At 39.4% G+C, this 288,358-nt stretch overlaps 7 protein-coding genes and 1 non-coding gene across 25 annotated transcripts; 3 read left to right on the top strand and 5 right to left on the bottom strand.

The window, feature by feature from the left end:
* Positions 1-19,089: 19,089 nt before the first annotated feature.
* On the bottom strand, positions 19,090-90,133 carry DISP1 (dispatched RND transporter family member 1). 5 transcript variants are annotated; one of them, XM_058165478.1, is made up of 8 exons: positions 89,713-90,133; positions 57,170-57,700; positions 37,214-37,243; positions 32,275-32,398; positions 31,057-31,184; positions 30,224-30,321; positions 28,961-29,058; positions 19,090-22,702 (listed from the first exon to the last, which is right to left on the bottom strand). In XM_058165478.1, exons 2-8 carry the CDS (start codon positions 57,679-57,681, stop codon positions 19,094-19,096), a joined length of 4,599 nt encoding a protein of 1,532 aa, XP_058021461.1. In that variant the 5' UTR covers positions 57,682-57,700; positions 89,713-90,133; the 3' UTR covers positions 19,090-19,093. The 5 variants fall into 5 exon arrangements, with proteins under 5 accessions (XP_058021461.1, XP_058021464.1, XP_058021465.1 ...); XM_058165481.1 differs by lacking the exon at positions 89,713-90,133 and adding an exon at positions 76,493-76,517; XM_058165482.1 differs by lacking the exon at positions 89,713-90,133 and adding an exon at positions 69,015-69,302.
* Positions 90,134-97,288: 7,155 nt separating this feature from the next.
* On the bottom strand, positions 97,289-104,001 carry FAM177B (family with sequence similarity 177 member B). Its single transcript, XM_058163829.1, has 5 exons — positions 103,925-104,001; positions 102,277-102,435; positions 100,697-100,763; positions 100,259-100,356; positions 97,289-97,646 (listed from the first exon to the last, which is right to left on the bottom strand). The coding sequence occupies exons 1-5, from the start codon at positions 103,952-103,954 to the stop codon at positions 97,455-97,457; spliced, it is 546 nt and encodes a 181-aa protein (XP_058019812.1). The 5' UTR covers positions 103,955-104,001; the 3' UTR covers positions 97,289-97,454.
* A 6,582-nt stretch (positions 104,002-110,583) lies between these two features.
* On the bottom strand, positions 110,584-134,579 carry BROX (BRO1 domain and CAAX motif containing). 5 transcript variants are annotated; one of them, XM_058165470.1, is made up of 13 exons: positions 134,433-134,579; positions 126,835-126,966; positions 126,631-126,737; positions 123,366-123,462; positions 122,378-122,473; positions 120,825-120,897; positions 120,106-120,211; positions 117,561-117,650; positions 116,993-117,078; positions 115,669-115,750; positions 115,024-115,174; positions 112,289-112,448; positions 110,584-112,013 (listed from the first exon to the last, which is right to left on the bottom strand). In XM_058165470.1, the coding sequence occupies exons 2-13, from the start codon at positions 126,933-126,935 to the stop codon at positions 111,927-111,929; spliced, it is 1,236 nt and encodes a 411-aa protein (XP_058021453.1). In that variant the 5' UTR covers positions 126,936-126,966; positions 134,433-134,579; the 3' UTR covers positions 110,584-111,926. The 5 variants fall into 5 exon arrangements, with proteins under 5 accessions (XP_058021453.1, XP_058021452.1, XP_058021456.1 ...); XM_058165469.1 differs by having other exon boundaries at positions 134,437-134,579; XM_058165473.1 differs by having other exon boundaries at positions 126,835-126,942; positions 134,437-134,543.
* Positions 134,580-135,589: 1,010 nt separating this feature from the next.
* AIDA (axin interactor, dorsalization associated) lies at positions 135,590-157,654 on the top strand. Of its 4 annotated transcripts, none has more exons than XM_058165474.1 (11): positions 135,594-135,879; positions 143,178-143,247; positions 145,762-145,815; positions 147,598-147,652; positions 148,941-149,004; positions 149,870-149,976; positions 152,059-152,070; positions 153,232-153,354; positions 155,160-155,282; positions 156,074-156,191; positions 157,200-157,654. In XM_058165474.1, exons 1-11 carry the CDS (start codon positions 135,770-135,772, stop codon positions 157,294-157,296), a joined length of 933 nt encoding a protein of 310 aa, XP_058021457.1. In that variant the 5' UTR covers positions 135,594-135,769; the 3' UTR covers positions 157,297-157,654. The 4 variants fall into 4 exon arrangements, with proteins under 4 accessions (XP_058021459.1, XP_058021458.1, XP_058021457.1 ...); XM_058165477.1 differs by lacking the exon at positions 135,594-135,879 and adding an exon at positions 136,171-136,385; XM_058165476.1 differs by lacking the exon at positions 145,762-145,815 and having other exon boundaries at positions 135,590-135,879.
* Positions 157,655-158,469: 815 nt separating this feature from the next.
* Positions 158,470-205,000, bottom strand: MIA3 (MIA SH3 domain ER export factor 3). 5 transcript variants are annotated; one of them, XM_058165461.1, is made up of 29 exons: positions 204,462-205,000; positions 202,370-202,503; positions 198,756-198,842; positions 195,272-198,077; positions 187,548-187,814; positions 186,444-186,583; positions 183,056-183,187; positions 182,078-182,099; positions 181,185-181,273; positions 180,826-180,906; positions 180,648-180,737; positions 179,399-179,470; positions 179,138-179,242; positions 178,419-178,541; positions 178,216-178,318; positions 177,319-177,374; positions 177,141-177,231; positions 176,041-176,179; positions 174,924-175,025; positions 174,779-174,839; positions 174,653-174,688; positions 174,425-174,492; positions 174,227-174,324; positions 174,006-174,128; positions 171,450-171,518; positions 171,277-171,356; positions 171,045-171,137; positions 170,079-170,223; positions 158,470-169,632 (listed from the first exon to the last, which is right to left on the bottom strand). In XM_058165461.1, exons 1-29 carry the CDS (start codon positions 204,604-204,606, stop codon positions 169,313-169,315), a joined length of 5,877 nt encoding a protein of 1,958 aa, XP_058021444.1. In that variant the 5' UTR covers positions 204,607-205,000; the 3' UTR covers positions 158,470-169,312. The 5 variants fall into 5 exon arrangements, with proteins under 5 accessions (XP_058021444.1, XP_058021443.1, XP_058021445.1 ...); XM_058165460.1 differs by having other exon boundaries at positions 173,997-174,128; positions 204,462-204,997; XM_058165462.1 differs by having other exon boundaries at positions 171,045-171,116; positions 173,997-174,128; positions 204,462-204,988.
* Positions 205,001-213,196: 8,196 nt separating this feature from the next.
* Positions 213,197-242,582, top strand: TAF1A (TATA-box binding protein associated factor, RNA polymerase I subunit A). 3 transcript variants are annotated; one of them, XM_058165467.1, is made up of 11 exons: positions 213,197-213,331; positions 219,736-219,879; positions 222,191-222,360; positions 223,195-223,308; positions 224,127-224,325; positions 232,554-232,684; positions 234,761-234,919; positions 237,000-237,066; positions 237,947-238,070; positions 239,187-239,347; positions 241,639-242,582. In XM_058165467.1, exons 2-11 carry the CDS (start codon positions 219,744-219,746, stop codon positions 241,758-241,760), a joined length of 1,383 nt encoding a protein of 460 aa, XP_058021450.1. In that variant the 5' UTR covers positions 213,197-213,331; positions 219,736-219,743; the 3' UTR covers positions 241,761-242,582. The 3 variants fall into 3 exon arrangements, with proteins under 3 accessions (XP_058021450.1, XP_058021449.1, XP_058021451.1); XM_058165466.1 differs by lacking the exon at positions 213,197-213,331 and adding an exon at positions 217,300-217,459; XM_058165468.1 differs by lacking the exon at positions 213,197-213,331 and adding an exon at positions 217,302-217,459 and having other exon boundaries at positions 222,194-222,360.
* A 14,487-nt stretch (positions 242,583-257,069) lies between these two features.
* Positions 257,070-284,943, top strand: HHIPL2 (HHIP like 2). The gene is made up of 9 exons (XM_058165465.1): positions 257,070-257,682; positions 263,404-264,056; positions 265,075-265,218; positions 266,109-266,440; positions 270,655-270,781; positions 276,492-276,637; positions 278,306-278,387; positions 282,369-282,451; positions 284,227-284,943. Exons 1-9 carry the CDS (start codon positions 257,311-257,313, stop codon positions 284,640-284,642), a joined length of 2,355 nt encoding a protein of 784 aa, XP_058021448.1. The 5' UTR covers positions 257,070-257,310; the 3' UTR covers positions 284,643-284,943.
* Positions 284,944-287,474: 2,531 nt separating this feature from the next.
* Positions 287,475-287,547, bottom strand: TRNAT-UGU (transfer RNA threonine (anticodon UGU)). The gene has a single exon. It is a non-coding gene; the product is annotated as a tRNA-Thr (tRNA).
* Positions 287,548-288,358: the final 811 nt, after the last annotated feature.

The raw sequence follows: 288,358 nt of genomic DNA, 5'->3' as shown, positions 1-288,358 counted from the left end.
AGAAGACACCAGGCTAGCAGGCATAGCCCACACTCCTGAAGATAGGCTCAAGTTACAAAAAGATCTTGACTGTCTTGAACGTTGGACGCGTTCTAGCAAAATGAAATTCCACAGTGAAAAAGTAAGGTTCTACATTTAGGCCAAAAACAAAATGCACCAGTACCGTATATGTGGTACCTTGCTCAATAGTAGTACCTGTGAGAGGGATCTTGGAGTCCTAGTGGATAACCATTTAGATATGAGCCAGCAGTGTGCAGCAGCTGTTAAAAAAGCCAACACAGTTCTGGGCTGCATAAACAGAGGGATAGAATCAAGATCACGTGAAGTGTAAGTGCCACTTTATAATGCCTTGGTAAGGCCACACTTGGAATATTGCATCCAGTTTTGGTCGCCACGATGTAAAAAGATGTTGAGACTCTAGAAAGAGTGCAGAGAAGAGCAACAAAGATGATTAGGGACTGGAGGATAAAACATATGAAGAACGGTTGCAGGAACTGGGTATGTCTAGTTTAACAAAAAGAAGGACTAGGGAGACATGATAGCTGTGTTCCAATATCTTAGGGGCTGCCACAAAGAAGAGAGTCAGGCTGTTCACCAAAGCACCTGAGGGTAGAACAAGAAGCAATGGGTGGAAACTGGTCAAAGAAAGAAGCAACTTAGAACTAAGGAGAAATTTCCTGACAGTTAGAACAATTAATAAGTGGAACGACTTGCCTTCAGAAGTTGTGAATGCTCCAACACTGGAAATTTTAAGAAAATGTTGGATAACCATCTGACTGAGATGGTATAGGGTTTCCTGCCTGGGCAGGGGGTTGGACTAGAAGGCCTCCAAGGTCCCTTCCAACTCTGATGTTATGTTATGTTATGTTAATAAGTTATTAAAAAGTACTCCAAAATCCAACTGCAATCTAACAGAATTTGGCAACTCCCCCTGAAATTTCAGTCACCTGATCTGCTAGTAGAAAGACTGCATTCACCTTGTCCAACCTAGTAAGCTTTAGTAGGTCAAGGCGCCAGCCATGGTCCACTTCGCATTACAGTCTGATGTGGGAGACCGATTTAGTTCCCTGCTTTGAATTGGGGCAAAGATGATCTTGTAAGGCAATCTTGCTGTGTCTCCCTCCTGATACCATGGACAACAGAGTACTCAATCCATCCAGGGGAAAGGCTCTTTTGCACAGGGCAGATAAAATATCTCTGGGATGAAAGGGTATTTTTTTTTAATAAGCAAGCATTATAATAATGAGGGGGGGGGAGTTCCAGAAGACTGAAGGGAAAAAAAATCTTGCTTACTTTTATACAGCACTCTGAAGCCCAATTACATAATGAGCCAAAAGGCCATAACATTTAATGTTCTACATTTAGGCCAAAAACAAAATGCACCAGTACCGTATATGTGGTACCTTGCTCAATAGTAGTACCTGTGAGAGGGATCTTGGAGTCCTAGTGGATAACCATTTAGATATGAGCCAGCAGTGTGCAGCAGCTGTTAAAAAGCCAACACAGTTCTGGGCTGCATAAACAGAGGATAGAATCAAGATCACGTGAAGTGTTAGTACCACTTTATAATGCCTTGGTAAGGCCACACTTGGAATATTGCATCCAGTTTTGGTCACGATGTAAAAAGATGTTGAGACTCTAGAAAGAGTGCAGAGAAGAGCAACAAAGATGATTAGGGACTGGAGGATAAAACATATGAAGAACGGTTGCAGGAACTGGGTATGTCTAGTTTAACAAAAGAAGGACTAGGGAGACATGATAGCTGTGTTCCAATATCTCAGGGGCTGCCACAAAGAAGAGAGTCAGGCTGTTCACCAAAGCACCTGAGGGTAGAACAAGAAGCAATGGGTGGAAACTGGTCAAAGAAAGAAGCAACTTAGAACTAAGGAGAAATTTCCTGACAGTTAGAACAATTAATAAGTGGAACGACTTGCCTTCAGAAGTTGTGAATGCTCCAACACTGGAAATTTTTAAGAAAATGTTGGATAACCATCTGACTGAGATGGTATAGGGTTTCCTGCCTGGGCAGGGGGTTGGACTAGAAGGCCTCCAAGGTCCCTTCCAACTCTGATGTTATGTTATGTTATGTTAATAAGTTATTAAAAAGTACTCCAAAATCCAACTGCAATCTAACAGAATTTGGCAAACTCCCCCTGAAATTTCAGTCACCTGATCTGCTAGTAGAAAGACTGCATTCACCTTGTCCAACCTAGTAAGCTTTAGTAGGTCAAGGCGCCAGCCATGGTCCACTTCGCATTACAGTCTGATGTGGGAGACCGATTTAGTTCCCTGGTTTGAATTGGGGCAAAGATGATCTTGTAAGGCAATCTTGCTGTGTCTCCCTCCTGATACCATGGACAACAGAGTACTCAATCCATCCAGGGGAAAGGCTCTTTTGCACAGGGCAGATAAAATATCTCTGGGATGAAAGGGTATTTTTTTTTAATAAGCAAGCATTATAATAATGAGGGGGGGGGGAGTTCCAGAAGACTGAAGGGAAAAAAAATCTTGCTTACTTTTATACAGCACTCTGAAGCCCAATTACATAATGAGCCAAAAGGCCATAACATTTAATGTTCCTTAAATTTATGTAATCCTTACTGTTCAAGAATGTATGTAATTGCTTTCAAATTTAAGGAGACGAGTTATCTTTCAAGGTATATGCTGGAGGGGCCCAGTAGGGCTTGCAGGAGCACTTTATTAAGAAAAAAATGATTTAAAAAAATTATTATTGCAACTATGAAGGTAGTGAGACAGTGCAAAAACAAGCACTGGAAAAAAAATCTACTCACAATGGTTTAGTCACTTCTGCTGGGGCCAAATCCAAGGCTGATGCTATAAGAGCTATAGCTCAAACTTGCCTAAGGAATGTCAAGTTAGATAGTTTATGAGGAAGACCAGAGAGAGGGAAAGCTCACACATTGCTAATCACACCTATTTCTCTTGACTAACTTTATTCTGGAAGGCAGAGAGTCTATAGTCAAAAGTACATTGATTTGCTAACGAAATAGTATCCTAGAAATCCTTGGCATATGAGATCCTGAAGCAATGAATCAAGTGTAGGAGAGCTTGGAATCCCAAAGAAAGTAGTCAATAAAACTGAAGAAGTTGATCTCAAAAGAAGATTTGAAAGAATTTCTGTAAATTTTCCAGGAAAGATTTACAAACCTACTAGGGAGTATGAATCTAGGATTAGACTGACACTGGGAATGCTAAAGTCATGTCAAGAAGCCCGTAAATAATGAAGCACAACACATACCACAATTTTGGCATCAAAGCTCAATAGGAAGTTCAATTTTGCATTGACATTAGGCAACACAGCCAAATTATTTTTGACAGATTACAACACCCAAAAATGCTCACCTCCTTAAGGCATAATACCTATTGACCTTAGATTTGGTTAAAGGCGACTGACAAAGTGCATTGGAAAAAGAGTCCAAAGAAAATACTGCATTCCCTCAAGGACGTTTCCAGTTAATTAAAACACTTTTTGTATTACACCTTTTAAAGATTAATGTACTATACAAATTGTTGCACAAGAAGTAAATATTATATTACCCTATATAGAATCAATGGAAAATATCATCTAAGCATTAGGGAAAGTAGTATCTACACTTTAGGAAGCAAGAATCACAATACACTCTAACAATCCCATCTGAGGTTTATTTATTTATTTATTTATTTAATCATATTTATATACCGCCCTATCTCCCGAAGGACTCAGGGCGGTTCACAGGCACTTAAAAACACATAAATACAATATAAAAGCAATTAAAAAACTTATTCTAAAAGCCCGTTAATTAAAATATAAAAATAAAACCCAATTAAAACCCATAAGTTTAAAATCTAGCTCAGTCCTGCACAATTAAATAAGTATGTTTTAAGCCCGCGGCGGAAGGTCCGAAGGTCCGGAAGCTGACGAAGTCCGGGGGGTAGTTCGTTCCAGAGGGTGGGAGCCCCCACAGAGAAGGCCCTTCCCCTGGGCGTCGCCAGACGACATTGCCTCGCTGACGGCACCCTGAGGAGACCCTCTCTATGAGAGCGCACGGGTCGGTGAGAGGTATTCGGTAGCAGTAGGCGGTCCCGTAAATAACCCGGCCCAATGCCATGGAGCGCTTTAAAGGTGGTCACCAAAACCTTGAAGCGCACCCGGAAGGCCACAGGTAGCCAGTGCAGTCTGCGCAGGATGGGTGTTATGCGGGAGCCACGAGGGGCTCCATCTATCACCCGCGCAGCCGCATTCTGGACTAACTGTAGCCTCCGGATGCCCTTCAAGGGGAGCCCCATGTAGAGAGCATTGCAGTAATCCAGGCGAGACGTCACGAGGTTAAAGAGATTATTTATAGTTAGAAATGGGGAGGTAAACCTAGAAAAAAAAAAAGCTGTCCACCCAAAGCTAGGCTCAAAATTTAAAAAAAAGAGGAAACAATCCTTTGATTTGACAAATTATAACAGCCATTTTTAACCCATTACTATACCAGGGCCCGAGTCCTCAAGATCTTACCCAAAAAAGGAATCTCCAATCACCTGAGATTTTTATAGCCTTTTTCAAAATTCTTGTTAAATTCTGGGAATTAAGGTGAGATTTTTTTCCATCTTTTATTAGTAAGTGTGAGCAGGTGAGGAAGTTATTTTTTTAATTGGCAAGAGAAAGAATTGCCATGTTAAGACCAGGATAGCCGAACTGAGTCAAAGTAGTACGACTTCAAAAGGGCTTTTCAAACCTTATAAAAGGGAGAGGAGAGGTAAGAGCTCCATTTACCATATTCCTGGTGGGAAACGTAATCAACAAATGCTAAGGCCTCAAACAGCACAATCTCGATTTGGGGAAGAAGCAACATCAGTTACTGACAGGAAAGACATAACCTGGTGTGTGTGTGTTCATCTCCCTCTCCTTTCCCTCAAATGCTCTAAAAGTCAAAACGAAGAAGAGGCGAACATATCAAGTCCTCTCCCCACAATAAATGTAGTTGATATTCTTCAGCAGGCCTGTGCCTGCCAGAATCACTGGTATGGAATTTGCTGTTTCTCTGAGAGGTTCTGGTCCTTCCTTAAAAAAGTTGCCACCCTTAATTATCCTCAACTGGCCAAGGCATAAATACCCTGGCAACCTCCCAGCTAATTACTAGCCAAATCAAACCCTGCTTCATTTATTTTAAGATCAGCCAAATCAATCAAACGCTGCTTTCTGTTATAGCAAGTAAAGTCTTGTCAGTCTGGGCTCCTGGTTGATGCTTTCCTAGAGATTTCTTGGTTACAAAATGAAAGTAGTCTCTCACTGACTATTTTTATGGTGGTTTTTAAAAAAAACTTCCCAGTCTAGTCTATAGCCCAGATATCAACTATGGTCTCTAAGTCAAGAAGATGGTGTTCCAGAGGGTAGATGCTGCAACAGAATGGGCCTGCTTTAATGGTCTTGCCAGATTTGATAAACTGAACCTGGAGCATGCCCATCCTTATCAGACTTAATAGGACAGGTAGAAATAAGTATTAGAGAAATACATTCCCTAAAATAACCCTAGTCCCATACTGTGAACTGTTTTATAGGTGATCACATCTTGAACTGCACTCAGAAGGATACCAGGATCCAGAACAGCTCACAAGGCAGAGATGCAACATGAGTGTACCAAGATATATCTATAAATTGCAGCTTTCAGATGTTCTTCATAAGCAGTCCCATATAAGCAGGTCTTTTCTTATGTATTGAACCTATCTGTGATGGTGGCAGAGCTGAACATTACCCTGTCCTAAAGAACTCAATGATTGGTTCATGAGGGAGGAGAAAATATGCACTTTCAAATAGGATTGTTCCTCAGCTGTGCCAGGGAAGGAATGAAGAAGCTTGCTGCTCCCTCCAATAATCCACAGTCAAACATTGTGGATCAGTTGAAGTTTTCTACCAAATACCTATAAGGCCAATAACAAAGCCTGATCCTTCAAGGAATAAACTTCCTTGAATTTTCAAAGAAGAGTAGTTCATAAACAGCAAATGCAAATTGCACAAAGAAGCTGAGAACAGCAAGGGTAACATAAGTCTGTGGTAGATCTCTTAATCCCATATTATAATTATGAAACTGGAAGAAGTGTGAGAACTGCAGGATCCAGCTGGTGCACACATCAGCTCTCTTTGTTGGGAGAAAAAGAATCTTGTTCATTAGAAGCAATGATTAATGAAAGCTACATATTTCTCTGAGATGGCCTAGGCTCCCCAGAAGTATTGTGTGAGCCAACTGACGTCCACAAAGATGTGTTCAACCTCGGGTAAAGTTTGCAGCAGAGGACAAAGAACTGCATTCAACAGGAAGGCTGTCAGAAGTGCAGCCTTGCAAGCCCTCCCCACTTTCACCAAGAACTTTAGGGCCAGTGTAGTACGTGAGCATTTTGGAATGCAAACCAGGAAGATGCCATGATGGACAAGAACAACTGCCAGCAAGTGAGCGGAAAGGAAGGTGCCAAAAGCTGCCTCATGGGCGATGGGGTTCAGTGATGAAAAAAGAACCCTTAAGAGATTTGGAGTGCAGACACCACTGGCTGCTCTGATGGAACTGGCAACCCCGAGGACAAAGACTTAGAGCAATGTCAGGAATAGAAACTCCTGCAAGATCCCTTAGATTGAAGCTTGAAATTCCCCTGAAGGAAAAGAGGAGGGGAAAAACACCACTGCTGTGTGATTAGAGCTGCATTCTTTGTCATTTTCTAACATGTAGCATGATCTGTTGCCCTGAAAGAGAATATTGAAATGAATCTTTATGCGTGTCTCAAAAAAACAACAACCCTGATATTTCACGGGTAATTAATATTGCATAGACTTGAAAGAATTTCACAGAAATTGCAAACGCCTATGGAGAAAGAAAAATATATCACTCAGTTTGCAAAATGCTAGCCTGGAATGTGTGAATCACTGCCTCCCCTTTATGAGAAAAGTTAATTGGTCTCATTTAAGAGAACAAACTGCAAGGGACACAGAGACTTGTGGTGCTGTGATGGTAACTAGACAATTAGACAGACAATTATCAGATGGACTCTATGAGGATACAGTGTAGTCCCACTTGCACTGTAAAAATAATTTAGTAAAAGCAAGAGTATCTTCCACCTATATACAACCAAAAGCAATTTAAGAGTTGGAACACCTTGCCTTCAGAGGTTGTGGGTGCTTTATCCCTGGAGGTTTTTAAGAAGAAACTAGACAGTCACTGGTCTGAAATGGCATAGGGTCTTCTGCTTAAGCAGGGTGCTGGACTAGAAGACCTCCAAGGTCCCTTCCAACTCTATTCTGATTGATTGATTCTTTTAGGTCAATGAAATAATATACCTTCCTCTTCAAAAGGAAATGGCAATTAGTCTATTAATCAAAATCTTAATCAGAATAGAACAAGCACTTCAGATAGTCTAGAAAAATATACTGAAATTGTGGAAAGCCCATTCTGATGGAAAAGGGGTGGAGTACATTTTCCTATTGTACCTTATGAGAAACAGCAATTCCATCTTTGGCAATCAGTATTCAAATTCAGGTTCCAGATTGGATCCAACTATTTTTTAAAACAAATTAGAGTCAGTCAGGCAACTTCCAGAGATTGGGCCCTTCAAATGTTTTGCCCAGTCTCTACTCATTCCTTGAGTATGATAAGATTGTAGTTTAAAATACTCTATCTGAAGAGTAGAAGTCTTTTGATACAGAGAAATGGAGCTTTTCTATAAACTATTTCTCACTCAAGGAAGTAACAGTGCCGCCGAATTGCATGAGAGATGGCATGGGGGCTGAATTAAATGCAAAATCCAAACCATTGTTGGAAAACCAAAGAATTAATAATTGGGGACACATTGGCAAATAAGGGACTTTCCAAATGCTAGTGCCAAATGCTAATAGTAATGACTAGTGCAACAAACTTGCTTAGAAAATACATGCACTGAGAGAAAAATGACATAAGAACACACATGATTTCTACAGATATTTTTATTAGCCTGACTTAGCAGTATACCCAAAGGGATGGAGATCAGTTCAAATATAGCTCACTGTACTCATGACCTGAATACTGACTTCCTTACTAGCCTCTGAACGGCCTTTCACCTTCAAGTGATTCAAAAGTGACTGAGAGTTCAGGATATCCTGTTTCTCAATTGGTACTAACCCTGAATCTCACTTAGCATCACCATCCCTTGCAGAAGACTTCTATGAATTTAAAATGCCAGTGAATCTGCCCTTTTCTTCTATAGATAACAAAAAGAACAGGGTTTTGATTGTAATGCAGAAGGTGGGAATGTAAGAATACAGGGCAGTTAAGTACATAAATTCAGGGGCAAATTTAAAACGGAAAAAAAAAAGATTAGCTTTAAGGGGTGGGGGATAAAAGGAAGCACAGATAAGGTTTTGAGCCTTGTTTTTGAAACTGATTTTTTACAACATTGTGTATTTTCTGTGATAGACATTACTTCCACAATCTGCTCTACTGTATTCTCTCTGAAAGAGTGCAGGTCATCTGCAGTGTATCTACTATATATTAAGAATTTTAAACAGATCTTCTACAGATGATTTTCTCAGAGAGGCTTAATAAGATCATATTTCTTAGGGAGCGTGACATATTATCTCAAACTTTTAAAATATGCTTTTAAACTTTTCAGGGACAGGAGATATCTGTTGCAGGTCTGTTGTCCTTATAGGCAACAATTTGCTCCCAAAGGTCTCCGCCATAGCAATGGGTTTCACATTTTGTTACAGTGTTTCCCCAAAAATAAGACCTTCCCCGGATAATAAGCCTAAAAGGGCTTTTAAGTGCATGCGCTAAAATAAGACCCCCCCTGAAAATAAGCCGGTTTAGCTCAGGCTGGTAAGGCCTGTTATTAAGAACACAAAGCCTGCAATTACTGCAGGTTCGAGCCCGGCCCAAGGTTGACTCAGCCTTCCATCCTTTATAAGGTAGGTAAAATGAGGACCCAGATTGTTGGGGGGGCAATAAGTTGACTTTGTAAAAATATACAAATAGAATGAGACTATTGCCTTATACACTGTAAGCCGCCCTGAGTCTTCGGAGAAGGGCGGGGTATAAATGTAAACAAAAAAAAAAAAGCCACCCCTGTAAATAAGCCCTCCCCGAAAATATTTAACCGCATACGCAGCCAGTCCCCACCACTTCCTCTGGTTAGGGTTAGGGAGACAGAGCTGGAAATCAGGTAAGACGGCAAGAGGAGCCCCGTCTTGCTCCATGCATCCCAAAATAATATGACCTCCCCGAAAATAAGGCCAAGCGCCTATTTCGGGGTTCAAAAAATATAAGACAGGATCTTATTTTTGGGAAAACATGGTACCACTGGTTTGCCATGCACACGCACGCCTTCCATGCATGCACCCGGCCTTCCGCACATTCGCTTAGATCTCTCGCGTGCCTTCCACGCATGTGCCCAGCCTCAAAAACGTGCCTAAATAGAACCGGGTGGCACCTGTGATTTCCGCTATGGGTTTGCCCAAACCAGTCAGAACTGGCTGAATGCCACCTCTGTCTACCATCTATTTGCCACATCTAATTCATGAGATTATAATCAATCAATCTGGCATCAGTTTCTACTATCCTGTTTATTTGCAACAGTATATTGAGACCCCCCCACGAAGATTCTAATGTTATGGTCAAAATTCTCCTGAACTGCTTGATCACTTTTTGCCTGAGGATATTTTGTGACTGATCATGCTCACAATGGAAGTCATTCACTCACATGCCCACAAAATTCCAATGTGCCACATCTGAAAACAGATTACCTACCTTTTTAGCATGTTATATTTTTATTTGCACTACATGTAAGAGTTTTACCCTGCAGCTCCTCCACCCCATCCCAGCCCTTGCAAAGAATGGGCTGAAACGAAGATAACTCCTCTTATCTAGACTGCCTGGAATTCATACTCTTTCAACAGCCTTTGAAATATGGGACAAGTCAATGCATCTGGCGGGCACCAGGTTGAGAACAGCTGCGTTGTATGCATTTAATCAACTGTAAAGAGAGAATTTAGCTTGTAAATATGTATTATACTTCATTAGCATTTTTGACTAGTGCTTGACTCTGGGGCAAAGCTCTTTTTGCTTATGATTACCTAAGAATGGAAGGCTGTAGAAACAAGCTCTTTGGGTCACCCACCAAGCTGTCTCTGATTCTTGCTTAAGGTACCAACCCACCCATATTTCACTTTTCCTTGGCAAAGGGAGCAGCAGAGGGAAAGTAGAGAGTTATCTTAATTAGGATATTTTACCTTCTGGGAAGATACATTTGAATGACTGGCTGAATGGCTGAACTTTCTCAAATCTGCTAATTTTCAGAAGTTCCAATATTCAGTTTATTTTTCCCCTCCAAGCTTTCATAGCAGATTCTGTGTGCTTACATAGCTATTTCTGGAGTATAGTTGTTTATAGTATAAGTAATTATGTATAATTAATTATTTGCCCCTCCCACCTGTATTTTTAATGCAAGATTCTTTCCTTTTGTTCAGAGGAGGGAAAGAAAAAGAACCACAAACCATTTAGTGGAGGAGAAATCTACCTATTTTAATAAATATGATTGCAATAGTATGAACAGTCCATGTGGGAAAGGAACAGAAAGGATTCAAGGATTCAGACACAAAACTATACAAGAGGATATTGAGAAAAAAAACCTACATGACTTACATATGCTTTACCTCTTTAGTATACAAAATTTAGAAAACAAATTCCTTTTAAGGAGGCTAGAAATGAGAGACTAGGAGTTTAAATTGGAGAGACCAGCTGCACAGCCCCTAGGTGACTTTGGACCACTCTTTAATCCCAAATTACAGTACAGGTAATCCTCAATTTATGACCACAATTAAGCCCAAAATTGCTGTTGCTAAGCGAAACATTTGTTAAGTGAAATCTGCTCCATTTTATGACTTTTCTTACCAGTTGTTAATTGTGAATCACTGCAGTTGTTAAATTAGTAACATGGTTATTAAATTAATCTGGCTTCCCCATTGACTTTGCTTGTCAGGTCACAAAAGGTGATCACATGACCCTGGAACACTGCAACCATCATAAATATGAGTCATTTGCCAAGCATCTGAATTTTGATCACGTGACCACGGGGATGCTGCAATGGTCATAAGTGTAAAAATGGTCGTGTCACTTTTTTCCAATGCCGTTGTAACTCTGAATAGTCACTAAATGAACTGTCGTATGTTGAGGACTATCTGTATCTCACATGATTATCTGATTAACCAATTGATTTCTAAAAGTTACAAGAAGACATTCCAAATGAATGATTGAAAAAATGGTTGAAAAAGTTCAAGTAAACTTGGCTGAATCGTGTGGCCTCAGCGTACAGACTGGCTCACAGGGAATTTCCCCTTTCACTCGTAGGAAGAGCAGTTGCTCAGTGGAATTAATTACCCAGAGAGGTGATAGGCTCACCTTCGTTAGATGTATGCAAGTGGAGGCTAAGCAGCCATCTATCTGAGATGCTTTAATTTGGATTTCTATTCTGAGCAAGATGGCAAAATGCCTGTTCCATATGACTCAAAGAATCAGCAGTTATGACCCTTGACCCTTAACCTACAGTATATTTGTATATGTGGAAGCATTAGGCTGTTTCAAATAGCATTTGTCAAGACTGGCTGTTCAATCTCTCCACCCCCCCGCCCATCCAATCTGCTGTACAGATGGAAGCTCTTCATTGCATAGTTTCAAAGGTTCTTGTTATTAAAAATATATATTGCAAACTTAATTATGTATGTTGTTTCTATAATGGTGGATTTAGAAAAAGCAATATATGAATGTGTCCTCTTCCTTTCAATTTTAAACAAAAACACCCTTCTTAGAACTTTAGAATTCTAAAACCTACCTCTGGTTTTTTTATTTATGAAAACTATATTTAAGGTTCAAAAGCAAGGGACGCAGAAACAGCCCATTCAATTCTGTAATATATTTTTCTTATGTATCAGCAAGCAAATTAGTAAGTAAATGTTTCCTACAGTAAAACATTTTAGATATTTTAAAAAAATCTTAAAGGAAACATCTACCTGATTGTACTATATATGAAATTACAGAGATATTTTTCTTGGATAGGCTGCCCCTTTTCCATCTGGCAGAATATGCTGTACTCCAAATATTCTTCAAGGGAACATCCTCATTCTAATTTAATCAAGTGCAAGCTGGAGTTCATGCCAGATGTTCAATCATGAGTTAATCCCTCTGTTAGCGATGGAGAACACAGGAAAGACAAGAAAGTAAGCAAATATTTGGCTTTGTCCCCCTTCATTTCAACTTCAATGGTCTTAAACTGAATAACAGCTAATTTTAGAATGAGTTTATTTGTGGCTCGTCAGGATGATAAAGAGACTTCTGTGAGATGGAGACTTGATCTCCAAATTTTCCAGGTTAGCCTTATTTGACCTGGTGTCTTCCCAATCTGGTATGGCTGATGGCCTTTGCTTTCTTGGAATTAGGGAACTGATATTCAACTATCAGGAAGCAATCAGATTAGAAAAGTATCTCTTGCATAAAAAAATATGAAAATAAGAAGAACTCAACCAGTCAGACCAAAAGCCCATCATTTGGTTTCCACAATGGCCAAACAGAGGTCCAGTCATGAGTATAATAGTATTCTACGATTCATATTATCCAGCCTTTGCTAAAATCTGCACTTCCCAGGATTCTTAGCCAGCCAACAGTAATATAAGACTGTAATATAACTAGATAACCAATCATTTGGAGCCAATGCATCATTCTTCCTCTTTTTAAAAAATTGATCCCAGAAATATCAATACAGATGCTGTTGCCATACTATGGCTTATCTGAGAATTATAAGATAAAGCAGCCATACCAGGTTTGTTCTGTTCTGTTCCCAAATACTTAAGAGGAACAGAGCCTTATGGGAGCCAATATGCCTTTGTACATCTTCTCTGTACTTTTCTTTCTCCTTACTCTGTGAGACTTTAATATAGTTAGATTCATATAATTAAATATTAATACATTAGAATCTGGCATGCTATAAAACAAAGCGTGCAGCATTATGATAATCATCTCAAGGCAGTTTACATGGAAATTTCTCTTATTATTATCTCTCCAATCACCCATCGCCCCTTGAAATAGGTTGTTTCTGAGAACAGAAGACATTACGAAGACAGTCAACTGTACATTTCATTAGTCATGATGAATTTGCATCCAGTTTGTTTTAATAGCTTCATTCTTTTCTTTTGCTTGCAGGACATTTTGAAATGAGACATATTAATAATAAAAATAGAGTACTCAAAGGGAATGTGTCTAGTGTTTTCTCTGCTCTTTTTTGTTCATGTGTTTAGTCAGGATCCATTTCAGGATATTAAATTGCTGGCAGAATATTAAAGTCCTATTTATTTATGCAAGTCCTGATTATAACATTTCTTATTTCAAACGTTATAAAAGAAAGTGCAAAGCACTAGAGAAGGTGTGTCCAATTCACAGCTCATGGGCTGCATGTAGCCCTGGATAGCTTGTAATGCAGCTCTACAAGATTGTAAAAACTATTTAAAAATAAAGGAAGTTTATTTATATATATGAACTATATTATATATTTTATATGCAGCCCAATACAATTCCTTTTCACTTAATGTGGCCCAGGTAAGTCAAAAGACTGGACAACCATTCACTAGAGCAGGGATAGCCAACCTTTTTATACCTACCGCCCACTTTTGTATCTCTGTTAGTAGTAAAATTTTCTAACTGCCCACTGGTTCCACAGTAATGCGCCGTGTATCATCGTCTGCGCATGCCTCTCGCGCATCGTGAATTGGGTTTGGGAGGGTGGCACCGGCTACCAGCTCTGCTGTTACAGCTGGGTGGTGTGGGGGGAGATGCACGAGCTATTCTGGGACGAGGCTCTTCTGTTTGCGGTCGCACTATAGCGCCATTTAGTTTCACTTATGTAACGTGAACTAAACTTATGCGCGGGTGATACAAATAGTCTATTTTCAGAAATTTAAATTGCCACAAGGAATTTTATGAAAACCTAATGAAAATGTTTTTAAATAATGCTATGAATTTTTTTTAAAGTCAATTAAATAAAAAAAAAGGAAAGTGCTTCAGTATCGGACAAAACCCCTACCGCCCACCATGAAAGCTGATTCTCGGGAAAGGGGAGGTTTAAAAATGCCTAATTTTAAATTATATTATGAAGCAGCTGCTCTCTCTGCAATAAGTGATTGGTTTAATTTAACAGAGGACAGAATTTTGAATATAGAAGGTTATGATTTGCTATATGGATGGCATGCATATTTAATTTATGACAAAAAAGTGGATAAGGCCTTTAAAAATCATGTGCTAAGAAATGCCCTTCATGTGTTTGGAAAAATACTCTTATAAACTAAATTATAAGGTTCCTATATGGGCAAGTCCTAGACATACAGTAGAAAATATAAACATAGAACAGAATCAGGAAATGATTACATATAAAGATCTTTTGTATACTGAAAGAGGTAATTTGCAGTTAAAATCTCTGCAAGTATTAAGAGAGGAAGGGAAAAATTATACTTGGTTTCAATATGAGCAACTACGTGCTAGATGGAAGGGAGATCAGAAAATTGGTATAGAGCAGAACGAGGGAAATTTGGTAAAGCAAATTAGAAATCAGTCTCAGGAGCATATAAAGAGATTGTATAATGTGTTACTTGAAATAGATTCTGAAAGGGACTTGGTAAAGGACTGTATGATAAAGTGGGCACAAAATTTTCAGGAGCCAATATTATTGGAAACTTGGGAAAAAATTTGGGTTAGAAATGTTAAATTCACGCAGGCACAGAATCTGAGGAAAATTTTTATAAAATGTTTTATAGATGGCATCTAGATCCTAAAAATTATCGTATGTATCCAGATATGCAAGCAAAATGTTGGAGATGTAATTGTGATGACGCTACATATTTTCACATTTGGTGGACTTGTAAGGACATAAAGGCCTTTTGGATAAAAATTTGGTGGATTTTACAAAATGTTTTGAAAAGAAGATAAAGTTCCTGCCGCAATTTTTCTTGTTGGGAATTATTACGGATTGTACAGTAATTGAGACTAAATTGATTTTAAATCTAATAACTGCAGCAAGATTACTAATAGGACAATATTGGAAGAAAAAGAAGTACCAACAATAGAAGAATGGATATTGAAAGTTGCCAATTTGGCTGAGATGGCGAAGATATCAGCCTTTTGAAAGACAATACGCAAGAAAGATACTTAAAGGAATGGAAAAATGGATTGACTATATTCAACGTAGATATCAGACTAAGAGTTATCAGACTGTTTTGAATGATTATGATGTATTATTCTTGATTGTTTTGGGGAAGTTAGGAATTGATGATTGTAGGGTATAATTAAGTTGGGATGAAAATTTTTAGCATATGTTTGTTTTATTTTAACTATACCTTGTGCCCGTTCCGGGAAGTCGGGGGGGGGGAGGGGGGTTGTGAAGGGAGGGGAGAGGAGGGGGGGAAAGGGGAAAAAAAATTTTGTAAAACTTTTTGAATAAAAAAAAAATAATGCTATGAATTTTTTTTAAAGTCAATTAAATAAAAAAAAAGGAAAGTGCTTCAGTATCGGACAAAACCCCTACCGCCCACCATGAAAGCTGGAACGCCCACTATTGGGCGGTAGGGACCAGGTTGACTACCACTGCACTAGAGCAAAGGGAAGCCCAACTTCAAATACTAGAGGAGAACTGACCAGAATAATTTGGCAGAACATTCACCTTCTTTCTATTCCAAATAACATTGGTAGGTGCTATTCCTACCTACTTTATTTTGGAATGGAAAAATGGAATAAAAAGGGGTGGCAGTATTGTTTTTAGGAATAAACTGTACTTTTGAGTAAACAGTTTGTGTTTCTGGTGTGTTGATTTATGGGATTAAATATATTTTAGTTTTGCAATACATTTCAGGAGACATTAAAGAAATATTTTGGCAGAGATTCTTAAGATTTCAACCGCAATGTTAATTCCGAAGTTTGAAAGAAAGGAACATGTTCCTGTCTTTGTTTGGTAGCCAAGGATCAGGGTAATTTAATTTTATAAATATACATTACATCAGAGTTTTGTATCTAAGACTAATGACAGGGATCAGTTCCTTTCCCACATTCAGAACCACAGGCCAGAAAAAGAATTCAAAAATATTTTCAATAAAGGTAGAAATAAAGGAAAAATAGGAGAATCTCCCCAAAACTGGTCAGATATTGATGTATCCTCTAGTACCTATTTTCCACTTTTCTGCCGCTTTGGGTGGGCTGAATGCCTTGCTCTGCTATGGAGAATGAATCTTCTAAGCCCAATATACCATCTTCCTAAGTGGTGCCAGCATATTCTACAGTGAGAAAAATGAATAGAATGAGTTTTTACATCCAGAGAACCCTTGTCATTGCTGGGCACTAATTTTGGACATCCTTCTTGCTAAAAGATGGGTCAATTGAGGATAAGAATGAAGCTTATAAATTTTAATAATGGATAAAAAAAAGAGAACTATATGACAGCTCTACCAAAGTCTCCCAGGGAGATGAAGCTCAACCAAGGTGGCTGAGCTTCCAATGGGATGGGTCATTATTGTTTACATTGTGGACTATTTTGGTATAGGCCTTGATAGGCCTATAGATCAAACTGGTGAGACTTTGCAGCTTAAGTGGAGTTGTCAGAAAAGAAATTAGAAAAGCATCTGAAACTTAGAGCTCCTCTGTTCTCAGATAGATTTTGCTGGGTCACTGATCTTTCTCTACTTGGGTTTTGGCACTGAAGCAGAAGGAAAGGAGGATCACTTTCTGGACTTATTGAAAAACTGGATTCCCCTTGGGCATAAATATTAAGTCTAGATCAGGTGTCAGCAACCTGTGGCTCTGGAGCCACATGTGGCTCTTTCACCTCTCTGCTGCGGCTCCCTGGCACTCAAAATATATGTCACAAACACCAATGTGCATGTTGTGGCTCCAGCCCCACCCGGGCCTGGCCCCCTGCCAGAAAGTGACTCAGAGAGTGAGGGGGAAGGGCCGTCAGGGCTCCCTTCTGCAGGGCCAGCCTCTCTGGCTCAGCTCCAGGAGCCAGAGGCAGGCCAGGTAGAGGAGGTGATGAGGCCTCTGTCTCCTGTATCTCCCCCCGCCCAGGAAATGCTTCCAGACCCAGCTGTGACAATCAGCCCTGGTTAGATCCCAGTTTTCGTAGATAAGAGAGATGGAAACAACAGAAGCAGGGGCGGGGCAGGCCTAGAAAGTGCTGAGTCACGGAGCCACACCCCACAGGGTATAAAGGCAGGAGGGGCTGCTATAGTACTTTGTGATGCACAAATCAACTGACTGGAGAACACTTGAGCTGAACTATCTGACTGAGCATTTGGCCTGAATTGCTGTTTGCGCCTGACTTCCTGGTTGCTCCGGTAACGAGCTCTGCAACAGCGGCATCAAGGAGATAAAAGAAACCCTTGGCAGACCAACGCTGGTTTGCTGCCAGAGCTGATAGTTGCTGTGGACTAAATTGCTGGCTAATTGAGTCAGTTCACATGCCTCCCAGACTGAGGTGGGGGACAGAACAGTGCGACACCCGCCAGCACACGATTTATTGAGCTTTTCAACTCCCGGTAGGCCAACCATGGATAAATCCAAGAAAAGAAAAGTTTCAGAAGAAAACAAAAGTTTAATTCAACTACATATGCTAGTTTTGTGGCAGCTCAACAAATAGTCAGGCAAGGGAAGGGTTTTGTGGTTCCCGGTGTTTTCTTTTCTGTGGGAAACAGGTCCAAATGGCTCTTCGAGTGTTTAAGGTTGCAGACCCCTGGTCTAGGTGTAGAATAATGATGTTGGGGGCTAAATGGATGATTCATTCAAAATCTAGAAAGGGATATATGTTAGGACTGGAGTACTGCACTAGCTGGAGGTCCCATAATGGATACCAGTAAAGTTTAGACTTTGTAGAGAAGCTTTTCTTAGGACTCTCATAGTAAAGATAAGCCAAAACATGTTTGTTGCTCCCCAGTGTTAGGTCCAAGCAGAGCTAAAAACCCTGCATGCATAGAATTTTATCCTTATAAATTCACCTATAGGAACACTGTCTCTCTCTCTCTCTGTGTGTGTGTGTGTGTGTGTGTGTATGGTTTTTTTAGATGAAGGCTGACCACGTTAGCTTATACCGGTATAAGCAAATAACACTCTGCAGGATGCTTGAACTATGGAATTGCTTTCATGTCCTAGTTATATTCAGTGACCAGCATCTCCATCACAGGTTTCCCATCATCCAAAATTCTCCAATGAACATGGAATTCTGGAGATGGTTAAATGTTTCTGAAGGTCCCTGGTGGCAGCTCTGGCCTTAGAAATTTCCTGTGGATAGGTATATTGAGAAGATACCCTCAGGCACCTGGGAGACTGGAGCATAGGACTTCTACAATGTTGGCTAACCAATAATGGCTTCTTTGCCACCTCTGCATGTGGCAAAGTTACTAGTCACAGAGAACATGTCTGCTGACAATGGTTCTTGACACCAAGTCCATGGGGGATGGATTAGATTCATTTAGGCCTATTCTTGCAGGCATTCCTGGGCAGTTGTGGAAAATCTGTTATCTGGAAAAACCTGGTGGATTCACAATCTGGCTATTAGTCTTTTTTCTTATTTAAAGGCAATTTTTCCCTTCTTTCCCCAGCCCGCAATTGATTTCTGAGTGGAACATCTAGATTATATGCCACGTAAATGTTTTTATCCACTCAGTGACAGAACTTTTGCCTTACAATGTTGCGCAAATTGCCATTCCATACAGCAAATAATGGGATGGGAATTGGCAAGATATGGAATGGCATTGCTTCCCCTTTCTCATTTGCCTCATGAAAGTGCCCTGGCTAGAGAACTTCCCAGGTATTTCCTGCCTTTTGCCTCTCTTGTGGGTATGAACAATCAGAGGAGCATGCTGATGAATCTAGTATCATCTTCATCTTCTAAGTTCCAGAAAAGGGCGTTTTAAAGGCCATCCAATGCTCACATGCTTTGGGTATCTACACAATCTGGATTAAACATGAGCTGATTTTCCAAAAGGAAAAGTCTAATGTACTTCACACTTTGGAATAATGTTTAATATTTTTAAACAGGAACAAAAAAAATGCAAAGCTTAGATTTATTAAAGTGTTTTTATTAGCAAGTTTTCACTGGAAAGTTCATGGTGGGCTAATAGAGTAGGCACATGGGCTTCAGTGTTTGGCACATGACATTCAACAGAATTGCACTTTCTTGTTATTGTTCGGCTACAATACTCTAAATTTTCAGAGCAAGACTCAGGATCAGCCTCTACTGTAACATTTTCTAAATGCTTCTGCTCATTTTGATTCTTTACTTCTATCCTTGGAGCAGTTTGGGGCAAACTCTGGGCACCCTCCATTTGAGCTTGCTTGTTTGGCTTAGATGCAGAAGTTTTATTTTCATTCTCATTCACTTCAGTGATAGCTTTGTCTCCTTTGGATCTGTAGTTACTACACTGCCCTATCTGATGGTTAGACAATCTTTGTTCTGTTTCAGAGAGACATTTTGTAAGCAATCCAGAACTTTTGCAGCGAGAGGAGGATGAACCTATTTCATTTGAAAGAACTGCTGAGCTCTCTTCAGTGTCAGGAAGACTGTGGGGCTGAAAATGAGGCACTGAGTGGAGGAAAACATTTGGGGGAAGAGAATTTTGAAGCAAGGGTCTTTGGAACCTGCCCTGTAGACAACCACAGTGGAGAAGATGCTGGACGGTATTCACATAACCATCAGAAGAATGAAGCAAGGCACTGATGGGAACTAGGGAGTTCTGGACTTGTATGTTCCCAGATGAATGAGAGCAGCAATAGCATGTTTCATTTCTATGTTGATGCAAATGGGAGCATTTCATGTCTGTATGCTGCTGTGGCTCTAAACAATGACATTGTTCGTTTTGACTCCACAAATGGCAAGTGGGATCCTGCTCAACCAAAGATGACATTGCTGAACCTGATTCATGCTTAGTGTTTACATTCAGTTCTGTGTTGTATGTGGAGTGATGAGCATGTGGGTTTGACAGCCTGCCATTGATGAGCTCAGGGCAAATGTGCATTTCTTCACAGGTTCTCTTCTCCACTGCAGTATCATTGCTGGTGCAGCCTGCTAATGGCTGTAATTCATAGTGTTCATGTTCTTCTTCTACATCTGCTTTCTGAGGTCTTGAATCGAACTGGTATTTACTGGCAGACTGCTTTTTAGTTTGTTCTCCATCTCCTTGGCCTCCTGACAATGCCTGGGAGAAAGCACCACACTGTAGTCTTTTAGGCAGAGGAATCTGGCCGAATGTTCCTTGGGGTCCCAGACAGCGGCACATACATTGGAAAAAGAAGGTTGCAAATGCCCAACTAATGCACATTATGAGCATCATAAAGGTGCCAAGCTGTGTATAGGCTAAAACCGTAGACGGCATCATCATTGCTCCAGCTACAAATGTAGTCAATGCAGCCATAGCAATTGCTGAGCCCATGCGGCTTAGAGAAAATATGACTTTCCCTTCTCGATCGGGATCTGGAGCCAAGCGGTAAGCAACGCCATAATGGACAGCAAAGTCCACAGATAAGCCAACTGCCACAGAAATGGTAACAGACTCCAAGACGTTTAGCTCCCAACCCAGGAGAACCAGGGATCCAACTGTGACAAAAATAGTTCCTGCTATTGAGACTATTGCATAGAGACTTATTATTATATTCCATGTGGTAAGCAGCATTACACTGAATGCAACAGTGACAGAAAGACCCATGGCAATTAAAGTACCATCAGAGAGACTATCTTGGAGATCATAAAATTCTAGATTACTCACAAACCAGCCACCACTTAAACCTTCCGGAGCAGAAACGAGCTCCTCTGAAATCCAGGTGTCCACCTCTTGATAGAATGTGTGCATCTTCTCATACGCCAAGGTGAAAAGATAGGTGCTTTGGAACTCTAGTACCACTGCTCTGATGGTATCATTTATATCAAAGCGAGGGCCAGGAGTTTTGCTATCTAAATGGTAGCCTGTGCTTCTTTCAAGTTCCATGATGGCCCTTTTGATGCATAACTCAAAGACCTCCTGCTTGTAGGGGAAGCTACAGTGGCTACAACAGGGATAAAGAGCTGGCTCATCACAGTCCTGATTTTCCATCCACTGCTTAAATGTCTCAATAAAGCAGCTCGTGAAATCTTGCTCTTCTGTTTGGTAATAAAATGTCTGATTCCTCAGTTTCTGACAAAACTTTAAAATCCAGAGCTGTGAATCTGGGCTTGCAATATTGAAAGTACTGTCCAGCTTCAGCTTGCCTTTGCTTTTAGGATTTAAAGGATCCCCGTTATCCTCAGGAGAGACCCCCCAGATAATAGTGATGGGCATGTGAAGCTCCTCTCCATGATGGACCCGTTCAAACATGAAAAGCTTCTTGAATTCAGCATCATAGCGCTCAAAAGGATGGGAAGACCGGAACACTTGAAACTCGGCTAGTTCCAAAGACGGCAGCTTCATCTTTGGATTTATACACACAATATATGCTCCCCCAACTGTTAAGGCTAGGAACCAGACCAACCAAATATATCGAAATTTTATCACAATGCATGGCAACACTTTTTCAAAAAATATCCTAGATGCTTCTGAGATTGCAAAAAATACTTTACGGACCACTTGGCCTAGCACTGTCCAGCAGCTTTTGCTATTATATACTCTTGCCTGTGGTTTTACAAAGCAACTAAAAATATTGAGGAGATACCGTTCGTGTAAGACCACAACTGCGGGCAACCATGTCACCATTAGGATATAATTCACTAAAATGGCAGTGCCAGCATAAACACCAAAACATCTGATTGCTGTAATGTTGCTGACATAATTAGCATAGAAGGCAGCAGCAGTAGTAAAACTAGTAACAAACATGGAAAGGGCCGCATGTTGCAAAGTGATGCTCATGGTTTCCGAAGTGGCAGCATGCGACTTGTCAAATTTTGTGTAGCTCCACACATCACATAAGACAAACGCATCATCGGCTCCAATACCCACAAGAATAATCAGTGCAGTAAGGTTCATAAAGGGGAAAAACTCAAAATTAAATACAACCCGATAGAGAAAGTAAGAAACAATTAAGGAGCTAATGATTGCAAACATGGTCATCAGTGTGATAAACAAGGACTTGGTATAGAAGCACATCACTAATAGAACAATCACTATGGCTATAGCAGGATACACAGTATCCATTAATAGATAGTCCTGGAATAAGCTGTGCTTTATTCCAAACTCAATCCCTGTGATGATGGTGATTCCATCAGATGAGTTCCAGTTCTCAAAATTATCTAAATAGATATTCATCATACTGTCTCCCTTTTCAGTAGGTAGAAAAAGCATACTATATTTTAAAGCTGGTAAGCTGTGGTCCAAGGTCTTTGGGCTTAGAAAATCTTTGTCCAGTATATAGTGAAGTATCTGGTAAACAGCATTGTACTTGGTACATTTGCGTGGCACATTTGTACACTTGAGCTGGTCTTTCCTTCTGGCTGCCGAATCCCAGCAATCTGGCCCCAGGGTCCCATTATAATAATATTTGGCACATGTGCGGAGCAGCTTCAAAGTATGAGAAACATCTCTCTCCACTATTTTTTGACAAGATGATCTGTTATTTAAAATGGCAATATAATTGCCTAATGTCCAGCTGGGACAGCACGAAGCAGCAGTAGTCCTCTGGCAGAGATCCCCAAACTGAGCATGGGATCGTATCTGTGGGAAGAAGAAAACAGAGTTATAACTGAATGCCAATATTAAATGACCAGTAGTGGTGTTACATGGAGATACCATCATGTACTTATAACTACCTGTGTTGTTGCTGCTTGTTCCCTAGACTAATTATTCTCTAGACCAATTGTAGTTTCTGAATTGTCTTTAAGGCAGCCCCATGTAGAGTATGTTGCGATATTCCAAACAGGAAATAATCAAGTTATAAGCGATGAACAGCAGGGCATCACAATCCAGGAATGGGTGCAATTGGCACACAAGATGAAGTTGTGCAAAGGCCCTCTTGGCCATGGCTCCTCCATCCTCAAGGAAGAGTTTTGTCCGGGGGAGTGAAACCCCATCCAGTGTGGAAGGGTGGAAGTCACTGGATCTAAACATCTCAGCCACCTATTCTTGCTTGGATTAAGTCTGTTCACGCCTACAATCTCCAGACACTGGGATAAATCCTTGATGGGCCCTGCAATCGTGTGATTGCCTTTTGCAATCTTCCTTGCCACTTCTCCAGAAAGTCAGTGGGGAAGCCATCAGGGAAGGCTGCAAGCTGCTACTGGCTGCCAAGAAGATTCCCTCTGGTTGCTGGTGGATGGCTGAAAAAAGTCTGTCCTGAAATCCAAGCAGGATTTTAGCACAGACCAAGAGGTGCTTGTAGCCAGCCTCTAGTAAGCAGAACAAGTCCTCTGTCTCTGGCTGCAAATGCTCCATGCCAAAATCCTTGGATTTTAGGATGGACATTTTTCAATCAAATCCCATAGAAAAGAAGACAAGATGTTTAGATCAGTTTATACAGATCTGTCCTTCAGGTATAATGAAGAAGTATATTGACTAATTATGCTTATCCAAAAGCAAACTTCATTTGGGGGTTGAACCAACTCTCTTCATTTTATTTTATGAAGAAATATCAGAATGATATGAACATAGCAGACAAAACCGATTATAGTTTCTAGTGCACAAAACCAAGAACAGGCTATAATGCTTTCAGGATGTCTGGAGGCTGGGCTCACAGTTTATGTAAAATTTGTAGCTGTCAAACTCTAGAGACAATTCAGACAAATTTGCCCAAATTATAGCCAATATGCAGAAACCTCTCAGCCTTTGAAATGGGCATTCATGCCATTTTCTATTCTCAATCTTGCAGGGAAAAGCTCTAGAGAGGATCCTCTGCCTAGTTAAGTAACTCCTCCATTTGTTTCAAGGTCAGTACTGTCAGTATTGTTTCTACCCAGGTCAACAGGCTGAAGATCAACTTGATCAAATGGGACTCTTCTACTAAACTGTAGATCTTCAAACATGGCAAGAAGTAGAGTATGCACCATTCCCCACTTGTCCTTTACTAAGAAAGACATCATAGGGCATTCCTGGGGCCAACTCATGAGCACTGAAATGTGCACAAAAATGGGAGAAACAACTTCGATAGACATAAAAATCTTTCTACAAAAATTATTTAGAAGGCTACAGCATTCCATTAATTGGGCTGACATTGATATATTATATAATGGAATTTTAATATATTTCTTTCATATTAACCAAATTTCCCTTCCTGTTGGAATGCGTAACAAAAAGGCAATATTGATATAGTCTGTATACTTCCCAAAACTACTAGCAGTTTTATTTATATTGATTGTACATCTGCTTAAGCCTTTCTAAGCCAAGTGTATTTCAATAAATACACTTGCAAACCTTGCTTCTCAACTGCAATTCTTTGATAGCATGTTCATACATACATAAACAAGATTTTGAGTAACCCTGCCTGGATATTATAACAGATTTAGTATGGCTTTATTATTGTTAAACAAATTTAGAACAAGAAATCACCTCACATTCCAAGAAGAAAAGGATAAGTTAGTGTTGATTGTTTCCAGATAAAAATATCAATCAAGCTTAGCAGAAAAAAAAAATGAGCAACCTAATAAAAACAAAGTACTGGAATACTATGTTCTTATTTTTCATGACAGAGCTCATTTATAAGAAATACACAGCATGTAAGCCCTGTAGGGTCACCCAGACAACAGAGGAAAAGAAGATTATGTGCTTCAATTATTCAAATTCAGGCTGAGATGATACTCTATCTGCTATTCTTCAGCACATTAGAGCAGGGGTGTCCAAACTTGGTCCCTTTAAGACTTTTGGACTTCAACTCCCAGAGTCCCTCAGCCAGCAAAGCTGGCTGAGGAACTCTGGGAGTTGAAGTCCAAAAGTCTTAAAGGGACCAAGTTTGGACACCCCTGCATTAGAGGCTGCCCATCTTTGCTGCTAAAGTCACCTTCACTGAAGATAAAGATGGATTAGCTGCTCATACTTGGAAGATCAGACTTAGCCTGGAACTTATCAAATGCCTTCTAAAAACAGCCTTTAGAAAAGATGGCCAGGGTCTATTTTATTGCTTGATCAAAAGGCATTTGCACAAGCTGGGCTTGAAGTATCAGCAGGACGTTTTCCACTTGTCTGGGAACTTCTAAAGAAAACACAGCACTCATATTATTTGGAAATGTTTTTTCAGATTTCTTATTCATACCACATGGATTTGCTTAGCAAAGAAAACTTGTGTACTGCAGAGAGCTTTGAGGGTACTGTAAATCTAGAGCACATATTCCTCTCATATGTGAATTATGCACCCATGTCTCCCAAAACCCTCTCAATATTTTCTTGTAAGTGAATCAGAAGAGAAGATTCATAATGGCAGGCCTCCCATCTTTCTAGAAGACTTCTGTCGACCATTTTATTCTGTTGCCCTTTGGGCTAATCCTGTTATCCCTAACCTGAAAAAATATTTCAAACTGGGTAGGGTGTTTTAAATAGTAGGTAATATTCAATTCCTAATTAGCCATACGTGAATCAGTTGCAGGCTACAAGCCTCAGAACAAGAAAACCAGATGGCTGGAGTTGATACAGCATGCCCAAGACAATTTGTGCTTAAATATTTATTAGTTAATAAATTGCTTAACAATTTAGCTTTTTTTCTTCTCTCTTACAGTCACGTTGGGAATGCATAATTAAAATTCCCTTTAACAGAGGAAAGAGAAAAACCCTTAAAATAGCCTTAAAGTTGAAGCCAGTCAAACCATTACAGCAATTCAACTTGCTTTGACTGTAACAGACAGCAGTGACTTCAGTACAGAAAAAACTCAAACCTCTGTGCACTAAGAGTATGCATTGAAAGGAGATATGGACTCCAGCCAAGAAGACCTTCTTCTAACAAAGATCAAAGATTAACGAAGACCTACATTTCTTATTATTATACAAATGGCAGCAATTAAAAAAACCAGAAGTTTGCAGTTTAGCATAGCAGTTTTCTAAACTTAACATCCAGTCAAAGAGACCATAACACTTCAATATGATTTAGACACTATAGAAAAGATAATAAACAAAATGAAGTGAGCCTTTTAGAACCATACATTTTTCTAAAAGGAAGTCATATATCTTCATATGTGAGCAATATGGCTACTTTACATAGAGATAAATCATCTTAACAGCTGTCACCTGGCATGTAATTCAGTTGAGACCTTTCTGGAAACTTTATTAAAACCACAATAACAACCAATATTTTTAAATATTTCCAAAATAATTGTCTATAGTATAATTGATATCAATATAATATAAAATGTAATATGAAATATCTTATTTCAAAAATAGAAAGTTAAGAAGGTGGTGAGAACATTTTTATAACATTTTAAATTAACGTACACTGTAATCAATGACTGTGAAAGAATTGACTGAACATAGCAACTAATCTGTGAACTCATGGATGATTATGAAAAATCTGGGACAAATAAAAATTGTATCTCTTACCCACTGATTCCTTCATCTAGAACCATGAAATGAAATATTAATTACCTCTCCAACATCTTAATTGGCTTCTTTTCTTGTAAGTGAATCAGAAGAGAAGATTCATAATGGCAGGCCTCCCATCTTTCTAGAAGACTTCTGTCTACCATTTTATTCTGTTGCCCTTTGGGCTAATCCTGTTATCCCTAACCTGAAAAAATATTTCAAACTGGGTAGGGTGTTTTAAATAGTAGGTAATATTCAATTCCTAATTAGCCATACGTGAATCAGTTGCAGGCTACAAGCCTCAGAACAAGAAAACCAGATGGCTGGAGTTGATACAGCATGCCCAAGACAATTTGTGCTTAAATATTTATTAGTTATTTATTAGTTAATAAATTGCTTAACAATTTAGCTTTTTTCTTCTCTCTTACAGTCAGGTTGGGAATGCATAATTAAAATTCCCTTTAACAGAGGAAAGAGAAAAACCCTTAAAATAGCCTTAAATTGGCTTAATTTAAGCTGGCTTAAATTGGGATTTTAATGTTTAAATTTATTAATTTTAAACGGGGTTTTCTTAGTATGGTAAATTTTAATCATTGGGCTAATTTAAAATAAGTTTTTTAAATCGTATTTTAAACTTGTATATTGTATTGTCGGTTTTATTATGCCTGTACACCGCCCTGAGTCCTTCGGGAGAAGGGCGGTATAAAAATCAAATAAAAAAAAAAAATAAATAAATAAATAAAATAAAGTTGAAGCCAGTCAAACCATTACAGCAATTCAACTTGCTTTGACTGTAACAGACAGCAGTGACTTCAGTACAGAAAAAACTCAAACCTCTGTGCACTAAGAGTATGCATTGAAAGGAGATATGGACTCCAGCCAAGAAGACCTTCTTCTAACAAAGATCAAAGATTAACGAAGACCTACATTTCTTATTATTATACAAATGGCAGCAATTAAAAAAACCAGAAGTTTGCAGTTTAGCATAGCAGTTTTCTAAACTTAACATCCAGTCAAAGAGACCATAACACTTCAATATGATTTAGACACTATAGAAAAGATAATAAACAAAATGAAGTGAGCCTTTTAGAACCATACATTTTTCTAAAAGGAAGTCATATATCTTCATATGTGAGCAATATGGCTACTTTACATAGAGATAAATCATCTTAACAGCTGTCACCTGGCATGTAATTCAGTTGAGACCTTTCTGGAAACTTTATTAAAACCACAATAACAACCAATATTTTTAAATATTTCCAAAGTAATTGTCTATAGTATAATTGATATTAATATAATATAAAATGTAATATGAAATATCTTATTTCAAAAATAGAAAGTTAAGAAGGAGGTGAGAACATTTTAATAACATTTTAATTAACGTACACTGTAATCAATGACTGTGAAAGAATTGACTGAAATAGCAACTAATCTGTGAACTCATGGATGATTATGAAAAATCTGGGACAAATAAAAATTGTATCTCTTACCCACTGATTCCTTCCTCTAGAACCATGAAATGAAATATTAATTACCTCTCCAACATCTTAATTGGCTTCTTTTCTTGCACTGTCGACATAATACCATAATCATCTTTTTTTTTCTTCCCCACAAATTCTGCCAACATCCCTAAATTGCTTGCTGAGAATTAGCAAACAGGGGCTCCTTGTCAAAGCATACTAGTCACTGTGCTCCCAAGGAGTGTCAGACTCCGACATCATCCCAAATACATACACATGAACGCTAGTCTTTCATTTTGACACAGATCCTGCATCAGTTAAGGGCATTAGTTAAAACCAGACCTCAGTCTCAGCTATGGGCAAAGTTAACATCTACCACATGGCAAAAGAACTCATGACGTCCCTGAAACAGCCTGTTACTTTTTACGTTCTGGTTTCTTCGGGGAATTTTTAAAAAGCTGCAACTATTTGGATGATGGAAAACATTTTCTCCTGCTCAGAACCAATCAATCAAGACCAGACTGTCTTTTTTCATCTCTGGGTACAAAGAAAACTTTCCTTTCTCAGAGCATAGATGCATATTTGTATATGCAAATCAATTACTATGCATATATTTGAGTTCTTATTACCAACCATTTAGATGTAGCCAATCAGCAAGAGAATCACGCTGAATTATGCAGATGAATTATTTTAAAAGGCAAAGAAGTATTTTCTGGCTGAGTTTTGGGGAAGAGATGACAAGGTGGAGAGGAGTGAAATCCTGCTTTGAAAACCTGAACTAATTCTTGTTCCTACATCAGCTTTGCCCCCAAACAAACTCTGGAGAATCTATCCCAAAAGAAACGGATGGCATCGTTGGGACTGAAAAGGGTCTGCAAAGAAATATCAGGCAGTAGCATTATATGCTTGCCAGCAGCTTACTCTGCAGCATGTCAGCAGCTGAGTAATGATTAAGACAAGAGGTCAACATTTCAAATGTACATTCCACCACATTGAAGTTAACACTTTTACCTACCCGCATATTTTCCACATTGCACATTGACTTTATGGCTGGTAAATTCCACAAGTCATCTCCACTTGCTGATGCAAACACCACTCGGGAGTAACGATCACCTGAAATTGTGATTAATATATCGTGAAGATCACAGATACCACAGAACTCTGGAATTCAATGCAACGGGGCAGATAGAGCGGGTCTCGGCTAGCTCAGCCACAGTTGTGCCAGATGCCGTGAAAAGAAACAAGCCAACTCGGTTTTCTTTTCCACCCGTGACTTTGTTTATTGGGTCTGCTACAAACCGGGTCTCAGTAATAGTCGAGGTCTCTCTGTACAAAGTCAGCGCTGAGAGCTTCTGCCTCTCAGCCCCTTTTAAACATCCCGCGCCACTAGCACCCCGCCCCTGGCTGAACTGCTCAGTCGATTGGATGTCTAGCTGCTCTCTCCTTCTTCGTCCGATGGCCTCCGCTGCCACGTCGCCAGATCCCAGAACTGAGGCAGCTCTTTGCGACACTCAAGCCTCATCTCCCGCTATCCCGGTCGCCAGTGTGATGATCCCCTCCTCATCCTTCCCAAACGCAGATCCCTACACCACTCGAATGAGTCCTCAATAATTCGTCTTTCTGGATCTTTGATTAGAGGCTGCTCCCATGATCCAGATCCCCGTAGCATCATGTGTCGAGCTGGAGTTGGGCTCGACAGTGGGCCACAGGACCTCTGAGTAGTAACCAATTTTTAGGCTAATGTAACTTGTATGAAACTAAAATGAAGGGAGAGCATCATGTCCCGTCCCCCCCCCCCCGCTAAAATTATTTTTCTAAAACATTCTCTATACTTTGACAGGAGAATGAATGCATATAAATGCAACCAATCTCCTGTTTATTTCTAACAACCACGAGCAACGTTGTTTCTTCCAGTAGTCCAAATGTTATAAAAGAAAGTGGAACTCTATCATTTTTGTCCCACTTATAATAGAAAAGGAAAGGCAAAAGATCTTAGGGGTGACGGAGGCCATTTAGACCAATCTCCTGCTTGGTGCAGGGATCCAAAGTAAAGTGTCCTCAGCAGATGGTTGCCACTGCACAAATGGTATTATTACAATCTTAATACTGAAATGCATTTAGCTTAGTCCATAGAAGTCAGCATTCTTTTTCTCAGACAGAAAAGACCAATTCCTGGGAAATGAAAAATTGCAAATAAAGAGATTTATTCAGTAAAATTCGTCATGCTTGCGAATATAAAGCCAATTTTATTTTACAGCTGAAATATTAATCAACTCACTTGGGATGTCACAGAAAAAGCTGTCCTTCTGGAAATTCCAATCAGCCTCCCTCTTTTCTCTTTCATAGTGATCGTCAGACCATCTGCCATCTCGATGACTATCGAGAACAATTTTTGAAAGAGATAAATTTCAAATTGTCATTTTTATTCCAACAATACATAGATTTCTAAATCAGAGAAAAGCAACCAAACAAAATGCAGACTGAAGAGTTCTGGAAAGCTGTCAAACTGGAGGAGTTAGCCTAAATCAAAAGATAAAACACTAATGTAGGTTGCATTCAAACTTATTATAAAATGGAATGCATACTCATTCGACTATGATAAAATTTCAAAGAAAAAGTTGACAATTATATGAGAAATGCAGAAACATTACAAAATGGCAAAAACAGAGTACCAAAGGATTAATGCTAATGACAGGCACACTTAAAAATTATAACACATAATCACCCAATCACAGACAAAAAGTCACAAAGTTTGCAGACTTTTGCAACCTACGGTAATTGTTTATTAGGGTTGTGCAAAGCTTCAGATTTGAATATTAACACAGAATTCCCTGCTATGTAACCTTGCCTGTTTTCAGGATCAGATAGTTTAAGTAATCAGAAACAGATGCTGCACTTTTGCTTCTGCATGTTCCAAAGCATCTCTTCTGCAAAATCCTATTATTAACTTACAAATAAAAGAGCCAGATGTAAAATGCAAATGCTGTTTATTTTGGGGGCAGGCAGGAAAACTTTTTATTAAACATTTGTTATTCAAACATTTGAAAGACTGGTTATTTCAATAAGTGGCACCTAGCACCAATAGCTGAAAATTTGATTGAAAGCCTTTACCTCTTAGCCTGCTCATCTGCATATTTAAATGGATAGTTTGCTAAAGTCGCTTTGTAGCCTGTATTTTTCACCATGTTATTCCAAGTGACCAGTCTCTGCCCAATAGCAGTTCCTCTTGGTTCAAAACCCTGCAGCAGAATATTTATGAATTTTTTTAATGTATGCCATTCTTTCACTGAACAGGCGGACAGAAATTAAAATGGAAGAATTTTATTAAAAAATTCTTTTCTACAAATAGCACTTAAATTGGTTCATATTCTGATGACAAAATGACACAAGTTGAAACATAGCCTTCCAAGGCTTGACTTAGCCAGCATCCCCATTTTACTATGCATCCCAATTCTCAAGAGCCAATGGCAGCAAATAAAGAGAGGAGACATATTTGAACCCAAGTAAAAAAACATTAAGACAGTAATATCAGGACAGCAATTTATACTATGTGTTAACTGCTTTCAGATAAATATGACAAACTGTCTTCTTGGAAAGAAAGAGGAAAATATACGGCTAACTACATCTTCCAAATAATATGCTTGCAAATAACAAGCAATTTGTTTCCAGTTTACTGAGTCACCCAACACAATGTATAGAAGACTTTTGACCAATATCACTATCACCGCCTTCTGATCTGCAGGGGCAGCCATCATGCATAGAGTATATGCATGAAGCCTACTCTATGTTCTAAGACCTAACTGGAGATGGGTTCCAGTTACAGGAAAGCCTCTGCTGAATGGCAAACTCTTATGATAGCATCCATTAATGTTTGGGTGAAAAGGCAAATCAGACATATTGTAGAGAAAACTGTTCACCACTCACATAATGCCTGAATAGAACAACGATTATCTAACGTAATCTTCTATTTATTGAGTTACTATTTAAGCTATCTGGGGTTGCTGTACTGTATTGTACTGATGTACAGTATTTCTATTGTAAATAAGCTGAAATCTCTTAGAGGTATTGCTGGAAGAGGATTCTTCTAGTGTTTGCTCTTTAAGAAAATATTCAGCAGCTACACCCATATAGCTGAAGACATCTGGCCTCAAGCACTTTATAAATATTCAGATGTGGGGTCTGGATTTGGACACATCTGCATTTGAAAGCAATACAATATGTTCACCCATAATTTACCACAGCTCTCTATTTATCATTATTTTGGGGGTGGGGATTGGAGGATGTGCCAACACAATGCTTTGACAGCAGAAGATAGTAAAGTTTACTCACCAATAAAGGATCAGAGAAGTCTGGAAGATCTGGGACTAGAATTCCAACTAATGCACACACCACAATTAACACAGTACACATGCCTAAAACCACCACAGGCCAGTCTGCTATTAGAGCTGCATAGCTAGAACAAAATGGAAAACAAACATGAATAGGAGAAAGGTGCTAGCAGAGAAAAAGAAATCAGGACACAGGAGGTTCATTTATACTTTTTCTTTTAATGACTAAGATGGTTTTAAAAATTATAATCTGTCACCTCCAACACATCCAGCATAACCAACACTTTCTCTCCCTTCCCCAAACAAATTCAAGAGTTAAATAGCTTCTTTCTTTCTAATATCAGCAATATAGTGATCCAATATTACTTTCCAATCAATAAAAAACAGATCTGCCACCCATTTCTTCCTTCTTCAGCATTTCTTCTTACAAGAATGTTTAAAACAGTTGATATAGATTTGTCCTTCAGGTATAATGAAAAAGAATAGATTAATTTTTTTCTCCTTTCTTTTCTGCTGCAATCTATTCACTATATGTTTGGCTTGAAGGACACTAATGGTAATTGGTATATAATTAAGTTGAATCATTTGGCACATGTGATTCAGAAAAGCCATGCCATTTCAAATGCAAGCACTCTATTAGATTAAAGACCCACTACTGATTTATTTTTTAACCACTAGCCTATATATTTGGTCTGGTCAGAATGTTTCCAAATTCATCTCTTTAAACACTATGCAATATTAAAGCAAGAATTCATTGTTTCTGCAAAAGTTATAACCAGAGCATATAAAACATTTGCTAGATCAATTCTAGAATATAGCTCACCTGTTTGGAACCCTCACCATATCTCTGACATCAATACAATTGAACCTGTCCAGAAATATTTTACAAGAAGAGTTCTCCATTCCTCTGTAAACAACAAAATACCTTATCCCACTAGACTTGAAATCCTAGGCTTAGAAAACTTGGAACTCCGTCGCCTTCGACAAGACCTAAGTTTAACTCATAGAATCATCTATTGTAATGTCCTTCCTGTTAAAGACTACTTCAGCTTTAATTGCAATAATAGATAGATTTAAACTTAATGTCAACCGCTTTAATCTAGATTGCAGAAAATATGACTTCTGTAACAGAATCATCAGTGTTTGGAATACTTTACCTGACTCTGTGGTTTCTTCCCATAATCCTAAAAGCTTTATCCTAAAACTTTCTACTATTGACCTCACCCCATTCCTAAGAGGACCATAAGGGGCGTGCATAAGCGCACAAACGTGCCTACCGTTCCTGTCCTATTGTTTTTCTTTTCTTCTTCCTATATATATATATGCTTATACCTCCTAATATTTACTCATCTACAGTGGGGTAAAAAAGTATTTAGTCAGCCACCAGTTGTGCAAGTTCTCCCACTGAAAAAAAAAAGAGGGGCCTGTAATTGTCATCATAGGTATACCTCAACTAGGAGAGACAACTTGAGAAAACACATCCAGAAAATCACATTGTCTGATTTGTAACTAATTTATTTGCAAATTATGGTGGAAAATAAGTATTTGGTCAATATCAAAAGTTCATCTCAATACTTTGTTATATTAAAGCAAGAATTCATTGTTTCTGCAAAAGTTATAACCAGAGCATATAAAACATTTGCTAGATCAATTCTAGAATATAGCTCACCTGTTTGGAACCCTCACCATATCTCTGACATCAATACAATTGAACCTGTCCAGAAATATTTTACAAGAAGAGTTCTCCATTCCTCTGTAAACAACAAAATACCTTATCCCACTAGACTTGAAATCCTAGGCTTAGAAAACTTGGAACTCCGTCGCCTTCGACAAGACCTAAGTTTAACTCATAGAATGTCCTTCCTGTTAAAGACTACTTCAACTTTAATTGCAATAATAGATAGATTTAAACTTAATGTCAACCGCTTTAATCTAGATTGCAGAAAATATGACTTCTGTAACAGAATCATCAGTGTTTGGAATACTTTACCTGACTGTGGTTTCTTCCCATAATCCTAAAAGCTTTATCCTAAAACTTTCTACTATTGACCTCACCCCATTCCTAAGAGGACCATAAGGGGAGTGCATAAGCGCACAAACGTGCCTACCGTTCCTGTCCTATTGTTTTTCTTTTCTTCTTCCTATATATATATATGCTTATACCTCCTAATATTTACTCATATACAGTGGGGTAAAAAAGTATTTAGTCAGCCACCAGTTGTGCAAGTTCTCCCACTGAAAAAAAAAGAGGGGCCTGTAATTGTCATCATAGGTATACCTCAACTAGGAGAGACAACTTGAGAAAACACATCCAGAAAATCACATTGTCTGATTTGTAACTAATTTATTTGCAAATTATGGTGGAAAATAAGTATTTGGTCAATATCAAAAGTTCATCTCTATACTTTGTTATATATCCTTTGTTGGCAATTACAGAGGTCAAACGTTTTCTGTACGTCTTCACAAGGTTTTCACACACTGTTGCTGGTATGTCGGCCCATTCCTCCATGCAGATCTCCTCTAGAGCAGTGATGTTTTGGGGCTGTCGCTGGGCAACACGGACTTTCAACTCCCTCCAAAGGTTTTCTATGGGGTTGAGATCTGGTGACTGGCTAGGCCACTCCAGGACCTTGAAATGCTTCTAACGGAGCCACTCCTTCGTTGCCCAGGCAGTGTGTTTAGGATCATTGTCATGCTGAAAGACCCAGCCAGGTTTCATCTTCAATGCCCTTGCTGATGGAAGGAGGTTTGCACTCAAAATCTCACGATACATGGCCCCATTCATTCTTTCCTTTACACAGATCAGTCGTCCTGGTCCCTTTGCAGAGAAACAGCCCCACAGCATGATGTTGCCACCCCCATGCTTCACAATAGGTATGGTGTTCTTTGGGTGCAACTCAGCATTCTCTCTCCTCCAAACACGACGAGTTGAGTTTCTACCAAACAGTTCTACTTTGGTTTCATCTGACCATATGACATTCTCCCAATCCTCTTCTGCATCATCCAAATGCTCTCTAGCAAACTTCAGATGGGTCCGGACATGTACTGGCTTAAGCAGGGGGACATGTCTGGCACTGCAGGATCTGAATCCCTGGCGGTGTAGTGTGTTACTGATGGTAGCCTTTGTTACGTTGGTCCCAGCTCTCTGCAGGTCATTCACTAAGTCCCCCTGTGTGGTTCTGGGATATTTGCTCACCGTTCTTGTGATCATTTTGACCCCACGGGGTGAGATCTTGCATGGAGCCCCAGATCGAGGGAGATTATGAGTGGTCTTATATGTCTTCCATTTTCTAATTATTCCTCCCACAGTTGATTTCTTCACACCAAGCTGCTTGCCTGTTGCAGATTCAGTCTTCCCAGCCTGGTGCAGGTCTACAATTTTGTTTCTGGTGTCCTTTGACAGCTCTTTGGTCTTCACTATAGTGGAGTTTGGAGTGTGACTGTTTGAGGTTGTGGACAGGTGTCTTTGATACTGATAACAAGTTCAAACAGGTACCATTAATACAGGTAATGAGTGGAGAACAGAGGAGCCTCTTAAAGTAGAAGTTACAGGTCTGTGAGAGCCAGAAATCTTGCTTGTTTGTTGGTGACCAAATACTTATTTTCCACCATAATTTGCAAATAAATTCGTTACAAATCAGACAATGTGATTTTCTGGATGTGTTTTCTCATGTTGTCTCTCCTAGTTGAGGTATACCTATGATGACAATTACAGGCCCCTCTCATCTTTTTCAGTGGGAGAACTTGCACAACTGGTGGCTGACTAAATACTTTTTTACCCCACTGTATATGTTTATATACTATATAACCTTTCTGTATGATACTTACATATATTGTTGTGACAAAATAAATAAATAAATACATAAATGAAGGCACACAAAGGGTTCCATGAAAAGAAATACTATGGATCTATTCTAAAACAAAACAGCATGTCACCCATCTGCATTGGTGGTGGTATATTTCAGCCTTCAATCAACAAATTGAAGAAGACCAGCAAACCAAAGCTTATCAGTAGCTTAATTGATAATGTGTTTGACATCTCAGAAAGTTTGTTAAGTAACTACTGGAAATTAGAGAGGTAAAAAGGATTTTATCCAGTTAGTTTTTTCCAGAAAAGTGAGTATAAAAATCCTTTCTTGTTTTGGAAGAAAAGAAGAGCCCCTGAAAAGCCCATCACGGATCATTCTAGGACTTTATGGTCCATTATCTTGGTGGCCTATTTCCTCTTTCTCTTGGGATATGAAATCAAGAGAAGGATGGAGGAACACTACGGTGTTTCCCCGAAAATAAGACCCTATCTTACGTTTTTTTTTGAACCCTGAAATAAGAGCTTGGCCTTATTGCCATGTGCTCAAAAGCCCGATTGGGCTTATTATCAGGGGATGTCTTATTTGAGGGGAAACAGGGTACTCCCCCCCCAAATTTATAAACCACCTGAATCTGGATGATTTTAGATAACTTTAAGGAGGGGGCGGGAGGAAGCCTGAAGGTCCAAGTTAGATTGTTAAGCTCTATGTTATAAAAAAGGATATTTAACTGAATTGAATCCAAGAAAATTTGAGCTGTTGATCAAAATATGTTTCCCAATTGTCGGAGGACTTTGTGGGGGGGTGGGGGAAAGAAAGCATTTCAACTCAAGTAGGAAGGGGATGTCAACTCAAATAGGAAGGGGATGCTTCTGAGGTTTCATACATGAACCTTAACATGGGAATTGGCTCCAGTGCACACCAGCTGCCTGGCAGCACACGGGTATCCCAGCTGCCTCTGGATTTCCAGAGGCCTGGCAGCACAAAGAAACCATACAGCTCATTCACTGGGGCCACCTGTTCTAAATAAAATGAAACTTTCTTTATCCCTTCCGTTCAGATGACATCACCAATAATTTTTAATGCTGATAAGTGCACCCAAAAGAAATACATTAACTGGAAATGGGTTCTTACCTTTTTGGCAACGTTACTGCTCTGGCTGGCCTGAAAATTAAACACAAACTTATTTTAGAGGGAGAAGTTCTGCCAGCACTCAAATTTTCTTTTCCTGCCTACTTATTTAGATCAGCATTTCCCAGTTTTCAAATGTTTGGTATAACTTCCATCATCTCCAGCCAGAACACTCACATTTTTCCTTTTTTTCTGAGGGAAGAAAATCACACAGAATTCTTGATCAGTTGTTCTGTGAAGCACATCCATCCAACTCTTATTTATGCCTTGAAATCCTATTCTTAATTGCCTTCCTTTCATCCTATTTATTAACATATTTTGCACACACATAGGCACATTTAATTCGGGGGTTAAGTGCATAATTATTTTTTCTGTAGAAGACCTGAGGATGTGTTCTGACCAATTTGCTCCAAATAAACGAGGGAGGGATCTCACTCTTTTTTTTTTAAAGAAGGTCTTGCTTTCCAAAATCTGATCAGATCATAGACCCTCTAAAGAAAAGCTGCAAGCCCTTTAACAATATCAAATAAATGGAAACATCAAAGATAGTAAATTAAGTCATTGCTTCAGAAAGAACACAATCTTTTAAGAGATGACTGGCTTTTAACATCACTTTTCTAAACTTCTATTTCCCCCCCCCCCCCCCGCAAAAAAGATCTTCTAGAGAGTTCTCAGAAAATGGCATGCTGAATGGTGGGGCATTTTCTTCTCCCTGCCAACAAACTGCTGATTTTGCTGCCAACACTGGTTTTTGGGCAGCAAGCTCTCCGGATTTGAATTGGAGTAATGTTAATGACCCTCAAAAATCCCAGACTGTACTTGTACTTGCCTGGAGATAGAAATCTGAAGGATTTCAGTTCTCGGTAAAAGCGACATGAGTGGTTGGGTCTCCATCTTTTCCTGCAACTGCTTGGATTTTTAAGTGCACCTTCTGTTTTTAACATCACTTTTGATTACTAGCCTGGCTGGATGCTAACTTACCTTATATCCTTTTGCTTGCCTGCAATCATAAACTTTTACTGTTTTATTTCGGTGCTTCAAAATACTTCCTCTTTCACTGCAGTGGGTGTGAAGGTTCTTTTTCTTTGAAGTGAAAATGATTCAATCAGATCTATGCTGGATTTTTACTTTAAGGATTTTGTATTTTACTAGTTTTCTTAAAAGAACTCTGTTGCTCCATTTTATAATTTTTTTTCTCCATCTACTCTGTTGTGGAAGTTTTTAATCTCAGCTTCTTTGTGCCTCCATTGTTATTGAGTATCCATTTTCCAGGCTCCAGACTCCAGGCATGGGTTGACTTTTCTCTTGTACCTCTATAGACTGAGTTTAAACTGAAGAGACCCCCTCTATCGAAGCTCCAGTTTCGACACAGTCTTGAGCTCAGTCAGACTTGTGGAAGAAAAGCTCTTAAGGTTTTTCTTCTAAAACTTGATCATGAGGGCAAAGCAACAATAAATTAAGGACTTGTAATGTTATATATCCTTCATAATGCCTCCCCTCAAAGACAGATGGGACTCAGAAGTTTTAACGTTACAGCCTTCTTGGTGGAAACTTTTTGGGGGGGGGAAGTTTGCTAACTTAAAAGTTTTAAATGAAAAACTGGATAAATGTTTGATGAATTTGTAATAATCGTAAATCATCCTAAAGAACACTTCAAGACACAGGCAACAGTAGCTAAATCAGTTATGCAATTGGATGGACTGAAAGTTAATTTGCTGTTAACAGATTTAAAAGAAAAGGTGCTTTGTTTGAAAACTTATATTTGTTAGAGGAGGCTGAAAGGGGAATTAATGAACTTGACTTTTTCAGAAAAGCTTGATGGAGTTTGTGAAATGGAGACATGATATGCAATTAGAGGATGGCTGTCACAATATATTAAGTCCCATTTTGTGGGAAGATTTATTGAACAAGTATTAGGGAGATATTCTCAATGAAGACCTTCTTTTTTTGAGGGTGAGAAGCAGTTGTTTGGAACCATTCCATTCATAATTTTAAAGAAAAGCAATAATGATGAACTGGGAGTTATTTTTATGATCAAGAACCAATCCTGGTATATGATTTTGAATGGATCAGAAACAAGTGAGTTTTCGAGAGAATAGAAGCCGATTGTGGACCTTCCGTGAATTAAATCTAACAACAGATTTATTAATAGAGGGCTTTGAAGTTTAGCTTTCTGGTTAGAATTCCCTGTCAACTGGATTTTTTTTCCCTTAGTAGATAGATGGTAGGTCAAATTGGTTGATTGATAATAGATTTCTTCAATTGTGCTATTTTAATGTTATATAACAATTTTGCAAATATAGATGTAGAAATTTAGTTTAGTTTAGTTTAGTTTTATTAGATTTTTATACCGCCCTTCTCCCGAAGGACTCAGGGCGGTGTACAGCCGAAATAAAATACAGAGTATATACAATTAAAAGAAATTAAAAGAAACTATTAATAAATGGCCGATAATTTTAAAGAAAAGCTGCAAGCCCTTTAACAATATCAAATAAATGGAAACATCAAAGATAGTAAATTAAGTCATTGCTTCAGAAAGAACACAACCTTTTAAGAGATGACTGGCTATTAACATCACTTTTGATTACTAGCCTGGCTGGATGCTAACTTACCTTATATCCTTTTGCTTGCCTGCAATCATAAACTTTTACTGTTTTATTTCGGTGCTTCAAAATACTTCCTCTTTCACTGCAGTGGGTGTGAAGGTTCTTTTTCTTTGAAGTGAAAATGATTCAATCAGATCTATGCTGGATTTTTACTCTAAGGATTTTGTATTTTACTATTTTTTGTAAAAGAACTCTGTTGCTCCATTTTATAATTTTTTTTCTCCATCTACTCTGTTGTGGAAGTTTTTAATCTCAGCTTCTTTGTGCCTCCATTGTTATTGAGTATCCATTTTCCAGGCTCCAGACTCCAGACTCCAGACTCCAGACTCCAGACTCCAGGCATAGGTTGACTCTTCTCTTGTACCTCTATAGACTGAGTTTAAACTGAAGAGACCCCCTCTATCGAAGCTCCAGTTTCGACTCAGTCTTGAGCTCAGTCAGACTTGTGGAAGAAAAGCTCTTAAGGTTTTTCTTCTAAAACTTGATCATGAGGGCAAAGCAACAATAAATTAAGGACTTGTAATGTTATATATCCTTCATAATGCCTCCCCTCAAAGACAGATGGGACTCAGAAGTTTTAACGTTACAGCCTTCTTGGTGGAAACTTTTGGGGGGGGGAAGTTTGCTAACTTAAAAGTTTTAAATGAAAAACTGGATAAATGTTTGATGAATTTGTAATAATCGTAAATCATCCTAAAGAACACTTCAAGACACAGGCAACAGTAGCTAAATCAGTTATGCAATTGGATGGACTGAAAGTTAATTTGCTGTTAACAGATTTATTAATAGAGGGCTTTGAAGTTTAGCTTTCTGGTTAGAATTCCCTGTCAACTGGATTTTTTTTCCCTTAGTAGATAGATGGTAGGTCAAATTGGTTGATTGATAATAGATTTCTTCAATTGTGCTATTTTAATGTTATATAACAATTTTGCAAATATAGATGTAGAAATTTAGTTTAGTTTAGTTTAGTTTTATTAGATTTTATACCGCCTTCACCAAAGACTCAGGGCAGCTTACATTGTGTAAGGCAATAGTCTCATTCTATTTGTATATTTATATACAAAGTCAACTTATTGCCCCCCCAACAATCTGGGTCCTCATTTTACCTACCTTATAAAGGATGGAAGGCTGAGTCAACCTTGGGCCTGGTGGGACTAGAACCTGCAGTAATTGCAGGCAGCTGTGTTTAATAACAGGCTTCTTACAGCCTGAGCCACACAGCGTATTGTATTTTTTAATTTTTTTAAAATTTATATCCCGCCCTTCTCCGAAGACTCAGGGCAGCTTACATTGTGTAAGGCAATAGTCTCATTCTATTTGTATATTTATATACAAAGTCAACTTATTGCCCCCAACAATCTGGGTCCTCATTTTACCTACCTTATAAAGGATGGAAGGCTGAGTCAACCTTGGGCCTGGTGGGACTAGAACCTGCAGTAATTGCAGGCAGCTGTGTTTAATAACAGGCTTCTTACAGCCTGAGCCACACCGCGTATTGTATTTTTTAATTTTTTTAAAATTTATATCCGCCCTTCTCCGAAGACTCAGGGCAGCTTACATTGTGTAAGGCAATAGTCTCATTCTATTTGTATATTTATATACAAAGTCAACTTATTGCCCCCAACAATCTGGGTCCTCATTTTACCTACCTTATAAAGGATGGAAGGCTGAGTCAACCTTGGGCCTGGTGGGACTAGAACCTGCAGTAATTGCAGGCAGCTGTGTTTAATAACAGGCTTCTTACAGCCTGAGCCACACAGCGTATTGTATTTTTTAATTTTTTTAAAATTTATATCCGCCCTTCTCCGAAGACTCAGGGCAGCTTACATTGTGTAAGGCAATAGTCTCATTCTATTTGTATATTTATATCCAAAGTCAACTTATTGCCCCCAACAATCTGGGTCCTCATTTTACCTACCTTATAAAGGATGGAAGGCTGAGTCAACCTTGGGCCTGGTGGGACTAGAACCTGCAGTAATTGCAGGCAGCTGTGTTTAATAACAGGCTTCTTACAGCCTGAGCCACACAGCGTATTGTATTTTTTAATTTTTTTAAAATTTATATCCGCCCTTCTCCGAAGACTCAGGGCAGCTTACATTGTGTAAGGCAATAGTCTCATTCTATTTGTATATTTATATACAAAGTCAACTTATTGCCCCCAACAATCTGGGTCCTCATTTTACCTACCTTATAAAGGATGGAAGGCTGAGTCAACGTTGAGCCTGGTGGGACTAGAACTTGCAGTAATTGCAGGCAGCTGTGTTTAATAACAGGTTTCTACAGCCTGAGCCACACAGCGTATTGTATTTTTTAATTTTTTTAAAATTTATATCCGCCCTTCTCCGAAGACTCAGGGCGGCTTACATTGTGTAAGGCAATAGTCTCATTCTATTTGTATATTTATATACAAAGTCAACTTATTGCCCCCAACAATCTGGGTCCTCATTTTACCTACCTTATAAAGGATGGAAGGCTGAGTCAACGTTGAGCCTGGTGGGACTAGAACCTGCAGTAATTGCAGGCAGCTGTGTTTAATAACAGGCTTCTTACAGCCTGAGCCACACAGCGTATTGTAATTTTTAATTTTTTTTAAAATTTATATCCCGCCCTTCTCCGAAGACTCAGGGCAGCTTACATTGTGTAAGGCAATAGTCTCATTCTATTTGTATATTTATATACAAAGTCAACTTATTGCCCCCCCAACAATCTGGGTCCTCATTTTACCTACCTTATAAAGGATGGAAGGCTGAGTCAACCTTGGGCCTGGTGGGACTAGAACCTGCAGTAATTGCAGGCAGCTGTGTTTAATAACAGGCTTCTTACAGCCTGAGCCACACCGTATTGTATTTTTTCTTTTTCCTTGATCCTATATTTAAACCTTGTATACCAAAAAAGAAAAAGATCATCTAAATATTTATTTATTTCTAGTTTAGGAATATTATAATTAGTTCATTGTACTAATTGGAACAAAGTGGGAAACTATTATTTGTTGCAGTATTGATTTACCTCCTTTTGTAGTGTTAAGAGATCAAACATTTTCCTTCTAATTTCATACTGCATCCAAAATATAAAATACTGCAAACACTTCATATCATTTGTTAAAACAATAATGCTTGAAAACTATAATTTAAAATTGGTTTGCTTCAACTAAGAATAATTGAAAATAATCAATATGGACATGGCCAATTTTCCTATTTTTGCATATCATGTTTAACATGATGTGCGGTGGCTCAATGGCTAAGATGCTGAGCTTGTCGATCAATCTGGGTCCTCATTTTACCTACCTTATAAAGGATGGAAGGCTGAGTCAACCTTGGGCCTGGTGGGACTAGAACCTGCAGTAATTGCAGGCAGCTGTGTTTAATAACAGGCTTCTTACAGCCTGAGCCACACCGCGTATTGTATTTTTTCTTTTTCCTTGATCCTATATTTAAACCTTGTATACCAAAAAAGAAAAAGATCATCTAAATATTTATTTATTTCTAGTTTAGGAATATTATAATTAGTTCATTGTACTAATTGGAACAAAGTGGGAAACTATTATTTGTTGCAGTATTGATTTACCTCCTTTTGTAGTGTTAAGAGATCAAACATTTTCCTTCTAATTTCATACTGCATCCAAAATATAAAATACTGCAAACACTTCATATCATTTGTTAAAACAATAATGCTTGAAAACTATAATTTAAAATTGGTTTGCTTCAACTAAGAATAATTGAAAATAATCAACATGGACATGGCCAATTTTCCTATTTTTGCATATCATGTTTAACATGATGTGCGGTGGCTCAATGGCTAAGATGCTGAGCTTGTCGATCAAAAGGTTGGCAGTTCAGTGGTTTGAATCCCTAGTGCCATGTAACAGGTTGAGCTCCTGTGACTTGTCCTAGCTTCTGCCAACTTAATAGTTTGAAAGCACGTAAAAAATGCAAGGAGAAAAATAGGGACCACCTTTAGTGGGAAGGTAACAGCATTACGTGCGTCTTTGGCATTTAGTCTTGCTAGCCACATGACCACAGAGACATCTTCGGACAGTGCTGGCTCTTCGGCTTTGAAACGGAGATGAACACTGCCCCCTAGAGTCGGGAACGACTAGCACATATGTGTGACCTTTACCTTTCTACACAAATATCTTTTCTCCTCCACAGTTTCAACTTCCTTTACATTCAACTTAACACCTTGAGTGTACTGGGAAGTGACGATTACCTTGAACTAATATTTGAAGTAATTTATTACAACTTATTACACTGCACTTCCTTATTATATTGAAGTTACTTATTACATTTATAGCAAAGTACAGTGGACTCATGGACTCATTTCAGTTAGGATTTGTTTCTATCCATTTCTTGGATTTGTTTTGCATTAGTCCCATACCATTTCCTGGTCTGCATTTTTGGATGACATAAGGACAAACTATGAAGAATTGCTGTTCCTTCATGTGGAGAGGAGAGCATTTCCCTTGAAAAGGTCTAGAGATCAAAACAGTACTTCATCTCTGTTAATTGAAAGGGGAAGCTCTATTTTGTTATGCATTCTAAAGCAGTGCTACCCAAACCTTTTCATTACCCAAAACTGTTTATCAGACATTCTTTTCACCCAATGTAGATAAAACCCTTCAAGTGAATTTAAATGTCCCTGTTGTCAGTAGGTAATGCCTACCTGTGTTGTTACCCAAAGAAAAACTACTATTACTACTATTTTGGGTAATTTACCCTGGTTTGGGAAACATAACTTTTGTTGTTGTTGTTGTTGTTGAAATTAAGATTTTTTAATTCTAAACCACAGCATAATAAAATTGTCATAATCAGCTGCAATGAACTAGGTGCTAGGTGCAATGAACAGTGTTATGACTCATTTTGATGCAGGGTTTTTTTTTAAAGCATACATTTAGACATGAAACAGTCTGATAGCTTATATGTTACATTTCAAATATGAAGGATTCTATCATTCTTTTACTTAAAAGGACTAAAGCAGAATATAGAACAAAGATGGCCTGGAATCATAAGCCTATTTTAGACCACAGCCAAAGGGTGACATGCACCCAGGAAGTTCAAACATATAAACACACCCCAATTAAACATACGTACACCCAAACTTTATATCTTAACAGGTCACATCAAATAAAAACATCCTTTTCCCCCCAAAACCATTCCTTAGAAAGATTATTTTTGTTGTATGTTAAAGTTTGCATTAAAGTTGTTTTCAGAGTAAAAACAAACTCCAGCATTCATATTCTCTGAATTCTGCCATTTATATTGTGAACTTGGTCATTCTCTCTCTCTCCCTCAAGCCAATTTACAAATTACTATAGAATGAAACCAATGTTCGCTGCTAGTTTTGCCTTTGAAACACTACTTCAATTTATTAACAGAATTTTCTTTCTTCTTAATGAATTCATGTTTGTCTTATCAGATCCCATACATACAATGGAGAAAGATGAAGCGCAAATTGCCAAGCTAATCTATATTCTAGAGGGAGAAGGCTACCAGCATAATTATTTGTATAAGGAAAGATTTAGGCCTTATTAACCTGGATATTGGTGTACTTTCTTAATGGGAGATCAGGTTTTGTATTTTAATACTGGCCTTCAAATGCCAGCATTTCTGCCACACAGGAGATGTTCTTACACAAATCACCTTGAAAGCTGTTTGGGGATGGAAAGTTATATGCAGTGAGGCACTATGAGAAAGCTCCAAAAAGACTCCAAAGAAAGCCATGTGAGAATAAGAGGGAAACTGACTAGAACCCTTATCCCCATACATTTTGTGGCCTACTGATCCCCATTCAACTGTGCTGCCAAACTTCTGCTCTGTAATTATAGAAATTAATATTACAATGGAAATCATATAAAATATAGTGCCATCCCTAAAGCGGGGTAACTTTATCGGAATGTTTGGGCAATAATATGGAAGTCGTTGGCTATTGCCTTCTGGGATGCTTTATGGATTTTGCAGTTTAATTTATGGTTCTCAGATTTTTTGATGGTCTTCCAAATACTAAGTACTAACCCAAGTACTAGGGTGGTCTAATATTTAGTTCCTTGGAGATCATCCAAGTTTGACAAGGTATTGCCTCACTTAAAAAACACAGACTACTGTTTGCTCTAAGAAAAGCAAGCTTCCTTCCTCCCTTAAAAAAAAATAAAAAAGAACCAACGAAGTCAACCTAGGCACAAGGCATGACTCTGCCCACTTTTTTCATCACTCCAGCCACTAGTGAGCAAGTCACCTTTGCCCACCGAAAATAGCAATTAAAACCTGCTCTAGGATAAAAGAGGAGGTTATAGCAAGTGCCAGTGATACAGTGATATATTAATAATTAATTATTAAAAATTATCAATGAAGATATAAACTGTTATGATCCAGGTGGTCACTGTTAGTCAGGCCTCCAGAGAGTTCTCTATTAGTCTTGGGAACGGTTAAACAAATGGCCCTCCACCAACCACTAAGGCTCCACCCTCAGTCCCCCCCAAAATAGCCCATAGATTACCTGGGAAGTCCACAAGGCAAAAATCCAGGCATAAGACAAAGGCAGTTTCAAAGACAAAATCTTCAAGGCTAGGGCAAGACAAGAATAGTCCTCAAAGCAAGGCAAAGCAGTCTTCAAAGCAAAGCAAAAGCAGTCCTCAAAGCCAGGGGAATGTAATCCAAAACAAACACTTGTTCCTGTAAAAACCCCTCCTCATGGCGGGGCACCCTCCTCCCGAATAGTCAGTTTGCCCTGTGCTGACTCTGCCTCCTCTCCATTCTCGGCACTTGAGGGTCAAGCGGGGGAGGCATTTGCTCATCTTTGGAGCTCCGCTGCTCCTCTGCTCCGCTGCCCTTTCCATCTCCTCCCCACTTCCTCGGTCAGCCTGCACCCTCTCTTCATCCCTGCCTACTTTTCCGAGGCACGGAGATCTAGGACTGCTTCATCCTTGTCCCCAGATTGTTCCTCATGGGCCATAGGAACTGCATCATCCCCCTCCGTCGGCCCAGGCTCCCACTCCTCCTCTGCCTCAGACCCTGGCTATGATGGGGCCACAACATAGTCTGGATATTATTTTCAATCTCCTTCCATAGAAGTATATAAAAAAACAAAGGCCCCATCTAATTATTGCATCATAACTGTCCTCATAAAAAAAAATCCAAAACGTATTCAAGAAGGTCCTTCCATTAGCACAAACTTTTCACCATATTTTGATTGTGCAAATGTCAGATCCAAAGTTTTGGTCCATATAATTCATTCTGCAATGAAAGTGCGTATACAGTCTTATTCATTACTATTTAATTTGATACATATAGCTTTCAATGATTATGCTAAGCCAGGTATCACACCAACAGAACAACAGAATAAAACATCTTGTGCATTCCCCACTTAGCACCTCTTCTCATACCCTTTCAAAAACCATTTTTCTCACATGCTTCTGTTGTCCTACATCAGCCACTGCCTAAATGAAACACGGTATGTTAAATTAAGTTAACTGCAAATTCAGAGCTGTTTAGATTATCAAAAATGTACTCCAACTCTATTGGAATCTGTATCTTGCTGGTATTGCTTCCATTCTTATCCAATGTTTTATTAGTACTTCTCCATATGGTATTTGCTTAAAGCCTGCATTCCTTATGCAACTGCCTATAGACTGATGATTAAACAATTTGTTTTCATTCCTATTACTGGACTTACCCTTAGAGGTGCTATTCCAGTGGTGAAATCTGATCCAGTTTACTATGAGTTTGCTGGCTGCACATGCACGCCAAAAGGAGGCATGGGGCAAGTAGAACAGCACCCGGGGATGGTGATCAGCTGTGGTGCATGATTTTTTTTACTTTTAAAAGCATTTTTTAAAAGAAATGGCAAGTGGGCAACAGGGTGGGCATAGGCGGAGGGGCAGGGACTTTTGCTACTGGTTCTCTGAACCACCTGCCGCCATCGCTACTAGATCAGCCGATCCGGTCCGAAGCGTTTCACCCCTGTGCTATTCTTAAATTTCTCTATACACAACTGCAAGGTATAAAATTGTTCTCCTCTCGCAGCCTTGAAATATTAGGACCATAAACCTCTGGCATAAGGGAGTAATAATAAATGGATGAAACCTTGCTGAGATTGAAAGCATTCATTGAGTGTTTAGCTTTTGTACCAAATGGAGTTTATTAGAAATCTTGCAGAAGATAGAGCTAATCCTGATTTCACAATCTACTGCAATCTTATTCTTCCAGGCGATTTTAAAGGCACGCCACAAATCAGATGAAAAACTGCTAGTTTGATTTTTCCCCCTCTGCTTATGCATGTGGTATGCACCAAACTGGTCATTGCCCAACTCCATGTGACTTTGAGTGGTTCACAAATAATATAAAAACCAATACAAATCAAAAACAAGATATATCTACGAGCTGACAACACTAAGACAACTGACAATTATTGCATCATACCTTGAAATGTTTACTAATACAAAAGCGGCCATTTGGAATCAATCAACCAAGCCTAAGCAAAATTATAAGACATAAGGCTCTTATACTGGCAATAAATGTTATGTTTTTGCCCCAAACTGCCATAAGGGAGTGCTTGAAATTGGTTTTAGACGGTGATAGTTAAATGTTCCCAATGCAGAAGATCTCTTTCATAAGTACAGGATTTATCAACTCACCATCCACATCCTTGAAGCATAGATTGCATACTGAACTTGGTAAATATTCAAGGTGGTTACTCTGAAAAATCAAGTGGCTATCCTATACATATAAATATGAAAATATTTGCAGATCCCTCGCATCCTGGACATAAACTGTTTCAACTCCTACCCTCAAAACGACGCTATAGAGCACTGCACACCAGAACAACTAGACACAAGAACAGTTTTTTCCCGAAGGCCATCACTCTGCTAAACAAATAATTCCCTCAACACTGTCAGACTATTTACTGAATCTGCACTACTATTAATCGTTTCATAGTTCCCACCACCAATCTCTTTCCACTTATGACTGTATGACTATAACTTGTTGCTGGCAATCCTTATGATTTATATTGATATATTGACCATCAATTGTGTTGTAAATGTTGTACCTTGATGAACGTATCTTTTCTTTTATGTACACTGAGAGCATATGCACCAAGACAAATTCCTTGTGTGTCCAATCACACTTGGCCAATAAAATTCTATTCTATTCTATTCTATTCTATTCTATTCTATTCTATTCTATTCTATTCTATTCTATTCTATTCTATTCTAAACGAGGAGTCATGGGCAAGGAAAGCTGTGGTAGCCCAGGAGAAACATGTAGAAGTGAAGAGCTACAAAGTGAAGAAGAATATACACAACATGAAATGTTTGTGAAGTTTTTACCTGCATGGAATTGCACTGAAGGAGACTCAAGAGCAGAAAGAGAACAATGATGAAATCTCAAGGAGACTCAAATGCAAGTTATGCATGGAATAGAAGAATCCTGTGCATCCCATAGTCATTCTCAGACATTTCCCCCTTGGAATCACTCATCAGTTTAAGTTAAAGAGACACAATATGTAAGGGAAGTCCAAGCAGCTTTTCAATATTATGCATGAGGGTCTAATCAGGCTCATATTATGCTAAGCATTGTAATTTTTGCGAAATACATTACTGCTATTGGTTAGCAGTAGCTAAGTTATATTTTCACAACCTGGTTCTTTATTAAACCCTGCTACCCATCAACAAGTAAGAAAGCAACATCATTTCATGAACTTTGGACCAAAATGGTGACCCATTTTAATCATTCTGATGTTGAAACGCTCTCACACGTGGCTGTTTTTTGGTGTGGAACCTCAGCCAGCATAGGTACTATAGTGGGAGTGGAGAAGCCTTATTTATCAGTCATAAATTTATATTTGCAAGATTAAATTATTGTGTCCAGTGAGGGATGACAGAAATAGCTGGAGCTAGGGGAAGGGGGGGAACAGAGTTGAGAAAAAGCATCTCATTGCCTTTTTTGTCCAACTGTTTTCATCCAAATCTAATTGTTCTAAGCTTTTTGTTGTTATTGAACAAGTTTTTACATACATTGTTTCCTTTGCCCTCTTTCCAGGTTATTTATGGGATGATATCGTTTGGTGGATAGGCTAAACAAAATGTTCTCAAATATTAAGAGGCAATAAAAATCTTAGTATCATCATGAATCACAATTTGAGAACAGTCCAACTTCTCTATTGTACTTATAAATATTTCATATGCAACATCTTTTGTGTTTCTTCTCCACATCTCTCCAAGGATTTAGAACATATTCAAGAGGATTTTGGAACGATTCAGCAAAACCACATAGTAGATATTATCAAACTCCTCCAAACCTCCATAGGCACATTAAAAATTTAGTGCCATTTATTCTACATATAGATGAACAAAATGATAACTTTGATAGCTAAAGGTGAACTGAATGTTTTATGGCATAATCTAAAACGATGATTTTTTAAAATGAAGAGAACTGTTGGTGAAAATATGCTAAACATTATCAATCTGCAGCATAATATCTAAGATTACAAACAGTCACATACCTAAGATGAATCAAGCACTATCTTAGCTACCCACATCTGACCTCAGGTCTAAATTTCTAGTTTAGCACAAGCAAGGGGAACAGTGGTGCATTGCTGATCAATCAGTCCAAGGTTGTCCACCTAATAACCCTCTAGATAGGGTTATTAAATAAACTATGGAATTTCAAAAGTTTGCTTTGTTGATGACTAAATCAGGACCCCTGGCTTCTTATCAAGAACACATTGTGGCTTCCAACTCTAACTTGTCAAGGCAAGAACTAAAAGGAATCCCAGTTATTCAAACAGGTCTGCTCTGTGACTTTGTTCTCCTTTGGCATATAAAGATTTAAGACATGACATTTAAAATGAGTCTCAAGCTCTGGGCTACATATGGTCCATTTAAGAAGAAATTCAATGCACCACAAATAATAAGTATGCAAAATGTAACTGACATCCACTGTCCATTAGAATTTTACTTAAAAACCAGCTTACAGTGGTAATTATAAGTGTGTTATTCTTTTGGTCTAAGTCAATAAATCACAGTAAATACTATTCTTCCTTGTTCAAATATAATTAAAAATTCCATATTAGTCATTTGGAAAGTAAGGTTTGTGTAATATTGCTCATAAAATTATATGCTTTCCTCTCTTCTTTTCCTGTTTTTGTTGTTGTTTCTCTCTAAACATGACCTATACCGACAATAAAGATTATTGTCAAGCATAAAAACTGCACTTCATCAGAAGGCAGTACTGAAAAGCAAGTTTTTTATAAACCCAGTAATAGGTTTGACTCACTGCTGACACACCTAGTTATTAAAATATCTTTAGCTTGTTTAGACATCTTCTTTTCTTCCAGAGAAGAGGAAAATTCTCTTTACTTCTATCCAACGTCTTTATCAGAAATAAATTAAATGAATAGATTGAGTTTACATCCAAAGAAAATGGCAGTTTTCCTTTTCTTGGGGAAAATAATTTAAGCAGAATAAAAAAATTGAAAGGACTAAGCTGAAATAAATGAAATACAGAATTATTAGAAAGATTTGATTTTTACCTTTTCTTTATGCAAAAGAAATAAAAAATATTGAAGGAGTTTAATCCAATAAGCCATCAGCTAAAAATACACGTTTTATTTACATTTTTCTGCTATCCTATCAAGAGTTCAAACACTGATTTACAGTTGCCCTATTTATAAGCCATTCACTCCTTTGTATAGGAGCATCAGGTAAGATACTGAGCGCATACCTTTCATTGATAGAAACACAGAATCACAGGACTGTGAAGCTGGAAGCAAGCATGCAGATCTATCACAGTCCTCCCCAATAAGCAGGAAAACCAATTAAACCATCTTCAATGGATGACTGTCCAGCTTCTTCTTAAAAATCTACAGTGCTAGAGAAGGTTGGTAGAATGTTCCAACCTTCTTTATCTATAGCAAGCAACTTTATCCTTTCCGTTGCTTGCTATAGTAGGAAAGATGAAACAATTTCAGGCTAGAGGTAGTTTTCAAGAATCTTCTCACGCTCAGGGAGAATGGTACTAATTTAATCTTCCCCAGGGCTCTGAATTTCTATGTACATTAAAGCAAAGGCAGCATTAAGTAAAACTGTTTCACAGAGTATAGGAAAGAGGTCCAATATGCCAGACAGATGTTTCTGTAGGGAACACCACAATGTCTTATACTACAATGTTGTCAAAAACTGTGGTTATCTGACTTGGAACATAATTCTACCTGGTCTATAATATCTAAGTATATAGCATATATTCCAAATGGAATTTGCTTAAGAAAATGTGCTATAACTCATAATGCAAAGAGGTGCACACAAAGAGTGCTTTTGATTTAAGTCCAACAGTATTTTTTGTCCAACAGTTAAACACTACTGATTACATAGTTATTTTAATGAAGCCATGACAAGCCTCCCTCACATCCCAGTGGAAAAATTCATAAACACAAGTCAATTCTGAATCGAACCAGGAGTTGTTTACTAACCAATAAATTAGCAAAATGTCTGCAATGCCACAGCAAAAACTTTAGGCTAGAAGTTGTCCACATTTCAAAAATTGCATTCCCTAATTTTTGTTGCTGTTGTTATTCCGTTCCCTTTTTTCCCCTAACTTCTCTTCTCTGCTTTTTTGGAATTTTATATTTTTAAAAAATTTAAAACATTTTCAAATTAAAAAAGAAAAGGGAGAGAAAAAGCTTTGCCAGGGGCTCTATGTATAGTAAGAACAAGCCTTTCCTTCCCTACATCTTACTGATTGTGAAGTTGATTTTAGAAGGAAAGCAAGAGAGATGAAAGTAAAAAAAAAAAAAAAAGAACAACCCAAAATGGCCTGACCTATCATTTGTAGCCTTGAGGAAATTCACTTACCTACCACACTAGCCTTGAGGGGAGATAGCCTTTGAAAGAAAAAGTATTGCTTAAATCGCAGATATTAATCAGATAGATTCAGCAATCTTCTACAGCCTAATCTCTTCCAGATATACTGGAACTGCAACTGTAGTCTCAGTATCTCTAGTGGGTACTAAGTTGAGGGACATGGATCTACAGTTTATTTTCAGATCAACATTATTCCTTCAATTCTTGATTTCAAACAATCTCAGTTGACTGGATGTTTAATTGAAAAACAAATAAATTACTTGCTTTCATGTCATAATCCTATAAACAGAATAAAGCAAACAAAAGCAAGTAACAGTGCTAGTAAATGTTGCATGTGGTCATTTTGGCTGATTAGGAAAACATATAAACTAATATAGTAACAACTTTATTAAGATTAAATGGTCCAGATTTATAAGGAATCTTGCAAGTTTAATTGTTTGATATATATCTGCGAACAAGTATTCCAGTTCAATCTTTCATAAATTTGAGAAAAAGCATGGAACACTTGTATACACATTCCCAAAAGTAGGGACTTGCCAGAGAGGACATTCTTTTATTTATTGTCTTAATATTTTCTTGAGAGAGAGTTTTGAAAAAAGAACACATTAATTTTTGTCACCAAAAACACCAAATTTGGTCTTAAATTATGAAGCTCATTTGCTTATTCAGGGTACCAGTATTTTGCTGTGACTTACAAAGTGTGAGTCACAGAACATGGGAAATAACTTTCAAACAATTCATTGCCACCATCTGAAAATGCCTAATTATAAAAGTCAAGATAGATCAATGCACCAGAATGTGGAGTAGAGGCCATATTTTTAATACTACATTTATTTATTTATGTGATTTATATACCTGCCCATTTCACTCCAGTGGCTGAGGATTTACAAGCTTAAAACAAACAAACCCACCAAACAACCCATTGGCACAAATGATCAATAGTTAACTCACTCACAATCAATAATAGCACAACTCATCTACCCTTGACCCAAATGTCTGGGAAAATAGTCACACTTTCAATGCTTTGTGAAAGATTAACATGGTTGGGGCCAATAGGATCTCTGGGTGTACCAGAATTTTTAGGGTCTAAATAAAAAGATTAGAATGTTTAATCTTTAGCTTTGGAGAAAGACATGCAAGAAGAGATATGATTGAGATGTATGAAATAATGCACAGCGTGGAGAAAATGAATAGGGATATGTTTTCCTCCATCTCCCAAAATAATAGGACTGAAGACAATCCTTGGAACTGATTTCAAAAAGACAAAAGGAAAAACCTCTTTGCACAGCACACTTGTGGAATTCATTGTCAGGTGTGGTGAAGGCCATTAACTTGGATCTCTTTAAAAGGACAACTACATGGAGGCCTGGACTACTGTTTTTCAAGATTCAGTATTATCTCTGGGTTGGTGGCAGCATGTCTTCAAATGCCAACTAGAAGGGAAAAATGGTGGGGGGGGGCGGGGGGAGAGAGGCGAATGCCAGCTATGTTTTCTTTCAGAATACTGCTGCCATCTTCCATGGCTGCTTTCTATACTTTGGAAAAGACTTATTTAAAAATGTGCACTCGTTTCCATTCCAAAGCACTTTCTGCTGTCAAATCTGAGCTACTCATAGCATTTGGTAACCACTGAGCACACTCAGTTCTCATAAAACAGTTTTGGGCATGGTAGTTATCAAGCTTTATAAACATGGGTTTCTATATCTATGCATTTCTCTCATAGTACCTTCTGTGAGGCAATTTGACAGTAGAATGTGTGGATAGATGACCAACAATAATCACTGTAGCTTGCAAGCTGGCCAATAAATGACAATCTTTGCTGCTCCTTCACTGCCCTCCTCCCTCCCTCTGGCTTGGGCCCTCCTCCCTTTATCACTTTTCTTTTTTCCCCTCCCCAATAAATTATGACATTTTCCTCCCAACCCCTATGAAATCTGCAGTTGTCTACATTTGTGTAGTGATTTGCAATAAAAATCTTTGTGCAATGGTAAAAAAAAAGATTGGTTCTAACTATGCAGCTAAATGCCACTGGATACAATAGTTGTACAGCTAATCTTTCCAAAAGTCAAGATGTGGCGAAATTTGCTGGGAGAAGCACCTCCAAATGGTTACAACTTAGTGATGTTACATAAGGCCTTTGAATGAAGGAGTCCCAAATTAAATGCATTGTAAGCACTAGGACACTGAGTGCCGAAAAGGGCATGTGCACACTTGTCTGAGTTGAAACCCAGAAGAGGAGCTGTCCAGGGCGCAGGTGCACACCCAAAAATGAACTTCTGGTTTCCGGTGCACGTAGGTGTGCCGGCCAGCTATTCTTTCGGGTTTCTGGTGCGCATGCATGCACGATGATCAGCTGGCCGACATACATGATCACGCAGGAAAACAGAAGACCAGCTTTTCCAGTTTCCGGCACTGCCACACGCATGAAGACCAGCTGATCGTCGCGCATGCACACCAGAAACCCAGAAGAGGAACAGGTGATGCCATGCATGCGAGGCGACATGGCTCTGAGTGCCACTTTGGGCACGCGTGTGATAGGTTCACCATTACAGCACTAGTACCTGAAAGCTCCAAGAATGAAGGATTCTAAACCTGGGTTCAGGCTCCAGAAAGCATGTTGACAAAACATTGCCATGGAGAAGAAACCATTCCCATAGCCTGCAAAAACCCACCCGAGATTTCTGATATTGTAAAAATGCTAATAATTTGGATTTCCAAGGAAAAGTAAGTTTTTCTTCATTAGGGGAAATGAGGAGAGAGGGACATAAATGCTGTAAATGTGACTTCCTGTTCTGAAAATTACTGTGGATGGGGCATTCTTACAGATTTAGCTGTTAGCCTGATACTTCAATCTTGTTTTCATTAGCAATATGATTACATAGCCAAAATCTTAAACCACAAATATTAATTAGTAATTTTCCAAAACACATCAAGGAAAAAAATCAATATAAATTTCTGTATAGTTTCATACTGAGAAATCGCAACACAACCTGTGACTTTTCTAGGTTAGCTGTACGGGTTACATTTACTTTTTAAAAAGAAATTTGCTGTCTCTTAGATATTATCCCAAACTTTTTTGCCCACTGCCCACTGCTCATACTGGTTGGGCTGATGGGAGTTAGATCCCACATGCACTATAGATTCTGTGTTTCTGCTTTAGCATCCTTTGAAGGATGCTTTAAAATGAAAAGCAATAAAGTTCAGCTTTTGAAAAAGGCAAAAAAAATAGTTCCCAAGATTTATTTTACTCACAATTCCAAGGTATTAACTAAATGTATCTGACTATATTCCTGCAAAATGTGAAACTGATTTGAAATGTATATATTTTTATTTCAAATTCAACATAATTTCCATAATTCAAACCTAAACACTGCAAACTTTTGAAACAAAAGGCAAAATGTTGCTTTGCTTTTTAAGAACCAATTTATAACACCAAGTATCAACATTTCATTCTTTTAATGTGAAGTCATTTTATATTTTACAGGCTTTGCAGTATCCTGTTATGTTGATCTCCTTACATGCCAAAGCTCAGTTTTTAGTTGGGAAGAGATCCTTCACCTTTCTTGTTTTTTTTTCTTGTTCAGTTTTTCATGTAAATTTAACAATATGGACACACACAGTTATAAAAGATGGATTCATTTATACATTAAATATAATTAACAGGTCACACTAGAATGGAAAACACCTGCATTTAATATTACTCTGTCAAAATCCATATGCTGTAAGACTTCCCACAAGGGCTGTTTTACACACTGTTTTTAACAGCTTAACACATGATGAAATGGACATTGTAAAATATTATGTACAAACTGTAGAAAATGATCCCATATAAAATATTCTGAATGGTGTAGTAAATGTCCTTCTAATAAGGAACTGTTTAAAAGTATAGTTCAATGGAATTTTCACAGTGTATTTTATTTAAAAAATTTACATACTGTTTATCATGCAGTATATCCTCAGTGTACCCTGCCCCTGAAAAATCTGACAAAAAAGTATTCCTAAAATAGCGTCTGTGTTTGGGGGTGCGTGTGTGCATGTGTGCAAGACAAGAGGGGAGAGCACGATAGCCTTATGTATCAATCTCATTTTGGAATACACACACAGATACACAAAGGTATTTTTTCCACAACTACCAGTATTTTGATACATAACTCTCTATTGTGCTCCTCACTCATTTATTTCTCCTAAGCCCGTGATGGTGAACGTATGGCACGCATGCCAGAGGTGAGACGCAGAGCCCTTTCTGTGGGCACCTACCGTCACCAGCTGCTCTTCAGGTTTCTGGTGCACCAGTCCTAAACGTGGGTCATTTGTCAAGCATCCAATGGTAAATCACGTGACAATGGGGATGCTGCAATGGTCGTAAGTTTGAAAAATGGTCATAAGTCACATTTTTCAGTGCTGCTGTCACTTTGAATGGTCACTAAATGAACTGTTACAAGTTGAAAATGACCTGTATATAGGATTGCGTTAGACACTAGAGGAAATGAAATCTCTACTTACTGCATGTTGGCTATATGCTGTTGCACAGGCTGGTGCTGAAAATGTTCAGGCCACTGATGATGCAGGCAGAAGGAGGGCAAGGACTGAAGGCAACAAGCAGTCTGATACAAAGGCGTATGCTTCTGGCAAGCAGTTGCCGAATATTCAGTGTGTAGGTCTGGAGAACCAGAAGGTAATGGAGGTGGTGCTGCATTACCAGGCACTGAAAGACATTCTTGCTGATTGATTTGGTTACTTAGTGCCCGATGATATGGGCAAGGATGGCAACACTGCAGCAACACCTGTGGTGTCCTTTGATCGTCCGCTGCTAGGAAGGGTGCTTTGAGTGTGCCATTCATGTGAAAGCACCCATTTGCAGTCACTTTTCTTCTTACAGTTTCTTTTGATGATGGGAGATTGTAGACTAGGATAGTGCCATCCTTGGTTGCAAGAAGATCTGGATTTGCTGCTCCAAATGGAATGCTGCCATTGCTCAGAACTACGAACTCATTGCTTCCGCTGCTTGCAGCCATATTTTAAAATTCTGGTGGCCTGTAAAGTTTTGGGAAGGAAAAAAAAACACCTGAATTTAAAAAAGGCAGAGCGTTAACATAACAACCCGCTTGCTGAAGTATTGAGGAATAAAAGAAAGGGGGATAATGAGGTGCGGTGGATTTTGTTGCTAGGAATAGCTGGGTCTTAGCTCCAGAATTTAGAGCTGGGATGGATCTGGTCATTTTGTTCATCTACACTGTGGAGCTGGAGAGAGGATTGCTGTTTGGCAGAGCAAAGCTGGAATCAAAATGGAGCAGGGTCTGGAGGAGAAACTCTGCTACCTTAACATGGACTTTTCAGCACTAGCTTTTTGCTGGTGAACAGTTTGATAACTACTGGTATTGAGGCATAAAGATACTGAATTGACTAATCATGAATACTGAGCACAAGATGTTTTGTACAATGGGAAACTGCCCTAGAAACATCAATGCAGCTTTACAAAGCTGGTGTAGTTTGGAGTCCTCAGGGCCTAAAGTTAAGGGGGGAAAATCCGGGGTGAAATCCAGCAGGTTCTGGAGAACCGGTAGCGGAAATTTTGAGCAGTTCAAAGAACTGGCAAAATTTGTTGACCCCAGAGTGGGGAGGGAATGGAGATTTTGCAGTATCCTTCCCCTGCCACACCCACCAAGCCACACCCACAGAAACGGTAGCAAAAAAAAAAATGGATTTCACCACTGGGGAAAATGGGTGTTAAACAATACTAATGATTTACCTTATATCTAGTTTAATACCAAACAGCAATTAGTCACAACATCAAAAGTAGGAACATTTTACTTCAGAATCCAGTTCCATTCATTCTCCAGTTGCCTTCTCACCCCACCACAATATCAACACAGAATATTTTACTGAACAAGCAGGCCCAAAAATACAACTAAGCATATTGTGAAAGTGGTGATTTTATGAACAAAATATTTCTTTAAAAGACTTTACCACGTTTCTAATGGACAGAGCAAGCTTCAGAACAGCTAATAAAAGAGATATTAAGTGGGGCTACATTTCATAAATAAGGTTCCCTCTTAAGAAATGTAATACACTCACAGACTTTTTTATCAATTAAACTTAAGGGAATATTGATACTCATATTGATAAAACCACAGAATTATAGAGTTGAGAGGAGCCATTTAGGCCATCAAATCCAACCCTTTCTTAAAGCACAAATCCAAATTAAAGCTGCCCAGAGGGAGGGCTGTGTACTTTCAGCAGGGCTGTGGACAAGGAAGAAAAGCCCACCAGTTCTCTGCTAAGTGTTTCCATTGGCTGATTGTTTTCTAAACAAGGCATCCACATTAAATCATCTGATATAGGAAGAACATATTTACACAAGACAGTCACTACAAGCATTCATTCATTTTGGTACCAAGTTTCCAAAAGAGCTTAATCAAAGAAAAGACAGCTAATGTCTGTTTCTGAATTGTATTTATTGCTGTTTTGATATGTTGATAGCAATCTGGGGAGGTTGCTTGTAATACAATAACATTAACTTAATAAGTATATAAATGAATTATGAACCACTACAAAGTTGATAACACAAATCACATCCAGCAACCTCATTTCAGTATAAAATTTTGGACTACTTTATGTTCATTCTTGGGTAGAGTGTTGAAGACATAGATTATCTGGTTCCTACTGAGTAATTGGATAAATGATATCCTGGCCTTTTCCCCAACTTTTCCTGAATCAATATTGCTAGGGATATTTGTTTAAAGGAAGGTTAATAAACTGGTCCAGCTAATGACTTCTAAAAGTATATCAATAGTACACTCGGATTTTACTCAAAACCTAACAATATAGTGGTAATCTCCCTCTCTCTTTTCTTCTCTCTCCCTTTCTCTCCAATTTCCATAAAATACTGGTATTTTATTTTTGCAATACTGAAAACTCCTGTTTTAAGCATAATACCCTGTAAGTTTAAGAAAACCTGTAATCATGTCTACATTTAAACAGTGTTACATTTTGCATTCACTCAAGTAAAGATGACTTTTAGATATGGGTAAACATCTCCCAGTGACTTTTTGTCTGGTCTAAGGTTTTTATTTATTAAGAAAAAATAAAAGTGAAAAGGAAACAAGATTAAAACAACACGATTTGAAAAAATAAAATTGTATTTTAAAAAAACAAGCAGCACAACTTTTACATTTAAAAGTACCTAGATAGTGTGAGTGGTGTGTGTGTGTGTGTGTGTGTGTGTGTGTGTGTGTGTGAGAGAGAGAGAGAGAGAGAGAGAGAGAGAGAGAGAGAGAGAGAAAGAGGAGAGGAGAGAGAGAGAAACATAGAGAGAGAAAACGGTTATAAATTCAAATAAGCTGTATTAGTTAAAATTATTTGAACCTATAGTTGTTAAATAAAGATAGGCCATTAAAAAGAGAAGATAATGCTTCTCATGCTTTTTTCACTTCACAAAAAAGACTGCCAGAAAATTAAACTGAGCAAAATGCAACAACCTGTTTCATTTCATTAGTGTCACTCAACAGGATTCTGCTAGGAAAGAAATCCTGCTTTTCAGTCACAACAATTCAAATCCAATCCAACAAAGAGAAAGGCGAGTTGCAAAAGTTAGTTTTCCTCTGCCATAAAATTGTGGATTGAAAGAAAGAAATTAAAACAGACATAACAGGTGGTGCCTGATCTTTTTATCAGTAATATTTATTTACCTCTCATTATTTGACCACTATTCCTTGGGCAGTTAACAGAGTTCTAAAAATGCATATTGTCATTGATCTTAGCTTCTGGCACTTAACTAGGCATTTTTGGAATTCCCTAACCTCTTTGCTATTCATAATATGTGGGAGTTTTTCTGACTTTCCTGGCACTAGCTTATTTTGTTTATAAGCCTCTAGCTATTTCTTGAAACCTCTGTCTTATTAAACTATGCCCTTTTTGCACAAAGGAAGCACTGGGTCAACTAAGACTGCTCCTCTAAGTTTGAGTCTACCTCAAGATGCATCAAGAAAATTTGTATATTAGCAATTTAGAAAGTTTGCTCTAATTAGTGGTGTATTAAAGTTCACCTTGTTGAAAATCAAACTATGTTTAACCCTCTTCCTTGTCACTGTTCCTGAAGTTGTGCAGAACTGAAACCTACAAAAGTCTCTACTCATGGAGATCTATAGTTGCACTGAAAAAGGTGTGGACTTGATTTAGCTGTTAAGAACATACACATTTAATCAGCTTCTTCATTTGGAACTGAATGTGCCTCCAGCAAGCTTTAGAATCCAATCTGAAACCACTGAATTGCTTTAATGCAAAATTGCTTTCTCTTGAATAGAACACCTGGACATCTCTTTCCAAAGGGACAGATATGTACCTTTATGCCAGCAAGGAAGGAATGAAGTTTAAGAAATTCACAGCTGTTTGACTACATTTTAATTCATCTTTAAGTGAAAATTCAACGTTATCAATGAGTTGGATCTAAACTCAATTATGTTTTAGCCCCACTGAAATCAAGTAGGACACATTAGTCAATATTTTGACAATGCTTAAGTCAATTTCATCATCAGAGTCAAATGATATATCTATGCAGGTGCTGAATTAGTGTTTGCAGTCAGTAATGGGCTGGATGAAGGCCAATAATATGAAATTAAAACAACAAGGAAACATTTAACATTTTATAGGGTACCATTTAGTATGGCATCAGCTTTAGTATTGTGCATTGATTGCCATCTTTAGGATGACATAAATTTTAAATTCAGATTGATAAAGCCTCTTTATTTCTCCATGCATAGTATCCATTTGGGCCAGACCTTAGAGTTTATTCGGAAGAAAAAAATGCAGACTTAGTTGCTCTAATTTAACTTATGTAGTTTAAGACATTTGGGCGAATTCATCAGTTATGACTGTTCCTTGAAGGATTGGGAAGCACATGCTACCCAATTATTTCTGACCCCATCTGATGCACTTTCCTTTAAAATTCAATATGACTTAAAACTTGAAAGAGTTTAGAATTGCTTCTCCATATACCAGCTGCCTTGTGACTTTATTTATAAGGTGCTCTATTGTACAATTTTGGGCACACCAGTGTTTTTTTCTGCTGCAAAATCCAAATTGCAGTACCCACCCTATAGAAGTGTGACTTAGGCCACTGTTTCTCAACCTCATCAACTTTAGGTTGTGTGGACTTCAACTCCCACAATTCCTCAGTCAATATAGTGGGAGTTGAAGTCCACAGCTTAAAGTTGCTGAGCACCAAAAGTAGTGTGGGGCTATTCAATGCTACTTGATTTCCACAGATATTTGACTGCTTTTGGTTTGTTTGTTTTTAATCACAACAATGTGGTATTCACATTTTTATTAATATGGATGTGTATATATATCCAGGGCATATAAACATAATACTGGTAAATGTATTAAATTTGACCCTGGGCAGTTTGCAAATTGTTTTAAAATATTTATAAGGAAACAAAAAGAGTAAAGGTGTTCCCCCCTCCCACAAATGATAAACCTGGATAGGAACAAAGAAAAACAACCAATGCAATCGAAAGGAAGCTTCAATCACTCATGCCAAAGGCCTGGGCAAAGAGCCACGTCTTCTGGGCCATTCAAACACAAAAGAATAGGGATTGTTCAAATCTCTTGGGGAACCTTAAGTCAAGTACTATTACAGAAAAGGTGCACTTCCAGGTCCCAACAGTTGGTTTAATCAAAGGTATTGTGGATGGCAGCACTGTGCTGAGCTTGGAGGCACAGGTGGACCTGGTTAATATCTGGATCAGAGACCAATACCAGTGCTGGGGCAAGTTAATGCCCACAAAGGCTGGAGTGGCAAAATCCTTCTGTATTCTTCCCCAAAATTGCATTGCTGAATCCATGTAAGTAGCTGGAATTGAGCTCAATTTAAGGGCAATTTTCTCCTTTGAAAATGGCTTTACAGCATCAGTTTTGAGTGTCAGTTATATTAATTTTACACCCCTCGTATGTCTGAATCAATTATTGCTCTTTTGCACTTGGTTTACTGGACACAGATTTTGAGTCACAGTTATTGACTCACTCATTTAATGGAACTTTATAAATCTAACAGCAAAAATTGATTTGCTAGTATTATTCGGCATAGACCAATCCCAAATATTTTAAATGAACATTTTCTCCTCTTGTCAGCAATCCATCGGTCTTCAATAATTTTACATACTTCTCTTGACCTTGAACAAAGAGCTTCATATCATGCAGTGAATGGATCAGGAATCACATTTTTTCTCTAACATTAAGATTTCAGAGATCAGCGCACCAAGATTGTAAAAAAAATAAAGTGCAGAGAATGGTTTTCATACTTCATCCATCCATCAAGATGCCACTGTATCTCAACAAAGCTGGCAAGAAGGAATGGCCAAAAGAAAATGCCATACATCTTACAACACCCCCCACCTTCCAAGATTTTCTGCATAGAGTCATCACAACATACAGGCTTTTACACTTGAATTCCAGTTTTTGCTGTTACAATAGGTAACCTTGTTTCCTTTTTGTACAACAATGGTTATTCTGACCTTAATGAAAAGCAGTACAAAACTGTTACACAGACACTTAATTTCTCTCTTTCCTAACAGTATCATACCTACAAGATTAACACAAAACTTTTTTTGTCTAATTTAAGAATTAAATTAACAATTAAGGGAAGAAAATAACTAAAAATACTGCAAGCTTGAAATATAGGCTAGTTTAATTAAAGAAACTGCAAATGCAAACATATTTGGCATTTACTATAAATCATATTCATACACTTAAACTAACCTGCTTTGCAATTATTTCAATTACTTTCAAGCTAAACTTTCTAAAGGAAAAAAAGTACACTTTTACCAGAAGCTTAGCATGAAATATACAGTTTGCCCAAACTGCAAAAGAAAGTACTTGTGTTGAAAAAGATACTGAGGCTTGTAAAAAATTATGTAACCAGAGAATGTCAATGTTTAAACTAACACAGCACTCAAAGTTTCTATAAAGAAAACACACCATACATAAATAAATTCATACAGGCTCTTCCACATGTGTGAAAAATTATAATGCAAGAATTGCATAGACTAGCTTGAAGACAGCCATTCAATAACGAAAAGTTCTAACAATCACCGCATAGCTGATACACATGAAAGTGACTTCCGACACACAATAACTTAACAGGTACTTGACTTATAATTCATGCATACACTTATTACAAATAATTATAATGCACAGTTTTGAGATGTATTTTATTTGGAATACCTTAGGATATCTGCCTCCAATAGCAAATTTTGAAATGAAAAACTAACGGCATACTTCCAAAATGACTAGGCAGCATATTTCTTCAGATTCAGAGAAAGTTGGCCTAACTTGTGGTATCTGAAGAGAAGTTTTACATTTTACATTTACATTTTACATTTAATTATCAAGCCTCTGTCACCTCAGTATATTTACAAGCAGAATCTGCTTTCTTAAATATGTTCCAAATTAAGAAATAAGTCCCATTTTGCAATAATTGTATAAATAGCTTGTTTCCTATTGGTCAGAACAAAAAGACAATCCTTAAATTGGGATTTAGCTTTTCCTATCATGCCAAACTTAATCAAGTTTTACAGCCCATGTAGGCATATAAAGTCTTCATCTACAATTGCAGTTTCAGGCAACAATTCTATATATAACTCATCCATGCCAAAACAAAATGAAAAAACAAAACAAAACCCCACAATATCCAACCGTAAACTTACAATAACTCACCTAATTCTGAAATCCTGGCTCTCAAATGAACAGAAATGAAAGATTACGATCTTCCTTTCTGGAAAGCCTGGAAACAAATCTTTCATGCTCAGCAAACACCTCCTTGATGAATTTTAAAACTTTGCCTTGAAGTGAAGCTCCATTCACAGCTTCAGTTGAGCAAATGCAATTGGTTAACAGCTCCAATCAGCAGAAACAACAGGAAAAAGGCAAGTTGAGGCTGCCCTGCAATACTGCGGAGACAGAGCTGGAATGACACACAGATGCAAATTGCCTTGAATCGAGCTTTCTGGGGGCAGGAATTTCCACTGCTTCCTCCTTCCTATAGGAGACTTGCTTTCCTATTTAACTCCAAGGGGCAAAGACTCAATGGTAACAGCTGGGGGTGAAGATTTGATCTCCATGAGACTTTGGGAAGGCCGGTTTTGATTGTAACATGGCTTTGCTCGATTTATAAGGGGAAAGTGTCAGGTTTTGCTATTCCTTATAGCTGTATTTTTTGAAGGGAATAATAAACCAGTGTTTTTCAAACTTGACAACTGTAAAATATGTGCACGTCAACTTTCAAAATTCTGACCAGGGAATTCTTTCGGCTTTATTAAAATTTCACAGACATTTTAATTAGTACTTTGAACCAGTTAAAGGCAGAGTGTGGGGAATCTGGTACCTTCCTGATGTTTTGAGACAACTTTCTCCAGTACCAACTAGCTGAGGAAGCTGATGGGGATTATGGGATCTGTAATCCAAAACTATTATGAGATCTTGGAAATGCTTCTTGGATGAAAAGCAAAATGCCTTACAGAAAAATCAAAGTCCATTTGCTTTTAAAATAAAAGCACCTTTGGGACACATTGGGAGACATATGGTCAGCTTCAAATTTATACAACGCTGAAATAAGTCTGATTTATACAGCTGAGTCAGACCAAGACCTTTCATTAATTCCAACAATCTGGATAGAAGTAGAAAATGAAGGCAGTAAATATTATCTGCTCTAATTGTAATTCCAATTCAACTCTTTCCTCCCTCCCTCATCACCTCAGTAACTTTTGTCAAGTGGTATACTGCCTCTGAACATGGAAGAGTCTATTTCAGTTTAGCATCTTGTATACTGCAATTCTGAGACTTGCAGGTCAATCGGATCTCCATATAAGGCTGCAGCCCATGACTGAGACATCTCTCTATAGTGAGGCTTATGCTCAAAGCTTTTCACGCTGACTCTTTAGGCAAAAAGCCTTTCATCACTTTATTGATACCAGTAATAAAACAGTCCTTCTGTTCTGACATACAGCCTGAAACTGCACACATGTACCAAAAATGAAACGGAGAGAAAGAAAAAAAATGAAAAAATGAAGGAAATAAACTCTCAAAACTACAGTCTTCTTCCAATCAAGATAATCAAGACAGAAAGACAGAAAACGGTTCAGGACTGCAGGCTTGAGATAGATATGGAAGGTCCAAGAACCCTAAAAAAAACCCAAGCAATCTCTGTGTTTTTCTATTTCTGACCTAGAGCTTGATGAGAAATGATCCAATTAGTGGCTTATCTAGTACTAGATTTCCTTGAGCTGTGGGAAGCATTGAGAGGCAATTTGCAAACACCACCCATCCTAGCCAATTATGTGCAGTGCTGAAATGATGACTGACATACCCAATGAGAGTATTCAATTCAACACAGGTGTATCCAATATATTCCAGCTCATGAAAAGAAATATATCTGTGGTACATCTAACAACTATCCACGCACAATGTTAAAACCCATAGTATGCAAAAGTTACATTATTTCTTCTTTAACATGAACATTCCTTCAAAGGAATTTCCCAATTCTCATCGTTAACTTCCATTTCATATATAAAGTAGAAAGTCCAACTGGATGGTAGTATTTAATAGCTTTGTGAGACCTCAGCTAGTGATAGCAGCAGATCACCTTTAATACGTTGTGAACTAATTAAGATGGTCCATTTCCAGAAATGTGAAGGATTCAAGAAATGCTCTGGAAAGTCTATTGAAATTTCAGTTTGAGTTTGTTACCTTGAAATGGAAAATGTTATTGACAGAAAGATCTATATTCTCATCAATAAAATGCTTCCTGCTAGACCTATGACTAGAATAATAATAATACAAATACCTAAGAATTTATAGTACATTATATGGATAATGCATTACATAACAATCATGTGATTTGATATGGGATTACACATCTAAGCGGATAGAAAATGTAGTTTTCTTTCCTGTACATCATGAAGACTGATTAAACCACAAATGTGCTATCAAAAGCCAAGGCCTCTGCAAGAAATGTAAAAACTACAATGCCTGACTTTAATACAACAATAATAGAAAAGTGTGCCTTGATCCAAACTTACCAAATTGGATACATCAGTCCATACAAAGCTAAATTTCTATGAAAAATGTTGAAACATGCCGATCTGAAACTTCAAGCATGTTGCATGATCATACTCTCTAATAAAAAATATTAGAGTGAAACTGTATTCAGATTATTGAAGTCATGCTTTCATATATATTCCAGTTTCACATCTGTTTGGCTTTCCACTACATATTACAATTAATAAGAACCCTACCTGAATACTGTAAGCATATGGAAAATACCAGCCTTAGCCAGTTTTATAAGTAGCCAAGGAAGGAGATGATTAATGCTTTGTTCATAACGGCCACATGTGGAACACAGTAAATTGTCTGAAATTGGTATATTAAAAATTCTATCATGTTGAGATCATAAAATGATTCCACTGCTGGTCAGCCACTTAAAGAAGCCACTACTTACTTATTTACAACCAGTACTCTCCAGAAGAGACTATTCTATATCCTTCAAAGCAGAAATCGCAACTACCATTCTTTTTCTGAAACTGCAAACTCAAGTGCATACAGATGTATGCATGCGGGCACATAATCAGACAACACAAGACAAAGTGTGACTTTTATTCACTTTAATTTTGAACTGACCAAATATAGCTCTTCCAATGCAGAGACAATCTTTGCTAGCTGTCTCTTGGCAAAGAGAAGCAAGCCTGGGAATTTCAATTGCTAGAGATAAATCAAGAGCCAGAACTCAACTTCCAACACTTTAAGAAGCATGTGTTAAATTTCTCTGAGATACTTTGATTTTCCCCTGTATATGTGAAATGAAAGTTGCCAATTTTAATTATTACCCAGCAAGCATGAAAATGTTTTTGCAATAAGCTTTCATTAATTTTTCAAAATAACATATTTATTTATATAATTTATATAGCTACTTGCATCAAGAGGCTCTGGGCACCTTACAAGATTAAAAAGCATCCAACCAACCCCCATAAACCATAGCCATCTGGTACCAAAGGATAAATGATTAAATATTAACCACCCATAGTAGCTGTAGGAGAAGGAATGGCAGAATCTGGGTGTGGAGTGACAAGAGGAATCACCTTAGAACAGGGGCCTCCAACCTTGGCAACTTTAAGACTTGTGGACTTCAACTCCCAGAGCTCCTCAGCCAGCTTTGCTGGTTGAGGAACTCTGGGAGTTGAAGTCCACAAGTCTTAAAGTTGCCAAGGTGGGAAACCCCTGCCTTAGAATCCCTATGTAGTCACAAGCAAACCAAGTCTAATGCACCTTGAGGGCTGTTGATCCTTATCTAACTCTAACCAGATGCTGACCATTAGTTGAGAAGATTCCAGCGCATAGGCTTTTAACAATAAATCAGCTTAACTGAACCTTCAGCTGTGGACCTGGTCTTTCCTGCCTGACACTAGCACAACTCATCTCCACCCTCTTTCAAATACCTGGGAGAATAGCCAGGTCTTCAGTGCATATAAACGAGACTATTTCTCCTCAAACTAACATTTTAAAAATATTTATTAAGTATCAGTCATATTTTAGTGACTTCTCAAAAAGTATGTATTTAAGCTTATTGACATTTGCACATTCACTTTCTCAATTAATTTTTAACTAGATATTACAGATTAGGCTACTTGAATTCTGAGATAACCTTAGCCTGTTTACAGCTACTGCTGAAGTACTGAGTACATCTCTCACAAGTTTCATTCAAACTAAGCAACAATTTGGGAATTACATTAGCTGCAATTCAGATACCTGGTCGAGGAGTGTGGGGACTTTTTTAAAAAGTCCTTTAAATGTTTCCCATACTTAGATCTCCAGACTTTTTTGGATGATAACTTCCATCACTCATGATCATTAGCCATATAGTATTGGCTTGGACTGTAATAACAACATATGGGAATTAAAAACTTACGAAGAACAAGTATCTAGGTCATATGGATCTGAAGCATAGGTTGTCTATTATCTATAGAAATCCAAATGAGCATCCCTATTTTTAACATCTACATTGCATACCAGATTAATACAAACAATGGATACATTTTTGCTAAATTCTATGTGAACCAATTGTTCTTATTAAACAAAAAGTAATTAGCCCAAACCATAGTTTAGCATGATGTGTAGACCCATCCAGTTTATCATGTAATATGCAAACTATCCCCCTTATATTCCTAATCGATGGTGGGTTCCTACCGGTTCTGCCCGGTTCTACCGAATAGGTAGTAACTTTAGGGACTAGTTCTCCGAACAATAGTAAGGGCAGCCTGGCCACGCCCCCAAACCGGTTCTCCGGTTGCTGCTTGCTCACCTACCCGATGCCTCCAAGAAGCCTCTCAGCTGTCTGGCCACAGGGCGCCGAAAAGTCCTTCAGCCGGTGAGAAGAAAACTGTGCATGTGCAAAGATGGCAGCAGCAACTGGAGGTCTTTTTGGTGCCCTGCGCCAGCAGCTGGCTGGAAAAGAAGCCTCTCGGCTTCCAAGTTCATCAGCAGGCTCAGTCGCTTCACAGGGTCGCTTTTCTCCGCACCCGAGAAAGATCAAAAGGTGCGGAGCAGCCTTTAAGGAGAAAGTCGGCATAGCTGCCTAGACGAGGTAAAAAAAAAAAACCACTAAGGGAAGGAGCACCCCCTGAAGCTGCTGGCATTGCAGCCACACCCCATCCCTGCAGCTGGAGCTCCAAGTAGAAGACGTCCTCGGCTATTGCGAAGAAGCTGCAGCTCCTGGTGCACCACGCCCGCTTTGTTCTCTTTGAGAGCAGCTTTGCAAAGCTGCTCTCAAAAAGAATGAAGCAGGTGGGGTGCACCCAGAGCTGCTGCTTCTTCACAACAGCTGAGGATGGAAGAGTTCGCTCAGGAGCGATGCTGGTGAGGAAGGCGGCGAAATCCTCCACGTAGCCCAAACGCTCTGGGATGGGTAAACAACTGTGGGGAGGCGAAGGGTAGTGTTGCACCCCCCTCCCAGCCTTCACCTGCGCCTCCGTGCCACCAGCGTCTCCCGATGCTGCCGCCGTTGGAGCTGTGACAAGGACTGGGGCAGCCGAGGTGACCGAAAACGGTGCGGAGGTTCCCTGCAATTCCTCGGCTCATCTGGGCTGCAGCTGAGTCCTCTGCCCTGAGTCGGTGGACAGATCTTTCCGGATTTGACTTGGAGGAAATCGCAGCTCATGGCTGCTACAATTCGCTGTGCTGCACAAGTGAACAGGCAGAAACAGCCAGTAGAGAGCACAGACCGGCTGTTTTTTTTTTGTTTGGTTGGGTTTTTTTTACATTTATATCCCGCCCTTCTCCGAAGACTCAGGGCGGCTTACAGTGTATAGTCTCATTCTATTTGTATATTTTACAAAGTCAACTTATTGCCCCCCCAACAATCTGGGTCCTCATTTCTCTCCTTCGTTACTCTTTATGGGAAAGCGTTTGGCACAGCACAGTGAAATTTAACAGCCATGAGCTGTGCTTTCTTACAAGTTTCATCTGAAAAGCTCTGTGCAGAGAAAAGCTCCTGTTTCTCTCTGCCGTCCACAGCGCTTAGGGAAAAGCATGGCTCATGGCTGTTAAACCTCCAAGTCTGGAAAGATCTGGCTAGGGAGGGGTGCCTCCATCCGCTGGTTCAGGTCAAGGACTCAGCTGCAGCCGTGACAAGCTGAGGAACTGTGGGGAGCCTCCCGTGTGTTGCATCCCCCCAGCCTTCGCCTGCGCCTCTATGCTGCGTCTCCCGAAGCCACCGCCATTGGAACCGCGACAGGGACAAGGGCAGCCCAGTAAGCTGGGCACCCAAAAATGGCACAGAGGTGCAAGCAAAGGCTGGGAGGGGGGGTGCAACATGCAGGAGGCTCCCTGTAGTTCTTTGGCTCATCTCGGGTGCAGCTGAGCCGGCGGAGGCTGTGCAGGGCACGGCTGGGAGTGTGGTAACCTTGCCCTCCCCATGTGCTGGACTCTGCTGTTGCCATCGCCCCTGGCCTGCCCGCTCCAGCTGCAATCATGGGGAAGGCCCAACAGAGGTGAGAAGGGTGCTTTTTGTCCAGGAAGGGCAACAGAGGGAAAGCTGAGATGACCACTGGCACCCTACCGCGTCCTGTTCTGGATATGGGGCCAGAGTGTCAAAAAGTTCCTAAAATTTTCACCACCATTTCGGTGGGCGTGGCTTGGTGGGGGGGGTGTCATGTGACTGAGTGCATGAGTGGTCAAATTGACCACACACACTCAATTATCTCCCCCAGCCACACCCACATAACCAGTAGTAAAAAAATTTAGAACCCACCCCTGTTCCTAATCAATCTTTTCTATTCTGAGAATTTCTATTCTGAATATGATTTATGAACTAAGTGCTTAACTAGTTCTATCACTTGATTTAAATCAGAATTTATAATGATAATTTTTTATTCTCAATAGTGAATTCATAACTATGAATTTACAAATACCACGTCTGAAATGTTACTGCACTATCACGTTTTTAGGAATTTCTGGAAATATTCCTATGTTAGCAGGCATTATTTTATGGCAAGGTATATTTTAATATTTTTATGGGTGATTTACAAATATTAGGGACTTAGGACAAAGTAAAAAGATAATGAACCCAGTGTTCTTAAAACCCTATATTGTGGAGTATAACTTCCATTAGCTCTAATCTTATCCTGGATAATTGATGATGTTATAACTGCATATCTGAAAATCTATTAAACCCTGTTTAAATATACTGTATAGCATCCTTACTATAGATAAATATGTTTAGAAAATGTACCGTATTTCCTTGGGGAAAGAGGTTTTAACACGTAATTTCTGGATTAAAGACTGCGCTATCAGCTAAATAGTGAAATTATTAGTGACAGGTTCACTGATTTACGGTACTTTTTAAGAGGTCACTAGAGTATACCCAAATGTAAATGGGAAAAGAACTGCTCCAAATTTTATTGATTGATTGATCTGATTTATACAGGAGTCTATTTCAAATACATGATATATTACTATTTTTTTCTCCTCTGCTTCAATGTCAGCGACCTCAAAAGTAGATATTCATCCATATTCCCCATGCCAGCTCTGTCGCTGACAAAGAATAACTGTCATTTGGGAACTAAAAATGAGAAAGAGAAGACTTTACTTGACCTTCTCATGTAAGGTGTTTTCCTATACTATTGTCTTCTCTAAGCCCCTTTTCTACAAACCCATTTTCTTGACAGAATCCCTCAACCTCCAGAACAAATAAGATGATCTGTGGGTAATGGGAATTGGCTTTACGGGTCGGTGCCATTTAATCAGCAAACAGACTTAAATATAGTTTATTAAAGAACAAACTAAATTTGATAATAGATCCAAAGACAGGAAATGGCCCACATATAAAGACAAAGAAGTTACTCAGCCGAGAAGAAAAATACCATTTTGTAGTTCTACTCCGGATTCCTTCTCAACTTCAGTTGTAAAAAAAGTAGTGGGAAGGAACTATGTTATATTTTATTTTTTGCTTATAAATCTGACCTCCCCTCTTTCTGCAATAAATGACTGGAAGGTTCATGCTGAAGTTTATGGAACTGCCAGAATTAAATCTAGTCTGGCCAAGATTCCTGAATGAAATACAAATAATGAAGTAAGTGTAGCAATCAATTCCATTTCTTTATCAGCCTGCACCAAATACTCCTACATGAAATATATCTGTTTTGAAATAGTCAGGAAAATATTCCCAACCTGGGAATGACTCAATAGATAAAATTGAATGTCAAATCCAATCTAAACATCTGTCTGACTGTGCAAGCAACTATAATAAAATCATCAGTGTTGTTAGTCCCATCCTTTTGAACCTAGACTTTTCCAGAAACAGGTTACTGCAACTCACAATACAGGGAATATTGCACAATGAATACTGTATCAGCTTTGTTTTTTCTCTTTATTGCCTAACATTTGCAAAGACAAAAAAAAAAAAAAGACTAAGTGGACACCAAATACGCACAAACATTATCAGGTTACAAATTATTGAAATTAGAAGTAAACTGGATTTCTTTTTGACTCTACACCAAAACAAGGTTGTAAGATACCACTTACTCACTGGCATACAAGACGGCAAAGAATTTAGTTATTTACAAGAAACTCTGAACCTATTTTTTTACCTGGATTGCTATTATTGGCAAGTACACATAATTATCTTTTTGGAAAGACACGTTTATAGCATATACCAAAGACTGACTTATCAAAATATGTACCATCTCAACACTGAATTCAGTTTTTATTTGTGCAATTGGAAAGACTGGACAATACAAATCTCAAAATTTATTGTTTAAAAATCCAGCTGTATTATTTCTTAGACATATATATATAAAGTTAAATAGTACAATGCCTAAAAGGAACAAAGACTTTCTTGCCTTAGCCAAACAGGATTAGGTAACTAGATTTTAATCCATTTAAATTTTAAAATAAAAGAAGAATTTATTTCCCCCTTTTTCTGAAATGTGCAAAGTTGTTATTCCACTACCCCTCAATTTAAAGAATTGATCTTTTTCCCTTTCTGAACTTCAGGCCAAATACAATTTAGGGTAAGAACCCAGCAAACTTTAAATTGCTTCTCCTTTTGCCATTGTTGCATGCTGTTTCTAAATATTTGCGATTCCCAGATTACTAAAATGGGCTGAGATGCATTCCTTTGTAGTGCAGATGATTTGCACAGACCTCATGCAGTAGAGAAATTCTCACGCCTTCAAGGAACAAACTGGATTTAGGGGACGCTTTGCTCACATGCCAAGGTAAAGTAATCATGAGGGTCAAAAAGAGCTCTGTCTTTTGCTACAATTCTAGAGGTTCTAAATCCTTTGCTGGGGAAAAAAAAAACAGGGACAGTAATATTTCTAATACTGCTCAGAACGCTAGTGATTTGAATATACTTGCAATCATAATCAAGCTGTACCTAAATTAAAGCAAGTTTATGATAGGATTCTGTAACACAATTGCATGGGAATGAGAATTTGTTGTAAAACCCATAAGACGACCATGTCAAATTATGATTATTACCAGTCAGAATCGCATAAAGGCGTTGTCTGCCTGTCAACTTTTTCTCCTCTATAGACTGGTTGAAGAGGCAAACTGCCAGACAAGGCCGCAAATTTCTGACAGTAGCATTTTTATCATTATTGAACTTTCTAAATATCGAAATACACTCACTCTCCTTTATCCCCATAATGCTGCATTATTTTGAACTGGGGGCTTATTTTGTGGAGGCAATGCTAATTTATCAGTCATGAGAAAAACAGTAATTGATCTCAACTGAGCTCACAGAAATCTTTTTTTTTTTATTATTCAAAGTAAGCATTTTCCAAACAGTGTGAAACCTGGAAAAACTTTTACCTTTGAGGTTCTTAAATGGAACGGTGATTTGGAAAAACTGATTTTAGCAATATCTGCTTATCTCAAGTTATTCTATTATTTTAGGAACACAGAATACATTATGTTCAACTTGTTCTACTCTTAAAGTCATCATGCTTGAATGGATTAGATTTAAATTGGCTTAGCTGTTTTCCTTAAAAATATTAAATTAATAAGTCAATTATTATGTAGGTTATGAAAACATTCTAATATTACTAAAACAGCATGTAATGTATTTCATTCTGAACTTTTACTTTTCAGTAAAGAAATATATAGTATTTTTTTCCTTCTCTCTATTGCTGTGGCTTTCAAAAGGGAGAGTTATCCTACAGGTAGTCAGTGACTTATGACCAAAATTGAAACCAAACTTTATATTGCTAAGTGAGAAATTTGTTGCGTTTTGCCCCATTTTACAACTTTTCTTGCAACATTTGTTAAGTGAATCACTGCAGTTGTTAAAATAGCAACACCGTTGTTAAGTGAATCTGGCTTCCCCATTGACTTTGCTTGTCAGACGTTCACAAAAGATGATCCCATGACTCTAGGACACTGCAACTGTTATAAATGAGAATTAGCTGCCAAACATCTGCATTTTGGTCATGCGACTATGGAGATGCTGCAATGGTTGTAAGTGTGAAAAAATGATCATAAGTCACAAGTTTTGCTTGTGCAAGTTTGAACAGTCACTAAATGAACTGTGGTAAGTCAAGGACTGCCTGTATTTCCTTGACTTTATTTCTCTCTTCAGGAATATATAGAGTTGCTGCCCAATTGTCTGCACCTCTCATCCTGTACTTTAAATTCTATTCAGGATAGTAAAAATTCTCCTTCCAACCACTCTTATGAAGCCCATGAATTCAGACTACCCGACATGGGTTCTTGCACTCTGGATGACCCTTATATGGCCAAAGGGCTGGATCAATGATCTGGTTATTTTCAGCAAGTTGATAACCCTATCATGAATGAATCCACCAAGCTCTACAAAAACGATGGACAGGAGACTGAAAAATGCTTGGCCAACTTTTCTTCCTGTTCTTGGGGAGGTGATACCACCTGTATGGTGAAATGCCCTTGCAAATTCTGCAGATCCTCAGCAAGGGAATGATAATGCATAAATTTTATCGAACACTGAATCGCTAAAAATTTAGCATTTCAGATTATAGATAACTTGGACTTTGCATTTAATCTTCATTTTGAAAGCATGTCAGTTTAAAAATGGATACCCAGAGATACCCCCTTCTCTCCCAGAACATTTACAAAAGTTATGCACGTTGAATACATATGAATCCAGTAACCCTCACTATTTAGTAAATTCTAGGACTGGGATGTTATACAAGTCAAGGGTTAGGATTTGCTCATATGTAGAGCTTAATGTTAGGATACAAAATGGTGGTAGAGTAGAAAGGTTACAGATTTAAGCAGATATGGACTCATCAAAACTGCATACAAAACTCCCTGGGCATCCTCCTGTTTGAAAGTATCTAAGGAGATTTAAGCACATCAACCTCAATTTGTCTATAACCCCCAGTAATTTTAAACAATAGATTAAAACTAATCATGCAGTTTAGATGCAATAATATACTGAGTTCATTCAAAATGGGCATCTTCTCCCTATGATACAAATAGATGGGGAGAAGGAAAAGGAAGGCTAATTGTGAGACTCAAAAATGCCAGAAGCAGAGTTAAGGAGAAATTAAGTAACTGCATCCCTACTTTCAATATTGCAAAACACAATATTATACAATGTGTGTACACATATTGTGCTAAAAAAATTATTGGATTGAATATCAAAGAACTTTTAAAAGCATTTTAGAAAGCTAAGCAATGACATCAATCCTTTGAAAAACAAGTTCCAGCCAACTCACTTAATAACTGCCAGGCTAAAACTGCTGAATACACACTTAGTAATTGCCTAAGCTTTTAACAGAAAGACATTTTAAGTGGGAGAACCGCAAACAGTATTAAAATGCTGTGGACAAATTATTAGTAACAATAAAATATATTTATACATTTTTTTAAAATGACACATGGGAGAAATGCACTATTAAATAAAAGTATGACTTAGTTTTCAATCTAAATTAGCTAAATGGGTTTTATTTTCCTGGCTCTGACCACATTGTTGAAGTATGATACCCAGCATGCCAGTCAAATCTTTAAAAGTACGTAATATATTCTTTTTCTAGGATATTGGTCTCACCCACATCATATTTGTTTCCTTGTATATTTTTACAGTTACCATCAAACAAAATTGCTACATGTAAACTATTTTTTATATTTACATGTTTTAACAGAAGAACTTCAAATAATATATAAATATTAGCAGACTGTACATATTTGCAGCATATAAAAATGACTACAATTTAGTGACATTAAATTAAAATTTAATTAAACATAATTAAAACATTAAATTAAACATCATTTAGTAGCAATCTTTGGAGAAGTTCTTACAGTTTACATTTCATGTTTCCAGGAAGAAGCCCATTCTGAAATCTGAACGATTTTATCTGCCATTATGGTCTGAAATTTTGCACAATGTGGCCCTTCTGATTATTCTTCAAAGTATCTGAAGGCAGGACAAGAAGTAACAAATGGAAATCTATCAAGGAAAGATCCAACCTGGAACTGAGAAGAAACTTCCTGACAGTGAGAACAATTAATCAGCTTGCATCCAGAAGTTGTGGGTGCTCCATTACTGGAAATATTTAAGAAGAGATTGGACAACCATTTGTCTGGAATGGTATAGGATCTGCTGCTTGAGCAGGGGGTTGGACTAGAAGACCTCGAAGGTCTCTTCCAATTTTGTTATTTTGTTATTATTCTTCCTTTTTCTAAAAGGGAACAGGTCACCTTAAAAAGCCAATTTATATCCAATGGTAATAGGTAGTGTTGGGAGGAATCAATCCATATTACAAAGGTATTCTAGAATTGCTGGGAGCCTTGAGATACCAGAATCTGTTTACAATCAATTCCTTACACATCATTCTGACTTTTGATTTAAATGCAGCTGATAAGAGATCAAAAAAGAAGGAAGGCAGAATAGTGGAAAACCAGGCATTTGGGAGCATACAAGCACATGGCTTACTTTGCTAAACATGCGACATATGCCAAATTATTGTAATTTTATAAACCTTTATTTAAGTCTTAGCCTGTGGTGTGGACTCAGCTATTTTTGTATTCCATAAAGAAAGATTAAACCGCCATCTAATCAGATACATTTAGAAAGATCAAACTCAGTTTTCACTCCTCATATTAACCAACTCAAGCAGCTGAATATAAATATACTGTTTTCCTTATAAAATTCAAACTTTCACTGCACAGGTTTGCCAATGTGGCAGAATACTAATTGCATTCAGTCAAAGATTACTACGGTAGCCAGCCTCACCCATTGAGCTAACTCCAACTCCAACCAATCAGAAGGCAGAAATGGGACAAAGAGATCCTTTGTCAGTTTTGCTGATGAGATGAAAAAGTAAACTTTATTAAGAAGGTGTTAAGTCTGCTGGTTATCATCTACTGCCTATCTCCAATTATGTCTGCTGCCATCCCATGAAAAAGAGAGTGGAGGGGAATGAGAACTACTGCTATTACTTTTAACAACCATGTTTCCATTTGCATCTCACTGAAAGCCCTGTGCAACTGTATCCAATTTCAAAATTGCTAAGAAGGCGAGAAGAATAAGAAAAGTATGTGGGGTGAGAGAAAATTTAATAGCTTTCCTCTGCCGCCCCTCTCAAATCTTCAAGGAAAAAATGCCCTAGAAGCAGATCCTGGGGGCCTTGTGAGGTTGAAGATTTCTACACAGCCTCTAAGGCTTAGGAATTTTACTCACACCTTCCCTGGCCTTTGAAAGCACAGCTGGAATGTTCCTATTTTAGTTGCATTCAGAGGAAAACTGGATTATTTCAGGCTTGGAAATCTTTAATTTGATTCCTTTAAGGAAAAAAAAAATAAAAGATTCAAATTAATGATACATTTTTGGAAGCTGTCAGTTCTGATTTATAGCTTGATTTATTGAAATTTAGATTCTAAGAGTTTTCACATTCCTAAACATTATGAAGCACATTATCGTTACAAAGGAAACAAGAGTAAGCAAGTGGAAATTTTAAAAAATGGTTCAAGCATGCATGAAAATAATGAAAGAACATACAGAACAGATTATTCAGCCTACCAGTTAGTGTCAAAACTGGAACATCAATATCTGTATGTTTAAAATCCAAATGTACTGGAAAGATAAACAGGTCTATCAAAAACTGCTATAATTCCATTTTTTAAAACACAAAATAACTTATATGCCACTAATACAAATACATAATTGAAATGTAATTGAAATTATAACACAACATAAATATTAAACACTTTAGGTTTAGCTTTTAGAACTTACATGAAGTGTTTAACCTCCAATAGCATAGTTTATAATGCGTCATAAAGCTAAATAAGGGGAGATTTTTGCTTCTCAGCAGTAAAGCAAAAAAGATAGATAACTCAATTTAGCAAGTGTATCAGGTAATTAATTATTCAGAAACTATATCTACAATAGACTTGGCCACCCTCCCAATATTTTTCCATGAGTATATTATACTTTATATATTTTGTACAAGCATACATTTAGTAAAAACAAGTCCCTCTCATAATTTAAGTATAGTAGTTGTCTGTTCAGTGGCAAGGAGGTTCACAATGACTTCCTAGCAAAGCCCAGAATACAACAGCTTATTTCATATGGCTCGTCCATTTTACCTTATTTACACTCTTTCTTTACTCATCCTGTTTTTTGTTTTTAATCCTTTGTCCCAATCTAAAATTCCATGCTCTCATATCAAAACCTCCTTTCTCTAGATCAGGAAAAAGCCACATAGTACCCTAAAACAGTCATAAACTATAATCAGCATGCCAACAGTGAGGGATTTGGAAACCTATAATCCAAACATATGGGAAGCAATAAGTTGTCAGTTCCCAGTTTTGATCTTGCACTTTTTTCTATTCTCATATTGAGAATATTTCATCTCATTTCAGATCCATCTCATATGTTTCAAGAGGTTTTTATGCAAATGAATATTTCTAAACTTCACTGTCGCAGATTTGTCAATATGTTTAATTCATTACAAATAATGGAATTTAAGCGACACCCTCCAGCAGGCAGCAGAGTTTTAAACTCCTTAGAAAATTTATTTCTCCATTATTTGTGAAAAATAGATACCTTCATGTATCACTTTAGAAAATTCTCCTGGATCCAAACTCCCTAACTTTCTTTTACAAGAAATCATGAATACAGTAGCACCTTTTCCAACTAACCACAGATACATCTGGTGAAGCCAAGTGCAGATCATGACAACTTATGCTTTTCAATAAAATTTCTAGTTGGAAAACGTGCCACCAGAGTTCTTCTGATTTTTGACAACCATCAATTAACATGCCTCTCTTCCTAGAATTTCTCACACAAGGTATTTCTGCAAAGATGTCATCCTCATTTTAAAATAAATAAGCATATTTTAAAAAATTGCTTTAATGTACAGATTTGACTTAAACTTGTTATTTGCCTCATTACAATGTTCTGAATTAGCTTGGATTGTTGTCTCAGAAAGTTAGTTCTGCACGGGGTGCCCCTAATTTCCAGTAACAATTAGCACATTGTACCATAATTAGTATATTGCCTCCAAGTTCCTCTTTTCCCAAGCTGTGGCTATTTCACATGTCTGCAAACCATATATATGTATATTTCAGCATACATCTATTTCAGCACTCATGACCCTCAGGTTCCCTTTTCACGCAGTCGCCTTGTCCCATGACTGCATCGGGTGTTTCATTAGAGGAACTTTCATCTGAGAGTTTTACTAACTAAGCTGTTTTCATTACCTTTTATGCACCAGATTGATTGAAAAATTACTGTAAATAATAATTCCCAAGAGAAACCAGAGTTTTTTTGTTTTTTTTACATTTATATCCCGCCCTTCTCCGAAGACTCAGGGCGGCTTACAATGTATAGGGCAATAGTCTCATTCTATTTGTATATTTTTTACAAAGTCAACTTATTGCCCCCCCAACAATCTGGGTCCTCATTTTACCTACCTTATAAAGGGTGGAAGGCTGAGTCAACCTTGGGCCGGGCTCGAACCTGCAGTAATTGCAGGCTCCGTGTTCTAATAACAGGCTTCTCTGCAGCCTGAGCTATCCCGGCCCTTTTGTAAATCTTTTGGAAGAAGGGGGTGTTTTGACCTTTCCTTCATTATCACTTGACCAATTGGGGCTGGTAAGAAAGCTGGAATTCTGAAAACATGTTTGTTGCACTGGACAAGATGGCTGTCAATTGGAAAATGGCCTGTTCATAAAGACAAACTGATATGGCTAGAAGAAAGTTGTCTAATAATCTAAGTAGAAGATGGGACATAAATCTAATTAGTGAAGCAATGACGCAAAACCATGCTTTTGAACTTAAATTTTCTGTTTTCAAAAGCCTTCCACAAAAGATAAAAAGATCAGACTGGTGAATTGATCAACAATCAAAATACAAGGCAAAAAATTGTTTTCTAGAACTTCTAGAAGCTGAACTCCAAAATTTCCAGAAGCCACCAGGTTGGAGATAGCTGGTTTAGCAAATCAGCTTGCATTTCATTGATAGCGCTTTTTTAAATGTTTGCTTCAGTGATCAAATCTCTCTCTCACCTCACTGAAATCTCTTCATGCTTCTACCATGCACTGTAATCTTGTGCACATTAAAGGTAATTTAACATCTTGCTTAGTGACAGTTTTGAGGCACTGGCATGTAACTGGGTTGCAACTGATACCACTGTTAAATACCTCCCCAGCAAAGTTGCGTATTAACTTCAAAATGCTCCAGGATTAAATATGTTTTCGTTTCAGTTACAGGGCTAATGAAAACCAAATGGTGGAATTTGTTTTAGCTCGTGTAATGCTTAAGGGATTTCACTTAAAAGAGAAAAGTCTGAATAAACTTCCATTTACTCAGATGAATATATAGCCAGCATTACGCTATCCAGAGATATGACTAACTGCAGACAAAATTTAATGCAGAGAGAAATATTTAAGACCCTAACTGAAATTGCTTCAGCCATATAATATAAAACTTAGGACAGTTATTTATTTTCAGCATAGTTTTTATTGCCTATAACTGCAGGTCATTTAAATAACAAAGTAAAATTAATAAAACATTTCCAAATAACCACTTAAAATCTTGCATGTCTGCTCAGAAATAAATTCAATTTAATTTATCATTATTTATACACCAATAAGCTTGTATAAAGCTTGTATTTCTTCTGGTGAAAAAAGAAATACAAGCTGAACTAAGCTTATAGCAAAACCACATTCTCAACAAAATATGATGGTATCTTCTACAATTTCTGTTGCCATAGCTTAAAACTTTCAGAATGGGTCCACCTGTTTCCGACCAGTGTTAAAAATGTTTCAATTGTACTGACAGTGACAGCTGTTGTAAACAATCAAATCTGAGTACAGGAAATTCATGTTTAAAAGGTCATTTTAGACATGAATTAAATAATTAAATAACTTTAAACATCTCCCAAGAAATGCAAGCATCCCATCGTAAGGACCATCAGAAAAGTCTATTAATTACAAAAAAGAAGAAGAAATAACAAGAACAATCCTCCACCTAAGGACGAAAAAAAAACATGCATGTAGGAAAATAACCTTTTCCCTCTAATTAAATAATTAGCCTTGTGAATTGTGAGAGGGAAGGTAATTCTTGGAAGTGTTAAAGCAGAATACATTTTTTAGAAGCCTTGTTCAGCTACTCCAAAGGCCAATCCTAGTTACTAGGGGCTGCTGCTGAGCTGAAGTGGCTAAGTACAACCTCTGAAAAAGCCATCTAAGCTTTCCCAAGCATATAGTGCTCTGAGGAGAGGAGTTTGGCTTCAACTAAGATATTTTTCTGACCTGGCCCTTCTCTTTTTGAAGCATGGCTTCTGGCAGATATAAAAACATGTATGCTATAGTGAGGGAAATTTATTGGACAGTAAAATCCACTGAACTGAATTCAGCTGCAGTTAGCAACTAAAGGCTGACCAAATGGGGAAACTTAAAAAGGCCTTTTGTCTTTTATTGTTATTTTTTTTTATGTCTGTCCCTTTGTTAGCATCTTAAATTCAAAAATCTTTAATTTTTTTTTCTTTAAACTAAATGAGGTGCAGTCAAATGAATTTAGTCAAGCAAACCTGCAGTAAAGTAATAAAACTGCAAAAGATAAAAGTACCAAGAAAAGTCTTAGTTAACTGGAAACCTTTGACTTGATCCATAACCCAATGTAAGCACCTAATCTGTGTGGTCAACTCCTGCTACTGCTGTTTCCCAGCATCAGTGTTTCTATCATTCTAATCCAAGTCTCTGATTCCAGTATTAACATTCAGCAGGGATGATCAGTGTATTCGCATAATTAGAATATTAGGACTCTGTGCAAACACTTTTGCATGCTTGTAAATCTACAAATCTACAGTTTTTCTGAGAGTGCTGTAGATTTACAAACATGCAAATGTGTTTGTAAACAACAGCCTGTCACAATTTATCTTTCCAGGCCATGTTGGGCAAAATTTGTACTCTGTTACCAGTAGCCAATTAAAGAAAAATTATCATTTTCCTAAAACATATATTAACTCTCATTAAAAAATAGAGAAATATGTTAGTGTTTTTAGAATTGCCATGGAGTCATATATTGTCCCTATGCTGGCATGGCTGCATTTCTGCCTTTACACTGTTAATTAGTCTATCAAAGCAGGATCCCACGGGGCTAAAAGGCAGGACAAGTTATATATGCCCTCGGATCACACAGGCTTCCCATAAAGCAGTGAAACCTTACCACATCTGCAGAAGCCCGAATTGATTTTTTTTTTCTATTTGAGGGAAAATCCAAGATTGCAATGGGGGACGGTGGGAACTTTAAAAAATGGCAAGCGTCCAATCACAGTGTCATCTGATCTGCAGGGAATTTGATTTGCTTCAATTGAGCATAGAAGAATCCAAGAGCATTGCAGAAAGAAAAGCGCTGTAATGATTTTTTTCCAAACAGAACATATTCTGAGTGTTCCTTATGCCTTTAAGATTATTGTAATTTCTCAAATTTACTTTTAATTTAGATTGGCATGTGCATCTCATTTTATAAGTAAGTGGTACAGAAAAAAAAATAAAGCCTGCCTTTTCCATTGAAATACTGAATAACACTACTGAAAAGTCCTTTTCCTTGACTGCCACTTAACATTTCTTAGAAAGCAGGAGAACCCCTCTTCCATAATTTAAAATCAGGTCATATTCGTATGGAAGATGATCTTTCAAACAGATTCTTTTGGTGATGACACAATGTATGCACCCATGAGAGAGTTTTCTTCCTGATGATGAGTATTGGCAATTGAGTGGATATGGGCATTTTCTTAGAAAACTAAATGCCACTGAGCTTGTACTTATTCTTAGAAATATTTGTTTCTATAATTCCTATGCTTGATCACTTACTCTTCTTCTTCATACTTATCTCATTGTTCCTAACCTTTTTTCCTTAAAGCTATTTGTATATCTTTTTCAGTATTCAACTCTTTTGCAAATCTGTACTGTAGTCATAAGCCTGCTCTGGTCATGTAATTTTCCAGTTAGCAGCCACAAGGCTTAGTTACCAAGACATCGATTGTTGTTGCTAAGCGAGTACTGGTTGTATTAACAAAATGTGGAAAAAGAATAATTTTATGTCTTTTCAGAGATATTTATAAAGGTCACAATAAAAAAACCATGTTAAATATATTAATTTCCTTGGAATCAGAAGAGCAACAACAATATCCCCCTAGGGCAGCAATGGCTAACCATTGCATGCCAAAAGCATGGGGAGCGAGGTGGTCACATGCACGTGTGCTCACACCCATGCACCCCACCCCCCATGCATGTGCATGCAAACCCCCCCCTCCGCACTCCCCCCACTTCTCGCATGCAAGGGCATGGTGGGCCCGGTAAACCCGTTTTTCACCCTCCCCAGGCTCCAGAGTCTTTCTAAGAGCCCGGGAAGAGCGAAAGCGGCCTTCCCCACCCTCCTGGAGGCCCTCCAGAGGCCAGAAACAGCTCATTTGCCAACTTCCAGTGGGACCAGAAAGCCGTTTTTGCCCTCCCCAGGCTCCTAGAAAGACTCTGGAGCCTGCGGAGAGTGAAAAACAGGCCTTCCCCACCACCCCGAGGCCCTCCAGAGGCAGGAAACAGCCTGTTTCCCTACTTCCAGTGGGCCCAAAAGGTCCGAAAATCAGCTGGCCGGCGCGCACATGTCTGCTGGAGCTGAACTCGCATACCCGATATGGCTCCGCATCCACCTGTGGCATGCGTGCCATAGGTTCCCCATCACGGCCCTAGGGGAATATTGGCATATGATACTTAATTTTTGCTGTTATTGTTCAATCGCTAAGTCATGTTCGATTCTTTGTACTAATAGGGTGGATCAATGTGTTGTTTTTGGCCCTGAAAAATCCTTCCTCATGCTAGAGAAAGTAAGACTGTACAACTATCTTTCAGGTTATCGAAAACTTGTGTCTAACAATATTTCTGAAGCTCTGAGAGAGTGAGTTGCCTTCAGATTGATATCTGATGCCAATCTTTATATTACCAACTTTATGGTCCAACCATAGTCCAAAGTTAATAAGGAATCTACAAGAAGTCCAGATATTCTCAATTTTGATTCTAACATTTTGTTATGGTGAAAGACAATTGTCAGCTAAGACAAGCAGTAGCAACTCTGTAAAAAGAAAAACACCTTATCTTTAGCTGCTATACCAATCTCCCCATCATTTCTATGCCCCATGTTCAATTTTGGCCATCTAACTCAAGTTTAAGTAATGCATTGAAGCAAATGAAGACCCTAAAAACTTGGGTTTGTATTGTCTCTAGGATTTTCTTCATTTATAGGCCAACCTGAAGTACAGTGAGCATTTGGGCTAGGGTTATAGTTGTGAAAAGTTCTGGTGCTGTATATCAGTACACTTCCTTTGGAGTAAAAAAATCTCTCTTGATAGTTGTATAGATTTTGGGCTGCCACTTGCTTAATATGTTCATGATTTCCAGGATCTCCCAGTCATGAAAGATTATTTCTAGATTTTTAAAGAAAGCTACTTTTCCTGCTCAATTAACCGGGTCTTGTTGTTTCAGTTTCTTGGCAAAAACAACAACAACAACAACCCTGTGATTTCTCATTGTATTTCATATATATGTTCAAAGTACTTGTGAATGCAGATCATTGTTGTATATTTCTTCTTCCAAAATAATATTTCAAACTACCTTCAATATATTTCAAAATACGTTGTTTAGTACTAAGAAACAACAATCAAATCTGTTATTTAAAATTTAATTTTCCACCAAACGAAATTTTTCACCTGCCTTAAGCATATTTATAGCCAAAAGCAATGTACAGCAAACTTGATGAAAAGGCAATCATATTGATTCCTATTGGTTTTCAATCTATCTTAAATCAATAAAGAAATTACAACCAACAATATTGCTTAGCTATCAGGAATGATCTTTCAATTAATGGAATTAAAGACGTTTTGCCAAATCTCTTTCCTGTGTATGATTCTTGTCTTTCTTGAAACTGATTTGGGAACATGGGAGCTACAGAGAAAAAGTAAATAGTTGAAAATTACTTCTTTCTCCATTCCTTGGCTTGAAGGGGGGAAAATCCCATCAGCAAGGGACAATAACAGTTTCAATTCAAATTGGGGTCTTTGGTATTCATCAGTGTTGATGTTTGGGTAATGAAACATCTACAAGAAAACAACCAAGTTCAGAGAGCACCAAGGACCCCTCATTTCAACCTTGGCTAGAAATGTTCTCCTCTATTGGTATCAATTCAAATTGTTTCAAATGGTTGGCCAAAAAAAATGGCTTCTTCTTTGTTTAATTCAGTTTCTCAGTCAAAACGTTATCCTTGTAACTTTAATGACATCAGAACTACAAGTTATTGGATTACATCACCCTTTAATTGTGACCACTGGTTATACTAACTTAGAATGATAGGAATCCAACAACTGGGGAACCATCAATCTTTAACCCTTGTTCTAGGTCAGTGATGGCTAACCTTTTTGCTGTTGGGTGCAAAAAGCGGGGGGGGGGGAGGAAGCGCGGGGAGGTTGCATGCATGCATGCCCACACCCATAATTCAATGCACTCCACCATCACCCACACGCATGTGCGCACACCCCCCCGGCACTCCCCCTGCTTTTGGCACACAATGGCACAGTGGGCCCAGTAGGGCCGTTTTTTGCCCTCCCCAGGCTCCAGAGGCTTTCTATGAGCCTGGGGAGGGCAAAAACAGCCTTCCCCATCCCTAGAGGCCCTCTGGAGGCCAGAAACGGCCTGTTTCCCGACTTCCAATAGGCCGAGAAGGCCCAAAAATCAGCTGGCTGGTGCACGCATGCACACTGGACCTGAGCTAAGGCAATGCTCTCATGCCCATGATATGGCTCCATGTGCCACCTGTGGCACGTGTGCCACAGGTTTGCCATCACGGCTCTAAATTAACACTTCAAAGTTTTAAGAATAGCTAGCAATGGAAATACAAAAGAAAAAAGGGGATTCTATGAAACTTACTGAATTATCCAAAAACCTTCCAGAAATTTGCTAAAAGCCTCAGCACAGGAAATTATATCTGAGAGATAATACAAAAAATAGAGAAATTGTCACCTGAACCATAAGACTAAGAGCAGCATCCAACATTAGGTGGATTTCACCTAACTTAAGTTTTATTAATATTCTTAAATATTTTAAATTTAATTTTAATTATTAGCCATTTTTGTAATTTTGATATGTTTTAATTTGTTTTAATTGTACATATTTTGTATTTTATCTCCGGCTGTACACCGCCCTGAGTCCTTCGGGAGAAGGGCGGTATAAAAATTCAATAAATAATAATAATAATAATAACTTCCTTAGTCAAATCTGTTCTTGAGGAGATTTGGAAGTAACCAGAGGGAGAGGAGAGAAATAAGCTCTTCTGCAGGCAATTCAGCTTCAGGAAAAATGATTACTGTACAAAGAAATTCTGCTTAAGGTTCCCCTTTTAATAGCTTTCTTTAAAAAGAGCCAACTGATCTGAAACAGCTTTCTTTGCATTTTGCTAGTCACTCTGAGAACATATACTCCAGAAGGCTATCAGTAGTAAATCACAGACATTTTTATGTAGTGCTTAAAGGGGAGGAGGGGGATAACTTTGGAGCCATAAATGCTCTAGGGGCAAAACAGTATTCAGATATGAATGTGTGCCAATGTGAAAACCTATATTTTAAGAACACTTTTGGATGAAGAAGCACTCATTATGCACAGGCATGCCTGAAGCCAATACAACACATTAGAAAGCAAGCAGGAACAAGTTATGGGGAGACAGCAGTCTGCTTCATGAATGCCTCATTCCAAGAACTGCAAAGGCTATGTTTTAAAAACTGTTTAGTAGGAAACAAGCACTAATGTTTGTGTGTGTGTGTGTGTGTGTGTGTGTGTGTGTGTGTCCGTCCGTCCCAGTGCTGCTCAGTAAATTTGAAGTGGAACTGGAATTCAGTGGAATCTGAAGCCCAGGAGCAGGAAAGTGAAAGAAAACAGAGTTCCTGCAAAAAGAGTTCCTGCACTAAATCACAAGGCCCACAAAGATGCAACTATTAAAATAAGAAATTGAGGTTTAAGGGATTTGAGCCAGCAAAAATCAGCTCAGTTCTTTTGTGGAAGGGAGCACAGGGGTCTACAATTGGTTTCAATGCAGCAGAAAGCCTTTGTGTTAAAAGTACACGTAATCTTCGACTTACAACAGTTCATTTAGTAACCATTCAGTTACAACAGCACTGAAAAAAGTGACTTATGACCGTTTTTCACTTCACACCATTGCAGCCTCCCCATGGTCATGTGATCAAAGTTCAGATGCTTGGCAAGAGATTTGTATTTACGACAACTTCAAAGTCCCAGGGTCATGGGATCCCCTTTTGTGAGCTTCTGACAAGCAAAGTTAGTGGGGAAGCCAGATTCATTTAACGACCATGTTACCAATTTAACAACTGCAGTGATTCACTTAAGAACTGTGGCAAGAAAGGTCGTAAAATGGGGCAAAATTCACTTAACTGGCAACAGAAATTAAGGGTTCAACTGTGCTCGTAATTCAAGATATAAATATATACACAGATATAAATATATCTGTGTATATATTTTTGTAGAACTTTTTTTCTCTAGTATTCTTTCTCTCTTTTCTCTCGTTTGCTCTTAGAGTCGGTCTTGACACCAGGTCAAGTTTCTGAAGTTTTCTTGGCAGAGTTTATTAGAAGTAGTTTACCACTGCCTACTTCCTAAGGCCAAAAGAGAGGGACTGGTCTAAGGTCACCCAGCTGGCTTTGTACCTAAGGTGTGACCAGAACTCATACTCTCATGCCTTAAGTACTAAACCAAACTGGCTCTCTTCTTCACATAGTGATTTCATAATCAAATTGCTGACTTGAGCAGGGCTTTATATATATCCCTCATACAGTCAACGATTATTTCCAGAAGTGCTCTGGTTGTTGACAAGGTAAGCACATCTGACATGGGAATTCACGTTCAACTTTATCATGTCCCCGTACTATCGTTCATTAAAAAAAAAAAGTATGTTCCACTTTTTTTCTTAAAATCAAACCAAGACTAAAATATATTACGTCTCCAAATAACCAGAAAACAGAGAAAGCCAGAAAATCAAGAAACCATAGGAAAAAAACAAGATGTCAATTTCCTCCAGACAGCCTTATCGAATCTAGCCCCTTCCAGAATTCCAGTAATTGAATTACACTCCTTTTCATCCCTAATATTTATGTTCTTATGGACATTATATAATCCAAAGTATGCAAAATCCACAAAAGTGGGGAAATTACTTTTGGTAATTGCAGCATGGAACTTTAGAAAATAGTGTTCAGGTTCAAATGCATTTTCACAATACACAAAAGTCAATCAATCCTTTTCCTCTATCCACATCTATATGGATATTAACAGACCACTACTAAGTGATATGAGCTACTAAAATACAAGCTCCAGTTTAATAGTAGTCTTCATTCCCTGTCTGATTGCACTTTAAACAAGATACTTGCAAAATTCTATACAGGATAGTAGGGATATAAAAGTTATTAATACCATTATTATTCTAATAATGTCTGTCTACTGTCTAATAATGACTGTCTGTTTCGCTGGAACCACTAAGTACAATCCTGGATTAAGGGTACAGAGGGATAATTGCGAACTATGATTTAAGTAGATTTATTAAATAAGTCATGTGTTTATATATACATATAAACAAACAAACTATGGACACTAATTCACAATGTGGGCTTGTCACTGTGGGTTATGTTGTTTGCAAAGCAGGGCTTTTGATTCAGCATGTTATGCAAACCCAACAAAATGTCATTCATTCAATAAACTACATGGCTTGACCTACTGTGTAAATCCAGCCAGTAAGATCAGAAGACAAGAGACAGACATGACAAGTTATTAATAATATCCCAGCAACTATTTTTCATGAGGTGAAAATGAGATCCCCACATTTAGGCACAAGGAAAATCTCAACATTCAAAGACTCTACACATGCAACGTATTTAAAAATCAATACCCTTTCTAATACTTGCGAGCATTTTAATATTTAAAAGTAGTGTTAAAAGTGCATTTTTTTAGAACCCTGCATCACTTACCTTGACGGCTAGAGTTACAATTCGATCCCTGTCGAAATCTGCCCTTCTTCGAAATCATAAAGCTAAACCCAGAAGTGTATCCCTAGTTGCTAACCAGCATCTAGGCCGCAGCAAGTATTGAAAAGACGATGATTAAAAGCTTAGCAAGGGGCTGCACACTGACATAGATGTAAGGTTGTGGCTTGGGCAATAGCGCGGTGGTACAAAACTACCGCTGGGATGAAGCTGCTTTCAAGGCACCGTATAAGCACCGTATCTGGGCTATGTTCTAAGGAGCGATGTTCTGGAGATGGAAAATACGTGCCAAACGCAAGCCACATCCACACTTAAAAGTCTGCCCACCGTGTTAGAGTAAATAAAGCCCTCCGAAACAGTTCTTTGCGCCCCGGGTTCGGGACTCGTTCCGGGGTAAAGGATCAACGTTCCAAAACTGAGCGACTAGCCCAACTGAAAGTGAGAGGGGGACACGGACTCGCCAGTATTCCACCGCTATTTCTAGGTCTCTTTAAAAAATTAACCGGTCACTTCCAAGAAACATAGCATTATCTTTGTTCATGTTTTACCGCCATTGACCGAAGAGGGCGGTTTTTGTTTTCCCGACCTCTTAATTTTCTTTCTTTCTTTCTCTTTCTCCCCCCCCACCTTCCTGAGATAATGGCACCTCCTAGAATGCTGTTTTATGTTTGCGGAAGGGCTTCACTTTTAGTCGGGTTCCGCTGGGTGGCGATAGTGTGCAGTATTGAAGTTGTAGTTGCGCGGGAGGGAGGGCTGAACCGGGAAGCCTGTGGTTAAAAATTACCAGACACTGATGGGCGATAAGGAAAAGTACCGTATACAAGTTTAGGTAGGGCTACAGAAATCTGAAAAATTGCCGGACCATAGCAAGGAAATACAGAAAACTTTTTACTCTCTGCTGCCATATAGTGATCGTCTGATGATTGCATCCCAAATTGAGATAATCCTTCCTTTAGCATTCAAAAATGGGCTGTACAGGTAGTCCTCTATTTATGACCACAATCGAGCTTTTATGTTACTAAGTGAAACATTTGTTAAGTGAGTTTTGCCCCATTTTATGACTTGCCACTGTTGTTAACGTTGACATTGAAATCGTTAAATTAGTAACAGGGATGCTAAGTAAATCTGGCTTCCTCATTGACTTTGCTTGTTGAAAGGTCGCAAACACCTATCACATGACCTCAGGACAATGCAACCGTCATAAGAAAAAGACGAAAGATCATCTTCCATATGAATGTGCACTGATTTAAAATTATGGAAGCAGGGTGTTCCTGCTTTCTAAGAAATGTTAAGTGGCAGTCAAGGAAAAGGGCTGTTGTGGATTGAGTGTTATGCAGACAGTATGGCTGCGTTATGAGAAAACCACTTCTCATAATTGATTTAATAGGAATTTAACCAATTGATTTAACTCATGATTCCAGTTTTCGGAGTTTTCATGACACAAGAACCAAAGACAATCCACTGGTTTTGTTAGACTAAACTATGCTAGACTAAATTTATGGTAATTTGTGGTTCAGATGGCAATCACAGATTGTATGTTAAATGCTTCAGTGACTGTAGCAAACACAGTGGTTAATTCTGAGAATATATTATATGCTAGATTATAACAATCTGGACAATCTAGCACACAGTATATTGTTCTCCAGATGTTACAGTAATGAATTCCAGCCCTCATTAGCCCCCATCCCACCAATACTAAGGATGATAACATTTGCAATCCAACCATATCTGTGAGGAAAGTGACTTGTTTATCCTTCTGCTAGAAAAAGGAAACATATATTTACCAAATTATGCTACAGTATCTAACTACCTTATCATATTACTTTTCTATGTAAACATTTTTTTCAGATGTACCTTAAGTACCTTAAGTAATAAGCAGTGATTCTACTTTAGTAGATTCCTTAATGCAGTAGCATTTTTTTCAGGTTTGCCTGAAAGTCTGAAAAAAATTATTGAAATGAGTGCAGTGTTGTCTGCCCACACAAGGTCAGAACAGTCTCTTCCTAACCAAAGCAAACACAGCTCTGAAAATTTATTTACCTCTATATTCATTTTTTAATAGCAGTTTATTATTCTAAGCTAATAATATGGACTGACATCAATAAACCATTGAGTTTATAACTATATGCCGGCTGTACCTTTTGCTGCACAGTGAACTGTACAATACAAAACATCTTCCAGAGAACGCTATTAATATATTTTTAAAATTTGTCAAGCTATTGATATGCTAGTAGAACTGTAATATTACTTTTTATTTTAACTTGCTGGGGGGAGGGTTAAGCCATCACAGAGCTAATATAAAGCAGAACTTTATTATCAAAAGCTGGTGGATGAAATATTTTTATTTATTTTTTATTTATTTTTTATTTTATTTATTTTGTCACACAGTATATATAAGCGTAAGCATGAAATAACTATACAATATATAAGCATATATATAAGTATGGATATGTAATAACTATATTAATTGGATATAACGAAAGGAAACAATAAGACAGGAGCGGTAGGCACTCTTGTGCTCTTATGCACGCCCCTTACAGACCTCTTAGGAATGGGGTGAGATCAATAGTAGACAGTTTTTGGTTGAAGCTTTTGGGATTTTGGGAGGAGACCACAGAGTCAGGTAGTGTATTCCAAGCATTAACAACTCTGTTACTGAAGTCATATTTTCTGCAATCAAGATTGGAGCAGTTAACGTTAAGCTTAAATCTATTGTGTGCTCGTGTATTGTTGCAATTGAAGCTGAAGTAGTCTTTGACAGAAAGGACATTGCAATAGATGATTCTATGAGTTAAACTCAAGTCATGCCGAAGACGGCATAGTTCTAAATTTTCTAAACCCAGGATTTCAAGTCTGGTGGCATAAGGTATTTTGTTGTATTCAGAGGAGTGGAGAATTAGTCTTGTAAAATATTTCTTGACACGTTCAATTGTATTGATGTCAGAAATGTGGTATGGGTTCCATACAGTCGAGCTGTATTCAAGAATTAGTCTAGCAAATGTTTTATATGCTCTGGTTAGTAGTGTAGTGTTTTTGAAGAAGAAGCTACACAAGATTAGGTTTACAATTCTTAAAGCCTTTTTTGCGATGTAGTTGCAATGGGCTTTGGCACTTAGATCATTTGATATGAAAACTCCAAGGTCTTTAACAGGGTGGGGGTCATCCGTAAGGTAATATCCATCAAGCTTGTACTTAGTGTTTAGGTTCTTTTTTCCAATATGTAAGACTGAGCATTTGTTGGTAGAGATTTGCCAAGTTTATTTAGACCATTCAGATACAAAGTCAAGGTCTTTTTGAAGGGTAGCTGCATTGTCGGTGGTGTTAAATAGTTTGACATCGTCAGCAAAGAGAACACAATTGCTTGTAATTTGGTCACAGAGATCATTAATGTATAATATGAAGAGTGTTGGTCCAAGAACACTGCCTTGGGGAACGCCACTTTTGACAGGAACTGGATTTGATATAGCATTGCCAATTTTGACCACTTGTTGTCTGTTCGACAGGAAAGTTGTTATCCAATTGTGGAGGGGACCTGAGATGCCATAGGATTTTAGTTTTTGGAGAAGTTTATCATGTACTACTGAATCAAAGGCTTTACAGAAGTCTATGTAGATTGCATCTATTGCTTTGCCCTGATCAAGATTTGTAGTCCATATGTTTTTGCCAAGATTTGAGTATTAGGCAGTTTAGAAACTTCTAAAATATATTTGGTCTATTTTCATTGATTTTCACCTCTTTGACTCCCCAGGGTGTGTGCATACAGGAAAAATGTAAGGAAATTAGTGCTATATCAGCCCAAGGGCTATTTTTGACAGTGTTGTGTTCCCAATATAGAAACCAGGTGGAGAAGGGAAGCCTACCAGCAGAACACATTCACAACAGCTTTCACACTCACACTGACCTGATATTGAGACTTGCTATCTCTGATAATAAAGGGACATGGTGGGTCAGTGGCTAAGACGCTGAGCTTGTCGATCGAAAGGTTGGCAGTTCAGCAGTTCGAATCCCTAGTGCTGCGTAACGGGATGAGCTCCTGTTACTTTTCCTAGCTTCTGCCAACCTAGCAGTTCAAAAGCATATAAAAAATGGAAGTAGAAAAATAGGGACCGCCTTTGGTGGGAAGTTAACAGCATTCCGTGTGTCTTTGGCATTTAGTCATGCCGGCCACATGTTCACAAAGACATCTTTGGACAGCACTGGCTCTTCGGCTTTGAAACAGAGATGAGCAATACCCCCTAGAGTTGGGAACAGCTAACACATATGTGCTAGGAGAACCTTTACCTTTACCTTTTATCTCTGATAATGAAGTAATAACCACAAAGCTTGCTAGCTAGTGATCAGTAATCAGTCTTATCCTCCATTAATATTCAAGCTCCTTTTAAAATTACCTAAGTTTTTGGTGATTGCTATAGAATGGGAGAGCAAGTTCCACAAATTGTGTACTATTTTTTCCTATCTTGAATCTCCACTATTCATCTCATTTGATCTGGCTGTCTATAATGGGGGGGGAGGAGGCGGCTTCTTCTTTCATTGTTCCATGTATATTGCTCCTGAAGCTGCCTGCTGAGTGAAAAATGATGACCACTACAAATAGAAGGGTACTGTTCTTTTACATTTAAGAGGGAGGAGGGACAAGATTGAATCCTGCACTGCAGAAACATTTGGCCTACACAACTCGACCAGGGTAAAGCAATAGACACAATTTACATAGACTTCTAATTCAGTGGTACATGACAAAATACTATTAAAACTATGCTCTTACGGCATTTCCAGATCACTGCACAAATGGATAGCTGCATTCCTGTCAAAGGGGCAACAAATAGTCAATATAAAGTGTGCCCTATCAAACCCTGCACCAGTTAAAAGCGGTGTCCCCCAAGGCAGCGTTCTAGAACCCACTCTCTTTCTAATATACATAAATGACCTTTGTGATCATATTATAAGCAACTGCGTCCTCTTCTTTGATGATGTAAAACTATTTAACACCATCGACAATACTGCTGCCCTACAAAGCAACCTTGACTATGTGTCAGAATGGTCGAATAATTGGCAACTTCAAATCTCAACCAACAAATGCTCTGTCTTACACATTGGCAACAAAAACCAAAACACCAAATACAAGCTGGGTGGATATGACCTCGTAGACGACCCTCACTCTGTCAAGGACTTAGGAGTACTCATTTCAAAAGATCTAAGCCCTAAAGCTCACTGGAATAGCATTGCCAAAAAGGCATTAAGCTAATTTTGCAAAGCTTCTTCTCTGGTAACGTTGTACTGCAAACCAGGATATACAAAACCTTTGCTAGTCCAATTCTTGAATACAGCTCATCTGCCCAGAATCCACACTGTATTTCAGACATTAACACGATTGAGCGAGTCCAGAGGTATTTCACGAGAAGAGTACTCCACTCCTCTTCTCGCAATAGAATACCTTATGCCACCAGGCTTGAAATTTTGGGCCTGGACAACCTAGAACTACTCTACCTACGGTCTGACCCAAGCTTAGTACACAAAATTGTCTACTACAACGTCCTACCTGTCAATGACTACTTCAGCTTCAACTGCGATAATACACGGTCAAACAATAGATACAAACTCATAGTAAACCACTCCAAACTCAATTGCAGAAAATACTTCAGCAACAGAGTGGTCAATGTCTGGAATGCACTACCTGATTCTGTTGTTACATCCTCAAACCCTCATAACTTTAACCTTAAACTGTCTACTGTGGACCTCACCCCATTCCTAAGAGGTCTGGAAGGGGGCGTGCATAAGTGCACCAGTGTGCCTACCGTCCCTGTCCTACTGCCCCCATTTATTTGTACTCATTTATTTATTCGAATTATCTGCTGAAAAGAAAGTTGGAAGTCATTTATATATTTCTTAACTTTAGTTTTTGTTTTTATTTTATTTTCTTGCACTTTTTTTTCTTGCTTACTCTTCCAGATATTCAGGTCATCCTAACAAAAGTATTGCCCAAGCTATGTTGTAGAGATTTGCCCCTCTATGTATAGCTGTACCTGACTGCTTTTTAATAATTATTGTGCACTAGCAGCTAGACCTTATTGTATAGTGCCATCTTGAGGTGAAAGAAATAATCATTGCATTAAAATTGATGGGCTGTGTTTATTAAAGTATTTTTTTCACAAATATCCAGTAATACTGTTTATTTGAATACTTTTCTTATTTACATTCTTAGTTGTCTTATTGATACACTGGGTAACTAAGTCTGTAATTCCAAGATAGCATGACTGTTTTAGCTGGCTATAATAAAACTTAAAATCCAACAGATCTAGAGGTCCCCAGATTGAAAACAGCTGCCCTGATCTTTAGCTGTAAATAGAACAAAACTGGGAAAGGGAGCTGTGGATTGCAAAGAAAACTGCATCCCCTCACCATCCCAGTGTGTCATTGAGAGCCCCCTCCCTCCAGAAAGGAAAAAGGCTCACCGATCAATCACCAGTGCTGGCCAGCCAACCCTACCTCACCAGTATGAATATGAGAGTCTCTCATCCTTCCTCTGCTGCTTGCTGCCATTAAGAGATTTCAAATTTCACCCTCTGTTCCAAAGCAGCCAATCAACACTCCCCCATTGGACTTTGACACCAGCTAACTGGGCGCAGCAGTGGAGTGGGAGTGACTTCCAACTTCCCGCCAGTTTTCCTGACTTTGCTTATGGGAAGCTGCCAGGAAGCATTAGAAATCATTCCTCCATAAGGTATTTCTGGCCATCATAAAATGATGCACGCACACACGCACACACACCAAGGTCTCCTGACTGCATTTTTGTTGCATGGCAACTAGTTCAGACTTACAAGTGGTTGTAGTGTTCCATGGTCATGTGACAGCAATTTCTGAGTTTTTTGCAAGTTTCTGGCAGAAACATTTTGTGAGAATGGATTTGGATTTATGACTGCATGATTCACCTAACATCATGAAAGCAGTCATAAAATAAGGCCCCATCATGTGGGTGCCTGGACTTATGACAGTCATGAGTTATAACCATAATTCCAGGCCCAATTGCAGCCATAAATCAAGAACTACCTGTATATTGATTCTGGAATACATGGAAGTCACACAGAATCCACTTGGCCCATTGGAATGAGAATAGATGCTAGACCACAATTCCTTTCGTTTGAGAACAGTATGCTTTAAGAACAGCAATCAGCAAAACTTTTGATGGAATCTTGCTTATCATTACTGGAGTTTTCCAGTACTTTTTTATTTTTTCAATGTATAACTTACCTTTGCCTAGAGATGCCCATAAAAGATTTATATTAATAATGATGAAGATGTAATGACTGAATTGATTACAACTTAAATCAAATGCAGTTCAATTCATAAACAGACTGTTAAAGTTAAGGTGTTTCACTGTTTGATACTGTTATTTAGTATTAGCTTATACAATAGAGTCTCTTGTATTTCTTCTTGATTTTTTTCTAAAATATTGCTTTATTTATTATTTAAACAATTTATATTTCTACTCAGCCCATGACATGACTCTGAGTGGTACAACCAAAAACATAATTTAATCAAGTACAATCCAGAAATAATAACAGCAGCAATATTGATATATACAGTAATATGGTCTGAAAAAGACAATTTAATCCACAAAGACCAAACAATCCACCAAGAGGACTGATTTAACCTCTCAATACATGTACCTGAGGATTAGACATTTTGATCTAGCCCAAAACTATACACGTTTAGTATCCCATCATTTTGATTTATTTTAAATTTTGCAACCCACCTTCTTCAAGTTCATTTACATTTGCAACAGAGTCCTTCTGAGGAAGGAAGGGGATATTACAATTGATAGACCCGTATCTTAGCTGCTTCATTTCCAGGTGGTACTTTTCATTTGATGTTGTCTCCTTCATTTTTGGCATCTCCTCACCATCTTCATCACTTTCCTTTTTCTGAAATAGCCCAGATAATAAATTATGCATTGTAAAAACAAAATATATTGTAGAAAGTCTTGATGGAGAAAGGCAAGAATGACTGATAACCACAGGTTTCCCATTTCTTTTCTTTTCAGATTTTTTTTAAAAATTAGGATGCTCTTGTAGATTTTATGTTACATGTTTTATTAGCGAATGCTAATTTAAAATGAACCTTTACATGCTTTCGATTCATGCACAGACTAGATCAATCCATAATTAATATGGAAAGGACTTGAATTTAGTGGAATGAGGTGGATTATGCGCTCAAAAAAGTATCAGCACCGAGATTTCATTTTGAAGCAGCAGAGAGAAATCTCTCGATGCTGATACTTTTGTGAGTGCATAGTCCATCTCATTCCACTAAGTTCAAGTCTTTTCCACATTAATGAGGCTATGGATTGATCTAGTTATCCATGCATGAATCAAAAGCATGTAAAGTTGGATTGATAATATTGTACGGGCATTATAGAAACAACCCATTTTTTTTGGTATGTCTGTATAAGGATTCTCCATCAAAGGTATATTTTTCATAAAAAATCTTAATTGTATGATTTTTTCCCCCTGATCCCATCTACTACATTTTTGCAACATAGACCATGGCTACTCTAAAGACAGGTTGAACTTATGGTGTGTGTGTGTGTGTGTGTGTGTGTGTGTGACCATCTTCTATTACAATACTAGGATTAATATAATACTCTGATTTTAAAAAAATAGCACAATCAATGTCATGTTATCCCACTTGGTACAGTAGGATGGTTTCTCCCCTTATCTATCATCTGTGGAATAAGGACATTGTTATTGCCTGATTGTACAAACACTTCTGAGTATTTGGCTATGTTAACATAGCCAAAGTTTCTGTTTTATGATATTCAAAGGACCCACCGTCACTGTTTTTTTAAAAAAAACTTTATGTCACCCACGTTTTACTTTACTCTTCATAAATTTCATGGTCTAATAAGCTAATTGCATTTGGGTCATATGCTTCTAGCTACTCTATCGCACGATCAGATTTTAAATATCTCAGCCTCCAACAAAATACCAACTTTACAGAGCAAACAGGTTTCTCAACCTTACAAGCTGACCAGTAACTTTGCTCTGAATTCTTTTGAAAGTTATTAAAAGTTGTGAGAAGTTGTTATATAAGTGCAGTAGTTTATAAGGATCAACATCCTGGGCCATGAATCATAATTATGCAGTAATTTGCACAATACCTGATTAGTAATGATTTCTTAAAGGAATAAATGTTTGAATACATTTTTAAAGATAAGCCATTCTTTTTTTACTTGCTTCCTCCTTGCCAATCTTTTCAGGGCCAAGGACATATCTGGAATTTCCAAACATTTATAAAAAACAAATAAAAATTCAGTTGGAGTAAGAGGCTTCCCAGTTATAAAGGAAAATGTCTGCAAGCATATCTATGCCTTTAGTCACCATTTGGTGGGGGTGGGGGTGGCCATAAATACTGCATGAAGCTTTTAAAATCTGCAGTGATTTTTATCTCTTACAATCCTGTGATTTAAGCTCGGCTTTTAAATCAATGACTAATGAGTAGTTTAAGGACAATAGGAAGCATATATTCACAAAGTTTTATTGTTACAGCTCACCTGTTTGGAACCCACACCTCATTTTGGACATTAATACAATTGAGCGTGTCCGGAAATATTTTACAAGAAGAGTTCTCCAGTCCTCTGATCAAAACAAAACATCTTATGCCACCAGACTTGAAATTGTGGGTTTAGAAAATTTAGAACTCCGCCGCCTTCGGCATGACCTGAGTTTAACTCATAGAATCATCTGCCACAATGTCCTTCCTGTTGAAGACTACTTCAGCTTCAATCGCAACAACACACGAGCACACAATAGATTTAAACTTAAAGTGAACCGCTCCAATCTTGATTGTAGAAAATATGACTTCAATAACAGAGTTATTAATGCCTGGAATGTACTACCTGACTCTGTGGTCTCTTCCCTAAATCCCCAAATCTTTAACCAAAGACTATCTACTATTGACCTCACCCCATTCCTAAGAGGTCTGTAAGGGGCGTGCATAAGAGCACTAGCGTGCCTACCGTTCCTGTCCTAATGTTCCCTTTGATTGTATCCAATTCGTATAGTTATTACAACAATACAACAGCTCTGACATTTATTACACAGAAGATAGGATAACAAGAATTCTAGCAAATAATCTCTATATGAGCAATTTAGGGCAAAATTCCTCCAACGAAGGATATTTCTGCTTCATTAATATAGTAAGAGCTTTGAGACAATTTTTAAAGAACAAAATGTACCTCTAGCTTCATTTAAACATAGATGGTTCCCAAACCAAGCGAGAATATGAGGTCTAGAGAAACTTGCTTCCTTGGTTTTTTCTTTTACAAATGCCATGAATTTTTCGGCCATTTTTGACAGTCAGAGTGCTGCAGGAGGCTGTGGAGGCTGAGAACAGGCTAGGTGTGGGGTGGGGGGGGCGCACAAGTGCCGTGTGGCCCATTTGGGGCCGGCAGAGTGCTGCTAGAGGCCGTGGAGGCTGAAAATGGGCCACTTGCTTGAGGCCCTTACATTGCATTTGTTATATTTGTTATATTTACCTTCTTTTGTGTCCTATAGTATTCATCCACTGCATACTGGTATTTAGCGTCATTGAGTCCAAGGAATGTCGCAAATTTCCCACCAAGAAATTCACAAGCTGAAAGGATATTGGGGAAAAAAATGGAATTTGAACAAGTCCTAGATTTTTGTTTGTGTGCAGATATGCAAGTGTATATGTGTGATATGAGTACAATCAGAGCATCTATTAGTAGATAGTGGCCAGTATTAGTCCACAAATTTTTCCTTATCACATGCAATTTATTTTCTGGTTGTTTGAAGAAGAAAACAAAGTCTGTGGCTGGGGCACAATCCATTATTAATTTCTCTATAAAGGTGTAAGAACATATAGGTTTTCTCAGGAATCGATGATGATATACTAAACATTCTTACCTTACCAGCCTATCACTTACACTTAAACCCCTGCCCCATATACTTACCAAAAAATGCTGTGGCTACGATTTGAAGTGCCCAGCTTTGTAGATAATTACTCCAAGAGAGATTGGCCTATGAATAAAGCCAGAGGTCTGTTGGTAACAATACAGAGACTCATCTGCAGTTGCTACAAAGCAATCATACCGCGAGAATGCATTTCGGAGCAAGATCATAGGTTTCAGTTGCAAAAAGAGAAAGAGGAGGTTATTGCTGTATCAAAACTACAATTAACTGGTCACTTTTGCTGAAATTTCATTCTTACATTATATAAAGAAAAGCATTACTTTCCTGAAAAAAAAACAAAACCCAAACAAAATGTAATAGTGATAGGGCAATTCTCTTCCCGTCCCCCACCAAAATTATTTCTCCATCTTATCTTCCCTTTTTGTCCTTTTTCATGAATAAACAATAACTGCCTTGTACCCATGAAATAGAATGGCTATCAAATAGTACAGCTTCTAATAGAAGGTAAGCTGGGCCAAAACAAAACAATCAAGGCTAGGAATTAATATTTAATATTACATGAGTAAAATATATCACCTTTATCAGCAGCCAAGAAATCCAGCAGGAAGACATAAAGATTTTTGCAGACAATGTATATTTCGTATACAGTTTTTTTCCACATATTTGAAAAAGCACACATCATTTATCATCTAGTAAGGTACTTAGAAATGATAGCTGAAAAGTCAACAATCTGATTCTAAAATATTTCTGAAGTGAGATGAACTTACTTCATTAAAAAATCTTAGCACTTGTGTCACTGTGGTTGATCTGCTCCTTTCTTTTCTGTTCTGACTCAGCTCCCCAAACACGACAAATCCTCTGAAGCTAAACCAATGATTCCTTTATTAGGAGCACCAGCAGCCCTAGCAAAAAGTTTCTCTCTCACCGCAGGCTAACAAGTCTGTCCATGAGGAAAATGAATAGTTGTCTGCCACATCTATTCATCTCCACCCCCTGCCTTTTATCCCCAGAGCTAGGGTGGGGCTTCACTAGCAGTGGTGGCTCTTCTGTCCCAAGGATCGACCCACAGATTTCCTCTGCTCTCCTCTCCTCTGACTTCTGTGCATCCATGTGTCAGGCACTGGACCCAGCTGTTCCTCCTCTTCCTCATCAGCCACTTCCAGACCTAGGAGCTGTTGACTCCCCATCTGAGGGCTGATAGATGGCCCAGGCTCTGCCTCTGTCTCTCTCTCTCTGACAGCTCCATTCCCTCTTCCCCCTCAGAGCTCTCAGGTTGCCTTGATGCTGACCCTGACTCCCATGCTTCCTCTCATCTGATTTGGCTGCTGGAGGGGCCAGCGGCCGACAGACCACAACATTTTCTTTCTTTCCTTTCTATAGAATGCATAAAAAACTAACTTCTTCAAAGGACAGTAACAAACCCCAGATTGCAGGAAAAGCTTATTTTCCAGGTGATTGTTGCTGACATGATCAGCAATTGTATTGCTCTTGATTTTCAGTGGTAAAAAAGAGGAGGATCTATAGGTTACCCTAATGTACCAGCAGTCATACAAATAGAAGAAGAAGAAGAAGAAGAAGAAGAAGAAGAAGAAGATCATCATCATTATCATCGAAAACTCACAGTGTCAAGTAATGGCTTCTGATTGTCCTCCTCAAAATAATCTTCTTCTGAACTGCAATCTTCCATTGTTTCACCATTTGCAAAATAAATAATCTTTCCAGGAGATTTATTTTCCTTTAGAATATTATCTCCCAGTTCCCTTCCATCATTCACTTCCTCCTGTTCATCAAAAGGAAAATCAACTCAGCCAAAACAATTTTAGGAAAAGATGACAACTCTGATTTTTATTTCATCTTCTAAAAATAAAATAAAAATGTAATATTTGTAGCTCAAGGTTGAACTGTGGGGTCCTTGGGGCTCTCTGATCTTGGTTGTTTTCCTGCAGATGTTCCATTACCTAACTAGGTAACATCATCAATAATGTTATCGTATCTCCTAGTTAGGTAATGAAACGGCTGCCAAAAAGAAAGAAGAAAGCAACCAAGCTCAGAGAGCACCAAGGACCTCACAGAATAAAAACAAACTTTTCAACTTCGAATGTCCTAATGTTCCCTTTGATTGTATCCAATAGTTATTACATACTTATGATTATATTTATGCTTATATATTGTATAGTTATTTCATGCTTATGCTTATATATACTGTTGTGACAAACAAACAAACAAACAAATAAATAAATAAAGATTTCATTTGAAGGCTTCTAAAATTAAACCAAAACCTCAGAAACAAGTGAGGAAAGACTGATCTAAATTTTGTGTTGAGAACGTTTGCGCAACAACGAAAGGAAACACAATCAATTAGGTGGCAAATAAGAAACTGGCATGAACATGCTGTTTCCCCCCCAATCTTTTAGGATGTTGTTCCTGGAGATATGTTTTATGTGTACTTGAGACTCCTTTCATGTGCTATAGTACAGAGCACTTCATTTGTTCTTTCAATCCTCTGACAAAGAAGTAGTCCTTTGAAATAAATTGGGAACTTTGGTACAATAATATCATCAACTGTTATGAACATTAAAAGATGAAATTACCCATTTTAATGGAAATCAAAAATCAGATTTACTATTGTGGCATTGATTTGTTATGATACTATGTATATTAATGCTTGAAAAAGTGAGGGTTGGTTATCTGAACTTTTACTTTTTACTCCAGATGGGCTGGTAAATCAAAACGCACACGCACAACTTCCATTGCTGTCTTACTTTTTCACAAAAAAATCAGTAGGTTCTGTTCTTTGCACATGATTACAATGTTGAAAAAGCTTATGACAAAGGATTATTAGGCTATTCATAAGCCAAATAGTGTCGTTATGATTAATATGTGCTTACTTTGTTGCTACCCATCGTGATTCCAGTCAGCTTTCCTTTTGACTGAAGCCCAAAGGACACAAAAGAAAATGAAGCATGCTTCATTCTTCATTTCTAAATCTATCTTTCATCTATATTCAACTTCTTTCAAAACAATACCTACCAAAGCTATCAGCAGTGAATTTTCAAACCCATTAAAAAGAAAGATTGCACATCAGCACACATTTTAATAATTGTATGCATTTTGTTGTACAACAGGTTTCCCCAAACAATAAATTTATTCTTCAGCATTATCTTTCAAGTCGTTGTAACAAAGACTGTAAAGTCTTTGAAAACCACAAGTATTTCTCTTGTATCAACTTCAAAACAATTAAGATTTGACAGAACAGAACAAGAACTCACCTTTAGAATTTTTTGGGAATTGTCCATCATGGAAATAATATCGGACTAAAATAATGCTGAGATAAAAGATGGATCACTGGGGGTCCATGCAGAGAAATCTTGGAAAGAAGAGCATTTCAAAGGAGGCCAGCTGAAAAAAACAGTATAGTAGAGCAGGATATCCCTTTGTCAACAAGGGTTGGCCAAGTTTGAAATGTGGGCTGGACTTTCTCCTTTTCTCTGGAGAAATTAATTACCAAATCTAAATATTTATAGTTATAACCAGAAAGCTAAAGGAATGCAAAATGAGACTTTAGAAAATGGCTACTCATATGATTACAATCAATATATTCCCATTTTGGGGAGCTATCTTCAGTATCTTCTTTTCTATGGTCCACAATCCCTCCTCCCCCGCTGCCTTTTCAAGTCAAATGCTTTTGTGGTTTAGAAGTTCCGGGAGTACAATTCTTTTCCAGCAGATCTAATCAGCCACAAACAAATACTGCACCTCTGTTGAAAAACATTACCTGGAGCTGTAGATGCTATGCCATCTAAGGGCTGTTTTATAGCATTGCCATGTCTTTTAAGACATCATGACATAGCTTGCTGCATCTTAAGGTGAGCGAGGGAATAATATAAGAAGAGAAAACAAAGATGCTGGGGAGGCGTGAAAAAATCAGTATGGCCCCACCATCCTTTTTTTATGTACACATTAAATAGTAACAGGGCTTCAATCACATTTCCGTTCGCTGAGTGCAAATTGAGAATAAGACATACGTAGGCATTTTCATATCTATTTCGTTTTTGACATTTCCAGTAGAGGGCAGTGACTGAAGGGGTACCCCACTGCTAACTTAAAAATTTTGGATCCAGCTGCAAACAACAATGGACTTTTTGAAGTTTTTCTACCAATATCTTTGTATTTATTTCCAGACATATGTCGTGAAATCGAAAAGCCTTGAATTCTGACCATTCTTTAACTACCTGTACTCAGTCTGTCTCTAACATCATGTGTTTCTTCTTCTCTCCACACTATGACTCTGATCCATGAAAGCTTAAGTTGTAAATAATATGTCAGTAATGATAATAATAACAGCTTGTCTTTTAAGGTGCCCCAACATTGGGTTTAATAAACAAATCTCACAGTGCAACACTGCCCTCTGGAGAATTTATAACAAAGTACCATATACATTAGGGTTTTTTTATTTTTCAATAGCCCTCCATTTAATTCTTTCTCCCTCCTATTGCCCTTCAATAGTAATAATGACCAACCATAAATTGCTTCCTTGCTGCAAATATATGTAGATTGAAAATGAAAAATAATAATGATTTAATGTTACAAATCAACTCCAATGAGGAGAGCTTATGTGAAAAGAATGCACCAGAAATTACAGAACAGAGGCCAGCAGAATGTCGATTTATAATATAAAATCGTTATTTAGAAACATCAGAAGCTTTGCTATCACACCTCCATTATATAGACAATCTAAAGCCGTGTGGAAAAGCATGATCTGAAACTGAGTCCAAATAGTCACCAGGGGTCAAAAACTAACTCAAAAGCCACCTCCCCACTAAAACAGTAGTTAAGTCTTAATGATATTTAGAAGTAGTACAGTTTGTTTCTTGATAATTTCCTGGGAGAAAATTAACATGCCAGTCATTTTATTATTTATGAAGTGTTATCAGGCCTACACAGCTTTTATAAAACTGTTTTAAGCCAGGTGTTAGGCTTAGTTCATATATTTCTTAACCAGAAAGGTATAAAAAGAAGCAGCTCAAGATGTAAAAAACAGCCTGTCTAATTTCCATCTTAGGATCAGGACAAAATGCAACAAGGATTGAATAGCATGTGACGATGCATTTGTCTGCATTCTACAATGGCCAAGTATTAACATTAATGTATTCATATTCTAAACATAATATAGCTGGAGAGTTTTCAGAAAAAAACAGAATTGTGCATGTGTGTGTGGATTTGTGTGCCCATTCGTGTATGTATGTACACACAGCCAAAATAATTTAAAATAGTTGAGCCATCACAAATATTACATTCTAATTGTAGACATGCCTTTTAAAAATATACATTACTTTAACTTCCAATTTTATGTAAGGTTCCCAGTGTTTCCATCCTAATTATTGATCAGGATTCAGGTCCACACTTTTTAAAATGTAGCGATTCTGATATTGTTAACCAATAATTTCCTGGGAAATCTTAACAAAGATGCAATGAAAAGTTTTTACCCTTCCTTCCCTTGAAAAATAAATACATGAAAAATCTGATGGCTGCAGATTAGATCATTTATATTTTGTAACACTTTTTTAATGGCCACCAACCTTTTTAAAGATATTTATAGTAAAACTGATAATTCAATACTGTAATCTTTTGTCTAACTGTTAAAGAAACAAAACATGGCTATGCAAATATGTAGAACTGAATAAATAAAAACTCTCAAAACATACAATAACTGTAATACAATGTATTATTAACGAGGAGGTTTATAAAGACTACAGTTCCTCACTATACATTGTGTAACTCAGGTATATTTGATCACTATTGAGAAGTGCTTGGATATCTTCAAGATCTTTAAATACCTAGTAAAATATATACAGAACAAATTTATGTACATAATTCAAATATTTTCTTGTGACTGATTTATCTTGTTTACTTCAAGCAGGCAGGAAAATATTGGCTTAATTTTTGCTGACAATCAACATATAGGATTGCTAGAGGGCATGCACATCAATTTAATGAATAAACATAAACACGACAAAATAAATGCCTAAACATTTTGGTCTTAATAAGGATTCCCATAGGTGCTAGGTGATATCCCTAAGCCACATTAAATATTCCCATTAACTGTCTTCAAAAAACAAGTCAGAGAAGTTTACAGAAGTTACCATAAACGAATACTATATATAAATTAACGGATTTGATGTTAATTATACCAAGCACATATCAACTGCTATTCTCTACTTTGAAATGAAATTTTATCAAATTTTCATGTGAAAATTCTTTAAACATTAGTTATCTATAATTTATCTGTTATTTATTTTTTTTAGTATCAAAAAACGTTTTCCGCTGGCAGCAAATATACAACTGTTGGCAACAAATTGCATACTGCAACTTTCTAATTACATATGTATATAAGGAAGATATATAGTACTGTAACTGCACAAAGAAAATATTCAAAACAACCCTGTTTGTAGTTTTGTATACCATGAAATAATGTTACTGAAGTTTTACAGTACAAACCTCTCACATTTAAAATAGAGGTGGAAACCAGTAAGCAGAGATAAAAGCATGTTTTTACATTTCAGCTTTTACTGACAAATAAGACTTGTTCTTGGTATCACCTTTTTGAATCTTCTGTTATTTAGCTTTCCAATTACATCAATAAAACTCATTTTTGTGCAGCAGTTTCTCCATCTTTAGCATGCTTTAATATTTTTTATTCAGGTTTTTTTTCCACATTTCTTTGTGTCATAATTCTAAATGTTTAATAAATGATATTTATTATGGAAAGCCTCCTTTATTTAGGGAAACATCCTTATTGATTTGACATAGCAGTACTTAAAAGTGACTCCACAAAGAGCGACTTCAGAGAATTAACCATCATTTGAAATCACCTTTACTATTATTTCATTGAGTTCCTGGCTTCCATGACGGCCATGGACCTGATTCAAGTAACTGATGGCCCTACACACGGGGAGGCACACTAGACTTGATCTTTATCTCTGGACAGTGGATTAATGATCTGGAATTAGGAGATTTAGTGACAGAACCGGTGTCATGGTCAGATCATTTTCTCCTTCGCCTAGACTTTCGGACCGCCGCTCACCACCGCAGGGAGACGGAGCCAATGCGTTGGTTCCGTCCCAGGCGCCTGATGGACCCGGAGAGGTTCCAGGCGGAGCTTGGGCGTTTCCTGAGGATCTTGCCCACGGCACGACTGAAGAACTAGTTGCGGCCTGGGAGCGGGCGCGGCTGGGGCTTTGGACCGTGTCGTGCCTTTGCGGCCCCTGACCCGGCGTAGATCTCACTTGGCTCCATGGTTCTCTGAGGAGCTGAGGGAGATGAAACGCCGGAGAAGACGCCTAGAGAGCACCTGGAGGTCTAGCCGTTCCGAGGCTGATCGGACACTAGTGAGGTCTTTTACTAAGACCTATCTAGTGGCAATGAGGGAGACGGTTGCCCCACGCTTCCTCCCTCATTGCATCGACGAATAACCGCCCAGCCGCCCTGTTCGGGTGACCCGTTCCTCCTTCGCCAGGAGGCGGGATGACCCCTGCAGGGACGGGCTGAGGAGTTTAACGGTTATCTATACGATAAAATCGTTCAACCGGGATAGTTTAGACCAAAATTGCAATGGTCCAGATGGGATGGAGGAGGCACGTCTTGTTGAGGTAGTTTGGGATGAGTTTGAGTCTGTGGCTCTCGAGGCGTGGACAGGTTGCTGGGAAGGTTACATGCGACCACATGTTTACTGGACCGTGTCCTTCCTGGCTGGTGCTGGCTACTCAGGAAGTGACACGAGGCTGGCTCAGGGAATTATAAATGCTTCGTTGATGGAAGGGTTTTCCTGCCGCCTTGAAAGAGGCGGTGGTGAGACCCTCCTCAAGAAGCCTTCCTGGACCCAGCTATTTTGGGTAACTATCGTCAGTCTCAACCTTCGCTTTGTGGCGAAGGTTGTAGAGAGTGTGGTTGCGTGGCAGCTTCCCAGTACCTGGATGAAGCTGTCTATCTAGACCCGTTCCAGTCCGGCTTCGGTCCGGTCACAGCACGGAGACAGCTTTGGTCGCGTTGGTGGATGACCTCTGGAGGGCCAGGGACAGGGGTGTTCCTCTGCCTTGGTCCTATTAGATCTCTCAGCGGCTTTCGATACCATCGATCATGGTATCCTGCTGCGCGGTTGGAGGGATTGGGAGTGGGAGGCACCGTTTATCGGTGGTTCTCCTCCTATCTCTCCGACCGGTCGCAGACGGTGTTGACAGGGGCAGAGGTCGACCGCGGGCGCCTCACTTGTGGGGTGCCTCGGGGTCGATTCTATCGCCTCCTGTTCAACATCTATATGAAGCCGCTGGGCGAGGTCATCAGTGGTTTTGGGGTGAGTTATCATCTGTGCGCTGACGATACGCAGCTGTACTTTTCCACCCGGACCACCCCAACGAAGCTGTCGAAGTGCTGTCCCGGTGTTTGGAAGCCGTACGGGTCTGGATGGGGAGAAACAGACTCAAGCTCAATCCCTCCAAGACGGAGTGGCTGTGGATGCCGGCACCCCGGTTCAGTCAGCTGCAGCTGCAGCTGGCTGTGAAGCGAGTTATTGGCCCCAACGGAGAGGGTGCGCAACTTGGGAGTCCTCTTGGATGGGCGGCTGTCATTTGACGATCATTTGGCGGCCGTCTCCAAGAGGGCCTTCCACCAAGTTCGCTTGGTGCGCCAGTTGCGCCCCTTCCTTGACCGGGATGCCTTATGCACGGTCACTCATGCCCTCGTAACTTCCCGCCTGGATTATTGCAATGCTCTCTACATGGGGCTGCCCTTGAAGTGCACCCGGAGGCTGCAGTTAGTCCAGAATGCAGCTGCGCGGGTAATAGTGGGAGCAACTCGTTGCTCCCATGTAACACCACTCCTGCGCAGTCTGCACTGGCTTCCTGTGGTCTTCCGGGTGCGCTTTAAGATTTTGGTCACCACCTTTAAAGCGCTCCATGGCTTAGGACCCGGGTACTTACGGGACCGCCTGCTGTTACCGTTTGCCTCCCACCGACCCGTACGCTCTCACAGAGGGCCTTCTCAGGGTGCCGTCCGCCAAACAATGTCGGCTGGCGGCCCCCAGGAGTAGGGCCTTCTCTGTGGGAGCTCCCACGCTCTGGAATGAGCTTCCCCCTGGTTTACGTCAAGTACCTGATCTTCGGACCTTTCGCCGTGAGCTGAAAACGCACTTATTTATTCAAGCGGGACTGGCTTAAAATTTTATTGGGTTAAAATTTTATTGGGTTATTTATATTTTAATATTTTAATTCGTTTTAAATTTGGCCATTTTATAATATGCTTGTTTTAATTTCTTTTAATATTGATATTGTGATTTTTTACTTGGCTGTACACCGCCCTGAGTCCTTCGGGAGAAGGGCGGTATAGAAATTGAATAAAATAAATAAAATAAATAAATAAAAACTGATAATTCAATACTGTAATCTTTTGTCTAACTGTTAAAGAAACAAAACATGGCTATGCAAATATGTAGAACTGAATAAATAAAAACTCTCAAAACATACAATAACTGTAATACAATGTATTATTAACGAGGAGGTTTATAAAGACTACAGTTCCTCACTATACATTGTGTAACTCAGGTATATTTGATCACTATTGAGAAGTGCTTGGATATCTTCAAGATCTTTAAATACCTAGTAAAATATGTACAGAACAAATTTATGTACATAATTCAAATATTTTCTTGTGACTGATTTATCTTGTTTACTTCAAGCAGGCAGGAAAATATTGGCTTAATTTTTGCTGACAATCAACATATAGGATTGCTAGAGGGCATGCACATCAATTTAATGAATAAACATAAACACGACAAAATAAATGCCTAAACATTTTGGTCTTAATAAGGATTCCCATAGGTGCTAGGTGATATCCTAAGCCACATTAAATATTCCCATTAACTGTCTTCAAAAACAAGTCAGAGAAGTTTACAGAAGTTACCATAAACGAATACTATATATAAATTAACGGATTTGATGTTAATTATACCAAGCACATATCAACTGCTATTCTCTACTTTGAAATGAAATTTTATCAAATTTTCATGTGAAAATTCTTTAAACATTAGTTATCTATAATTTATCTGTTATTTATTTTTTTTAGTATCAAAAAACATTTTCCGCTGGCAGCAAATATACAACTGTTGGCAACAAATTGCATACTGCAACTTTCTAATTACATATGTATATAAGGAAGATATATAGTACTGTAACTGCACAAAGAAAATATTCAAAACAACCCTGTTTGTAGTTTTGTATACCATGAAATAATGTTACTGAAGTTTTACAGTACAAACCTCTCACATTTAAATAGAGGTGGAAACCAGTAAGCAGAGATAAAAAGCATGTTTTTACATTTCAGCTTTTACTGACAAATAAGACTTGTTCTTGGTATCACCTTTTTGAATCTTCTGTTATTTAGCTTTCCAATTACATCAATAAAACTCATTTTTGTGCAGCAGTTTCTCCATCTTTAGCATGCTTTAATATTTTTTATTCAGGTTTTTTTTCCACATTTCTTTGTGTCATAATTCTAAATGTTTAATAAATGATATTTATTATGGAAAACCTCCTTTATTTAGGGAAACATCCTTATTGATTTGACATAGCAGTACTTAAAAGTGACTCCACAAAGAGCGACTTCGTAGAATTAACCATCATTTGAAATCACCTTTACTATTATTTCATTTGTAAAATTTGAAGTGCAAAGATGGCAGCAATCTATATTCCTGCAGAAACTTAATTTATACTGTCTAGAACATTCCTATGCTTAACTGTATTTTCCTCGTTTGTTATATTACTCTGAATAATTCGAGGCTTGAATAATTTGTCTTTAAAACAAATAATACATTATTGTCTTGTTTGCTTCACTGTTGTGCAGACCTTACAAACCCTGAGCAGAGCCTCAATCTCATCCCTTGCATTCACTATTATTTGTTCCAGAATCTAATGCCTGCTCATCTAAATGCTAATTTCCACTATGGTCCCAATCTTCTTTCAATCTAGCTTTAATTTCTTCTTCAATTTCTTCTTCTGAAAGAAAGCCATTCAACCCAGCCAATAAAAAGATGTGTGTATATTCAAGTGTACGTATGTGTGTTTGTGTGCGCGTGCACACACACACACACACCAAGTTGAAAAAGAATCTATTTTGTTACAGTAAAGGCAGCCAGAAGAACTAGCAAACAGGACAGGCAATAATGACCATAAAGTTTACAGAACGCAGTTTACAAGGGGTAGTTCTTTGCAATTGAGGATCTTATGAGATCTGGCACCCTGTGTCTTTTTGAGGCTTTATATCTGGTTCTTTCACAGGTTTCACTTCTTCCTCTGCCTTTGGTTTAGCCTATTAATAAAAGAAAAGTAGAAAAGATGATGTTGCATTGGGGGTACAATAAAGTAAAATACTTTTTTTTAAAAATGGCAATAAAGCCTAAGCTTTTCAATACATAGTCTTTGAGAAAGGGTAAACACCCCCCCCCCCCGCCATCCTTTACAGGACTTTGTCACCTACCCCTCTATCCCCAGTATTTCTCTTATCCTGAGTAAGAAAGAACCAATATAAAAACTGAACATTACAGATAACACTGGTGAAAAAAAGCAACCTGTTTGTGTTCTTACACTGTCCTCCTTTGGCCTTTTGGTGAGATCAAATGCAGCAAGGGATTCTGGGGACCACTGAGCATGCACAGCCGGAAACTCAAAAGCAATTGGCTCAACTAGACCATAGTTTGCTTTCAGCTCCAGCTGGGGAGCCTCTGGAGGAATCTTCTGGAAGTAACTAAAAGAAAACCAATTTGAACGTTAGCAGTCCTATTCCACATAATTCCGTATAGTTTAGGAGCAAATTAATGCTACACATAGCTTGCATAATTTAACTGCATGCAATTCACAATCTGCACTCCACTTTCACAAATATGACAGGTGCTAAACACACTGAAGATTATTTTTATAACCACATGTACAAACAAGTCAAAACAGAATCCAAGACAAAGAAGAGTTTTAGCACTCCAACTGGCTGAATGGAAAATTGATTCCCCAGATTACTTCATTGTGGCCAGTCAATATTAGAGAAAAAAAATCTAATTTCCCTTCCATTATATATTATGGTTTAAATAATGTTAATTGTAGAATTAAAGAATTATTCTGCTCAAGATAGAACTGCCTCATTTTTTAGACCTGAACGTTACATCCCCCCCCTCTCTCACACACACACACACACTCTTCAGTGAAGAAGCCATATGTTGTTTGCTTAAAAAAAAGACAGAGAGAAAAAATGGGAAGAATTGGCAGGTAAGGAGGAGAAATAACATACCTGCATAGTAATGCAACTGTACCTGTATCAGCTATCATATCATTATATTTGTATTCTAACATTATGTTGCCTGTTGTCAGCACTTTGTAACTGTGGTTTGTTGCAGATGTCAGTGAAGCTAGTGCTAGGTTTGAGAAAAACTAAGTTCCACAAGGTTTCCAAGGCCAATTTGTTGAGACAGTATCCTGAAGCCAGTGGCAAATCTCAACAAAATTGTGTGTCTGGGCCAGGAAAGTTCCACTTTCCAGTGGCATCTGCAAATACTGTATGTCTGCACCAGGGGTGAAATCTAAAAATTTTCCCTACCGGTTCTGTGGGCATGGCTTAATTGGTGGGCATGACTTGGTGGTCAGGTGACCCAGTGGGCGTGGCTTGATGGTCAGGTGACTGAATGGGCATGGCCAATAATAATAAATAATAAAAATAATAAACAAAGTATACAAAACTTGGGAGTGCACCAGTCTACCTTCTTTAAAAATAGAGGCACCAGTCTATTAATTGCCTTTTTTTGGGAGCGCACTCATCTACCTTCTTTAAAAATAAAGTCACTGGTCTACTAGCCACCTACAGCGCTGATCAGCTGTAGTGCGGCCCTTTGAAGCGCCATTTAAGGCCGTTTACAGCTATATCACCACCAAGAGCTTCAGGGACAGAGAAGAGGAACAGCAAAGCATGGGCGGTGGGTGGGGGGCAGGGATTTTTACTACCGGTTTTCCGAACTACCCGTTCCCATCGCTACCGGATCATGCGATCCGGTCCAAACCGAGAGCATTTCACCCCTGGTCTGCATCATTATAAGGCAATAGATGTTAAGCAAATCTCTTATTGATCAATTTGTAATCGGCAATACCACTCTGGCTATTTCCTTAATTCTAATAAGTTTTAGTGGAAAATCTTAGAATAGCATTCCCTTAAGGTATATTTGTAGATGGGGGAGGGAACATTGCCTTTGAGTTAGGGTTGACTCCTGGTGACTCCCCACATGAGTCCATGCAGTTTTCCTGGTGGTATTTTCAGAAATGGTCTGCCATTTGCCTCCTTCCTAAGGCTGAGAGAGGGTGACCAGCTCAGGGCTGCCAAATTGGCTTCCACGATTAAGCCTCAGGTTTTCTCCCACAGCCCCTCTAGAATAATTTGCTGAGGCAGTCCAATAATGGGATACTTAAATATGTTCCTTATTTAAGTACCCCATTATTGGACTCACTTTTAGGGGATAAGAAGGTATATATCTGTACTGCTTTATGCAGACAATGTGGTAAATCTATCTCAAAAACCAGCTGGTTTGAGAAAAGCCATGAAGTTGCCCTTCCACATTGCAAGGAGGTTGCCTTGAGGACCACTTGGAAGCTCCAGGCAATCCAGAATTAAATGACAAGGGCATCTCATTGTATGGTCACATAATATAGTTCTTTCATGAGCTGCAGGAGTTACCTGTGGGCTTCTGCGTACAATCCAAGTGGTAGTTATTACCTATAAAGCCCTTCATGGCACAGAACTTGATTATATGAGAGACTATTCATTTTCTATAGAGTCTGCCCATACCATTCAATCAGACAGAATTGGCATTCTCCAGTCTCACTTGTTAACAGTGTCATTGATGGGACCGAGGAAGTAAGCCATCTCTCTCCCCGTATCTATCCTCTAGAACAGGGGTGTCAAACTGGTAAACCGTATGTGTCACACACTGGCCACACCCACCCCTGGTTTAGCGAAGGGGGAAAAGTTGTGGTATGTCATGTGACAATGTGATGCCGCAAATTTGACACCTCTGCTCTAGAATGACTCCACTTTGACCTTATTTAAATGAGGCCTTAAAACCTGGCTCTTTCCCCAAAATTTGGACTACAGTGACTGTCATTTCCCAAAGTAATTGGTCTTCTAGAGTTTGTCAGGTTTTTCCTGGATGTTTGTTTTTATATCGTATACCGTCCAGAGACATGGTGAAGTTGGGTGGTCTATCGATTTATTAAATATATGTTAAAAAGACCAGTTGCTAAGCTGTATTTGTTTGAAAAAGGTATTACAAATATACGGTACTTACATGAATCCATTTTCTCGCTGAGATTTTTCTAAGGCATTTTTCACTACAGTTCCTAATTTCACAAAGAAAAGATGTCCAGATGGCTTCGCTGTAGTCCCTGGCCCTTTGGTTTCACCATATTCTTTGCATAGTTTTTCCGCCTTGCCATAAACTTTACAAGAAAACAAAGAGTCAGTCTGTGTTCTTACTACTTTTTGTACAATTTTTAATAAAGTGCAGTACTTTACTTTATAGTCTATTGTATTCAGTCAATAAAATGTTAAAGACAGATACAAGGATATTAGCTACTCAGGGATGTTGGGTGGCAGCTACAATAACATGGAAAAAGAACAAGCTTTGGAAAAAAGAGCATTGCTTTATGTTTATTGTTACGTTTTTCATTCCAAATCCAATTATAAAAACAAAACCACAATTTTTATGAACATATATTATAATACTTTTTTAAAAAAACAACAGGACATGATCATCTCCTTGCAGATTAGACTGCAACAAGAAAATCTATCACAGTAATCCTTACACCTCTCAATAATTAAAAGTTATGCTTTGATTATTCAAATGTATGATTTCCTGAGTATTTACTGGTTTTAATTTTTAGAAATGCTGAGGGGAAAACATTTATTCTATAAACTATGAAAAAGCACTTACATTTTTCTGCTTCTTGTAGAGACCTAATAGATTCTCCGCATTTATCACTGGCCAAGAGGGTCTGGCCATGGTAGCAAAAAGCCTGGGGAAATCAAGACTTTCTTTAATATGATTGACATGCTCTGGAATTACCTTAATTCCTTACTTACTTCAGCAGTGACAGCAGAAGAATGAACTTCAAGATTTGGAAGGCACAGAGCTAAGAGAGAGCAATTAGCTGTTTCTATAGCTCTTACTGCTATGGTACTCTGCAAAATAAAGGCAGCCTGTTCTAGCTGCACATGTTCACAAACACATTTACAGTAGCAGAATACTTTGATATATGGCAGTTAAGTACAATCCATTAAAAAAGAAAAGTACTTGCTTTATGTTCTCAGCTCTCCCAGCACACAGCAAAAGGAAAAAAATGCATGAAAATGGGTATTTATATTCTGCCATATTGTATTTCTTTATTTGAGACAATGTTCCCTTGCTGAACAGACTCATGAGGCAAAGAAATGTCCATTTCTTCAAATGGTTTAAATTTACCATTTACTGTTGAATTTACCATTAATCTGTAAATGGGATTTTGCAAACAGAATATACATGAGAAAATATATTTTACAGATAACAGGGAATACTCTTTGAAAGAAAGCAGCAAACATCAAATTGCCAAACAGCTGGTTTGGTTCACTTTTTGGAGAAAAGTATGCTTGCTTGAAATTCAGATAAAACTCAGCTAGGCAGATTTGGTCAATTAAATCTAAAGTCCACTATCTTGAAGTCCATTAAATCAAAGATCTACTATGTACCCTTTCATTCTTAGTCCCATTGAACCAGGAAAAGCTTGTATGTGTAAATTAAATACCAATTGTCTTCTGCTGTTGGTCCAATAAAATCAAACAGAGGTGAAAACTCCAGGCTCCACCTTTAAAACAAATCATTTGATAGGTCCCAGGATGCATGTTTTCTCTGTCCCAAGACCTGGCTTTTGGAATAGCAGCTTCCTGAAGATAAGAGCAGTTTGGATCCTGCTGTTTTTTAAAGGAGTTCTGAAGGCCTCACCTTTCCCCCAAGCTCTGGTTTAGGAGACTGAGTGCCTTCATAACACATCTGTATTAAAAATGCTAAGTATATTGATCCCCTGGTGTCACTATGTTTTATTATTTTGGATTTTATTGTTTAGGAATCATTATGAGTTGAATTGCCTTTGATTTATAAATATATGAACTCTAAAAGTCTTACAAAAATATTCCTTGAATAACATAGAATGCTATTTTATGTAACAATTTCATAGTCCTTCGAAAATTGTTTTTAAATTGTTTTTAAAACCCGAAATACTCACATAAGCCATATAGAAGCATGACTTCAACTGAAGGTATTTTCTCCATTTCATTGTATATGCCGGATCCAAACTAGATAACGTTTGATCTGGGAAAAGGTAACATAGTTTTTAAAATAGTAACCTATTCATTAATTTATCTATTTGCAATCATCATCATCATCATTTTAGCCATTCTCTATTCACTCCAGGATGAAGGCCTCTTCTGCATGTTTCCCACCAATACAGTCTTGGGCTTTCTTTTGCCAATTGGGCCCACAATACTTGCTGATATTGTCGATCCATCTTGTATTTTAGAGTCCTGCTTAAAACCAAAACATTGTCTGTAAGGATACATTTGTCCATGAATCAGAGATATATTCCAAGCCATAAGAGTGAAAGATATATGCTGACTTCTTGCCTTCAGTCATCATAAAAATGAAAGTAAATAATGATCGAGCAAGTTTATTTGGTCACAGATTTCACTTTTTATCCATAGTACTTCCTTGGTGGTCTGTCCACAGATAAGATGCTATGCCTTAAAGTTGGTATCAAATATTCACCAACTTTTAAGTAAGTAATAATAACATACCTGCTTTTTGGTAGAAATTGGCTGTTTCATAAGCCAGGGCTGCTATTAGACCAGGATTATGTTTCAGCTCAATAGCCCGGGCAATTGTCACTAAGACAAAAATAAGAAGCTACTGTAAACATCACCTTGCATCCCATTTATTTCTCTAATTGTATAAACATGGACAATTTGTTAAACGCATAAAACCTACTTAGAAAGCAGTATATTTCTTTCTCTTTTTTCTTACTTCTAATGTTTTGAGAACTGAATTGAGACATTAGCCTATGTGAAAAGTGAGTCTCTGTCCTTAAATTTATATTCTAATATTTGGAGAATGAGATTTTGGCATTAAGCACATTGTTTTGTGTGTGAAATTGTAATCAATTCCATTTCCATGTTCATTGTATATATGTGTGGATAAAAGTCCCTACAGTAGACAGTCAGGAGGACGGGAATGGAAATGTTCTAATTCATGGGAATTTATGATTTTTGATGGCAGACCTGGGTCTGATTCAGATTGCCACAATGTCAGCATGCAAAGCAGGATTTCAATTTGCTCTGGGACATTGATAGGGGAGGTGGCCTGGATATTTGCAAGAGGGGGATGGTTACAGTAATCTCATGGTATAGATTCCCATCTGGTGAAGCTTGGTGTTAAAGCGTATTTATTGTACAGGTGATGGTTTCATTGAGACGACAGATGTTCTTAAATGCTCACAGGGAATGTCCAGCAGAGGTGAAATTTAAAAATTTTCCCTACCGGTTCTGTGGGCGTGGCTTAATTGGTGGGCGTGGCTTGGTGGTCAGATGACTGGGTGGGCGTGGCCAATAACAATAAATAATAAAAATAATAAACAAAGTATAAAAAAACAATAAGAGGTACCAAAAACCAACTTTCACACTTTACACACACACAACACAACTGACTCACACACAATGTAAAAGCAGCTACACTTCACACTTCTCACAGCCACAAAAAGCTCAAAAACCAGCTTTCACACTTTACACACACACAACACAACACACTCACACACAATGTAAAAGCAGCTGCACTTCACACAGCCACACAGCCACAAAAAGCTCAAAAACCAACTTTCACACTTTACATACACACACAACTGACACACACACACACACACAATACCACATACAGCTTTCTGAGATTTTGTGTGTTTGTGTAGTTAGAGTGAAACACTACAGAAACACACCAAATCTCAGAAAGCTGCACAAATATTTTATTTTATTATTTTATTTTATTTTATTGTGGACTTCAATTCCCAGAGTTCCTCAGCCAGATAGCATTAATCACTCAGTGGTGAAATAGATTAGCTAAGTTTAGATTAGTTCTGTCTGGTGCTAAAAGCGAAACTGGGGCTTTCCGGCTGTGAGAAAGGCCATGAGGTCGATCAGTAATCAGGTAAGTGTTTTAGACTCTTTTAAAAGGAGTTTTTCTACATGTTTTCTACAGAAAACATGTTTTTTAAGGTTCTGCTGATGAGGAACTCAGGTGAGATCCCCAGAGTAGCCTTTAATTTTTTAATTTTTTTTAAGTTTAAAGGCTGCCGATCACAGCTGAGGGATGGGATCCTCAAAGGCTTTTTTTTACTTTTAAAGGCAGATTTCGGCTGAAGCAAAACCTTCTTTTAAAAGTAAAAAAAAAAACAAACCGTCTGCTGATGGTGTAGCTCAGCAGAGGCAGGGGGGCGGGGCCCTCTGAACCAGCAGCCGCCATCGCTATCGGATCGCGCGATCCCGTCCGATCCGGGAGCATTTCACCCCTGATGTCCAAATACTACTACTAATAATAATACTAGAATCAAGGATGCTATGTGACACCACTGACTTATGGAGTAGAGAAATGGAAGAAGCCACTGAAGCTCTTGCCCTTATCCAGTGCTATGGATTCCAGATTTCTTTTTAATACTTTGGTGAATACTGACTAATTAAAAAATTGGATTACACCTATATCATAAGTAGTATGATAGAAAATTGCCATTTTCTATGACACTATCACATCCATCCTAAAGTAACTTTTTCTGTTTTCTATGTGGGACTCTGCTTGCACTTGTTTGGGAAATTGGTATATATAATGTGAGATGCTCAGTTAAACATCTATGGACAGGTTAATCTCTGTCAAAGCAAATACATGGTTGTCAATTACATACTAAGCCAAAGTTCTGCTGGCATTCTAAAAATCGGAGTATAATTTCTAACACACCTCTTCACCGCTGCAGACCCTGTTAGATTTTTAAGATCATCAGAGATATTTTTGCCACCTGTGCTGGACAAGTAGTATGTTGTGATGATATGTGGGTGCTGCATTTTGGGATTTTTTTTCCCCTCTGAAATTCATGATGTGCCTGTTATTAAACAATTTATTACATTGTACTTTTCATTAATAATTCCATGGATGCTGCATCTGAAAGGAATTAAGGGGCAATGTAATGCACTATGTCAGACTATGTCCTACCATTCAGTTCTCCAACAGAACAAATTGTTTTAAAATCCTCAGAGTGGAAGCCCCCAACATTTCTCAGATGCAAAGTTAGTAATATTGCATAAATACCTTCTTGTGCTTCAGCTTGACATTGGATAATATAGGAATCTATTAGTCGAGCTTCTAAATCCCTTCCCTTTTCTACAGGAGTGATCAATTTAGGGATATGGCTTTCCTAAATGGGAAAAAAAAGCACTTTAGTATTTAAAACAGTGGCTGTATTTAATTAACCAATGAAGCATCTAAACATTTATAAGAACTTAATAACTACAAAGCATACCCATATGAAAACTGCAACCATTCTACCAGATATCTATCAATGATTTAAGAATCACATCTAGTATTTTAAAATCTCCTTCATTGGAACACTTTGTTTAAGGAACAATTTTTTTAAACTTTCTATCTAAGTGAGGAATAAAATGGGAAACATGTTCATAACTCATGTAAATTTCAAAGTGGAACAAGTCTAAGAAGATAGTCTGTATGTTCTACCTGAACATCTGAAACTATTTTTAACCCTATGAATTAAATAAGCCTTTTTAAACAACACATGAATCCTAATGAGCTGCTACTAAGAAGAGAAATGACCTGTGCATGCTTCAGAAATGTTTTGGAAGAAGTGTTTCAGAATCATTACAGAATGTAATGCACTGCATATTTCTATCCATTATTGATTAATGCTACATTTCTTTTTTCAGGCTTTTATGCCAGCTTTAAAAATTGCTATTTTAACCTTGCATTCAAGTCAAAGAAAATGCAATTTTTCTGGGAGGGGGGAAGTGTTTTACCTTTAAATGTTTGAAAATCCCAGCTGCTATTTTCATACTGCGATGGACATCTTTTGCTTCATCTTCTGTTATGCTGAATGTTAGCAATTCATTAGTATTGAAATACTTCAGGAGTTTTAAACATCATCCATCAAATTTCTTAATATTATTGCTAGCCAAGTTCTTTTACTATTTCAAAAAGTGTTGTTTCCTTATTTCATATTTGCTCAGCAAATAATATATTTCTAACAAATCAGAAAAAATTGAGTAATACAGAGAACAAATGTCAGCCTCTTTGGTCCATCTAATCCATTATTGTCTACTCTAGGATGCAGAACTATGATGCACACTGCTGAATAAAAATCTGATTATCACACTACTCTTGTACTTTAACTGGAATAATTTTCAGCAAATGTCACACAGGCTAATGTTTTACTGGATAAGGCATTCATTGTTTAATCACATTAATTAAATTACTGCATAAGCTGTTCATTACTAATTCAAATGTTTTATTTGGCATCTAAAAGCTACAACAGTGATACCAGCAAACTTTACTGCAACTACAGGTAGTTCTCAACTTACAACAATTTGTTTAGTGACTGTTCAAAGTTACAACGGCACTGAAAAAAAGTGACTTATGACCATTTTTCACACTTGTGACCGCTGCAGCATCCCAACTGTGATCAAAATTCAGATGCTTGGCAACTGGTTCATATTTATGACCGTTGCAGTGTCCCAGAGTCAAGTGATCACACTTTGCCACCTTTGGACATGCAGAGTCAATGGGGAACAGAGATTCACTTAACAACCACATTACTAACTTAACAACTGCAGCGATTCGCTTAACAGTTGTGGCAGGAAAGGTTGTAAAATGGAGCAAAACTCACTTAATTGTTTCGTTAAGCAACAGAATTGTTGGGCTTAATTGTAGTCAAAAGCTGAGGTCTACCTATAGTCTGGGCTATAAAGATCCTACAGCTAATCAGAATCCAGTCAAATCAAGGCTTCTGACAGGTATCTTGCAAAAAAAAAAGTCAACTAAGAGAGAAGCATGCACTCATCATACACACTGACTGTGAAACCATATCATGTTCGCGCATTGTCATATCAGGTGCTACTGTTACTATATTAGTTTTTTCTTTGGATTTCATATTTTGGATGATTTTTTTACACTGAACTACTAAAATACATGAATCAGTTTTCTAAATAAATCAACTGTTGATTCCCAGGACAAGAAAACCATATTTCTGGATATATATTGAAAAGAAGATGCCATTCATGTAGGACATTACGTAAGGAGAATATTCCCAAATAACTAGACAAAAATTATTTCTCTCTTTTACAGTCTGATATTGCAATTCAACTTGATTTACATTTCTAACCATAAGGCTGGGCCCATGCAGTTTCACAATAAGAAAGTTGAAGACTATAGATTGAAATGGTTTTACTCTCAGTAGCAATTTAGGCTGCAATCCTGTGAACAGTTTAGCAAAACCAAATCCTCCAATTTGAAATGGGCTTAAGGTACGTTTTTAACCTTCTGACATTACTCTAATTAAAGTGAAAATACTTACTCTTCTTTCCCAGCTAATCTTGATGCATATTTAGTGTACCACAAGGCTACATTAAATCCCATAGAAACTAATTCAAACACAGCATCTTGCTGGGCACTAAGGGAAGAAAGGGGAAAAAATCTGTCTTTTGCAGAGTTTATAACACTTCTGAAGTACAAAACATTGCAATACTTCCACTTATCTTTTAGACATAAGGCACAATGCTATAAAATATATTTTTAGGAATGTTACATTGAGTTCAATTGCTTAATTCTTTTTCATTCATTCCTACCCCAAAACATGGGAACAAACCTCCGAAGTATTGAAATGTTTACACAGAAGTTGAATAGCTTAAAAAGTGGAATTGATCTGACTGAAACAATTCATATTTTGTTTTAGTCTAATCAGAAATGTAGTTCTTCCCTTCAGAATGAAAATACTGAAGTAGCAATCAATCAAGTTATCACAATTCTTTTAAAGTGTTTAATTGAGCACTACTATTAAATTACAAACAACAGTTTTTTTTATAGAAGTGGAAACTGCTTGATCCAATATAATACTGAAAAAATAAACTGCATCTTGACAAAAATTAATTTATCTAAGCACATATTGTCACACAAGGGCTTGTTTTTAATTATACTAATCCCGAGGAGATATAATGTTAAGAAATAATCACATATAAAATTATAAAACATATAGTCACTTCTAAGTGTCACTTAAGACATCTCGGCAGTAATACGGCTAATAATTTTATTAATCGGTTGTATTTGTGTATACAATATAGCCCATTAGACAATGAAAAAAGAAAGATAAAGTTGTAACAAAAATCACATGGAGATAATTGCAAATTGATCTCACTGATAAAATATGTTCTGTCATAAAATGGCTCTTTCAAGGTATGAAAAAATGTAAGAGCATTTTTAAAAAAATCCATATTATCATCTTGACAACCCCATTAACTTCATATTAAGAACTACTTTAAAATTTGAAAATCATACTATATGTATACCTTGGTATTTGTCCTTGCAACGTGTCTGTCCATTTAAAATTCTGAATGTATCTCAGTTTGCTATCCTGTGAAGAGTTATCCAGAGCAACTATAAAGCCTGTTAAAATAATGCTAGTATTAAATAGCACATCCCCTACAAATCAAAATATACTTTAAATAATCATTTGTCTTCATATTTTTTTGCTTTATTTTTTCTGATAATGTGACTGTTAATATAAAACTTTTTAATATTTAAAATGCCTGGTATTCAAAATTAGCCTCAGGGTTCCTTTTCACTTGGCTGATTGGAAATCAGTTTATGCTAAACTTGGAGGTCATTTCAATAATTTCTTGACATTCCATCCTCAGAGCAACACCAGACAAAAAAATTCTAGGATATGAGCCTGGTAAGACAATATACTAAGTATAGGGGGAGGGGGAGAAGGAGGGGAGAAAGAAAATGATGCACCCTCATGTCAAAAGAAGTTGATGCAAATGGAAAGCCCTTCTGCTCATGTGAGGGGTTATACATTATCCTGTATCAATCCAGAAGCCCTCCCAATGGTTTCTGAAAGACAGGGGGAACAGATGATGAAACCCCATGACATGGAAGAGATTCAGTTTATATATTACAACATACAACATATACTCTATACATACTAGCTGCAAATTTATTTTCCAAAAGATAATCTTTACATATCTAAGATTGCATTATCTAGATTCCATTTGTCTTTTGGAAAACTTCAATATGCTCCACCATAGAGGTCAGTTGGTTAGAAAGCCTATGAACTATTATTATTGTTAAGTATTTATTGGCTTTCCTTGGCAAACATTATAGGCCTTTATTCTTCTGCTATTTTTAATGGAGAACTTTAATAGGCTGTTAGCCACCCAAAGTTGCATTTGCAAGACAGGTGGCTAGATAAATTAATTCAATAAATAAAGACATTTTAGTGTATTTCACGATTTGTAAAGTGCAAAATTTTTTTAAGGGAATTCCCTGACAAGAGTAATGGGAAATGAGCACTGCACTGCACTGGCAATGACTGAAGAAGAAAAAGAAGGCATGGCATGGTACCCTGAACAGGAATATGACACTGAAATACCTTATGGCAGATGGCATTCATGGTTTTAAATAATGTTCATTAAAATACGAAGAAAGGGGAAAGAAAGGCATAAAAAATAGCAGTATAAATTCAATGGGCTGGAAATGGGCAAAGGTCTCAAAGAAAGAGACCTTGAAAAAAATAGGAGCAATTCTCTGTCATTGTTGTTTAAACCTCAGCAACAATATGGACTTCAATGCCCGGAATTCAACTGCCAGCATGCTGACTAGTGAATTTTGAGAGTTTAAAGTCCACACTTCTTAAAAGTTGCTGTGGTTAAGAAACACTGCTTAAAGTACAGTAGGTAAGGGCATATGAACATGCTCAGCTCTATCTTCTACAACACATTTATAAGGTTATAAATATCAACTCTGTAAATGAAAGACTGAAAATGCTAAAAAAAGCACGATGTTCTGTAGCTGGCTTAAAAATGAGTTTGGGGGGAGAGTGACATATGGATTACTGCACCTATATGGCCTTTTTTTAGACAAACCAATGTTAACCAGAGTTAGCTATTTCATCCCTCCAATTTAACAGATTTGTTTTATCTACCATGTGCTTAGATTATTGAACTATAGTAGACTATTGTAATTTCTCAAATAATCTATATACTCAAGCCCAAACAATAAGGCAACGTATCACCCAAGATCTGCTTCACTCATTATCTTCCACAATATATTCATAAGGGTAAAGCTGCACTTGGCCATCAATTATGCCTGGCATCCATTCAGGAAAAAGATTGGCAGCACTGCATACAGAGAATTTTGCCCACTCCCACAGAAGCCTCTTGAGAAAAAAGGCAAGTCTGTAATTCCATGCATGGGTACGTAGGAGTGACGGTGTTTCCCTTTACTTGCATTGCTTTGGAGAAAAACAGAAGAAGCAGGGAAAGGCCTGTGATTTCTCTCTTAATGAAAACATTTTTGATTTCTATAAAACTTTGGACAAATAATGAAATACTAGGCAATATTCCTTCTTCTACAGTTTTCTGCAAATTAGAGACATTTTTATCTTCCTTGTGTTCTATAGTCATCAAGGTATCTTGGAAGTGGAGCTAGATAATTGTCAATTAAAATAATACCAGAATTAGGTGGCCAGATCCATTTCTGAAATCAAGGAAAAATGTCTAACTTGAAAATTAAAAGAATACCGTATTTTTCAGAGTATAAGACACATCAGAGCATCAGAGTATAAGACGCACCTTAGTTTTTGGGGAGGAAAATAAGAAAAAAGCTGATTGGCAGGTGGATTGGCCTCCCAGAATACCCCCAATCAGCTGTTCCCAGAGGCGAATTTTAGCAACAGGTTCCTTAGTTGTAAGCTCTGTGCCTTGCTTTTTTTTGCTTTTTTTTCTGCCTCTTTTTTTTGCTTTTTTTTTCTGCCTCTGAAACTCTGTTTCAGAAAAAACTTTTTTCTGCCTCTGAAAACCTCTGAAACACAGCTTCAGAAAAAAAGCCTCTGAAGCTCTGTTTGAGAGCTTCTTTTCTGAAGCTCCATTTGGGGCTTTTTTTCTGAAGCTCCATTTCTGATGTTTTTTTCAACCTCTGAAACCTCTGTTTGAGAAGCTGGTTGGGGCTACATTCGGAGTATAAGACACCCAGATTTTCACCCTCTTTTTTTAGGGAAAAAAGTGTCTTATACTCCAAAAAATATGGTAATCTCTCTGCTCACATAAATACCTCTGTGATAAATATAACCTGATGGTTTTCCACTCAGTTACTGAACACACATTAAGCATCTTTGATCAATCACAAAAGCAGCCTTTGGATCACTGATGATGTATATCAGTGCCCTATTTCTACATGACGATGTCGTGAAATTTCTACAAAAGGAAATGCAACATTTGGAAAGCAAGGACTATAATTAATATGGGGGAATGTCTGGAAATAAGATAGCTGTGGCAATATGCAATGCAACGTCAATGACATGGGCTTGGTGGGGATTTTCGATTTTCTTCCTCTTTGCCAGTGGGTGAGGAGTTGTTCTTATTTTTAAAGAAAAATCTGTGAAGCATTTTTAAAGATTCAGACTCTAGTTTTACACTCTGGTTTTTGTGTTTTCATACTTCACAATAGCAGGTTTCACTTCACCATTGCCAGGTTTTGGCAATTGGGTCACTAAAATTTAACAGCACAGTCAGAGCAACTTCACCCTCCCAAATAATTGAACTTTTTTTTTACCTTCCAAGAGTGAAAAATAGGAATCAGTTGCATTTTTCATCATATCTGGATTACAACTTAAATCAGTAAAAAGTTCCAGTAGTCGTGCTCTTGATAACCTTAAATCACTATATCAAAGGGGGAAAAAAATCAAAAAATACTTCTCAGATGTGCACTGTTTTCTCATATTAACTTACATTTGCATATGTTCTTACAGTCACTTACTTGCAGATTTTTGTTGCAGCTGGAGTTGTGGCTACTCCATAGTAATTGAATGAGACAGGAGCTGTAGCCTTTAAAGGATTTCGATGAAACCAATGAGTCATTCTCTTCCTAAAAGTTTAGAATACAGCAAGACTAAAATGAAGAAGAGGAAAAGTTACTGATTTTATATAAAACTACAAACACAACACTTAAAAGTCTGGTTATTTAATGCATTATAGTTTTCTATGGAAAGATATTGATACACACATATGCATATAGTATTTGTTAGAGACAGAAAATAAACCTAGCCAGATCTCTATATATAAAAGCGAAAACCACTCACACAGTAATCATGAAATCTCTAGAACTGTAAAACCTACAAATGTTGAAATTTGCCACATATGTTTCTCTTGGCTTCTAGATGCTCACTAAGAAAGGATTTTTCAAAATGACCATCAGACCATTAGTATTTCCTATATTATTAGTAGTCCGCTCTGATACTAAGTGTTCTACTCCCCCTCACCACCTGAAACGAAATCTGTTCCAAATGCAAAACACAAGCAGAGGAGAGGAGTTTCACTTTCAGTTTTACTTCTCACAGCAGGAAGCAGCTTTAATACAGAACACTTGAGCAGGCTTCTTCCTGTCTCCTTCTTGCTCACACAGCTAATACTCTTTCACTTTCCAAACAGCCCTCTGATGCTAAGGAGTTCTACTCCCACTCCCCACCTGAAAAGAAATCTGTTCCAAATGCAAAAGTTTTACTTTCACAGCAGCAACCAGGCAATAGGATAGGGGAGGTTTTTGTGGGGCAAGGCTGAGGGAGAGAAAGGGATAGGATAGGGGAGGCTTCTGTGGAGCAAGCCTGAGGGAGAGAAGGGTATAAGAGAGGCCTCTGCGCGGCAAGCTTGAGGGAGAAAAGGAGATAGGATGGGGAGGTTTCTTTGGGGCAAGGCTGAGGGAGAGAAGGGGATAGGATAGCGGAGGCTTCTGTGGAGCAAGCCTGAGGGAGAGAAGGGTATAAGAGAGGCCTCTGCGCGGCAAGCTTGAGGGAGAAAAGGAGATAGGATGGGGAGGTTTCTTTGGGGCAAGGCTGAGGGAGAGAAGGGGATAAGATAGCGGAGGCTTCTGTGGGGCAAGGCTGAGGGAGAGAAGGGGAGAGGAGAGGCCTATCATAACTACTCATTGTCAAACTGTAAGTGTCAATTTATCAAGCCCCATCATATCATTTCGTAGCAAAGCACGGGTATCCAGCTAGTGTTTGAATAAACATACCAAGGATTGCCCTATATGAAATATTATATTAAATGTGGTGTACAGCACTGAAATTTTAAACTCTTAACAATTGTGGAAGAAAATCACTTGTTTTAAGAATTATCAATAGTTATTAATTCAATTTATATAATTGCTTCTCTCACATATGTGATTCTAGGTGGCATTATAATTGTTGCATCTTGTTTAGCATTAATATTAGCAATAAACATAAAAACAATTAAAACCTAAAACTTTTTTAAAAAAATTAAAATTAATGTAAATGCATGTCTCAGTAGAATTTTGAGAGGCATTGTAGATGCTCCTAATGATGACCAGAGATTGAAAGCATTTCCTCCTCTTCAGGAAGTGCTAATTTTCATTCAGTTTGCCAATGATGAATGGGACTATGGATATGATTTGGGTATAGGGCACTCCTGCTATGGGTCACATTATTTTCACGATTAACAGCCAGTTGTTGCCTCTCCCTTAGAGTCTGCTGAAAAGAAATCTGTTTGCAGAGATAATAAAGCTCCTTTAGCTAATAGAAGAGAAAGTAGAACTATTTGTAACATGACCAACTTTAAAATATAGCATTGTAAAAATACTGACTAGTGTTATTTTTATTTTTTTTATTTATTTATTTACATTTATATCCCGCCCTTCTCCAAAGACTCAGGGCGGCTTACAGTGTGTAAGGCAATAGTCTCATTCTATTTGTATATTTACAAAGTCAACTTATTGCCCCCCCAACAATCTGGGTCCTCATTTTACCTACCTTATAAAGGATGGAAGGCTTTATGAATTTATGGATTTTAAATGTTTTTCTATTAAAGTTTACATTTTTTCAACGTAGATATCAGACTAAGAGTTATCAGACTGTTTTTGAATGATTATGATGTATTATTCTTGATTGTTTTTGGGGGAAGTTAGGAATTGATGATTGTAGGGGTATAATTAAGTTGGGATGAAATTTTTTTAGCATAAGTTTGTTTTATTTTTAACTATACCTTGTGCCTGTTCCGGGAAGTCGGGGGGGGGGAGGGGGGTTGTGAAGGGAGGGGAGAGGAGGGGGGGAAAGGGGGAAAAAATTTTTGTAAAACTTTTTGAATAAAAAAAAAAAGTTTACATTTTGTGTTAAACATTTTTTCCAAACATGAGTTATTTGGCTGTAGAATCTAAACTATATCAATCATTAATAACTTTTGACTTTCTAGTATAACTTTCCGAGTAGCTTCATAAAATAATGTTTTTAAGCTGTTTTCTGCAGAGCCTTTGCATCCCTTAATATTGTAAAATGTCTTATGATTGTGAAAACAAACTGTTTCAAAATAGTTTTTGTGTTGTCAGAAATGTATGCAGATATGTTCTAAGTGCTGGGGGAGAAAAAATGTCTTTCATGAAGAACAATGAAGTTCTTATGTTGTGCAGTGGTGTGTATAGTTTTTTTTTAATATGACTGTGTTTGACATGTTTATTGTTTTTATACTTTTTTTTGCTTCTCCCACAGATTTAAACACCAGATGACATCACTGCTGACAGCAGCGGTGGAACCTTTCATAAGAACACTATGTGAAGAATCTTGGAAACCACATTTTTTCTTTTTTCAACTTTTTTCTTTCTTGCACTTTTTTCCTTTCCTTTCCTTTTCCTGCCTTTTTTCTTCTTCTTTATATTAATTTCTGTTAGTTTTTTATCTTCTTTACATTTAAAATTTAGAAGTTTTAATTTTATATAGAGACAAATCAAGAAAAGAAACTGGACATGGAACAGTTGTGACAAGCAATCCTGAATAATGGCTTTTTATGGAAGTTACAAAATAGACTGGTGAAAGCTTTGAAGACTCCTTTTAAAGTTGTAGAAAAGTTTAGTCTTGGCTTCTTTAAAGCCAGGTGGTGAAAGATCAAATCCTGCAATACCATAAAAATGATGTAAAAGTCAGGACTATGCAGAGCAAAAAGAAAGAATACGAAGTTGGATTATTTGACCAGAGGAAAGGATTTTTCTATTTTCTATTCTATTTTCTATTTTCTATTCTATTTGTAATTTTAAAAGAGAATGAAAAGCTAGCATATCAGCTTATGCTTAGTATGATGCCTTTTTCATTTTTCTGCAGATTTTGAACTTTTTTCTTTTTTCTTCTAGTTTAGTTTGTCTTAGTTTTTACTACATTTACTAAAACTTCCAACTTGTTTTTTTTAAAGAACAAAATAATTTCATATACATATGGGACAAAGTTTTTTCTTTCTTTCCTTTTTTGAAAATGATTGACAGTTACTCAACTCAGACTGAAGAAACGGTTTGTTAATGACAGACATATCACTGCCGCTTTTAAGCAGAAAGACATATACCTTCAAACCATTAATTACCCCATAAACATGGAACCAGTTCTTTCTGAACATTTTAATCAGCCAGTAAAGGCCAAGAGAGGTTGGTCCTCACTTCTTCAGATATATTCTCTGCATCCTTGAGATCCAAAAATTGAAGAGAATTCAGAACTGCAGAAGCAGTTGTCATGGTTACATCATCAGTTTCTGTTCCAAGAGAACATAAGGAGCCAGTATATTGTACTACAATGTTGAACTGGGACACAAGGGATTCCGCTTAAAACCACTCAGATGCACAGTCCACAGAATTTGGAACCAATCAATCTCTAGGTTCAACATATCTCAGATGGTTCTCGAGGGAATAAAATGAGTGGAATCCCCCTCTGTCAGGCAGATTGAACAAGAAGCAACAACAATGAACTCCAGGTTGAGTGAATTTACTTTTATCTGCAAAGAACACCACAAATTGCCAGAATAAACCCTCAACTGCTAAGTGTCTCCACTCCCATCATTCTATTTCAGAAAAGCTGCCTAGTGCAGAAAAACAATGTTGGTCTGTCCTATACAGACACAGTGGAGATCTAAAATAAGACATTTTTATTATTTTAATTACCAAAATATATTGCTCCAAGTATACTTTAGTCCCTGTTCGATTTGACTGCCCCAATACATTATTTCTATTTGCACAGAAATTACAACAATCTCTGAAAAAGTAACTTGTGACGCATCTTTGAAGTTACAACCACCATACCACCCTGTGGTCATGTGATCACAATTTGAGTGCTTGGCAACTGGCAACATCTAATACAGAATGGAGAAAAGTTTTTGGCATAGTATCATGTCCTGTTTTTTATCAGAATTCACAGGAGGATTGCTTTTGGAATTGCTATTGGGACTTCATAGCTGCCAATGTTATCCTCCTAAATTAGCTCATCTTTAGTACACCAACCTTATCTAATAATCTTGAAGGAATAAGATTAAAATCTCATATCAGAGGAGAATGTAATTTCTATTCAGTACTCCTTTTAACTTCTGCTGATTAAAAAGTCCTTCAAGAATGACTGATTTATATAATATTGTATTGTATCAAATTGGAAGACTTCTTAAGAATGGAATGGATTCTTTGGATTCAGGGTAAGACATACTATACAAATAGTCTTCACTTACAACTACAACTAAACCCAAAATTTCTGTGCTAAGCAAGCCAGTTAAGTAATTTGGCCCCTTTTACTACCTTTCTTGGCACTGTTATTAAGTGGATCATTGCAGTTAAGTGAGTAAAATGCTTACTAAATGAATCTGGCTTCCCCATTGACTTTGCTTTTCTGAAAATACCAAAAGGTGAACACATAACCTGGGACACTGCATTGAAATTTTCAACGGTCACTAAATGAATGGTTGTAAGTCAAGGATTACCTGTACTATATAGCCTTAGATATTTTCCCAATGCAATACAGTAAATAAGATCACCTTCTTTCCCTAGTATTACGTAAGAAACTTCTGGCATTGCTTGCTTATTCGTCCTAGACAGAAACTTGAACAATGAGCAAAATAAAGGTTTTCCTTGTTGTTTATCTTGCCTCTACTAAACACAATCATAATAATTAATCAAGATTTTTCCATGTTGCAGCTTAAACACAATAACAGCCAAAAACTAAAACTCTGTAGAAAGGAAGAGGCAAGGTAGGAAGAGGCAAAGTAATAGATAGTCCTCAACTTACATCCACAACTGAGCCCAAAATTTGTTGCTAAGCAAGATTTGTTAAGTGAATTTTGCTCCATTTTTCACCTTTCTTGCCACACTAAGTGAATCACTGCAGTTGTTAAATGAGTAACATGGTTGTTAAGTGAATCTGGCTTCCCCATTGACTTTGCTTGTAAAAAGGTTGCAAAAGCTATTCACATGACTCCAGGACACTGCAACCATCCCATACATCGCCAGTTGCCCAGCATCTAAATGTTGATCTCGTGGCCATGGGGATGCTGCAATGGTCATAAGCATGAAAACTGGTCATTTAGTCCCTTTTTTCAGTGCCACTAACTCTGAATGGTCACTAAACGAATGGTTATATAAGTCGAGGACTACCTGTATCAAACTTTTGCTTTTAAGGAAAAAAAACCCGGAACCTTTAAAAAGAGCTTATCTCAGTGCTCAAAAATTCTGCCCATCATATATTGTAACACACAGGCCTTCTCTGGCGTTACAGTAATTGTGCTTCCTCCCTAGCAGATAGCAAAGCGAACAGTAACCCACCCCTCAAGCATTAATCCAAGCCTCTCCCAGAAACATACTTGGTCTCCGCCTTCTCTCCTTAGGGTGGGGCTGCTCTATTTACCTTCTCGATTTCCAGTGGACTCTTGTCAGCAGCAGCCACTACCGTACAGCTCTACGGAAATCAATTCAGGAGGAGGAGCCGCATCCCCAGAACTATGAAAGGAAGGCGGCAAGGCCCAAGTCCGCCTCTCGGTGGCTCTGCTGAAAAGCAAGCCCTGGCAGCTTTCACTGCAAGGGAAGAGAGGCTTGCCTCTTCTAACCTTCTGTTCGACTGGCAAATGCGTGCCTCAAGCCATTTCCCGAAGGACCCAATGATGCTTTTAATCAACAAAAGTTATTCTGTTTTGGGATAACCTCGATTAAACTCAGGTCTCTCGCTTTCTCTCTGGCTATCATCAATGACTTTGCCAAGTGCCCGTTCGAGTTGGGTGCGGTTATATTGGAAATCTGGTGCTCCCTTGTGCTTCGGGATCTGTAGCCCCAACCTCATTGACAGGCCTCGGAGACTATATGTTTGAAGGACTGCAGTACAACAAACCGACTGCTGAGGCCGGTTTGTAGCAATTCCCAGCTGAACTATCAGAAGCACAAAAGACTTAGCTACAATAGGAAGCAGTATGTCAACCCAAACGGCCTTTGGATCCGATATATAAATTCGGCTTCTTTGGGTTTCCCTCCACCGTTTAAAAACGCACCTCAACCTTTTCGGTTGCTGAAGCCTCAATGGGATTTCCTTAAGCTTCAAAGACAGGCTCTTTCCTCACCATGATTATTGGCACTTCTAAGTAGTCTCATTGATTATAGTGAAGGAGGACCCGCGGAGTTAACAGGCCAGAGGCCACGCCCACTCATAGCTGGCAAGCCTCATTGTTCTTTCTCTGCTTTAGGTACAACTGCGATGTAAACATCCCGAGTAGCCTTGCCCGGGAATAATCCTCTTATTTTCTCCCACTCCCTGCGTGCTGTTTAGCCTGAGATTCTACGTTCGTATCCCCTTCCTGAAAATGGCATCCTAATTTCGTCAGTTAAGACTTTAAAACTAACTGCTTCCTTCTATATAAAGTATTCACATTTCCTCTATTTCTGTTTATAGCGACATCAAACCTATTTCTGTTCTAATTTTCTAAAAGGCTTGTGTTTACATTTATTTTACAAAGCCCCCCCCCCGCAACTTTGTCCTGTCTTGGGAACACCAAACAATAGGCAAAAAGGACGCGACAAGCGGAGGAAGAACAAAGCAGTCCGAGTTAAAACGGTTCCGATGTTCACAAATCGTTTAAGGTTCAAGTCTTGCAACAAAGGCGGAAATGATTGCTTTAATTCTATTCAGTTTAATTGCGCTGTGATAGGAGGTCGAGAGGCTTGTGGATCGTAATAGTAAAACAAGGGTAAGAAATCTTAAGAGGAAAAGGAGAATTAATAACTGTTTAAATATGGTTTTGTCCTTAAGTGGCCCAGAAATCGTGTATACATAAGAATAGACGAAATAAAGCTTAGGAATGCAAGGAGGTGGGGAAAACAACAGCCCATTCGTTTCGAAATTAACTCTCAACTGAGCATATTTCACAAAAGAATAAAAGGTAATCGCTATACTGAATGCATTTGATTCCATGACCAACTGTCTGTGCAAGGCTTGACCGTGGAAACAACCGGAGGAGCAGGAAGCCGCTAAGATTCATCACTGCCGGCGTTCAGGTGCAGTATAAAGAGAGGAGACAAAATACAAGCGCCTACGATATAATAAATAGTAGCTTCCTACCACTCACCCACCTCGGAAGATTCTCTACTCTATGCCAGAGATCCAAAAACTGTAGAGGAGTTAAAGGATAACTTCTGTAGGGTGACCTCGGCAATAATAAACCAAGCAAACCCGCTCGACTCCCTAGGCGCCAATAGCCGAAAATCACGTGACCTTCCTGGTCCTGGCAAGGTCTCGCTAACCGGGCGGAAGCGCTTCCACGTGTAATGGTAGCATCGAAATCGAGCCGGGCGGCTCTCGGCACGCCAAGGCGTGAATGTCCCCCGAAGGAGTGCACGTTTTTTCTATGCAGCCCAATTGCTCGACAAAAGCAAAGCGTGAGAGATTAGTTGACTCTGAAAATCAATACACAAAGAGCTGGTGGAGAACGATGGGAATTGGGCGACTGCCGTCTTTGCACCTGTTACACGTTTCTAGCTACGGAAGGATAGGGACTAATCAGCCTCCCCTTTTGCTAGCTCAATTTGAGGCGTGAAAGAGAAAGTGCGGTGAGGTGTGCAAAGCCAGAGGGCCACCGAAAGGGATGGCCGTCTGGCGATCTGATGTGTCTGGTTTGTGATGCTGAAAGGCGGCGGCAAGTGAACCCCAATAAAGTTTGAAAGCATCTCTCGGTGCGTTCGCCAGGAGTAACGCATCAAAAGGCTATTTTGGCAAGGGACGTTGTAAAAGCTAGTGCGAATAAAAACGTAACTAATCTTCTCACGTGTAAGTCGAGGCAGCTATCCTCCAAGCAAGAATATGTGAGGCTGGATTTCCCCATCCCAATGCAACCTTTGAATTTGCATAAGCTTTTCCTCACAGTTCAGGTAAATGCAGAGAGTAGCAAGTGTGCAGAATATATTCCTCTCTTTCAGGATCAGAATGAAAGAGGGTCATAATGCACGTACACTCTGTCACAGTGTAATCAGCGTGCTTCTAGGTGCAACACATGGAAAGCCACGTTTTTTTAACCCCGATGTTTTCTTGGGACTTCTCGAAAGTTGTGCAGCTTTCCGCTGCAGCGGCTTGTCCCTATTTTGCCAGCGCTCTTCGCAAATTTACAATAGCTTATGCCTACGCACGCGCAGTCGGGAGCCAACAGCGTTCCCCCAGTTCCGCTGCGCAGGGCAAGGAGAGGAAGGCGGCTTTGGGTACAACCGACCATGCTGGGGGGCGGGGCCTCGTTAGGAGCGATTGCCAGGTTTGGCTGAGAAGGCAAATGGGCTTGGTCGGGGAGTGAGCGGCGGTGTTGCTGGGACTGGAGCGAGCGGCCGTTGCCCGGCGAAAGCCCCTCCACTCCTCGCTCCCCGGCTCCCATTCCCCGGCGCGGCCGCGGATGAAGATGGAGCCTTAGCAGTTGGGACCATGTCGGAAGCGACTCGGAGCCTTTTGCAGCGCTGGGGCGCCAGCTTCAGAAAAGGGACCGACTTCGATTCCTGGGGGCAGCTGGTGGAGGCGATCGACGAGTATCAGATGTGAGTGGGGGTGAGCGGGCGGCGGCAGCTTCAAAGGGTCGGGCTGGCTGAAGGAGGAGCTGCTGAAGGCGAAGGCGGGATGGGGGGAAGAGCCCCTGGGTGGGGCGAGAAGTTGGGGTTCAGGCACCCGTGGGGCTGAGTGCGGGCGGCGGGTCTGGGCGGAGCCCCGAAGGGGTGACCTGGAGGGCAGGCAGGCGCTACAAAGCCTCTGGGTGGGGCGAAGGGCAGCTGCAGGCGGCCGGGAGCGAAGGGCTGCTCCACGAAGACCGCAAAGGGGAGAAGGGGGTTGTGCGAGGGTCCCTCTGGTCGTAAATACTCCGCGCTGGAAGGCTTTTGTCTGGCGCGGAGGGTCTATGGACGAAGGGAGAGGGGGCTCTGCGTCGAAGCTGCAGAATTGGGGAAGAGTCGCTTCCATCACTGCCCCATGACTGCCTCTACACACAAGATGCAGATGGGAGGATGCTGAGCCTCTGGCTGCCGATCTGCATCTATTGCTGCTTTGAAATGTAATAGGTTTTTGTAAAAAAAGATAAATGCCAGCCAAACGATTCTAATGTTGTTATGCGGCTTCCCCAGGCTCTGAACGCTTTTTTTTTAGGTTGGTCAGCTTTGGGATATCTGACGGAAGTTTCGGCCTTGGAAGCCACCTGTTGTTTCTAGATCCTTAATCTGAACCATGGGATTCTTTCAGGGTCATTTCTAGCAGTACCAGATGTATAATGTTAGTACAAGTGAGGGGGGGAGAGAGAGATTTTGTGGATTAATAGCTTTTGTTTCTATGATTTAAAATTGGGTATTTGGTAGCTCTAGTTCCATTCCTAACAACTGATAATAAACCTATGTTTCCATATAGTATTTGGCTAATTTTTATTGAACTGCCACATTAGGATATTTTGTAACATTAATAGCTTGTTAGGAAGCAATTAATCTATTGTCTATTGGCAAATGTTGCTTTTGAAAACTCCCATGGTTTCAGAAACTTCATGATTGGAGAAGGAATCTAGCTGAAAGAACTTGGCTCTTGGGAGGAAATTAATATTTCTTTGGCTTCTGACCATTATATATCATATTGAATAGTTGATAACCATTAACTCTTTTGCTTTCAGAATGTACAAATTTGTTTTATTTTTATTCCCAATGCAAAAGTGTCCCACCCTAAATGGCAGTTAAGGAGCACTTGTATACTATTTTTTATTTGCTAGAGCTATTCCAAGACTAACATATGTTATGCTACAACATCAATGTACCTACTTCTGACAAGATTAGAGCATAGCGAGTGCACTTATAGCCCTGTTGGCTCAGAGTTGTAAAATTATATTGCATGTGTCTAATAAAAGATCAGACATTTATATTTAACTTTTATAGATTAACAATAACGAGCAATTAGGAAACAAAAAAAATCATTTGTTGCTTTAATTAAACTGTAGAAAGATTAAGCTGGGAGGGAAGCTACTGAATGCTTAAACGTTTATAGCATTTTCCTTGCCCATCCAGTTGGAATGTGCAACATTGTGAAGTCTTGATTTATAATTGTATGCATTTCTAAGAGCTTTACTGGATCAAAGTCTAAGCTTCTATAGTGTCATAATATGGCTAATCAGCCAGTTGGTAATGTCTCTTTTCTACTGCTGATCTCTAACTGGAATTTAAAGCATTTTGATTTTGGTGGCACTGTGGCTGCATCAACTAGTAGGCATTGAAAGCTGTATCTCTGAATTTATCCAATCCCTTTTAAACTGCCTGTAACTGCTGGTCATTATCACATCTGATACTTCGCATCTGTATATTTAGATTTAAAACATGATTCCCTTTACATTTTCTTAAACTATATTGCCTTATCAAAGAGTGACACTATTGTTTTATAAAGATCACATTTTAATTTGCATGCTATTTCTGAAAAAAAGATGGCAATTAAGTAGTTTTCATTATAAGAACAGAAGCACAACATATGACCGTAATTGAGCCCAAAATTTCTAAGTTCTAAGAGCCCAAAAGTTGCTAAGTGAGACATTTGTTAAGTGAATCACTGCAGTTAAATTAGTAACACAGTTGTAAAATGAATCTGATTTCCCCATTGACTTTGCCCCTCAGAAGGTTTGAAAAGGTGTTCACATGATCCTGGGACACTGCAGTCATAAATATGCAGTTAGTTGCCAAGCATCTAAATTTTGATCACATGTCCATGGGGATGCCACAATGGTTGTAAGTGTGAGAAATGGTCATAATTCACTTTTTTCAGTGCCATTTTAAGTCACTAAATGAACTGTTGTAAGTGGAGGACTACCTGTAGCAGTTATCACATTAGTAACAATATAATATTTCTGTGATAGTTGTATGTATTTAATGTCATTTAATATAGATTTAATATAAAAATGTCATTGTTTTTCCTTGCAAAATTGCAAATTATTCATAATTCCCAGACATTCTTGTAGTTGTAATGAATGAGCCAGTATCGTCTAACTGTTTTGTTTTTTTCTTACATCTCAACACTTTCTTAATTGAGAAAAAAAAGACTGGTTCAAACAGCAATAAGTAACCATTTTCCTTATTATTAAATGTTGTGAAAGCCTAGTTTTTGATGCTAGGACCCTCAACTCCCCATTAGTAACTTAAATGTGAGCGTAAAACCATTTTCCTCTGAAATTCATGCAGAAATATTTTTAGAACTAGTTTTAGTCGATATGAGTTTACACATTTGTGAAAGAAAAGTGAAATTTGGAAATGATAAGTTTGAAGTAACTCTAGCCAGTTCCAAGAAATATTGGGTATAGTGCAATCATATGGGCAAGATTTGGAATCTAAGCTAAGTCCAAGTTGTACTTTTGCAGTTTGATTCATTGTATGGCCTTGCACAAATTGCCATCTTTCAGCATCAATTTCCCATCTTAAAAAAAATATTAGTGATTTGCCTCAAGGTTTGCTAACAAAGTAGAGTGTCAGTAGGACAGGGAACTTTTTTAGTGGAAAAAATTATAACATTTTTTGGAAAAGTGATGAAAAAATGGGTCACAGTGCTTCAGATTTGATTCCATAATGCATTTGGAATGTTTATGGAGTATGACTGTAGCATCTTCCTGTAGTTCTTTAAAGTAGATGCATCATTTTCTATGATTATGTAGCAAGTACAGAGGATAACTACAGAACCCCAAGACATCCCTGCTATAAAGTTGTTGCAGACTGGCATTATGCTTATACTCTAAGCACGTTTTCTGAATTGTTTCCAAATACTGTATACTTAAATTATGATTGAAATACATATTTAACAGATTTGTATGAACTTTTCCCTTAAAATTATGACTGCAACATTCTATGATATTAAAATATTACAACACTTGTGTCAGCTTTGGAAGCCATATTAGGCTGGAAGCTTCTCTGCTGCCACTTTCTCATGTGTGGGAAAGTATGAGGGGGTGGGATTTAGTAGAGGGGCCCATTAGATACAATAACATTCTTCCTGCCGGTCAAGGTCAGGCTGGTCCTGCAGCTGGAGAAGGAGTGGTCGGAGTGATGTATCGAGATGGGACGGTTGGCGATTGGAGCATGTGATTGGCAGAGGAATCGGGTTGGTTTTTGAGTTTTGATTTACTGAGGAAAAACCCGGATCTCTCAGATTCGGATTTTCCCAGATGTGCCAGTTTACCTATCCTAGTAAAAGAACTTTGAAAGAAGCCTGCTTCAGAGTTTTTACTTGGGGAAGGGGTTTTCTGGAACGCTGACAACTTGAATATTGTCAATCTACATACAACTCAAAATCTTTTCTATTAGGCTAGAGGAGGTTTTCTATATAAGAAAGTTGAAAATAGTTTCTGAAAAAAATAATCTTTGCTTTCTATACATAAATGTTTTTTTCATGACAGTTTATGGAGAAAATGTCTAAATTCAAATGATTAAGAACTCTTTTGGATTGATTCTTTTTTCCCTGTATTATGCAGCTATTAGGAACTAAAAGATATCTGTATCTTGGTTGCCATTTAATGGTTGTTAATTTTTTAAAACTTTTTGGTATAACTAAATCAAATGCAAATAAAATTAAGGCACTTTTACGTTATATAGCGTTGCATTTTATATCTTTATAGGATATTTTTTCTAACTACTCAGAAATGGATCCCATTGAAATTAATAGTGGGCATGACACTTGCATCTAACAGCAATAAAATATGCTTGGAATTGATAAACGAATATGTGTGGATATCATTTTCTCTGTGGAAATTTCTCTATTAAAATGTATTATGGAAGGAGAAAATTTTTTCTCTCAAAATTATAAATTTTCTCCAATTTTTCATTTTTATGTTCAAAATTAAGTGATCTTTAACTACCATTGTTACTTTAAAGATGGTGCTTGTTCTTGAAGTTAAGAGAGAAATTGAGATGGACACTTCTATGGAAAAATAGAAGCCACTGGATCCATCCTCATTGGTTTCAAACCTTTAGTCCAGCTGCGAATGTAAACCACTTGTATAGATAACTTTTACGTTTGTCTATTCTGTACTTTGCCAAGTTCCTCAAACTTGTTAAGATTTTACATTCATATTACATTTTCTATGTTATCATTGAGGACAAAAGTATTTATTAAAAATCTATTTTTTGGGAAAAATGTGTTTTTGTGTCTAAGTTTATCTGAAGCAACATATGAAATTATTATCTCTATTTCTAGTACTGTCTACTAATAAATGTGTTGAATAGAGATCATTTCCTCAAGTAGTTTCCCTCTTTTAGTATTCTGAGCTTGTTGGTACATTAAAAGCATGTTCTGTTCTTTGTCACTTATTGTAAGATGCCTAGAGTGATGTATGAAGCCTAGGTAGCAGACAATTATTTGTTATAATTGTAAAGTATGTCATTGTTATGGGTCTTCCTGACCTATTTCTTTAGTATTAATCCTACCAATTAAGTTACCCTTCTTGCTGTACATGAAGTTTAGAAAGAATATTATAATAAAGTTTAATAATTTCCTGTGGTCAACATTGAACACTGTAGCAGTAGTTTTTGAAATCTCTGTGTTTAGAGAAGTCTTTATCAGCTTTTCTGTTATGCCAGCCATTTGTGTTATAGAGGAGTATAGAAGATGTAAGGCAGGGGTGTCCAAACTCGGCCCCTGGAAGAGTGGTGGACTTCAACTCCCAGAATTCCCCAGCCATCATGAACTATAAATATGAGCAAGTTGCTGGCTGGCGAATTCTGGGAGTTGAAGTCCACCACTCTTCCAGGGGCCAAGTTGGATATCCCGATGTGAGGCGATAATGTTGTTTGGCCAAAACATTTATTATTGTTCTGCATGTATGAAACTCATGTAAGTAAATTTCAATAATGGTGGATGGCTGTGTTTCATGGAAGATTGCCTTTATTGCTGTTCTGTTTTGACAGTCGTAAGTTTTTTAAGGAACCATAAATACATGTAGAAAATCATTACCTTTGGGATGTAACTGTTGGAGGACCGTTAAGGTGTTACGGTCATTGAACATACAAGCAAGGGAATATTTGACTGGTTATTTTGTGTGTGTGTGTAAGGTCAGGTCAGTCTTGACTCCTGTTGACTGCCTGGATTAATTGTTGCAGTTTTTGTGGAAAGATTTTTCAGAGGTAGCTTGCTTTTGCCTACTTCCTAGCGATGAGAGAGTGACCAGCCCAAAGGCATGCAGCTGATTTTGTGCCTCATGATCCTCTGGTTTCTAGTCTGGTATCTTAACCACTACAGCAAAGTGGTTCTTTGTGATTAGCTAATGGATGTCAATCTTTGCTTTTTCCAGTCTTTAAAACTTGGAGAGATGAAGCTTGTTCCAGGAGGCAAGCAAATAGAGATTTCTTCAGTGATGTGTCAAACAAATGGCAATAGGGAAACAAAGTGGTGAAAAGGAGAAAGTGCGCTAAAAACCTACAGAATAGATTGAATTCCTGCTTGTATAGTTCTTGAAAAAAGCACAAAGCTCTAGATTGCCTTAAGATGTTTATGTTAAATGTGTATTTAAAAGCAAGTTTTGTTGAAATCAATGGGATGCATTGCTTCACTATTTGCACTAAGGGAGATTAGCTGCAAAGCCAAATATAAAAGGATATATATGATGTGTGTTGCTCCTACATGGGTCTCTAAGGAAAAAATAATTTCAACTGATTTATCAGTTTTTATACAGCAAATATATATTTATATATTAAACACTATTAAGCTTCAGGTAAGGGAATGGGGTTATGTTTGTTTTAGTGTTTTGATGAATCTCAAACAACCCAGTCTATGCATGTTAAAAATTAGGTTTGAAAGATCACAACTAGTCATGTCACTGGTTGCTTCGTATTCCTGTTACCCAGAGGTTTTTCGGGTATCTGAATAAAATTGTAACACTCCCAGTTTGGAAGAGGGAGAGATTTTTGGATAATGCAAGTTGATATTGGGAGTAAATGACTTGGGATCTCTAGAAGTATATTTCCATGTCCAGATGTATTTCTTACATCTCTGTATAAAACAATCTAGGATCAGCATTGCCTGTTATATGAAAGAATACTGTAATCAAGTTACAAATGTGTTGTACAGTATTATTTGTTCACTTTTGTAGCAATATCACATATATCATTTCTACAAATCAGAATCGCATAGATTTGGGAGAAGCAGTTTCTAGATAAAATAACAAAAACATAGTTGATTTGATCATCCATCTGTACTTTAATGCAGAAAATTTTCCTTTTTAAATGTATGGGGTAGATTTAAATTTATAGAAGATGTGCTGCTGTCTGATACAGATTTACAAAGATAGTGAATACTATAAATATGCTGGTGATTTTTTTTTGTTTTGTTTTTTGCTTGTTTTGAGAGAATTGGAAAAGATGTGGAAAATTTGAATTGCCATAGGCAATTACTTGTACTTTGGGGTAAGGGCAGGGGGAGCAAGGTTGCCAGGGCAGAATCTTCCTCATAGTCAATATGAATGAATGTGCTCCATTCTCCATGCATAAAAAAGAGTCTATTACAGGGGTGTCAAATTCATGTCATCACGGCAGCATCACATGATATATCAGGACTTTTTTACTCTTCGGTAAACCGGGTGTGGTCAGCATGTGACGCATCTGGCCCATGGGCTGGGAGTTTGACAGCCCTGGACTATTAGATCGCTAAATGTTAAAAGTCTTGTAGAAAATAGATAAGTTGGTTTATATATCTTCTTTATTTTATGGGCTTCTTGGGATCAGAAGATACATTCTGCCTATAATTTGCTTAATGTACTATTCAAATTATATCTCATAATGAATACTTTTATAATTAGAGACTCCTTAAAGCCCTTAAATTATTTATTTACTTTACCTCTCTTCAGATTAGCAAGACATCTACAGAAAGAGGCAGTGTCTCAACCCAACAATTCAGAATTCACAGAAGATCAAAAGGTACATAATGGTGTATATTCATTTCATGATGAATCTATTTTTAGAAGGAATGTTTAATTTGTTTCTTGCAGTCATTTATATAATTTGCTTGTTTTGGCTATGGTTTACAAGTGCTGGGTTTGTGTATTACTTATCTGTATACAGCAAATTGAGAGAATGAACTTAATACTTCAGTTCTTTAAAGATATAAAATAGCTTGCAAAGGAACAATACTTATTTGATTGCATTCATATGTAATATAAATTATCTAAGAAGGTTATCATAATAGAGTATACATTTTTATCTTATTAAACATTGTTACTTTTTCCTGTATACTAGTTATACATGCCTCCACTACATTAGGTAATACATTAGCATAGTTAAATGAAATGTGAATATGTGAAAAAAGAAATTATAATGCAGACAAGTGTGTTCTGAAATTCCTATTCTGTATCAACTTTACAAAGAGGTATTTTTGCTGGATTATTACACTTTTTAAAGAAGAACAGTCTGGTTTCTTGTCCTAAAAGCCAAATATTTCAGAGGACAGGTTACCAGAAACACATTGCTGCTTCTCCACAGGTTTCTTCCATCAGGAATTCAACAGCTCAGCTTTTTTCTCAGAAGCATCTTTCTTTCATGCACAGACTGCCAAATCTTGCTACACTATTCCTCTTATGTTAGTCTGTTATGGAATTTAGAAACAGTTAAAATGCTGCCTCTTCCATTGTGGTTGAGCTTTGCCATTAATAAAATGGCTTTGATTAATATTAAATATTATGGTGGAATTTTATTCATATTGTTAGGCTATTCTTTGTCCTATGAGCTCCTGCCACACCCAAATCTAAACTTGTGAATTTGGAGGCTTTGAGGACACTTATGAATGGGAAGCTGCAGCTGGAAGGTGGACATTTTTTTTTTCTCCTCTCCTCTCCTCTCCCCCCACCCCTTCCCAGTTACGTGGATGGGAAGGGCCTTTTACTTATTCTCAGGCTTTGTTAGATCTCTGCCATTAAGTAATGAATCCTTTGTGTAAAAAGTATAAGATGAGATATGGAAAGAGGATTTCCCTACCTTGCCAAAGTACATCCTACAAAGGCATGGGTTTGTTCCTTTTTTAGGGGAGATGAGAGTTGTTTTACAGAATAGTTGAATGCATTTATGTATTAATGTTGAGATGTAATCTCTGATGTATATGTTGGGCTGACCAGGAAATTCTCCTTATTCTTTAGAGTAGCAAAACTTCTGGCATTTGGATAAATTAATTATGGCTTCTTCCTTCCTTCCTTCCTTCCTTCCTTCCTTCCTTCCTTCCTTCCTTCCTTCCTTCCTTCCTTCCTTCCTGTGGTGAATTTTGGCACCTTGTATTTTTGGCACCTGAAAAAAAAGGTGTTATCTTTTTCTGGCCATGTGAAATCATAAAAGTTCAGTTACATAGGAAGTATTTTTATTTTAAAAAGGTTGTTCTTAAAAACTGATTTAAGCTTCTGAAAAGATAGAATTTCATTGGAGCCATAAAATTTTACATGAAATCTGCAATGTGTTTGCTTTGTTTGGTGGTAGCTAACAAAATCTAGTGATCAAGGAATTTTTAAGGTTTTTTAGAAAAAAATAAAGTGGATAGAAAAGATTCACTTTGTTAATTTAATGTGTTTAATAAGGTGTTTTCGTCAGTAAACAGTGAAGTGCCTTGTTGGGGATAGGATCACTTAGAAAAACATTACTGTAGCTGAAGCTAGCTGTAGTGTTTTAATTTTTTTAATATTTGTGTTGGGTGCGGTTCCTGAGAAACAGTTGTGAATAATATTTTTTGGTATCTTGCCACAATTCAGAAGAGGCTTTTCCTTAAAAAAAATTATCTCTAAAACTTTCAAGAAAATCTGTACAGAATACTTTCATTCTTCAACTCTCAAGTGCCTTTTAATATATCCTAAATCTTTCTGGTTCATAACAAAGAATAGTTGACAAATTCAAGGAGCAATATATATATTTTTAAAGACAAAAATACAATCTCTTAAACTTGCTAAACTGGAAAAGGAAAATAGGCTGAAAGCTCAATTACCTTTGTTTTATTGTAAGGGGTAAGTGGGTGAGTATATGATAGAGGAAAATAGGATCTTCATCCGTACTGTACATATATGAAAGTTTCTGCTTTCATATATATAGATTGATTCACAGTAATGTATGAAAATGTATGTTTTCATAATAGAGTCTGCTAATTGTATGGCATTCTGTTTCCAGACCTTTTATACCACAGTGCTGAAGTTGCATTTAAAAATGAACATATTTGTGCCTGAGACTGGGAACACAGGAAACTTGAATGTGGCAAGCAGTTTTTGGGTGCGCAGTTTTGATTTGTGTGTTTGCTGCCTTGTAGAAGCTATGTCAAGGACTTGGTTTTCTTTTTTCTGTTCTGCCTATTGGGTTGCTGCTCCCTCAGCCATATATCCTTAACAGTTATTTTTGTTTACTTTTCATATAAAATTTTTAATACAACAGGTAGTGTCAAATTAATCTGTGTTTCCTGTGTTGCAGAAAACTTTAGCTAAGATTGCGACATGCTTGGAACTCAGAAGTGCAGCTTTGCAGGTATAATTCTGGTTTCACCTTTGATTTCTGGTTTCTTTATGGGTTTCATTAAATATTAAAAACTTAAAGAACACCTTTTGGAAAAATCTGACTCAGGGGCACATATTCTACTCATCTTTCTGTTATGTGTGATTTATTACAGTGTCTGGGTCCAAGACAATAGAAAAATTAAGCAGTGTCTTATAATATGAATCTTAAAAAAGAATTTGACTTTGGAACAATATAAAATGCTTTATACTGATATATTAAAAACCAGTGTTTATACTGGTTTCTCTAATCTTTCAATTGAAGCAATTTGAAGGTTATAATACTGTAGTTAACTTCTCCCCCCCATCTTCCACTAAGCTATGTAATAGTCACAAAAATACTATTGCGACTTGCATCCACCAAAGAAAAATGTTTCCTGTTAGCAAAGGTGTATTTTGAAGCTGGTCAAGAATGAGTATGAAATCTGACTTTATTGTTGCTTTTATTCATTATTTATTTATTGCAGCATTAACAATATATACCACTACATTCCAATACAAATCCAGAAAAGTAGAACCAGAACAGCGTTTTGCAATTACTTTGTTCCTTTCCTAATGGATGATTCCAGTTAGTGGGAAGGGAAGGAGAGGCGTCTGTGGCTACTCTCTTGTGGAATGCCCTAGGGGTCACTTTCCTCCCCCTTCCGCCAGCTCTCTCCTTCTGCTTAACATTTATAAGTTATCGTTATATATCAACTGATGCAGAGGTGGGTTTCAACAGGTTCTGGCCAATTCTGGAGAACCAGTAACAGAAATTTGAAGTAGTTCGGAGAACTGGTAGTAAAAAATTCTGACTGGCCGGCCCCCATCTATTCTCTGCCTCCCAAGTCCCAGCAGATGGGAGGGAAATGGGGATTTTGCAGTAACCTTCTCCTATCTTGCCCACCAAGCCATGCCCACAGAACCGGTAGTAAAAAAATTTGAAACCCGCCACGAACTGATGGTCTGGGATCCAGCATCATCAATGGATTAAAGATATTCAGCTTTACATAATTATCCCAGGTCAGGCTGGTAATGAAGTACAATCCTGTTGGAGACTTTTGAGATTCTGGATGGGAAAGAAGAGACTTAAACAGAATTACTGTTTGTCCATCAAGGCTCTCTGTCTGCTGCAGTGGTTCCTCTAAATGGGTCCTCCTGGACTTGTGGTTTTTGCTGGAACAGCAGGTAGAAATTGTATTCAGGGAAGTCTTTGCCTAGCTTTGGCTGTAGACCTATCTGGGATAGGAGGACATTGCTACAGTGACCTGTCACTTTACACCACCTGTTTAAACTACTGCAGTGTGGTCTATGTGACACTGCCTTTAAAGACCACTTGGAAGCAGTAGTTGGTTGAAAATGAGGCAATCTGTGACTTTATACTAGTGCTATGGGCCTCTGCTCTGGCACCAGGTTATCAGCAGGACCACATTCTTCCATTGCATTTGATCTTATTGAAAAAAGCTGCTAATGATTCCCCATTTTAGGGCAGCAAAGGGAACTGAGCTTTGGAAGCACTGGTCTTTTGGAATGGCCTCCTAGTTCAAACCAAATTCATGTTGAGGGTCATGGTGTCACCTTGATTAGGTTAATAGGCACTCTGTGTGTATGTGAGTGTGATGTTTTATACTCAGTATGATTATGGATTTTTAAATTATTTATGGTCGTACATTTTTATCCTTGTAGACTACAAAACTTCCACTATTTAACTGTTGTAACTCACTACAGTATATCAATGAATAATAATTGCAGATGTTAAATGCTGTTTTTCTTGTAGTCTACACAATCCGAGGAAGAATTTAAGCTGGAGGATCTGAAGAAACTAGAACCAAGTAAGTATTTTCCTTTTTTTAATTAAAAAAGTATTAAAGAAATGCCCCCACCAGAAAAATGGATTTCACCAATCTGTATAACTTCAAGTTTTATGCAACAGAGTCCCTTTTCCTTGCAGATAATTACATTATTCTTCAGGAAACTCAATTTATATAGTATCTTTTTTTATATTAGTAATGTCTTAAAGGTTCCTGTGACGACTCCATTTTACTCTGGGAAAAGAGTCTTTGGAATATAGTCTTTCCCAGTAGCTTCTGCGGTGATGGTTGAGTTTTTTAGTAAAAGAGGTTGGGACATTGCTATCAGAATGGATTAATTGGCAAAAGGATTGCCACAAATTGCTTGGGGGATCATTGCCTGAGTTTTATTGGCAGATATAGGAAATACTATCAGTTGTTTCATTATTGGCCATTTGAGAATATCTGTTTTTCCTTTGTTGGCAGAAGTTGTTTCAACTGGAAAAGCAAAAGGCATGACATTTATTTTGCCAATAGCTTAGAAACATAATTTATTTTTCCAGCATATGTACTATTGCTGACTTTAGCATTATATATACACACAGAGACATACAAATGTACTTAGTATAAGTGAGAACTATCATTCTCTGAATGTCTTAATTATATATGAACTAATTTGTTCCTGCACAATATCAGTCACAGATATTGCCTAAATTAAAGTTACCCTTTCAAGACAGACATCTCTGTCTTCTAAGGATAAAATAAATTCTAATAATGTTTTTCTCTCCAGAATCATGTTTATTTACCCAGATTGTTGGGGGGGCAATAAGTTGACTTTGTAAATATACAAATAGAATGAGACTATTGCCTTATACACTGTAAGCCGCCCTGAGTCTTCGGAGAAGGGCGGGATATAAATGTAAAAAAAAAAAAATTAATAGCAGTAGCATTTAGACTTATATTCTGCTTCACAGTGCTTTACATCCCCCTCTAAGCTGTTTACAGTATCAGCATATTGCCCCCAACAATCTGGGTCCTCATTTTACCGACCTTGGAAGGATGGAAGGCTGAATTAACCTTGAGCCGGTGAGAATCGAACTGCTGGCAGTCGGCAGAATTAGCCTGCAATACTGCATTCTAATCCCTGTGCCAGTACGGCTCATATAGAAGTTTCATATTTAACATTTGCTAATTTAAGTAATCTTAATAATGTATGGAAAATATAATAAGGACTTACTGCTTTCTTACTGTGACTATAAGGATTAAGCCCTACTCTTCTTATATAATTATACAGAATTTTGATGGTAATTATTACTGTCTTTTCTTACAGTCTTAAAGAGTATTCTTACCTATAATAAAGAATTTCCCTTTGATGTTCAGCCTGTTCCACCAAGGTATGGAAAAATTGCATGCAGAAAGAACCTACGTCGGAAATTGCAAAATTTCCATATGTCAAAGGGTCAATAGATTTTACCAGTTACTGGCTTCTATAGCTCTATTATTGGTGTATTTCAAGTTTTATTTATATCTTTTGTAAAAGAAGTTTAAAGATTCATTTTTATACTGTTTTTCTATAGCATTTTTTCTGCACTCCTATTCCCTGTCTTTCTCTTTAGTGTTTCTCTCTGTCTATCCTTCTTTCTGCCTAATTATGTTTATTAGTTTTTGTCTTCATATTCTATAAAAAATGTAACAAAGTTATATTTAAAAAATGCAAAATATAGGTGTGCAGAATGTAGAAGTTTTGAAATTCAATTCTAAGCTTCTGATACTTGAATGGAGGCCATAAATAGGTAGTCCTTAACTTACAGCCATGATTGAGCCCAAATTTTTTGTTGCTAAGTGCTAAGTGAATTTTGCCCCATTTTACAACCTTTCTTATTATGGTTGTTGAGTGAATCACTGCAAATGTTATATTAGTAATATGGTTAAGTGAATCTGATACCCCCATTGACTTTGCTTGTCAGAAGGTCGCAAAAGGTGATCACATGACTTCAGGACACTGCAATCATCATAAATGTGACCCAATTGCTCATCATCTGAATTTTGATCATAGGATTATGGGGATGCTGCAATGGTCATAAGTGTGAAAAAGGCTAATAAGTTACTTTTAAAGTGCTGTTGTAACGTTGAATGGTCACTAAATAAACTGTTGTAAGTTGAGGACAACCTGTATTCCCAGTATTATATTCTGATATAGTGGCAATTCCTATCCAACTCAGTTTTCAGTTGCAGTATGATGTTTCCCTTTTTTAAAAGAAAAATATTAGCACCTGGTGAAGAGGAAGATTTAGAATTTGAAGAAGATGAGGAGGAAGGTGGAGCTGGAGCAGGATCTCCAGATGCATTTCCTGCCAGAGTCCCAGGTGAGAGGCCAAACTGAATCAAATGCAGTTATGCAGTTAGAAACAGAGAATACAAGGACTGGAAAGGTAGTTTAATCCAGTCACTGACCAGTGCAGGAATTCACACTTACAGCCATCTAGCTACCACTACCTCCTACTGTTAGATTTTTTTTCTGTTGTCAAGTTAAAATTTGTTTCTTGTACTTTAAATCCATTGTTTCTAGTTTTGTGTTCTGGAACAGTTTTGTCCTGTCTTCTGCAGATATTTAAAGATAGCTGTCAAATCTCTGTAAAGTTTTCTGTTTCCAGGCACCTTCAAATGTTTCTCGTAGGTTTTTCTTTTCCAGGCCCCTTTTCTTCAACCATATGCAAGAGTTACTTGGTGGGGGAGGGATCTGCAATTGGATGTTTGTTTGCTAAACCTCTTTCTGAATAAAGACCAGCTCAGCATGCCCCTGCTAGAATGCCTGTGTGCTAAGATTTTATGAGATGCCATTATTGTTAGGTGAATTAAAAACTGTTGTCCCTTATCATCTTGAGGTAAGGTGAAGGACAGAGAGCAAAGCAGAAACATGGAGTTTTCTTAGAAAAGCCTGCCCAATATCAAGAAAGCTTGCTTTGGGAAAATCTATACTAATTTTGTCAGCTCTCAAATTCAGATAGGATTTGAAGTTTGCCATTTTATCAAGGCATAATCCCTATGGAAATTGGTGCTTCATGTTTATTTATTATTAGCCAGTGGTTAAATAAGTTTATTGATTATAGATCTTTACTAAGCAGAAAAAATGACAGGGTATGGTTTAAGCAGGGCTAATGTGCAAACCCAGGAAAGGCATGGCTTCTCTGAGAAGTACTGACAGGTGCAGTGAATGCACCCTACACTCACTCCAAGCTAATTTTTCCTTTTTTGGATCCTAATTTCTGATAATTTGGCTTAAGTGCCAAATTGATTGCACAAAAGTTAATCAGGGCTACATGCTGGCATGGATAAGGCGAAAAAGCTTGAATTTTTTTTTAAAGAGGGGCTCTATGTTGGTGAATATTACCTTTCGTCTATAATTCCCCTACCTCCAAAAAAATATACCCCATGCAACAATCGTGGTTTAAAAGTAGTCCCAGTTGTGCATTTTAACAATTCTTATAAAAGCTCTGGAAAGGAAAACCTGTTATTTGCAATTAGTTGCTGATTAAAAATAGGTACCTTGAGGCTTGAAGTAAAAGCCTGATGTGGCCAGGAACTGTGTGATAGTCATACTTAGCCACTAGCTGGAATTTTCAAACTTGATTTAAAAGCTTTGAGGTGGGGGTGGGAGGTGAAAGTACTAAAACTGACCAATTTTGGACAGCAGTAAATGGTTTTTAGGACGTGTCTGAAATCTGACAGTAGCCTTCTGCCTGTGAAACTGCACTAGTTGAAGTCAATACCCCTTGCAATTTGCTTTGTACTGACCAAATGTATTCTAGGAGACTTAAGATCTTTAAGATCTTATGAAGCTAAAAGAGGAAAAGTTGACAAACTTTATACTGGTTCTGTTGAAAGTCCATTATGTAAATGTCTTTTTGCTTCTTAACTGCCAGTAATATTAGACTTAGCACAATAATCCTTTTCATTACAATATCTGATAGTCACTGTTTTCTATAGTATGTTCATTGCCATGTCTGAAATAGATAAACTTCCAACACAAGCTTCAGTTCCAAGAAATCCTCTTTTGGGGATATATTCATATTATTACACAAGTAGACTTTTCCCATGAACCCGCACACATCATTCAGTTCTCCAGATAAGAATAATTGGGTACAATCCTGACATATGTATGCCGATTAAAGTGGATAAATAGAATTTTGTAATAGTTGAAATACCATGGTGCTGAGATGATGCCATTTAAAAATGAACTTTGAGATAGCTTACACATGGTACTAGTTTTAGGAGACTGTTTTCCTGACATTGTAACTTCCATTGTATGTACTTCATTGTACAATCTGTTTCTTTTCACGGATCCCATATTGTATTATTTTGCTGCCTAATCATTCATGGTCTTGTCTTATCTTCTACTTGCATGGCTCCATTGTGTAACCATGTGCTACATCATTCATCTAATCCAGGAGCCAATGAAGGTATGATGATGTTCTAATGTTAGTAGTTGCTGTTTATTATTTTAATAAGCATTATTAAAAATTATATTTTAACATCATAAATATAAAAACTCTTTTATACTAAAATCTGCCATCTGGCTCTTCCCACCCACCCACTCCCCAAAAAAATAAATGGTAGATGATGAATGTCTATCCTATAGGCACAGAATCAAATTATACAAGTTTCTGAATTGCTTTTGACATGGAGAAAATCCATCTTTTAAAAAATCAGTTGGCATGTGTGGAGATTGTAGAAAGTTTTTTCTATCAGAAATGCAAGCTTACTTTAATACACTATAATAGTTCATGCGGATTTGTACTCATGTATGTGACATACTGTGTACATCAAGAGTGAGCAGTGATGTTTTGGACTTTTGTTCCCAGTGTCGCTTCCATCATAGCCAGTGGATTGTAGAACTTATCATCTAGAAGACTAGTTTTGGCATTTATGTCTTATGTTCCAGCAGCGGTGCTACTAAACAACCTGGGTTTCACCATAAAAAAAAAAAATCAAATGTCCCCTTCAATAAAGAAGGTTGTATGGTATCAGAATTTCCTTTGTTTATTGTTTACAGTAAACTTTAAACATACTAAGTTTCAATGTCTTCACCCATGTCTCACCTCTGAATATGTGTATCATAAGTTTAAAACCACAAATCTAAAATATCTCGAAGGTAATTATATTGCCTGTCTCTGGATTGTGAGGTGCTACAGACTTCGACTCTGATAATAATTCTGCATTTGGCTTTGACTCTTCCCCAAATTGGTATTTAGCAAGTGGTTGTAGTCTAATATTTGAAAAGAAAAACTTTGTCTATTCTTGGCTCTATCACAGCTGTTAACTACTTTTCTTGTCATGATGCATATGTTTCTGTGCTTATTTGCTCAGGCAATTCAGCTGACAAATTATTTGCACAGAGAATTTAATAGATAATAATTCCTTGACTCTTCTTGTTCAATGAAAAGGATCCTGCTTTACCAAGATGCTGTAATTTACAATCAGATCATATGAATAAATTATGCCAGAGATTATGTCTTACGATGTTATTATCAGATCTCCTTTTGTTGACAGGATTAATAATGAGAGAATGAAAGAATTAAAAATGCTGAATGACTTTATTATTTTGGCCTATTTCCCCTCAGGTACTTTATTACCCAGATTACCATCAGAACCCGGGATGACATTACTAACTATCAAAATAGAAAAAATTGGTCTTAAAGATGCTGGGCAGTGCATTGATCCCTATATCACAGTTAGTGTAAAAGGTAGGTATATTTTTCTTAATTGATTTGGCTAGGCATATAATTTTGGTCCTTTTTATCCAGTATTAGCTAGAACTGAATTGGCAAAATATTCCACTATGTAATCAACATTTAGAGTTTAAAATATTGACATTTGTCATACTGGATTTCTTCCCCCCATGGAAACTCTTCAACATGCTGTCTTTCTATAACTGCCTTATCTTGCAAGTCCTTGCAAGACTTAACATGTGAAAACCCCCGTGTTTTTTAAAAATTTTCTAATGATGAGACACTTTGATTTAGCATACAGAGTTCTTGAAATTTAATCTTCCACTTACATATGAGCTAATTTAAGACAATTTTTTATACATTAACATCTCCAGAATAGTGAAAGGGTACAGTTAGTCCTCAATCTATTACCGTTAAGTTAGTGTCCATTGCTTGTTACAATGGTCCTGAATGAATGTTGGTTATGGTGAGTTCTTAGAGTTTTGGCTGTCCCAACACAACCTCAGTCACGTGATCCTGATATGGATGCTTGACAACCCATTTGCATTTATGATCTGTTGCCAAGCACTATGCAACTATGTGATCACCATTTGCAATGTTCCCCACTGGCTTCCCCAGAAAGTCAGAGGGGAAGCTGGCAGGGGAAATCACAAATTTCTGGGTAACTGTATCCCACCTGTGTCCTAGCCCTCCTGTGCATCTTCTCCCAACCACTCTCTGCACACATTCCACTCATGGCAGAACCCACACATCCTTTCCAACCATGTGGCACCTCTTGGCACACCCTCCCCAATGTGTGCCTCTGGTGCACTCAACTTGCACCAAACCTCTTCTACACTTCTGCCATGTCTCACACATATTATCCCCCACATCTGCATTGCAGCTCTATTGCACCCCATAGCACCTTCCTCAACTTGTGTGGCACCTCGCACAACACCCTTGCACTTTCCCTGGTCTGGGCATCACCTCCCACACACCTCATTCACCCTTTTCAGTAGCACCTCACTCCCTTCCTACTTATTTGTCTGCCAGGCTTGTACCCTTTCCTGCCTGATTTTGGTTGTGGAAAGCTAGGAGGAAGGTGCTTCACCTAATGACCATGGGATTTAGTTAAGAATGGCACCTGGGACTTCGGAGATTGCCCTTACTAAAGCAATGCCATTGTGCTTTACAACCACGTTGTTTAATGTTGGAAATTCCGATCCCAATTGCCGTTAGAAGTCAAAGACTACCTGTATTAAAAGATTTACATCACTGTTTTTTCAAAAAGCCTTTGTTAAGAAATTGGTTTTTGACCACACTGATTAGAATTGGAAATTCTAATCCCAATTGACATTGCAGGTGAGGACTATTCATATTAAATGGTTTCCATCTGCTATTTTTTCAAGGAGCCTTGGTTAAAAGTTGGGTTTGTCCCAAGTCTACTTCATTTCTGTTCGTTAAATGTTCCTCTAGACTGGACACATGATCAAGTCTCTATTGTAAATACCAAATATTTCATCACTTTGGAAAACATGTGTCACCTTTCTCAGAGAATGTGCACTGGGAAGGCCAAATAGGCAATGTGACTTTCCCATAAGCACACCACAGTACTGTTTACTCATGATCACTACCATGTTCTTGGAAGTGACATTCCTGTAAAGAATCTTGTGTAAAGGTATTGTCTGAACTGTTTACAAAAAGAAGCAATCTTTTCCTTTGTAACACTTAGACTGTTAGATCTTGAATGTAATGACCCTGGGAAGTACTCCTTGTTCAATATAACAAATGTCACAACAATTTTTCCCCTGTGTAATGCTTAAATTTTATTCTCGGGACAGATCTCAATGGGATAGATCTTACACCTGTACAGGACACCCCTGTTGCTTCAAGGAAGGAGGACACTTACATTCATTTTAATGTGGACATTGAAATTCAGAAACATGTTGAAAAATTAACAAAAGGTTTGTTGCGTGAAGATTTGAAAACCATGTTGAACTATGATCAATAGGACAAAGCATAATTTAGATCAATAAATTGGAGAGAAGACAGTTGTGCTATTCCCAGAAAAATGTAGTTACCCCAGTGCCTTAACCAAATTACTCAAAACTTTTTAAAGATGTTATTTATGATTTGGAATGGGGGCAGATAAAAAGACAGTGGCTTCAAAGTTTTTAGGATGATTCTTTGCAAAGGTTCAGAATCTTCAATGAGGATCATTTTTCCTCAAGGCAGTTCTAACAATATTGTATTAACTCTGCTAGTCTATAAAGAAGTACAGTCAGTGGTGAAATGTAAAATTTGTTACTACCGGTTCTGTGGGCGTGGCTTGGTGGTGGGGTGTTAATGTGACTGGGTGGGCATAGCCAACTTTTTTTATTTTATTTTTAAAAGCCTTTTTTAAACAACCTCTTTGGCCAAAGAGGTTGTAGAAAAAATGTTTTTAAAAGGTTCTGATGTTCCCAGCTGAGCTGTGCGATCATCAGAGGCTTTTTTTTTTTACTTTTAGAAGCATTTTTTCGGCTGAAGAAAAAATGCTTTTAAAAGTAAACAAAAAACAAACAATTGATGATCGCATGGCTCAGCTGGGCATGGGCGAGGGAGGAGCAGGGATTTTTGCTACCGGTTCTCTGAACCACCAACTGCCATTGCTACCAGATCGGGCGATCTGGTCTGAACCGGGAGCATTTCACCCCTGAGTACAGTGATGTAATTTGAAGAATGTTTTAGATTTTTTTTTTCTCCTGCGTTTCAGGAGCAGCTATTTTCTTTGAATTTAAACACTATAAACCCAAGAAAAGGTTCACCAGCACAAAGTGCTTTGCCTTTATGGAGATGGATGAAATTAAAGCTGGACCAATCGTTATAGAACTGTAAGTAAAAGTGTGCATGAAACACAACAAACAATGTATTCCAGAACATCTGCTAAATTCTTTCAAATCAGTTGTGGTTGGTCAGAAACAAAACCTGGAATGTTTTGGTGGTCCCAGGTTTTGGTGCAAATCAAATTGGGGGTAATTTTAATGTGCAAGTATGACAGAATTAGTATGCATCATCTTCTCTGATCATCAGTGATGCATGTGTCTATTCACCTGCTTCCTATCTTCTCAGTATCTCCTCTCTCCACTCCAGCTACTGCTATTTACATGTCCCATTGCCAAGAAAATCCCTTACATACTGTTGTGTTTCTCCAGAGCTGTATATTTCAATCTATATTCAGAACAAAACATTTCTGTTTTATTCCGTGTAAAGCCAAAATTTGAATTTTAGTTGAGGTATGGACTGCCCAAAAACAAAAATTGCATGCATATCTCTAAATGTAAGTAAAGTTTTGCATAAAGCAAGTATCCATATTTGCTATTATACGAATGACTTATGGTTAAAAGTTATCCTTGGAAAGTAGTGCACTTCATTAACTTTCTTCCTGAATATCCATAATGCTTGATTTGTATATTATTTTATGATAGCTGAGCAATATCTTAGTTTTGAACCCAAATAAAAGTTTAAAGATCTGAAGAAGAGCTTCCCCCCCTCCAAAATGTAGTATTCAGAATAGATATTAGATTGTGTTTGTGATTCTGAAACCATTTTAATTGCTTTGGCTTAATTTAGAAGAAAACTGGTAGACGGAAAAGTGAAGGAATGATTATCTGAATAATTAGTATAATAACTAATTTTGAGACAGTTTTATACAAACAAGTGCTACTGAATTTAAATGGGACAATTATTGTGGAGGTACAGATTAGGATTAAGAGTTGTATTCATTTTACCTAGTTGCTCAAATTATACAAAATCCTTTTAAGTAAGAAAAGAATAATCTGGGGTAGATGCCTAAACAACATTAAGATTAATTGTGATATTTATTATTTTTATCGTTATAGGTACAAAAAACCCACTGATTTCAAGAGGAAGAAACTTCAATTGTTGACCAAGAAGCCATTTTATCTTCATCTTCATCAAACACTGCACAAAGAGTGACTTTTGTGAACTGAACCACTTGCCACAAAATCATAGTAGCTGCATATGTAGCACTTGTCTTTCAGGAGGAAGGGAAGAATTGGATGCATTTACCTTGTGGTCACAAATGACCATCAATGCTGCACAGCAGTGGATCAACAGCCACGCTCTGCATCCAAGCCCAGTTCTTTGGAATGTATATTTTTTATCTCAGATGTTCCAAAGTGTGTTGCAAGTTTTTCATAAATGGGCCGGTTATTAAGTTCAGTTCTGTAACTTGATTTCTACAGTTATATCAGAACCCTTAATTAAAGCAGTTGGGGAACCCTCATCTGCCGAACCTAATACAGCAATAAAGATATGCCAGTATCAAAAAACATTTAATCTTCTACTGTATTTTGTTCATATCATTTTCCTAAGTTCATTAAATTTATAACATATTATTACCATTCAAGTTTAATTATATAAAATGTCAAGACACTTCTTTCTACCCAGTCCCCACATGTTGCATCCATTTTTTTTAAAAACAAACAAACTGTTTTTCTCAAGATTTATGACTGGAATTACCAGTCATAAAATGAGCTACGGTTGTTCTGAAAGTTAGTAAACTCATTATAGCTGGACTTCAGCTTACAACGGCAATTGGGCCCAGAATTGCCATTGCTAAATGATTCAGTCATTTAGTTGTGCAACATCACATTACCACTTTGCTTAACAATGGCAGTCCAAGTTGTCCTGGTTATTGTCAACAAGGGAGGACCTCAGGTGACCTTGACTTCCAACTTCCTGCCAGCTTTCCCATTGACTTTGTTTGTGGGAAGCCAGCAAGGAACATTGGAAATTATGACCATGTGACTATAACTCACTGTAACATCATAATCATGAGCCAGGAACCTAGATCACAATGATGTGACCATGGGGGCAATGTAATGGCCAGAACTCCAAGGGCCCATCATAGTAAGTACCATTCATTCATTCAGTTCTATCATAATTTTGAACAGCAGCTGAACGAATGGTCATAACCCAGGACTACCTGTACACTGGTTCCAGATAATTTCAACTGCTATAGAGTTTTACTATTGGGAATAGTCTAAAACTAATGGTTTATTATTTTTTTTAAGAAAAACTGGGTAATTATAAAATAAATTCATCCATCCTGAATCACTCTAAGAAAAAATGCTGAACTGCTTCAAGTTTCTAAGTTTAAGATTATTTAAAGTTTAATTACTGCATTATGTACATAGAGATGCTATCTACATGAAGGGGATGTACAAATGTCATGAATTATGCATATTACTTCTGGGTATTAATATCTAACAAATACATCTTAAACAAGGCTGTACCTTTCATGGTTATAATTAATTCTGTACTGGAATATAGGAGACTGATGATTCTTAACAGTAATATATCATTTACTACAAACCAATGTTTCCTAACATTGGCAAGTTTAATAAGCATAGACTTCAACTCCCAGAATTCCTGAGTCAGCATGCTTGGCAGTAATATTGGAAAGTTTAAGATATCCACGCATCTTAAACTTGCTGAGATGGGAAACACTGATTTGGACTACCAATTCCCCACCATCCAGTCAGAGCTGAAGAAGCTTCTTGGATGAGAAGAGAAACATCTTCAAAGAAAAACCAGAAAGCCCAGGTGCCTCTTGAAAAAAAGGACAATAGAACAGGATGAGATAATGCCATCATATCTCCTTTGTTTTCATAAAGCTAATCTTTCTCAAAATGAAATAAATGACTCCAAGCTCTTTCCTGAAGTACTATTATAGCTAAGTGTCCTCCATCCTAACCTCTCCACCTGACTGCTTTTTCTATTGAGTCTCTACTAAACTTTTTGGTTATTTTCATTTATTTCTGTGTTAGGATCATTTTGAATTTTTCCTACAGTCATAGCTATTCCGTCCAAATTTGTACTGTATCATGTACAAATGTGATGGGGATTCTCATCCTGTTCTCATCCAAGTAATTGATAACATGTGTAAGAGTAAAGACCCTGAGACTGAACCTTGCAAACATCAGAATAATTATATCTACAAAATTTCCACGTTCTATTAAGGAAGTGAGCTCATTCTTTAAAAAAATGGACTGCTCAGTAATCTTATCTGCTGACATTGTTTTCAAGGCAATTGCATGTTAATCATGTTTTTAAATTGGTCACTATAGCTTTTCTGGATAGAAATAGCAGATTAATTACCCTGTAGTTCCAAGGGCATTTGCAGTCCCTACTCTGACCTTCACATGTTCTCCAGGATTTCTCAAATGCATGATAATTTGGCCAAACTATCAGCAAGTTCCTTCAATATTCTAAAGTGCAATCTGGACAGATGCCAATGTTCCAATACCATGTTTCTGTATCTCAGGCTTCCAGTATGTCTCTTCAACCTACTTTTTGCATTTGCTTTATGAAATGTGTAGCCTGTTCTTGGGGAAGATTGAGCCAAAATAAAAATTGGTAATAGCGCCTTTATATTAGCTCATCTTCATTTACCAAGTGAGTCTTTATTTTTAATCTTTCTAAAGAAGCCATTTGCCACAGTTTTTAATATCCATTCAACCAATGTTCATGTTGCATGTTACTTGCCTAAGACTTAGCACATAGCACTTAGACTTCTATACCGCTTCACAGTGCTTCACAGCCCTCTCTAAGTAGTTTTACAGAATCAGCATATTGCCCCCAACAATTTGGGTCCTCATTTGGGTCCACTTCCATCCTCAGAAGGATGGAAGGCTGAGTCAACCTTGAGCCTGGTGAGATTTGAATTGCCAAATTGCAGGCAACTGGCAGTCAGCAGAAGTAGCCTGCAGTATTGCACTCTAACCACTGTGCCACCATGGATCATGGTGACTCAATAGTAGACTGACTATTATTCCAGGCTACATATTCCTCATTGTGACCTCTCCAACATAAACTTTTTGTGCAGCAGTACTGGCTTTTCCTGTTTGTGTTTGTTCTTATTTTCATCTTGTTGGAATTCTTTGGAACTGTGTTGTTATTACTAACTTCTTAGGAACTTTTTATGATCAGCTAAATGGCAATTGTTTTAATAGTATTACAAAGAAAATAAGCAAACATGGGACATGTCTGATGAAAAGGAATGAAAATGTCTTTACACAACAATGCATGTTGGATCACTCTTCTAAAAATATGATATATTTGGCCTTTAAAACAGCTTTGGACACAAGTCGCTCACAGCCCCGCTTTGCAAACTCAGGAACCATGGAAGAAAAAGAGGGACACTCGCATAGATTGGCAACTGGTTAAAAACAGACAATGAGCAAAAATGGCAATTCTTGCATTGATGAGATGCTCAAAGTGAGGTTCCCCAGAAAATAGTTCTGGGATCATTCATTTGAAAAAACTCATTTGTTTAATTCATTTATCTGATCACCCAGGAGATTGAAGGAGCAGAACACTGTCTTAATTCTGATCTAACCCAACACGTTAGCTGAGAATTTATATTGCCCTGCTATGAAAACAATGGGTTTACAACCTCTGCTGTTCTCCGACTTGATTCAAAAGGAGGTAACCCAGAGATGAAAATAAAGTACTTCTAAAAAAAAACAAGACATGATATGCTGTGTGCAATCGTAGGACAGACTGTCAAAACAACTGAAAATTGACAACCTGCTGGCATCCAAACCTCATTTTGTTCTCAGAATGGTTTATATTTATTGCCATTAAATAATAGGTATGAGAAATGAACCTTATTAGAAGTATAACCTAAATTTAGATGCCAGGGGAGAAAACTATTTCTAGCAACAACCAGAGATCAGAAAATAAGGCTCAAAGCCAACTCTGAGACAGTACGAGTGAGTAGAAAGTAACAATTGATTTTTATAGCTAAAACAATACCTTTAGCTGCACAAACTGTGCTTTCTATTTTTAAACAACTTTTTAAACAGATTTATAACAAAAAAATGAAAACAAGTTTTTAATTGGTTTGCACATAACTGTTCAGAGGCCACAAAAGGCACAGAACAACGAAATTAACTAAACCGGTTTAGAAAAAGAATGTGGCTGGCCATATAGAAAGAAAAGTCTTCAATTAGACAGTGGACATAATAGAAAAGAAAATAAATTCAAAAGGAAAATGAAGCCCTAGGGAATCTTATTCCATTCTACTCTAAGCAGGAAGAACAAATGTTTTTAATAATGTTACTAAGTTTTATCAAGATATAAAATACAAAAGAAAATTGAAACAGTGGGAAAATGCAGGCGGAAAAAGAGAAGAGAAAAAAATGTAGGGGAAAGGGGGAAAAAAGAACACAGACTTTCAACTCCTTTTAACGCAGTAGAATAATATAGCAACATTACAGCCTCGACCTTTTATTTTTACATACTAATGTGTACTAGTCATTTCTATAACAAGAAGTTATCTAATCAGCAAAACCCAATGTCAAGCAATAAGAACAAATTTGATGTCAGGGCGACCCAATGCTCTTACAGATTAGAAGGATCAGCTTTAAGAGAAGAAAATGGTGTTCATATATAAAGTGATTACTAAATTCTCTGTGAGAGCTTATACAATATCAAATTTATTGTGATGATATGGGGACTATAGAATAGTTACCATCTTCTTATGTTGGGGATAGAATAATGACTAAATTTACAAAAAAACCTTTTTCCTCAATGTTATTTCAAGAATTGAGAAAATTCAACGTAATACCAATTAAGAGTCTTTTAGGATATATTTACTGAAAACTTATCACTTTTTCCTTGAAAGAAGAAGGAATATTTTTGTGATCTAGGAAAAAAAATGTAAATACAACACAGAGATTAGAGAGAGGAACAGAAATCTTCTCAACGTCATGAAGTCCTCTCTCCATCAAGGCCAATTTTAAACAAACGTTCTCTGAGAAGGGAGGGAGCTGAATGTCAAAATCCTCATGAGGAAGAGTGACTAACTCCTTTATTGCCCCTCACACAGCAAAGAAAGAAGTTAAAAACCAGAAAAACTAAAAAAAAATCTCCCTATTACCATTGATCTCACTGAGATTAAATCCAAAGAAGTCAGGTTGGGCATAAACAAGAGTATTTTGCTCATGATGACAGGAAAAAGAATAATTTACTGCCTCCAAAAATACCAAAAAATTTTTTTGTGTTAGATCCAGAATTACTAACCAAAGAGCAAATTTCACAGCAATGGAGATATTCAACAGCATCACTTGAATCATTTCTCACCAAATTCACCATAATTCAGCTAAATCACCAAATTTAGCTTTGGAGCTTGCAGGAAAGAATAATATATCAGAAGGGGGTCTGGAACTAGAAGTCCGTTCTTCTTCTGAGATCATAGGAATGGCAGTGCTTTGGGCAAGCACTAGAGTGATTTACTTACTTTGTCAATTCATTGCAAATACTGAATCTATCCTGAACTAGTAGATCCAAAGGGATTCAGTCTGGGATAGACCAGCAAGAGGTAGCACACTGGATTATCAATGAGAGAAACCTGGCTGGAACTAGGAATGAAGGCTGCCAAAGAAGGACCAGGGACCAATAAAGCATGTAGATTTCAAAGGCTTCCTTTGAAATTAGAGCACCTCCACTCAGACAAATTATTGGATATATCTATCTCATATCAAATGAAATATCTCCACAAGAATATAATATTGTAACAAGGGCCACCTGATACCAAGAAGAAGAAAAATAATTACTAGAAAAAGAGGCAGATCATTTGCAGATTACAGGAAACTACAGTATTACTTTCATTTTACTGTCTTTCTAAGCTATCCTAGAATGCTATCAGATGAAAAGCTATGTTAAGAGGTTCAGATCTTACAAAATTATCTAATTTTGACTTTATCTTTTTGATAGGAAACATATATAAAAGTTCTAACACTTCATGGAGATTACTCAACTTCACTGAGTGAAAATGGGTGCTTTGCCAGGAAGTTGGTCAAGTTCGATGTTGGCCATCTTATTTATTTTTTTGCTGATAAACATTTACTTAACATCACTAAGGGTAACTATCTATGTGGTTACTGATAGTTGACAATGTCTTTATAGGACAATGATTTGACAGAGATTGACTCAATCACTGTTCTGTTGAGTTCATATCAAAACAAATGATAAAACTCTCAAAGTGAACTAATATGGTAAATCTTAGAAAATTATATGGTGAGGTGATAACCAATCATCCTCAACCTTAGGTTATTCTAAGATGATATTTTATTGCAAAACTAGGCCCCAATGATCTGACCTTTTACCTAAAGTATTACCACTACTCTCCAAAAAGTGATTTCCCACCATTAGAGACACAGTTAATCCACTTAAATCTGGACAATGTAATTATGCTGGCTTTTGCCTGGCAAACTATATTAATAAATATGTCCCTCACATGATCCTAAATAGAACAAACCATCTTCACATAGGTGAAAAGGCTAAGATGACAGAAATCCAATATTTAACAACAGCAGAACAAACTTTTGCCAAGTCGCAGAGGATGGTTACAGTGATCACAGCTCTGAAAAGGCTTTTGAATTTCACCCACTTAAAATACAGGTAGTTCTGGACCTATGACTGTTCATTCAACAAATGTTTCCCGGCACTTGATAAAGAGACTTAAGACCCCTGCCTGAAGTTATGGTCACTGAAGTGCCCCTGCAGTCACATGAACAAAATTGGACGCTTGTCAATTTGCCCACTCTTATGACTGACCGCCGGGATGCAGCAGCAAGTCCCTCCCCAACGCCCCGGAAGGGTGGGCGATGCAGCAAGTCAGGAAGCAGGCCCCACACCTGTGGGACCCCAGTGGGGTGGAAAGCAGAGCACAGGGTGTCGCATGGGTAGGGGAGGCCCAAGGTCACATGTAAGCTGGGGATGTGGTGCAGTGCAGGTCTGAGCCTGTGTTAGGCCTCCCACGCAACCTATGTTCCAATGGGGGAAACAGGACATGTGGTTGTTAAGTGAGGTGATCATGTTGGTGCCTCACTTAACAACCACAACAACTTACAATCATTTATGGGCAGGCTCCATTATGGTCATCAGTTGAGAACCTGCATGGAAATCACTTTGATGAAATAACACCCAGGCTTTATGAGCACATGATCCATTTTTGCAAAGAGACCATACAGGGTAGTCGTTAACTTACAATCACAACTGAGCCCAAAATTTCTGTTGCTAAGCAACACAGTTACTAAGTACGTTTGCCCCATTTTACGACCTTTCTTGACACAGATGTTTAGTGAATCTGGCTTCCTCATTGCTTGTGCTTGTCGGAAGGTTGCAAAAGGCAATCACATGACTCGGGAAACTGCAACTGACATAAATACATGCCAGTTGCCAAGTGGCTGAATTTAGATCATGTGACCACAGAGATGCTGTAACATGTCATATGAAAAAACAGGTGTAAGTCACTTTTTTCACTGCTGTTGTAACTTTGAGTAATCACTAAATGAACGGTTGTAAGAAGAGGACAACTGTATTCTACCCAAGATATGACAATGGTCTAAGTAATCAGTTTAGATCAAAGCACTGGTTTGATAAATTCTGATCGATACTTACCAATAATCTGAGTAATTAACCTTCCTGGAGATAGTTCTCCAGGAGGCCTTTCCTGAATTAGGATTCATGCTGCAATACAGATATAATTGAAATGCTCATACCACCCAAATTTTGTTGAATGCTCAGCAGCAACCCCTCTTTTTTTTAAAAAAAGGCAGTTGATTAATTCCAACTGTGCTGTGTGACTGATACCAGGTGTTAATTATCTAAGCTTGAAAGAGAAAAACTAATTACTTATGAAAGTTATTCCAAGTAGTAAAATATATCCATAATACAGCCTACAGTTGGAGGCTTCAGGCAAAAAAGTGGTTAAGGATTTTAATATACTGCCTAAAGATTGATTTCCATTCGCTTAGAAGTTTGACATTTTGATCTTGCTAGACAACTTTCATTCCACGGGAACAAAGAAGAAGAAATTGGAGACAGTTCTGAAACTGGCTTTATGTCAGAGACACTATTGTTGCTGGGACAAGAACAGACTACAGCTGTTTTTAGATAAAAAGATAAGAGAATTGCAAATGAAATACAGCAAAGCACTATGTGGGATGCAGTTGAGGGATAGTAAACTTTACTTTCAATCATGTTTTCAATTAACATTTTAACCAGATTGTAGTTGAGGTGCTTTGGTATCCTGCCATCAACTACACTGAAGCACAACTTTCAGAAAACCCAAGGACTTGTCCCTGTCTGTCTGGAAATACTGCATCTATGGGCCATGTTAACCTTGTGAGATATACATCATGACTTCTTAGTATCTTTCATTATTAGTAATTTTCTGGATGAGCAGAATTTGCAATAAATCTCTTTCTGCTAAATAAAGACCCCAGATAAAACAAGTCATTGCTAAGTTTGCATTTGCAGTCTTCAAAATGTGTGCTTTACTAACAGCAAATGAATTTTGGATTGATTTGGGGCTATTCTGTGTAGAGCAGAGAATTCTTTAATTTTGGAGTTCCGTATTGCAATAGCAGTAGCACTTACAGTATATACTTCTTTACAGTGCTTTACAGCCCTCTCCAAGCAGTTTAGTGTCAGCATATTGTCCCCAACAATTTGGGTCCTCATTTTACCCACCTCAGAAGAATGGAAGGTTGAGTCAACCTTGAGTCTGGTGAGATTTGAAGTGCAAAATTGTTGGCAGCCGGCAGTTAGCAGAAGTAGCCTACAGTACTGAACTTTAACCACTGTGCCACTATGGGCAAACATATTTTCTTACCAGATTTTACGGTATCTTACTTCTGCTCTGTAGAGCTTCTTCTTTTTTTATTATACTTTATTTTATTGCTTTTATTTTGTCATGTTTGGGGGCTCTGTGACTTTTAAGTATTCCACTTCAATTTGCATATAGATGGCATTGAGGCTTATCAGTGAAGTGGCCACATTTGTTGATGGTATCAGCTATTCAGGATGATGCGATAAAAAAATGGATTGTAAAAAGTGCTAAAAGATTTCCAAATCGGGCAAATGAGCTTCAAAATAGAAAAAGCAAAGTTATGTATGATGGCACAAAACAACCACTAACCTTCATTTGCAATTATGCATTGGCAAGATCTGAGGGAGCAGAGCCTAAACCAGGGAAATTATCAGGAGTTACAGTGAACAGCTAGATGAAAATAGCCGTTCAACTGAAAAAGCTGTTCAGATAAAACAGCTGCTGTTTTTAAAAAATCTATACTTGGAATTAAAAGAGTATTGAAAAAAAAGTAAAATAAAATTGTAATTAAAACTTGCAAATATGATGCCCTTCCTTTAAAAAAATCTATGGTGAAGCCACATTTTTGTATAGAACTTTTCTTGCAAAATGAAGCACCCAAAGTAGTTGTTAGGGAACTATAGCAACTCCCCACAAAAATAAACTGCAGAATGTAAGGCTCTTTCACTTGGAATAAAGAGAAGACATAGAAAGAGTCAATAGTTTCTAAACCCTGGCAACTTTAAGATGTGTGAACTTCAATTCCCAGAATTTTTTAATCTTGGCAACTTTGAAATGTTCAGATATTACTGGCTAGAGAAGTCCATACCTTTTATAGTTACCAAGGTTGAGAAACATTGCATAGCGTGGATACACAAGCTTGTTTCTCTTTTTAACAATGCTAGAACTCAGACATCAAATGAAATAAAATTCAAGGAAATTCAGAAATGCTATAAAACATTTTTTCCACTCTGTAAATTGTGATATTCCCTGCTTGTAATTGTGATAATGGTAAGTAATTTTAATGGTTTTAAAAGGGCATAAACTCATGAAGGCTCATGAGGGCTACCAGCACTAATGGCCATATTTTATTTCTTAAACCACAAATAGTATGCTCAATATCCTGATCGGTGGGCAATATGATAGTAGAAGTCCGATGACCTTCAGTTTGGGCTTTTGAATTTCTCAAATGTTGTATTAGATGTGCCAATGGCTTTCTCTGGCAGGGTTTCTTCAATGTTAACTCCCACTCATCTCAAGCTTTTTTCCATTGGTTTCTGAGTTAGAGATACACAATTACACACCCAGCATTTGTTTCTCTTAAAATCAACTCTCCCCAACTTTATGTGATCACTTTCCCTTATTATCCTAATATAAAATCAAGAATACCTTATCCTATTGTGCCTTCTTCTACATACGAAAGAATATATGAAACCAAATCTAAAAATAGGAGGAGGGGGAAAAGGTGCTATCAGGAAAAAAAACCCATGTGTTTCATTTCTCTGATGATACTCCTGATTCAAAGGCATGTGTATGTGAACATTTACAAAGCTATATCATCACATATTTATTTCCAGTATCTGAAAGTGCCTATAATAATAATGATATTTTCCAAAAATGCCACCCTACAAAATAATCAAGTCTATTAAATTAGGAGGTTCTAAGAAATCTTTCAAAAGCCAAAACTTTTAAGTTACAGGGGAGAATATTTCTGTTCAAGGAACAGAGATGTTCTGTTCTAGAAGGTCCCTTTCATGATTACCATTTATTTGATAACACTCAATTACCATTTCATTAAAAAGGAAGTGAAAGTTTTGCTTCAAGGTAAATAATGTCTATTGAACTTCTGCTTAATCTTCAAATCATGGGTTAGTCTGTTTTCGGCTGAAAATCCCACACCGTAATTCTATAAGGATTAACAATTGACACTCCTTGGTTTACCCTCTGTAAACCATCACTTGTCCTGCAGTTGCTGGTTGAGAGAAAGGCTTTGGGCTGTTCCAAGCCCTCAACAATATAGAGCTCTTAACAGAATTGAACTGTCACCCAAAAATTTCTCTACTGTAGATTTTATCACTGAGTAGGTGGACTTACAATTAGTTTTTGAATTGTACTTAGGTTATCTTTTCTATTAATACAACCTGGAAATAATATTATGAGTAGATATAAGTAGAATATGCATATGTATGCATGCATATATGTATATGCATCATTATACGTATATGTATATATAAATCTAAATAAGCATACAAGCACAAAGGGTTCGGTTCAGAAGTTCTGTGAAATGAAGATTGTCTTATCTTTCACACTTTATCATTCTACCTACCCACCTACTCTCAAGAAAACTGCATGATTCAATACTACTAGAAAATGCATCTGCCTTATACAACAGGATAGGAATTTTTAAAGACAGATATAATGAAAAAATATTCTTATGTTAGAAAATAATTTTTAGCATTGATTCAATAATTATTTTAAATAAATTGCCCAGTTATTTGATATAAAAATAATGACATAATTCTACTAGCCGAAACAGAGCCTTTAGCTGGAAAATACCAACAACAAACTAATTGCTACACTTCATTGTAAATTATGCTGAAATTAACAGACTTTGTGTATATTTGATTTAGTATTTCCTAAAGTCACAGAGGGCTCTCTCATGTATTTTTATCCTTGATTCTTTCTTACTACAGTGGAACAACATTTACTCTGGGATACATACTCTTTATAACCATTAAAAATAAGTTTGTATATAGCAAAAAAGAATCTTGCTTTATTAGTAGATTTGTCCTTCCAATATAGCATATAGCTTTCTTCTGGTACTTTTACGCCAGATGCTTTAAAAAGTATGAGTTAGAATCTTTACGTAAACCATTTGTCTACAGTGACTGTAGGCTATATATGAATGGTAGCTTTTCTTACTGAAGCTATTTCCATAGGAAATGTTCAGATTATAATTTTAAATCATTTAACAACATCATTTACATAGGTCACATTATTTAAAAACTAACTATACAGGTATTTCTTATATATTGCACATTGAGAGCTGCGAGTTGATCACAGCTGTAAAAGCAGGTTTCAGGCTTATCACAGAAACATTCTAAGTACATCCAAAGAGGATGAACAAGTCCGATTTAAAGGTTATCAAAATGTACATTACTATAGAAATTATTTTTTGCAAAAAAAAGAAAAGAAAAGGAAGAAAGAAACAAAAAGGAAAGAAAAAGAAAGTTATACTGAAACCAAATCTGGAAGGAAGAGTCCTGCTGAAGCCACTGAAATCCTCAGCACATGAAACGTGATCAAAATCAGTCCTGAACTCTGAAGTCATGGTTTCTGTTCAGGAAGATGTGCCGAATCTTGTGAGCTAGATGGAGATTGAGAACAAGGAGGGCTTTCTTGGTAGTCATTGGGCCTTGCAGGTGGCAAGTCTCTAACAGGAGGAGAATAATCCCTTAAACCTTGTGGAGGTAGTCGTGGACCTGGAGGATAATCTCTGGGGGGAGGTGGCCGGAAAGGAGGTGGCCCACGGATATATCCTCTCTGTTCAGGAGGTGGCAGGGGAACAAAAGGAAAATCTCGCATTCCAAATGGAGGGCCGGGTGGATAATCTCTAGGCATAGGTGGCGGTGGAGGAGCTCCACGAACTGAAAGGAAAAAAAAATGAAACTGGGTGGTTCAAAATCAAGTTACCATTTACCATCACTTTCATTTTAGGAAAGCATGCTTCTAATCTTTATGCCTGCACATAAATATTCAAAATAGGCTGTACAAGATTTCTGGGATGTAAGGATAAGGAATCTGTGCCTTTTGACACTTCCAAGCTTTTTCCTTTTTTTATTTGTTTTGCTAAAAATCAATTATGCTTAGTACACTCAAATTGGTGTTACTGTTAGGGCCAATCCTTGCATGTTCCGTATATAACACAATTTCATATTCTATACAAAATAACATTTCTTTGAATACTAAAAACGGAATTTCTTTTGAAGTGCATGTTTAGCAAACTGTGATATGTACTAAAAGACATTTGAAAGGTATTTAGCAATAAAGCTAAATAATCTGAAAAAAGCACAATGTACAGTAGAGTCCATACCTAACGCAAGAGGAAGAGGCCGCGGTCCATAGGGCAGGCGGGGGGGTGGTCCAAACCGAATAGGAGGGGGCAAAGGCCCAACTGCTGGAGATGTCATCATGGGGGGTCCCGGGAAAGGTGGTGGGCCTTTAGAACCAATGTTAACCTGTAGAAGACTGCAGTGTTAGTTATCTATCAGGGCATTCTTCATGAAATTACAAAACTATAGATTAAAAGTACTTTAAGAAATATTGTTGCTGAAAAGATCTTAAATTTCCAAATTTAGAGCTCACTGTGTTTTATGGAAATTTTCTTTTTCAAGAATATTCTTGTATTCAGGCATCAAAATATTATAGGGGCCTCTGGTGGCTCAACAGACTAATGCAGTCTGTTATTAACAGCAGCTGCTTGCAATTACTGCAGGTTCAAGTCCCACCAGGCCCAAGGTTGACTCAGCCTTCCATCCTTTATAAGGTAGGTAAAATGAGGACCCAGATTGTTGGGGGTAATAAGTTGACTTTGTATATAATATACAAATGGATGAAGACTATTGCTTAACATAGTGTAAGCCGCCCTGAGTCTTCGGAAAAGGGCGGGATATAAATGTAAATAATAAAAAAAAGTATTATCCTATAAAAGCACTCTCAAAATGGCAATCCAAATCTGAACCAGACACTCTTCTAAGTGCATTCCTTTATAATACCAGCTAATCCAAATCCCACACCACGGACAGAAGAAAATGATCAGAGGTCCTCAGGGATTAGAAAAGCCTTAAGTGTCAAGCACCACCGTTTATGAAGCAACTGGATTATATTGCCCAACAACTCATTTAGCTTTAACAAATTGCAAAGCCAAGGGAAAGAACTGCAACCCAGAATGAGTTTTGCACCACATCATTCATGCTGAGTCATGAAGCACACCATGCTTTTTACATCTTTTCCATCAAATGCAGGAGAAAGGCACCATTCCCAGCCTCTTGGTACTCACTGCAGTTGCTTCACCAGAGGAAGGTGGGGCAGCAGAAACATGGGAGACCTCAAGCTCTTTGGTAAGATTTTGCTTTGATAAGATATTGCACCCCAGCAATATAAAGATGGGGTGAGAGATAAATAGAAATTGATACATAAGTAAGGCATGATATGGCATATATAAGGTAACAAAACAAAGATTCCGTACAGTATGTCATTTCACCCAAAGAAATAGAAACCTCCCCACTTACTATTCCATCAAGAACTGCAGTTGAAGGAGAAGATGTTCTTGGCCCACAGTTGATCAGTGTTGTTACAGGGGGACCAAGATCTGGAAGGAGAAAAAAAAAATGACGTATATAATATTGCTTGAAAAAAGTTGGTACATTTTCAAAATGTAGATGGAATCTCTTGCCATTCTTACCTGGAGCAGACATTCTTCCTGATAGATCAGAATGCCTTTTTTGGACTGGAGGGCCATCAGTCATAGTATCTGAGGATTAAATACAGTTTGGTAGAGAGATTATCATCTTGCCAATTAAAGGCTGTGCAACACAGTGCCCTCCAGTTACTTTAGACAACAATCTCCCAATTCTGACTATTGTTCACGCTAACTGAGCTGAAAGGAATAACAAAGGGTGTCCAAAAACAACCATGAGGCCACCCTATGTTTCTTTATATCTTATATCTTCTTTATAAAAAGAGATACATCTATTTTTAAACTAGTGTGATTTAAGAAGGACTGAGAAGATTTAGGCTTGAATTCAACATGAGTTCTGAAAATGCAGTGATTTTATGCCAATCATCTTTCTTTCCAAACCATCTTAAAAGATATGAAAAAAGGCAGAGAATTATGCACCTTACCTTGAGTTCAAAAAGAAAACGTAGAATATGTTTTTAAATAAATACCATGTTTCCCCGAAAATAAGGCAGGGTCTTATTTTCTTTTGAACTCCGAAATAAGGACTTGGCCTTATTATCGGGGAGTCTTATTATTTCGGGGGTGCAAGAGGCCCCGGGCGGCCTGCGCACTCACAACCAGGAGTCCACTGTGAGTCAATCAAGCTCCTCCCCTCCCGCAGGGTGTGTGTATAGAACGCAAGCGGCCCAAAGGCACTAAGCCGCGTGAGTGCCTGTCCCCACCCCCGCTCACGTGTCTCCCAGGCCTCACCATGTCGATGTGGGCAAAGCTGGTGAGCACCAGGTCTTTCAGGAGCTCGTGGCCAATGCCACTGGCGCCCAGCACCTGCACATAAGCCACAGCCTGGGCCAGCTTTCCCTGAAGGGTCCAGCTCCAGCTGTCACCATAGAGTGGGAAGCACGCTCCCAGAGCAGCCGCTGCCCTGGCTGGGGTTTGGAAGCTGCAGAGGCAGAGTTTGGGAGAGAGAAAGAAAGACTTCTGCTGCTTCTGCTGCTTTCCTTGCATGCGGCCAAAAGCAGGCACACTTTCCAGGCACCTGGCAGCGAGATGCCGGCACCCGCACTAAGGGCAGCCCTGACAGGCACAACTCGGCCAGCCCATCCATGGTCAATGCTCCTTGCCCACAGCTGAGCTTGGCCGCAGTGGGCTGCCGGGCCTCCACAACTGGTGGCGATGGCAGCAGCAACATCTGCAGCACCTCAGCCATCCCTGCTGAGACCTGCGCCCAGCTGCAGGATGTGCCAGGCCTGCTGTTGTAGTTCTCTGCGACTGCATGCCAGACATGGAGGCCTCTCTGCTGCTGGTGGCCACCCTGCCAAGGAAGCCCCGGGGTGGCGATGCTTGCGCTGTGGCCCCCTGTGGTGGGTGCTTGGTAGCGCAGGCTATGCAGATGTAGCGCCTGGGCACGGGAGCGAGAGTGGGTGAGCTGCCACCATGGAGCAGGAGCTCAAGGTCTATGGTCGGTGCCATGGGCGGCGAAAGGGGTAGGAGGACAGGAGTTTGCAGGAATGTTGTTGCCTTGGGAAGGTTGGGGGGGGGTTTGAGGGACCTGTGTGTGCGTGTGTGTGTGAGTGTGAGAGAGAGGGGGGTTATTTTCAGGGGAGGCCATATATTTAAACCCATCCCAAAAATCAGTCTTGCCCTTATTTTCGGGACATGTCCTATTTTTGGGACATGTCCTACTTTTGGGGAAACCATGAAAGCTGGAACACCCACAAGTGGGCGGTAGGGACCAGGTTGACTATCACTGGCTAAACAAACTCTTTCTTCCCAAGTGGTTTTTCTCTGCAGCATGCCTCCTAAAAAGCGCTAATGGTAGGTTAACAAGTTCATCCAGGAGCTTAATTTGCAGATCCTTCCAGCCTGAAATTTACAAGACCCTACTCAGTCTCTCACTAAAGGCTTTCTTTTGCCTCCTAAGTAGCTGATTTCTGTTGCCTCCTAGAGGGCTCCTGTGTGCTAAGCAAAGAGCTGGAACTAGGGCATTCTTTTCAATTAATATTCCCCTTTGTGTGCTGCTTACTTTGTTATAATCCCTTCCTCTCCAATAAATACAATCATTTTTCTTCTGGGTGAGCATTCCAAAGGGCAACACAGTGGGGGGAAAAGAGCTATAAGATTTTCTCATGAGTTGAGTTTCGGGAACCTTTCCTGCCAATTGAGCTCACCCAGCTGTTTAGGGTCATAGCCTGCTAATGCTGCAAAACAAAGGAAAGCTGAAATAAAATTGTAAACACAGTTGCAGGCATGTAATTTTTTGCTTAGTAACCAGTTCACTTAATGACTGAGTTGTCTGTCCTAGTTGCAGTTTTACAATGAGGACTACCTGTGCTGTTGTTAACTCCAGAGTCCTTTTATTTATTTATTTATTAAATTTATCATCTCAGTGATAAGGCAACTCTGCACTGCTTACAAATGGTAAAAAGGTAATATACCTTTTTGTATAAAAAAAATACAAATAGTTAAAATTAAACTATGTATATCTGTTTAGAAGATAAATATTAGTTTTTTGCTGCAGAATAATTATTTTTTTTTAAAAAGATTGCTTACTAAGTTCACCTCTTGATCCATCTCTTGGATTGGCAGAAGGAGGTCGTCCAGGGGGTTCCATCATCAGTGGTGGGGAAGGAGCTCCACCACTCACAGGTGAGGGCCCAAAAGATCCATCTCGACTTACTGGACCTGTTACGAAGTAAAAATAATACATAGGAAATGTGGCAAAGTATCTATTTACTCTTCTAAAGTGGTAAGTTTCAATACATGGGAAACAACTATTATACCTCTGCGAGGTAAAGTCTGATGGTCTGGCCGGCCTGCAGTCGGTTTGACGATTATTGGTCTCTGAAGGGAAGCTATTTTCTGATTCACCTCTATGATTCTAATAAGAAAAAAAGAACAGTCTTAATGGAATTCCAGCCACTTTAAAAAAAGATATCTCTTCCTTAGTGTTGTCTCTTAGAAACATAAAACATACTTACTTTTGTCTCAAGCCGGCAGATTCCCTCTTTTCTTCAACTAATGCTCTCTCTGCAGAGCGTGCTATGAGCTATAGAAAAGATAGAAGTACATAAATCCAAAACTGTTAGTCAAATATCGCTTGAAAAGGATAGCCTACTAGAACAGCTTTTTAGGACTATCAAGAGCTTAGAGTAAATAAATTTAACAAAATGTTCAAAGCTGAAATGCTGTTCTTTGTACAGCCTTACCCAATTGTCATGGGCCTTCTTCTCATGGGCAGCAATCTGAAAATATTAAAGAAAAATGTTTTAATTTACAGAACACCTTATAAAGTAAAGTTTTCTTTTTCAGAAAGTCTTGAAATATCTCCAGACCTGATTTTTATAAGACCGCTCTGTTTTTTGCAATTCCTCCTCCATTTCCTGAATTCTCTGCCTGTCAAAGAAGATGAAAAGTTATTTCTAATCACAACGCTTTCCCTCAAAATCAAAAGTTAACGTATTTACATATCAGAATTACTTGTAAATTTTCACTTCTTCAATAGCCAGGACTGCTTTTTCATCTGCAGCAGAAAGCTTCTGCTCTTTCTCTTGACGTTCATACTCCTCTTGTGTCAATTTCCTTGGACAAAATAAAAAGTGGCATAATGAAATACAATCAAGTTATGTACCACTTGGCAACATTCAAGCAAGTAACCAGAAGAAGATGTGGTAGGAAGACAGTCAAAGTAATCCTGAAGAGATACAAGAGTACTTGTTAAGGAAGGAGGAAGAGCGTGCCCTTCTCCATTTGACATTATCAAATATGCTGGCACTTTACTTTCCAGCAAAAGAACATAAGCATGAGAAACCAGCAGAGACAAGTTCATTTAAAATGTGAACACATCCTTTAAGAAAAGACTTCATCTTATTTTAGAAATCTGAAACAAAACTTCAGAGCTGTGACTGTCACTGAAGAAATGGTAAAAGCATAGTGCTTATTTATTTATTTGTTTGTTTGTTTATATTTCTATACCGCCCTTCTCCTGAAGGACTCAGGGCGGTTTACAGCCATATTAAAACAATTTTTACAAACACTAAAATGATTTAAAATGAAATATTTAAATTTAGGCTGATTCCTTAAAACCCATTAACATATTAGGCTTAACACATTAGCCTAAAAAAAAAAACCCAATCCCATTTAAATGCAATAAAGGTCACAGCATGGACAAGTTTTGGATACTATTCCCCTAATGAAACATCTTGAAGCACACCTAGCAATTCTTTCTTACTACTTCATTAGGTTTCGTTTCTCCTGATACTGCTAAATTTCCTTTTGTAATATGGATATGTAAGCATTCTACTGAATGTATTGTTTTTAGAAACAGTTTATTCTGCAAGATACCAAATATATAAACATTTTTCAATGGATAAGTAAATATTTAAATATGGTAACCAGGGCTGGAGAGTGTGCTTGCTTTCTTAACAATTGCCATGTGCAGTTTCCTCCATTTTTCCAGAACTACTAGCAGGTATGCCTTAACATCATCATTTATGCCATCAGTTGAAAACTGCTGTAGTAGAGGCTAGGAGTTGATTTAGCGTAGAATCACAATTTAATTATATTATAGTCCCTATGATGATTTAAAAATACTTACTTTTGAAGTGCCATCTCTTTCTGCTGATAAAGTTCATTGAGAATTTCTACTTTCTGTTGGAGCATTTTACATTCACTTTCTAGCTGAGATTTTACTGTCTGTGTGGAACATGAATCATGTTCCAGCTTCTTGATTTGCTCTGCAATAAAATGAATTACATAGTATTACTGCATTCTTTATAGCAATGTTCTTAACACTTATTATGTGGGCTGATGTAGAAACACAAAACACTACTTAGAGAATGAAGACATTTAGGAGCGGATTAAAAAAAAAAAGATAGCAGTCCCCAGAGGTGAATAGAATAACAGAGATGGAAGGGACCTTGGAGGTTTTCTAGTCCAACCCCTGCTTGGGCTTAGTGAAGTATGGATGAGGGAAATAAGGAAGAGAGCAAAGAGGCAACATGATGCTTATATTCGGCAGAATATACATATGCACATCCTAAAAGTACACACAAAAAATTAAAATTGGCTTATGCACAGCCCTTCTTTTTACTAGGCCCATGTTCTGGTTTGAAGAGCCAGTTTGGCATAATGATTAAGGTATAAGGCTAGAAACAGGTTGAATTCCGATCCCACTTTAGGCACAATGCCAGCGGAGTGATCTTGGGAAAATTACTTTTTCTCAGTCTTAGGAAGGAGGCAATGGTAAGCCACTTCTGAAAAATTTTGCCAAGAAAACTGCAGAAACTAATCTAGGCAGTTGTCAGGAGTCAAAAACTAAATCAAAGACACAAAATACATTCTAGTTTCAGGATAGCAGTCAGGACATATTTGAAAACCTGATAATTTGAAAAAGAGGATAGACAATCTGATTCCCTGCCTATGTTTGGGACTCCCTCTGTGAAATCAAAATGCAGGAGCCAAAATAAATCATCAAGGCTCACTCAGAATTGCTCTCCAGTAAGAACTGCATTTTTCTGGGTTTTTGGATATGAAGTCAAGACTAACAGATATCTAACCTAACAGCTATAAAACTTTGAACTGTTAAAGAGTAAAATCTAAATCTAAAAGCTGGATAGACATTGTTTGACTCCAAAATTAAACAGGATAATACTTCATTTAAAACAATAATTTTAAACTCTTATTTGCTGAACACACCTTCTAATTCATGTCTTGCTGCTACTTCATCATTTAGTTTGGACCGTAAGTGATCTCTTTCTTCCTCAATGATAGATAATGTTGTTTTAACCTGCAAAAAATTAATGAATAGCAAGTGATGAACTATGCTATAATATAAACATGGGTCATTAATTAGGTAAATCAATGTGTTATATACCCTTGAAACATCCATCATTTGTTTAATCTGAACCTTCATCTTTTCATTCCTGGAATCTAAGGAAAGAAAGACATTATTTCATTTGGTTTAACATGGAAATAATATTTTCAAAAGGGAGCTCTTATAAACTTTCACTTTGAAGCAATAATTTATTTGTATTTATTTATTTTATTTGTTAAATTAAAATATCATCATACAAATTAAACATTGCTGCTAAGGCAAGAAAGTATGGCAATAGAAATTCAGCTAGTTATCTTGTGAATTACATTGCAAAGTACAATATAAGAAGTGCACTTATCTAACAATTCATTATTTTTATTAGTGGTTTTATTATCATTTTGCTTTTATTTTCATAGCCCCCCCCAGGTTCTTATGACCGGGATAATACAGTATAATAAAAAATAAGTATATGATATAATAATTAAGTATATGAAATAAACTAAGTGCTATTGCTAATACAAGATGCTCTCTATTTGGGTCCTTATTCTTTTGGGGATGGTAGGCAAATCTGGAATTCTGAGAACAAGTCATGCTACTATCCAAGAACCATCAGATCTAGTCATATTTGTGAAAGAGAAAAATAGTTGTTTAACAATTTGTAAACAACATTATTTTGAACCAAGGTTGTTGTTTCGCTCTAACAGACATATCATATAAAGTGGAATGATGACTATCATAGCCAATTAGTGTAAGGAATTGAAGTCAAGGCAGAAATTATATTGTTTTGAGAGATGGAACAAGCTTTTCCTTTAACTAAAAATCACTATAATCACTATAAGATTTGTTCATAACTGGTGGGCTCCAGTACTATTTTAACTAATGCTCAATTAACTACTGTTCAAAATTGAGCTTCATGCTAGTACCATGTAAGAAATCTATTTTCTGAGTTTTAGGTACCTGAGATCTCTCCATTGGCCAGGTCATTTCCTTCCTGTTTCTTATCTTCTGACTCAAAATCTGCATCAAGTTGCTTCAGCTGCATAATGCAGTTTGTCAAAACCTAAAGCAGCAGCAAAAAAACCCAAAAGAAATAGAATACTTGATGCAGCAATATAATGATGCAATCAGAACAAACTACTGGATAGCTAAACCGAATTTACCTCAGTTTCATTTTCTTTATAGGCAAGTGCTTCTTCAGCGTCTTTCTGAGACTTCTGATATAACTTTATCTGTTCACTGAGTTCAGCATGCCTTTCGCTCCATCCCTCTGTTTCTTGCAGCAGCTAAAAAAATAAGTTAAAATATTATCAAAATGTATCTTTCAAGACGAGGTTCTCATCAAGTGCTCAGTAAACTACTGCAGGCATCTAAATATTCACAGTTTAAAGTGAAAATCATAATTTGAAATGCTTTTCTTTCACTTGTATTTTAGGGGGTGCACACACTCATGTGCACTTGTTTAACATTTGTGAATATCATTACACCACAGAATAAACTAACCAGAGGAAAATAATGGATATAATGGACATTTTGGGTGTTTCATATGTTTGATGGCAAAAGCATTCTTAAAATATAATTTTGAAGAAATCAAGCTGGCATTAGAAAACAATGTTTTCCTTTAACAGCAACTTTCCATAGTGGCTTACCCCCCGCTGCAATACTCTTTAGTTAACTTGGATATAAATGTCTGTACAGCATTCTCCTATATCCAGTTTGTTTCCTCAATATTCTCAATTACTATTCAATTCCCCCTTTTCTTAATTGCCTTATGGCATTACTTGTGTCCTCAATGAAATATGTAACATTCAATAAACCTAACATGCAGGCTAGTATATTCAAAAAGTAATTTATTAGGAATAATTGAGTAAGCACAACTTACTTGCTCGTTACTCTTCTTCAGTCTCATATTTTCTTCTTGCATTCGATGCAATTCAGACTTCACTTTTTCTTCACTTAATTTAGCTTCATTAAGAGCTATTTGAACCTGTGTCAATAATTCCACATCTGAGATACAAATCTTTAAAAAAAATCATATTCCAAAGCACCTATGCAAGAATTTTATCCGTCCAAACTTTAAGTTTATAGATAAGTTTTTAATAGTCATAAAAACTGCTTTAAGTTGAAGATCCAGATACTTTACCTCAGAGAGTTCTACAGAATGCAAAGTAATGACTTCTTGGAGTTTCTCTAAAGATTTATGTGCTTCCATAATCTATAAAATAGAAATAAAAAAACTGTCATGTACATTGTACATAAAGTCAATTTCAGTTAATGCAATAACAAATTTGTTATGATTTTTATGCACATATTTTTTGACAGAGTTAAGCAATATTCGGATTAATAATAGCAAAACTCCCAATTATTTACTAGTTTAAATCAGAAAATCAAAATGGTTATAAATCTCCAATATAGATCATTTTAGAAAAAGCGTCCATAGTTCCTCAAAGAAAGGCTTAGAAAGGCTCTTAGAAGAAACTGACTAGTTTCAGTGTAAAAAAATTATAACGTATTTAATATAGAGCATTGGATAAAGGTAGTCCCTGATTTATGACCACAATTGAACCCAAAATTTATGTTGTTAAGTGTGTCAATTATTAAGTTTTGCCCCTTTTTACAATCTTTCTTGCCACAGTTAAGTGAATCAGTGCAGTTAATAAGTTAGTAACCCAGTTATGTGAATTGGGCTTCCCTATTGACTTTGCTTGTTAGAAAGTCACAAAAGGTGATCACATGACCTTGGGACACAATAAAAGTCATATATATGAACCAGTTGCCAAGCATCTGGATTTTGATCACATAATCATGGGGATGCTGTAAAGGTCATAACTGTGAAAAACAGTCGTAAGTCATATTTTTCAGTGCCGTTATAACTTTGAATGGTCACGAAACAAACTGTTGTAAGTCGAGGACTACCTGTATTATTTTTACTGGCAATAGTGTCAAGCAAGCATGGTACTGTTTTTTTACCCTCTCTCACAGCACCTGCCAAGCAAAAATAATACTGCCTACATGACAGACTATTATAATGATTTACATAAATTCCAACAAACACTTTGCATACCAAAATACACTATGCAAACACAATATATATTATGATTTAGCAAAATGTACTGTATATGTTATTCTTATAACAAATCAATACTCTGTAAAGAACAAAAAAACATTTAGAAAATTATGTTACCTTCTACAAAGCTTATCACAATAATATACTACAGTACAAAAGCAGACTGTAAAATCAGTATAATAACAATAATATATATAAATTGGGTAAATATCAGAATATTAGATCTCAGGATACAGTAGAAGTAGGAGCAACAAGAATTGGGACATTGTTCTTCCTTATGGATTCCAAGACTGATTAAACTCTTTGTGGCAAATAAGTTACTTACTTCTTGCTGTTTCTTCAAACTGTGTTTTTTCTCCTCTTCTAGCATGCTGTTTACATTTTTCATTCTGTTATCAAGAAGCTTATTTGTGTCCTGTAACATATATGTCATATCAATTGAACTGAACTGAATTTCAATTCTGTAACACATGCACACACAAAAAAATATCATTCCTATATACCTTAAGCTTTGCAATTTCCTCTGCAAGACTTGTATTTTCTTTCTGGCCTTCCTCCACAGCTTCCTTGACTCTTTCCTTTATCTAATCACAAAGGAGAAATAATGTAATTTTGGCCTATAATCCCAACTTTTCTTTGTTACTTGATAATCTCTACTATTTTTATTTTATTCTTTTAACTTTTATGTTTTTTAGGACTTATCTGGTTTTTTAGGACTTACCTACTTACCTGGTCAATATTACAAATTATGATAAATTTTATTTCATTAATCAAAAATAAATAAATGCACACAGAAAGACATTTATACTTATTCCATGTATTTGTCTCATGTCACAATTGAAAGATATGAATGCATATATACCTTTTGATCATATTCTGACAACTTTTCTAATATTTCTGTTTTTTCTTTCAGAAGAGTCTTAATTTTTTCTGCTAGCTGTGCTTCTGTCACTAAGGAAAAAAGGAGAAATGTAAAACAAGTTTGTTGCAGAAGTAGAGTATTTGCTATTATATGGCAAAAGCTGACCCATTAATTTCCTGTGTACTCCTCTCCCACAGCACTAATTTCATCACTGGAAATAACAACAGGCAATTTCCCACTATGGAGCATGTCATTTAAATGTACAAATCTGTTTAGTATTTTTAGATGATGGTGAGGAAAAAAAGAAAACTCTACAAACTAATAATACAATAATGTTTCGAGTTGATAAACATTCCAGTTATGGCTTTCTTTCAGAGTCAGAAAGAAGATACTTCTCATTGTGAGAACAAATTGGCCAAAATTATAGGTAGAGGTAGCGAAGATGAGATATTTAGGAATTTATTTGGAAAGACTGAGGCAGAGAGAAAAAAATGGGAATTTTGGAAATAATAAATATTCAGTAAAGGCTGAAATCATATTGTTTCTTAGGCTCCTATTCTCACCTCAGCTGTCCAAAAACCTCTACAGAAGAAAAAGAATTATTCCCAAGTGACATTAACATAGTACAGAAACCCAATATAATACAAAATAAACAGGACGATATTATTTGAAAAATAGAGAATTGAGAAAGAGTTAAGATGTTTTGAAATCCTAAACTTTCTCTGTCATTGACCCACAACACTGAAACAGAAGTTCATCGTGCCTAAATAGCATTAAGTACACATGATAGTACAGCATATTCTATTACTCATAAGAGCACACACTTTTATTAAGCAAGTTAACTCCCCTCCCAAATTAGTCAAAGTACAATTTTTAAGGGCAAATTTTTTTACCTTGATACATTCTACTCTTAACCTACAAAGAATAAAAATAATACAGAATGTTATAAAAATAGCCATTTTATTAATATAATTTCAACAATAAAAACCAAGTGCTGACAGTGTAAAAATATACTACTTCTAACACAACAAGTACTAATAAACTGCTTCCAATGCAAGCATCAAGTGACATAACACATATAAGCTGATTATAATTAAAGTTTCAAGTTACTTGAAAATCTTACTGGAAAATTAAGCCATAGGTTTGGTTTACTCAATTCTTATATAGGAACAATTTAGTCAACAATTTTTACATACTCATAATTTCAAAGCATAATTAGAGAATTAGCCAAATGATATAATAAACAAGATAAAGATTAAATGATTGGCCCAAATCTTGCTCTGTGAAGTTTAAGTTTAGTTGCCTATCAAGTCATTTTGTCACTGTCTACATTGTAATTTCAAGATGAGCACTTTAACAATAGCAGCATGCATACTACATATCTTCTTTCACATCAATATGTTTTATAAACAGCCATGATTTACTGTTATGGTTTTACAAATCTCAATATTATTGTTCTCTTCCTTACAATTGGTTTCCACAGATAATATACTTACACAAATCAGAGTTTATCCTGAAAATTCAGGCCCAAATTATCAAAAATTAATGAATTAAATAGTATGCCTTTTTAATTACCATACTGTTTCAAACTTAATCATAAAGTAACAACACCAAAGCTGGCAGACAAATGTCAACAACACATTTTTCAGATTAATAAAATAACCTGCTAAGTTTTTTTTATTAGCAGAACATTTAGAATATATGTTTACATCTAATGATAAAATTGATCATTTTTCTCAACTGCATCAACTGATATCCAGAGATTTATTATTCACTGCTGAAGTTAATTATCTGGTCTAAGTATTAATATAACAGGTGTGCTTATTTACTTTAGTTTACTTATAAAGAAGCAGTTTTAAAAAATTACTTACAGAAAGACAGGTTCTCCAGAAGAAAATAGCAAGTGTAGCAATTCCAGCAAAGGCAGTGATAATAATGGGCTCCCAAGGAAATCCATGGAAATCAGGACCAGGCTGCATGTTTTCAGGTAGTGTTGACACCAGCTTAAAAAAAAGGTAAGTGTCTACATTTAAAATAATTTAAACATACATATAGAAATAGCAGGATACAACTCTGAAAATTTCACTTAAGAAGGTTCACTCAAATTAATTCCATAACTTTCCATTATGTTCTTATTCCCAAAAGCCATAAAACTAGACTCAAGTGTACAGTATTCACAATGCTCTGATGAATAACGTCACAGATTTCAATAAGAAATTCAAGTAATGTTGTCCTACTTTGAATTTGTTTACAACAATTCTAGTTTACATTCTTTATTTTTAATATTCTAATTATAGACAGACCAGAAGCTAATGGCAACAACTTAAGGCCAATTACATTCTACCTAGTTTATTATTCTTGATGATTCACATTTAGAATCCAACATTTCATAGATTTTGAATGTGCTGTTTCATCTTTGTATATTAACTTTTAACTTTTAAAAATGTGCATAGTCTAGCAAATAGGTTTTTTTAGCATAGCTCATGTTTGCTTTATTTTCCCCATCCATAATCTCAAAATGCTACTAAAAAGGTAATTAATTTACCACTACCGATTTTAAGACTAAAACAGAAATTTAACATACTGTTACAGCCAAACAAAATTTAAGTAAGGTTAATACTATACCTAACATATAATTTAAGAAACAATGATGGAATTAGTTTAAAGTACTTTCTCCTGAACTTCCCATGCTTGCATTTTATGTTTTCAGATGGATATGTGTATTCTTTAAAATGTTGCCATCTCTGACAGCTTCCTGTCCTGTAACTTCAAACATTTTACAATCCAGGTTGTTACACATTTACAATTTTGTTATCAGAAGTCAACCTAGTTTGCATTGCTCCACAAACATGAGAAATTAGAACTAAATTATCAACACAGAAACAAACTCATGCATAAACTATTTTCCTGCCATCGTTGTAACTAACAATTTTTACTCCCTTCAGTATTTGGGAAAAAAGCCAGGATGGATACAAATTCCTCCTCTCCCCCAGCTCTCCAAATCCCACCTCTGCTCCATTTCCTTAGTACTTCTCTTATTTACACAAGAGCCACAAATCCGATCCTAAAGTATGAAGGACACCTGGCTACGTAGTGACTAGAACTGGAAAGCGACTTGATGGCAGAATCGTATCCAAGTACAAAGCCAGCATTTTGTTCTGGTATGCTTTTTTAAAAAAATATTTCTTTTTGCAGGTTTTTTTTAAAAAAATTACTATTTATTCCGAAGACGAGAACACGCTCTTTTCCCAATAGCCCGATTCGACTTTCGCTTATTTCTTCGCCGAGCGAGCGGCTTTGTCAATCCACCCCCTTGACAACAGCTGTCTTCGGCAGGCCCCCGCCGCCCTGTCAATACGTCCCCCTCGTCCTTCCCCGCCCGCAGCCGAGGATATTGGCAGGCACGAACGGATTCCGCTCCTTTCCAGAGCCAAAGACCCGCTGATCCCTCCCTACTTCTTTTCCTCACCCACAAAAGACGGTCCCTAAAGGAAGCATAGCCCCGGGAGAGCGGCCCCTCGAGCAGAGCGGCGCTGCTGTTGCTGGAAGGGACAACGGACTCCATGGAGAAAGTGGCCTGCGACCAACCCCTCGCTCTCCTCCTCGCCCGTTGGTGCAACAGTCTTCGCCGCCCCCACCCCCTCTTGCCTTCCCGGCTTCTGTTTCCACAGGGACACGTCACCTCACCGTGACCCCACGACGACCCCTCGACGTCATCGTCCCGTGCCTGCAAGTCACGGTTGTATGTTCCGGAAGCGGAGAAGCTCAGCCGGCTTTTGAGCGGAAGAAAGGTGCAGGAGCGCTCCTTTCTAAACTCGCTGGTTAAACTAGCTTTTGCTAAAGAGCTTTAGGTGGGTGGAGGATTTTTTATTTTTTTTATTTTTGATAAGCCGCGATGACAGAGAGGATCTCTTTTATAGGAGGGAAGCCATAATACGTTAGGTCAAGGGTCTCCAACCTTAGTAACTTTAAGGCTTGTGGACTTCAACTCCCAGAGTCCCTCAGCCAGCTTTGCTGGCTGAGGAACTCTGGGAGTTGAAGTCCACAAGCCTTAAAGTTACTAAGGTTAGAGAGCCCTGTGTTAGGTGGACTTTTCTGAGCTCCTGAAAGTCACGTATTTTCCTTATTCCGTCGCAAGGAAAATAAGGAAATGGAATTTACAATGCAGATTCTAGCTTCCAGATAATCTCTAGGTTCCAATACAGGTAGTCCTCGATTTACAGCAGTCCATTTAGTGACTATTTAAAGTTACACCGGCACTGAAAAAAGTGACCTTTTTCATATTTAACAACCATTGCAGCATCTCCCCATGGTCACATGATCAAAATTTGCATGCTTGGCAAGGGGTTCATATTTATGACGGTTGTAGTGTTCTGGAGTCATGTGATCAGCTTCTGTGACCTTCTGACAAGCAAAGCCAATGGGGAAGCCAGATTCACTTAACAACCATGTTAATTAACTTAACAAATGCAGTGATTCACTTAACAACTGTGGCAAGAAAAGTTGTAAAATAGGGCAAACTCACTGAAGAGATGCTTCATTTAATAACATAAATTTTGGCCTTAATTGTCATAACTCGAGGAGTACCTGTATTCTGAGCTCAGATCTATTGACTAATGTAATAAGGCAAAAACTACATGAATGTTCTCAAATATATGCTTAAAAACCCAGCAAGCTATATACAAAAACCAACAAAAGCAAGCTCCAAAACTGAATTTTAAGGAAAATACCATTGTGTTACATAAATAGCTATTTCCTACTATATTTTGAAATTAAAAAATACCTTACTATACTTTGCATTTTCTCCCTACATGTTTATAATTTTCTTCAAAGGAAGATTGAAGTGTCACTGATAATATTTGAACAGTACAGACTACAAATTAGGTTGCAAATACTGTGTGCATTTCAATTTTGCAATACTCTCTAGAAAAGGCTCTGATGCTAGAAAAGCTGGAAGGAAACAGTAGAGGATGACCAGATATATATTTTTTTTCCTTTTGTTCAATCTTATTTGATTCTTGGAGACTAGACAAGTTCCTTAAGTTTTCTTGGCAAGTTTTTTCAGAAATGGTTTGCCATTGCATCCTTCCTATAGGGCTTAGAGAAAGTGACTGGCCCAAGAATCACTCAGCTGGCTTTGTGCCTAAGGTCCTCTGGTTTTTACCCTGATGTCTTAACCGTGGAAACAAATTCTATTAAAGCATATGGGAAATTGTGGCTTTTAAAGCTACTATATGTCAAGTAAGATAAAATACTTACAATTTTTGTGATGGGTTGCATATTTTCTTTGGCTGACAGGACTGCATCATCAACAATAGAATGAATGTATGGAGCAGCAGAATTTCCTTCTGATAGATTGCTATCTTCTTGCATGGCATCATCCTTAGTATTAATTTGACCTTAGATTAAAACAAAGATTTTGAACCTTTTAATGAAATTGTTTTTATCAAACTATAGTTTTGGGGCATCTCAACACAGCTTATAATATGTAAATAATATGCCAAGCAAAATGTTCTGGTTTATAAATGATTTCATAAAATAACTTTAGTTTATTAGACACATAAAATATAAAAAATAGGTTACCTCTTTTGAAGTTGTATGTTTGCTGTTTGTATTTTAAGCTTGCATAGTTTTTATTTTAATTGAATGCTGAACTGTACATTTCAGTTTTACAATTTAATCAGAATGGATGGTGGGGAATTCTAGAAATTGTAATTTACTAAGATCAAAAGAAAATGATTGCCCATCTCTCATTGAATTTTTTGAATAGACTTGAGTGACTCATTAAATCATCTTACTTTGGATACATTATACAAAGACAAGCTATAGAACAGGCTTTGATCCTGGGAAAGCTGGAAGGAAAGAGAAGTGGATGACCAGCAGCAAGGCTAACATTGCAGCACTGGAAGACCAGATCAGGGAGACATTGTCATGGAAAAAAATCTAACTTATGGTTGCTAGGAGTTGACCTCAGGTTGATGGCACATAATCAGTCAATTAACGTGGAAATAAATGTTTCTTATTCCACTGTCATGAGGCAAGTATAATGGATACCTAGCACTATTTAGAGAAAACAGTGCTTTGATTCCACTGCTGAGTTTATAACACGTGGTTTATAACATTGAGTAGGTTGTCATGATCTGCTAAGCTGAAAATGAACAGTTCTATGGCTTTGATATAACCTGATTCATAATAGCAACTTTTATGCCTCTAAACATCTGTCTCTAAAAATGTACATGCAGAAGAGGATATTGCTCTTGTAATGAATATAACTTTAAAAACAGTTGTTTCCTGAATTATAATCTTGCAGCTGTTTTTGTATTCTATTTTTTAAATAAAGAAACAAACTATCCTGAAAGTTACCTGTAATGAAATCTTTTTCTGAATCAACTGATCCAAAAGCAACATCCACATTTGGCAAGTTTCTGTCACCATCAGGAACATCCTTGTTTTCCATATTCAACACCATTTTAGTCTCTGTCAAAATGTTCTCTTCTTCTTTTGATTGAACCATGTGAACAATTTCTTCTTTTTCAAGCATCTGCTCTGTATCTTGCGTAGACTTTTCATCTATGCCCCCCATCAGGGTTTCCACAGTATGTCTGTCATATTCTGTTTGTTTTTCATTAGCTATAGTAAGTAGAGATTTATATGTTAGTTAAAAGCTCTCTCAGTTTATTTACCTCTTGCATTCTGTTTATTATTTAGATATATTTTGCTTGCAAATTTATTTTAGTCATCTCTAACTTAGCATTTGAAGTTAAACAGAATACACAGATAGATATTAAAAGCACTTTTTTCCTGCAAGAATCCTGCAGAAATTGTGGGTTCTTTTTATTAATTATGTTTTGTTTCTTTCTCCTGCCTTTTTTCCACTTAGAACTCATGGCAGCAAATTCCTAGGTACCCTGTTTCCCAAACATAAGACATCTCCTGATAACAAGCCCAATCGGGCTTTTGAGCACATGCGCTAAAATAACCCACCCACCCCCGAAAATAAGTCCTCCCCGAAAATATTTAAATGCATGTGCAGCCGGTCCCTGCCATTTCCTCTGGTTTCCTCCATATGCCCCAAAATAATAGGACCTCCCTGAAAATAAGGCCAAGTACTTATTTCGGGGTTCAAAAAATATAAGATAGGGTCTTATTTTTTGGGGAAACACAGTAGTCTTTTAAGCAGGCTTTGACCAAACCTTTGTTCTGACCTAGTCTTCATGAGCCCTACTCAACAGCCTTATTCGGCTATAACACATTTCTTATACTTTCTAATAAGGTTATATTCCAGATTGCTAAAATATTAATTTTGAAACTTTGGTAACAAAATAAATAATAGAGCCATAATGTAATGTCTCAGGATTCATAATCTTTTATCAGGATTTATCCACATTATTATTATTGTTATTTTTCAATATTTTCAATATTTTCAATATTTTCAAACAGAACTGGTACAAAATGTTGATCAGTTACACACTAATAATTTAAAAGTAATATACATATGTATGTATGTATGTATGTATGTATGTATGTATGTATGTATGTATACACACACACACACATACATACATACATACAGTATTATTTATATTGGGGTTGATCAAGTTTCTAGCCTCATTTTACTGTCTTAGTTAAGCAGAGTCCAATTACGATAGTCTACCATACAAATTTCAGTTGGTGGACATTTGCTTGCAAATTCATTTTTAGGAAAATATAATACTGAGTTCTAGAGTAATGCACAATTTATTGCTAGGAGTGTTGTTCCCTGTGTAAAAGTATATAATAGAGCCTCCAACTTACATAAACTTAAAGTAGCCCTCAGGGCCATTGCAGTCCAGGTGCAAACTGTGCACTGCACAAGGTTGCCACATGAGGGAAGGGACCAGCAGGCAACTGCATATGCATGGAGCTGGAAGCAAGTGCAATATTTAATACATTTTGCATATTTTTTTTTAAAAAAAGATGGGGCATTTAGTGGAATTCTGCACAATGGCACCTTTTATGTTAGCAGCAGTCCTGGTAGTCCTACTGAAATAATTGGGATTAATGTGTTTCATTAATTTAAACTCTGAGAATGATTATGTTGGGATATTACCCAACATGTAAACGAATACAGAGCTATGCTTAAATTTGGGTACTCCATGTTTAAAAATAGTTTCATCTGAGTAACTGAATATATTAATTTGAGTAGCAAAATATGTCTCCTTCTTCAGGTATGAAAACAGACTGTCACCCAAATGTATAATAATGGAAAGTATCTGTTTATCTTACTAGGATTTGTACTGAAATAAAGACATTTGCACCAAGCCCTCAAAAAAAGGTTCATTTTTTTTTCAATGAACTACCGTATATACTCGAGTATAAGCCGATCCGAATATAAGCCGAGGTACCTAATTTTACCACAAAAACTGGGAAAAACTATTGACTCGAGTATAAGCCGAGGGTGGGAAATGAGGCAGCTACTGGTCAATGTAAAAAATAAAGATAGAGCCAAGTAAAATAACATGAATATTTATTTGAACGAAAAACAATAAAAGTGCAAAAGGGGGTCCCCAAAAAGAATATGGTATCAAAAATACAGTATCTTTAAAAGTAATATACATATGTATGTATACACACACACATACATACAGTATTATTTATATTGGGGTTGATCAAGTTTCTAGCCTCATTTTACTGTCTTAGTTAAGCAGAGTCCAATTACGATAGTCTACCATACAAATTTCAGTTGGTGGACATTTGCTTGCAAATTTATTTTAGTCATCTCTAACTTAGCATTTGAAGTTAAACAGAGTACACACATAGATATTAAAAGCACTTTTTTCCTGCAAGAATCCTGCAGAAATTGTGGGTTCTTTTTATTATTTATGTTTTGTTTCTTTCTCCTGCCTTTTTTCCACTTAGAACTCATGGCAGCAAATTCCTAGGTACCCTGTTTCCCAAACATAAGACATCTCCTGATAACAAGCCCAATTGGGCTTTTGAGCACATGCGCTAAAATAAGCCCCCCCTGAAAATAAGTCCTCCCCGAAAATATTTAAATGCATGCGCAGCCGGTCCCTGCCATTTCCTCTGGTTTCCTCATATGCCCCAAAATAATAGGACCTCCCTGAAAATAAGGCCAAGTACTTATTTCGGGGTTCAAAAAATATAAGATAGGGTCTTATTTTTTGGGGAAACACAGTAGTCTTTTAAGCAGGCTTTGACCAAACCTTTGTTCTGACCTAGTCTTCATGAGCCCTACTCAACAGCCTTATTCGGCTATAACACATTTCTTATACTTTCTAATAAGGTTATATTCCAGATTGCTAAAATAAGCCCCTGAAAATAAGGCCAAGTACTTATTTCGGGGTTCAAAAAATATAAGATAGGGTCTTATTTTTTGGGGAAACACAGTAGTCTTTTAAGCAGGCTTTGACCAAACCTTTGTTCTGACCTAGTCTTCATGAGCCCTACTCAACAGCCTTATTCGGCTATAACACATTTCTTATACTTTCTAATAAGGTTATATTCCACATTGCTAAAATAAGCCCCCCCTGAAAATAAGTCCTCCCCGAAAATATTTAAATGCATGCGCAGCCGGTCCCTGCCATTTCCTCTGGTTTCCTCATATGCCCCAAAATAATAGGACCTCCCTGAAAATAAGGCCAAGTACTTATTTCGGGGTTCAAAAAATATAAGATAGGGTCTTATTTTTTGGGGAAACACAGTAGTCTTTTAAGCAGGCTTTGACCAAACCTTTGTTCTGACCTAGTCTTCATGAGCCCTACTCAACAGCCTTATTCGGCTATAACACATTTCTTATACTTTCTAATAAGGTTATATTCCACATTGCTAAAATATTAATTTTGAAACTTTGGTAACAAAATAAATAATAGAGCCATAATGTAATGTCTCAGGATTCATAATCTTTTATCAGGATTTATCCACATTATTATTATTGTTATTTTTCAATATTTTCAATATTTTCAATATTTTCAATATTTTCAATATTTTCAATATTTTCAATATTTTCAAACAGAACTGGTACAAAATGTTGATCAGTTACACACTAATAATTTAAAAGTAATATACATATGTATGTATGTATGCATGTATGTATACACACACACACACACACACACACACACACACACACACATACATACATACATACATACATACATACATACAGTATTATTTATATTGGGGTTGATCAAGTTTCTAGCCTCATTTTACTGTCTTAGTTAAGCAGAGTCCAATTACGATAGTCTACCATACAAATTTCAGTTGGTGGACATTTGCTTGCAAATTCATTTTTAGGAAAATATAATACTGAGTTCTAGAGTAATGCACAATTTATTGCTAGGAGTGTTGTTCCCTGTGTAAAAGTATATAATAGAGCCTCCAACTTACATAAACTTAAAGTAGCCCTCAGGGCCATTGCAGTCCAGGTGCAAACTGTGCACTGCACAAGGTTGCCACATGAGGGAAGGGACCAGCAGGCAACTGCATATGCATGGAGCTGGAAGCAAGTGCAATATTTAATACATTTTGCATATTTTTTTTTAAAAAAAGATGGGGCATTTAGTGGAATTCTGCACAATGGCACCTTTTATGTTAGCAGCAGTCCTGGTAGTCCTACTGAAATAAAGACATTTGCACCAAGCCCTCAAAAAGGTTCATTTTTTCAATGAACTACCGTATATACTCGAGTATAAGCCGAGGTACCTAATTTTACCACAAAACTGGGAAAAACTATTGACTCGAGTATAAGCCGATCCGAATATAAGCCGAGGGTGGGAAATGAGGCAATAACAAACACAAAGCGCTGGGTTAGAGGTGCCTTGTCATGTACAAGGAGATCAGAGAGGGCAACCACCATGAAACAATAATCAGACTCAAAGCAGGCTGCTTATTTGCCATTTGCTCTGGGTAGAACGGGTTTTTTTTTTTAAAAAAAATTGGTTTGGAGAAGGAAAGCTAATTTGCTGATCTGCGCGAGGGTCGGTTTCTTTTGCCTCCCTTCTTCTTCCTCCTCCTTCTTCCCACCCTAGCTTGCAATGCCCCCATCTCTCCTCCTCCTCCTCCTCCTGCCCCCCTCTCGGGGGGAGAAATTGTTTGTTCTTGCCGTATTTCTCCGCTTTCCAAGAGGCTTTTCTTTTTCACCTCTTTCTCCCCACCTCCCCAATTTCCATAGGGGGGAAAAAAAACCCTGGGGAAAACTTGGCAAAAAATAAAATAAAATAAAAAGTACTGAGTGCAAATGTTTTTTTTTTATACTGTAGTTGGAGTTTTCCACGTTTCTTTCACATTCAAGGCAGCATTCTCCCCCCATCCCTCGCTGCTTTTCCAAAACATGCTTTGAAACCTTTGCATTTTATTGGGATGTATTCGTGACAAACGCCCCCTCCGCCCCCTCCGAGGGCGAGAGGAGGACGAGTAAGAGGAGGCGAGTGACAAACAAATAAGAGAGTTCTTCTCGCCTTGGCGTTTGACACACTCGCCGTCCTCTCCGAAAAGCCGAAATTGAGTGCGGCGGCAGTGGGGTGGGTGGGTGGGTGGGGAGGCCGTGAAGTGCCGGCTGGGGAGCCGGGATTGAAGTGCCGGCATGCTTTGCCAGCTCGGCCGGCTCGTTTTGGGCGGCGGCTGGCCTCCGGCGTTTTCTTCCGCCGCTTTTGATGGCGGCGGCGGCGGTGGTCGGCGGAGGGGCGGAGGGGCGTTCGACATTTTCGCCCCTCTCACTCGTCCTCCTCTTGCCCGCGGTGGGCGGAGGCGTTGTCACCTCGCCCTCCTCTCCGAAAAGCCGAAATTGAGTGCGGCGGCAGGGAGGCCGCCGTGAAGTGCCGGCTGGGGGCCGGGATTGGCTCCGGGCTCCCCAGCCGGCACTTCACGGCGGCCTCCCCACCCCCACTGCCGCCGCACTCAATTTCGGCTGAGAGGAGGGCGAGTGACAAACGTAATGTCTCAGGATTCATAATCTTTTATCAGGATTTATCCACATTATTATTATTGTTATTTTTCAATATTTTCAAACAGAACTGGTACAAAATGTTGATCAGTTATTCGGGTTTTCTCCCGTGTAAAACTGGAAATGTCTTGGCAACGTTTCGACGAAGTCTCATTCGTCATCTTCAGGCTTCAGCTTCATGCTTCTGGGAGCAATGTGTGATCGCAGCTGTTTCTTCCTTTTAACTGCTAGTGGGGGTTTGAACTGATTGGGTGGGAGCTTGGCTGTGCTCTGATTGGATGGAGGTTTTTTTGTGCTCTGATTGGCTGGGGGTGTGTCCTGTTTGGGTGGGGGCTTGGTTGTGCTCAATTTAGTCTGTGTTGCAGGGGGATTTGAGCTGGTGAGCTGCATAGCTGTTGAAAAACGCCCACACAGCATGAACAAACGAGATGATACCTCCCGCCTACCAGCCATTTGGAAACCCGCCCTTATTGACAAACGAGTCCCTAACACGAGGAATGACACCAGACCCACACTCACGAGGTCCACACAGGATGTCACCACCGCACATCCACCCAGAAAGCAGACCCAAAACCACACTGATCATGAAGCACGACCAAGGACCAGAAGCCAGACCGCAGCTGCAACATTAGCCATTTCAAACCCCTCCAATCCATACATGCAGCAGACTGACACCCACTATGAAGATGTAGCACCACCACAAAGCCAAACAACAGCTATGCAGCTCACCAGCTCAAATCCCACTGCAACACAGACTAAATTGAGCACAACCAAGCCCCCACCCAAATAGGACACACCCCCAGCCAATCAGAGCACAAAAAACCTCCATCCAATCAGAGCACAGCCAAGCTCCCACCCAATCAGTTCAAACCCCCACTAGCAGTTAAAAGGAAGAAACAGCTGCGATCACACATTGCTCCCAGAAGCATGAAGCTGAAGCTTGAAGATGACGAATGAGACTTCGTTGAAACGTTGCCAAGACATTTCCAATTTTACACGGGAGAAAACCTGAACAACCAAAGACCTACATATATATATATATGTATACACACACATACATACATACAGTATTATTTATATTGGGGTTGATCAAGTTTCTAGCCTCATTTTACTGTCTTAGTTAAGCAGAGTCCAATTACGATAGTCTACCATACAAATTTCAGTTGGTGGACATTTGCTTGCAAATTCATTTTTAGGAAAATATAATGCTGAGTTCTAGAGTAATGCACAATTTATTGCTAGGAGTGTTGTTCCCTGTGTAAAAGTATATAATAGAGCCTCCAACTTACATAAACTTAAAGTAGCCCTCAGGGCCATTGCAGTCCAGGTGCAAACTGTGCACTGCACAAGGTTGCCACATGAGGGAAGGGACCAGCAGGCAACTGCATATGCATGGAGCTGGAAGCAAGTGCAATATTTAATACATTTTGCATATTTTTTTTTAAAAAAAGATGGGGCATTTAGTGGAATTCTGCACAATGGCACCTTTTATGTTAGCAGCAGTCCTGGTAGTCCTACTGAAATAATTGGGATTAATGTGTTTCATTAATTTAAACTCTGAGAATGATTATGTTGGGATATTACCCAACATGTAAACGAATACAGAGCTATGCTTAAATTTGGGTACTCCATGTTTAAAAATAGTTTCATCTGAGTAACTGAATATATTAATTTGAGTAGCAAAATATGTCTCCTTCTTCAGGTATGAAAACAGACTGTCACCCAAATGTATAATAATGGAAAGTATCTGTTTATCTTACTAGGATTTGTACTGAAATAAAGACATTTGCACCAAGCCCTCAAAAAAAGGTTCATTTTTTTTTCAATGAACTAATTTTCTGTTTTTTAAATCTGGAACAAATTGATTTGTCATACCGTTGTCAAGTAATTTAATCAGATGTGAAACCCAACAACTTTATTAAAATCTATCCTTAACATTTAGTCTAATCAAGGGATCTAAAAATAGTTAACATTTATTCTGAGATTACTATCAAATTTGCTTATATCACAAGGAAATCTGGGTTTCTTTTCAGCTCTTTCACCAAATCATCAAGCACAATCCAAAATATACTAAAAATATGCTATAAAGAGAATGGAGTTTATTGCCAACTAAGTGGTATAGAAATGCAACCTTAAGTCTTACCTTTAATTGGATCGGGGAAGTCCGTCCTTGGTTTTGGAAGGGATGCAAGTGGAACACTCTCACTAACTGGGGAGTATTTTTGCCTTAATGAATACATTAGCTCTTGAATATCATCCATTAAAGCAGCTTCTTCATCGAACAAATCTATTTCTTTAATCTCCTCTTTATTTTCCAACTCCCTTGAATCTAAAACTTTGCTCAGAATGTCCAGAATATTAGATTCTGAAGATTCAAGGATCTGATCCAAAGCTTTTTCAGTGTCCTCTTGATTATCACTGTGTTTCTGAGCAAGCATCAACTCTAATTCCATGTCATGAAACAAATGCTCTATTTTGTAAAGATGTTGTTGTCCAAGATACTTTTTTAAACGTGCAATACGCTTTTCATCAAGAAACTCTTTCATTATAACGAGCTGGGTCACAGACTCACTGTATTCTGGCTCTCTATGTTCATTTGGGTTTTCCATCATATCTCCGGGTTCATATAAGTTCTGAAACTGGTTTTCTGAGGTTTGTGGAAGTTTAAGACCTTTTGCTGAAAAATCTGTAGGGAGGTCTTCATTTCTTTGACTGAAATCAAAATCCCTGTTTTCTGGTTCAGAAGTATTTAAATTGCTTGGCTTTATTTTATCGTGTATAGTTTTTTTCTCATGTGTTTTAATTTCAGACAATATTGTCAACTTCATCTTCTCCTCATTGTCTTCATTTCCCTTCATTTTACTCTGCTGGGAATTATAATTTAGTTGCATTGCCTCATCACTGGGCTCGTTAATTTCTTCTCCCACAACTTCTTCCTTAGCATGATCAAGTGTCATTGCTTCATCTCCTGTTTCATCAACAGGATTAGCAGTTTTTAAAATAGCACTATTTGGCATTTGCAGCTGAGGACTTGGAATATCAGTATCTAATTTGAAACTCTGATCATCTATCCGTTGCTCCTTGGATAATTTTGCACTTTCAGCATTTTCATCTTGTAGTAACTCCTCTTCTATTTCTTCTATGAAATCATCATCTTCAGCTTCTAGATCTATTGGCAGGAATTCTTCTGCGAGTGATTTTTCTGCATTTAAATAATCAGCTTCAATGTAATCAACATTATATTGAGTAAGATTTCTGTGTTGGGTAATTGCCTTAGATTTTTCTAGAATAGTTTTTTCCTCAAATGTTTCCTTGGTACTGGTAACATCATTCTTTTCACTATTTAAATCTTGCTTTGCAGTTCCTTGTTGAGACTGTTCAATAGGCACTTCGATATTTTTTTCACTGGAAATATTTCCCGTTGCGGAGACATTTGACTGCTTTTTACTACTGAAAATCTTTCTTAATTCAAAATCTTCTTTAGGTTCCTTTCTGTCATATTTTGTTTTTCCATCATCCAAATCACTTAGCGATTGATTCATTAGGTCCTCTGACAAGTCCAGTACTATGTTCACTTGCTGATTATCTTTCTCATCTGTTTTGCTCATTTTTTCCAAACTATTGTCCTCACTTTTTTCTTCCTCTCTTTCATTATCTTTTATTATTTTATTTAGAGAAAGGTCTTCTGGATCAACTTTAATATCTAGAGGTGGACTTAATATTTCTTCTGTTGTTTTTATAGATGATTGCTGGTCTTCCACGTGAGGAAATGTACCCAAACTATGTGTAGAAGTGCTTGGCAGTTTTTCTCTTGTCAGCTCTTCATTTTTTGCATTCTCATCTGCATTGTACTGAATTGTATCTGTTTCTCCTATAAGGTCTCTGATATTTACATCATGCACCTGTTCTTTAATAGAATCATGTTCTGATATTAAAGGATCATCTTCAGTTGAAGTATCTGAATGGGTTAACACAGGCTCAATGTTTTGCTGTTTTCTAAATAAAGTTGCTTCTTCTCCTTTTTCTTCTCTTATTTGATCACCATCAGTTTTATCAACTATTCTTTCATCCTCACTGATATCTGCAAGAAAATTACCCCCTAAATGTACAGAATCATCTTTTGTTTCATGCTGCAGTTTTGCAGCAGCTTCACCAGTACTATCATCGTTACCATCATCTTCTTCATCATCATTATCATCCTCACTATCCTTGCTTGCTTCTGATTCAAATATATCATCAGATGACAACTTTTCGGCTTCTGAGTCTTCTGACAATGTGATTTCTTCTTCTACAAATGATAATAAACTAATTTCTTCTGACTGTGCCTCTGGTTCTTGTTGCTTCTCTACATCATAAGAATCAATGTCCATTTCTTCCCTGAAGTTGTCATCATCCTGTGATGTAACAAGGCTTGTTGTCTCATCATCAGATACAAAGGCATCTGCAGTTGAGCCAAATGTTGTTTTCAAACCTTCCAATACTTCGGTGTGCAAAAGTGTATGAGCAGCATCATTTTTATCTACATAATCTGATTGTTCAGTTTCATCCTGAGAGTTGTTATGATTTTTGGCACTTTCAGGTTTTGGCACTTTTAATGTTTCCTGCAGCATTTCTTCTAAAGGCTGATGTGCATTTTTGTCTCCCTGAGAAATGTCTGCCTCCTGACTTACATCAAGGCTCTCCCCCTTGGAATCAAGAGCTGCTTCTACATTCTCATTTTTTTTATGGAGAAAAGTGCTGTGTTCACCATAGTCCTCATTGCCTTTTAAATCTGCTTTAAAACCACGATCAGTCTTTGGATCAGCATAAGCTGTCCAATCAATCACTTCTTTTATTGTTTCAGACTCTGGTTCTTTCATTTCCATGTGCTTTGATAGTTTTAAAAGTTCGTTCACATCATAATTGTCAAAATCATCTTTGCCTTCACTAAAGCAAACAAAATCTGTTTCCTAAAAGGAAAAAAAAACTGTTCAGTTTTAACTACATGAATTGTTCCTAGTGTCTAAGTAATCACACTAGCAGTCAAACTCTTTAAAACATAAACAAGATCTGGGCTGCAATCCTATTTAACCATGAGTAAGTCCCATCAATTCTATTTGGCATTTCATAACTATGCATTCTATTGGGTTGCACTGAACCTGAGATATATTAAATTGGACTATATCACAACTTATCTATCTTTAAACTACAGCTGCAATCTTATATTCACAATGAAACTGGACTGCACTGGATTATAGTGAAGCAGGCAATGACACCATTTAACATAAATACAAATCACAAAGTCTGATAATCGTATATAGTAGGAGCCTGACCTGAAATAAAGGTTTACTGATTCTACTATAGATTTTCATACATGTCTAGTGAAAAAGGAAAAAGGACTAATTAATCAGAGGGTTGCATTTTGTGCAAGCTTGATAACTTAGTAGAATTTTCTTTACCCTCCCCTGATATTTGAAAACAACTAATTGCACCTAGTTAATGATTAGCCTAAACACAAATGAACGATTGATGAGCAGTTTCCTATTTTTCCAATCTATCTTTTTTCTCTGCATTCTGAATCTACTGTCTGCATACAGTTCTATTATAACATGTAGCTGGAAAACAAAACACACATTTAAATAACTTACATCTGTTGGTAATTCTAGCTCATCATGAGTATAAATATGATTTATTTCAAGTAAATCCTTGGGAAAATATCCAAATTCATTTCCAACCTGTTTACAAAAACAAAATAGATGTAAGAAGAAAACATCATAGGGACTCTATTTCTGCCACTGTTTAAGCCCAGCTGTGGCAAATAGCCCACGGCCCATGCAGAAGCACAAGCTCTAACAAAGTAGGCTCCAATCCACAGGTTCAGCAAGTAAGACCAGCATCTTTCACAAAACATTTAAATATTATTTAAAAATAACCATACTGCACCACGATACCTATTTATGGCACTCAGATTTCTTTTCAAGTGATTTCATTTCATAATTTTAAAATTATTTAAATTAGAACCACAGAATAAAATAAAATTTGATCCATTTTATAAACAAAATTAAATGAAAGCTACCATTAGAATTCTTGATTTAACCACCACAATTGTGGTAGTAAGTTGTCACAATTGTAAAGTGGGTCACCATCTGACCCACCATTTTTTTCTGTAGTAAGTGAATGCAGTCAATAAGTGAGCCCATTGTTTGCTATGGGTCAGGTTCTTCCTGAAATTGGAAGTAAATTGGGGTCATGTGACTGTGGAGTGCTGCAGACACCATAAATGTGGGCTGGTTGCTGAGCATTCAAAATGGTGTCATATGACAATGGGGGATACAGATGTTGAACCTCAAATCTGGGTTGTAAATCCCTTTTCGGGCTCCATTGTAACTTTGAATAGTTGCTAAGCAACCAGTCATAAGTTGAGGAGTATCTGTGATCCTAAATTCATCTCTTGGAGAGCTACAGAAGAGAGGTTTTTTTTCTCAATAAATTTATAAAAGGCTTATACCATCTAATGCATTCATATTATGCATTCATATATTATCATTATATTCTCTGGGTCATTGTTTTCAAATTTGGCCATTTAAGACATGTGAACTTCAACTCCCAAAATTTCCTAGCCAGCATGCTGACTCAGGAATTCTAGGAGTTTTAAGTTCACATGTCTTAAAATGGCTAGAGTTGGGAAATACTGCCCTAGATTATTACAACTGTTATCAGGAAGCCCATATTAACAGTGGAGAATTGCCACTGAGATTAGATAAACTTGCCAATTAGATCCTGGCAGAGCACATTAAAAGTAAACATGCTGTCTACAGATACTACATGTAGTTAGTGTGTGCTTTCTGAGCGTTGTTCTTTTCTGGTAACAGCTTTTATTATAAGAAGACTCAAACATCATTAATTGACCACAGAAAATGTTTTATGACATGTCATAAAATGCTATATGATAATTTTTATGTCATAAAATATTTTACAAAATTTGCTAAATTTCAACTCCACTGAAGTCTCAGATCCTGGATTTTGGATGTATTCGGTAAATTAGCCAATTTGAAGTACCTTGGTTCAAAAATTATTGCCCTACAATGTCCCGTTTCGCCGGGTGAAAGGTTACAGAAAAAATAATTTTAATAGTACATAGATAGCAGTCAGAACAGTATGACTTCTTTTGCACAGGAAAATAATTTTTCAGAGATACAGTGAGTTCCGTCATGTAATATAGCCATCTCTAAGGATCTACTTATAAGTGACTTATTAGTAGAGAAAAAGTAGTTTACTAATATCTCCTTGACTCTCACTTGCAAAAAAAGCACTTAATATAAGACATATCACTTTGAACTAAAGTAGCATCTCTGAAAGAATTTCTAGCACCAATCTAAGATAACAGCTTATCATGCTAATCCAGAAACAAACAAAACTTACCACATTCGAGTTAAAAATTATGTGTACTGAGTAAAATGCCCAACTACTATAGGAATTTGACTTAACTAGTATTATTTTAAATGTCTCTTAGGCTATTACTATATTATGTTTACAATAACAGTATTGTTATTGTACAGTGTCCAGTAACAGTCATTCTTAACAGGTGGCATGCATGGCACAGGTGGGACTCAGGTAGTCTATATGAGTCACAGAGTAAGCTTTTAAAAGTCTTTAACATTTGATATGGATGATAATAATGCTTTTAAGAAATTGTTGGGGAAAAGAAGCTTATCATTATAACTAATTCACTTACATTCTCAAGCTTATTTCAGTAATATTTGAAATGTTACTATAATCAACTTTTTCAACTGAAATTAAGTACAGATGCTTGAATTGTTAAAAATAAACGTGCTAATAACATGTCCTTGAATGTCACAGCAGATTGATGATATTTACCAATTCTCTGTCATTAATATAGTTTGCCATGCCGGACCATGTTATTATTACACTTATTATTTTAAATAACTCACAGAAATATAATTATTTAAATAGGATGAACTGGCAATGGCATTTTCATTTTCCTATGAGATGTTTCTTCAGATAAATTGGTATTTGGTCATAGAGGGATTAGAGATATTTTCCTGAAAGGAATTTTATCCATACAGACTCAGATTCAAGATCATTGAACTGCATGGGTGAAGGAAAAGGAAATATTAACTAGTTATCTAACTTAGGAAATGCCAGAGACTATGTTTGGGTAATCATATTCATTCCGGAAATCAAGACATAAATCAGGTATCTGTCTCTGTGATTATATTCTTCACTCTTTTCCTCAAATACATCTAATTAAGTATTTACTATTTTATCCCAACTTTAAAATGGTAGTTATTTCAGAACAAGCCGAAATATTAAAGCATAATTGGTTACTATTTGTAATGGTATGTGAGCATGACCTTGGGAGACAGGAGAATGGGGAAAGAGAATGCTGCTTAGGGAACAGGCCATAGCCCAGGGCTGCATAATGGGCAAAGAATGAGGCTCAGAAGGGACCTCCCCCAAGTTCTCAGGTTGTGAAGCAGGAGATTTGTATTTTCAACACTTGCAGGATTGATGTCAGTTTTCCTAGGTAGACCAAAAAGGAAATATGACCAGAGAAGTTAATTCTACTTTATTGTAAAGCTATATTAGCAGAATTTTTAAAGTCTGAAAGTGCAAATCTCCTGCTGTCTCCTTTACAACTTGGAACTTTGGATGGAGTGGTGGGGATCTTTTGGACCTTCTGGACCTTTTTCATAGCCCAATGTATAGATGTGGGCAATGGCCTCTCTTATCTGTTCCATAGGCAGTTTGTCCACCCCACTAAGTCATTCCCACATATCATTACACTATCCCAATTTGTTTACAAGCCACTCACGGGTAACAGACTTCCTGGCTTGCTTTTTTTTTACAACACAAAGCAGAAGCAAGGTCATACTTTGAAACAATCATCATCCTTAATTTTTCACAAGTCCTAGGGGGGAAAAAACATGTGAGATCCCCAAACTAAGCTATTTCTAAATCCTTTCCTTTAGCCAATTCAAAATTTGTATCATGCCTTAATTATTTTAAAATATTCATAGCATACCTTAATAGACAGAGAAATTAAGGAATGGGTCCTTACAATACTAACAAACGAAGCCTGGAATTAGTCACAACTCTCCAAATATTTCTCAGCAATTTTAGAAAACTTTGCTATTATAAGATTTAAAAAAAAGTTGGTGAACACATGTAAATTTTTAATTAAAACATTAATTAAAATATCAGATTCTCCAGTGTTTGTAAAAACATAAAGAAAACTTACACTTCCAGCCCAAAGCTCATTTGTTCTTCCAATTAATTTATAATAAACATATATCGATTCACCTTCTTTAAAACTTAAAAAACGACAATCTGGACCTTTAAAATCCTTTACTGCTTTTCCTCGACACATTAACACTGTTGAAAGAAAGAGAGAGAAAAATAAGAGACAGTAAAAGAACTCTGACATATATGTCACTGACTTATTCACAAAAAAATGCCATGTAGCCCAAGAATGAAAAGCACTATAGTAATGTAGTGGAATTATGTTTTGATTATTTCCTAGCACAATGAAACCCAGTCAATAATTTGCTGAAATTTAAGACAAAATCCCTATTTAAGTCAATGAGCTGCAGCTCCAACTTAATCCACAATTAAGTTCCATCTAGACTAAAAGGAACTTGAAATATTAGATATATTGTCAGTTAACATCAGATCAAATGAATAATCTCCAACAGCAGATTCAGCTGTGCAATTAAAAAACCACCCACTTATTTTTTTATATTTTCAAAGAACGTATTTTATGTACTTGTTACTTTTAGTAATTTTATGCCAGAGATGGAAAAGGAGTACAGAAATGGGAGATACTGAAATTGCTTCTCATTAAAATCACTTGCAGAAATTGCAGCTTTGTTTACAAAAAAGGTACAAAATATTCATATTTATTAAATATACATACAACACATTGAAGTAATGCTGCGGGAAGCATTAAGGCAAACAGGTTATATTAGATGTTTACACCCCTATCCAATGTTAAAATTGCACATTCGTGCCCTGAAGTCAATGTAGGACAGTACAATTGGCTTGCTGCCAATCAGCATCCTGGTGCAATTCAGGATGCTAGTTATAAACCTTACACAGTTCAAGGCATGGCTATCTGCTTTAAAGTGAACCTGCATATTCTGTAAATTCTGGGAAAGAAGCCCTGCTGAGGGTCCCATTTCTGAAAAAAATTCTGCCTGCAGGAGTACTGGTCTGCCACGTAAGCAAGACATCCTTGAGGAAAATATACAGGAACCATTACCTGGGCAAAAAAGGAGCTAAACATGTTTTAAAGGAAGAGACCAAGACAACATTCGGAAACAGTTCAAGCAGATGCCTCCCTAATTTACTGCACGAGGAGAAGGTTCAGCACAATCAGACTTGCAAGATTCTGATATAACTACCTTCCATAATAGCTATAACCTTTCTATGGAGTTGATTTCCTGGTTTGGTCTACCTAGAGAGCGTGACCTCTGGAGCAGGGTCTGCTTAATGGTGGTCTCCCTCCTCTCAACAGCTTGCTTACTTCCACATATAATAATTGTGTATTCCACAGTTTAAAAAAATGAAAATGAAAATTTGTCTCTGGAAAAAAAAAATTGGAGATGTCATATTTTCTCTTATCCTCTTTCTCTGCAGGTTAGTTCTAATACAATATACTGTATATTATGTCACTGTTTCAATGTTTTTAATTTTTATTTCTGTTGAATGCCACACTGAACCATCCAGAGTAGTGGCATAAAAATACTATTAATAAAATGGTAACTGAACCACAACATTTGGGTAACAGAAGTCTTTTTCTGTCACAGCAGTCTCTCAAGATACCTGTCATGGATTCAGCCAAAAGTAATACAGTACACAGAGGTGATTCAGAAAACGCTGCTCAGATTTTAATTCCAAGCAAAAAAAAAAAAATCCTCCTGTAGTAATCAAAAAACCCTAACTGCCCTAAGTTTTACAGCGGCCCAAACAAGACTCGATTGCTTTCATCATCGCCTCCAATAAACAGCACCGGAAAAGCTATGAATGCTCAGCAAAAGGCGTCTCTCGCTCTTCTGAAGCAGGCAAGGCGAGAGGAGGGATGCCCGCCGCTACGCCTTCCTCCCCGGCTCCCCCGTCGCCCCAACTTGGGAGAGAAACTGCGGTTGTACGAAAGGAAGCAGAGGCTACAGTCCACCCCTCTCCCCTCCCCAGCGCCCGCGAGGAAGGAAGCAGCCCATTGCGGTCCTGCTTGACGTGGCCTTGGGGATGCCACAGGTCCAGCCTGTGGTTCAGATCTGCTGCGGCTCGGCAGTCGCAGGGACCCGGCGGATGCCGTCCTCCCTTCAACTTACAGCTACATTCGGGATCGGCGCAGCGTTTGAATTCGGCGAACCGGCGGTCAGTGTTTCGACTGGCATGACTGGGAGCCGCCGGGATGCAAAGCAGCAGTGCGAAGAGCGGGAGCGCCCGGGAAAGACGGCGCCGCGCCGCAGCCATGTTTTAGTTGACGAGAGCTGGCGAGCGGGTGGAGGGGGGAAGTAAGCAGACACGTCAGCAGAGCCGCCCGGGAGAAGGATATGGAGAAGAGGAGGAGCAGCAGAAGTTGGAGCCGACTCCGTCTCTCTCCCAAAGGCAGAAGGGATGGAGGCGCACCACGCCCTGGCTTCGCCCTCGAGCATCCTCAGCTGCCTACCAAAGCCCAGAGGAAGAAACGCTGCACCTGGCTTGCTAAGAGACACCCAACTCTTCATCCCCAAATTCCATTATCATCAGTAGCTGAGATAACTAAACACACACACATATATATACTGTATATATCCCACATAAATCAGTGAGGTGAGGCTTCCTCTGATATGGCTTGCAAGCAAATTTTTTTCATCCTCTATTATTAAAAGTTCTCTCATTGACTTTCATCATACATTTATAAGAGAGCTGTGCCCCTAAATCAGAAGTCTGGTAATAGCTTTTCTGACTAACAAATTTTGTTAAAAGACAAGCTTTTGTGAATTACAGATCATTTCATCAGCTGCCTAAAGGTGCTAGACTGATGTAGTTTAATATGTTGCAATTACGAATATATACAGTTATAATGTGTCTCACATGTAAGATGCATCTGCCAATCTGTGTTCCTATTTCTTTTCCCCATTTCAAATCCTATATCAATTTAACCCAGGGGTGTCTCAAGGCCTATGGGCCAGATCCAGCCGCTGGGGTGCTTAGATCTGGCCCATGGGGCTGCCCTGGAAACAGCAAAGGACTGGCCCACAGTGCCTCTGCCAGTGAAAATGGAGCATGGGAGGGGCACGCATGACACTCCCAGGCTCTGTTTTTGGCTGGGACGGCCTCCTACAGCCCTCTGCCAGCAAAAATGAAGGGGGGGGGCATGCAGCCTCCCAAGCTCTGTTTTTGCTGGCAGAGGGCTGCAGAAGGCCATCCCAGGCAAAAATGGGGCCAGGGCCCCTAGGTCAAATATAATCCTGATGAATATAATCAATGAAACCAAGTTTGACACCTCTGGTTTAGCCTGTGTATGCATTTTATACAGTGAACTGCATCTTACAATTGTTTTACTCAGAAAAAGTGCTAGCAGATTCATGATTTTTCCCTTGTCAAATTGTTGTGAGCTTGTGCCTTAACTTATCAAGCCACTATGTAATGAGTCAGATTCCCACAATTTATTTAGATTTATTTGCTTGTTTCCCTCAGTTTTTTTTTTATTTGCATTTATATCCCGCCCTTCTCCGAAGACTCAGGGCGGCTTACACTATGTCAGGCAATAGTCTTCATCAGTTAGTCTCAAAACAGATGGATTTTACATCCAAGGGATCTCTCCCAAAAGAAAAACGAAAAGGGAGTGGGAAATCATTTTTCAGATACAAGCGGTAAAACATAATTTAGATTGAATTCTGGAAGTTGATGTCCACATGTCTTAAAGTTGGCAAGGTTTAAAAACACTGACTTAGACTAAAGGAAAAGAGAGAAATCCATTTTTAACCCTGAAAAATAATTTTTAAATTGCAAATTGTCCAAGACTGCAAGACAAATAAAGCCTTCTCTTCTGGCTTACTATCTTTTTATTATTTTCTTGAAATGGTGAAGCAGGTGAAAGATGTTATCTCTGAAGATATGGTTGAATGCAAAAGTACACAAAAACTAGTATTGTACAGGAAAATATATTCATCCAAGAATCTGACATAAGAAAGCCAAGGCTTGTGTCCTCCCATGAAAGAAACAGAGAGCATGCTGCCTATGAAATGTAATGGTGTTCATCTTTGGATGGTTGGCAGAAGAGCCCTTTAAAATAATGAAATGTGAAAAGTAGGCAGAGTTCCTGGTGCCAAGCACCCATTTTATGACTGTGTGCAATCCACTGTATTTGTCCAATCATTGCTATTTCCTTATTTGCAATTACTATAAATAATCTTAATTATTAACTGTGACAATGCTGCAAATATATGAAAACATCACATTTCTTGTTTTCTTTTTGTTGCTGTTATTCCATGCTATTCTTTGGAATCTTCAAAGTTAACCTAAACATTCTGAAAATTGCCTACTATTCCATTCCTTAAATGTAATATCTAAATATAGTATAAAAGTAATTTTCTTTCAGCTGACTTACTTTTTTGTTTGTCCCATACAAAGTGGAATATTTACTGTACATCAGGTTCTTCATTCATCTGTATAAATAGTACAGAGGAAGAAACATGATGATACAGAACACTAATCCACAGTTAGTGTCAGTAAATTACATAATACAGGCCTCTGGTGTGCTTTAGAATCCAGAGATATCATTGCTGGCTCTTGATTAGACAAATAATTATTTGCAAAGTCTCTGGTTCTCAGTCCCAAATCTATTTTATTTTGTAAGTATACTGGAAAGTCCCTGGTATGCAAGTTCCTTTGCAAACTTTGGCACACATCCATAAAATTCCTCTATGGCCACTTTTATTGTTTATAATTCGCCAAGTTATCAAAGATCAGCCGTAAACTTTGATGACACTTTTAATGTGGATAATGATTAGAATTTTGCCACAGGACTAAGAATTTTTTTTTTTTTTTATTATTTAAATTTTTATACCGCCCTTCTCCCGAAGGACTCAGGGCGGTTTACAGCCAGATAAAATAAACATTCCTATTACAAAATAAATACTATTAAAATACCACTAAAAAACTTATTCAATTTGGCCGCAATTAAAATTTAGCAAATAATAAAACCCATTAAAAACCCATTAAAAACCCATCGATAAAACCCAATTAAAAACCCATAAAAGCTAACCCAGTCCAGCGCAAATAAATAAGTGAGTTTTGAGCTCGCGGCGAAAGGTTCGGAGGTCCGGAAGTTGACGAAGTCCTGGGGGGAGTTCGTTCCAGAGGGCGGGAGCCCCCACAGAGAAGGCCCTTCCCCTGGGTGTCGCCAGACGACACTGTCGCGCCGGCGGCACCCCGAGAGTCCCTCTCTGTGAGGCGCGGGTCGGTGAGAGGTATTCGGTAGCAGCAGGCGGTCCCGTAAGTAACCCGGCCCTATGCCATGGGCGCTTTAAAGGCGTTCACCAATACCTTGAAGCGCACCGGAAGGCCACAGGTAGCCAGTGCAGCCTGCGCAGGATAGGTGTCACTCGGGAGCCACGAGGGCTCCCTCTATCACCAGCGCAGCTGCATTCTGGACCAACTGCAGCCTCCGGATGCCCTTCAAGGGAGCCCCATGTGAGAGCATTGCAGTAGTCCAGGCGAGGCGTCACAAGGCGTGGTGACTGTGCACAAGGCATCCCGGTCTAGAAAGGCGCAACTGGCGCACCAGGCGAACCTGGTGGAAAGCTCTCCTGGAGGCGGCCGTCAAATGATCTTCAAAAGACAGCCGTGCATCCAGGAGAACGCCCAAATTGCGCACCCTCTCCATCGGGGCCAATGACTCGCTCCCGACAGTCAGCGCGGACTCAGCTGACTGTGCGGGATGCCGGCATCCACAGCCACTCCGTCTTGGAGGATTGAGCTTGAGCCTGTTTCTCCCCATCCAGACCCGTCGGCTTCTAAACACCGGGACAGCACTTGATAGCTTCATTGGGGTGGCCCGGTGTGGAAAAGTACAGCTGGGTGTCATCAGCGTACAGCTGGTACCTCACACGAAGCCACTGATGATCTCACCCAGCGGCTTCATATAGATGTTGAACAGAAGGCGAGAGAATCGGCCCTGCGGCACCCACAAGTGAGGCGCGCAGGTCAGAGGCCGCAAAGGCACGACACGGTCTAAGCCCCAGCCGCAGCCCGTTCCCAGGCTGCAGCTAGTTCCTCTGCCGTGCCGTGAGCCAGACCCTCAGGAAGTGGCCCAAGCTCCGTCCGAAACCTCTCTGGGTCCATCAGGCGCCTGGGCCGGTACCATCGTAATGGTTCCGTCTCCCTGCGGTGTTGGGTGGCGGTCAGAAAGTCCAGGCGAAGGAGAGAGTGATCTGACCATGACAAAGGTTCAATGACTATTTCCTTTAAGTCCAGATCTCGACCACTGACCAGAGACAAAAATCAGGTCCAGTGTGCCTCCCCGATGTGAGTGGGGCCATCCACTACTTGAGTCAGGTCCAAGGCCGTCATGGAGGCCAAGAACTCCCGAGCTACCGTCGATGGCGAGCCGGCAGATGGCAAGTTAAAGTCCCCATGACTAACAGTCTGGGGTCTCCACTGCCACCCGGCAAGCACCTCCAGGAACTCTCTAGGCGTCTTCTCCGGCGTTTCATCCCCTCAGCTCCTCGGAGAACCAAGGGCGGTTGGGATCTGCGCGGGTCAGAGGCCGCAAAGGCACGACACGGTCTAAGCCCCAGCCGCAGCCCGTTCCCAGGCTGCAGCTAGTTCCTCTGCCGTGCCGTGAGCCAGACCCTCAGGAAGTGGCCCAAGCTCCGTCCGAAACCTCTCTGGGTCCATCAGGCGCCTGGGACGGTACCATCGTAATGGTTCCGTCTCCCTGCGGTGTTGGGTGGCGGTCAGAAAGTCCAGGCGAAGGAGAGAGTGATCTGACCATGACAAAGGTTCAATGACTATTTCCTTTAAGTCCAGATCTCGACCACTGACCAGAGACAAAAATCAGGTCCAGTGTGCCTCCCCCGATGTGAGTGGGGCCATCCACTACTTGAGTCAGGTCCAAGGCCGTCATGGAGGCCAAGAACTCCCGAGCTACCGTCGATGGCGAGCCGGCAGATGGCAAGTTAAAGTCCCCCATGACTAACAGTCTGGGGGTCTCCACTGCCACCCCGGCAAGCACCTCCAGGAGCTCGGGCAGGGCAGCTGTCACGCAGCAAGGAGCCAGGTACGCGACCAGCAAGCCCATCTGACATCTATGACCCCACCTCACAAGAGGATTCACACCCGGCGATCTGAGGTACAGTGGTCTCCCTCGGCTCTAGACTCTCTTTAATAGCAACCGCCACCCCTCCACCCCTACCCTGGGCCCTCGGCTGATGGAATGCACGGAAACCCGGTGGGCACATCTCGACCAGGGGCACACCCCCTTCAGTGCCCAACCAGGTCTCCGTAACGCCTATAATATCCGCGGCACCCCCCTGAATCAGATCATGTATTAGGGGGCCTTATTGGCCACGGACCGTGCGTTGCATAACATCAGACGCAGGCCCAGGCTCTGAGGGTCTTGACCATCCGGGGAACGGGAAAAGTCAGGGGGATCGGGGCACGCGATCGCCTGTAAACATCGAACGCGTGACCCCCTATGTTGATCGATCCCCTTCCGCCATATCTGCCCCTCCACTTACCGTGCAAATAGACTCACCCTCACACAAAGGAACACACTCCCCCATAACCTCCGAACCCATTTGATAGTCGCCACGAGCATGCGCTGGAACTGGTTTCCCTCCCGACGGGCTACCCCCTCACCCACCTAACCCTCCACCCCATCCAACACTACCCTCCCTTAAAATTCCCATTAAAATTCCCATTAAAATTCCCATTAAAATTCCCATTAAAATTCCCATTAAAATTCCCATTAAAATTCCCATTAAAATTCCCATTAAAATTCCCATTAAAATTCCCTTTAAAAACCCTATTAAAATAATTAATTAAAAATCCCCTGAGTCTCCTATTTTTGGCATGCCATCTCTCGGGGTTCCAAAACCCGTCCTCAAGATGGACCCTCGATAATGTGGAGGGCCAGACCCGCGAGAGAGGGGAATCTCGCAGGGCAAGAAGGTCAGCCGCTGTAAATGTCCGCATGATAAAAGTCCGGCAAACGGACCCATCCTGGACCTGTCAAGATGGAAGTTGGCCAGGAGTTCGAGTAGAAGACAGACGGGATATAGGTCTTGGGCGGTAGATGAACAAACCGCCATGATTAAGTCAGAGCTCCAACCCCTCTTCTCCAGTCCCGAGGGGTTAAGGACTAAGATGACAACTCACTGGACTATTTTGGATCATAAAATAAAATTCAGTTTGTAAGCAATGGGGAAACCTTACTCTGTGACAATGGTGAAATCCAATTTTTTTTACTACTGGTTCTGTGGGCATGGCTTGGTAGGCGTGGTGTGCTTGGTAGGCGTGGCTTGGTGGGCGTGACAGGGGAAGAAGACTGCAAAATCTCCATTTCCACCTCACTCCAGGGGAAGAAGACTGCAAAATCTCCATTTCCACCTCACTCCAGGGAAGAAGACTGCAAAATCTCCATTTCCACCTCACTCCAGGGGAAGAAGACTGCAAATCCCCATTCAATCCCCACTCCTGGGGTAAAGGTATTGCAAAATCTCCATTTCCACCTCACTCCAGGGGAAGAAGACTGCAAATCCCCATTCAATCCCCACTCCTGGGGTAAAGGTATTGCAAAATCTCCATTCCCACCCCACTCTGGGGCCAGCCAGAGGTGGTATTTGCCAGTTCTCCGAACTACTCAAAATTTCCACTACCGGTTCTCCAGAACCTGTCAGAACCTGATGGATTTCAGCCCTGCTCTGTGATATATGCAATCATGCAATCTCATTTTTCCCCAAGTGCATGTAAAGCTAGAATAGTCTGAAAGAGAAAAACAGTAAATTAGCACTTAACATGCTGAGCCAATTAACATTTAACCATAGATGGAAGAAATTTCTTCCTGAACAGTGATTAGGCTCTACATATGAATGGGTAGATTACCAGTAGAAAGGACTAATTAATATACTAGTCCCAAAGGAACTGGAGAATGTGGATTTTCAAAGATGATCACAGCTGAAGGGAAATATTAATTCTCTATGTATTATAGTATATTTAAAAAAGGGTAAAGACTTCCTTGAAACAAATTTAGTTTCACAAAGCTTTCTTGACACCAGCATAGACGTGCTTAACCATAACCTTCTTTGTCCCAAAGGTGTTTTAGGAGGCAACTGGACTTTGGTTTTTCGCTTCTCATCCAAGCAGCTTCTTCAGCTCTGACAGGATAGTGGGGACTGGAAGGATTTATATTCCTTGCAGACAGCTGGTCATTTGCATTCTTAGAGGGTCTTTTGAAGCACTTCGAGGTTTATCAAAAAAAAAACAAAGTCCAGTTGCCTCCTGAAACCTCTCTGGGTCCATCAGGCGCCTGGGACGGTACCATCGTAATGGTTCCGCCTCCCGCGGTGTTGGGTAGCGTCAGAAAGTCCAGGCGAAGGAGAGAAAGAAAGAAAGAAAGAAAGAAAGAAAGAAAGAGAGAAATCCATTTTTAACCCTGAAAAATAATTTTTAAATTGCAAATTGTCCAAGACTGCAAGACAAATAAAGCCTTCTCTTCTGGCTTACTATCTTTTTATTATTTTCTTGAAATGGTGAAGCAGGTGAAAGATGTTATCTCTGAAGATATGGTTGAATGCAAAAGTACACAAAAACTAGTATTGTACAGGAAAATATATTCATCCAAGAATCTGACATAAGAAAGCCAAGGCTTGTGTCCTCCCATGAAAGAAACAGAGAGCATGCTGCCTATGAAATGTAATGGTGTTCATCTTTGGATGGTTGGCAGAAGAGCCCTTTAAAATAATTAATTAAAATCCCTGAGTCTCCTATTTTGGCATGCCATCTCTCGGGGTTCCAAAACCCGTCCTCAAGATGGACCCTCGATAATGTGGAGGCCAGACCCATGAGAGGGAATCTCGCAGGGCAAGAAGGTCAGCCGCTGTAAATGTCCGCATGATAAAAGTCCGCAACGGACCCATCCTGGACCTGTCAAGATGGAAGTTGGCCAGGAGTTCGAGTAGAAGACAGACGGGATATAGGTCTTGGGCGGTAGATGAACAAACCGCCATGATTAAGTCAGAGCTCCAACCCCTCTTCTCCAGTCCCGAGGGGTTAAGGACTAAGATGACAACTCACTGGACTATTTTGGATCATAAAATAAAATTCAGTTTGTAAGCAATGGGGAAACCTTACTCTGTGACAATGGTGAAATCCAATTTTTTTTACTACTGGTTCTGTGGGCATGGCTTGGTAGGCGTGGCTTGGTGGGCGTGACAGGGGAAGAAGACTGCAAATCCCATTCAATCCCCACTCCTGGGGTAAAGGTATTGCAAAATCTCCATTTCCACCTCACTCCAGGGAAGAAGACTGCAAATCCCATTCAATCCCCACTCCTGGGGTAAAGGTATTGCAAAATCTCCATTTCCACCTCACTCCAGGGAAGAAGACTGCAAATCCCATTCAATCCCCACTCCTGGGGTAAAGGTATTGCAAAATCTCCATTCCCACCTCACTCCAGGGAAGAAGACTGCAAAATCTCCATTCCCACCTCACTCCAGGGGAAGCAGACTGCAAATCCCCATTCAATCCCCACTCCCGGGGTAAAGGTATTGCAAACTCTCCATTCCCACCCCACTCCAGGGAAGAAGACTGCAAAATCTCCATTTCCACCTCACTCCAGGGGAAGAAGACTGCAAATCCCCATTCAATCCCCACTCCTGGGGTAAAGGTATTGCAAAATCTCCATTCCCACCCCACCCAACACTACCCTCCCCCAACCCAGACCCGTCAGTTCCTACCTCCCTTAAAATTCCCATTAAAATTCCCTTTAAAACCCTATTAAAATAATTAATTAAAATATCAGATTCTCCAGTGTTTGTAAAAACATAATTTAGATTGAATTCTGGAAGTTGAAGTCCACGAGTCTTAAAGTTGCCAAGGTTGGAGATCCCTGTTGTAGAATGTAGCGCGCATATTTTCGGAACCGGAACGAAGGGAGGAAAGAAAGAGAAAGAAAGAAAGGAAGGAAGAAAGGAAGCTTTCTATCCCGGTAGGTAGCGCTAATCTAAGAATTCTCATCGACTATTAGCAATAAAAAAAAGAAAAGGTAGCACACCCTGTTTTACGGAGGGTGTGTATGTGCAACATTAGAGCATTTAAGCCAACGAATTCATTGATCGTTAGGCAAGCGATGTCGTAAAACACAGTCTTCACAATCTTTATAACACGGGTTTTATTTCGTGTTCTCGTTTTCCTTTTGCTCCTAAGGTGCTTAGAAAACTGTCATGCAAAGGCCAGTTGAGTTTCCTGCTTTGCATCTCTGGGTTAATATTGAAACTTACATCTTTCGAATTGCAGGTTCTGTGAAGCCAGGTGGCCTCTTAACTCCTTTCAGTCACATTAGCTTCTACTTGGGAAGCACTCTCTGGTCAATGGTAGCTTTTTCTGTAATTTTGCACTTTGTAATTATTTAGAAATTTTAAATGCCATCTACTTTCTTAAGAGTTCTGGAGGTGTTACAAGATATAAGAAAAAGATACATAAAATTATTTACACACATACACACATACACACATACACACATACACACATACACACATACACACATACACACATACACACATACTTAGTGATCTCTATAGGACCAATGCTTTTATCAAAATGATGAAAGGACCTCGCTTTAGGATTCAAGATGCATCCTTTTCATATGTGCACACAAATGACTTCATCATACATGTATAGAAAGGGTGGCTTAAAAGCTGCAGGGCATGTTTTATCGTTTGCCCCTCCTTCCCATTCCTCTGCATAGCACACAAAAGTGAACACAGTAATATTGAAACTTACATCTTTCGAATTGCAGGTTCTGTGAAGCCAGGTGGCCTCTTAACTCCTTTCAGTCACATTAGCTTCTACTTGGGAAGCACTCTCTGGTCAATGGTAGCTTTTTCTGTAATTTTGCACTTTGTAATTATTTAGAAATTTTAAATGCCATCTACTTTCTTAAGAGTTCTGGAGGTGTTACAAGATATAAGAAAAGATACATAAAATTATTTACACACATACACACATACACACATACACACATACACACATACACACATACACACATACACACATACACACATACACACATACTTAGTGATCTCTATAGGACCAATGCTTTTATCAAAATGATGAAAGGACCTCGCTTTAGGATTCAAGATGCATCCTTTTCATATGTGCACACAAATGACTTCATCATACATGTATAGAAAGGGTGGCTTAAAAGCTGCAGGGCATGTTTTATCGTTTGCCCCTCCTTCCCATTCCTCTGCATAGCACACAAAAGTGAACACAGTAATATTGAAAGCCCAGGGAAAACCAATATTTTGAAGTTCTTGAATTGTTACAAGGAGAGAGATTGTTTCAATCCCAATGGCAATATTTCACAATATGGTTCCTACCACAAAGAAAGTCAGATTGGTTGTTTATGTCCAATTAATCCATAAACGTTGTCCATTGATTATCTGAGAGCACAGAGTAATCTACCCATGAATTCATAGCCTTGCAAATAGCTTGCATCTGATCTATGTAAAACTTTATACGCCACAGTGACTACCTTCAGTTGTGCTTGAATGATTTTTGATAGCCAATGAAACTGATTTAACATGGATAATGGATCTAGAATAACCTCTCATGCTAATATTGTACTGGGTATAATCTGGATGCCTTCAAAGCCATGAAGAATGCATTGTAATGTTCAAGCTTCAAGGTTAGTAGTACATGAATCATTGAGAGCAGGTTTGTCTCCTCCAGGTAGGGACACATCTACTTTATCAACTTTATTAGTTGATAAACCATCAACTAACCCACCAATGATCTGGAGCTTTAAAATAATAACCAGCATCTTGAATTGTTACAAGGAGAGATTGTTTCAATCCCAATGGCAATATTTCACAATATGGTTCCTACCACAAAGAAAGTCAGATTGGTTGTTTATGTCCAATTAATCCATAAACGTTGTCCATTGATTATCTGAGAGCACAGAGTAATCTACCCATGAATTCATAGCCTTGCAAATAGCTTGCATCTGATCTATGTAAAACTTTATACGCCACAGTGACTACCTTCAGTTGTGCTTGAATGATTTTTGATAGCCAATGAAACTGATTTAACATGGATAATGGATCTAGAATAACCTCTCATGCTAATATTGTACTGGGTATAATCTGGATGCCTTCAAAGCCATGAAGAATGCATTGTAATGTTCAAGCTTCAAGGTTAGTAGTACATGAATCATTGAGAGCAGGTTTGTCTCCTCCAGGTAGGGACACATCTACTTTATCAACTTTATTAGTTGATAAACCATCAACTAACCCACCAATGATCTGGAGCTTTAAAAATAAAACAGACAGTACAATTGGCTTGCTGCCAATCAGCATCCTGGTGCAATTCAGGATGCTAGTTATAAACCTTACAGTTCAAGGCATGGCTATCTGCTTTAAAGTGAACCTGCATATTCTGTAAATTCTGGGAAAGAAGCCCTGCTGAGGGTCCCATTTCTGAAAAAATTCTGCCTGCAGGAGTACTGGTCTGCCACGTAAGCAAGACATCCTTGAGGAAAATATATTCATCCAAGAATCTGACATAAGAAAGCCAAGGCTTGTGTCCTCCCATGAAAGAAACAGAGAGCATGCTGCCTATGAAATGTAATGGTGTTCATCTTTGGATGGTTGGCAGAAGAGCCCTTTAAAATAATGAAATGTGAAAAGTAGGCAGAGTTCCTGGTGCCAAGCACCCATTTTATGACTGTGTGCAATCCACTGTATTTGTCCAATCATTGCTATTTCCTTATTTGCAATTACTATAAATAATCTTAATTATTAACTGTGACAATGCTGCAAATATATGAAAACATCACATTTCTTGTTTTCTTTTTGTTGCTGTTATTCCATGCTATTCTTTGGAATCTTCAAAGTTAACCTAAACATTCTGAAAATTGCCTACTATTCCATTCCTTAAATGTAATATCTAAATATAGTATAAAAGTAATTTTCTTTCAGCTGACTTACTTTTTTGTTTGTCCCATACAAAGTGGAATATTTACTGTACATCAGGTTCTTCATTCATCTGTATAAATAGTACAGAGGAAGAAACATGATGATACAGAACACTAATCCACAGTTAGTGTCAGTAAATTACATAATACAGGCCTCTGGTGTGCTTTAGAATCCAGAGATATCATTGCTGGCTCTTGATTAGACAAATAATTATTTGCAAAGTCTCTGGTTCTCAGTCCCAAATCTATTTTATTTTGTAAGTATACTGGAAAGTCCCTGGTATGCAAGTTCCTTTGCAGACATTGCCTTTCAAAATATTCCTAGTCTATCCTTCAACCCTGGGATTTTTGGGTGATGCCCTGACCCGCTTATTAGGCTCAACCCTCTAAAAAGGGCCCTCTACAAGAAGCATTTTCTGGAAATGACTCTGAAATGGTGCCCTTATATTAGCCTAAATATTTTAATGCAATCTTACACAACTACAATCCATAATATAAAACACGACAGTACCGCACAGCAGTGAAAGACAACCTAAGAAAAAAGCCTGGAAAAAGAATTTTTTGTCAACCTATTAGACCTTGCTCTTTCTTCAATTTATCTAGGTTACAATTGTTATGTACCGAGAGCCCATCAGAACCACTGAAAAATACGTAAACGATGAACTGGTATTATCTATCTTCAACGAGGCTCACTTTACGAGCACAGGTACGCGCCCGGGGACTCCGAGGCGAGGAAGGCACCTAGGTTAACAAAGCAATTAAGCACGAAGGGGAAAGGATTCACGCATGCGCAGGCGAATCCGATACTTCTTTGAAAGGCAGGGAGTATCACGTGGCCTAAACGGTGTCGTGATGCCCACAGAAAAGATGGCGCTCGCTGCGGCAAAGCATCGGAAGTGAAAGACAAGGCGACGTCTTGTAGAACAGGGCTCTCCAACCTTCGCAACTTTAAGACTCGTGGACTTCAACTCCCAGAGTTCCTCAGCTAGCTTTGCTGAACTCTGGGAGTTGAAGTCCACGAGTCTTAAAGTTGCCAAGGTTGGAGATCCCTGTTGTAGAATGTAGCGCGCATATTTTCGGAACCGGAACGAAGGGAGGAAAGAAAGAGAAAGGAAGGAAGAAAGGAAGCTTTCTATCCCGGTAGGTAGCGCTAATCTAAGAATTCTCATCGACTATTAGCAATAAAAAAAAGAGAAGGTAGCACACCCTGTTTTACGGAGGGTGTGTATGTGTGGTTGCTATTAGAGCATTTAAGCCAACGAATTCATTGATCGTTAGGCAAGCGATGTCGTAAAATACAGTCTTCACAATCTTTATAACACGGGTTTTATTTCGTGTTCTCGTTTTCCTTTTGCTCCTAAGGTGCTTAGAAAACTGTCATGCAAAGGCCAGTTGAGTTTCCTGCTTTACATCTCTGGGTTAATATTGAAACTTACATCTTTCGAATTGCAGGTTCTGTGAAGCCAGGTGGCCTCTTAACTCCTTTCAGTCACATTAGCTTCTACTTGGGAAGCACTCTCTGGTCAATGGTAGCTTTTTCTGTAATTTTGCACTTTGTAATTATTTAGAAATTTTAAATGCCATCTACTTTCTTAAGAGTTCTGGAGGTGTTACAAGATACAAGAAAAAGATACATAAAATTATTTACACACATACACACATACTTAGTGATCTCTATAGGACCAATGCTTTTATCAAAATGATGAAAGGACCCTCGCGCTTTAGGATTCAAGATGCATCCTTTTCATATGTGCACACAAATGACTTCATCATACATGTATAGAAAGGGTGGCTTACAAAGCTGCAGGGCATGTTTTATCGTTTGCCCCCTCCTTCCCATTCCTCTGCATAGCACACAAAAGTGAACACAGTAATATTGAAAGCCCAGGGAAAACCAATATTTTGAAGTTCTTGAATTGTTACAAGGAGAGAGATTGTTTCAATCCCAATGGCAATATTTCACAATATGGTTCCTACCACAAAGAAAGTCAGATTGGTTGTTTATGTCCAATTAATCCATAAACGTTGTCCATTGATTATCTGAGAGCACAGAGTAATCTACCCATGAATTCATAGCCTTGCAAATAGCTTGCATCTGATCTATGTAAAACTTTATACGCCACAGTGACTACCTTCAGTTGTGCTTGAATGATTTTTGATAGCCAATGAAACTGATTTAACATGGATAATGGATCTAGAATAACCTCTCATGCTAATATTGTACTGGGTATAATCTGGATGCCTTCAAAGCCATGAAGAATGCATTGTAATGTTCAAGCTTCAAGGTTAGTAGTACATGAATCATTGAGAGCAGGTTTGTCTCCTCCAGGTAGGGACACATCTACTTTATCAACTTTATTAGTTGATAAACTAATCAACTAACCCACCAATGATCTGGATCTAGCTATCCAGGTCATTGGTGGATTGAACAGTCTGTTTATATTGTAAATCTATTTCTAAAAGAAACAAATCAAGAATAAACATATCCCATACTCTTAAGAAAATCAGTAGCTGGTCTCTCTTTTTGAGCCATCCTTTAAGGGATATTGAAACTTCAAAAGTCTTATTGAAAATGGTCCAGAATTTTAGACCCAGGCATTTGCTGGAGTTTGGTGCTCATTTACTGCAGGGGTCCCCAATGTCTGGGCCATGGCCCAATGCCAGGCCACAGCCTCTTCAGAACTGGGCTGTGTGATTAGGTGGTGAGTGCATATGGCTCCACTTGCGCGAGCGGCGGGCGCTTACACAGAACCATCCCCTCTTCCCATGCTGGGCTGCTGGAGCCTGGTTAAAACCGGGCTGTGCAAGCAGCAGGCAACTGTGCAAACATACAGTTATGGGAATGGCAGGTGTCATGCATGAAGCTCCACTTGTATGAACGGCAGGCACTTGCACGCAAAGCTCTAGGTACTCATCTACTACTTACATAGAACCATCCCCTCTCCCTTCCCCATCTGGCTGCCAAGTCAAAAAGGTTGGGGACTGCTGATTTACTGTATTTGTTAATGAAGTCATCACTACTGAATCTTTCGCTCATACAATCTAACTATTGTCCTAAATAGTTTTGGTTATAGTAGTCTTAGTTAGTTAGGTTTCCTAATATTGCTTTATTTCAAATTTTCTTGATGTTTAAATGCTGGTTTGTGTAAGTGTATATTTCATGAAAAACCTATTCCTGTGAGCCGGTTTAGGGATACAGCTAATGTGGCTGTTAAACAAAGAGCCCTATTAAACAAACACATTTAAAATGTGTGTTTTTCCTCTTTCCTGTTTTTGCAGATAACTAGATTTTGAATAATTTGTTTATAAGTTTTACACTACTGTACAGTTGATGGATTTTCTTCTACTTTACTTTAAAGCTGATTATAACAATGTTTTTCTCTCTATTTTGTTTCATATTATTAAAAAAAATATAGTCATAGAAATGGAAAACTTTGTTGAAGAACTGAGACAAGAAACAAGATGTCTGTCCACAGAAGAAACAGAGGATGAGTCTGCAACCAACGCTCTGGTTCCAGGAATTTATTTGCCTTTACTGCCAAAACATTTCAACCACCCAAGTAAGATTTTACTGGCATGATGGAAAGTAGGGATGAAGGAAAGTAGCAAAATCCTAGGGTCATTCTCTCCCCTTCCTCCATTTAGGCCTTCCTCAGCCTGCAGTACATCATAGTGTTATCTTTACCTTTTGCTATAAACCTGTTATAACCAATTATTTTCTTCCAAGAAAATTGCATAATATATGTTTTGGGTGCCATTTTGAAATGCAGTTGAGGAATGATATATTGAACATTAACATAACACGGAAACTTCATTTATAGAAAAACTAGCAATTAAAAAGATGGGTTGTAACCTAGCTGTTGCCCTGATCTTTTTTTTTTCCTTTTTGGAAAACAAATTCAATTGGGTGACCCTTACCAGCATGCTCTGCTATAGTACATATTATTTTTATTTATTCATTTGTTCAATTTGGGTGATGCACAATCGCTAGTTATTATTACTGTTAGTAATGTGATGATGATGTAACATAATTAACAGGATACAGATTGGTAATCGAAAATCACGTGTTGGAAATTTATAGTTTCTTCCTATAATTCTGTAGCCAGACTTAGGATATAATTTTTATTTATTTATTGGTATCTCATCTATTATTTTTACAAATAACTCACGGCAGCAAACATATCCAACATACCTTTCTCTTCGTATTTTTCCACAACAACAACTCTTATGAGGTAGGTTGAACAGAGAGAGAGTGACTGGCTCAGGGTCCCCCAGCTGGCTTTCATGGATAAGGTGGACTAGAACTCACAGTCCCCTGCTTTCTAGCCTGGTGCCTTAACTGCTAGGCCAAACTGGTTAATGTATGTAGTAATGCTTCAACAGTCACATATTGATCAGGTTCTTCCACTTGTTCTGTTTCCCCAAATTTGCTTGTTGCTTTGGGACAAAATGTGAGATCTTGGGGTACATGGAAAAGAGGGTAGGCTGGAGAATTAGTGGAAAGTTAGAATAGCATCTGCAGTCTTAGATGCATTTAATAAAAGGGATTCTCTTTTGAAGTCAGTAAAAGAAATTCTAGAAGCAATTAAACTGTAAATAGTGGAGCTGAAAGTCTTTGAAGAGAAGAGCACTGAACTTGAAAGGATATGGAATGCAGAATTTTTTGGCTGAGTCAAGGACCAATCACATGATCTGTCTAAAGTTAACTGATTACAATATTATTTTGTACTTTCAGATGACAATTGATTATCAAGATATTGTGCTTTTATACACTGTACACTGTTTACATTAAAATTGATTCTTGTATAATTGAAAACAGACTCTGCTCACAGTCACCTCTGAGCTTTACTACTGTAATGAGCTCCATATGGGGCTGCCCCTGAAAACTATCTGGAAGCTTCAGTTGGTTCCAAATGTGGTGGCCAACATGATTTTGTGCAAATCTAGATTCCTCTTGTGGGAGCTGCTTTGGCTGTCACTTTGCTTCTGCATCCAATTCAGGGTGTTGGGTGTCATCTTTAAAAGCCCTACATGGCTAGGGGACAGGTTATTTGAAGGACCCATCTTTTTCCAGTTACATCTACCTGATCCATCAGAGAGGAGGCAAGGTCCATCTAGTGGGACCAAGATGACGGGACTTTTCTGTGGTAGTTCCATTCCTAGGGAATATCATTCCCATGGGGATAAGATTGGTCCCCATCTTAATACTCTTTTGAAAGTCCCCAAACATACGGTTTTGCCAGCCAGCCTGGGGACTGCAGGCTCCAGGATTTGGAGCCTATCTAAAGTGATTTGTCTGAAAGTTGTTGCCAGGAAGGTAGAAAGGTATCGTGTTTTGCATTTGAGGTCGTATCTTTGTAGTCTGCTGAAGTCAAAGTGACTGAATTAGATGGTCATATAAATCTTTTTAATAAATAAATAAAATGATCTGGAGCTTTAAAAATAATAACCAGCATCTTGAATTGTGCTAAAAAAAACCTGGAAGTCAAGGCAGGTCTTCCAGATGTTCTTAATATTCTTCCAATAAGAAATATTCCTTTTTATTTTATTTCCATTTTAGGAAGGATTGCTTATGTTGATGATGAATATGCAGTCATCAGGGAAAAAAAAACTAAAGTTCATTTCTTAATGCTTTTCAGTTGATGTGACACATAATAATGTGTGCCAGGAAAATGCATGAATTTGAAGCTTCAGGGTACTGATAAGATTTCTGAGATAAGATAATGCCAATTTAATGCAAAATATATTCTTGGGAGTTCACATTCCAGATATTCACATTTTTTCTGTGAATGGCAAACTTTGTTCCATAAATGCTTTACGTATGCATTATTTGTAAAATAAATAACCAACATTTTCTTATGTTGGTTGAAGCAGATATGGCTGTGAAATCTTCAGAATTCCAAAAGATGAAAGAGGATTGCTTATGCTGTATCCAAGATGCTCTCTTACAAAGTCAGTGGCAGAGGGCTGCAGAATTAATGATAAGCTACTTGGAAGTGCTGGAAAATACGTCTTCAGAAAAAAGGGTGACATCTCAAGAGGTAGGTAAATTAATTAACATAATATATTTGAAATGAATGGAAATATATCATTTCTCTAGCATTTGTCACTATATAAAATAATTAAGAACAGGATAAAAATGTCCCATTTATGCATTGTGTCATGCATTTAGATGAATGATATGGGACATTTTTTCATGAATCTGGGATGCAAACCTCCTTTAGGCCGTGGGAACCTTTGAAAATTTAAATGGATGTAGTGAGCACTCTCACAAAATGTCAGAGTAAGTTAAAATGGGGTTGTCTGTTCACAAAAAAGTTGCCAAACCATGCAGCCAATCATGAAATACTTACTTAGTTGACACAAGGCAACCTGTTAGCCCTTCAGGAGGCTTCTGCAATTCTCTATTTTACCTTTCACATTTTTCTGGACATTTAAGCAAATTGCTTAAAGCCCTATCTTACATTCACGTATCCTTTTTATTTTATATAATATGTGTTGGATCTATACGAGGTCCTGTATTCCGTGTAAATAAAGATGATACGGGATGGTATTTTGATTGGTAGACTGCCAGATCTCTCTGCCTACATGATGGCAAAGTTTATGGGGAACTGAATATGGAAACTATAATGTTCACAGGCAAGTGTGTTGGGATGTTGGTCAAGAAAATCAAGATGACAATTTTGGCCACACCATTGAGTCTGCCATTTTGACTTTTTTGATTTCTCCCCTATGGATTTCTCTGCTCATGGGCATCATGTTAGTGATTTTGTTGTAAATAATTGTATAAATTAAAGGTGTCAGTAGTCATAGTGCATTTGCTTTTAGTACTATGGCTTTATGACTTGCTGGGATTGTATTTTCTTCCTAATTAGGAGATTTGGAGAATAGGAACTGAAATCTTGCAGCAGCATCCACAGAGTAATATAGAAGAGATCAACTATTTTGCAGATCGGATGAAAAATTTAGGAGTCAAAAGATATTTAAAGGTAAGAAAAAAACTCTCAAGGTGAAAATTTTAATTCAGCATTTTAATATTGGAAACATGTTTTATTATGAGACTTTCTACTGATTCCTTTAAGAATATGGTGTAATCTTAGATAGGTCAAATATAAATACATTTATAACCACTATAAAATGGTCAGAAGCCACATCTTTATATTTCCTTCCTTCCTTCCTTCCTTCCTTCCTTCCTTCCTTCCTTCCTTCCTTCCTTCCTTCCTTCCTTCCCCCCTCCCTCCCTCCCTCCCTCCCTCCCTCCCTCCCTTCCTATTCTGTTTTCTTATTTTATTTTCTAATATTTATATTATTTTACCTTGCTAACATTTCTTTGATAAAATTATATTAAAAAAAGAAAATATGCTGTTATTGTAAAATTTCAATATAGATTTTTAAATTGCATTCCATGTTTGATATTTCTGATAAAATATATGGCTTCAAATTTTAATGACACAGAACTGTGTTTTAATTATGGCTTTGGACCTGTTTTAAAACAGTGGTTCCATAATGGATTCTAACTGAGTACTGTAAGTATATTTGTTCCACAACCTGGAAAAAAAAACTCTTATGTATGAAAAAGTGTGATTATTTCTATAGTAAAAGTCTTTGATTTCTTATACAGCTCACCATCTAGCATGTCAATATACAACTGCAGTTGAAAGTGGTCCTTTGTTATTAAAACAGAATTGTTCTAAAGCACAACTCTTATTTGAAATTATTGGAAAGATTTACTGCTGGTTTGTTTATGAATATTTGCATCCAAAGTTGCTGCTTCTGTTCAACCTAGTAAACAAAGCTCAAATTACAGATTTCTTTAGAGCATGCCTTCCACCTTTTGTGCAGCGGATTTCTGGATGAAGCCTATCAGAACTTGATATTGACTGAAAGTTGGCGATATGGAGAAGAAACTGTTGCTCAGGAAAAAGAGCTGAAGCTTGTTCAAGCTTATAAGGGGCTGATAGACTATTATATGTGGTTAAAAAAGAAGACTGACCTTTTGGAGCTGGGTGAGTATGTGCCTGTAGATGCCACAACAGCAACATGCAGCAGTAACTCCTGCAGTTGTCTGCATTTTTCAATTCCGTTCATGAAATATGAAAGGTGAGAAAAATCTTTGGCCGAGTTGTCTGGCATGCTTATTAGGAAGAAAGTTTCAGAGAATTCCATGGAATTAGTACCTGAAGCATGTAGAAAATTTTGAAATTCATTGGTATCTTCCTCAGCAATGGGAAAGCTAAAGATTACTGTATATGTTATTCCTCCTGTATTGCATGTTTTTTTTAACGACCTGGAGGAATCAAAGAATAGAATAGAATAGAATAGAATAGAATAGAATAGAATAGAATAGAATAGAATAGAATAGAATAGAATAGAATAGAATTTTTTATTGGCCAAGTGTGATTGGACACACAAGGAATTTGTGGTGCATATGCGCTCAGTGTACATAAAAGAAAAGATACATTCATCAAGAATCATAAGGTACAACACTTAATGATAGCCATAGGGCAGTGATGGCTAACCTTTTTGCCATCGCGTGCCAGGATGGGGGGGGGGGGAAGATTCACGCACGCGCATGCCCATACCCATAATTTTATGCGTCCCGCCCTGCGCATGCACATGCAACCCCCCTTCCCCCTCGCTCCTGGCACGCGATGGACTGCCATCATGGTCATAGGATACAAATAAGCAATCAGGAAACAATATCAATCTAAATCGTAAGAATACAAGCAACAAAGTTACAGTCATACAGTCATAAGTGGAAGGAGATGGGTGATGGGAACGCTGAGAAGATTAATAGTAGTGCAGACTTAGTAAATAATTTGACAGTGTTGAGGGAATTATTTGTTCAGCAGAGTGATGGCGTTCGGGAAAAACCTGCTCTTGTGTCTAGTTGTTCTGGTGTGCAGTGCTCTATAGTGTCATTTTGTGGGTAGGAATTGAAACAATTTATGTCCAGGATGTGTGAGGTGTGTAAATATTCTCACAGCCCTCTTTTTGACTTGTGCAGTATACAGGTCCTCAATGGAAGACAAGTTGGTAGCAATTTCTTTTTCTGCAGTTCTAATTATCCTCTGAAGTCTATGTCTGTTTTGTTGGGTTGCAGAACCAAACCAGACAGTTATAGAGGTGCAGATGACAGACTCAATAATTCCTCTGTAGAACTGTATCAGCAGCTCCTTGGGCAGTTTGAGCTTTCTGAGTTGGTGCAAACAGAACATTCTTTGTTGTGCTTTTTTGATGACGTTTTTGATGTTAGTTGTCCATTTTAGATCTTGCAATATGGTAGAACCTAGAAATTTGAAGATCTCTACTGTTGATATTGTGTTGTTTAGTATTGTAAGAGGTGGAAGTATGGAAGGGTTTCTCCTAAAGTCTACCACCATTTCTACGGTTTTGAATGTGTTCATTTCCAGATTGTTCCGGTCGCACCACGAGGCTAGTAACTGTTCAACCTTCCGTCTGTATGCGGATTCATCATTGTCTCGAATGAGACCGATCGCTGTTGTGTCATCTGCGAACTTCAGTAGTTTAACAGATAGATCGTTAGAGATGCAGTCATTGGTATACAGAGAGAAGAGAAGTGGGGAGAGATTCAAGATGTTGTAGGATGTAGTGCAGAGCCATATTAACAGCATCATCTGTTGATCTATTTGCTCGGAATGCAAATTGCAGCGGATCCATGATGGTTTTCAAGTGGGACAGCACTAGAAAGCAAATATCTTTCTCAATTGTCTACTGTTATCTTACTCTGTTGATAAGCTCCATCAGATTTATTGGCCTTGAATAATCATAGTATTTAACTATGATTAATCAGGACTGTCAAAAACACAATGACAACATAATTTAGTTGCTAAACTAAATTTTTACAAAGGAAAACATAAGGAGAAATCATAATAAATAATCTGTTAGTGATCTTGTGACAGTTCAAAATGGAGAAGTAGGGAAACTGGTTGTTCAGTTCACCCATAATATTTTACCACACTAAGTATTAAGATTGAGAACTCCGAAACTCTGAGCATCCTAGACCAAACTTAAGTCTAAAAGTGCTAGTGAATTCCTAGAAGCTTAGTACTCAGACAAATCAGCCATCTGTGGACACAGAAGATAAACCACATTTACACATCATCCAAAAGAGACAATAAAAAGCTAAGGAAATCAAAAGACCAGGACATATTCTTTCCCACAGCCAATTACTCAGATTAGTAAGGATCAGCATCAGACAAAAGATCAGGCAGAAACAATACTCTGATCAAGGAACTACCAAAAGGAAAATCACTCGCCCATTGATGCTGGCAATGCAAGCTACTCTATATAAAAGAGCAACTCCCTCCCCATACTAGCATTGATGATGTTACCTATTTAGGTAATAAAATGTCTGTAAACAAACAACAAAGCTCAGAGAGAACTAAGGACTCTACATTATCACATATAACAGTAGTGGAAGACGGTAAACACGTCTGAGTTGTATATTTCATCCTGTCGTGTCCCACTCCTCCGCTGACGGCTGGGTCCGGGAAATCCGAATCAGGCGTGCCTCTGCAGCTCTGCCCAAAGTCCTAGCAAAGTCCTCAGAGCAGGCAGGAGACCAGTAAGTGACTTCAGCAAGATAAGTTTGACTTTTGCCTGACTCAGAGACTGCCAGAAAGTAGATCCTTTATATAGGCCATGGGGTGTGGCTCCATGACTCAGCACTCATTAAGGCCTGCCCCTCCCTTCCCTCTGTAGCCTCCGCCTCTCCAATCTTCTGATGCGAGGGTCACACCAATCAGCTGTTCTTGGGAGTAAACCCTCCTCAGGCTCACCTGCTGTGGAGGAGGGGGAGGGGTCTAGCTGCTCCGTTTGCCTGGGCATGGAGTCAGGGCTGGGGCAGGGAGATTCTCCTTCTGCAGTTTGTGTGGGCATGGAGCCAGGACTGGGACCGGGAGGCATACATTCCTCAGTGTGCGGGAGCAGGTAAGAAGGCCCCGGCTGCTCTGAGGGCGGGCAAGACACAACACTATCCCTCACCGCAGGGCCCTTTCCCCGGGGCTGACGATCGGGATGCGGTCGGGCCGGGTTCTGCTCGTGGAAGGCCCGCACCAGGTCCGGGGCGTGGACGTCGGAGGCATTGACCCAGGTGAACTCGGTCCCGTACCCTTGCCACGCCACCAGGTATTGGAAGCGCCCCTTCAGCCAGCGGGAGTCGCGTATGCTGTGCACCTCGTACTCCTCCGCCCCGTCCTCGTCGACAGCGACGGGTGGCGCCCGGGCGCCGGAGGGGAGACGGCGGGGCCTCAGGGACCAGCAAGGACCGATGGAAGGCGGGATGGATCCGCATGGAACGCGGCAGGGTCAATCGGTAGGCCACGGATTGATGACCGCCTCGGCGGGAACGGACCGATGAACCGGTGGTCCAGTTTCTTCGCCGGCGGTCGGACGGGAGATGCTTTGTGGAGAGCCACACGCGGTCTCCGACCACCAGCGGGGGTGTTGCCCGTCGGGAACGATCGGCGACCCGCTTGTAGTCCTCCTTCGCCCGATTCAGCTGCCGACGCACCATCTGCTGGACCGCGTGCAACTCGGAGAGAAAGGACTGTGTCTCGGGAACCGGGGAGTCCGGGGGCGCCAGAGGGAAGAGCCGCGGATGGTACCCCAAGTTGGCCAGGAACGGGGTGGTCTGGGTGGAGGTGTGTTGGGAGTTGTTGAATGCGAACTCCGCCAGGGACAGGTAATCGGCCCAGTTGTCCTGCTGTTGGTTCACGAAGCACCGGAGGTACTGTTCCAGGATGCCGATGACCTTTTCCGTCCCGCCGTCGGTCTCCGGATGGTGCGCCGACGACAGGCACACCTGCACCTCCAATGCGGCCATCAGGCTCTTCCAAAAACGGGCCGTGAACTGCACCCCACGGTCCGACACCACCCTGTCCGGCAGGCCGTGGAGGCGGAAGACGTGCTGCAAGAAGAGACGGGCTGTCTTGGTGGCGGTGGGCAGCCCGCGGCACGGGATGAAGTGTGCCATCTTGGTGAGCATGTCCACCACCACCAGCACCGTGGTGAACCCCGAGGACGGCGGCAGGTCCGTCAGGAAGTCCATGGAAATCGCCCCCCAGGGTCTGTCAGGAGTCGGCAAGGGCTGGAGGAGACCGGGAGGGGCCCCCGTGGCGGCCTTGGCTTGCCGGCACGGCACGCAGGACGTCACATAGGCATGGACATCATGCCGCACCCGGGGCCACCAGAAGGTCCGCGTTACCAGGTTGAGAGTCTTGAAAAACCCGAAATGGCCCGCGGCAGGGTTGTCGTGGCACTGGGTCAGGACGAGGGACCGGAGCGGCCCCGTGGGCACATACAACCGCCCCCGGAACTTGAGTACGTCGTCTTCCAATGTCCACGGAGACGTGGGGCCCGCCTCCGCTCGCCGCTGCTGAGACCAGGCGTCTTGGCGCTGCGCCCCTCGCACCCGGGCCCGTAAGTCCACCGGTTCCCGGGCGGCGGCCAAGGCTTCCGCCGGCAGTACAGTCCGTGGAGGAAGAGGGTCTTGGGCGCTCAGGTACTCCGGCTTACGGGACAGGGCGTCCGCCCTCCGGTTGTGGCCACTGGGGATATAGGTGACGCGGAAGTTGAACCGGGCAAAGAACAGCGACCACCGGATCTGCCGCTGGTTCAACTTCCGAGCCGTGGTGAGATGTTCGAGGTTCCGATGGTCCGTTCGGACCTCCACCTGATGCCGGGCCCCCTCCAGGTGGTGCCGCCACGCCTCGAGCAGCGGCCTTGATAGCCAGCAACTCCTTTTCCCAGATGGTATAGTTGCGCTCGGAAGGGTTGAGCTTCCGCGGTAGTACGCGCAGGGAAAAGAGTGCCGCCATCCGCCGGGGCCTGTAGCAGCACCGCTCCGAGGCGGCGTTGGGCGTCCGTCTCCACCACGAAGGCGGTGCGGGTCGGGATGTCGCAGGATGGGCTCCGTGGCGAAAGCCTTCCTGAGAGCCGTGAAGGCTTCCTCCTGCGGGGACCCCACGGGCAGGACCTTCTTCTGAAGGAGCTGGGTGGCGGGCCGTCAGCGTGGCGAAGCCGGGATGAAGGTCCGATAGTAATTGGCGAAGCCCAGCAGCCGCTGGACATCCTTCACCCGACGCGGGCTTCCCAGCTGCTCAGGGCCTCCACCTTGCGCGGGTCCATGGCGATCCCTCGGGTGAGAGGATGTGCCGAGGAACTCAATGGACGACCGGAGGAAAAACACTTCTCCAGCTTGGCGTGAGCTGGTGCTCCGCAGGCGCTGCAGGACCAGGCGGAGGTGCTGGAGGTGACTTTCCTGGACCGAGTAGACCAGGATGTCGTCAGGTAGATCACCACGAACCGATCCAACATGTCCCGGAACACATCGTTCATAAAATGTTGGAAGACGGCGGGGCGTTGGTCAGCCCGAACGGCATGACCGTGTACTCGTAGTGTCCGTGCGGTGCGAGCGCCGTCTTCCACTCGTCCCTTCACGCATCCGCACCAGGTTGTAGGCCCCGGAGGTCGAGCTTGGTAAAGATGGAGGCCTCCGCAGCCGGTCCATCAGCTCCGGGATGGCGGCAGGGGTAGCGATTCCGCACCGTGATGGCGTTCAGCGGCGGTAGTCGCAACACAGGCGCAAATCCCGTCTTCTTTTTACGAAGAGGACCGGGGCCGACAGAGGGACTTGGAAGGCGGATGAACCCTCGGGCCAGATTTTTGTCCAGAAAGTCCCTGAGGCGGCCAACTCGGGCTCGGACATGGAATACAGGCGCCCGTGGGCAGCGGGCGCCGGGTTGCAGGTCCACGGGCAGTCGTGGGGCGGTGCGGGGTGGCGGTCCGCCTCCTTTTCGCTGAAGGCGTCAGCGAAGTCCTGCAACTCGGGGCACGGCGGCGGCGGGTGAAGGCGTCCTGGCGGCGCGGGTGTGGCGGATGTGGTCGACACACTGCAGGCTGGGAAGCGAGATGGCGTTCGCGACCAGGCCACCTGAGGGTCGTGCGTCCGCAGCCAGGCCAGTCCGAGGATCACTGGGAAGTGGAGGTCCGCCGTCACGTGAAGCGAATCGCCTCCTCGTGGTCCCCGATGGCGGCGCAAGGGCTGCGTGGCGGTTAATGGGTCCGCCACCAGCTCCCTCCCGTCGATGGTCTCGGCGCTCATCGGAGGTCTACGGAACCAAGGGACACCAAAATGGTCCACGAAGGCCCGGTCCATAAAGTTCGTGGTGGCCCCTGAATCCACCAGCGCGTGTGCGGGATCCCTTCCGGCGGTCACCCACCCACACCGGGTGTCCAAAATCAGGTGCCGAGGGGCCCGGGGTCCACGTCGGCCATGTCTGGCGGGGCTTGGTCCGTGCCCGGCCTAGGGTTTCCCTGGGCCGGGCCTGCCCATTCCCGACTGGCCAGGCGGGATTCGGGACGGGCGTCGTGTTCCGCCCGCTTCCTGGGGCATGCGGCGAAATGGCGGGCTCCCACAGTACAAGCACAGCCCCTTGGCGCCTCGGCTCCGCTCCTGGGCCGTCAGGCGAGGCCTGGCCGCTCCTAACTCCATGGGCTCCTCGGCGGCGGCCACAGGCGGGGTGGCCGGGACGGGTCGGCACGGGTCGAGGAGGCGGCGGTCTTTGGCGGTTGCGGGCGGCGACAGGACGGGCGTTGCTGGAGGCGGGTGTCGGCGCAGGCAGAGGGCACCAGGTCAACGAGGGTCCGCGGCGCCTCCACCCGAGCCAGCTCGTCCTGCAGCTCTTCCGAAGGCCCCTCTTGAGCAGCGTCCGCTAGTGCCGTGTCGTTCCAGTCCGAATCATGGCACAGCAACGAATTCGCGATGTACTCCCGGGCGGGGCCCTTGTTGGATCTCTCCGAGGCGCCAGGCAGCCGTCTGGGCCCGCACAGGGTCTTCATACATCAGGCGTGGTGCCCCAGAACCCCTGGTAGTCCGCCAGCAAGGGGCTGTCCCTGAGCACCAAGGCGTGGCCCACTCGCAGCCTGGCCAGACAACAGGTTCATCACGAAGGCCACCCTGGCCCGGTCATCTGGAAAGTCCCCGGCCGCATTGCCATGTAGGTCTGGCACTGGGCCATGAAGGCGGGAACATCTCCATCCGTCCTGAGAACTTCTCCGGCACCGGTACCGGGCTGTGGCGCTGAGGAGGAGGAGGAGGAGGAGGTTGGACTGCTGGGGCATTCCCAGCAGCCAGTTGAGCAGTCAGCTGGGCGACTTGCTGTTGCAGTTGCTGGTTGTCTGTTTGTAGCTGCTGCACAATCAGCGCCAGCTGTTGCAGATCCATCTTGTAGATGTGTGAGGAGTCAGGCAAGATGTCGTGTCCCACTCCTCCGCTGACGGCTGGGTCCGGGAAATCCGAATCAGGCGTGCCTCTGCAGCTCTGCCCAAAGTCCTAGCAAAGTCCTCAGAGCAGGCAGGAGACCAGTAAGTGACTTCAGCAAGATAAGTTTGACTTTTGCCTGACTCAGAGACTGCCAGAAAGTAGCTCCTTTATATAGGCCATGGGGTGTGGCACCATGACTCAGCACTCATTAAGGCCTGCCCCTCCCTTCCCTCTGTAGCCTCCGCCTCTCCAATCTTCTGATGCGAGGGTCACACCAATCAGCTGTTCTTGGGAGTAAACCCTCCTCAGGCTCACCTGCTGTGGAGGAGGGGGAGGGGTCTAGCTGCTCCGTTTGCCTGGGCATGGAGTCAGGGCTGGGGCAGGGAGATTCTCCTTCTGCAGTTTGTGTGGGCATGGAGCCAGGACTGGGACCGGGAGGCATACATTCCTCAGTGTGCGGGAGCAGGTAAGAAGGCCCCGGCTGCTCTGAGGGCGGGCAAGACACAACACATCCTGTCATCCCCAAATGATATATATAGCTATATTTGGCTCTGAACTGATTACCTTGGGATGCTACTTTTGGATTTCATGAAAGGCATACTGATTATAACTTACAAGTATATTATTGTAGAGAAGCATTGATGGAATATTTTGCCAGCTATGAAATGGCTTTTTAAAAATCATTCTCCCTCACCATTCAGTTTATTGTTTGGCTTCTTTAATATAACAAATATTCAGGAGATCTAAAATGGCAGCTGTTGTATTATAAATATGACATTTTCATTTGTGTGTTCAATTTGAATTACTATATTTCTTGCCTACAGTATTTTTAAGCTTTTTTTTCCCTGGAGGATTTTTGAAAAATTGATTTTAAAACCACGGATAAAATCATGATGTCATCTGTTTGAAATGAGATTTATGAGATGGATGTCTTGCCTTTCACAGATGAAGACAGCTGTACACAAGCTTCTCTTCAGCAGGAAATGCATCACTTGTACCAGCAGGCTAAAGTCAGCCTTAGGGAAATAATCAGAATTCCTGGAGTTTGGGATCCTTTCGTGATTTGTTATGTGGATGTAAGTGCACCCTTTGTACAATAGACTTTCTATGTCACATAATCTGGATGGCTGTCAGATGGGGCAGCTTTAGAGAGTCATTAGGTAACTCAGTGGTAGAGGCTTTTACGGAGATTTGTAGATTCAGAAATTTGTGAAAGTGCTATAAGCTATATACCATCACACAGTTACCTGTACAGTTAGTCGTAAAATGATTATTGGGTGGCTGGTATTGTCTTATGCTTAGTTTTATGGGCATGAGTCAAACATTCAAAATTGTATACTTAGCTCCTTGTAAAAAACATACAAAACATACATGATATGTATTCATTTGTTTGTTTTATATTCTACCTTTTGTTCAGGAGCTTAAGACAGTATGTATAGTGCTCCCTTCTTCCATCCCCACCCCCCACAACAGCCACCCTGTTAAGTAGGTTGAACTAAAAGAAAGTGACTGATTTAAAATTACTCCATGAGCTTCTATGGCTGAGCCTGAGTCTTCCAATTGGGAGTCCAACTCTTAATCATCATATCCCATTGGCTCACCATTGTCACAGAAGGCATGTTAACACTGATGCAACTAAAGCCTACTTAAAGCTGACTTGCTCATGAGCAGCCTCATAGGAAAATAGTAAAAAAAGAGAGGTCTGCCTATACAAGTGGGAATGGCCCTAGGGTTTCTTTCATTTGACTTTTGTTGATTTAAACTATTTATGAATCATTGACTAGGTTTACAAGTTACACTAAGCCATAATGTGATTTGTTGGTTTCTGACTTAACATATTGTGGGAACCAACCACTAGATCTGTAAACCAAAGTTTATGATTTCACATGTTTTTATGGAATCAACCAGTCATGGGCTGGACCAGAACCAGGGGACTGGAATGCTAAGAAACTAGATTTTAGGAAATATTTCCTGATAATATGTGTAACTCACTAAAACAGTTCTCCCTCATTGGAGGCCTGCAAACAGAGGCTGGAGATTTATCTGTTCAAAATGTTATTATATAATATGTGCTATGATATTTATTTTTCTCACCATGCATACACAGATCCCTTTTCCGTATCATTGTAGCAAAATCTTCCTTGGTGCCGCAGTTCATATAGCTGACAATAGATGGCCCTAGGGCACTGATTTTCGGTGGTGAGATAAAAACTGAAAAAAGAAGCAACTGAAGGAAGCAGAAGAGAAAGGAAAGAAGTGGGGAAGTCTGTTGGATAATGAAAAAGCATAAAAACTAAATGGGACAGGGGAGAGAAATGCAGGGAGGTTTAAGGGGCAGGAAATTGGAAAAGTATTGGGGAGGCAGCGAGTGGGGACTGCTAGGAGAGCAGTCAGCAGTTGGAAGGGATCTCAGAAATCATCATGTCCAACTCCCTGTGCAAAATTCGCTAAAGCGTTTTGGACAGATGGCTATCCAGACTATTTAAAGATCTTCACTGAAAAGGAGCATACAGTTTCGGGAGGCAACCTGTTTCATTGCTTGACCCAATCAGGAATTTTCTCTCAGAATCTGAATTTTCCCCCCTGTAGTTTTAATCCACTGAGCCTAGTCAAGCTGCCCAGAGCAACAGAGAACAAATTCACTCCCTCCTTTACATGACAGCCATTTAAGTTATCCAAAGAGGACTGTCACGATCTCACCTCAGTTCTCACCTCAGTTAAGTTCTTCCTAGGACTTGGTTTCCAGTCCCTGCAAGAAAATCTTAGTAGTGTTAGTAGGCAAAAGCTTGGATGGGCACTTGGGGGAGAGAAAAGCTGGTCAGGGAGTCTCCGGGGACACATCTCTCCGCCCTCACCCCCCGGATGTACCTGGAGCCATATGTTTTTGTTCCTTGCCTTACTGCAGTTTAAAAATAATTGCACTGTTATTTTAATTTTTATTTCTAGTTTGTCTTTTACAGTAGTTTTTTTGGTATGTTGGGCTATAATTTCTTTTTGTGTGAAGACTGATGCAAAGAATGAGTTATATCGACCCATATACATTCTGGATGTTACAAATACAAACATATACAAACTGTTGCAAAACAGTTTGGTACTACTTTGTAACATGGTGTCAGTTTGAAATGAACAGCCGAACATTTATGTTCTTTTAGTTGCTGGAACATTATGAGGAGTATGAAGAAGCACGGGAAGTGTTAAGTGACTATGCGTATAATTCCAAGTTCCCTTCCAACCCTAATGCTCATGTCTACTACTACCAGTTCTTAAAGAGAAGGGGAGAATCGAGGAAAACACAGATCTCTGCATTGCAGGCAAGAATTCTGGAGTTTTACTGTTCTGTTTATTTATGATTCTGTTCTTACTCTCTTTTATCTATGAATAACGAAGAACACAAATCAGCTAATCAAAGATGAATGTTTTCTTGGAAGTTGAACGTGTCTAATAGTGTACCAAATAACTTGCTGAAATCAACAGAACTTAACAACTACAAGTAATCCTCAACTTACTCCTAATCATTTTACAATCATTACAACAGTCTTGGAATGGTGCTCTATGACCCATAAAGCATTTCTGGCTGTTGTAAAATATCACGCGCATGCATGCGCGCACACACATACACACATACACGGAGCATGTAATCTCATTTCTCGTGCTTGGCGGCCAACTTGCATGTATGACCATTTGCAGCATTCTGTGGTCATGGGAATTTGTGACTTTCACAATTTCCAGTGTGGGGTTTTTTGGCGATTTCTGGCAAAAAAATGCTCATTTGGAAGAATGAATACACTTAATGATTGTACTATTCCTTTAAGGACTGTGTGATTCACTTAACTACTGTGAAAAATGTAAAAAAAAATGGGTCTGGTGATGCAAGCACTTCAACTTAACAATTGCAGTGATTTACAACATGATTTCTGGACTCAGTTGTCATAAATTGAGAACTACCCATATTTATTTATTTATTTATTTGTTTATTAAATTTATTTGCTGCCTATGTGGCCATGGGGCTACTCTAGATGGTTTACAACAATAAAAAGGAAGAAATGAAAAGTGTAAACAAAACAGAAGTAAGATAATTGAACAATAAAACGATGGAAAAGAACACAACATGAGAATACATCAATATGATAACGAAAAAGGATGGATGGGTGGAGAGCGGAGACCAACCGGAGCGATGGCGGGAGAGGTAGAGTCTACCATCAATCCAGCAACCACTTCCAATGTGAAACTTCCCCATTTGGACCCCAGACCAGCCAGTAGAGCCAGGTTTTCAGGCTCTTGCAGAAAGAGGAGGGTAGGGGCAGACCTTATTTGTAGGGTAAGATCAGTGGTGGGTTGCTACTGGTTCACCCCAGTTCGGCCAAACCGGTAGTGGCGGTGATGGGAGGTTCCACCCGCCTGCCCAGATGTGCATGTGCAGAAGCGCCGCACGCTCGCAAAGCAAGCACAAGCGCCTGCACACTCCCAATAGCGAACCAGTAGCACTGGGATTTGAAACCCACTACTGGGTAAGATGTTCCAAAAGATAGGAGCTGCAACAGATACAGAAGTTGCAGACAGATACCTATGTGTCCACCTTTTATATTTGTAACTGAAATACTGTACAACCTTTTATATGTAGATAATCATGGTCTATGCTTCTTTTGTACTGTGTTTTCCAAGTGTAAAATGCTCAGAAAAGCAATTTTTTTGGAACACAATTAAATGCAATAATTATACCACAATCCTAAAATATTTGTCTCATAAATCTGTCACTATTATTATAATAATTATTAATGGGCTGACTTCAGTTTGTATGCACCGTACTTGTTTAATAAAATATAATTTTTTGATGCCAGAGTATTTCAAACTCTTTAGTGCGGTATGTACTTCACATCTGATATACAGGTAGTCCTTGATTTACAGCCACAGTAAAGCCTAGGATTTCGGTCACAAATTAGTGTAGTTGTAAGTTGAGGCACTATGTGAACAGACGCAATTTTATGACCTTTTTTAAGATGGTCATTAAGTGAATCACATCATTTTCTGCTGGAAAACAGCAAAATATGTTACAGATCACAATCATGCAACTGGGAAATGCTGCACTAGTCATAAATACAATCTCATCATCTCACCATGTGTCCAGATTGGAATAATTTGACCAAGTGTATGTGTGGCCGTCATAACTGTGAGGATGGGCTGTAAATAGATTTTTTTGAAGTTTGTTGTATCTTCAAACGATTGCTAAGAACTGGTGGTAAGTTGAAGACTACCTGTAATACACCTTGGCTCTGAGGTGAAACTGGCAGTCCAATCCTGTCCTTTGGTATAAACCTCTGCAGGTATCCATTGAGATGTAAAAGTGCCTAGTTTCACTTTCCAAAATTCATCTATTTCCCTGTTTCTTCCTAGATTCTGCATGAGCTTGTTCCTTCACATGAACTAATGCTGGAATTTTACAACTTGCTTAAAAAATCGAGTGAGTCCTTTTAAGAGTATCCCAATATTACACTCAGATTAGTTGCTCTGTTCCTCCCTTGAGCCATAATTAACAGGAAAAGTTTCAAGCAAATGCTAATGCAAATAAAAGTTTACAACCAAGAGTGCCTTTTGCTATCTTGGACTTATCTCCCAAAGGAAAGCAGAATGACCTTGTTCTACCTGCATTGATTACAGCCTGAGTAAACTATTGTAAGGCATTCTGTGTAGAACTGTCTTTGCTTTGAAAACATTACTATAGATGATAGTGCCTGGATGCTCGTGAAAGCAAAGCACACTGATTAAATTATTCTGATATTGTGTTAATTACAGTTTCCTTTTTTTCCTGGCTCAATTTATTTTACTGGTTTTCATAGTTAGATTTTTTTTTTAAATTTCCTGAACTCCTGTGAACCTACCCATATTTTGTGATGGGCCCCTCTGTTTCTGCCCCACTATTAATATCCAGCAAAGGACAGGCCTTGTTTTAGCTGTGTCCTGCTATCTTTGAATAATATATAAGGTTGGTTTTTTAAGCTAATTTTAAAAAGCTAGTTTTTATCACATAATTTTTAATTTACTTTATATTGAATTCTTTTCAGTCTCCTATGATTTCCAACTAGCATGGTTAAAAGCTTTGAATTAATGGCTGACCTCAGAATGGCGTTTGGTTTGGTTCATGTATAGTATCTTATCATTGCAAATTGAGGAGATTATATCCAGGACAATTAGTTGCTACTACTGCAACTGTTACTGGATTTTTGTCTTCGGTTTACAGAAATTAAAAAAAAGAAAACCCTCACCAACTGGTAGTGAGAATTTTTGCCTCTTTTGCATATATTAGAATACTATAAAAATAATGGGATCTATTCTAATTTCAGAAAAAAGAAAAAACCATAAATTACAGCTGAAAGTTATTTTTGCAGCTTTGGATTTTGCTGGCTGGAAGGAAAATATAAAAGCTTGGAATTATTTGGCAAAACAGACAGTAGAAATTCTGCAAAAGTAAGTCTTATCAGATCTTGCAGTGTGATTACATCTGTATAAATATGTGTGCTATCTGTATTGTAACAATCTAATATGCTTTAATTTTCTTAGGTAAAGATTCTAGTCCTCTGCATGAAATGGGGATCATTTCTGATGGAAATAGGACATTCTTAAAAAATAGAATCTGAAACTCAGAGTTGGAAATGTTCAAGAAAATTTAGCTATCTCCTTAGTGAGCATTAGCTAATTTTCATAAGATGCACATTTGGGTGGGTTTCCCCCCCTTAAATTCTAGACTTTAGATGATCCATCTGAACCAGGTCAAAACATTAAAAATAAAAATAACTACAGTATATTGAACTCAGTGGAATTTTAATAGTGATATGTTGGATTTTTAAAAAATCAATTACATAGAGTTTTTATTGCTGGATTCCATTGAAAGATTCTAACTGATTAAATACAGGACAAATCTATACTTGCCCTTAGTGACATTTAATTAGAAGAAAATTGTGTTTACTTGGATTTCCTGGCTAACATTCATCTTGCTTTGCCTGTCCTTTTGAATTTAAGCTAGATTTGAGTTAATTTTAGTATGAGTGCATTTATAATTGTATGGAAAACAGAAATGGCCTTAGATTGCCCAGATTGAGCTTTTTGAAGCAATGTATGCTTTGCACCTGATCTTTGCAATCTTTTACAGGTAGCCCTTGACTTAGTTATTCGAAGTCAGAATGGCATTAAAAAAGTGATTTATGACCGTTTTTCACCCTATGCAGCATTCCCATGGTCATGTGAGCAAAATTCAGATGCTCGGCAATTGGAATGTATTTATGATGGTTGCAGTGCCCTGGGGTTACGTGATCACCTTTTGTGACCTTCTAACAAGCAAAGCCAATGCGGAAGCCAAATTCATTTAACAACTGCAGTGATTCACTTAACTGTTGCAAAAAAGATTGTAAAATGGGGCAAAACTCATTTAACACTTAGCAGTGGAAAATTTGGGCTCAATTGTGGTTGTAAGTTGAGAACTACCTGTAATAAAAGTATGACATTCCCCTACCAATCTTTGAGGTATATCTATTTGGATTTAGATCTAACTCAGATATTCCTGGGTTTTCTTTGAATGTTTTTCAGCTCTGAGAAGCAATTTCACTGGCTCAAAAAGGAGTGGGCTATTCGAAAGGACTGGTGGCCAGCTTTTCATTTCAGTTTTTATTTGGCAAAAAGTGACTGGCAGGAAAACAAAAAACTCACTTGTGAAAAAGTTCTGATAGCTGGCATACTGTTGGGAAAAGGTAAGGTTTTCTATGCCTATATATTAATGAAGATTTCAAATTCTATTTAAATAGTATTTAAAAACTATTCCTCTTTCCCCATAAAGCATGCATAGTCCATGACTATGCCACAAAGAGCTTTATAGGTGATTATCATTGCACTGAATTGCATCCAGATGAGAAGTGAAAACTAGTGCCAATATCAAAGTAGCAGTGGTACATGGGCATCATAGCAATAGCACTTAGACTTATATACTGCTTCATAGTGCTTTTACAGCCCTCTCTAAGGGGATTACAGAGTCAGCATATTGCCCCCAACAATCTGGGTCCTCATTTTACCCACCTCGGAAGGATGGAAAGCTGAGTCAACCTTGAGCCTGGTGAGATTCGAACTGCAGCTAGCAGTCAGCTGAAGTAGCCGGCAGTACTGCACGCTAACCACTGCACCACCTCGGCTCTTTATAATTACCTGGGCCACTATATTCCAACCAATTGTGCTTTTGAGTAGTCTTCAAGGGCAACTCATATAAAACATATTGCACCAATCTAATCAGGACGTGACTAAGGATTCAGTGACCATGAGCTAGGCTTTCCAATCTAGGAACAAGTACAATTGGCACACAAGACAGAGGTGTGCAAAGGCCCTCTGCACCAGTTTGCCACTTGATGTTCAAGCAAGAACCAAAACTCCAAAAATCTTGGCAAATTTCACACTAATTCTGGTGTCTGATAATTCATATCCCGCCAGAGCTTTGTGAAGCTGCATCCTGACAACCTTCTCAATAGCTTTCCCTAAAAGGAAAAGTTGGAAGCAGAACGAAAATCATGTTGATTTAATGGAGAGGTGACCATGCTTAAATAGCTCTTGGTAGTGTCTCAGGACCAACAGATGCAAATTGCCCCCAGAAAATTGAACCAAAATCTATACTTCAGTGCACTTCAGAGGACCTATCAAACTGGGACTAGCTCAGAGCAGATCCAATTGACTTTATTTGACAGATGCCTCAAGTGGTCCTCAAGGTGGCCCTGCAGATATTTCTCTGGTCTTTCCCTCCCCAGGAAGGATCAGGTCACTTTGAACAGGGTTGCAGACAGGGGTGAAATGCTCCCGTTCGGACCGGATCGCCCGATCCAGTAGCGATGGCAGCGGGTGGTTCGGAGAACTGGTAGCAAAGATCCCTGCCCCCCCCACCAATGCACAGCTGAGCCGCGCAATCATCAGATGTGGTTTTTTTTTTACTTTTAAAAGAATTTTTTCTTTGGTCAAAAAATTTTTAAAAGTAAAAAAAAAGCCTCTGATGATTGCGCAGCTCAGTTGGGTGCTAGTGAAAAAATGGGGAGGGGGGGAGTCCGTTTTTCCTCCCAGCAGGCTCTGCTAGCAAAACCAAAAAATGGTGGGGGGGGAGTCCGTTTTTTCTCCCAGCAGGCTTCCTTGAAGCTTCTTTGAAGCCTGCTAGGAGGAAAAACGGACTCCCCCCCCCGTTTTTTGGTTTGGCTATCAGGGAAGCCTGCTGGGAGGAAAAATGGTGTGTGTGTGTTGGAGGGTTCGTTTTTGAGAGAGAGAGAGAGAGAGAGAGAGAGAGAGAGAGGAAGAAGGAAGGAAGGAAGGAAGGAGAGGAAGGAAGGAGTACAAACCTGGCACTAGACGCAGCTTCAGAGGATAATCAAAGGCTGGAAGGGACCTGGAGGTCATCTAGTCCAACCCTGCTCCAGCAGGACATTGCTCGTGAGTTTCTGTCTTTTGATCCCCCAGTCACATAGCCACGCCCACCCAGTCACGTGACACCCCACCCCCAAGCCACACACCCCAAGCCACACCCACAGAACCGGTAGCAAAAAAATTAGATTTCACCCCTGGTTGCAGAGCAGAAAAATAGTTATGTTTGGCTGTTTTTCTTGCCACAAATAAAACCTGTGTTTCTGGATTTGCTGTTCATCTCCAAGTATCTCTTCTGATGTTTCATCTCCTGGAATTCTGAAAATCAGGGCACTTCCCTGGGTCCATGAGCAGGGAGAGGCCTCATAGGTAGAATCAATGATCGGAAATAACTTCCTTGAATCAGGGTTACTATTGTGTACTTGTGCAAACCAGTTCCCGCAAAGGCTCAACCAGGTTATATTTCACTTAATGAAACAAAATCTAAAATGTAGTCTGAAACCAGTGTATATTCTCTTCGTTTAAAGCTAAGAAAATGTGTCCAGTTTAAATGACTGATTAAGTTTAGAAGAGCCCTACTTGGGTCACAAGTTAGCTTAATACCATTGCTGTGTCACGTTTGTGCTAATGCCATTTCATTTTTGCATATTTTTAGACTGCAAGTACTTTAAGTATGTCACCAAGGAAGGATGTAAAGTTCAGAAGAAAAAGTTCCGACAGTTGAAGAAATTTGTGAAAGAACACAGCTGGGTCAGTTTAAGACTGGCTGATACGTGATTACTTAGCATCAAATTTCTTGATTTCTTTCAAGGGTGTTAGATGATTTTGATGTCCTGTATAAGTCATCCTGACAAACAATTGTAAAATTCAGGGAGTTCTCAAGATACGACTGGTCACCTAATGTCTGTTTGATGTTACAACCCCCCCCCCCAAAAGCTACATATGATCCCATTTTGAAATATGGCTGCTGGAGCATGCCTTACAATTGGCCACAGAGATGCTACAGCATTGCCCTTTTCTCCCCCTCCCCACCAGCCTGCTCCACTGGCATCCCACAGTGCTTGGTCTACTCACCATGCCTCCTGGAAGCACCTGCCATTTTCCATATATTGACAGTTTCTTGTGGAAATGACGGCTGCCTTCAGAGCATTCGGCCCTGATCAGCTGACCGTTGGGATACTGCAAAGCTCTCTTGGCTCTTGCTAAGCTTTGGCAGTTCAGCTGCCTGAATGCAAAAGTGGAAGCTTTAGGATTCATCTTCCCAAAACTGTTCCCTTGCTTAATTCCTGCCCTCCTCCAGAACCCCCACATTTGTTCAATAAAACATAAAAAAAGCTAGAGAGACAGACTTGTGTTGTGACCCAGGGCCAAGTAGGTAGTAGGAAACTCAGTCAGTGAGAAAACAAACAAACTTTATTCGAACAGCTGAGAATTACTTCATTCCCAGCATAGTTCAACTAAATTAAAGCAAATTCCTCCCAACACAAATTCCTCAGTCCTATCGCAAACCTTGGTACAATTAGGCAAACTGCCAAAGGCCTTTCTTGGCACACTTTCAGAAGTCACTGATACAAAAATAAATGCAAGAAGACAAAGCTATCAATGTTTTCCAAATGCCGTTGCTGGTCTGTTTTAAACCTTATGGGAGGTGCCAATCATCTCTTGGCCCTACTCCCGAATTGTCCTCTTTGCTTGAGCTGCTCTTGCATTCTGGCAGCTCTTTTCATGTGTGCATTAGGAACAGGCTCCTCCTGTTCCTCAGCCTTACTACCATCACGCTCTGGAGGCTCTGGAGTCCGCATCTCACTCCCTGATGGCCCTGGCCCCACCTCAGCCTCATCGCTGTCCAACTCCGTTGCCAGCTCCGCAGGCTGCTGGGGGACCACAACAACTTGTTGATCTTTCTTCCCCCTCCCATTAGGTGCTGAAACTAAACTCTCCACCTCTGTATTTCAATCTTGATCTTTTAACCACTTCATTTGCTAAATTTACTGCCACCTTACCTTGATAAGTGACTGCTGGGCTGAAGAGTAGAGGAAAGGAAGGAAGCGAGCAAAGAAAAGGGGTGTTGGTCCTATCTGATACACCCATTTTCTGATGGGAAGGAGTGATTCCAGCCATGCGTAGCACTCTCTCCTGTAGCTCTATGGACCGGGTTGAGATTAAAGAGACGCCTCCTCTGCTGACTCTCCCAGTTTCAACGAGGTCCCGTGAGGTCACAGGATACCATGCCGATACGGCATCTGTAATAACACCCCACGGACGTCCCCTGGACCAAGCCCTAGTTTTAGGGTGCGGATGGAGTCACTCCTTCCCATCAGAAATTGGGTGTATCAGGTAGGACTAACACTCCTTTTCCTGCTAGGGAACTCATGACTCCAGCCATGGGACTTACCAAAGCTGGCAGTCCTCAAAGATGGGACATCATCTGGTCACCTCCGGTTGGCATCTCCAAAACCTGCTGCAGTACCTGACGACCAAATGCGGCCTCCGCCGAGGCATAAGCATCAAAACGATGACGGATGAAAGGCGACAGAGTCGACCACGTCGCCGCTCTGCAGAGCTCCTCGACTGATGCCTATGTCGCCCAGGCCGCTGTTGTGGCCGCGCCATAATGTCGAATGAGCCATAACCGCCTCATAGGCACGAGCAATAGTAGCACATAATAATCTGCCCACCTCTGAAGCACTAAGTTTCTGCCCCATTGCAGTTGGTAAATATGAAACAAAGAGAGCCTCTGTGCGCCTAAACATCCGGGTCCTCTTAATATAAATCTTTAAGGCCCGTCGTATATCCAATTTGTGCCAGGCCTGCTCCCTGTCATGAGAAGGATCAGGGCAGAAATCCAGGAGTACTAATTCCTGAGCCCTGTGAAACAAGGAATTTATCTTTGGCATAAAGGCTGGGTCTAACCTTAAAACCACCTGATTTGAGTGGAAGATACACCCCAAAAGTGTGGTCAGCTCAGACATTCTTCTGGCCGATGTAATGGCCTCTAGAAAAAGTGTCTTATAAGTCAAAAAATGTAGATTAACAGCATAGCGTCCCTGCCAGTGGAAACAGGTGATTTGCTGCAGCCTGGGCTAGTCCAGGGACCCTGCAGACTATCGCTGCTTTGCATAGCTCCCTGGCAAGCCAAAAACGTTGCTGGAGCTGCCGCTTAGCTTGACGCCTTTTCAGGACCCCCTGGCCACCTCCTGTCAGTGCATGGTCCCTGGGTAGTCCCCTCGAATCTCCCTGGGGCTTCCCTGCGTTTCCAAACTATTTTCCTTGCCACGTGGCTCAAACCGCCGCTAAAAGGTCCCCTGCGATGAGGTGTTGTGTCTCGTCCGATCTCACCACAGCCGGGGCCGTCTTATCTGCTTCCGAACACGGAGGAATGTCCTAGTATGCCTCCCGTCCCCAGCCCTGGCTCCATGCCCAGACAGGCTGAAGAGGAGGAAGTATCTCCAGCCCCCAGCTCTGGCTCCATGCCCAGGCAAACGGAGCAACTAGACCCCTTCCCCTCCTCCACAGCATGTGAGCCTGAGGGAGGTCAATTGCCAACAGCTGCAGACTGGAGTGACCCTCGCGTCAGAAGACTTGATAGACGGAGGCAACAGAAGGAAGGGAGGGGCAGGCCTGGATAAGTGATGAGTCATGGAGCCACACCCCATGGCCTATATAAAGGACCTGCTTTCTGGCATTCTCTGAGTCAGGCAAAGTCTAAACATATCTTGCTGAAGTCACTTTCTGGTCTCCTGCCTGCCCTGAGGACTTTGCTAGGACTTTGGCAGAGCTGCAGAGGCACGCCTGATTCGGATTTCCCTGACCCGGTCGTCAGCAGAGGAGTGGGACACGACATGAGGCTCGCTCTTTAATAGCAGCTGCTAGTACCGCAGCCCAGCTGAAGCCTTCAGAAATCTAATAATCAACCAAGAAAAAAGGATAAAAGAAAAAAGAAAAATATTTAAATCAAACCTCCAACCTCAGCAAAGATGCTGAGGAGGAACCCGCACTGTGTCCTAATAGCCCGTGGACCGAGTTGAAACTGGGAAGCCAGCGGAAGGGGCATGGCGTCTCTTCAACCTCAACCCGGTCCATAGAGCTACAGGACAGAGTGCTACCCATGGCTGGAGTCACAAATTCCCCAGTAGGAAAATCTGGAGCTCAGCTCAAAACGTTCAGGCATCTAGAGCATAACTGGTGTAGCAAACGGCTAGCCACAGCAGAAGCTCCATCCTTGGAAAGCTTTTTGCTGCATTTCTGATTCCCTTTCCAGGAGTCCTAGCTGGGTCCTAAAGGAAATCTGACTAGCAGGGAAAAGCTTGGAAACCTTTTGGAAAGCTGTTGCTGTTTGTCCGATTCTAGGTTCATCATCTAATTTGGGGGAGGCCTTTTAACTCCCACTTTTTTTAAAAAAAATTGAAGAAATGTAGGCTTCTGGGGGGAGGGAGGGAGTTAAGCAAGGGAAAGATTTTGGGGAGATCATCCTGAAGCTGCCTCCTTTGTATGCACGTGGCTGGCTTCCCCAAAGCCTAGCAACAGCCAGGGGAGGTTTGCAGTATCCCGAGGGCCAGCTGACTACAATAGAGGCCTAGCCCACCAACGTGGCTTTTATCATCCATGCATAGAGGCTTGTTTGGAAGCTTCTCTAGCACTGGAATGTGGTTTTGGGTCCTAATCTAGCTGGGCTCTTTCCCCCTCCACCCCCCCAGCTGAGCTGTTTTTGGCTTTGCAAAACTTTTTGCTGCTGGTCTGCTCCACTTAACAACGCACACATTTGTTTAGCAGCATCAGGGAGAGCAGGGATGCGGGGCGGGGTGTGTGTGTTAATCAAGGCTGTTTTGCTTAAGGGCCATCCCCATTTGCGACCATAATGGGCAGGCTCCATTACGGTCATAGGTTGAAGTCTACTTGTATTTCTACTGTTTGTATAAGAATTGTATTTTTTTGTACAATAAATGTTTCTATAATAAATCTGTTCGTATGAATGTATTTTTTTACTTGTTTATTTATGTTTATGTTAAAATAAAAATTGAGGCTTAGAGAAAATAGACACGATCATTTACATTTCCAAAGTTGCAAATACAGTAGAACACTTGAAACTTTTTATTCATTTAAAATGTTTATATGGCTACCCATCTTGTGGCACACAAGTCAAAATAGGTTAAATATGGATGTGGATAGTGGTCACATATAACATTTAAACAGGCACATGGTATTATTGGATGCATCCTGAAAGCATATATTTCTGAAGGCTTCCTGGTTCATGGCTAGCTTGTTCTGGTATATGAGGGACTAAGCTCAAGAGGTGGGCAGGACTAGACTTCTTGGTGGTGAAGTTAGTTTTTTAAATAACTGCACAGTGTAAACCATTCATATTTTTATTTTAAAAATCATATCCTGTATCAACTCTAATTTAAAAAACTAAAAAAGTTCCCAATTGTTTGCCTCACCCACCTCCTTTTACCCTACAGAACGTTGTCACTTAGTAAAGTTTATAGAGTGACAAATGGGACAGCCTACCACTGTCCATTTTATGATATGGATGACTTAACATTTTCAAAGTTACCTGCACTTTAATGCATAATAATGCAAAAATAATTGAACTGGAAAATAACTAAGATTAAAACTTGAAAGTATAGTTAATAAGTTAAGATTCATTAGACCATGGAAATAAAGTTGCTTCAACAAGAAATTAAACCTTGAACACATGTATATTGATCAGTTTTCTCATGGTTATAGGAAAAAAATCAGTTGGTAAATGGTATAAACATGCCTTCCATCTAGGATTTTAACTCAAGTACACTATACCACAGTTTTTCCATTAAAGTAAAAAATTCTTCTTAGCTGCTGCCCATGGAGGATAAGTCCAACATTGTGGTTTGGTTCCAAATTTTAGCAATATTAGTCACCATTTTATTGATATCTTTGACAGTTATTTATTTTCTGAATATCCTATCTTAAAACCATAGGAATAACACTTAATGTCATCTTCAGTTGCTCGGGAGTTCACGGCCTGTCATCTTCAGTTGCTCGGGAGTTCACGGCTTCCATGACGGCCTTGGACCTGACTCAAGTAGTTGATGGCCCTACTCACAGTGGGGGTGGCATTCTGGATTTGATTTTCATCTCTGGACAATGGTTGAAGGATCTGGACTTGAGGGATTTAGTCATTGAGCCTTTGTCATGGTCAGATCACTTCCTCCTTCGCCTAGACTTTCTGACCGCCACTCAACACCGCAGGGAGACGGAACCAATTCGTTGGTTCCGTCCCAGGCGCCTGATGGACCCGGAGAGGTTCCAGACGGAGCTTGGGCTGTTTCCTGAGGGTCTGGCTCACGGCACGGCCGAGGAACTTGTCGTGGCTTGGGAACGAGCCGCAGCGGGGGCCTTGGATCGTGTCGTGCCTTTGCGGCCTCTGACCCGGCGGAGGTCTCAACCAGCTCCCTGGTATTCAGAGGAGCTGAGGGAGATGAAATGCCGGAGAAGACGCCTAGAGAGTTCTTGGAGGTCCAGTCGTTCGGAGGCTGATCGGACACTAGTTAGGTCCTATACTAGGACTTACCTAGTGGCAATGGGGGAAGCGAGACGTTGCTACATCTCCTCCCTCATTGCGTCGGCAGATAACCGCCCGGCCGCCCTGTTTCGGGTAACTCGCTCCCTCCTTCAACAGGGGGAGCGGGATGACCCGTTGCAGGGACGTGCTGAGGAGTTTAGTGGTTATCTATATGACAAAATCGTTCAGCTTCGGGACGGTCTGGACCAAAATTGGGTAGATCCGGGTGGGATGTCTGAGAGCCGTCTTGTTGAGATTGTTTGGGATGAGTTTGACCCTGTGGCTCCCGAGGACATGGACAGGTTGCTGGGTAGGCTGAATGCCACCACATGTTTACTGGACCCGTGTCCCTCCTGGTTGGTGCTGGCCGCACAGGATGTGACACGAGGCTGGCTTCAGGGGCTTACAAATGCTTCTTTGTTGGAGGGGGTCTTTCCGGCCGCCTTGAAAGAGGCGGTGGTGAGGCCTCTCCTCAAGAAGCCTTCCCTGGACCCAGCTGTGTTAGGTAATTATCGTCCGGTCTCCAACCTTCGCTTGGCAAGGTTGTAGAGTGTGGTGGCATGTCAGCTGCCCCGGTACCTGGAGGAAACCGTCTATTTAGACCCGTTCCAGTCCGGCTTCCGGCCCGGTTACAGCACTGAGACGGCTTTGGTCGCGTTGGTGGATGATCTCTGGAGGGCCAGGGATAGGGGTTATTCCTCTGCCTTGGTCCTATTAGACCTCTCAGCGGCTTTTGATACCATCGACCATGGTATCCTGCTGCACCGGTTGGAGGGATTGGGAGTGGGAGGCACCGTTTATCGGTGGTTCTCCTCCTATCTCTCCGATCGGTCGCAGACAGTGTTGATGGGGGGGCAGAGGTCGGCCCCGAGATGCCTCACTTGTGGGGTGCCTCAGGGGTCGATTCTCTCGCCCCTCTTGTTCAACATCTATATGAAGCCGCTGGGTGAGATCATCAGTGGTTTCGGTGTGAGGTACCAGCTGTACGCTGACGACACTCAGCTGTACTTTTCCACACTGGACCATCCCAACGAAGCTATCAAGGTGTTGTCCCGGTGTCTGGAGGCCGTACGGGTCTGGATGGGGAGAAACAGGCTCAAGCTCAATCCCTCCAAGACGGAGTGGCTGTGGATGCCGGCATCCCGGTACAGTCAGCTGCAGCCGCGGCTGACTGTTGGGGGCGAGTCATTGGCCCCAATGGAGAGGGTGCGCAATTTGGGCATTCTCCTGGATGGAGGCTGTCTTTTGAAGACCATTTGACGGCCGTCTCCAGGAGAGCCTTTTACCAGGTTCGCCTGGTTCGCCAGTTGCGCCCCTTTCTAGACCGGGATGCCTTATGCACGGTCACTCATGCTCTCGTGACATCTCGGCTGGACTACTGCAATGCTCTCTACATGGGGCTCCCCTTGAGGAGCACCCGGAGACTCCAGGTAGTTCAGAATGCAGCTGCGCAGGTGATAGAGGGAGCCCCTCGTGGCTCCCATGTAACACCTCTCCTGCGCAGACTGCACTGGCTGCCTGTGGTTTTCCGGGTGCGCTTCAAGGTTTTGGTAATTATCTTCAAAGCGCTCCATGGCATAGGGCCGGGTTACTTACGGGACCGTCTGCTGCCACTGAATGCCTCCCACCGACCCGTGCGCTCTCACAGAGAGGGACTCCTCAGGGTGCCGTTGGCCAGGCAGTGCCGACTGGCGACGCCCAGGGGAAGGGCCTTTTCTGTAGGGGCTCCCACCCTCTGGAACGAGCTTCCCCCAGGACTTCGTCAACTTCCTGACCTTCGGACCTTCTGCCGCGAGCTTAAGACACATCTATTCATTTGCGCAGGACTGGACTAGGGTTTTAAATTTTTAAATGACTAAATTTTAGCTTTGGTTTTAAATTGGGTTTTATTATTTATATCTTATTTTAAATATTTGGCCTTTATAATAAGTTTTTTAGATGAATGTTTTATTTTGTATATTTGTGTGTTTTTATATGGCTGTACACCGCCCTGAGTCCTTAGGGAGATAGGGCGGTATAGAAATACGAATAAATAAATAAATAAATAAATAATAAATAATTTTATTTTTTTATTATTCAAAAAGTTTTTATTAGTCAAAAAAGGTTTATACAAATACATATCAGGTATGGTAAATTTTCATTTTTCTTATCTAAAATAAGAATTTTACTCAAATTTTTTAACACATACAACAGCCATAAGGCAAGCAGGTGACACGAAGTAGCTAAGTTTGCAAATTTTAAATACGTAATAAAGAAGAGTCAAGAATAAACAGAATATCGTACAAAAGAGAATAAGGAAAACCAACACAATCCCAAATATCTTTATCACTTCCTAGTTTTGGATCTCAGAACTCTGGGTTCAGCCTGACCCAACTCCAGGGCCGCAACAGCGGCAGCCGCTTCAGCCCCATGATCTATAACCTCCCTTCTTCAATTCCTGGGTCATCTGATTCCAGGAAGGCTTTGTGTTCCTCCACATAGGCCGTAGCCTCCGCAATTGTACTGATTTTTTCGTAATGCCCTCCCGGAAAATCATCAATCCCTCTGGCATCAGCCATCTGAAGCCCACTCCTTCTGGTACAATTTGCTTGACAAAAATAATATTTCTTTCTTTTTCACGTACCTGTCTGGGAATCTGCCTCAGAATGGCTATCTCCCTGCCCCTGTAAATCAGTGCCCCACTCCTATGTTTTCTAAGAATTTCATCTCGTCTCTCTTCTCACAAATTTGACATGAACCTCTCTGGGAACTGCATGCGTGCGTGCATATTGCGAATTAACTCTATAAACTCGATCCACATCCCAATTCATGAAATCAACACCTCTCCCAAGAAATTCTCCCAACAATTTAGTCACAACATCTCTCAAGTCTTCTTGGTCCACTTCTTCCAAATTTTGAAACCTAAGGAAATAAGACATTTTATCCATCTGTGGTCCAAGCACAGCATTGCCTGTCGTCTCCTCTCTTTTCTGCACTGCCGCATCTCACCCTCAAACCTTCCACTTTCTGCTTGTTTTCTGCTGAAACTTGTTGAGTATCCTTTAAATCCTTTTGGATAGTCACAATTTCTGCTCTTATTTCATCAATTTCTTGTCCATATTAGATAACTTTTCCAAAATTCTCTCCATCTCTCCAGCAGTTGGTCTCTGACCTTTTGCCATTAAGGAAAAAAATACAAAATCCTCAGGCAGGCACAGTATCCTTGTAATTTCCTCCGGATCCACCAGGGGCACTCACAGGAGCAACGAGTCCAGAGTACAGTTAGTCAACCAGGAAGCCGAAGGAAGTGATGTCATCAAAATTCTCATAGTGAAGGCGGAAGCTGGGCGCCACCACTGTTCCCCAGAAGGAGGGGCCTCAAACCTTCCCTCCTAAATTTCTCCATCACCTCTTCTCTCCAGAGCTCCACAAAACCGGTAATCTTCTTATTTTAAGTTCTCCTCTCTCCAGAATAACTCGTGCTCCTTCCAACCGCAGGGGAGAAAACCCCCGCACTCCGGGCACTCCACTCACGTTTACCGATATTCCCTTCCTTCTCCTCCTCAATTCTTCTCCGTGCCCTGTTCACCACCAGGCTGCTGCAGTTATAAATCAATGCCCGGTGTCACGGGCACAGCGGCAAGCGGCGACCAAAATAATGGCGCGGCCTGTGGCCTCGAACCCCGCCGAGCCTAGGACGCGCCAGCATCGGTCCCCACAGTCCTGTATGTCGGCTGGGAGACCCCTGGCGAGCCGTCCGTGCGGCAGGTGTCCTTTTCGGAACACCTGGCCCCTGAGGGCCTCGGCGGCGGCCGGATTCGGGCGCTGGAGGCAGGAGAAACCTTCCAGACGTCCGTTGCCGCTGGATACCGGAAGTCGTCTCCTAATAAATAATTTTATTATTGGCTGCCAAATAGCTTTAGGTGGCTTACAAGTAAAAATCAACTTATTAAAAAAAATATAACAGATCAGAACAGCAAAGTTCAAAAATCAAAAGAAAACCAAAGCATAACAAAATAAAACCAGAAAGCTGGTCTAAAATCATCTTGTCCCCAAAGCTTGAAAGAATGATCAGAGCCAGAGTCTTTCGGGGGGGGGGGTGAGGGGCATTCCAGAGGGCAGGAATTGCAAAAGACTAGGTTATGTATCTTGGATCCCACAAGTTGATATTCTTTAATGAGTTCTGAAGCTCACCCACCCTGTTGGATCAAAGCCAATGGGCAGAGATACCAAGAAGTAAGAAATCCTTCAGATAGCAAGGCCCTTAAGTATGAAAGTCATTAAAGGTGATAACCAGCATCTTGAATTGCACCTGGGAGCTGAATGGCAACCAGTACCACTTACAAAGCTGCTGGATTATACATTTATAACAGCCCCTGTTGCTGCCTACACTACAACATTCTGGACTAGCTGCAGCCCATGTACGGCACATTACAGTAATCCAATTGTGAGGTAACTAGAACATGAATGATTGAACGACCTTCTGGTTCTGGAAAGGTGCACTTTTGCACAAAGTAGACCTATGTAAAGGGCCTCTTGGTTACAGCTTCCACCTACTCTTTGAACAAGAGTTGATAGGCCAAGATGATTTCTAGATTGCCCACATGTCTTGAAGGTAGAAGTATAACTCTACTAAGAATCACTAATGGGATACCTTGAGATCTGGAGACCAAAATAGACCAGAGAAGATCTCGAGCAATCCCGTATACCTTCTAGCCATCTAGTTTAGTGTATCTAGCTTCTCAAATTTCAGTAGGCTGTCCCCTCAAAGCTATCAAATCGCAATAAGATTAAAAGTCAAGACAAATAAATGTCAGATAGGGGTCGAATCGGTCGATTTCTTGGGCTACGGATAGACAAGAAAGGAATTCACCCTACTGAGAGCAAAGTTAAGGCAATTAGGAAGGCTCCAGCGCCCAAAAACAAAGCAGAGCTGCAGGCATTCCTGGGATTGGTTAATTTTACGCGGTCTTTTGAAGAACAAAGCAACCGTTCTATGGAACCGCTGCATAGGCTCTTAGGAAAAATACTGTTTGGTCTTGGGGAAAGTCAGAAAATAGGGCTTTTGAAGCAGTAAAGAACCTGCTCTCAAGTGATAGCCTGCTCATCCAATATCACGACTCACTACCCTAGTGCTGGTTTGCGATCGTCCCTTATGGGGTGGGGCTGTACTCAGCCATAGACTTCAAACGGCACAGAAGCCCCTATAGCGTTCTACTCTAGAACGATGTCCTCCCCAGAGAGGAACTACAGCCAATTAGACAAAGAAGCATTAGCCATTGTATCAGGGGTCAAAAAATTCCATGAGTATGTCTTTGGGCGGAATTTTGAAATCGTGACTGACCACAGACCGTTACTGGGATTACTGGCTGGCGACCGGCCAACGCCTGTGGCACTTTCGCCACGTTTGACTCGATGGACTATATTTCTAGCCGCTTACTCATACAAGCTGCAGCATCGACCGGGGAAAGAAGTGGGGCATGCAGACGCATTGAGCCGATGCCCACTGCCAGGGGCGACCGAAGACCCCACTCCGGGGACACCCATCCTCCTTATTGACTCGTTGGACTCTGGCCCAGTCACATCAAAGGAAGTGGCTCGGGCATCATACCGGGACATTGTGTTAAGGACTGTACTCGGTTGGGTACAGAGAGGGTGGCCCGCTGCGCCGGGCGAACGGTTCAAAGAATTTGTTAAGAAACGTGATGAGCTCTCGGCTCAAGGGGGGTGCCTGTTATGGGGTGATCGTGTAATAATTCCTGTTAAGTTAAGGGCAAGGTATTGGACCTCCTCCACGAGGTCACCCAGGCATCGTAAGGATGAAGGGTTAGCTAGAAGCTATGTATGGTGGCCACTCATGGGCAGAGATTGCTGAGAGGGTAGGGAAATGCCAAGCTTGCCAAGAGTCCAGACCGCTACCCCCAACAGCCCCAGTCAGAGAATGGGAAAAGCCCCAAGGGCCTTGGTCAAGAATCCACATTGACTTTGCTGGCCCCTTTCACGGCCAAACGTTCCTAGTGGTGGTGGACGCATTTTCCAAATGGTTAGAGATCATACTTATGAAGTCCACCACAGCCGAAGCAGTAATCGCAACCCTGCGCCACCTATTCGCAACTCACGGGTTGCGGACACTCTGGTGTCCGACAATGGGCCCCAATTCACGGCAGCCCAGTTTGAAGAGTACCTGGCAGAGGAAGGCATCCGACATGCCCTCTCTGCACCTTTCCACCCTGCGTCGAATGGCCTTGCAGGCGTTCCGTCCGGGCGCTAAGGAGGCATTGTCCAGGCTCAAGCCAGGTGACTGGCAAACAAAAATAGACTTTCCTAGCCGTCCAGCACAGAACCCCAAGCACAGCCACGGGAAAAGCCCAGCCGAATTGCTAATGGGACGAAAACTCCGGTGCCCACTTGACGTTTGAACCCCATTACACACCCGAGGGTTACAAGGGGAGCTAGAAAAACAAGGAAATGAGCATAGGCGACGGGTGTGGGCCCGAAACTATGGGGACGGCCCGAGTTGGGTCGCGGACAAGTAACAAAAGTAACAGGGCCAAAATCGTCGTGGTAGAGCTACCAGACAACCGAATGTGGCGGCGCCACATAGATCAGTTAAGGAAACGAATAACTGGCCAAACCAAACCCACAGAGACAGGGAATGACCAACACCACCTTGGATCCACAGCTGACAATGACCGGGAGGCGCAAGACTTAGCTGAGGTCCCAGAGTTCCAGCGACGCCATCAGGTCCCCGAGGGAAACAGCAAGGAAAATTCCAAAATTAATCCAAGGCCGGATGGCCAAGAAAAAGAGTCGGCCAATAATCCAGAGCCCGATGGCCTAGAGAAAGAGCTGGGAGGAGAAAACAGCCCCTCCGACCAGCTCAAAACACCACCCAGAACTGAACCGCGCAGGTCAGAAAGAACTAGGAGACGCCCAGGTTATTTGCGTGACTACGTCGAAAAATAACATGTGAATAAATATGTAAATAAGACCAAGTGTTTTCTGGGAGGGGAGGAGTGTTATGTATTAACAGTTGTGCCTTTAAATATTTGAGCGGGAAATCAGCACGTTGCTGATTGGACGAAGCCTCCAGCAGAACTGTATAAAAGGAGAGGTTTTTGCCCCAGCCTGTTGCTGGGTTCACCCTATATTAAAGAGCTGTTGTCACTACCCTGGTCTCCAGCCTCGTTACTTCCCGAACTTAACAGTGCACTTTTGCACAAAGTAGACCTATGTAAAGGGCCTCTTGGTTACAGCTTCCACCTACTCTATGAACAAGAGTTGATAGGCCAAGATGATTTCTAGATTGCCCACATGTCTTGAAGGCAGAAGTATAACTCTATTAAGAATCACTAATGGGATACCTTGAGATCTGGAGACCAAAATAGACCAGAGAAGATCTCGAGCAATCCCGTATACCTTCTAGCCATCTAGTTTAGTGTATCTAGCTTCTCAAATTTCAGTAGGCTGTCCCCTCAAAGCTATCAAATCGCAATAAGATTAAAAGTATGTTTGAAGATAAATATTGCAAAAATCTGAATTTTGCACCCAGCATAGCTTGATTTACGACTCAAACATACTGTATGCACTACCTTCTTTTTAGCATAGAGCTTGTAAATAGAAAATTAATGAAGGTGTCTTGATTATCAATCCATACATTTATTTATATTTTAGAGAATTGAAACTAAGCTGGTTTGAAACATTAAAGAACAGGTTCTTTATAACATTCTGCATAAAGTTAGCCTGAAAAAAGGAACATCATGGATATGTATCTATGTTATGTTTTAAAATAGTATTAATCTATCCAGCCCAACCTCTAGAACAGGGGTCTCTAATCTTGGCAACTTTAAGACTTGTGGACTTCAAAGCTGGCTGAAGAACTCTGGGAGTTGAGGTCCACAAGTCTTAAAGTTGCCAAGGTTGGAGAGCCCTGCTCTAGAAGTCCTTGGAACTGTATCTTTGATGTGTGACTAGACAAAGCAACTCACAAAGACATCCAGCAGAGAATGTCTAGACTCCGACAAGGCAGTTTCTCCTGCCCTTCAGTTAGTGATGAAAAACATAAAAATGAGCAAGATAGCTGCTACAGAAGGATGACATCAGCCTTCATTGCTATTAGCCAATGTATATTTCTTCTATTATAGTCTTGGGATGAATCTACATCAGTTAAAATTCTCACACCAAACCTATAGGGCAACGGTAGAACTGAATTGCTTTCAGCCACTTCCAGTAACTTCAACCCTTTTCCAGTAACTCCCATCATTTCTAAGCAAGCTGCAAAGTTCTTTCCCTTTTCTGCAGCTTATTTAATATCTACATAGGGCTGGAGGTTGGAGAAGCCTAACTTTGCCAGATTGCTTCTTGACTGTACCTGACTCCTCTTGTGTTGTGACCTTCAGGCAAGGGCATTAATACAATACTGCTTTAGCGTATTGGAAAAATGTAATAGGCAAAGAATAACCAGTGTTTTTCATGACGGTGGTGCTTGGGAGGCCATTTTGTAGCTTGCAGACCATGGCAGCGAGATTTTTTTTTTATTGTTCCTCACATCTCTGAAGTTCCATTGAAGGACTGACTTGGTAGAACTTGAAAATTGCAATATGACTGAGTGGGGTTTTGGGTTCACTGAAGGCTAATGAGGGAGGGTAGTTTGAGTCACGATTGCCCTATACAGTTTTCAGTTACAGCTGCCTCTTTCTTGACCTCAGCTGCCTCTTTCTTGACCTGTCTAGTGGATCCACAAAGCACATGCAGCTTATAATGTGTAACTCCAATCAAAAGTAATAACAAAAATAGGCCCAGGAATAAAAGAAACTATAGTAAAATATAGCAAATACAACACAGTCCAATAAAGCAGAGTAAAAAGTTGATGAAATAAAAATGACAGATTAATAACCAATGTAAATTTTGGGAAGAAATGTAATTAGCTGCCAGTTAATTACTTAATTTGAGATCATATTCAATCTTGCACCTTCTCACAGCGATCACAATTAGAAAAAATGTCAGTCTGCCTGTACAGAATTTTTGAACTGCTAATTTAGACAGGATCAGAGCTCAGTAGCAGAGCATGTAATTTATATACAGAAGATATAGTACAACCAAAGTCAAAATTTTTCTAAAATCAGACAAAAATCAGATACTGCTAGGTCAGTAGGGACAACATGACCTTCTGTTCATGTGATGTCATATTAAAATATATTATTGTGAGGTTGAAATGTATTGAAGTACTGTTAATCCAAAATTGTTGCAGTGAGAAGCAATTCCTTTAAATTACCTATGATTAAAAATCCTATTTTTGTTTCAATATGCTTAGGGTCAGATGTGGAGGGGGAATCGTGTTTCTTTATAATTCAGTCTGGCTAAGCTGAAATAAATTTGAATGGGAACGTAACTGATGAATATGATTCATCTTCCTTCTGAGCTATTTGGCTGAAGTTTGGGAATCATTTGGAACTGGAAAAAACAGATCCTTCTCCCTGCCCCCTCTGTAACCATAGACCAGACATCCCCTTATGGCTGCAGCAGCTGTCATGCTTCGGTCTGTCTGCCTATTTGCCTCTTTTCGATCTCTATTCTGGACTTGTTTTTGGATGAAATCTATGGTGTTCAAAGGAGCAGATAACTTCTTGAAAAAGGAAGGAGGAAGGCGTGGAACTGCAAGGAGGCGGACTGGAAAGTTGCTTCTCAGCTCACTATTAGCAAACGTAATGAGACAGGGAGGGATTAGGGTGTATGTGTGTGCCTGCATGCCTGGAAACAAACCTGAGCAAACATTGGGCTCTATGCTGATGAATCACAGCTTAGAAGATGAATAAACCCAATTTTCCAGATGGACACATATCAGATTCACATGACCCCAGGAAACCTCCAGGGGAGAAAACTACTTTAAGCCTCCACAGTTCCAGGATTTCTCTCAGTGCATCTAATTTCCTCATTTGCATCTCCATACTCCTTTTGCAACATGCTGCAGTTCTCCTGGGACATCCTCAGTGCCTGGATTATGGTCCTCCTTTCCAGCCTCCTTTCCATCTGGAGTTTTGCTCTGCCTATGAAAAATTTGGCTGTTGTGAGCAAGAGAAGGACAACCACATTGCTGCCAAATACTGGGACATCATGGATTATATTGATCCTCAAGCTCAAAAACTATGTGGAGGATTCATCAAAGATATCTTGTGCCAGGTAAGGTAGTGGTAAGAAGCCTCATCTTCCTCATACGCCCTTATGATGGATATGATTGTTAGCTGTTTTGGCCTAGCTGAGAAATGGTGGGAATGGTAATTTAAGAATTTGCATTTGAGGTTCCCTGGAGGACTTTTCTGCTGGTAAGTAAGATGAGTCTATTGAATGAGCCAAAATTCTTCAAATTTGCTTTACATGCAAATTATTGTTTTAGTTACGGTATATCTCCCAGAATCATTTGCTTATGAGATGGACAACAATATAATTTAAATAGATAGATAGATAGATAGATAGATAGATAGATAGATAGATAGATAGATAGATGCCAACCATATTATAATTGAAAGATTCTGTTAAACTAAACCAATAATTCAAGGATGACTTAAGAGTAAAAATTTGCCTTCTGATGAATTCACAGTTCCATGTAAGTAGAAGCTGCAGCTGGAGAGAGTAATATTAATTTGCTCTTCTCTGCAAAAATGTAAAGATAGCTTGAAAAGAAAATAAGTGCTTATGACTGAACACAAACAACATTTTAGTCCCTGGTAAGCAGATTTTTCAAATTTCATACAGTACTGATTTGGGATAATATGTTTGGACAGTGGCAGCAGTAAGATAAATTATATATCTCTATCTATATAAAGCATGCTACAAGAATCGAAAATGTCCTCATATCAGTGTATGGAAGAATGATAATCTTCCTCTTGAATTGGCTTGTCTGTCAAGCTAAACCTCCCTGCAAGACAGTTGTGAGCGCAGGAAGAAGATTATGGAATAGTATATCCTGGTGGTGCAACAAAAAATAATCCAGTGTTCAATTTGATGAAATAAAAAAAAAATTGCATTCTGTCACAGGATTAGGCTGATTATTTCATGTTCAAGGGTAAAACCAAGTGACCTTTTTGTGTCTTTTCAAATGCAGGCTGAGGTAGAAACTCAGCAAATGAATAAAATCAACCCGCAGACCTTGGCATTTTGGTTTTCGGTTGCTATAAAGAAGGCGTTTTGTCTGCATTCTTAATGACCTGCAATAGCCATGCTCCTGAAGACAAGTCTTAGATTAGACAGCTGGATTCATAGAACAACTGTTGGAACAGCCACCCTCTACCCTCCCCACCTTTTCTGTCTCCTAGCCTGCTCCCTGCCTTGCCAAACCAGCCATCCCACCAGTGTGCAGGAGAGCAATGATTTTCTGGTGGAAAATCCTGGCCTCCTGCCTACGGTAGTCATTGATTTAAGGGTAGGAAGGGGTTTTCTTCTGAACAGAAGCCAAGTTGTTGTGATTTACCATATGCCAGCACTGAGCAGCAAAACAAAGAAACAAACCCCCAAAACAAAAACACAAAAAACAAAACAATCTCTGTTGGGAATTATTACGGACTGTACAGTAATTGAGATTAAATTGATTTTAAATCTAATAACAGCAGCAAGATTACTAATAGGACAATACTGGAAGAAAAAAGAAATACCTACAATAGAAGAATGGATATTGAAGGTTGCCAATTTGGCTGAGATGGTGAAGATATCAGCCTTTTTGAAAGACAATACGCAAGAAAGATACTTAAAGGAATGGAAAAAATGGATTGACTATATTCAAAGTAGATATCAGACTAAGAGTTATCAGACTGTTTTTGAATGATTATGATGTATTATTTTTGATTGTTTTTGGGGGAAGTTAGGAATTGATGATTGTAGGGGACGAAAATTTTTTAGCATATGTTTGTTTTATTTTTAACTATACCTTGTGCTCGTTCCGGGAAGTCGGGGGGGGGGGGTTGTGAAAGGAGGGGGGAGGGGAGGGAGGAAAGGGGGGGAAATTTTTCTGTAAAACTTTTTGAATAAAAAACAACAACAATCAACATTCTTCCAGCTTGCCATTCCTTTATCAATGACCTATATTACTGTATAGGGTCTGTCCTAATGTTGGTAAGTCAGCATAGAATTGTTTTCAGGATTCCATTTTGAAAATAATTGTACAGCTGTTGAACCCTAAGTTATTGTGAGGTTCAATGCAATTTTACAATTCATGTATGGACTTTATTATTTATTAATTAAATTTATTTTCCATCTATCTCGTTTCGAACCAACTCTACATGGCTCATGGGATAAAAATCATCAGAGATAAAATGAAAATGCAAACAAAGTAAAATCACAGTTACAAGATATGGGAGGGGAGGAGTGGGGGGGAGGTGGGATTGGCTCTTAATCAACCACCTCCAGTGTGATGCCCCCCTCCCCCCGTGGGCCCCCAAGCCATCTGGCACAGCCAGATCTGACCTTGTGGAAGGTCAGAAGGATGGGAGCCGATCTCGCCTGGGGGACCGGGGGTGGGGGGGAGATCTGCCAAAGAGCAGGAGCCACTATTTTTTTTTTAACAAAACAGAAAAAAATGGATTACATAGTAGATTTCATCTCAGTGCAAAGACAAACTTCAGAAGAGAAATTTTCTAAACAGCCACAGCTGGAGAGAAAAGGATTAAGCTAAATCTTATTGCCCATCTGTATCAAGTTTCATTATTATCATCTTATAGCTGACGGGTTTGCATTATGAATCTGCACTTTAAATAAAATATATTTTAATTACATCACTGTTAGATTCTCATATTCATTTTCCTAATAAAAAAACTCTGATGTCAGTAGTCTAAGCAGACTTATTCAGAGTTGTGCTATGAATCATGTCTATTTGGATCTTTTATCATGCTTGTTATGTCTTGGCACACTGGCCATTTCTAATTAGGCAGGTCCAAATCTGTTGGACTTCAACTCCCCAAATTTCCAGCCGTTCACTGTGGTTGCTGAAAGCTGCAGACTAATGCATTTTGAAGGTTTACATAAATTAATAAACAAAGTTGTTATTAACTTCTAGAAGAAAACATGATGTTTAATCTCTTTTTTCTCAAATAGAAACCCCAAATATCCTAAGATTCTGTTTTTAAATGCTTCTTTTATTTTTTTATTTTATTTTATTTATTTATTTAATTTTGTCATAACAATATACACAAGCATCATACAAAAAGATTATATAATATATAAACATATATATGAGGAGAAACAAGGAAGCATAAGCATATATATATATATATAGGAAAAGAACAATAGGACAGGAACAGTAGGCAAGTTTGTGCTCTTATGCACACCCCTTAAAGTCCTATAAGGAATGGGGTGAGGTCAACAGTGGATAGATTTTGGTTAAAGCTTTTGGGGTTATGAGAGTCAGGTAATGCATTCCAAGCACAGATAATTCTGTTACAGAAGTCATATTTTCTGCAATCCAAATTGGAGTGGTTGACATTAAGTTTAAATCTATTGGTAGCTCTTGTATTATTGCAGTTGAAACTGAAGTAGTCTTTAACAGGAAGGACATTACAATGTCCTTGGACCTTTTCCCATTAGGGGCAAAACTGTTGAGTGAATGAGAGTAAAATGGAAGATGATGATACACCAGTAACCTTTGAGTTTTTGAAATTGCATCCAATCCTGAATTCAAGAATAGAAAATTAACTGGGGTCAGCTTCAGACTGGGATATTTGGGGGGCCCAATCCTGATGCTTCCTAAAGAATCCAAGGATTTTTCTGATCTAACTGGGTACTATATATCCCTGAAAATCCCAAATTGGGGTCCTACTGGCAGAAACATCACCATCAACAGATCCGCATGTATAAAAACAATTCTCCTGGCTTTCCAGCAGAACATTTCTGCATAAGCAAGGGAGAATATTTTTTTGTCCATTCTGAATTTCAATCCGCAAATTAGGATTGTTCTTTAAAATTTTGATTGATTAAAAAAATCTGCAGCTGTATAGGAATCTGATTTCAAGACATTCTTTTGTAGGAAAGGAATATCATGCAGTATGCTTAAACACCATCCGGATCATCTAATATTAGGGGCTCTCAGGTAGAAAGAAAGGAAGAATGATAGATAGAGAGATGCTTACACAAGCAGAAAATGTTTTACAGCTGCTATCTAGAATGTAGCATTTACACACTGCTGACCACTAAATCTATGTAGATCTAAAGTAAAGACTATGTAGTGAAAGGAAATTTTTCAATGAGCAAATGGAATCATTAAACAGTGGGCACTGTGGGAATGAAATTTTCATGTGCCCAATTCTTGAGGGAGAATAAGAATAGCAAACAGAACACCCCTTCAATTACCACCTCACATGGAAAAATGAAAAGCAGCAGAGGGGCTGAGGTTTTTTTAATTGTTAAGGCAATTTAATTCTTATGTCAACCCAAAGGAATGTCTTAACTTTAGCCATGCTTAGTCACAATGGATGTTACTTGTATTCTTTGATATAGAAACAAAGCAGGGATAAGATTTGGACTTTAAGCAATAGATCACAAACCTAAGGAAATGGTGGGAAAATGGGTATTGATTTTTTTAAATAAGTAGCACCTTTGTAGGTTTCACTTATTTTAAAATTTCAAACTGTGTATTCTCCTACAGGTAACATGATTTAAAAGACCCATACGAATCAACCCCCTCTATATATTAGGCATTTTGCTTAATCTATGTGATTTGAAAATATTTAGGTTAGAAAGTTTTCTTAGACCCGTGTGACCCACCGACCCGTGCGCTCTCACAGGGAGGGACTCCTCAGGGTGCCGTCGGCCAGGCAGTGCCGACTGGCGACGCCCAGGGGAAGGGCCTTTTCTGTGAGGGCTCCCACCCTCTGGAACGAGTTTCCCCCAGGACTTTGTCAACTTCCTGACCTTCGGACCTTCCGCCGCGAGCTTAAGACACATCTATTCATTTGTGCAGGACTGGACTAGGGTTTTAAATTTTTAAATGTCTAAATTTTAGATTTGGTTTTAAATTGGTTTTTATTATTTATATGTCTATTTTAAATATTTGACCTTTATAATAAGTTTTTTAGATGAATGTTTTATTTTGTATATTTATGTGTTTTTTATATGGCTGTACACCGCCCTGAGTCCCTAGGGAGATAGGGCGGTATAAAAGTACGAATAAATAAATAAATAAATAAATAATAGAGCTCCTGAATCACACTGCTGACCTTGATTGCTGATTTGTTCTCTCAGACCAATCTCGTCAGGAATTCTTCAGATAATTTATTTGCATGGTAAATGCTGCTGAATGCTATTTAATGCTGCCATTAAATATACCACATAGCAGTTCATGGGAAAGAGCACTGCTAACAGAAACCACAATTTAAACATAGTAAATTGAAATAAAAGCTTGGCTTTAACAGAATAAATAAGATGTATTTTAGATAACTTCAAAAAGTGCTGTGAAAATATAAAATATGTGAGGTAAATGCAACTACAATTCATTTGCCCTAAACTCTTCAAAGAATACATGACTTTTTCTGGAACCTTCTCAGGTACTGGACCCCCATTAGAGATCTAAATTTATTTTATTTTATTTTTTTCACTTTTAGCCTGGAGTCAAATAATACATTCTTAATCTGTATGCACAACAGGGAAGTCCAGATTTAATCTTCCACATTGCAATCAATGGGTTAATGACTATGTTCGATCCAATGTATTATTTATTCCTCCATTCTGCAGGAAAAAATTAGAAATATTTTTAGACAATTGTATTCCTTAAGAACACGAAGTCTTGCCGATATGAAATGTCTTTATAACTATTTATTCACAATTGAGTTAAGCAGATGCAAATGGTTGAGTGGATGCAAACAATCACAGCCCATTCCATAATGTTTCAGAGAATAACAGTGTTCTAATCTTTAACAGGAATGCTCGCCCTATGCAGCCCATCTTTATGATGCTGAGAACCCCCAGACGCCCCTTCGAAACCTCCCTGGTCTTTGTTTTGACTACTGCTCACAATTCCACCTCTACTGCCATTCCGCAATCACACTGCTTACAGATGACAGGCACGTTCAAGAATGGTGTGAGAAGAACAGGACCCATTTCTGCAACATCTTAAACATTCAAGATAAAGACTATTGCTTTCCTGATGTACTGAAGAATACTGACCTTAACAATAATTTGGGTATTGTGGTGGCAGATAAGAAAGGTTGCCTTCAACTGTGTCTCAAAGAAGTGGCCAATGGGCTGAGGAATCCGGTGCTCATGGTGCATGCCAATGACAATACCCATCGGATGTTTGTAGCTGAACAAGTGGGCCTTGTGTGGGTTTTCCTCCCAGATGGAAGTAGATTAGAAGAACCTTTTCTAGACATTAAACAATTGGTGCTGACCACCCCCTGGGTTGGGGATGAGAGGGGCTTCCTTGGAATGGCTTTCCATCCCCAATACAAAGAAAATGGGAAATTCTACATCTATTACTCCTACCAGGACAAGAAAAAGGTAGAAAAAATCAGGATTAGTGAACTGATGGTCTCCACAGCTGATGTCAACAAGGCAGATATAACCACAGAAAGGTAATAACCCCTTTTCTCTACTTGCTTTCTTCCAAGGCTGAGGACATATTTGTTCATTTCATTGAGATAAAACCTTATACGGCAGGATAGACCAAAATAGAATACTAAGCCCATGGATAACCCATTTCAAAAATCAATCAATCAAATTAAGAAACACTTATACAAATCCTACAAATATATGCAATCTATTTTTCTGCTGCTAAGCAAGAGAAAGAACATTGTGGAATTAAGCCAAGAGCACATTTATCTATGGTGCATATCAATCTTTAGCCTACATCATTTTAGAGCAGTGGTCTTTTAACTGTTTGCGACTCTGAAGCTAATTAAAATTCTGATCTATAAACAGGCTTTTCTGTTGTTTTCACTGAGATATGGCATGATTGATATTTTAGGGTCCTGATTTAGAAGTCAACCAATGTCCGATTCAGAACTAGGATTATTCATGAAGGTACAGAGGAGTCCTTAAAAAAAGCTTCATGAGTTCATGTTCTTTTTAATCCTGCAACCATGCTTGAATATTCCCATTTCAAAAGGCAGGGAGAGTTATGAGTCCATTCTGAGATGACAATGGCCTATGCAGAAGATCATTCAGAGCTTCAGTCATATTCCAGAAGAAGCAGCAATGCTGCTACAACATTCAGAGTTGTGCTGACTAGCAGTTTGAATTCAAAATCATAGAAGGGTTTATTATACTTTGCTCGACAATTAGTGGCTGTATCTATCCTATCATCATGGAACCGTAGATGCTAATGGACATTGTGTCCTGACCCAGGTTTTATCATGTGCCTCTGATCAGCTTCAGTAGAAACATAGAAATAGCAAAATAATGCTAATGTCCTTTCTTTGCTTAGTGTAAGAAAAGTTAAACAAAAGCACTAAGTTGATAAGCTGTTGTGATTAATGCTTGAATAAATAATCTGTTTGCAGGAAATCCTTGAAAGCCATCCAAGGACTCCAACTTTATCTATGTATGTTTCTTCTTCTTCTCCTTGCACATTGTTTCTCTTTTCTTCTTTAGGAATCTCTTAGAGATTGAACAACCAGCTGCGAATCATAATGGTGGCGAGATCCTGTTTGGGCTAGACGGTTACTTGTATCTGTTTACTGGAGATGGAGGGAAAGCTGGGGACCCTTTTGGTAAATTCGGAAATGCTCAAAACAAGTAAATATATCTACCTTTCATTGCATTTAAATGGGAATGGTTATATAGGAAGTTTGTTAATATAAGCAATTGAATAAAGCTAGTTATTGTAACTATTGCAAATTAAATTTTATTATACTGAGAGCCAGTTTGATGTAGTGGTTAAGCCATGAGATTAAAAACTGGAAGACTGTGAATTCTAGTCCTGCCACAAAGCCAGCTGGGTGACCTTGGGCCGGTCACATTCTTTCAACCCTAGGAAGGAGCAATAGCAAAACACTTATGAAAAACCTTACCAAGAAAACTGCAGGGATTTGTCCAGGCAGTCTCCAAAAATCTGACTGAACCGAAGGGGAAAAATCTTTCTACCATTTTTAAAAACTATTTAATAAAACTGTTTTAAATATTATCGATAAAATGGCAGGAGTGCGCTTTTCAAATAATGCTGCAATTTATTAATATAAACTATTAAATAAAGTTACTAACTGCATATGTCAATAGTCCCTTATAACAAGGGAAAATATTTATCAGAACATATGTTCAACGCACGGTAAACAAACAAACCAATTAGATTTCTTTAAATACTGCTCACATTTGAGCATATTATTGTAAATATTAGTATTCTGAATGTGGAGATCAAGCCTTGGCTTAAAATTTCATTCAGGAGATTAGTTCCATGATGAAATAAAAAATAAACCAAAATTTCCTCTGCTTCCCAAACTAGGCTAAATCTCTACTGAGGCTACTTCACAACTACATAGCTAAATTATTTGCTGAGTAATACAATATATTATTTCATCTATAGCAGTTTAAATCAAACCAAACCGATTGTCCATTTTTAATTTGTTGTAAACTTAACTTGTTTGTCCATGCCTTTAACAGTGCTTTCTTATGTTTTGCTTTTTTCTTAGGAGTAGCTTGTTAGGGAAAGTTTTACGGATTGATGTGGAAGGAAAAGGTCCCCAGGGGAGGCCCTACCGCATTCCCCACGATAATCCATTTTCCTCGGATCCCAAAGCTCGCCCCGAAGTCTATGCATACGGTGTGAGGAACATGTGGCGCTGCTCTGTGGATCGGGGAGATCCACTCAGTCACAGAGGAAAGGGACGAATTTTCTGTGGAGATGTCGGCCAGAACAGGTTTGAAGAAGTGGATATAATTATTAAAGGAGGGAACTATGGTTGGAGAGCCAAGGAAGGGTTTGAGTGCTATGATACGAAACTGTGTCAAAACTCGTCACTAGGTAAGTATTGTAACATCTCAGGATTGCTAATAAGATGAACGGCAATGTGTAGACATCTCTAGAAGCTTGCTACTTTCATTAAAACAATGAAAGCAGTGTTATGGCATGGAAACCCCTTTCATGCATACAGATAACATCACAATACACTTACCTACATCCTTAGATGTAAGTGAAGGCCCCACAGCAACGGTCAACCTACTGCTGAAAACAATCAAAGAAATTAACTAATCAAAAATAGACATACATAACTCCACCCTGGTAGTCATGGAACTGTCTACATTTAATCAACTGAGCCATTTTGCATACTTAAGGAAAATTGTTGGTGGGAAATAGAATAGAATAGAATAGAATAGAATAGAATAGAATAGAATAGAATAGAATAGAATAGAATAGAATAGAATAGAATAGAATAGAGTAGAGTAGAATTTTTATTGGCCAAGTATGATTGGACACACAAGGAATTTGTCTTGGTGCATATGCTCTCAGTGTACATAAAAGAAAAGATATCTTCATCAAGGTACAACACTTACAACACATAATGATAGTCATAGGGTACAACTGTTGCAGAAAATTGTTGCAGAAAAGGCTAACCCTCATCAATACGTGGCCTTATTTTTGTCTGCCTGCTCCATAGAACAAGCAATGATATAACAAAGCCTTGCCAGTACTCCCTGGGCACAAAAACTCGTAGAATATGAGATACAGCACTAAAATATTAGGAAGTGGGCGGGGTTATGTGTTCTCCAAATCATGGTTTTTAAAAAAAAACAAACTAGTTAGCATGTTTATGTGCTGCTAAAAAACTGGCATGGAACATATAATGGGAACAGGGTCTGTCAAATCACAAGTCTACAGTACATTAAGCTATCCATTTCCTAAGAGATGCAGGCATATTTAGGAGATATAGTGAAAGAACCGGTGTCATGGTCAGATCATTTTCTTCTTCGCCTAGACTTTCGGACCGCCGCTCACCACCGCAGGGAGACGGAGCCAATGCGTTGGTTCCGTCCCAGGTGCCTGATGGACCCGGAGAGGTTCCTGACGGAGCTTGGGCCGTTTCCTGAGGATCTTACCCACGGCACGACTGAAGAACTGGTTGCGGCCTGGGAACGGGCCGCGGCTGGGGCTTTGGACCGTGTCGTGCCTTTGCAGCCTCTGACCCGGCGTAGATCTCAATTGGCTCCCTGGTTTTCCGAGGAGCTGAGAGAGATGAAACGCCGGAGAAGACGCCTAGAGAGTACTTGGAGGTCTAGCTGTTCCGAGGCTGATCGGACACTAGTGAGGTCCTTCACTAGGACCTACCTAGTGGCAATGAGGGAGGCGAAGCGTTCCTACGTTTCCACCCTCATTGCATCGGCAGATAACCGCCCGGCCGCCCTGTTTCGGGTGACCCGTTCCTCCTCTATCAAGAGGACGGGATGACCTTACAGGGACGAGCTGAGGAGTTTAACGGTTATCTATACGATAAAATCGCTCAGCTTCGGGATAGTTTGGACCAAGATTGCGATGATCCAGCCGGGATGACAGAGTCGCGTCTTGTTGAGGTTATGTGGGATGAGTTTGATTCTGTGGCTCCGAGGACATGGACAGGTTGCTGGGAGGTTACATGCAACTACATGTTTACTGGACCCGTGCCCTTCCTGGTTAGTGCTGGCTGCTCAGGAAGTGACACGAGGCTGGCTCAGGGATTATAAATGCTTCTTTGATGGAAGGGTTTTCCCGCCGCCTTGAAGGAGGCGGTGGTGAGACCTCTCCTCAAGAAGCCTTCCTGGACCCAGCTATTTTGGGTAATTACGTCCAGTCTCCAACCTTCGCCAGGCGAAGGTTGTAGAGAGTGTGGTTGCATGGCAGTTCCCCCGGCACCTGGAGGAAACTGTCTATCTAGACCCGTTCCAGTCTGGCTTCCGACCCGGTTATAGCACGGAGACGGCTTTGGTCGCGTTGGTGGATGACCTCTGGAGGCCAGGGACAGGGTTGTTCCTCTGCCTTGGTCCTATTAGATCTCTCAGCGGCCTTGATACCATCGACCATGGTATCCTGCTGCGCCCGGTTGGAGGGATTGGGAGTGGGGGCACCGTTTATCGGTGGTTCTCCTCCTATCTCTGACCGGTCGCAGACGGTGTTGACAGGGGGCAGAGGTCGCCCTCGAGGCGCCTCACTTGTGGGGTGCCTCAGGGTCGATTCTCTCGCCTACCCTGTTCAACATCTATATGAAGCCGCTGGGTGAGGTCATCAGTGGTTTCGGGTGAGTTACCATCTGTACGCTGATGATACTCAGCTGTACTTTTCCACCCGGACCACCCCAACGGCGGTCAAGTGCTGTCCCGTGCCTGGAAGCTGTACGGGTCTGGATGGGGAGAAACAGACTCAAGCTCAATCCTCCAAGACGGAGTGGCTGTGGATGCCGGCACCGGGGTACAGTCAGCTGCATCCGCAGCTGACTGTTGGGGGCGAGTTAGTGGCCCCAAAGGAGGTGGTTCGCAACTTGGGCGTCCTCCTGGATGGACGGCTGTCCTTTGATGAACATCTGGCGGCCGTCGCCAGGAGGGCCTTTACCAAGTTCGCTTGGTTCACCAGTTGCGCCCTTCCTTGACCGGGATGCCTTATGCACGGTCACCACGCCTGGTTACGTCTAGGCTGGATTATTGCAATGCTCTCTACATGGGGCTGCCTTGAGGTGCACCGGAGGCTGCAGTTAGTCCAGAATGCGGCTGCGCGAGTAGTAACGGGAGCCGCCGTGGCTCCCATGTGACATCGCTGCTCCGTAGCTTGCACTGGCTTCCTGTGGTCTTCGGTGCGCTTCAAGATTCTGGTAACTATCTTTAAAGCGCCCATGGCTTAGGACCCGGTACTTACGAGACCGCCTGCTGTTACCCTTTGCCTCCCACCGACCGTGCGCTCTCACAGAGAGGGTCTCCTCAGGGTGCCGTCCGCCAAACAATGTCGGCTGGCGGCCCCAGGAGTAGGGCCTTCTCTGTGGGGCAGTGACGCCTGGACCGAACTTCCCCCCGGCCTGCGTCAAGTGCCTGATCTTCGGACCTTCCGTCGTGAGCTCAAAACATATTTATTCATTAAAGCGGGACTGGCATAATTATTGATGAATTTTAATTGGGTATTCTTATATTTTTAAATTTTAAATCTAAATTTTAATAATTCAGCCTTTTAAAATTTGCTCTTTTTAACTGTTGTTTTAAATTGTATATATTTTGTTCTTATTCCGGCTGTACACCGCCCTGAGTCCTTCGGGAGAAGGGCGGTATAAAAATCTAATAAACCATAAACCATAAACCATACTCCGGATCTGGATGTTTTTCTCAAAATGGCAAAATGTATTGTGGAATTGTGCCACAAATTCCACCTCTCTATCAAAAAGTGGCTCATGTAGCTTGTAACCATATGTTGATTTGGGGATTTGGCCTTCCTTGGCCTTTCTCTGCAAACACTGCAGCTAAATCCTTTCCTGGGTTTCTAAATAAGTGTGTTACTTCTATATATGCCAATCAAGTAGAAAGCCCTGCCTGAAAACATTTAACATTTTGTTTACCTCTCAAAATAAATAAATAAATAAATAATCCTTAAATAGATACTTGGGCAGGCCTCTTACTTATAAAACTGTTTACATAGTATGTTGTAGTCATCGTTGGGTCAAATGACAAGTACATTAAGAACACTTAATGTACTTAACCAAGAATAATATCATGCAAATAAATTTTCTCTAGGTAACACATAGTAGAAAACAATACCTGAGTGTGTGCTTATTGCTCAAATATTAAGGAAGTAGTGTTCACAGAAATGGTGCTCTATACTAGGGGTCTCCAGCCTTGGTCCCTTTAAGACTTGTGGACTGCAACTCCCAGAGTTCCTCAGCCAGCTTTGAGTTGAAGTTCACAAGTCATAAAGGGACCAAGGTTGGAGACCCCTGCTCTATACTACTAACTGAATGCCCTGAAAGGGGCACTGGACTGTTTCTGCGATACTATTCCCCCAATAAACTTTTCTTAACTTGGGTTTGTTTTGTATAGCTATAAATCTTGAGGTTCCTCTTCCTCTGCTGGTTTGGCTATTTAAGGATTGACACATTGGAAATATAGATTCTTATTAGCAGATAATAATCGTAAGTTAACATTGGCATTGCTCTTGATCAGGAGATTTTTTTGCTTCTTTTTAGATAATCCAACAATTTCAGTCGAGTAACTTCTATTTCTTTTTAACAGAGGATGTACTTCCAATATTTGCTTATGGACGTTCTGTAGGAAAATCAGTCACTGGTGGATATGTTTATCGAGGGTGTGAATCTCCAAACCTCAATGGTCTTTACATTTTTGGTGACTTTATGACTGGGTAAGGGACAGTTATTTCCATTTACTTTTAAATACACTAAATTATATAATATATGGAGAAGGACAAAGTTTATTGATCACAGATAAAATTCTGTTTATCTTGCCTGAGTATGCGAAACATTTGTTTCTTTTCGACTGTTCTCAGTGTTATCCATTATGATTATTTATTTATTAATTAAATTTATATACCTCCTATTTCACCGTTGAGGTGAGATGATTATGCTTATTTAATGCTGCAGTTCCCACCAAATTTAAGAGGTTCTTTATCAGCTTTTACTTCAAGCTGGCCATTATAAGTCTTTAGCACATTCAGCCCAAATATGTATCTGGGATTATATATTTGAAGATGGTGTGACCCCATTAAATTAAGGCCAGTGGCTAGCAAAACATGAAAGTACATGAAGTGACCATGGTAGAGAAGTTCAACACCATCTTTCTAAAGGTCTTGTTCCTGTTTTAATTGCTGTCACTGTCTATATAAAGTTTTATCACCTTTTTTTACTATTGGTTCTGTACTAAAAGACTTGGTGGGCATGGCAGGGAAAGGATACTGTAAAATCTCCATTTCCACCGCACTACAGGGGAAGGGTACTGTAAAATCCGCATTTCTTCCTGATCAGCTGGGACTTGGGAGGCATAGAATAGATGGGGCAGGGCCAGTCAGAGATGGTATCAGTGGTAGGTTGCTATCAGTTTGCCCCAGATCGGGCAAACCGGTGGCAGTGGCGGGGGCTCTGCCCACCTGCCAGGACGCTTCTTCACGTGCTCACAAGCGAACTGGTAGCAATGGGTTTAACCCTGGGTGGTATTTACCGGTTCTCCGAACTACTCAAAATTTCCGCTTCTGGTTCTCCAGAACTGGTCAGAACCTGCTGAATACTACTGTTGGATTTGGGCAATAACGAGGCAGGAGACCAGGATAGTGACAACAGCTCTTTACTATATGGTGAACCCAGCAACCCGGGCTGGGAAAATCCTCTCTTTATATACAGTTTAGCCAGAGGCTTCATCCAATCAGCAACGTGCTTTTTCCCCGCTCAGTTTTCCCTCCACAATTCTTAAAGATACATTACACTCCTTCCCTCCCAGAGAACACTTTACCAATATTTACATAAAATTAACATCTTATTTTTCAACGTAATCACGCAAGTAGACTGGGCGTCTCCTGACTCTTTCGGACCTGCGCAATGCATTTTCTGGGAGTGAGTCGAGCTGACCGGAGGGACTGTTTGTTCCTCTCAGCTCCTCCTCTAGGCCATCCGGCCCTGGATTATTGGCAGAGTCGTCCCTGCTGTTTTCAGGAGGAACCGGTTGGCGTCGCTGGACCTCCTGGAACTCAGATAAGTCCCGCGTTTGCCCCGGGTTTGAGTCAGCGGTGGATTCATACATTGAATAGTCAGGGTCTGTTTCGTCTGATTCTGCTTTACCGGTTATGCGTTTCCTTATTTGATCTATGTGGCGTTTCCATACCCGGCCATCCTCTATCTCTACTAGATATGATTTTGGTCCTGTTATTTCTAGGATTTTTCCTGCTAACCAGGTCGGGCCCTCGCTGTAGTTGTGTGCCCACACTAAGTCGCCTACTGCCATCCCTCTTGTTTTACCGTGTGCCCCTTTGTAACCGTCTGGTGTGTAGTTTGGGTTTAAACGGTCTAGTGGGCACCTAAGCTTCCGACCCATTAATAGCTCGGCCGGGCTGCGGCCAGTTGTTACACAGGGGGTTCTGTGTTGGACTGCTAGAAATGTATCGATTTTTGTTTGCCAATCGCCTGGCCTGATTCTGGACAATGCTTCCTTTGCGCTCCGAACGAAACGTTCTGCAAGGCCGTTCGTCGCAGGGTGGAAAGGCGCCGAGAGGACATGTCGGATGCCCTCCTCTGCCAAGTACCCCTCAAACTGGGTTGCCGTGAATTGCGGGCGTTATCGGAGACTAAAGTGTCGGGCAACCCGTGGGTTACAAATAGGTGCCGTAGGACTGAAATCACGGCATCGGCTGTCATGGATCTCATGAGAATGATTTCCAGCCATTTGGAGTAGGCATCGACTACTACCAGAAAGGTTTGGCCGTGGAAGGGGCCGGCAAAATCGATATGGATCCTAGACCAGGGGCCCTGGGGTCTCTCCCATTCCCGAATCGGGGCCGTTGGGGGTAGCGGTCTGGACTCCTGGCAGGCCTGGCATTTCCCTACCCTTTCAGCAATTTCCGAGTCCATTAAGGGCCACCACACATAGCTTCTCGCTAGACCCTTCATTCTCACGATCCCTGGGTGGCCTTCGTGAAGGAGATCCAATACCTTTTTCCTCAATTTCTCCGGGATCACCACTCGATCCCCCCATAGCAGGCACCCCCCTTGAGCTGAGAGTTCCCCACGTTTTTTTACAAACTCTTTAAAACGCTCGCCCGGCGCAGCGGGCCAACCTCTTTGTACCCAACCAATTACAGTTCTTATTGTAATGTCCTTATACGAAGCCCGAGCCACCTCTTTGGATGTGACTGGGCCAGAGTCCAAAGAGTCAATTAGCAGAACTGGTATCCCGGAGTGGGGTCTTCGATAGTCTCTGGTAACGGGCATCTGCTCAGGGCGCCTGCATGCCTAATTCCTTCCTGGCCGGTTTAGTAATTTGTAAGAATACGCTGCCAGGAAGATAGTCCATCGGGTCAGTCTGGGCGAAAGTGCCACGGGCGTTGGCGGTCGCCTGCCAACAGACCTAGCAAGGTCTATGGTCCGTGATGATTTCAAAATCACGACCAAATACATATTCATGGAATTTCTTTACTCCGGAGACTATAGCCAAGGCTTCCTTATCAAGCTGGCTATAATTCCTTTCAGTTGTTGACATGGGTCGGGAGTAAAATGCAATAGGGGCTTCTGTGCCATTTGGGAACCTGTGGCTGAGCACAGCCCCACCCCATAGGAGATGCATCGCAGCTTAACACTAATGGCAGCGTGCCATTGTATTGGATAAGGAGGCTATCACCGATAGGAGGTTCTTTACCCCTTCGAATGCCCTAGCTTCCGCCTTTCCCCAAGACCATGCAGCCGTCTTTGCTAGTAATTTATGCAGCGGCTCAGCTACTGTTGCCTTATTCCTTAAGAATACCGCGTAGAAGTTGACCAGACCTAAGAATGCCTGTAACTCCGTTTTGTTCTTTGGAACCGGGGCCTTCCTGATGGCCCGTACCTTGCTCTCAGTGGGGTGAATTCCTTCCCTGTCTATCCGGTAGCCCAGGAATTCCACAGACTCAACCCCGATCTGGCATTTGTTCAGTTTAACTGTGAGACCGGCAGACCGGAAAATGCCCAAAACTTTTCGCAGCCTTACCCCTAATTCCTCTAGATTCTCAGCGGATACCAGTACATCGTCAAAGTATGGTACCACCCCTGGTAGTCCCTGCAATAGCTGCTCCATTAGGTTCTGAAATAACCCTGGAGCCACACTAACCCCAAACTGTAACCGGGTACACTTAAAAGCCCCTCTGTGAGTCACAATTGTCTGCGCTTCGGCTGTGCTGCTATCTACGGGCAGCTGTTGATAGGCTTGGGCCAAGTCTAGCTTGGCAAAAACTTGCCCTTGCCCCATTGAGTGCAGTAAGTGCTGTACCACCGGGACGGGGTAAGCACTCTTTTGCAACGCTTTGTTAAGCGTTGCCTTATAGTCAGCGCAAATCCGGACCGACCCGTCCGGTTTGACTGGGGTGACTATAGGGGTCTCCCACTTAGCATGGTCAACTGGCACTAGAATTCCCTGGTTTACTAGCTTGTCCAGTTCCCGGTCAATCCTGGGCTTTAGGGCGAACGGGACCCTCCTAGCCTTTAGACGGATAGGGGCAACTTGGGGGTCTAAGTTAAAGGAAATAGGGGTCCCCGTGTACTTGCCCAGGCAGTCTCTGAAAACGTCCCCAAATTCCTTCATGAGTGCGTCTTTGAGGTTGACTTCGTTTCTGAAGATTCCAGTCACTCCCATGCCCAATGCTCGGAACCAGTCCAGTCCCAACAAGCTTGGCAGGGTCCCATCGACTATGGTGATGGGCAGAGTTTTCTTGTATTGTCCATACTCGACGTGGACGGACGTTACCCCTCGAACAGGGATGCGATTTCCTTGGTAGTCTTGTACCTTTAATTTCTGTGTTTTCAGCTTGCGCTTTGCGATGGCGGGTAAGGCTTTCACGAGGGTGTCCCAGGACATGATCGTGATCGCTGAGCCGGTGTCCACCTCCAATCGGCACGGCACCCCCTCAATCTTTGCTTTCGTAAAGATTTTTTTTCTAGGCGTGTTGTTGCGTGACCCACTCTCACGACAGTCTGATTCAACTTCGCGCCTTTTTTGAATTGACCAATCACGGGCTGCTTCGCCGTTCCCGCGCTCTGGTTGGTCAGTTTGAATTTTTGGCGGGAAGGTTGGGGTGCTCGACAGACCTGTGCTAGGTGCCCCTTCCTTTCGCACCGCCGACAAGTGGCATCCTTAAATCTGCATTGTTGTCGTTGGTGTTGCCCTCCGCAACTCGCGCAGTCACCCCGGTCTTCTTTCTCCGGCCTCCCGGTGTGGAAGACTCCTTCCTCCTCCTCACCGTCCGATTCGGCCTGGACCTCTTCATTGTGGACCGGGGTTGATTTCGCACCAGCCGTTGGTGCGACCTGCTTTTGTAGGGTTTCCGCCGCTTGGGTAGACTTCTCATTAGCCCTGGCTTCATCCAGGGCGTTTGCCAGCGTCAAGTTGCTTTTGGACAGCAGCCGCCGTCGTAAACGGATGTCCCTGACCCCACGAATGAGTTGCTCCAGCAATGCCTCGTCCAAGTCTCGGAACTCGCAATGGTTCGTGGCTTTCCGCAGGGCTGCCATGTATACGCTGATGGACTCGCCCTCTTGCTGCCTACGCTCCCTGAATTCGTACCGTTGCACATACTTGGACGGCGTTGGTGCATAATGGGCTTTCAATAGGGTCTGTAGAGTTTGCCACGGCACCGATTGTACCGGCGTTGGCTCCGCCAACGATTCTGCGGTGTCGAAAACCTCTGGACCGCAGTGGCTCAGGAAATACGCTCGCTTCCTGTTGTCTGAGACTCCTTGGAGTTCGTTCGCTTCGAGGAAACACTCGAAACGAGCCATGTATGACCCCCATTTCTCCTTAGCTGGGTCGAATGGCGCTGGCGGTGTGTAGCTGGACATCGCTGCTTTCCGCCCCTTGTTTGCTGGGTTCGCGTCTTCCTGGTGACTTCAGCTTTTTTCCTGGCTCTCTTAGCCTCGAGATCCCACCTTCGTCGCCAGTGTTAGATTCGGGCAATAACGAGGCAGGAGACCAGGATAGTGACAACAGCTCTTTACTATATGGTGAACCCAGCAACCCGGGCTGGGAAAACCCTCTCTTTATATACAGTTTAGCCAGAGGCTTCATCCAATCAGCAACGTGCTTTTTCCCGCTCAGTTTTCCCTCCACAATTCTTAAAGATACATTACAACTACCTCTGCTGAAGTTCTAATCTAAGCTTTCAAATGAAAGTTTTGAAGATCTTTTTTTAGAGAGGCTGGGGGCTGAACCTACCAACATGGACCTATGACCTTTCCTAAGTGAATGCGGTAGGCTCAGGATCACCAAGGTTTAATTTCATTTTTGCATAAATTAACTGTGTGTACTACTATTATTTTTTAAAACTTCGAACTATTGTGGAATAACAAAATAAAAATAAGATTAAATTTTCTTTCTCCATTCAGTCGACTTATGGCTTTGCAGGAAGATGAGAGAACAAATAGATGGAAAAAAAAGGATATTTGCATTGGTAGCATAAAAGCCTGTGCTTTTCCAGGACTCGTGAGTTCGTACAGCAAATTTATCATCTCTTTTGCAGAGGATGAAGCAGGTAACCTGTTTCTTAAGTCTTATTTCCCACATCTTAAAAATGGGGTGTTTGGAGGATCTAATTTAAAGAAGTATATGATTAGTACAGGGATACCTTAGTCACGGCCTTGCCAAAATAGAATTGCCATCTGGTCTGAAACCATAGAGATAATCTGCTGGGAATCCTACCCTCCATGACAGGTTTATAGGTAGAAGCTGGGGATAGGTCTTTTTTTATAATCACCTTCACATCTGGAGCAGGCTTCCCCAGAGATTTCACACAGGAGTTAAAACAGTATTATTCTACTAAACTTTTGACTTGGGTGAAATCTACGTACCTTCCTTACTGGCTCGAGAGTGCATGTGCTGCGCTCGCTCACTTAATGCGCGCGCACATCACATGCATGTGCAGACATTCTGCACATGTGCAATACCTTCTGCGCATGCACAGAAGGTAAAAAACACATTATTCCTGGTTAAAACCAGGAAGTAATGACATCCGGCAGGCAGATTACTGAACTACCGGTCATTCATCGCTACCGGATCATGCGATCCGATCCGATCTGGTAGCATTTCACCCTTACTTTGACTTGAATTTATTAGGCATGCATGCCTTTTTTAATTTAATTTTGGTTTATTGTGTTTTCTGTTTATTCTTGCTTTGTTTACTGCCAATATGTTTTAATTGTTTGGGATAGTCTACACATATTGTGTACACTGCATGTATGTGTAATTAACTAATTACACTTGTATGATTTTATGCTGACTTTCCAAAGCATGCCTATGGTCACAGACAACATTTTTGAATAGGAAGGCACGCTTGAAAGGTTTAGAGCTTGCTGTGGATGCCCTCACAAAATGGCTACTACAGGAATACTTGAAAAATTTCTACCATGGCCAATTCCCAAAACCATTTATCAGAAAGCAACTTGTTAGGTTGCTCCTGCCATGTCTGTGGGTCTCACGGAGATAACTTAAATATGCTAATTTTCTTATGACTTGTTTCCCCTCAAATAGACATAGTCCAAAAGTCCTGAGCTTCAGCTGTCATCTACTTTACTTCCTAAGGATGCTTGTGGGCTAATGTGAGGCACACAGATCAATCTAGAACCAAAAATTACGGTTGAGGCAGATACTGTATGCCACTTTCCCATCAAAATGTGCTTTCAAAATTAAAAACATCTTTAAAAATTTAAAGTGAAGAGCAGATGCCAAGAGAAATGTCTGGTCATTCATGCTGCATAGTTCTATACCAGCTAGAGCAAGGGTGTCAAACTGGCGGCCCGTGGGCCAGATGCGTCAGGCCATGGCCACCCCAGTTCCGCAAAGGGGAAAAAACATCACAATATGTTACATGACAGCAATGTGACGCTGCAAGTTTGACACCCATGAGATAGAGTGTTGTTCTTGTTTGTATTAGAGGTAGGCAGGCATGGTTTACTAGCAATCAATAAAGTCAAATTAACTATATTTGTTATCCTACCAATAGATTAAACCTTTCCAGCTTTATATCTGCCAGATACTGGAAGAGCAAGAGTGGGAAAGAAAGACAGACTGGATGGTTATAGTACTCAGCTGCCTTCAGCCTAATGGGACCTATAACAAAAGCCAAAGGAAAACCAAGAACTAAATCAGTCTTGTCCAAAGTAGTCCTGCTATTAATGCACATCCTTTCTTTTGTTGTCTCCAGGTGAACTTTATTTTATGGCTACATCTTATCCAAGTGCCTATGCTCCAAGTGGTTCGATTTACAAATTTGTGGATCCAGCAAGGTTAGTACCTCTTCCCAGATCTCGAAAGTTCTTTCTTGAGCTACTTTAAAAGAAAAGGGAAGAAAGACATCCTCATGAATCAATCTGACTTCAGTTTCATGAATGACATCTGCGGATGGATTTATGTTTTTGAGAAGTTACTCTTTCTTAATGCAGGAGCGCACAACTTTTATTTGTATCTTTTTCCTTTGCAGCTGGGAAAACTTTTTCTCCCCTCAGGGATTAGGGAAGAGAAGAGATTAAAGCCATATTTTTCAACCTTCGCCATTTAAAGACGTGTGGACTTCAGCTGGCTAGGGAATTCTGGGAGTTGGAGTCCATCTTTAAATGGCCAAGGTGGAGAAACTCTGGATTAGAGAGCACAGTCTGTATCAGTCCCGCATTGAAGCTTTATAAAACAAAACCTGTCAGAAAAAGCTGTCCAAGAACTAAAAATGTGGAATCAGATGAAACACATTTAGATATAAACTTTAATTTATGCTCTGACAACCTGAAAGATTGTTTTAATGATCTCAAAAACTGCTTCTTTACAGGGCCTGAACAAATAGTTTGAATTCTTTAGCCCCACAACAAAAACTTTATTTTCTCTGCTCAGAAGTCAAATGAACATCAGTTCATGTGTGTGAGGGCATTGTATGTGGTGAAATCTGTAACATTTTAAAAAGCACCCCTATTTAAAAATTATTGGTCACATCAATATATGTTCAATGTTCTGCTTTTTCATCATCCTGGTCCGTTCATCATTTTAACCCCAAAGCAAAGAAATTATATTAGTGTGACATATGAACAACCCCATACTCTTGATGTTGGTTAGTGTCACTAAGAAGCAGTTAATTTATTGACTCTGCATCTTTCCTCCCACCAATCCCAATCCAGAGGAGTGTTTATATGATCACCAACATGGGAAAAACAACAACAACAACAACAGTGATGCAAGTAATCAGTGTTTTAAAAGAGGCAAGGGGATAAGCCTGGGCCTGTGCTCCAAAATCTGTTTAGTTCACCTCTCTGTGCATCTTGTTTTCATCACTGGAAGCTATCATGTTCTTCCTGTTCTTTCTGTTCCATCTTGTTCTTATTTTAGAGGATAGTTTTTTCCCAGCCAATGTCCTCCAGATGTGTTGGACTCTAATTCTCATCTGAAGCCATGTTGTAGTCCAAAATATCTCACCAAGTGCCAGTTTAGGGAAGGCTTTGGTAAGCAAAACTCAAGGAAAGTTGGCCTGTAGGAGACTCTGCGGGACTGACAGCATGGAAAGCAGACAGAAATATATCTTTCCATTCCATCTAAAGTAGATGTATTTATTTTAAAATGGAGGATTACCGTAGAATTTGTCTGCAACTGAGGAACGAGTCTAGGACAAACATGAAAACTCCATTGATAGACTTGAAGTGAAAGCATTGGATATTCTACACAAGAGCAAGCCACACTAAGAAAAACAGCAGCAGGAGCAGCAGAAAAAGCAGAAAAAATTGCTGCTGCTCTTTTTAATGAAAGGATAGAAAAAAATTAATGTAGGAAATATAATTTATACTTTGAAAAAGGGAACTATTTACATAAGAAATGTCAGGATTGGTATTTGAGCTATTGATTTCAGATGATTACACCTAAATAAAATAAATAAATAAATAAATAGATTATACCTAGTTCTTGTTTAATGAACGTTTGCAGTTACAATGGTAACTTTACAACCAATCCTCACATTTACCGCCTTTGTGGATCTGTACAGCAAAGAAAAGCTGAAGTAAAATAATAAACACAGTCATGATTTCACTTAGTGACTGCTTTGCTTAATGAGCTGAGCTGCTGGTCACAATTGTGGCCATTAAAAGAGGACTACCTGTATATACAAAGCAAAACTGCCATGCTGAGCCTATAGTTTGCAGCTACTGGTTTTGCTTTTAAATAGGTCATAACTTTGAGTTGTTGGAATAGGAATTGTATGAATGCAGACATGTATTTTAGGGAATGTGAAATCCTTTTGACTTTTGTTTATTCTATGCAGTACATACAATTCTATGTATTTGTTGCAGATATCTATATATTTAATAGATATTAAGCTTATTCTCTGGTGTTCTCAGTAAAATTAGGACATAAAATGGTAACAGGTCTGGGCCACTATAATGTTGAGGAGACAAAATATAGGATTTAAACATGGGTGAGAAATATGTGACCAGTAGTGGAATTCAATTTTTTAAACTACTGGTTCTGTGGACGTGGCTTGGTGGGCGTGGTGTGGCTTGGTGGGCATGGCTTGGTGGGCGTGGCAGGGGAAGGATACTGCAAAATCTCCACTCCAGGGGAAGGATACTGCAAAATCTCCATTCCCACTCCACTCCAAGGGAAGGGTATTGCAAAATCTCCATTCCCACCCTACTCTGGGGCCAACCAGAGGTGGTATTTGCCGGTTCCCCAAACTACTCAAAATTTCCGCTACCGGTTCTCCAGAACCTGTCAGAACCTGCTGAAAAACACCCCTGGATATGACCCTTCAGAAATTCTTTTATCCCTTCCCTCATCCCAGGGAGGCCAAGGGTTAGAACCTAATAACTCAAGGACTGCTTTCCTTTAAGATATGTGGCCAACCATGACTGTCAAGAAGTACTATACAGTGTTACTATGGAAACCAACTCTTTGGTGGTGAGATGTCATATGACAGCTCTTTTCTAGCCACTTCTGGGGGCACATCCTCCCCCCCAAAATAGGCAGATGTCAAGGGAGGTTTATTTACTCAGGAACTCTTTCAGTCATGTTAATACGGTTTACCAGCCACAGGTCTACCTTCCCTTTTCTCCTATAACCACAGGTATTTTTTTCTGACAAAATGTTCCTAGTAATCTCCCAATTTTCAAACTCTTAATACATTTTGTGTTAGATTAATAAGGTTACTGCTACAATATGGGTTGCCTTCCTTCTGGCCAACATATCTGCCTGTGTTTAAGAGCAGAGCCTGCAAAATATACAAACACAACTTTGATCTCATTGGCAGGTTATGTAAATTAGGAGTAATCTCCATTTTAATTAGAAAATATATTAGCAACTTCCTTAATTAAAGCTATTATTCTGTCAAGGAAAGGATTAACATCAGGCTTCAAAACAGGGCAGCAAAAAAAGGTTAAAATGGTGATTGCATTAGTGAAGCCTATCCTTTTTTAGGCATGTCTTGACTTTTTGGATACTGTCCTTCGGTCCCTTTATTCAAAAGGAATAATTATAACTAATAGCAAAAACTCCAAAATGTCTTTTTTTTTGTTGCATTTACCGTATTTTTCAGAGTATAAGATGCTCCGGACTATAAGATGCACCTATCTTTTTTGGTGAGAAAAACAAGAAAAAGAAATCTGCCTCTGCCTCCCAGCAATTTTGCCTCATTGCAGCAAACAGCCTGCTTTACTTTCATTTTCATTTTCAGCATAGTTTGATTAGCACAAGAAAAAAAAATCTGCTCTCAGCAATTTACCTCCCTGCAGCAAGCAGCAGAGTCCCGCACAGCAATAGACAATGACAATCCGTGGAGCTTGAATCAGCTAAGAGTTGGGAGGCCGATCCAACGGACAATCAATTTGTGCTAATTAGGCTGTGCTGAAACTGAAATGGGCTGTTTCTTCTTGCTGCTTGCTGCAAGGAGGTAAATTGCTGGGAGGCAGAGGCCAAAGGGTGGGGGGCAGTGGGTGGGCGGGGCTACATTCGGTGTATAAGACACACCCAAAATTTTACCCCCTTTTAGGGTGGAAAAAGGTGCATTTTATACTCTGAAAAATATGGTAAATTAAATTCTTTGAGTACTGTTATTACCTTCTTTGTATTTAATGATTTTCCTGTTTGGAAAGGCCCAAAAGGCCTGCATCTCTCAGACTGCACACCTTTGAATTACTCAAAAATTAGGTAACCTCCTTCAGCCCCTAGGGTAAAAAAACGAAACTTCTTATTCACATTGAGATGCCCAGATATATTTTTTTGTGATCCAATTTGTGTTTTAGGAGAGCTCCACCAGGAAAATGTAAACAGAAGCCAGTTCCAGTGAAAACAAAGAGCAAGCGGATCCCATTTGTTCCAACTGCAAGTAAGTCAATAAGGGTTTGCTCTGCTGTTTATTTTCACTATGTAATAGTACAAATATTCAGACATACTGAAAGGAAAGATTTGTTCAGCTTTCAACACTTTCTTCCAGGTCCCAAGAAGTCAGTTCTACGTTGTTTCTGTTCTTATTCCCACCTCTCACACATAATCCCTTGTCCAGATAATGTAGTTGGTCATTTCTGTGCTCATTTACTGATAACATGATAGCATGATTTGGTAGTGCTTTTTAATTTGTGGTAAAAATACCATTGGAAGTAAGGAAAAATAGTTCTGGGTGGATGCAGCTTTTCTTCCCAAATGGGAAAATACTCTGGAAAGGACAGAGGAAAGCTGAGCTAATGGGCAAAGTTACTGATCTCTAATCAAATCCATTGAAGCAAAGGGAACTGAGCATCTTAGCAAGTAATTCCTGGAAACCAGGGCTGGGGTAACCTCTGGAACGATTGGGTTTGAGGATCTAAATAATTTATTTTTCCCCCAACTCCCCCAACTCTAAAGAGAAATTTTATGACAGTGAGAACAATTAATTAGTGGGATGGCTTTTCTCCGGAAGCTGTCAGTACTCCAACACTGGAGTTTTAAGAAGAGATTGCACAAACATTTGTCTGGAATGGTATAAGGTCTCCTGCTCAAACAGGGAGTTGGACTAGATAGAAGAACTCCAAGGTCTCTGCAAACCCTGGAATTTTATGTCATTCTTTCCTTAGATTTTGTTCATTATTTAGTTGTAGGTTTGATTTTGATACAACTGTTCTCAAAGCGACAAACACTTTCTTACCCATTAGCTCTCATTTAAAAAAAAATAGTGATAACATTGTCAATAGTGATACTGCTTTTTAATGTTCTTAAGTCTTACCTTAACTGATAAATATAATAAAGAACTGCCTCTAAGCTTGCTTGCTTGCTTGCTTCCTTCCTTCCTTCCTTCGTTCCTTCCTTCCTTCCTTCCTTTCTTTCCTTGAAAAAGTAGCATCCAGGTTCTTTGATAGTGTGATTAATATACGCATAAGGTATATAGAATTAAAAACTATTGGAATAGAAAATCAGCAGAGGGTGATTTAATATTGTTGGGAGGAGGAAAGGCTATCTGGTGATGCAAATATTTGTGGTCACATCACATGTTGTGTTATGTACACTGAGAGCATATGCACCAAGACAAATTCCTTGTATGTCCAATCACACTTGGACAATAAAAATTCTATTCTATTCTATTCTATTCTATTCTATTCTATTCTATTCTATTCTATTCTATTCTATTCTATTCTATTCCATTCCATTCTATTCTATTCTATTCTATTCTATGTTGGTATGGTTGGTATGTCTTCTTTCTTTTCTAGACTTACTGTAGTGTAAGTTAATTTCTAGCAACTCTACTGCTAAATTTGGGGCCAAAATAATGAGTTTAGTCACAGGAAATCATGGCTTTGTAGGCTATTTGTGTACATTAAATGTTTGATTTAGGCAATACTGTCTGTTAATTACCTCCTGTACAGTTGCACTTTTAAACCCAAATAGCTACAGATATGGGCGTGGCATTTAAAAAATGTTTATAAGTTCATATTTTTTTCTTTAATCTGCTACCCAGATCAATCTTTCAAATGTAATTCCCATGGTTGAATGAAAATGTGATCATGCCTTCCACTAGTTTTGCAAGTAAGGGAAAAATGTGGGAAGAGATCATTGCTTGCTCTAAGGCAGCATTTGTAAGTCATCACTTTGCTAATGTGAATTATGAACTTTTAAACCATGTTTTCTCAGAGACTGTGTCTGAACTGATCAAAGAGCGCCTTACAACCCAGTCTTCCAAAACAGTTGTCCGTTCTAAAGAACATCCCCCTGCTTCTTCTGGCCAGAAACGGAAGAAGCCTGCATCCCACAGAAACTCTTTGAAGCATGGCCCAGCAGATCCTACACGTTCTGGTAAAAAGCTGCCAACAACACAGCGTCCCAAAGGCCAGGGTTCCCAAGCCAAATCTGATGGGCGAACACAAAAGGAGAAAGCACCAGTTATCTCAGGAGCAAGAACTCAGTCCCCCCAGAAGAGAAGATCACAATTAGCTGGAGCCTTGAAGAAACTGTCACCATCTCCAAAGCTGAAAGCAGCAGCTAAGGAGAAAACACTGAAGAAGGGAAGGAAGAAGAAAGAAAGGGTCAGTACAAGAAGTTCTGTTTGAACATCCAAAATGCTTCCAAGAATCAAGAGAAGGGAATCTGGATGGGATTGCCAAGTGACTCATTTTACTTCCAAGTGATTTTCTGATTCCAAGTGAATCAGAATGGCATATAGATATTATACAAACATTTTTAACTTGAATCTACGCAGCTTTTCAGACACTGACCACACCAGATGTGGTGCATTCATTTAAATGTTTAATTTTTTAAATGTTTACAACTAGAAACTTAACCATCCCAGATGTTTTCCAGTTAACTGCTCTGCACAGGTCTTTCTCTGAGAATTGCTAAGCAGACACTCTAGTGGGCACTTACTACAGTCCACCAAAAATAAAACTATATCATGTGAGAATGGCTATGCTCCCTTTTTCTGAAAAACTAGTCCCTTGATGACTTCCTTTGAAAAAGCATCCTGAGAATTCAGAGAGCTGCAATTTAAGAGCTCAGTTTTGGCAAAGGAGGAAGGGCTGAGCAAATGAGGAAAGCTGGTTGTATTCCGAGCATGAAATCTTCTAATTTTTCTTCTAAAATGTTTGCATTTTCACCACAGGAATCAAAATGACCAAATGTTACTCAATCTTTTATAGTCCAATGAGGCCAACCCAAAAGTTGAATTTTTAAAATGAGTAATAGTATACGGTCCAAGAGATTTTAAAAGTTTCTTTTTCTGTCTCTCTTTGTATTCTATTAAATATAGAATGAAATTTAAAAAGAAAGAAAGTAAGTGCTTGTGGTTTCTGGGAGACTCTTGAAAGAATATAGATGTTAATCAGAGGAAATTTTATACATCAAAGTCTTCTCCATCTCTAAAATGCATGTCCTTGTGGACTGTGCTCTGGATTTCATCTCTTTCACCTTCTCCATGCTGGTGCCTCCCAGATGTATTACTGTATAGGAAAACTCCCCTGACCCCCGTTGCATTGCTAATATATGTGCTGGCTGAGACTTATGGGAATCACAACATAACATGCATGGAGGAGACTTTGCTTTGAGAAGGCAGATTGCCCCATATGCTAATAGATAAATCCCTGTTCAGGTATTGAGCCTTATTAACCAATCTAAGGTTCCTCAGACTATCTGCTAATTTGTGAAAGGGAAGAGGGAGTGTTGGTGTTGTAACTTCAAATAACCCCATAAAAGAAACACAGCTGGTGAAATAAAGAGAGCACAGTTGTCTTGTCAGTCTGAACTGAAACACCTCCTGTCTCCCATGTTGTTGCTGTCCTTGGCCAATCATTTTGCTTTGAAATGGTTAAGATACTGGCTGGGGAGCAGGAAGCCTCAGGTACACATAGAGACTGGGTGAAACCAGGCTTAATAGCAGTAACTATGAGAGGGATCTTGGAGTCTTAGTGGACAACCAGTCAAATATGAGCCAACGGTGTGTGGTGGCAGCCAAAAAAGCCAATGCAATCCTAAATTGCATTAGCAGAGGGATACAATCAAGATCAAGTGATGTACTAATATCACTCTATAAAGCCTTAGTAAGACCACACCTAGAATACTGCATCCAGTTTTGGTCACTACACTATAAAAAAGATGTTGAGACCAGGGGTGGGTTCTACTTATCTTTACTTACCAGTTCGCAACGGAAGTGCGCATGCGCTTCTGCGCAGATCGTCAGGGCAGGTGGGCGGAGCCTCCTGCTGCTTTTACTACCGGTTCGCAAGAACCGGAGAGAACCCCAGAGCAACCCACCACTGATTGAGACTCTAGAAAGAGCGCAGAGACAGCAACCAAGATGAACAGTTGCAGGAACTTGGCATGGCTAGTCTAGTGAAGAGAAGGACCAGGGGAGACATGATAGCAGTGTTCCAATATTTGAGGGGCTGCCACAGAGAGGAGGGGGATCAGCTATTTTCAAAAGTACCTGAAGGCCAGACAAGGAATAATAGATGGAAACTGAACAAGGAGAGATTCAACCTGAAAATAAGGAGAAACTTTCTGACAGTGAGAACAATCCACCAATGAAACAGCTTGCCTTCAGAAGTTGTGGGAACTTCATCACTGGATGCTTTCAAGAAGAGACTAGACTGCCATCTATCAGAAATGGTGTAGGGTCTCCTGCTTGGGTGGGAGGTGGGGTGGGTGGGTTGGACTAGATGACCTACATCCTACAAGGTCCCTTCCAACTTTTTTAATCTGTAATAAATCAACCAGCGTGCCCAGATAAGTGACTTCAGATTAGCTGCTCTCTGGGCCCATCCAACTTCACTTTTCCCATAACAACCCTGTAAGAGAAGCTGGAGTCAGGGATTCGGGCGGAATATAAATCTGACTAATGAATAGGCATCCAAATACTGTCTAGGTGTCATGGGAATAGGGGACGGTAGGCTAAGCATTTCAATAGCCTGCTCAGGAGGACGATTTTTTTTCCTTGCTCCAAAGAAATCTTTCTCCACTGCCCTTTCCTCCTTATTCCCTGATCAGCAGCCCCATCTGCTGGCCTTGTTGTGGAACGACAACTTACGCTACATATTTTATACTACTCATTCATTTCTTATTGTCTTTCGGACCTAAAATTAATTTAGGATCCTAGCTGACTAAGCATCATTTTTGCGCACGAAGCAGTCGTTCGAGGCACGCATCCGATTTCAAGGTACAGATCAAAATAAAAAATAAAAAATGTTTTGATTTCATCTGCACCAACTAAGCTATAACGAATGAAACAAATCTCTTCGATTGTCAGTATTTTGCAATCAGTAATTGCGTTTTTTTGTGGACAATACAGCTGTCACCGACCTTAAATTTCTATATTGAACGTATTGTGTTAAATTGCACACAGAACACTTAAAAAAAATCACCAAATGAGTGTTTTAAAGAAAGAAAACGCTAGGCCCCAGCGAGGATCGAACTCACGACCCCTGGTTTACAAGACCAGTGCTCTAACCACTGAGCTATGGAGCCACCTATCATCTTGGCTTATCTAGATGAATGGTACAGTACTGTTCTTCGAATATATTCGCTCATTCCATCGATTCCCCCCCCCCCCATCGATGATATTGTGAAGAATGAATTAACTCCGCTTTTCAGTCAGAAATTTGAGACCGCGCTGGCTAATACAGGTTACAGAGGGAAGTCGACTTCCGGCCTATTATGTGCTGTAATGTAAAACCATTTCATTAAAAATAGGAATTCAGCAAGCAACCAAAAACGACTAGGTCTGTATTTCTGGAAGATAAAAACACAGAAGTACATCATAGCCTAGCTATTTATGGCACTTTATTATTATATGTGGGCAATCTACAATCAGATTCATAGTCTAAGACTGGTGGAAACGTAATAATTCAAGTCCTAACCAAGGACCTAAGAATGACTAAGGCAATGTCTAAGAATATAGGCAGTTCTGAGCAGGATTTTTTTTGGTGTGTGTGTGTAAAATTAGTGTTCAAGTGTGATAAATTCAATATTTCCACATATTGAGAAGTCCTTTAAGTATTGCTCTGAGGACTCCGATCACTATTGGTATAGCAACGGATTTCTTTTTCATCAGTGTTCAAGTTCAATCTGCAGAGCCCAATATTTTTTAATTTTTTCCAATTGTTTTTTTATATGAATCCTAGCATCACCTGGTATAGCAACATCAATGAACCAGACTTCCTTCTTGTCAATAACTGTTATACCAGGCATATTACAAACAAAATGCCTCTCTAATAGATCTTAAAATCCCACAAAAGGTCTTAACCAGGTCATTTCCCAAAACCTTCACAATGTGATC

Source organism: Ahaetulla prasina, chromosome 1 (assembly GCF_028640845.1).
Source record: "Ahaetulla prasina isolate Xishuangbanna chromosome 1, ASM2864084v1, whole genome shotgun sequence".
Taxonomy (NCBI): Eukaryota; Metazoa; Chordata; class Lepidosauria; order Squamata; family Colubridae; genus Ahaetulla; species Ahaetulla prasina.
Note: the sequence above shows the minus strand (reverse complement) of the source record. Positions and strands in the feature narration are given on the sequence as shown.

Bases quoted from the DNA above. Each gene is read 5' to 3' on its own strand.
- HHIPL2 (XM_058165465.1), top strand. From the start codon at position 257,311: ATGAATAAACCCAATTTTCCAGATGGACACATATCAGATTCACATGAC. The intron at 266,441-270,654 runs GTAAGTATTGTA...TCTTTTTAACAG, and splicing joins GTGTCAAAACTCGTCACTAG to AGGATGTACTTCCAATATTT. The intron at 276,638-278,305 runs GTAACCTGTTTC...TGTTGTCTCCAG, and splicing joins TTTTGCAGAGGATGAAGCAG to GTGAACTTTATTTTATGGCT.
- AIDA (XM_058165474.1), top strand. From the start codon at position 135,770: ATGTCGGAAGCGACTCGGAGCCTTTTGCAGCGCTGGGGCGCCAGCTTC. The intron at 143,248-145,761 runs GTACATAATGGT...CCTGTGTTGCAG, and splicing joins AATTCACAGAAGATCAAAAG to AAAACTTTAGCTAAGATTGC. The intron at 145,816-147,597 runs GTATAATTCTGG...TTTTTCTTGTAG, and splicing joins TCAGAAGTGCAGCTTTGCAG to TCTACACAATCCGAGGAAGA.
- MIA3 (XM_058165460.1), bottom strand. From the start codon at position 204,606: ATGGCTGCGGCGCGGCGCCGTCTTTCCCGGGCGCTCCCGCTCTTCGCA. The intron at 186,584-187,547 runs GTAACTTTCAGG...TTTTAATCTAAG, and splicing joins AGAAAAAGATTTCATTACAG to GTCAAATTAATACTAAGGAT. The intron at 174,493-174,652 runs GTAAGGCTGTAC...TCTTTTCTATAG, and splicing joins AGAAGGCCCATGACAATTGG to CTCATAGCACGCTCTGCAGA.
- DISP1 (XM_058165478.1), bottom strand. From the start codon at position 57,681: ATGGCTGCAAGCAGCGGAAGCAATGAGTTCGTAGTTCTGAGCAATGGC. The intron at 32,399-37,213 runs GTAAGAACCCAT...ATTTTGTTCTAG, and splicing joins GCAGTAACGTTGCCAAAAAG to CTATGCAGCTCTAATAGCAG. The intron at 30,322-31,056 runs GTAAAGGCTTTC...TGTTCTCGATAG, and splicing joins GCAGATGAGCAGGCTAAGAG to TCATCGAGATGGCAGATGGT.
- TAF1A (XM_058165467.1), top strand. From the start codon at position 219,744: ATGGAAAACTTTGTTGAAGAACTGAGACAAGAAACAAGATGTCTGTCC. The intron at 223,309-224,126 runs GTAAGAAAAAAA...CTCAAATTACAG, and splicing joins GAGTCAAAAGATATTTAAAG to ATTTCTTTAGAGCATGCCTT. The intron at 224,326-232,553 runs GTGAGTATGTGC...TGCCTTTCACAG, and splicing joins GACTGACCTTTTGGAGCTGG to ATGAAGACAGCTGTACACAA.
- FAM177B (XM_058163829.1), bottom strand. From the start codon at position 103,954: ATGATGGACAATTCCCAAAAAATTCTAAAG. The intron at 102,436-103,924 runs GTGAGTTCTTGT...TTTGATGAACAG, and splicing joins ATTCCCAAAAAATTCTAAAG to GAGGAAGTGAATGATGGAAG. The intron at 97,647-100,258 runs GTAAATATAACA...GGGCTATTTCAG, and splicing joins ACTATAGGACACAAAAGAAG to AAAAAGGAAAGTGATGAAGA.
- BROX (XM_058165470.1), bottom strand. From the start codon at position 126,935: ATGACTCATTGGTTTCATCGAAATCCTTTAAAGGCTACAGCTCCTGTC. The intron at 126,738-126,834 runs GTAAGTGACTGT...CCTTTGATATAG, and splicing joins GCTGCAACAAAAATCTGCAA to TGATTTAAGGTTATCAAGAG. The intron at 122,474-123,365 runs GTATACATATAG...TTCTTCCCTTAG, and splicing joins TTGCAAGGACAAATACCAAG to TGCCCAGCAAGATGCTGTGT.